Source organism: Hippocampus bargibanti, linkage group LG10 (genome assembly GCF_051943395.1).
Source record: "Hippocampus bargibanti isolate YZ-2025 linkage group LG10, ASM5194339v1, whole genome shotgun sequence".
In the NCBI taxonomy this organism is placed as follows: domain Eukaryota; kingdom Metazoa; phylum Chordata; class Actinopteri; order Syngnathiformes; family Syngnathidae; genus Hippocampus; species Hippocampus bargibanti.
The window spans coordinates 21,942,514-22,171,964 of record NC_142743.1 but is presented as its reverse complement, the minus strand read 5'-3'; the positions used below and the strand labels follow the sequence as shown (position 1 = coordinate 22,171,964).

Here is a 229,451-nt window from a genome sequence, read left to right as displayed (position 1 = left end):
CTCCCCCCAAATCACATCAAACGGAATGCAGGCAGACTCGGGTAAGAAAAAGACCGCCCTAAAAATCCAATAAACCATAAGAAGCATCAGGAGGTTAATGGGGACGTGTCAGTTCACTTTGCAAACAACCTTGAGGCAAAGCTCCCTCCAACTCATGGTGTACCTCTACTTTACAATAGCATGTGAATATAACCGGAACAATGAGAATCTTGATGACAAAAGCCTTGGTCTCCCACACGCTCCACATGTTCCTTCCAATATCTATGCATAGAAGGCACTCCAAGCACTTGGGGTTGGTTGTCATGGTTACGATAATAATGGGAAATGCAAGTCTGAAAAAGAGGTCTCCTTTCTCAAAAGTACAAATGGGTTTGAAGTGATAACGTGTGATAGCTTCATTTTTTTATGTTTTTATTGTTCTGTTTTTGACTTTCAATCTGATCTCAATAGTATTGGTGGAAAGAGTCGAAAGAAAGGGCTGTTCAAACTTGAGACAAATTGAACAATTTGCTTATGAATAGTGGGTAAAAATATCAGCCGACATGTGCGGAAGTCTCATTGAAAGTTACCAAAATTGAGTATACTCTCATTTTTATGAGTTTCATGTTGTTGTCTTGTATAAGAATTCAGTTGAAACACAATTCAAAAGCGTTGTCTGATTGTTTATGGTTAATTTTCAATGCATTTTTATTCTGTTTTTGGATTGGATTGGATTAACCTTTATTTGTCTCGCAGTGGAGTAATTTACATTTCACAGCAGCAAAGTTACGAAAGTAAAAGGAAAGGTTAGGAAGAAGTAGAAAAACAACTACAGGAGTTGCTGTAAAGTGGTCAAATCTCACGACGCCATCTTGAAGTACAAAAAAAACAACTAAATAACAAATAATGTGACACAAACAAAAAAACACAGACAGTCTTTCAATCTTAAGCACATTCTGCACCCTCTTTTTTTGCATGAAGCAGTTCTAGACGAAAGAGGAGCAGATCAAAGAGTCCTTTTCACCAGTGGATCAGGCACGTCTGCTCCAAGCTAAATATTGAAAGCAAACATAAAGCTGTCTTATCCATTGACGAAAAGATATTGTCTCACATATCCTGCCCCATGTAAATCCGCTTCAATTCCAAGCCGCGACATATCCACATATATATCAGCGCTTTGCGCTGACGCTCCTTTCTACTCAGCGCTGGCTCCTCAAGCCATGCATCCATCCATCCAGCCACAGACTGTCCCACAACACCGACCTTTCCGGTAAACAAAGTGGGGCTGTGAAAATATTGCCCATTACAGATGCAATAAAAGCAATTTGATGACAGTTAAATGGCACTGACATTCCTCCCTAATCAAAAACAGTGCTGGCATATTCATGCTGCCGAAAAGGCTGCAGACGTGCCGGTGCCGGTCTCTGCTATGATTGGTCCCTGCTCTCAGGTTGGGGGGGAGCAGAGGACTAATTCCTGCGGCTCCACTGATTGCCTCTATTGTCTTGACTGACGACTGGCCTGATTGCCCAATTTTCCCTGGTATCACCTCATCAGCATGACTAATCCCATGTTGCCTAAGCAGTCTATAGTACGAACGCTCTATTTTCTGTCAGCAAATACATCCATACATCCATTTTTGGGTGTAATCTTCACCACAGCTGTGATTGCTGGTTGAGCTTTCACTATGTATGCTTTCACCATGTTCAAACTGTGTGTCCTTTCACATTTTGCTCTAACTGGAGGTTTGGTCCTGAAACTCGCTGTGGTTCTTGCAATGATTAAGGGTTGGCTTCAGATGTATGAATCTGAAAAAAAGAGGAAGAAAAACCTCTCAAGGTAGAAAATTGAAGTCACATTGAAGCATCACAACAACATCTTGGTGTTCTCTCATGTACACTTTTTGCTGGGGGTGCGCGTCATGAAGTGAAAATACAAATGATAGCAACTATAATGTAAAGAACTTTTGGCCTCTGAAGCAAAAATAACAGAAAATATAATTGTTCTTTGTGCATTCAGTGCCACTGAAATGCAATTTTGTACATATGGCTTGTTTGGCCGCTGCTGGGAGAAGTCATATGGGTTGTGATGTGAATGAAAAAATAAAAAAGGGTTTCTAAAGTTAAAGCGTATTGTGATAAACATTATTGCAGTCATTCAGTAACATTGGTCCCAAAAGAGACTAGACTGAAGATGAGTGTATATTCCACTTCCACACTCTGCCTGCCAGGTGTCTGTGGCAGAGAGTATTTGATGAAACCATGAAGGGAATTGGTGCAAGGAAAAAAAATGGAAGAGGGTCAGGGGGTTGAACTACCTTCACTATATTTGCAATGTTTAATGGAAAGGCTTTAAATGTGTTTAAACACTCCTTACAGACATGCAAGCTTAAATGCTTATTAACCACTGATGATAATGCAAAACGTATTTTTGCCACGGACTTTATTAACTGCCATGACAGCGGTTTCACCAAGAAATTTCCGGTGTTCATTTTATTGAAATGTTGTACAGTGATACCTTGGCTTACGAACTTAATAGGTTCCCAGAAAGTGTGTGTAAGGCGAAAAGTGTGTATTTCAAACATTAATTTCCCATGGGAAACCATTAAAATGAGAATAATCCGTTCCCAGGTCCCCATAAAACATAATTTTCTACTAAATAAACCTTGCAACTACACACAATATACCTTATTTTATGTATAATAAATGTGCTATGGTATTGTAATTAAAGAAATAAACTGTACTGTATAATAAAGTTGTCTTATTGACCTTTGTGATGGTTGTTGATGGCATTGACAGCACACGACATCAAGAACAAATATAAATAGAAGCTATTTATGTTAGCTGAAAACCCTTGTGTTCCCTTGTGTGGTGTTTGTTCTGTGCTACCCTCTGGTCCCTGTTTGCTTGCCCTGGATAAGTCAAGCCTGCAATCTGTCTTACATACTGAACTGCTCCTGCAGGCAGGTAGGCACCCATTTGGCTGCTTTGAGCCACCATCTGGAGCACGGGGGAGGCTACAGATGTAGTCAGGGCCCAGTAAGGATGAAGAATAAACCATCACAGATTCGACTGAGCTGATTGAGTGAGCGCATCGAGAGGGGAGGGGGGGGAATCTCACCTCGAGCTTCTCTAAACACAAATGGACTGAATGTGGGGGCTGCTGCACACAGTAGTATAGAAAAATAAACCATGAAATCAAACAATGCACATCAGATGTTTGACAATCCAATTTGATAACACACAATTGCCTTTGACTGCTGGAGCATGGGCACAATTTACAGAAGAGTCAAAGAAGATTGATGACATACAAGAGGAAACGTATTTACTGTTTTGTGTTGTTTTGTTGTGTTGGTTTTGTTTTGCTCAGGTAGTCATTTTTTTCCCTACCATTTACCAGTCATTTCTGAGCTCTTTTTACTCCGTGAAGGCGTGATGCCTCGAGCTAGTTCTCAACAGAGGAAGTGAGACAAAAGAACTGCACATATTATATATGATGCAAATGTCAAGCCGTGGTGACATCATATGGTGCTATTGCTATGACAAAACCACAATGTTGAAACGAGACATCCACCCAGTACATTCAAATCTCGATCACACTTGGCTTCATGTGTCCCTTAATGTATTTTTAACACTGATTTAAAACTAGCACATCAAGGTTTTTACAATACTTTGTTTTTTGAAAGACTGAGCCACAATTTGTTGACAAATGTTATGATGGTTCAAATTATATCCACTTAAATAATGACAATAATATATGATAACATACTCCCAAAGTTCAATTCTAAGTTCCATAAAACCTGTACAGAAGAAGTTATGTGGGTTAAAATCCACCCAGTTTTGTGGGCACAATGAGCAGGCTCTCAAGCGGAGAGTAAGAATGGTGTTTCTGACAGAGAATGTGAGAATTTTGTAGCAGCTTATTGTCTAGTGACACTGGGATCCATGAGTGAAACTTCGGTTTCTAGTTCACGGTATTGGCGTGTTAAAAAGCCTGATTTCGAAAAATGTCTGCCTCAAGATACAGTTGTTACTTTCTGAAAAATCGGAAATTATTAAGAAAGTCGAATAAAGAGATTCATGTCAGGGAGCTGTCTGTGAATTTGAGCATCAACGAGTGATCGAGAACAAACAAAAAATTCTAAACAGAGCAGGATGGGTCTAATCCATGTTTTGGGTATTTTAGATGCTATAAAACGTTTTTCTGATGTCAGTGGGGAACACAAAAAAATGGTGCCGGTTGTCCTTTAAATGTAGTTTTGTCTCAAGGAATATGGCGTTTACATACTATTTCGCAGATACTTGGAGGAGGAAATGGAAATACATTAAAATAACATATGCACTGTGATTCATCAAGATTGCGTCTGTTTTTAATAAGTTTTCATTGAAGGGGCAAAGTTAAAGAAATCAACATTTATTGAAAAATGGAATCACTTTCAACATTCAAAACATATTATTCCACAACGAAATATTCAAGCTCAATAATACCTACTTGTGTTAAATTCCGCCAAATCATAGATGGTTTGTCCTGACCGCGCGCTCAACAAACTCCTCTCAGACGCCCTCGCCTTCACGCGCAAACAATACACGTGTACCGTCGCCGAGCACACAGACATAGGCTACCAGCAGTGAAATTTGCATACTCGGCACGGCAGCCAATCAGAAGCCTTGACAATCACTGGGGTTCCTCCCAATGTTATTGTAAAAGATGTCAGGAATGCAAGCATCATTGGGGAAAAACGGATGAAAATCGATAGAGTGGAGATTAGTTCCCTCTGGATCAATGCTCGCTCTCAAAGGATGTCCTCATGAAGTACTTCAGAGTAAATTCAATTAAAGTAGCGGCAGGCACGCTATCTTATGCACTGCTCATGCTGCTCATGGAGCGAAACAACCAATCAAGCATCATAAGACAAATTGCTACTTATATCTCCATCAGAGTGAAGCAATGAGGTGGAAACCAGGAGAAAATCCAGTAAATACCCCACATCTGCTTATTTTTCACCCTTATACAGGTGCAGTTCGAAAGACATCACATGAGTACCTGTGGGTGCAGGCAATGTGTCATTGTCTCACAAGTGGTGTATAAACAGTCACTCGCTGGCTGGACCTATTTCAAAGAATAATGCATAAAAAAACCTAAGAACACCTTTATTTGTCCCACAATGGAGAAAATCACAATTTACCATCCAGCAGTAAAAATGATGGGGTTTTGAAAGTTGACAAAGAACATTTTTGCATACACTATGTAATATTTAACAAAAACGAACTGTACACAGTACAAAATTCAATATAAACTATAGATATAAGCATAGATGCAACTATAGTACACGTAGGCTGTATAGGAGGCTGTGTTTACAATACCGTTCAACGCAAACAAAAACAACTGCTGCTTGTCATGATCTGGTTGGCGACCAACGGGTGGCGCTGTCGGCCCCGCCTGCACCTGCACAGGTGTTGGTCGTTCCAATCAGTGGCAGTTACAACGACTCCCGGCTCGACCATTCGTCGTCGGGTCATTGTATGTGTTTCCTTCACCCTGTCAGATTTTGTTCCTGTTGACTTTATTTAATACAATTTGTCAATTATACCGTGCTGCTCCCTAATGCCTGTGTTTTTGGGATCCACCAAATGCAAACCGTAACAGAACTAAGCTAAACAAAGCCCATATAATCAACTGCCTCCAGCTCATTGCAGAGATGTCATTTAGACATGTACAGTCACGAGTCGTGGCTTGGCTACAAACTGCATCTCTTGCATGTTTATTTATGAGATGGATTGTTCTTTCACAACTACTTGTCAAGGTTGTCATACTTAGTTGTGGCTGAATGTAGTTCATAGTTTAAGACAGCTGCAGGTGATGCTAAGTCATGGAAACCGGAATGCTCAGTGTAGAGATGGATTGTCCTACCCTTTAAAGGACCAAACATGATCCTAGTAAACCTGGACTCTGGGTCATGACTGGCGGTGATGGTGGCTCGATAGGTGGAGGAGCAGATGCAGATGCCAGCCACAAATTGGGAAATAGAGACCAACCCAGGAGCGCAGGCCACGGCCCAAGATCCCTTTCTCTCTGTCTGAACGGCAACAACAAGAAAAATAAACACGTCCATGTACCACATAAAAGATCATTTGATGGCCATCTGTGGCCTTACCTCAAAAATGGGAGACTCATCACTATAAAACTCCCTGCCGCTTTGGGAACGACACCGCTGTGGGAGTGTTGTATCAAGGACATGTACAGTCCCCAAAAGACAACAAAAAGAAAGATGGATCAGAGGGTTTTTTTTTTGTATTGATGTTGACAGACGAGTGGCTCAATAAAAATAAGAACCTTTATGTTACCCGGGAAGCACACTGATCAGGATTAGCCTTGAAGTCAGAACTCTCTGAAACTCAAGGCTCTTTTCAAGAGTTTCAGTGGGTGTATGTTGAACATTCACTACATTTCATCGGATATGGTTGAAAAAAAAGACAAATAGGGCAAAGTGTAAATTCAACAGCCTTTGGAATTACACGACATAGGGCTACATATTTTGAGCTATCGTATTTATTCGAGTATAACGCGCACACGTGATAACGCACCCCCCTAATTTTCAATTAAAAATCGGTATAACATTTTGTTTCACTTTTTCTCAGCTCGGTAACAGTATCTCAATTAAAATATGAAGAACACTGAACCGAAACTCTGGATATTGTAATTGTGCAAAACAGCAATGCTTAACTCACGTGTCAGTGTGGGCGGGGCGAGGAAAGGAAATGAAGCCTAGCTAAAGAAATGGTAATCAACAATCCAAAATAAAGGAATGCGCGTGATCCGGGTCTTTCCGAGAATCGAAACTGAAAGGCCTATGGAGAATAGCCACGTAAATTCTGCCCCCTCCTGGAAGGGATAAAGCATTAAATATATAGGAAAAAAATTCCCAGGCCTCATTTATAACGCGCACCCAAACTCTAAGTTTGGATTTTTTTAGGTAGAAATTTTGCGCGTTATACTCGAATAAATATGGTAAGTTGGTTTACAATTTGCTGTTATCAAAGCTGCCCACTTTTTTTGTACAAATATCACCCTTGTCACCTCAAAGGGTATTTGATTGGGTTAAGGTTAAATTTAAAAAAATGATTTCCCTTTGTCTTCTTCTTCCTTTCGGCTTTTCCCTTCAAGGGGTCGCCACAGCAAATCAGTGTCCTCCATCTTTTCCAAGCTTTTACTTCGGATGCCCTTCCTGACACAACCCTCTGTAGTTATCCGAGCTTGGCACAAGAAGACTGATGTCCGTTTGTGGCTACAGAACAAGCAACTCACTCTGTAAAAGGCTATCAAATTTAGTAATATGTATTGTGCAAGTTGAAAATACCTGTACAACGTTCGAGCACGCTACCTGCCACCATACAGCAGTTCATCTTCCAACATACAAGCATTGTTGCGAAAACATACCAATTAACTTTGATCATTACAGTCATGGTGCACCGTGTATCTTTTCAGGATTATGGAAATCTCAAAGATTCCAAAATCATCCCTCTTGATTTGAGATTTTGAGTTCATGAGGAAACACAATTTACTGGATGCTTTGGTACGTGCGGTTCAGTTTCTCTTCTTCTTATCTATAAAGTACAAAAATAAATGAGCATCTGCCTGCATGTGTTGCCTGTGGGAATAATAAAAATGGCTTCTTCACATTCAGTAAACCAACAATGCACCAATGTGTGATCCTTTGGGACAAAAGCACAGATGTTGATTTCCTACAGTCGAAAGAAGGCCGTATCATTATGCGTGCTTTGCCTGGAAGAACCTTTCTGATTTGAAACGCGGCTGTTTTTCTGTCTGAATAAAGGCTTTTTTTATCAGCTTGGACATGAATCGCGAAATTTTTCTGTCCTTTTTTTTCTTCTGAAACTGTCATCTTTTTGTACTTTGTAGCCATCAGTATGTGTTCATAAAAAAAGAGCTTTGAAGAGGAACTCATCTACATCCTGGGCTTTTTTTTTTTTTTTTTTTTTTCACACAAAAAGGTTAACCCGACGCAAAAGCTGCAAGGTTACTCTGACATTGCTTGCTCGTCTGCATTTAAACGGATAAACATTGGGAAATTAACTTTTTAATTGTTTACATCCAAATAGTTACGTCTTGGAATGATATTACCACTCATCAAGTCAGAAACTAATCAAAATTTTTTATTGTGATGCATAAGGTTTTGTTGGATTGTGGCAACACAAATTAGCATAAACCTTGCAACTACACACAATATACCTTATTTTATGTATAATAAATGTGCTATGGTATTGTAATTAAAGAAATAAACTGTACTGTATAATAAAGTCGTTTTATTGACCTTTGTGATGGTTGTTGATGGCATTGACAGCACACGACATCAAGAACAAATATAAATAGAAGCTATTTATGTTAGCTGAAAACCCTTGTGTTCCCTTGTGTGGATTGGAGTGGTGTTTGTTCTGTGCTACCCTCTGGTCCCTGTTTGCTTGCCCTGGATAAGTCAAGCCTGCAATCTGTCTTACATACTGAACTGCTCCTGCAGGCAGGTAGGCACCCATTTGGCTGCTTTGAGCCACCATCTGGAGCACGGGGGAGGCTACAGATGTAGTCAGGGCCCAGTAAGGATGAAGAATAAACCATCACAGATTCGACTGAGCTGATTGAGTGAGCGCATCGAGAGGGTAGGGGGGGAATCTCACCTCGAGCTTCTCTAAACACAAATGGACTGAATGTGGGGGCCGCTGCACACAGTAGTATAGAAAAATAAACCATGAAATCAAACAATACACATCAGATGTTTGACAATCCAATTTGATAACACACAATTGCCTTTGACTGCTGGAGCATGGGCACAATTTACAGAAGAGTCAAAGAAGATTGATGACATACAAGAGGAAACGTATTTACTGTTTTGTGTTGTTTTGTTGGTTTTATTTTGTTTTGCTCAGGTAGTCATTTTTTCCCTACCATTTACCAGTCATTTCTGAGCTCTTTTTACTCCGTGAAGGCGTGATGCCTCGAGCTAGTTCTCAACAGAGGAAGTGAGACAAAAGAAGTGCACATATTATATATGATGCAAATGTCAAGCCGTGGTGACATCATATGGTGCTATTGCTATGACAAAACCACAATGTTGAAACGAGACATCCACCCAGTACATTCAAATCTCGATCACACTTGGCTTCATGTCTAATCTCACTGGGGTTCCTCCCAATGTTATTGTAAAAGATGTCAGGAATGCAAGCATCATTGGGGAAAAACGGATGAAAATCGATAGAGTGGAGATTAGTTCCCTCTGGATCAATGCTCGCTCTCAAAGGATGTCCTCATGAAGTACTTCAGAGTAATTGGCATTTAAATAATGACTGATCCCCACATCAGGTTTCCACTTTCAGCGAGAACCTGAATCCAGGCTATTCTTAAAGGACAACTGACATCTCCGGACAAGTTGTGTCCATAATTTGTAAAATGACTTCAAATGACTTCTACTGAGCGTATTTTAAAGAGATTCCACCGCATATTGGCTGGCATCTGGAGGTGGCTCATCTGGCTGTAGACTTCATCACTTGTGTTTGATTCATTGTCCTCTTCACGTATGTCATCATTGTCATCTCCTGTTGTGCCTCACACGAAACACTCATTGCTGTTTTGGTCCATTGGAGATATTGCCCCCCCTGGTGGAGTTGCAGTCAGGCCTGATCCTCAAGAGGCCTCGCATTCAAGCTTGAAGCGTAATTGTCTCCTGGATCATCTTTGTGGCATTCGAGAGCGGGCAAAGTGGTTTGTACGATTTTATTGCATACGTTTTATTTTATTGATGTAAAGTCCAAATGTTTGTGTCAATAATAGCTATATTTTTATACTAGTTTGTAGTTCTACGGTGGTGGTGTCGTTGGTGATTCCGCATGTATCCCAAATGTTCAGTTGCACTGCACTTTGCTCTAGACTTGCACCGGACGCTTCAGTTTGTCAGAATAAAAGCATAAAAGTGTTTACAGCTTGGTGAGATGGTCTGTTGTTATTGACATAAATTATAAGAAAACACAGAAAAGCCTAAACAGCATCTGAAACATACTTGTACAGCATTCGCTTCAGCTTTTAACATTAATTAATGCATGCATGCCAGCTTATCTTATTTTAGGTGCGGTCACTTGGTTATGTTTTTCCACGCTGAAGTTGTCTGGGGACAAAATGTTATGGGGTTTTGCTTGTTGACATCACGGACCGCAGTAAACAACGTAAACACCCTATGTGGTGGAGGTCTGTTTTTTGGTCAGTAAAGTGATTCCAGACTCATTTCAATTTCAATCCAACTCATTTCAACAGTCGGGACTCTGTCTTTTCGCATTATGAGATCCAGATTCTGAAATCCTTGCTTTCCAACTCTTTGTTGAGCCAAAATCAGAGGTGGTTTTACAAGGTGGCAAGGAATTGGGGCAGCTACCACCCAAGTTGCTGCTCCTACATTTGGCAATAAATCTATCAAATCTAAATACTATAGAGTGTGTACATGTTTTAATCACTAATTTAGAATTCAGTCCCACAGTCTTCCTCACTCCCCTTTAAATAAAAAAAAAAAAAATCGGTTGAGTCATACCGCACAACCAATTAAGAAAAAACACCAAGTGCATTTGACATTAATCAACCCAGGCTGACCACAAACAGCTCGGTAAAATGTCATTTATTTGTGCTTGCACTGTTCAAATAGTCTGTCTAGTATGACAACTTTTGTGGAGTGTTATTAACAGTATTTTTAGCTATTTTGTATATAATGAGGCGCTCAATCCAATGTATTTCGCTTACATTGAGGTTTGCTCGCTGGTCACAGCGAGCAATATTTTGGAAAAGAATGCATTATGACATCTCTTCCGACATGTTTACCTATAACAAGCAGCGCACACGCTTGCGTGCTCATTGGCTGTGTCCAATCCACAGGCTGGCCAAAACCAAAGGCCACATTTTCGATTGGACTTGGCTGCACGTGGTGTCCAAATTCACATTAGGCCTGTACAAATCCTCCATGGTTTATGTGGTCCTCGATGCTACTTGAGGAGGAGCCTTTGAAGATATCAAAGGAATCAGCCTTCAAAATGTCTTTCTAGAATTTCGGAAAACACAGGTGGCGTAGTTGCCCTCGAGTTGATGACAAATGTAGCTTTTTATTGATGTCTTTGTAGAGTCTGTAGTCTTCAGGTCATAGTAATCTGCAAAGGTTGAATCAAGGCAACTGGAGTCCTGTTTGTTGAATTTGTTTCATTATTTGTTTTTATTTGCATGCTTTTTGATTCTTTCTTCTCCTCAGTGATCGTTCCTTATCATCATCCATGTGGCAAGTGATCCTTCTGTGACGGGCTGCCCGCTGACTCCTGATTTTGACGTCCAACTTAAAGCCACCATCGAGTGCTGAGCTATTCACGTCCTACAATCACCTGTGGGCCGTCACCAGCATTGACTACTGCAACCAACCGCTACGACTCATTCAGGTCCTGTTTGGCGTACTTGAGAGGTCTCAACCTTCTGAGGCACTCCACCAGAAAATACGTGGTACAATCCATTGACTTAGGTCAGTGTGTGAGCAAAATTGTCACTGTTTTGTGGTGCTGGTTTATTTCTGTTGAGATATGCCTCAGCACGTTCTGAGGACAAACCAGCTTCCAGTACAGAAAGAAAAGAAGGTATTTCAAGACATTCTTTATCCGGGAGAAGAAAATGAAGACTGGATTTCCTTTCTCTGATTGTATTGTATTACCAACTCTCAGTATGGAGCTATTGGAGCTCAACACAGGATGTCAAGGCAATCATTTGGACAATATTTATCATTTTTAGGAAACATGTTACAAAAACTTGCACAGTAGGTAAATTGGACACTCGAAGTTGCCCCATGGGTGCGATTATGAGTGCGAATTGTTGTTTTATATATGCGTGTCCTACATTTGGCTGGCAAACTGTTCAGGGTGTCCAAATCCAGCACGCCCATGACCCTCGCGATAATCAATAAATTAGAAAATGGATGGATCAATGAAGGATTGGAGCTGATGCCATTACAGAATCTTGAGCTTTAATCCTCGGGCGAAACATGGTAGATTTTTTTGTAACAGGGATCTACCAATATGACAAAACTACACAATGTGTGTTCCATTTATCTTTTAATGATACAGTGTGTAAAAACAAACACATTCTAAAGCAAAGTAACATATAGTTCAGAAGCAATTTTCCAATATAACCTAGGCTGCAAAATAATCTATTCAACACTAATTAAAGTAATTAGGAAGCCTGCGACAGTGCTACGTGACACACTCTCTACTTAAAGGTCTACCCTGCTTGGAATGCTAAAAAAGGGGGGTTTAATTCTAACCTTTCATTAAACAATCAAAAAAAGTGATTGCCGCAGTGGTGACTACCATTAAAATATCAAATGTAAAAAATAAAAGGAAGTATATTGTTCTCGTATATAAGGCACTAGGATGCCAGGTCATTGTATAGTCAAATAAAGAAAATGTAAACTGTCGTTTGCAACTCGAACAGATTTCTACAGGATGTTGGAATTTGTGCTTTGCTCATTTTAATACATGTAAGCTAGCCACAAAAACTGTTTGCTGATCACTGTTCCATATTTAAGCACAGTCATGCTGGAACAGAAAATGATATTCCCAAAACTTTACCCACACAGCTAATAGCCTGATTTTCCCAAAATGTCTTAATTACAGTATAATACTTGAATTATAGGAAATTATGAGTTCTCGCCTAACCCTTGGTTAAGGAATTAAAAGTGTGTCTCAGTACCTTGACTCATTTATTGTATAACTCTGGGGCATTTTAATAGAACTGTTGGAGCTTCTGCCATGTTTAGACAGCTATTAGTGAGCTACTGTGTATCCTCAAAAGAGAAGGTTGACATCGATGTCATCTGTGGAAAGACAGAATCATTTGCAGTAATGGTTTGAAAATTACAAATAATGTGCATGAATTCAGAAGTAGAAAATCCAAACAATAAATCAATGACAATACGGTGTGCTAAAGAAAGGCTGCTAACAAGTGTTTCCTCTCCTCCCCCTAATGATTTTCTCAAAGTTATTAAATTATTTGCAATGAAATTTCAGACAAATTGAAGATAGTGTGTGTTGCGTGATCTTACTGCTCTTGATGCCAAAACAGGAAGTCCACTCTGTAAGGGACACTTGCTTGTCCTTGTCGGCATCGCACTCTTGAAAGAAGCGAGAGGTACAGTGCTCCATCGGTACCAGAGGAACCCTGAGTGGGGCCAGTTCTGAATGGGACAGCATTCTGCAAGGGAGAGAGTAACATCAACTATTTTGGTCTTAACTGTATAGTTCTTCCATCCATCCATTTTATTACTTGACTATTACTACATTGTATTACTTGACTTCATTTGGGTTTGGGGTGGGATCAATTCAGGCAAGAGGAGGGATACACCCAAGACTGATTCAAACCGCTAAGCGGTTAGCCAAATTCAAAATTTCGTAATGTCATATCCATTTGCACTTCACTGAGTCAGTGGGAATAGAAATTATATAGCCCCTCCAAATGGACTTCATCGTACGTACTTACACCTCATGAAATGTTACCTAAAACCTATTGATATTATAAATCAATGTAGTAAATGTTGTTCATATCTGTAGAGAATGTCCAAAAGTACATGTTTCATGCAGGATGTTGCTATAGCTACACTCTCTTCTCTTGGCAGTCCATCGAAGTCGAAGATGACATAGCTTCCATTCTTATGTGGGGTATTGGACAGTGGTTATTGTTGCTTGCGGCGATGCCACTGTATGTGACTATGAAGCCCGATTCTGGAGCCACAAATCCTGGCACATTCAGGAAACGTGAGGCCCGGACCAGGCTGCACGATAATCCTCTGGATGCGTTTGTCTTCAAGGTGTGTCACACCTTCATGGCATAAGGAACGCCAAAGTGGCCTGTTAGCTGCAGCAGACTCCAGATCACTGGGCTTGATGTTGCATTTCTTTAGAGCAGGGGTGTCAAAGTCATTTTTTGCCGCGGGCCACATTGTAGTTATGGTTTCCTCTCGAGGGCCGTTATGAATTTGGGGAAGCCATTAGAATGTTTAAATGCCTTCAAATATTACATATAGAGCACACAGCAAATTAATGAATAACTGGTTTTCAAATCTGAAGTCAAGAATAATGACTTTTATTGTGGTTGACATCCAAAAATATGACAATTTGTCTCAGAGTTTAGCAATCATCATGGAATTTAACAAGTTTGATTTGCTTTCGCGGGCCGAAAAAAAATGATGTGGCGGGCCGGATTTGGCCCGCGGGCCTTGACTTTGACACCCGTGTTTTAGAGTATGTTTAAGCTGTTCTTTGTATTGCAGCTTAGGACCACCAGGCTTCCTATTCGCTGACAAGAGTTGTCCAAAAAGCACCTGTCGAGGCAAGCGGCAGCTAGGCATCCGGATAACATGTCCAACCCACCGGAGTTGCCTCTTTGCTAGCAAAAAAATAGCTACACTAATATCCAACATACACTAACATAGTTGTGATATGCATACACAATCAAAGTAAACTTGACAACACTCCGATTGTGGCCTTGCTCAGTGTCAGTGTCACCACATGTGGTAAAACTGACCTTTCAGAGGGATGCTGGTCCAGTTGAGCAAATTGCCAGTGCACTGGATAGATGTACATGTTGTAGTTCTTCTCAAAGTCTTGAGCCAGTAGCTCATCAGTGTGATTACCAGCATGAAGACGTCTTTCACTCTCAAAGATTTTCTTCACCTGTAAGATACAGTCCAAACAACTTCCTAGCCATGAGTTAAATGTATGTGGCTGATTGCTTTTCTTTTTGTCACTTATTTTCGATAGTGAGAGAGAACTTAGAGCACAGGTGTCAAAGTCAAGGCCCGAGGGCCAAATCTGGCCCGTCACATCATTTTAATCGGCCCGTGAAAGCAAATCAAACGTGTGAAATTCCATGATGCTTCCTAAAGTCCCAACCAAAATTTCAAATTGTCTCATTGTCAAGTACAATACGAGTCATTATTTTTTACTTCAAATTTGAAAACAAGTTATTCATTAATTTGTTGTGCGCTCTATATGTAATATGTGGAGGGGATTAAACATTCTAGTGGCTTCCCAAAATTCATAACGGCCCCCGAGAGGAAACCGTAACTACAATGTGGCCCGCGGCAAAAAAATGACTTTGACACTCTTGACTTAGAAGGATAGAAGACGCAGAATTTTTAACATTTGTGGACATTCCATATTATTTAGAGCACTAAACATACTCTGAATCGCTGCTTGGCGGTGAGGTAGCCAGGGGACATTGAGTCGTGTTCATAAAGTTGCAACAGCACATTTTTTAGCCAGTCTCTCATTCGCAGCGGGAACTGGACCAACTCGGTGTCCACACATGGAAGTATCACTAAACAAGACAGAAGATGAGAGCTCGAGGTCATATTCATTTGCAATGAAGCTGTATTTAAACAGATTGTATATGCCAGCTCACATTTGCACGGCCCTGTGTAGTCCAGATGAAGTCTGTGCCCCTTCTTGGTGCCTTCCAAATTGCATTTCGTGGCAAAGAGTTCACACGAAGTGCTGTACGTCTTGTTGTCTGTCCCACAAACCTTCAGCAATCAAAAGGCAATGAGAAATGTAAGCGATTGTCTGATTATGAAGTGCTGTTTGTTTGACTGGGGAACCCATGACATTGAAGTATACTGATATGAATAAAAATGCATTCATTTATCAGACAATATACTGTGGTAGGGGTTAGTGCTTCTGCCTCACACTTGAGAAGGTCAAAATCTCAACTGAGGCCTTTCTGCATCGTTTCTTTCATGATCAAAAACACACATGCAAAAACTACTCAGTTTTCCATCTATACTGTCGGTGTGAATGTGAGTGTGAATGAATGGATCATTTATTTTTATTGGTTTCTAATTGTAAAACTATATATCCATCAATTTGTTGGGTATTGTGTGATCATATAAGCCAGTGGTGTCAAACATATGGCCCACGAGCCGGAACCGGCCCCCAAGGTGGTTTGATCAGGCCCGCAAGATAATTTAGAAGTGGAAAAAAAATGCACAAACGACACTGAATTCATATTTTAATGAGGTGGAATTCAAGGATTGTCCACTAGGGGGCAGACTGGTGCTGTTTCGAGTAGCGTTGAAGAAAACAGCAGCTTTTTTTTCAACCGCTGTGATTTTTTTCCATCGCGGTTTCAACACCCTCATTAGCCAAAATGTCAGACTCGTCACAGCAAAAAATAGGACTCGGCCATTCATCAAGTTGGACGAGTTGCTGGCGGGGCTAAGGAAACAGTAGTCAACTGTCACCCAGAGCCAAAAAGTCAGTGAAGCAGCAGTAAAAGCCAACTATGTAGTTGCTAGCAAAATAGCATTAGCATCAAAGCTGTATTCCGGCGATGACTTTGTTAGACGATGCATGTTGAAGGCAGCTTAACTTGTATGCCCCGACAAGCGACACGCTTTTGCCAATATTAGCCTGACGAGGAATACCATCGCAGAATACACCGAAACTAATGAAAGACATGATATTTTGCTTATTTATAGCATGTATGCTATCATTTCAATGGTGCGGCCCACTTGACATTGACCGAGGTCATATGTGGCAGACCATGTCAAATGAGTTTGACACCCCTGATAGAAGCTGATATAAGGTGGCCTACACTGACCCAAATAACTATGATGCGGACCGTGACAAAAAAAATAAGTTTGGCACATCTGACGTTTGCTATTGAAATAAATGGACAGATATTCTCTGGCGCCATTTAGGATACATTTAACATTCCCAAAAGATTGGTATTTTCGGCCTCCTCATATCAGAGCTTCCGCGTACTGTCGCCTGAATAAAGGACTGCTCAATATTATAAAATGAATTGTGGTTCAGACTTACGTGATCAAACTCATTCAAACTGGGAGGACATTCTGAAGGTTCCTGGCAGACACAGCTCGGCTTTTTATCCTCATCAAGTTTGCACATTTTTCCACGCTTGCAGCGGAAGTCATCGCAGGGATCTGAAACATAAAACAATATTCCAAATTCCTTTGGCTCAATGTCAGTCATGGTGTTTTGTGACTGGTTGGCTTGACTTCTATGTATGTGATTGCTAGGAAGACCAGTGAACTGTCACTAAAACACAATTCTCTGCATTCCATCTGCCTTCAAACTCGTACAGTGACAAAGTTCAACCTGATCTCTCCGCATTCACTCGTTAAGCTGGCAGAGCTGTGTTTTGCTTGCAGCCGTGAAGCAAGAATGGCTCTGCTCATGCTGAAGTTTTGGTTAGATGTGCCATTCAGCAGTTTGTGAGACTGTTGATTGAGACGATGTAGAGCACAGGTGTCAAAGTCAAGGCCCAGGGGCCAAATCTGGCCAGCCACAACATTTTCTTCGGCCCGCGAAAGCAAATCAAACAAGTTAAATTCCACGATGCTTGCTAAAGTCCGAACAAAATTTTCAAATTGTTGTGTGCAAAACTATAATTACAGTCATTATTTTTTTTACTTCAAATTTGAAAACTAGTTATTCATTAATTTGTTGTATGCTCTGTATGTAATATGCAGAGGGAATTAAACATTCTAATAGTTTCCCCAAATTCATAAGCTTCTTCCCCCAAGCCATTAACTCTTTGAACTCTTTCAACAGTAGCCAAAATGGAACTGTATAGTGCCACTTAGCAGTTTTTTTGACAACGATACTAGTGCAGCGTGTTCTACCGGAAACAAATTCCTTGTGTGTTCTACATACTTGGCAATAAAGATGATTCTGATTCTGATTCTGATTCTGATAAACAGCCCCCTAGAGGAAACCTTAACTACAATCGGGCCTGTGGCCAAAAAAAAAAGAATTTTACACCGTTGATGTAGAGAATGCTGCAGTATTAGGCTGACACCTACCAGGAGGGGCTTCTGGGGGATGAGAGAACCTTGCGCTCGGGTAGAGATCCACTTTGGCCCTTATCTGCACTGGGTTGACACCTACTAAATGGCTCTGTTGGATATATCAGACATAGGAAAACATTCAATGCAGACAAATTTAGCAGTTTAATCTGCTTATACAGTAAAGTCTCGTTATATCGATATCGGATATATCGATAGTCCCGGTTATATCGATACTATTTCTATGCACGCACGGAGAAAATTACATGCAAACAGGGTCGGATATATCGATAGTCCCGGTTATATCGATATTTTTTCGGACTCCCTTGAATATCGATATAACGAGACTTTACTGTAATTCAATCAGAACACTAAAAAATGTTGTTTTAGTCCAGGACATTTTGGACTAGTTGGAGTTTATGGAGAAATTTTTGATTGATCCCGAATAGAAGTGAGTTACAAGTGTTCACTTTGGATGCGACACTGTGTGTGCCATACCCATTGTCCTGCTCTTCTCCTTTTGGCCTTCTGTACTGTGCTGTTATTGGGTCCTCCTCTCATTTCATGAGTCGCTTTCTGATCATTTTGGTTTTGTTCCTTTTGTGGCGAGTGTTTCCTTGTTCTTTGATGCTTTTTTGGTCTCTGTGTCTTTCCGTGGATATTGTCTCCACTCTCAACGTTACTTATCACCTCGTCCTTTCCAGCTAACTGTGCCAGAGAATCTTTGGTTTGATCCTTATTTGACCCTCCTTGGTGTTCTGTACCTTGACTGTTTTGCATCACGTGGTCATCTAAGGTTCCACTAGCATATTTATCCTCTTTTGTAGCCAATGTAGAAATAGAGTGGGTGGCACCGTTGTCTGGAATTAGCCGCACAGGTGGCATTATAGCACTGTCACCAGCATAGTCAAGAGGAGACAATATCTTTGACTCTGTGGTGTCTTCAGATTCTTCCAAAAATGCAACATTGTCTCCTCCCAATGAGTCATCCTCATTTTTATTGGTTTTCATCACCATTTCTGACTGTTTGCTTTCTTCCACCAACATTTCGCCACTCCCCACGCTCTCATTTTTGAACCGCTCATCTCTCATCATCTTTTCCTGCATTTCTTCTGGAAGTCTGAAGTTTTCTTTTTCAACGTCCGTTTCCATCTCTTCTTCATTTTCCTCTTCTGCTACTTCCTTTTCCATGAGGCCCACAAAATCGTCCTCACTCAGGAGCACGGCCTCACTTTTAATCGTCGTCATCTCAAATGCGCTGCTCTTTTTATCAACAGCAATGTTGTCTTCCGCGCTTGTTTCACCTTCTTCCTGCTCTTGGTTACTGGCTTCAACAGTTACGATAGTGGGTAAGACTGGTGCTTTGTAGGACTCGTCAATGGCAATGTCCTGAATTGAGCAAGGAAAAATAAAGCAATTTTATAATTATAATAATAATTATAATAATACAAATTAAAATTATAATTATAAACAAAATAATAATAAAAATAAGAATAAAATAAAAATAAAAATAAAAATAAAAATAAAAATAAAAATAAAAATAAAATAAAAATAAAATAATATAATAATCATAATATATTCAATTTATAAGTGACTTTCAAAATTCTAAATGATGTTTTAAAAAAAAATATTTTGGAGGACTTGGCTTCACCTTTTTGTTGACCTTGTGTGACGTTCTCTGCTTTCCATGACGATTATTTTCTACCTGTATAGCATTTTAAATGTGAATAAGTATGCCTTTGTATTTTGCAACTTCATTCACTTGTCTGAAATAATTAATTTTTCACTCACAGATAAAGGGAATACTGCAGCCAGAAGGCAAAGAAATACTACGCAGGCCTTCATGCCTGAAAGGATGAAAATAGACACAAAAGAAAACATGCATGTCAATTTTTCATCAATCACTACTGACAAAAAAAAGAGAATCAAAATGCTTAGAAGGACAACTCGAACCAATATCCCATGGACCAAGGGTGTCAAACTCATTTTTTTTGCCACGGGCCACATTATAGTTATGGTTTAATCTCGAGGGCCGTTATGAATTTGGAAAAGCCATTAGAATGTTTAATCCCCTCCACATATTACATATAGAGTGCACAACAAATTAATTAATAACGCATTTTCAAATTTGAAGTAAAAAATAATGACTGTTATTGTGGCTTACATGCGACAATTTGACATTTTGGTTTGGACTTCAGCAAGCATCATGGCACTTGACATGCTTGATTTGCTTTCGCGGGCCGAATAAAATGACGTGGCGGGCCAAATTTTGCCCCCGAGCCTTGACTTTGATGCTCGTGCAATAGAGAGACTACATCACTGCCACAAATATTTTTTTGTGTGCAAAGCCGTCCCCCATCATCATGGCAGCTAGCCCAGGCTTCACCTCAAGTCACTTTCGTGGCTAAAGTAAACAAGACGCAGCTACCAGACTGGAAAAAAGTCCACTAAGTCCACAGTCACTTTTGGTTGTTGTTTCAAAGCAGAAGCAAAGCAGACGTTGGCGGGTCTGTTCATGGGAACAAAATAGTCTGGTCTGATCCAGTTAACCCAAGCAGATCAAGTCAAGGCACAGCTATGTAGTGTGCAAAAAATTAAATCAGAATATATGGTATGAATATTATGTCTATACTCTTATTCAAGTAATTGTAATGCTTAGAATTTATAGTGTGTTCATCCACCTTCTTAAATATCACTTTGTCAATTGAGTTTTTATTAGTACCATAAAAGGGATTATCCTTTCCTTGAACATGTCTTTTAAACGTGTCATCACATACATGCATTCATTCATTAAAAAATAAAAATGAAAGGAGTTTGAAGTGTGGGGACATCTGCTCAAGAACGTTTCAAAACAAGAAGATGGGCCAGTTATTACATAAAATGGAAGTCTTATCCTTACAGCGATAAAACCATCACTATACAGGAATTTTTTCAGAGAGTGTTTTAGATTGATCAATAAATTAAAAAAAATCAAGTGTAAATGTGAAATAAATGTGACCCAATTTTTGCGATTTCAAAATAAACAAATGAGCCACGTATTCAAAGAAATTACCACAAATTCATTTTCAATTAACAAATATGATCTATTTCATGGATCTTAGAATGAAACGGCTACATTGACAAAACAAATATGGCGGGAATATCGATTATTGTACAGATTAAAGAACAAAGCGACTCATACCTCTCCCTCAGACATACTTCACCAACTCCTAGTCTAGTAAGACAGTGTAATTATGATCTATCGTTTGTGGCCTGATGACAGAATCTTTTAACCTGATCGACTCTGGTGATGACTGCAAATTCTTCACGCTGCAATTACAGAAAAGTGTTTACCTGAGAGAATGTCTGTCACATTAATATATGGGTTACATAAACGGCGATAATTATGTACTGGTGACGAGGGGTATTCATGATGTGACTACTAACTAGTTGTTGACTCCAGTTCAGACACCGCATTTATCAACATGCACATTTTCACCATCAGTTTCGACAATGGGACTTGCAGTTCACATCACAGCAGTATCTATTCCCTATTGGTGATACACAGATATCCCAAAGTATCAGATGAAAAATAGTCACCCTCAACTAAAAGAAGCCATAATACAAGCATACCAGCAAATGCTACAATGCATGTGAGCAAATTGGCCAGTGCGACAAATTATTGATGTTTGTATAAAACATTGATGTGTGGTGAAAAAAATACCTGAAATTGGCTGGAAGAAGAATAGGACTCCTGCACGGGCATCAACGTGTGTCTCTGCTCAACCTGGGAAGAAGTCCTTTTGTATCCCAATCGGGGATCTTACTTACAAACACACACACATACACACACACACACATACCCGCACACACACGTACATTGAATGGGTCTGTCGCGCCAACACATTGATAACAAATGGTTTGGGGCTCACAAGAAAGCAAGAGCAAAATCCTACGTAGCATCCGTTTAATTGGCTGCCTTCATATATTCTGAACACTTTGAGCAAGAAATGATGTACATGTACATAAGAAAAACAAACAACCTTTCACATCGAAACATCTTTAAAATTCTTCTTTATACTTTTAAAGCGATCCATAACCTTGCCCCCCTCCATACTTATCTGACCTTCTTCAAATTTCTATTCCCTATCGTTCCCTCAGATCCTCTTCCTCTGTGTGCCCCCTGCCCGTCTCAGCACGATGGGGGACAGAGCTTTCAGCTGCTCTGCCCCCAAACTCTGGAACTCACTTCCTCCCCAACATTCGTAACATCAATTCTCTTCCCACCTTCAAATCCCATCTCAAAACATGCATTTTCTGTGTAGCTCTATCTCTTGTTTCTGTTTATAATTGTATTGTATTCTATTTATAATTGTATTTTATTGATTATTGTATCTATGCTTGTCTGTGGCCGTAAAGTGTCCTTGAGAGCTTTGAAAGGCGCTTGAAATTAAATGTATTATTAGTATAAATTCACTTCCCAAACAAAATGAAATTCAATGAAAGTCTCATGCCAGTATTTGAATCCGTGACATCTCTACTGCTTGCGTTGGACAGAAAAATGAAAATATGCATTACTCTGCTGCAAGGCTCACGTTTCTTTGACAAGTAAATTGTGATTTCACAAGTCTGATTAAGGAGACAATATAAACATTCATTATAAAAGAAATAGAATACATAACAAAGTCAGCTTTGCTAAAGTAAATCAGTAACCATACTGAGAATTCATCCCACTTCTTTGATGGCATGGCAGCTTAAAATCGGACTTTTTGGCCTTTCTAGTGCCATGCTTTATCCACGCCCTTGTGGATTTTCTCTGGGTTCCCCGGTCTACTCCCACATTCCAAAAACATGTTAGTTCATATCCGGCCGGTTCCCTTGACCAAGATGCTGACACAAGGTCTGGATCTGGTTCCGCAGTCAGCTCTTAGCCGTCAACTGCTCTTTGAGAATGGCTTCAATGGAAAGAATACGTTTCACTCAACACAGTAAATTAAAAATATAGGACCAAAGTCACAAAATGTTCGAACTTGAAACCAAAATGGATAACTGTGTAAGGCAGAAATGCATGTTTGTCCTGCTCAGAAAAGTAGACCCAAAGTAGAAATGGGCAAAAACTAAGGTGTCCTTTCGTTCCCTAACCATGATTGCTCTAATACCAGTTGAAGTGACTAAAAAATACACGTCACCGAAAACATGATGTGCTACTTGCTTGGTCAAATTGAAGTCTGTGGGGAGGGATTCAACCACTTTGCAGACCTATTGCTCAAGAAAAGGTCATCAACGATCATTTCTTCAAAACACAGAGTTCAAATTCTTAACCAGAATCTACTACTGTATATTAAAAGAGTGCATTTGGATAAGAGAGGAAGGATAAACATTTCAAGTGTGTGCTTGAGCCACAATGTTAGTGTGAACATTGGTTCTTTGTTTGGTTGATTGTTTTGAGTTATCAATCATGTGCATATTATTAATGATACAGTAAAGTCTCGTTATATCGATATTCAAGGGAGTCCGAAAAAATATCGATATAACCGGGACTAGCGATATATCCGACCCTGTTTGCATGTAATTTTCTCCGTGCGTGCATAGAAATAGTATCGATATAACCGGGACTATTGATATATCCGATATCGATATAACGAGACTTTACTGTAATTGGTTATGCTGGCAATGAAGAACGCTTATGATGTTAATAAAAATATGCTGTTCAGGAATATATGGTCACATTTATAATCTAACAATATTTAGTGAACTGTGTGGAAGTTGAGGGATGCAACCACTTTTCTGGGAAAGTATGAAGACAAAACAAGAGCAAGGTCAGACGTGGGCGGAGCTGTCAACACCAGCTGTAACTTGATGTTTCGGAAATAATTGCCCACATGTACGGAATATACACTCACAAAGACACAATTTGTCAAACAAGTTCAGTGTGTCCCCAGCAGCCCTCACCCTTTAAACTGGACACATTCATGCATTAGAGTCCTAATAAATGAGAAGGGAGTGGAGACGTGACGTGTAGAGAACTGAAAGCTAACAATTTTATATTAATAATAATAATAATACTGTAAAGGATTTATATGTTGGTGGCTGTCACGGTTTGCAAGGTGGTGATGGTGGTGGATCCCAAAACAAGCAGCAGGTTGTATTTGACAAATTGTATTAAAATAAAGTCAGCAGGAACAAAATATAAAACATCAAAATCATCTGACAAAAAAAAAATACAAAGTATCAAAGAAAACCGAGAGTAAAAATCTGCCAAGATGAAACAAACCTGACAGGGTGAAGCAAACACATACACAGTACACAATGCATAAAATGACCCGACACCGAATGATCATGCCGGGAGCCCTTTTAACTGCCACTGATTGGAACGACCAACACCTGTGCGGCTGCAGGCAGGGCCGACAGCGCCACCCGTTGGTCGCCAACCAGATCGTGACAGTGGCCATGTTTGTTAATTCGTTATGAATCGTATACACATGAGTTCCAAAAATTAGTTGTGATGCATCCAACCTTCCTCGGCTGTAAACTCTCACTTTGAGAAACTCATTTTTTCTGCTAAAGTCATTCTATTCTCTATCTATTAGATAGTTAGCTGGCTACTAAGCTAGCTATATATTTGCTAGCCATATGCTATTTGCTATCTGAAAGCTATCTAGCTAGCTATTAGTTATCTATTAGCTAGCCAGCTAACTTTCTATCTTATCGAGTTATTCCGAGTTGAGTGAACGCTGGCGCATGTGGCTGCCACTGCTCACCCACAGAAAAACAGATCCAATGACTGTAAAGTGACCTTGAGAGTTTTGAAAGGTGCTTATAAATGAAATGTATTGTTATTATTATTATATAGTATATTTCTCCACTGCGAGACGAATAAAGGTGCATCCAATCCAATCCAAATTCAATAAATATATTCAACACACTCAATACAAATACAGTGATAACTCGGTTTTCGACCATACTCCGTTTCAGAAACCTGTTCAAAAAGCGATTTGTTCAAAAACCGAAACAGCACTTTCCATTAAAATCAATGTGAAAAATCTTAATCCGTTCAAAGTCTAGAAAACAACTTTTTAACTATTTCATCGCATAAACCGGATAAAAACGTAATAATAGAGCACGTCATGTGTAAAAGTCTATAAAAACAAACTTTTATTTTCACTAATTTTTAACATCAACAGTACATAAAAATCTCTATATCTTTCTTGTGTGTTGGCACCTATCCCAGCTGTCTTTGGGCAAACACAGGACACACTAACTTTTCAAACAATCCTCTGCTTGCTTTAAAAGCATACTATTCGGGAGATCTTAACCAAATATGTCTGCATTTTCGTTAAAATAAAACAACAGCACTACTAATGCGTCGATCACAATGAGACAATGAGGAAGACGTGACATATAAGGAAGTGACGTATGAGGAAGCACAGGGTAGTCGAGTGATGCATTCAGATGCACTCAGTTTGGTTGAGAACCAAATTTCGGTTGTATACCGGGGCATAAAAAAATATGACATTTTTGGTTGAAAACCGAATGGTTTTTACACTTTTCTGAAAAAGTGTAATTCTTCCCTCTGATCCAACGGATGATACAGAGAAAGTCAAGTGTGTGGCAAATGCTCACTTGCATCAAGTTATTCCCCTTACGTAAATTCACAGTATCCTTGACTGTGAAGGACAAACGCATCACACAACTTCACATAACCACACGGCGAACACCCAGACAGAGTAAACCGCAGGTCTGCATGCCACAACAAGCATCAATCAACCTGGTCTCACTCCGCCCCTTTCTAAAGCAGGACACCGAGTGGTGGCTGCGGTTCTCAAAAAAAGTGCTCCAGACTTCAGTGAACATCCCCAACCCAAATTACATGTTTCGCGTACATAGCCAAACTCCAAGGAGGTTAAACAAGGAATTATTTCGTTTTATTTAAAGACGGACCATATATGGACAGTCAGGAAACGTTTAGAAGACTCTGGCAGGAAGCGTAGACCTTTTTATTTAGGTATCATACTTTACATATCTTATTTCCACAGACAAATCCCACAGTTCCAAAAACAGAGTTTGGTTACATCGGAACAAACCTATATCTTTCACCATAGGTTTCCGAATGCGCACACACAATGGGTTACATAATAAAATGATGATTTAGTCATGTTTTATTCATCACCCTGTAACCTGACGACATATAATATCTATACAGTGGGACCTTGGCTTACAAACTTAATTGGTTCCCAGACAGAGTGTGTAAGGCGAAAAGTGTGTATCCCAAAAATTGATTTCCCATAGGAAACCATTAAAATGAGAATAATCCGTTCCCAGAAAACATAATTTTCTACTTTCTAATTTTCTAAGCTTCAAAACTACACAAAATATACCTTATTTTATGTATAATAAATGTGCTATAGTATTATGATTAAAGAAATAAACTGTACTGTACAATAAAGTCATTTTATTTACGTTTGTGATGGTCGTCGTTGATGGCTTGATGGAATGGAGTGGCCGGTTTCATCAGCATTAAACACTTGGTGAGGAACATTGGCTTCTTTCACCATCTTGAGGAATGATCCCCTTCTAGGGGCTTTCTCTGTGATAATTGTATCGAGTTCTTCATCAATTGCGATCTGTTTAGCTGGGTTGATAGCTTTTTGCATCAAGCGTACAGATGACTTGTGCGGGTTATTTGTGGAGCCTGATTGATGGGATATTTTAACCTTCCAGTCTACACTCTGCTTTTAAATTATCAAAGTTCAAACGAGTCTAAATTTCACTGTTTTCTATCCATTTTCTGACCTTTTTTAATGTTTTTCTTTTATTTTTCACTTTTATTTTTTGGTTTAAAACTCTATAATGTCCCTTCCTTTTTTCCTCCCTATACTGTATTTCGGGATGCTAAATAATTCATTACATTGTCGAATGCGACGACAATTGCAGCTCGCCGGTACACGAATGCTCCATATAGGCTGGCAAAATGCCGTTGGACTTCATTTCATAGAGGAGTAAAATAGGTCAAAATCATAAGTGATTTTGATATTGGGTGGATGTATGGATGTGGATGGTTGCATTTTATTTTTTTAATCAGGCTTACTCAAATGTGCTACTTTTTCCGGCAAAATTGTTATGATGGTTCAGATGTCGTTTTCTTAACATATCACTTCTTCATGTTTCTAGAAAATAAAGTAAAATATGCTGTTTAAATTTAAAGGGAAATGTTTGAATATTTGTTTATTTGTTTGTTTGTTTGTTTGTTTGTTTATGTATTTATTGATGGTTGTCTATTCTTCTGTTTATTATTTTCCTTTTAATCAGTTTTGTGTGCTTAAAGGGCATCCGACGTAAAAGCTTGGCCAAAACAAACATGCGAATCAAACCTCGAAAGTTGGAGGACACCGATTTGCTGTGGCGACGACCTCTTGACGCGAAAGGAAGAGAAGACAACTGTTATTATTTTAGCAATTTAAGTAATGAAGATTAAATCATTCTTTTTCTAAAGCCACGAGGGACGAAATGTATATGCTGGGCTTTAGCTTGCGAATACATTAAAATAAAATGAACAATGATGTCACAAAAACAAGATCATATTTGAATTAGACTCAAAACTTGTACATATATTTAGAATATAGAACAGTGAGTACAAACAAATTACACCGTCTGCTAAACTTTGTCATCATAGACAAGATGGCAGTTTTTGGTTGAAGTGGTGAATATGTAAGTTAACAGGAAACAAACATAACGTCGCCTATGCCATGTTTCCGTTCTGTGTAGGTGTGAGCTTCTTATTTTCTCTCCAAAGGGACACAAGCCCAATAGTTTGCTCATATTTCACTTTTGAGTGAAATATGTGAGGGGGCAGAGTATGACTAAAATTTAAATGTGCCTCTTGGGCGTTGAGTCTGAATAAAATTCAACACTATGTGTCTATCTTCTAACTCTTAGGCTCCAGCTAAAGTGTCTGTAATTTTTGGTTTTGGACTTGTAAAAATGTACTTGATGACAATATTTTTTTTCCATAATTTTATGACACTTTTTTAAAGTGCATCAATTGGATTTTGCTACAAGTCTGTGCGTGCGTGTGTGTTTGTGTATGTCTGTGAGCGCGCACACACGCGTGTTTGTTGTGTATGTCTGTGGTTTGTGTGTGTACTCATCATCCATCCCGCCAAAATGTGTTTTGAGTTGGCTCTGTGGCACAAATACAGCTTGGCGTGTCCACAGAGGAGAAATCCGGAAGGAAGTGATGTAACTGAAACATCTTTTTGGTCCGCATATATACAGTCGCTGTTGGGGTGTCCTCCAGCATGTCCCAACTACCAACTCGCAGTTCAGAATAGGCGCTGGCTTCTCCTGCTCACTGTCACATATAAGCCAAAGCTCTGACAGCTTTTCACTTGCCGTTTGACCGATAAAAGATTATCCATTAAGCTTTGATCGCTTCTAATCAGGTAAGATTGGATATTGACTTTGTATTTTTTTTAGTCAGTTCAGTGTATCTGCATGTTTCTTGACATTGAATCATCTTACAATTATGTAGTAGTTGAAATTTAAATGCAATTAATTGCTTTTTTTCTCTATTAACCTGAGCTATGTCTCTAACAATAATAAGGGAATGACGTTACCGTACTCACTCACTGCTTTCTCTCTCTGTTGAGTATGATCCATCTGTGCTGTATGTCATGCAAATGAGCATATTTGACAATACAGCTAACTTTGACTTTAATGTGATTTAAATGTGTATTGTAGAATGAGGGTCATCGGACTAACAATCTGCCTTATTGGGGCAGTATTTGCCAAACCTGTAAGTACATATTTTGGGGAAAAATAAGTACAATTGTTAGTTTCAAGTCAACTTGTTAATTTTTTCAAGAAAAACAAGGAAGTCAGTGCTAACCTGATTTTAATATGACATGTTAAACGTAAGGCTATATGTTAAATGGGTCTCAAGAACAATACAAAAGATGGTCATGTTATTGCTTTTTCTGGCAGATTTCATTTAATGGCGTGGCGGAGTCAAGCGAATCAAGTGAATCGGTGAGTGCTTTTTGCTTTTTTTTTTTTTTTTTTTGCGAAATTTGTTTAACGCTGGAATAAAGCATATCATTAGATTAATGCTGTGGTCATTACGCACTTTTAAAACGTCTGCAGCAGAAAGCAAGAGATTTCATAGATTGCACTGGAGTTGATGAAGAGTACCATTGAATATCTCATTCTCATCCTGTTATTTCAGTCTCAAAATGGAGGCTCATATGTTCCAGAATCCTATCAACATTCCACCTACCACCAGCAGGTAATTTATTGAACTTAGATATAATTTTATATTCAAAATATTTTCTTATTTGCAGGGGGGAGGGATATCTGGGGGGGAAATTGCATTGTATGCCCCCCACCACCACCACCACTCCATCCCCTTTCAAATTGCTGCTGTGGACTGCAAATTTCCCCAGCGTGGGCCGATTAATGATTTTCTGATACCTCACAAGATTACAGCAGAAATTGTTCATGTTAAAGAGAATCATGAAAGGTCCCCTATTTCTGTCTTATTTTTTTTCCCATCCAGAATGGAGGTGCACATGATCCACAATCGTATCAACATAACCCCTCCCAGTACCATCAGCAGGTACATTAATACCTTTTAAAATGATGATTTTCTTGTTTTGAAATCACTATTTTGAGGTTTCCTCTTCTTTTTGCTTTCAGAGCTCTGAAGAAAATCGCCAATATCAACAAGTGAGTGTTTTTGGTATTTTTACAACCGTGAATCTTCCATGGATACACCAGATGCTTGAAGAGTTTCAGTAAATGTCTCTTTTAATTTATTTTAGTCTCAAACTGGAGGTGTTTATAATCCACAATCCGACCAACATTACCCCGACCAGTACACCCAGCAGGTAATTTACTAAAATATATTCAGCATACTGTATTTCTTTACACCTGCCAGTACTAAGCCTTCAATGGTGGTTATTTTCAAGAGTATAATTAACTGTTTCAATCTCTGTTCATTTCTTCCAGTCTCAAACTGGAGGCTCGTATGATCAACAGGCTTATCAGCTGTACTTGTACCATTACTACCAGCAGGTAACGTCCACATTATTCAGTAATGAGTTTCTCCTATTGAGGATACAATTTTGAGATGTTTCATTGCATTTTGTTAGAACATGACAATAATGTTCATCAATTGCCTCTTTTTTTCTTATAGGCTCAAAGTGGAGGTTCCCACGATCCACAGTCCAATCAATATTACGTCCAACAGTATGAAAAGGTGATTAACTTAATAAGACTTAGGTAACTTCAGGCATTATCTTGAATGATATTGATTCCACTTGTTTTGAGGTTATTTAGAAATTAAACAACTACACGCATGTTGTTTTCTTTTGTGATTCCGCTTCATACAAACTTCAAATTAAGACTTTTATCGTGTCCACAGTTGTTTTTATCTGCCTCAAAATTCACAATGAGTATTCCATGGAAAGTTAATTGGACAGATATTCTACTATGTGACGGAAATTGACTTTGCCCTGGATCTATGGTGCATTACAGTTTTTTAAATATGTTGTAAAAAAAATTTGTCAAAAATCCTAGACATCCAAATGTGTCTTCTTGTAAAATAATTTGCATGTAGCAATGGGAATAATAAGAACATCTAAAGGCTGTGTTCACAAAATACTGAAGATTCAGGTAAAAGGTCTTTTCTTGCTGCGCTGGCATGATGCAAATGTATTTATGTCGATAATCCATCATCCAGGCAGCACATTGGTCAAGTAATTAGCAAGACTGCCTCAAATTTTTGAGGTTCAGGGTTGAAATCACAGATCCGGCCTTTCTGAAGGCGTGTGCACGTTCCCCCGTGTATATATATATATATGAGTATTTTCTCACTTCCTATTACATACATGTGTATTTGATTCATTGAGGACTCAAGGTCATCATTATGTTGGAATGTGCGTTTGAATAGTTGCTTGGCTATAGCTGCCTCGTGTTTGGCTGGCAACCAGTCTAAGATGTACCATAACTCTCATCTTGCTTTGAACAAAAACGTTTAAAAAAGGATAGTGAATAAGGCCTAGGAAACGAACGGATGCCGCTGGCTTCTGCACACCTGAATGTAGCAATGCAGGCCATATTGTGGCATACTGACATGTAACCTACAATATAAAAATGTCTCAAGTAACACAAAGGCTTTTTTTATTCAGAGTTGGAATCCAGCTTCTACGAGTACTGACAACCAAGCCCTAAGTCAGTCAGAGCAGCGCACAGCTGACATCAGTGACACCACCAGCGAAGAAGAGGACACAGGAAAAAATACTGGCAACACAGCTGACACTGGTGACGGTGATGAGAGTGTCAGTAGCGAAAGCCTTGAAGCCAGTGACATGAGCCATAATATCAAGGGCCAGGGAGCAAGCGATGAAACTAACAGCAGTGAGAGCATCAGCAGTGAAACCAAACAGAGCGCAGACGGCTCAAATGAAAGCACAGAGAGCAGTAACATCAGCAAAGCCACCAGTAGTGACAGCAACGAGTCCAATGAGACCACCAGAATGGACAATAATGGGCCACGTCAAATTGATAACGAAAGTTATACCATCAAGAATCATGTGGTGAACAAAGTTATTTACAGAAGTGGCAGCAACGACGGACAACCTGGTCAGACCAAGGGTGTTCATGGAACCAACAGTGAAAGCCATGAGGCCAGCGAGGACACCACGAGTGAGAGCAGTGAAACAAGCGACACTCATCACCGTACGAGTGATGAAAGCATTGAGGTGGATAACAGCAGCGAGAGTGCCACTGGTGAAAACATCAAGTCCACTCGAGCCAGTCATAAAGCCCAGTTGACAGATGGCGTCAGTGAAGTGAGTCAGGCCATCAAGAGCACTTTGGTAAGTGATGCGATTGACAGCAGTGAGAGCATCAGTGAAGAAACCACTCAGACCAGCGTGACCACGGATATCATTAGTGATGACAGCAATGAAAGTGGGATTCGTGACATCAGTGATACGATGAAGGCCAGTCATAGCAGTGAGTCCAATGAGAGCACCCGTGACAGAAATGGATTAAATCATACCAGTGACAAAAGTTCTATCATCCAAAGCCCATTAGTGAATAAAGTTATTTTCAAAAGTGGGGGTATCATTGGACAAATTGGTCAGACCGGCAAGGATAATTACAGAACCAGCAACGAAAGCAGTAGTGAAAGCAGCGAATCAAGTGGCGTTCGTGACAGCACAAGTCAAGAAAGCATTGAAACGGTCAACAGCAGTGAGAGTGTCAGTGAGGAAAGCATTGAGTCTGCTAAAACTCAACACGGCTCCAGCCGTGAAGCCCATCAGACATTGAAGGTCAGCAAAGTTAGCTATTCTACCAAGAGCTCATTGGGAACTGATGTGACCGACAGCAGTGAGAGCAGCAGCGAAGAAACAGTTGAGACCAGCGTGACCACTGAAACAGCTAGAGCTGACAGCAATGGAAATGTGACCAGCGACATCAGTGATACTGGTAAGGCCGTTGACAGTAGTGAGTCCAATGAGAGCACCAGCAGTGGGACGAGTCAAATGAATGGCAAAGGTTATGCTATTAAAGCCCCATTAGATACTAAAGTTCTAAGCAAAAGTGGACACAATAGTAGGGAAGCCAACAAGGTTGACGATGGTGCCAGTAGTGAAAGTAGTGAAACAAATGACACTCGCGACAGCACAAGTCATGAAAGCAAAGGTGGTCAGAGTGCAGGTGTAGACAGTAAGGAAACCACTAGGTCCGGTCATAACCCCAATAGTGAAGCTCGTGATGCAGTCAAGCTCAGTAAAATGAACTATGAGTTCAAGACCTCACTGGTTAGTGTGATTGACAGCAGTGAGAGCACCAGTGAAGAAACCGTTCAGACCAACAAAACCAGTTACATCACAAGTAACAGCAGTGAATCCGGTGACACGAGCGGTAATGAAAGCAGCGAGTCCAGTGAAATTTCCACTCGTCATAACAGCGGAACCACAAAGGCCGGTGCCATCACGGCGCATAAAAGCGGCGAGTCCAACAACAGCAAAAGTAACGAAATCAGTGAATCCAGCGACACTACTAGCCGAGAAAGCAGCAGAAGAACAAAGGATAGTGACTCGACAAGTGACGAAAGCAGTGAGTCCAGTGACACCATGAACGATGATGACTCCACTAGTAGTGAAAGCAATGCATCCAGTCAGGAAAGCAGTAAAAGCCGCAAAGACAGCGACAGCAAAATCCACCAGAGCAGTGAAAGTAGTGAGGCCAAAGACAACAACAGTCATGAAAGCACTGAGGTGCATCAAAGTAAAGACGAAGACTGCAAGGATGGGGATGAGAGCTGTGAAAGTGAAGAGTATTTCTTCCAGGACATAGGAGACGACACCCACTACTCAGTGAACCATCTCATGGTGCCAGAGGAAGGTGACATGGAGTTTCGCTTGCGGAGAAGATGACCTCACCGAAAACAACTCACTCATATTAACTTCAAAACTGTTGAAGAAGCTGTCTAGTGGTATCAGGTGGACCATAAGCTATTTTTTACTACTCCTGAATGTTAATTTTGGCATCATACCATGTGTGTTTACTGAAATGATTTTGTTCTCCTGTCATCTACGTGGCAGCAAAGTGTATCTATACGGGTTACTACAATTTGTATGTGCCTTATGAAAATAAATCTTTAAGTTTTTATTTCGCTTGTGTCATCCTTAAACATAACCAGTAAGCAGGATTGATGGGACATGCTGTTGGGTTTGGTTTGTCTTGTCGAACATTAAAAATGTATTATTTATTATACAGTAAAGATAATATCATTAAGTTCCACATCTTCTTCACTCATCAGGAAACATAGGCAAATGCTACCTCAATAAATCGGTTGTCTTAATTTGAAGCAATACACCAGTGTTCTAAAATACACATTACCATGAATCCTACACTTAATTCTCTGACAAGTAAAAAAACCTTAACAACCGACTATAATATATAAGCAATACCAGTTGCAAAAATATGCAATAGACTATAGTCTGGTATAATTTATGTTGGTCCATAATACAAAACACTCATTTGGTGCAGACCCTATGAAAAATATTAAACTGTTGTGACTTTTAGCCTCCACCCCCTCCAAAAAAAAACCCTCTTGGGGGAAATAACCCACTGTAAATTAATTTAAAACAGATTATTTCCTTACAGGCAGTGTATTGTAAGTGTTCAAATACCTGGCATGTTTCGGCGTATACTTCCGCGTTCGTCAGAGTGTCACGGATGTTGTTGTGACGCGCCATTTTCAGTTGGTGTTGCTATGAGGGTGTGACCTACCTATCAGATCTGACAAGCAAGACACGCCCCCGCTCTGACGACGACGGAAGTATACGCCGAAACATGTCAGTTATTTGAACACCTACAATACATTGTCAGTAAGGAAATAATCTGTTTTAAATTAGATATCAAGTAGACCGGATAAATTTAATACAACCGCTGTAAATTAAATATTCAAGATCGTCAGTCAGTAAACACGACGTGCTTGCTTGTCGTCTTTCAGCGCTTTTTATGACGTTTTACCGGTAGGGGATGCTAATAGACAAATGACATGTGCATTGTGGAAAAGCGTGCCGCTGGGGCTTGGCGAGACTTTTTTGTCATGGTAAAAAAGGTAGTCCGGTGATAAACTTGGGCTTCAAGCAAAAGTCAATTCTTCCCAACTACATAAAAATACAATGAGCGTCTCTTGCCAAAGTGTTTTATCTTGCACATTTGTGTAGTTGATCTATTAATTATTGATTTGACTCACTTTTGTACAGTGGCCGGTTAGCTCAGTTGGTTAGAGCGTGGTGCTAATAACGCCAAGGTCGCGGGTTCGATCCCCGTACGGGCCACAGTGTATTTTTTATTTTATTTTTTTATTTTAGTGGTTTCTTTGCGGACGTAAAGATTTCTTTCTGAAATGTTGCGCTTGTTAGGGAACATGTCAAATTTAAAGTAAATTAATCTTTTCTCGCATTTTCTACTGACTGCAAATTTCCCCATTGTGGGACGAATATAGGTTTTCTGATTCTGATTCTGATAGGCAGCCAATCTCACGGCGCCATTTTGAAGTCAAAACAACAAAATAAATAATATGACACCACAAACACACACACACACAACACACAGTCATGTGTGTCAAATGACCACTTTTTCCACAAATCTTGTGGAGTAAAGTTATTACATTATGCTCATTTTTCAAAAGACACATAGACAAATTAGAAATATAGACTCAAACATTTACAAAGTGGTACCAAAATAGTACATATTTAATGTTTAATCTACATTGAATCCTTTACAGAACAACCCAAGATTTTGAACGTGGAAAAAGAAGCACGATACTGTACGCCAACTTCCATCCACACATTTTCTAAGAGGGTGCCGACCAATCCTCGATGTCACACAATGAAGCTATAAACATTTGAAGTACTATAATGTATTTCAGATTCAACTCTTAGCCAAGAAATGGGACTTGAGATGCTGTTTCAGAGCTGGTACAGTGGGAATTTCTTTGCGACACAAGTGGCAACGTAGAGGCAGCTTCAACAACTCACTGGTGCCTTCTTTGACTGTGACCTTTCCATGAGTTTCAAGCATATGGATGACATCTGCAGAGAAATCACAACAAAAGAGCACAAAATAATAAATGTTGCCAATTTATTAGTGACAAAAAGGCAAACCACAACAAGGGGGGAAAAAAATCCTTGTGGTAAAGCTGACTAAATAATTTGCAAGAGTAGTGGGGATGACCAAGTATTTAGTGTGAAGATTATAGCAAAGTATATTACATAAAAATAAATCATGTAGTATGATATCACTAATTTAGCAGGCGATCTTAACCATCAGAATATTTCCCAGTGACATGAAAATATCATAAAAGTTATCATTATAACACCCTTAGATACTGTTCACATATTGGATGACGAATTACATTTAAAATATTTTTTTTTTTTAATGAAAATGAAAAAATTAATCCAGTGACTATAAAGTGTCCTTGAGAGTTTTGAAAGGCGCTTAGAAATTAAATGTATTATTATTATTATTATTATTATTATTATTGGTCAAATGTAAATAAAGTAGTACATTTCCATATGAAATATCGCACATCTTTGGGATAGGCATGTTGCATAGGTTATTTTTGCAAGAATTATATTTTTTAAAAATATTGCGCAGCCCAATTTTTAGTACCAATACGAATAAAACTAGTAAAATGACAAGATAAAAGTCAAAACGATTTTTGCAAATTTTCTGACATTGCAGACCTATACGATAACTATATTGTAACATAATTAATTTCCAATACATGTCCATAAATATATTGTTTTTGAACAAAAACAATGGATTTAAAACATGTTTTCTTTTTGTCCAATCCGTCAACAAAACAATGAACAGATCAGTTGATAAACATCAGTTGTAGCCCTACAAATAACAATACAGTCTACTGTATTTATCTCACCTTGAGACTCAATGAAATAGTCTGTTGTGAACGAGTTCCAGTGCTTTTTGTTCTTAAGGCAAGGAGAATCAAAGTCTTGGCTGATCACGTGGAGGTGCACATGACTGTAGGAGGAAAAAAAAACACAAAATATATGTGCGTGCATAAGCATGTGTGAAGATTATATATAGCAATGTATATTACAGTTAAAATGTCTTCCTTTTTAACGCATTTCTTCCTACAACGAAGATGGAATCACCGTTGACGTCTGGTTTCGGGTCGTCAACCTAATCCGAATAGGGCCAGACGTCATAAAAAAGTGACAGTTCGGCCACTTACCAATTAATTAACATTGGGTAATTTGTTGTATGGACATGGGCTTGTATAGGTAGCATTCTGTTTAAACAATACATGTTTCCCCCTAAGTCCATACATAAGAAGACAAGAAATAAAAGAAGACCCAGGTTGTACGGCACGTTCATTTCTAACACAAGCTACCATTTAATCCATAGACACGTATGAAATTATAAATATGAAGATTAGTTGTAAAACAACACAGGTCCTCTTTTCTGTATTTTTAAAGGACAACCGACATCACTTTTTTGTTTCCTAACTGACATCAGAAAATCGTTTCATAGCATCTAAAATACCCAAAACACGCGGTATATTTTTAGTCAAATGCAAAACACCAATAAAAATGACTTAAAGTGTCTAAAATCTGCACAAAAAAATGAACCCGGAAGTGGCCAGTTTCAGAAGGTCCCGCCCCCTTGTTCGTGGTGTCACCCCAAGACGTCTTGCCTTGCTGGAGAATCAAAACAATGGCTTCAGATTCGGAGAATATGCTTTCTTGTTACTCATCCAATTATGAATATGATTCAAATAGTTCTGAAGAGGAAAGCATACATGTTTGCAATCGATTAAAAAATTTATTCCGTGCCATTTTGAGGTATCTGGGGCGGGAAATGTAGCATCAGCCCGTTTCCACAGGCTGATTAATTCCTTACACGGAGCTTTGTCGCCCTCTTCTGCCTCTTTTTGGTGCAACACAAAGTTTTCAGGCCAAACAAGTACAGCAAAATGCATTGACGTGATGGAAGAACTGCAACAATGTGTCCTTTTTTCGGTCAGGGGTGTTCCTTCAGTGACGTAGGATGAGGACTCGTCACCAACTCAAAAACAAGACTTCGGAATATTCAGCGTGAGTCTTAAAACGTAAAATATAGCTATATGCGGTGGAATCTTTGTAAAATACGCTCAGTAGAAGTCATTTGAAGCCATTTTACAAATTAGAACCACAACTTGTCTGGAGACATCGGTTGTCCTTTAAGTCTTAGCAGCAATTAGATGTCTCTCAAAAGCTTACACTCAGAAATGTATTTTGACCACAAGAGCTCAGTAGCGGCACCATAAACCCATGTTACCTCATACTTGGGATGGCATGGTAGCCACTGCGAAAGTCCAAGGAATTTGCATGTGGGCACTGTTGAACCATATGGTCAGCTACTTTCTGCATGTGCTTGAGCAGGCTGCAGTGTTCATCGCGAAGGGCCTTCAGGCTGGGGATGGATATCCATGGGAGGACCAGCCAGTGGTAACGCGCTTTGGGGTATTTGTCCTTGATTACAACTACTTTATCATCCTTAAACACCTACAAGAAAATATCAGAGAATACAAAGTAATCATGTGATTATAACATTTTTGGATGATGATGATATTTTTAAAGGACCTGCATATTAGGGTCTTGCATCGAAGCCTTCAGCCCCTGGCTCCAATGTCCAATTCTTTGCTGCAACAGATTAAATTGGACTTTAGCTTTTGACTGTGCCTTACCATACACGAGAAAGCATGAGAACTATAATTGTCTTTTATTTATTGCACGTGACTGGGCATCATGAGGTCAATGGGATATTCAAAGATGGCTCCGTGATGCAACTAAATTATCCAATTATACTTTAATTATTAAAAGCCAAGTAAAAAAAAATATCCATCATCACATCCTCCATTGTAAATGCCTTACATTTATCTCCCTTGACTCTTCAGCTCTGACGGTCTTGGGCAGGTGTTCGTGATTTTTGGCCGCTTTTCGATTGGGAGCCTCCGGACAGCCTTCTTTATCATTTGAGGAAATATCTAATGGTCTTTTACAACTACCAGGATCTTCCTTGAACTGTATAGTGTATGGGTGCAAGTCATTGACAATGTGGAGTAATTGGCCTGGCATCAGTTTGACTTTGTTCCCCTGACCCACGGCCACAGAGTCAATGGAGGTGGGGTTTGCACCCAGCTGTGGAGTAAAAACAGGAAAGAAATTCAGTTATCTATTAAAAAGTATTAATTAAGCAGTGTATGTTTTGCATTTTCCCTTACCTGTTTAACGTTCACAAAACCTTTGCTGCAATCTGCTTTCAATTCAACTGGTGAGTAAGGGGAAGATTGAGTTATTGTGTACTTGTAATGGATAAGTCTGATCGTATTTAGTGTGCTACTATAGTAAATGTCACGTTGTTTACGTATGTGCAAAGTCTAAATGTTGACATTAAAACTCCCAAAAGAAAACCGTGAGACAAAATGATGTGTGACAAACTCAGCACGATATGAATAGACAAGTGAAAAGCTAGGAATGGGTTACCTTGTTCCCGTGAGCATTTTTTGTCTTTAATACTGGTTTGAGGCCCACGACCCAGGATAACTGACTGAAGGTGAGGCAGCAAAATGGGTTCATGTGTTTCTTCTCGACTAACAAGCTGACAAATTGACATCTTACCATTTTAAATAGACCCAATATATTAGAGTCAACTTAGCAGGCCGGCCCACGCTTGCTTTGTTGACTAGTGTCGGCGCTTGCTGATGACGTTGCGCTGTGTTTGCCCCATGGCAGAGAAAATTCTGGAATTTGAAACCCTTGCTTGACTCATTGTCGGTGTCAACGTGTTGCTTCCAATAAGGTTTGAACTCATTTTTACAAACTTGCAAATGAATGATATTGTATCAATTCCGCAGTATCAGAAATATTACCATCGTATTTTAAGCTAGCATGTTAGCGTTAGCTCTACAATGATCGGGCTCCGAGGTAAACGAAAGCAGGGCCGGAGAAACGAAACCATAAGAACGCGGTGCTAAGTTGTTTTCTCTTTTGTACACATTTGTAAATATTGTCGAACAAGAGAAATAGAATTAAAGCTGATGTTGAGGTAGTTGCGTCTTTCATTTTTTTTCCTCAAACGACTGTGATTTTTCACGTGCAATATTTTAATATCGCTGTAATGTTCGTTGTCTTGTGGACGCGTAGTCGAAACGACCCGTGACAAATCATCGTCAATCATTTAAACATTTTTTTGGTCAAGCTAAACGTGTACTCTATAAATGTCTTGCCTCTGGTTAGACTTGGTTAGATGTTGTCTATGAATTGAATAACTCACTAGGTGGTACGCCTCGAGAGACAATAAATGTATTTATTCATTTAAAGCAAAACATGTTAGAGTTTGCAGCATGTCCTATAATTACCTATGGGGCTTAAATACTACATATGTTTTATTATCGCTGTTTTTCATTTTTCATTCAGGTTTATCATCCCAAGGCAAACATGGTGAAGGAAACAGGTTTCTACGACACGTTGGGTGTGAAACCTAATGCAACCCCCGATGAATTAAAAAGGGCTTATCGCAAACTTGCTTTGAAATATCATCCTGACAAGAATCCCACTGAAGGAGAGAAGGTAATAAGTGGACGATTTGCCAAAAATAATGTCTGACACGTTACAGAGAACCATCCCATCTGCCATGCAGTCCCCGATTAAATAATAATAAGTATTTTTGGATTCTTTGTAGTTCAAACAAATCTCACAAGCATATGAGGTGTTGTCAGATGCCAAGAAAAGAGAGATTTATGACCGTGGAGGAGAAAAGGCCATAAAGGAAGGAGGATCCAGTGCCGGTGGTGGAGGAGGAACCTTTGCATCACCGATGGACATCTTCGACTTGTTTTTTGGAGGCGGACGGCGGATGCACAGAGAGAGAAAAGGTGTGGATGAAAATATATCGCATGATTTTCCCACACTGAGCTTTATTTGTATTTATTTTATTTAAATGTAGTAAATCAGGGTGCTTCATAAGTCTGGTACTTAACTTCACCTTGTATCTCAGTAATTGTGGAACAAAACACAACATATTTCCTGAAAACTATTGATCATGTTTATTTATTTTTTTCCCCTGTGGCAGGGAAGAACATCGTGCACCAGATTTCAGTCACACTGGAAGATCTTTATAATGGAGCAACAAGGAAACTTTCTGTCCAGAAGAATACTATTTGTGAGAAATGTGAAGGTATGTCCAAAGAGTCAATTAATAAATGGAAACTGAAGTGCACTTTCTGACTTGCTTAATCCAAACCGTCTATTGCTCAGAGTTTTACAGACGCTTACATTAATCCATTCACATACACATTTATGCACACGACAGTGGGAAACTGCTTGCATCCCACACACTGCCAGCCTCGTTTAGAGCAGCACAGTTTAGTATAATGCCTTGCCCAAGGATACTTGCGGCAAATGGACAGTCAGAGCTGAGATTGTAAAAAAAACTGGGAGACCAACTCTGCTAAGTGAGCCATAGCCATTCTAATGATCGTCACATTCCAGAGCCGTCTCTGAGCTTCTTTGTTTTATTTCAAAAATGTTCAGTAGATTTTGACTTCTCTTTCCTAACTGATGACTTGGATAGCTACAGTATGCAAGAATCGCTCATTTTTATCCATTGTGGAACTGATATATCATGGCTAACACAGCCTTGTGACATAATTTGTTAGTCATCGGTTTCAGTCCATTAGTTTTTGATGTAACGGCAGTGAGTCAACAGAAGATAAAACATAATTACAATTACTTTTTTAAAGAATTCGCAGGCTATTCCACAGGGTGGGTGTGTACGTGTGTGTTTTTCCACATAAACACTTCTTTGGCATTTTGCAAAAAGTCAAATTTTAGTGTGTTGAAAAGTGATGTGACTATGAACAATAATTCAGAATATTAAGAACTGTTTTTAGTGGGCACAAGGCCTTTGTCATTATATTCAATGTACCTTTGGCAGGTCGTGGCAGTCGTAAAGGGGCAGCCCAGATGTGCATGTCCTGCCACGGTACGGGCATGCAGGTACGCGTCCACCAACTCATGCCTGGTATGGTGCAGCAGGTGTCCACGGTGTGTCATGGCTGTCAAGGCCAAGGACAGCGAATCAGTCAGAGGGATCGATGCAAAGGTTGCGCAGGTCGGAAAATTCTGAGACAGAAGAAAATTTTAGAGGTCTTCATTGAAAAGGGTGAGAGCAAAAGAAGGACCAGTCGAAATGTATTTCTGGAATATGTGAAAAACATCATCCCCCAACTCAACCAAACATTAAACCGCACAGGAATGAGAGATGGGCAGAAGATTGTGTTCCACGGAGAAGGAGACCAGGAACCAGGTCTTGAGCCGGGCGACATCATCTTCGTCCTGGACCTGCAAGAACATCCCCTTTTCACTCGGTAACATGGTCACTGTTCGTATTTTTAGTCAAACGCAAAACGCCATTAAGAATGACTTAAAGGACAACCGACGTCACTTTTTTGTTTCCTAACTGACATCAGAAAAACGTTTTATAGCATCTAAAATACCCAAAACACGCACTATGATATTTTTAGTCAAATGCAAAACACCATTAAAAATGACTTGGTGTCCAAAATCTGCAAAAAAATTGAGCTGCGAATTGGGCGTTTTCAGAAAGTCCCGCCCCAAGTTTGCGACGTCACGCCAAGATGTCTTGCCTTGCTCGAGAATCAAAACAATTGCTTCAGATTCGGAGAATATGCTTTCTTGTTACACCTCCAGTTATGAATATGATTCAAATAGTTCTGAAGAGGAAAGCATACATGTTTGCAATTGATTAAAGAATTTATTCCGTGCCATTTTGAGGCAACATTGGGGGGGGAAATTGATCACCAAAAAAAGAGGAATTAATCAGCCCGTTTCCACACGCTTATAAATTCCTTCCATGGAGCTTGGACGCCCTCGTCTGGTGGGTTTTGGGTGCAACACGAGGTTTTCAGACCAAACAAGTATAGCAAAATACATTGACGTGGTGGAAGGACTGCTACAATGTGTCTTTTTTTTCCGTCAGGGGCGTTCCTTCAGTGACGTCACGTACGGACTCGTCACCAACTCAAAAACAAGACTTGCGGAATATTCAGCACGAGTCTTAAAACGTAAAATATAGCTATATGCGGTGGAATCTATGTAAAATACGCTTAGTTGAAGTCATTTGAAGCCATTTTACAAATTATGGACACAACTTGTCCGGAGACGTCGGTTGTCCTTTAAGGCCGCATAGACTAGCCCAACTGTACGTTTTCCCTCACCATCTGGACATTATGATGCCAAATTTACCGCACTTAAATCCTACAAATGACTCTCAGTCTCATTTTGTTCATGAAGAAGACAAGAAGAATTCTCATTGTTCTTACTTTTTTATCACTATGTTCTTAATGTGATTTTACTGAACATGCAATGTCTTGTTCAGCAGACAAAAAACGGTTCCTCAAATGAGTGGCAGAGGTTTTTTTTTTTCTTCCTTTCTCGCAGGTCATTTGTTTGAGTCAGTTGACGTTTCCTTATCAAATTCTTTTACCACAGCATAAAGGTCACTATTGTAGTTCTAATTTTGGAATGTTCCTCCAGGAAAGGAGAGGATTTGACAATGTCGATGGAGTTGCAGCTGGTAGAAGCTTTGTGTGGTTTCCAGAAGCCCGTCCAGACACTTGACAACCGAACTCTCCTCGTGACCTCCCATCCTGGTAACCACACCAGATTGTCTAAAGTGCTTCTAAAAATGGTTTAGACAAAACAATTCGTTGATACATATCAAAACTGTCCTTTCCCACAGGAGAACTGATCAAACCCGGTGACACAAAGTATGTCTGCAACGAGGGGATGCCAACGCATCGCCGGCCGTTTGAGACCGGAAGACTCATTATTCACTTTTCCGTAAGACAACCATGTTTGCACCTACAAGAAACCGACGACACACAATGTCATCCGAGCCGTGACGTGAACTCAGGTTGAATGCAGATGCCTTTCCCTTCAAGGTGGTGTTCCCGAAAGCCAATTTCCTCCCAAAGAACAAACTGAAGGAGCTGGAAAGCTACCTTCCGCTGAAGGTGGACGCGGAACAGCCGGAGAACATGGACGACGACCTCTACATCTACGCCGACCTTGAGGAGTGTGACCTGGAGAATAGAAAACGACACAGGCATCAAAACTACTACATGGATGAAGATGACTATTCCAGCACCGGAGGGGTTCAGTGCCAGACGTCTTAAAGAACCAACCCTGCATTCCAAAACCTTCATCCTTCAAAATTAAGCGCCTTTTTTCACTTTTTTTTTTTTTATGTTTGGTTTTGTTCGAGGCGGCCCCGTAGTCAAGTGGTTAGCACGCTGAATTCACAGTGCAGAGGTCGTGAGTTCAAGACCCGGTCCGGCCTCACTGTGTGGAGTTTGCACGTTCTCCCCGGGCTTGCGTGGGTTAACTCCGGGTTATCCGGTTTCTTCCCACATTCCAATAACGTACATGGCAGGGTGATTGAACACTCTAAATTGTCCGTCGGTGTGAGAGTGACTGGTTGTTTGTCTGTGTGCCCTGCGAACCAATTCAGGGTGTCCCCCGCCGAGTGCCAAAAGACGGCTGGGATAGGCTCCGGCGACCCTAATGATAAAGCGGTCTGGAAAATGGATGGATGCATTGTGTTAAATTTTTTGTGTGACTTCTCAGTTGTCAAGATGAGCCACAAAACTGTGTTCAATATGCTCTTTCTTGGATGGAGGTTCAAAGGTCGTAGTTGTTGCTGCTGCTATCATGACGTTGTGAGAAAAGGTGAGAGCAACATAAATCTTCTGTGTGTCCCCTTAATACTTTTTTTTTGTGTGGGGGTCATTAAGCTATGATGCAAATACCATATGGAATAATATTTCAGTCATACTAAATCAGCGACCTGTTCAATCCAACGTGCGCATTGCGTGTATGTGTTAAAATGCGATGTGCATATGCCGTCTTTGATTTTACAATGAAAGCTTTCCCTTTTAGAAGGGCTGTTTTGTAAACCTTTCTTAATCTTGAAAACATGACTGACAAAGCAAAGCAATTAACAATTGCTTTGAAACTAATTTATTATGAGTTTCAATATTTAACTGCTTTAACACTTGTTGGCTGTCATGTGATTTGCTTTAGTAACTGTTAAGTAAAGGGATGATTTTATAGGTTTTTTTGTTTAGTTTTTACTTCAATGTTTACTCTGAAACCCGCCCCCGGCCCATCGCTGAAACATTAGCATGTTATCAACTTAAGCAAAATACATCTGGAAATTCAAGTGACACGTTTTAATCAACAAGTTAATAACACTTTTGTCTCGTGTCATGGTGGTTGTTGCACATGTTGGTAAGTGGGCCGGTGGCCGTGCGCCTCTTACCTCAATAAAAGATACTCTTAAGGAACTTTGCAATTGTTTTATTCATGAAGTTATTTGCCTCCATGCTCAGCAAAGTGGGTGTGTCATTACATAATATCCAAAGAAAAGCCTTCGCTTAAAGGACAACCGACGTCTCCGGACAAGTTGTGTCCATAATTTGTAAAATGGCTTCAAATGACTGCTACTGAGCGTATTTTACAAAGATTCCACCGCATATAGCTATATTTTACGTTTTAAGACTCGTGCTGAATATTACGCGAGTCTTGTTTTTGAGTTGGTGACGAGTCCGTACATGACGTCACTGAAGGAACGCCCCTGACCTCAAAATGGCACAGAATACATTATTTAATCGATTGCAAACATGTATGCTTTCCTCTTCAGAACTATTTGAATCATATTCATAACTGGATGTGTAACAAGAAAGCATATTCTCCGAATCTGAAGCCATTGTTTTGATTCTTCAGCAATGCAAGACGTCTTGGCGTGACGTCACGAAATGGGGGCGGGACTTTCTGAAAATGCCCAATTCGCAGATCATTCACTGGACAGAAACAATCACGGTGGAATAGAGGTCACTGTAGCGTACCTACATATGTGTAGGCTAGAGGTAACTCACAGAAATGAATAAGACCTCCTTTGCCTATGTAATAAAATACCATGTCAATAGTTATGCACACAACCGCGAACAACTACATAAAGGTTTGGGGAATTTCACTGATACTGTTGTAGCAGTCGGGAAGGAGCACACACGACTGACTGTCAACACGTTTATTTCAACTGCTAACAGGTGGATCTAAACAAGCATTAGAAAGTGCGGTAAAACAACCTGAATTTAACCTTGCTGTACGCCTGCTGAGTGAGAGGCATGGTCCTCGTGTCCGCCATTGTATTCATTTCTGACTGTGGCAAGCAGAAGTACAGGTACACACATTATAATACATATTATATACATAAAATCAATGACGGTGACGGGTGAGTGGCAATACCGTCGGACGTAGAGAAGAGTGATGTCACGTCACGTTAGCCGGATAGTTCATACAACGGGACGTCACTGGAGCTTCACTGAGACTTTAGTGTTGTTATCATGCAAATGCTAAAATAGCTCCACTGTATATGACTGATACCTAGCATTGAGGTAGCATGCAGAAACAGACAAAACTGATAAAAAACGGACACAAAAAAAAACATTTACAAAAGTGTCTTCGAAACAAAAAGTTTAACAGATATATTATACTCCTGATGCTGTTTGTTTACGGTCAAACAATGTACCGACATCGTTTTTTAAAATATTATTGTATTGTCACAACAGTTCACCATCATGCATTCTCATATCTAAAGACAAAAGAGATGAAAATGAAGGAATTTAAACTGTGCTGGTAACGTTGAAACCATAAGAAAGTAGGCTACAGTATTTAAGAATTTAGATTGACATTCACATACTGTACACAATATGACCAACAATTTAAATACGTGTGAAAGAAAGCCTCCACCAGTTTAAAAAAATAAGACCTGATCTCTGTACTAAAAAGAGCTCTCACCAAAGGCTTTAATCCACTTTCATTGGTTTGCTGTCATCTTGGCAACCTGCACTCAGAATATTATGTTAACTTTCTACTTCTCCTTTCTGTCACATGAAGGGTAAGACCAAACCACCTGCTTCACAATCAGCTATGTGAACCATTGTTCCATTGAAGAATCTGAGTACATTTGTACATCACGATGGTTTGCTAAAGAATGCATACGTAGAAGCACCTTTAGTTGGCTCGACAAGAATTCATTGCGATATAGTTGCTCATATCTGGTTTGTGTGGTGACTTGAGTCAGTATTTATTGCACATTGGGATGTGAGGGTGTCCAAACCCTCAGTCGGGGGCTCTAAGGCTTCCACAGCCTCAAGAGGCCGTCCTCGCTGTAAGTAGCAACCAGATTCTCATGCGGGTGATGAGTGATGCCAATTACATCTTTCTCGTGAACCTGCGGTACGTACAAAAGCTCATCAGCATATTCTCCTCTACACGTCTTCATTATAGTCTGGTTAGATAGCTCACATTCTTACATTGGCGACCTTACGTCTGTGTAAGCTCTCAGTCGTACAGGAGTGGTTCATCGATGAAAAGGTTTCTTCAGGCGTCATCTGTAATTCTTTGAAGGTGTCGGATGTTTCATTTCTTATCCAAGATACTTCTTCAGCGAACTAAAGTCTTACTGGTTGCCTAAGCAGGCTGTTGTACGAACGATCCAAATTGAACCTCCCACCACCATATCGGTTTAGCAAAGGATTTAGCTGTTTTATGAAAATTGCTTCTTTTACTCCCCTTTCAAACCATCTACGTTCTTTCGCTAAGATTTTAACCTCATTGTCATCAAATGAGTGGTTGCTAGCTTTTAGGTGCATATGTACTGCTGATTGAGGCCCACTAGTACTATCCCTGCGATGTTGATAACGTATTTGTTTGAGAATTTGTTTAGTGTCCCCAATGTATTGCTCTAAAACAGCTACATCTTTCACTAAAACAATATGGTGGTGGGAGGTTCAATTTGGATCGTTCGTACAACAGCCTGCTCAGGCCACATATGATGAGGTGATACCACAGCAAATAGGGCAATCAGGTCAGTCGTTAGTCAGGACAATCAGTGGAGCAGGAGTAGTCCTCTGCTCTCCCCAACCTGAGAGCAGGGACCAATCATAGCAGAGTCATATATATATATATATATATATATATATATATATATATATATATATATATATATATATATGGCCTAAACTACCAGTAAGACTTTAGTTTGCTGAAGTTTCTTGGATAAGAAGCGAAACGTCCGACACCTTCAAAGAAGTACAGATGACGGCTGAAGAAACCTTTTCATCGATGGACCATTCCTGTACGACTGAAAGCTTACACAGACGTGTTCTCCTAATAGCTTACCGTCAAAGTTTTCTCCAGCCTTGCTGTCATGTAGTTGAAGCAGTAAAGCACCAAGTCATCTCCAACGCAGTAAATCCACTCGCCTCGTGGGGAAACTGTGCTGCATACAAATTTTACTCCCGACTTTCTATCTGCTCTAAATGTCTTGACAGTCTGAAACGAAACCAAGCAAAACCAGTCTCAAATGTAAAGCTGGATTTTCTTTGTGTGTGTATTACTGTATGTCATATGTTAATCATGAATTTTTTCAGATGCTATATAGTATGTCTGCACAATTTAAAGGACAACCGACACCATTTTTTTGTTTCTAAACTGACATCACAAAAACGTTTTATAGCATCTAAAATACCCAAAACACACATGCTGATATTTTTAGTCAAATGCAAAACACCAATAAAAATGACTTAAAGGACATCACTTTTTTTGTTTCCTAACTGACATCAGAAAAACGTGTGGCTGCCGCTGCTCACTCGCAGAAAAATAATATCCTGTGATTGTAAAGTGTCCTTAAGAGTTTTGAAAGGCGCTTATAAATGAAATGTTATATATATATATATACACACACACACACATTCCACCATGATGTCCCTGATCCACTGCTGAAAATAATGTTTTGATCCTCTCCTCTTTCATCTAGAACTGCTTCATGTCACACAGAGGGTACAGCAAGTGCTGAAGAATGAATGACTCTCTGTGTCTTTGTGTTCACATATTATTTGTTATTCAGCTCCTGGATTTTGTTTTTCTACTTCTTTCTTTCCTTTCCTCTTCCTTTCATAACTTTGCTTCTGTGTTACTTCCGGGTAGATTGAACGCTGGCGCGAATGGCTGCCGCTGCTCACCCGCACAAAAAAAGTTGAGAAATTGAGAAAAATTGAGAGTTTGAAAGGTGCTTATAAATTAAATGTATTATTATTATTATTATATCTATCTCACCTGACCCTGCGTGTTCATGACAACGACCGTGCTGGAATGGCTGCAAACCACAAAGAGCTGTGGATTTTGGGGAAGAGCGATGACGTTGTTCACAGGGACATCCGAGGCCCGAGTCACTGATTTGATTGTGTGGATGCATTCACAGGTTTTGCTGTTCCAAATCTAAAATACACACACACACACACACACACGCACACACACAGAGTGTGATGCACCGACTTAATTATTGTTCTTTTTTCCCTATTACATTTCACAGTAAAAAAAAAACTACTTTGCATCATGTCCTAGGTGATCACTTTACCTTCACGGTACCATCCGATGATGCGCTGATAATGTGAAATCCATCTTGAGTGAAAGAGGCATCATTCACAAAAGACTGATGTCCATTTAACGCCTTCAGTGTTTGGCCCGAACGCAACTCATGGATCCTGAGGATGACATGACCACATCGATCAACTAATATAAAAAGAAATAACAATCCACTAAAATGATTCTTGAACTCAAGAAGGAATTTTGTTTTTCTAAAGAGTGGAAAAAATGTGTTGTTGAGCAGTGAGTTATTTTTAGCTCCAGCAGAACGATGAGGTGGGCGGTGACAAAAAAAAAAAAATCGCACATCGATTCACTGTGTACTGGCTACATTCCGGAAAATTGCGACTCGAGGAATAGCACATGTTAGAGCACGTGGCGATGTTGCTCCTGAGCACATGGAGTCTCAGCTACCCCCACGCAGGCTCATGTGCTGGCAACAGGGGTGAAGCTGAGTCTGCATCCACTGCCTGGAGACAGAATTCGAAATGTCCAACCTCTTCATGCTGATGGAGCTTTGTGTGTGTGTGTGGGTGTGTGTGTGTGTGCGTGCACATTTGAGAGAAAAGTACAATTTATTACCACAGGCAAAAAGGCAGCCGTGAATGTAAAAAATGATAAAATGAACGATAAAAAAAAAAGATATTTTGTAAATAGTGCACTCTTTTCAGCTATTACACTGCATGACTTAGATAGATAGATAGATAGATAGATAGATAGATAGATAGATAGATAGATAGATAGATAGATAGATAGATAGATAGATAGATAGATAGATAGATAGATAGATAGATAGATAGATAGATAGATAGATAGATAGATAGATAGATAGATAGATAGATAGATAGATAGATAGATAGATAGATAGATAGATAGATAGATAGATAGATAGATAGATAGATATCCACTTATACCAACTGTGTTACCTATACAGTTTTAATAACACAATGTCAACAATATAGATAGAATAGATAGATGGACAGACAGACCGACAGATGATAGATAGATATAAAAAGTGTAATCAGTCAAAATGGTTGTCTTTCCTTTATTTTTAATCATTTTAAATGATCCTGTTAAAAAGACATTAAGAATTGTCAGAACCGGATTTTATTTTGATGTCAAGCAGGATTTTCTGTATCATCTGATCTAACTATTAAAAAAAAAACAGTTGTTAACTGAAGTTAAGTATCACTTTGTGACCAGGAGTTTTGCTGAAACTATTGCAGAATATCCATCTATCGAGGGAGAAAATGCTTTGTTGGTCCACAACTGGGCATAAGATGAACCACGAGAAGTAGAGCTATTATTCGTGAGATTGTAGCGACTTGGGAAATGTATTCAGCTTGAGTGTAATTCGTAATTTGTTGGCAGAGAGTAAATGAAGCAACCGACCTGATGGTTTGGTCAAAAGATGCACTTAGGATTTGGTTGCTGTCCTCGGAGAAACTAAGACAAGTCACACCTTTGTTGTGCGCATGCTCAAACCTGCGCAGGCACAGGCCACTCTGGATCTTCCACACCTAACACATAAATAATAATAATAATAATAATAAGCAGAAGAAGAAGAAGAACAATACAGTACATTTTCAAGCGCCTTTCAAAACACTCAAGGTCACTTCACAGTCATAGATAAGTTTTTCTGTGGGTGAGAAGCGGCAGCCAAACACGCAAGCGTTCACTCAACCCGAAAGTGACTCAAATACACACAAAGCTAGCTAATAGCTATCTAGCTAAATAGCTAGCCAGCCAACGAAATAACAAATAGATAGTAAATAGCTAACTAGATAGCTGGATAGCTAGCTAGATAAAAATAAGTGAAGAATGACTTGTTATAATTATATATAATTATAATTATAAATATATATAATTATAACAAGTCATTCTTTTGTGTATGTGTTACATATACTGTATGTACAAAAGGGGTACTTACATAAATGCAGTCCATAAAACGGTTATGAGGTACATGTTGTGTGTTTGATTGCAGTATGATTTTTGCTAGCCAAAATGTGATGTGATGTGACCAAAAAGAGAAAAATCTGAACATCTGTTGATCTACTTTTCAATGTTATTTTAAATATGTTTTTTTTAAGTTGCAAAGTTTTTATTTTTACACAATATTGTGAGAGCAAAAAAAAAAGGTTGTCTTATCATATCTTATCTTATCTAAATGACTTGATCAATGGTTGTACCTTTATTTTGCCATTCTGCGCCCCAGTGGCAAGTAAATCTGAATCCCGACTGAAGCACATACACAACACCGCATCATCCATCATCATGAAGCTATCTTGAGACTGGTACTTTAAATCCTGAATCAAACGCACACAAAGAGGACAGACAGATTGTATGAACATGTTTTTCAAGTACAGCATCCAACCAAGAGTGTCACCTTGGGAGTTTACCTTGCTTATGTTGGCTGTATGAAAGTTCCACACTTCAATGAGGCCATCCACCGAGCCAGAGATTAAATATTTGCCATCGGGCGAGAAACGGGCACATTCCACATGGGACCGACGTCCAAACTGCATATTAATTTCCAAAGCATACATTATGTATTGACAGTTTAAAGGACAACGGACACCATTTTTTTGGTTTCCTAACTGACATCAGAAAAACGTTTTATAGCATTTAAAATACCCAAAACACGCAGGCTGATATTTTTAGTCAAATGCAAAACACCAATAAAAATGACTTAAAGTGTCTAAAAACTACTTCAAATTGAACCCGAAGTGGCCAGTTTCAAAAGGTTCCGCCTCCTTGTTCGTGATGTCACGCCAAGACGTCTTGCCTTGCTCGAGAATCAAAACAATGGCTTCAGATTCGGAGAAGATGCTAACTTGTTACGCATCCAGTTATGAATATAATTCAAATAGTTCTGAAGTGGAAAGCATACATGTTTGCAAAAAAGTTCTTCCGGGTCATTTTGAGGCATCAAGACTGATGTGTAGCGTCCCAGAAAATGCAGAAGATGGCGCCAGAGCTCCGTTGGGCTGATTTGATATCAGGATATTTGATTTGATATCTTGGAATTTGTGTCCACGAATATCAAACAGTAGACTTGGTGAAACACACAATTCACCATCGCGTTATTTATGTGTTTTCCTTATTATTTTGCCATCAACACGGATAACACGAAGTTTTCAGACCAAACAAAGTACCGCAAAATGCATTGTGTATCGCTTTCTCGGTCAGGGGCGTTCCCTCCGTGACGTGACGACAGGATATGTATATGTACGCACGATGTTGTTCACCTTAATGTGACGGTACAGTTGAGTTGGACAAGTTTCTTTCTCTGCATGTCTGTCCGTTTGGCACGTGCTCTCAATGGTCATGTCAGGGGAGAGGCTGTCCGGGGAGTTCAGTCTCAGCGACTACAAACAGCAAAATCATCCAATCGTTGAGTGTGGCAAATGATTGTATTAGGAGCAAATTTTGAAGCAGACACTTGACACAAAAATAGGGACATTGAATTGAATACTGAAATATTTAAATGCATATTTCTACCAGTTTGGGTTTTTACCCTTAAAGGAAAACCGACGTCACTTTTTTGTTTCCTAACTGACATCAGAAAAACGTTTTATAGCATCTAAAATACCCAAAACACGCAGGATGATATTTTTAGTCAAATGCAAAACACCAGTAAAAATGACTTAAAGTGTCTAAAAACTACTTCAATTTGAAACCGGAAGTGGCCAGTTTCAGAAGGCCCCGCGCCCTTGTTCGTGGTGTCACGCCAAAACGTCTTGCCTTGCTCGAGAATCAAAACAATGGCTTCAGATTCGGATTATGAATATGAATATTCAGTTATGAATATGATTCAAATAGTTCTGAAGATGAAAGCATACATGTTTGCAATCGATTAAAGAATTTATTCCGTGTCATTTTGAGGCATCAGGGGTGGGAAATGTCGCACCCAAAAAAGGCAGAAAATTGCGACAAAGCCATGTAGGGAATTAATCAGCCCGTTTCCACAGGCTGATTAATTCCTTACATGGAGCTTTGTCGCCCTCTTTTGCCTCTGTTTGGTGCTACACAAAGTTTTCAGACCAAACAAAGTACAGCAAAATGCATTGACGTGATGGAAGGACTGCTACAATGTGTCCTTTTTTCGGTCAGGTGACGAGTCACGTCACGTCCTTCCGTCAATGAATAGACTGATACATTTTCTGGCTAAAATGGTTCATATGATCATGTGAACGGTTCTACTTACACCGACTTGTTCCAGTAGGCCCATGAGGCGTGATGGAGGCACCACACTGACCTCCCTCACCAGCTCCTCTGCGATGGCTCGACGCCGCTTTTCCTTGCTGCTGCTTTTTGGGTACGCCTGCAGCGGAAGTGGACCATGGTGGGAATTTACCCTAAAACATTTGACCTATTTCGTTGCAAGAACCAAAATTCGGTCTCACCTCACGTGGGTCGAAGTAGGAGAGTCTGAGCAGGTGTTCCAGGTGAGTGTACCTCTCGGGCTGAGTTTGCTTCAACATAATCATCGGGTCGGTTTGTCTGAGGAGTGAACGAGCAGCGCCCACCTCCCTCATTTCAATCAGCTCCATTACCACCTGTTGGAGTGATTTTTGAAGGAAATTATACAACATCATCATGAAACATTTTTAAAACTGATAGCTTAAAAGTACCCGAGCTAATATTGGGCTGTGTATACCCAATGCATTGGGTTGAGGATTTGACTGAGGACGTTGAATCAAAAGTTTGATTCAACAAGGATAGAAAAATTTGTTCATAATGTGTTTAACCTTCAAACAAATGGCCTACCAAGTCATCAGTATATCGGTGAATAAAAATAAAAATAAAAATAAAAATAAAAATAAAAATAAAAGCGAAGTACAAGTAAAAGTAAGGGTAAGGGTAAAAGTAAAAGTAAAAGTAAAAATTACAAATAAGATTACAAATTAAAAATAAAAATAAAAATAAAAGTAAAAGTAAGGGTAAAGGTAAAGGTAAAGGTAAAAAGTAAAATTAAAAATCATATTACAAATTACAAAATAAAAATAAAAATAATGATAATAATAATGATAATAATTTGACAAACAACATTTTCTAAGACATTAGAGCAGTCCCAGTAAATAAGTCTCTTTCTTGATATTCTGGCACCAAATCCCCTCTTCCTGTTTTTAAATCCAGGAATGGGTCTTAATTAAACACAACGGGAGATGGATCGATTGATCAGAATATTCATTATTGCAGCAAAGGTTAATTTGTCATGTCACAGAACTGCTGTGCATTCTCTTGAGAGCTGGCTGACATGTTCAGATTGTTACTGATGTGAAACAGTTCAAAACAGCAAACTCTACAATCGTTTAAACATATCATTAACATTCAGTGACAATTGTGCAAAAATGTGTCCACTCCAGTGCCAGGGTTTTTCTCATTGTCATTCAAATTGCAGGACCCACAGAATATTGAGTTTTAGGACAACATAAATACCAAAATTCAATGTAATACATCCATATTGGTTGATATAGCGATTTAACAACAGTGGAAGCTGGAACAAAGCGCTAACATGGAAGTAAAATGGAAATGCTGCCCCCTTGTGGAAGGGGAAAACACTGCCAGTCTGGCCAAGCCTTTTATCCGCACCGAAGCAAGAAAAAACAAAACCTACTTCATATATTCAATTGACGAATAAATTCGGGAATGGCAGTGAATGAGTTAAGTGAATAAATATTGGATCATGTAAGACTGCAATTAACCGCCGTAAACCCTGTATTTAGAAATTATATCAACGACGTACAGAGTGAAAGATTGTGGTTCAATTATAATTATTATTAGTATTATTTACCCACTTTCTGTATCACAAAAGCCGACGTCACCTGTTCGTAAAGGTCAATAAGTGTGTTGTCAGGCAACTTGAGCGATTCAATTGCGAGCAAGACGGAGTCCCAGTGGCCTTGTTGGACGTCTGCGATGAAGCTGTCGATGCTCTCCACGGTGTTGAGCGAGACGGTTGTTTCTTCCTGTAACGTGGTCAAGGTTCTGTAGAGGTTGTTCTCCTTGAGGTATTGCATAATCAGGCGAATGACACTACAGACAGAAAGGAATAGACAACATCCACTGTTCATGTCTAAACACCAAGTTGAATCAAGAAGAAAATGAATAAGAAGAAGAAGAAGAATATGCATGTGGTCATGTCCTTTAGAGTTTTGAAAGGCACTTAGGAAATAAAATTTATTTATTATTATTATTATCACCTCTATGTGCCCTCTGCCCGTTTCACCACGATGGGATGCAGAGCTTTCAGCCACTCTGCTCCCAAACTCTGGAATTCACCTCCACCCAACCTCCGTAATATTGACTCCCTCCCTATTTTCAAGTCCCACCTCAAAACCCATCTGTTTAAAATTGTTGTCAATGTCTAGTTCAATCTGCTATTTTATGATTTATCATTTTACTTATGGTTTTATTGTTGTGTGCTTTGTTTTTATTGTAAAGTGTCCTTGGGTGTTTTGAAAGGCGCTTGAAATTAAATTTATTATGATGATGATGATGATGATGATGATGATTATTATTATGTTGTTGTGGTGAGGTTGAAATGTATACTAATGTTGCGACAATGACTACAAACAAAACCAACAAGAATAATAATACAAATAATAAAACAACAATAATACATTTTAAATGATATATGGAAGATCAATATAAATCTATCGCCTGTGCATTCTTACACATGGATCACATGTTGCCAGCTAGTGATGCTGATGTTCTTCTCTCTGAAGCCAAGTGTGCTCATTAAACCACTTTAACCCCTCGTAAGAGAATACGTGAGACCGCTGTTCCCCAAAGGAAGCCAATGAAATGTAATTATGGCCCATCAAAGGCATAACTAAAGAGGCTGGTGCTTTAGGTCCACGGGCACATGCATGTAAAATAACATATATTTAGGATGACTTCCTTGCAGCAAAGTCACGTATAATGAATGAACTAAATGAGGTGTCTGCTATTCACGTATCAAGAAAATGCGTGACTGCAGTTCAAAATGAACATAAACATATTCCTAATAACACTTCTAAACAATGCATTAAAAATACATACAGTGAAACTAATGAAGCGACTTAATTTAGCAATGAAGTATAAGTTTAAATAGTTCTTACTCCGAGGGCTCCATCTCCACAGCCATGGTGACGTTTTCTCCAGCAGATGCGGCAACAGACTGAAGTGCGCGGCTACTGTGTGCTCGTCAAAGCCACGTGCGGCTTGTCCACAGAGGCCCGCCTACCGCACGTGTTTCTCGTGCGTGTGATTCGGCTTGCATACAAAAGTCCCCAACCTTGTGACTGAGCTAACCCCCACCTACCCTCCTAAACCCCCAGACCCACTATTTCCCCCGCATGCTACACAAAAGATGGAGAAGCTGCATCCCCGCCTTCCGCAGAAACATTTTCTGACTGAGCACGTTGCAATGATGCTGCCGCATCAATCAACATCCTTCAGCATCAGCACCACGCGGGTACAGCACACGTGGATCAGAGCGTGCATGGGGGCCCAAAACATACATCTTCAGAAGGAAAACGTGATGTTTTAAACATCCAAAATGCATTTCCATTACTAAATCTGCATGGACGTTTGTGCATCTGTATTGTTTATGCACACTGTATCCATGTTTTGAAAGGCCTTTAGAAATTAAATGTATTATTATTATTATATTAGCTTTGGATGAAAGATTTTTACTTGTTGTCTTACTCATGTCATGTCAGTAATGAAACAATTGGTAACACAAGGTTACTCAATGTGATTCACATCATTAAGATTTATGCACAAAGTATTTACATTAAAATAATAAACAGTAGTTTACTAAAAATAGGTAAACTGAGGTTGCAGGCATCCTATAGCCTACTACCTTTATTAATCCTGTCCATCAAATAGTTACTTTCTCGAGAAGTTAAGATTCATTGCATACATTTTCTTGTTTTTCTTCAGATTGGATCACTAAATTGTGTTTGTAAATTGGAGTAATTTTGTTTTTGTCATTTATTTAATTATTCGTTAATTGCAAATAAAACAAAATATAAAAAGATACATACAGTAGTTTATTTAATATTTATCAATAGCTGAAAATCGTGCGCAGGTTTGTGCATCCCAGCTGTAAATTGTTTTCTATTGAACGGCGTTTATCATATGGACGTTCTGACATAGGGAGGTTTAACTGGGGTCATAAAAGGTCAGACATAAAATCATCACCGATATGCGTAAATCTCGCGAGATTTGCTCACGTAGACACAAGTTAGCGTTAATTGGCCAGTTGCCGAAACGTGACTCCCGAAATGTGCCCATAAATGGTGTTGCCAATACTGTGACTTCAGCGACTTATTTCCGTTTTGTTAAATCTTGAAAACCTAAACGTTCTGTCAAGTTCTCATGTGCGTTTAGTTCGCCCACATGTCGCTCAACAACCAGGTGAGCTCAATTCACGGCGTTAACCCTTCGTATGCCGCACCTTTGAGATTATTGGAGTCCAAAATGGGACCTAAGTGGCCGTGTGGCTCTTGTAAATTGGAGTTGAAGCGTTGTCTTGCCTCGTGTGCCGTAGACCGCTCCTGCCAGAGTGGCCCAGCTGCCCCTGGTACGATCCGCCTGCGCCAGCCTTTCGGGGTTGTACGGGGGGACCAAAAGGAGAAATGCCAGCCTGAGGTCTGTATGTGAGGGCCTGGAGAACAGCGTGACCGTATTGGGTTCGGCGGCTTTTCACAGGGTATCACCTGTCATCACTAAACTGCAGCCTCAAGGTGGGTACATCTCTTCAAATTGAAGTATATGTTTTTCGGATCAAAGTAAATTTGTTTTTTTTACAAAAAAAAAAAAACGCTGCTGCAAACAAAATACTATTATCTCATCTATGTTTTCAGTTGGTAGAGAATTTGGAAATCTAGACAAGTGATTAATGCTTTCTCACTAACCTCATTGCCTGATGCATCTGCATAGTTTCCCTCGCCAATGATATTGCGTGTAAAAGTCTGGACTGGTTGGAGGCTAAGTTCCCTGTGCTGCACACACCTACGGACCAGGTGACTACATTAACATCAGACTTGATTTTACCACTAGTTGGTCAAACATGGGGTAATCTTCATGTTGGTTATGCGCTCCATGCTAAATTTTCATTATAACTGAAGGAATACAAACAACATTACCCCATGTAAATTACTCACACCTCTTCGAATGTATTAAAAAGCAGCTCCCCTTGCTTTGATGCTTGTCTCCTAGCTTGTGGCTGGCGTCCGAAGTAAGGTTCTGGAGATTCAAGATGTAGTGAGTATTGCGGCCCACGGAACTGTAGACTGCGCCCAGCACGCAGTCACATGTGTCATAGCGAGGGTGCATCCGCAAGATGACCAGTCACTGGTGGGAAAGGCCGTCAGTGTGTCCACCCAGGGACTAGCTTCTGCACTGAATGTATCTGAGGCACTGGTGGACCGCATGCTACCTCCTACAGAGGAAGAAAAAAGTAGGCAGCCGAAAATGTATTGTATCATGGCTTGTTCCTAAACAACATTTATGCTGAGTTTATAGAGGAAGTCGACGCTTTAGCAGTAGAAGAAGGTGCTGTGGGAGCCACGCTCGAGAGAAGGTACTCGGTGCGACTGGTGACGCTTTCCATTACGGTGTGTAGGAGAACCCTCAAGCTGGCTGCAGCCAAGATTCACTCTGCTCAGGTCTTTCCTCAACTTGGTCTACTATCAAAAAAAAAAAAAAAAACGATTTGATTGAGAAGCATATTTGGTATAAGTGAATCAAAACATTCTGCCTCAATAAACACTAATATTGTTAACTTAGGGCTGGTTATAATTTAACAATATGCTTTATCTTGTAGTTGGAGTAGAGCAGACTGCCTGATACTGACGGGATAATTTATTTGTGGGCTTTTGATACTTTTTGCCAATCTTTAGGGTTAAACACCCTCCACCATTTTATCAGAAAACCTTTATTCATCCCACAATGGGGAAATTTGCAGTCCACAGCAGCAATTTGAGAGGGGATGGAGTGGGGGTCTTTATGGGCATCTTTGGATAATACCTACTCAAAAAAATAATTCAAAATTAGGATTTTATCTTTTGTAGATTTAACATATTCTGATGCTTTTCCACCTCATTAGATAAGGCTGTAATTGTGGCCATCTCGTTATATATTGTGAATCCAAAAGAAATATTGATCCAAGTTAAAAAAAATATTTACATATCTTGAGTCTCTGTTCAGAAACATTTCAGCATGATTCTATACACAATAGATTTGATTTGTAAGCACCTTTCAAAACCCTCAAGATCACTTTACAGTCACAGGTTGTTTTTCTGTGGGTGAGCAGCGGTAGCCACACGCGCCAGCATTCACTCAACCCAGAAGTATCTCAAATAGATAAAGCTAGCTAGCCAAAAGTTAATAGCTAGCTCGAACTAGGCTAGGTTAAGACGCAGACGGATGTGCTAATACCAAATGCAAATACATTTTAGTCCCTTTAGTTTGCTTGATTCATTCTCCAAAACTGCTAAGCGCATAGGCGAGGCATGTTGTTCACATCTGCTAGGATTTCAACTCAGGAGGGATCCACGTAATTGTGGCTCCACCACAATTACTATTTAGAACATTGACATTTAATAAAGCAATAACTGAAAATTGAGTTATCCCTCAGTCCGTCTAGTTTTTATAAAAGCCAGTGACTATCTATAGGATTTTTCACCGCTGTCTTCTATTTGTAGATCATGGAAGCTTTTTCACCATCTTCACGTAAGCTTCAAATCCTGCACAGCAGCCGGCTGGCCTTGGCATGGAGCTTAGAGAAGCTCCCAGTACATGTACAGCAGCAGATCGTGTCAGCCTTCTTCTACTTCAAAGAAAAATACAACTTAAGAATCACCCAACGAAGCCGTCCCGAACAGGATACAAGTGTGTGCCTCACTGAAGTGGTATCAGAGGCAGAGCCAACTCTAGACAAGGATAAGGAGAATGTTCCAACTGGCGAGCAAGAAGACCTGCCAGCGTTAGAGAGCTGATCAACTACACGAGGAAAAGGACTGGGCAGAAATTGATGGGTTTCACTGAGTGGTTTGTGTACTAGTACTGTATGTGTAAATAAAGGCACTTGAAGATTGAGCAGACTAATTTAAATGTATTCCAGAGCCGCACCAATAAACTATGCATTTTAATTTGCATTTAATCAGATGCATAGTTGCATGAAATTAACTGCAAACATTTTCAGGATTTGGATCAACATTGGTGTGACTTTTTGTGGTAGAAGGTGAGAGCAGCTTCACAGATCCCAAGGCTAATGAACCTGCGCCAATATCCTGTACTGTTAGCTATCTATTAGCTACTCAAATGAATAGAAAGCTAGCCGGTAGATGGTTAATGGCTAGCTGGCCAGATAGCTTTCTATCAATTTGAGTTATTCGGGGAGGAATGAACGCTGGCGAGCGTGGCTGTCGCTGCTCACCCACAGAAAAATTGATCCTTTGACTGTAAAGTGACCTTGAGAGTTTAAAAAAGGCACTTCTAAATTTAATGTATTATAAGGCTGTCATCAAAACTTATTTGTAAGCATTTCTTTACATCAAGTCATGTTGAATTCTGAAAAGCACGAAACAGATGAAAGTAGACCAAACATTACTTTATTTGACTCAAAGTTCACTTTTGGCTGGACTCTGACTTGGATGTGGATGCCCTGAGAGAAGAAAGGCGGCGCCTCTTGGCAATCTGTTCCTGGCGCTTCTCTTTGGCTTCCTGGTGAGGCGATGGAAACGTGTCAGTGAAAAGTTTGAGGATAATACATTTTATACAATGTGTCACAATGTAAAGCACTAAAACTGCACTTAATCAGAGAACCCTGATGATTTTGCGATGAAAAGTAGCCTGGAAATTCTGATTCGTTGCTATGACCGCAATGAGTTTGGTGGAAGGAGACAGTTTGAAGAAACAATCAGCAAAGTGCCACGGTGACAAAATACAATCGCATCATGTAGGCAAGACAAACTTGGAAAAAACTGCTGTTTCTTTAAATGCCCCACCCCTCCTCCTCAGAAAAAAAAAACCAGAAATGTTGAATTTGGCATGACTGGCTTGTGAGAGCAGTGGACTCAACTAAACATGCCTATTTGAGCTAAAATGAGATGAGCATGCCCTCAAAATACCTTCATCCTCTTAGCCAGCAGCTTGGCATACTCAGATGCCTCATCCTTGTTCTTCTGGGTACGCCTCCTCTTCAGGGAAATGCGGCGGCGTTTGTGCTGCAGCACACGAGGGGTCACCAGTCTCTGGATCTTGGGAGCCTTCGATCTTTGCTTCTTCCCTGAAAACAACGTTGACTGTCACTTAGCCTGCACTTTACAAGCGGACAATCCATTTTAGGTCAGTGATATATAGGTGGCATTGGGGCCAAAACCTGCCCATAACCAAATTTGGTAAATATAATCCACCCACACCTCAAAAACTGGTCAGCCACAATGTTTTTCTTAAGTGGCTGCTTGGACCTTGCAGTGTTAATGGGTCCAAGAAGCATCTTTGATGCTATGATATAGAGAACGTGAAGAACCATGAACGTTTGCAGTCACTTAAAGGACAACCGACGCCTCCGGACAAGTTGTGTCACTTCAAATGACTTCTATTTTGCATATTTTGCAAAGATTCTACCGCATATAGCTATATCTTACGTTTTAAGACTTGCGCTGAATATTCAGGGAGTCTTGACGATTCCCTACATTTGGAACGCCCCCTGAGTAACAAGAAAGCATCTTCTCTGAATCTGAAGCCATTGTTTTGATTCTCGAGCAAGGCTCGAGAAGGTTTCACTTTGAAGTACTTTTTGGACACTTTCTCATTTTTATTGGTGTTTTGCACTTGACAAAAAAAAATTAAAAAAATCAGCCTGCGTGTTTTGGATATTTTAGCTGCTATAAAACGTTTTTCTGATGTCAGATAGGAAACAAATAAATGGTGTCGGTTGTCCTTTAATTTATATCCGAAAATTACAAATCGCATTGTGTTAATTCAGATTGGACATTTGACCACCGACACAAATATATTCCTCTAATTTCAATTTAATGACCAATACATTTCATGATCACAGCAAGAGTGACTCTCAACATCTGAAGACAAACCTTCTTTATTCAGAGGTCTCCTCACAACATATTGTCTGACATCATCCTCCTTGGCCAGGTTGAAGAGCTTGCGGATCTTGCTGGCCCTTTTGGGGCCGAGGCGGCGGGGGACGGTGCTGTCAGTCAGCCCGGGGATGTCCTTCTCGCCTGAGGGAGGTTGGAAAAAGCTACGTTGTCGAAATGTGTTATGCGAGAATGTAAAATTATCTGTGAATAATTTAGCAGCCAGTGATTTGACAAACATTTACTGTCATTGTGAGAGAACTGCAGTTTCAACCAGCTACAGATTAGTCTGGTCGTATCCGGTGAGTCCTCTCTAATTCCTCTGGCACAACACCGTACCAGCTTAATGACTAGAGTAGTCAAAAAGAATGCATTTGTGTGCCATGAGCAAGACCCAACCAAGTGACCACACTTGCCCAGCAGCAGATGGCAGGGCACTATTCGCAAAAACCCATCTTGCAAAAATAGCGAACACTGTCGTCAGCATTATAAAGTGAAGGTGTATAAAACAAAGCAGAATGACAATATTTGAGGAATGCAACAAAACGGCAAGAAATGAGAAAGACTGACAGGACCCCAGAGCTGGACATGTATGGAACATGGGGAGGTTAACAACGTCTGGAGAAATTGTGGCACCTTCTTCAGAAATGCTCATTCATCACTACAGGCTACATTTCAACTCAAGATAACGATTCAATTGTGTCGATGTTTTGGTCAACCAGAATTCAAATGTTGGCTGTTGCCCATATGGAATGAAGAGCATCAATGTGCTGAGATAACCAATTTCTTTTTTATTGGCAAAAACTCTGTGTGGAAGGCATCTATGTTCAGTACTGTCTTTGACTTCTTACTAAACCTTGAACATCCCCACTATGAGCACAAACATAAGATAACACATTCCTTAAGATTTACCTTTCTTGACAATGACCAAGTTGAGAACACTGAGGTTGGCATCAACAATGCAGCCACGGACAGACTTGCGCTTGCGTTCTCCAGTCCTGCGAGGACGGTAACAGGAGTGCCCTTTGCTGAGCAGCAGGCGCACCCGGCCTTGAGTCAGTACGCCCTGTTTCATTGGGAAACCCTGCTTGTCATTGCCTCCGCTGATGCGCACCACATAACCCTGAGAATAGAGAAAGGAGGAATGGGTGTAATCTAGTGATGATTCTATGTCTACTGTAGAAATAAATGACTGTGTTCAGTCATTTATTTGCCAGACAAAGTATGTGAGAGAACTGCAGTTTCACCCAGCCACGGTTTCGGCCTGGTCGTATCCGGTGAGTTCTCCAGTTTCTTTAGCATCACCCTGTCCCATCTTAACGACTACAGGTCAGTCAGAAAGATTCCACGAGTGTGCCACATTGACATTTTACAAATTAGATTATGGGAGACTGAAATCACAATTGCAAATTTCCCCATCGTGGGACGAATAAAGGTTTTCTGATTCTGACCTTCCATTCATCTCCAAGGGGGTCAGCAGCCACCTCAGTGGCCATGCGCTTCTCATAGAAGGTTCGCAACTTGCGTTCATCGTCCACTTCAATGAGCTTTTGGCAGCCAGTGGCGGGGAACGAGATGTTTAGCTGAAAGACAACAGAGCATTTATGGCCATTAACATGTAGCTCTACATGGCAATGACAACTTGGCGAGTGTCCACGTAAAATAACAACTTGAGATTGCAGATTCAGATTGCAGTTTATGTCCAGAATCAATATGTGTTGCCACTGAGCTAACGTCGCAACCTGAAACATTCGATTCAGAAAACTCGGGCCACGCATGCTCATTACTAGCGATGAAGCGAGTAATGAAGCTAATGCTAGCTATGCCAGAAATTACTTCATAAACATAACATTTCGCGTTTACCAATATATCGGCAATGACATATAGACGTAAAACATATACATTCTGGCAAGACACATGTTTAACAATAGTAGTCGTGCCAAAGTGACTTCGACTCGGTGTACATTTCCATATGCGAGCCGCCATGTTTCCAAATCGACTATCATAGCCGACGCTACAATCAAAGTACATCCTCAATGACGGGCGTATTATTACCACGGCTTTGGTGACCGCTTCGTTTTTTAAAATACCCGACTCACAGACACGAGTGTATTTCGGGAAAATCTGACTTCTATAAAAGAATAGGCTCGGATAAACTTTGTACCTTCATTTTGCCAAACCGGCCCAGACGGTCCGCCACGAAAAAGAGGCAGGATATCCGCTCTGGGATCTCACATAGCATTGAAATGTTCTCGCGAGATCTCACGTTACAGTAGTTAATAAATAACATCGCGATCCTAACCGATGGAACAAAATGAAAAAAAAATATTGTTTGGTAAATAAATGTACGGTGCATGTACTCATTAGGAGTGTGTCTGAAAAGCAATGAATTAATTAGATTCGATATTTAATGTGTCAACCAGGCTCGAGGAAGAACCCAACTCCTCGAGCAGAGCTTGTTTGTCCATTGAGTTACGCAAAGCCAATAATATTATTTTCACCTTAATCATTTTCTGTTTTGGTTTGATAGTTGAAACTACAGTGGAGACAGACAGTAATCATCAGCATGTGTGCGTGTATTTTTCACATGCAGTGCAATTCCCTACACTAATACGAACAAACGCAGTTATCACGTACATATTTGTATTCGTTTTTAGTAATATGTAACGCATATAATGATGATCACCATACTAAACACCGGTTGATCTTCTCGTAACTAAGAGCAGTTAGTAGATAACGAGATTTCCCCTCTGCGAAAAAAAAGTGTTTGGGACTGAATTCTCTAACCAAAAACAAATACTCTTCGGCTGCACACCGAGCGTCAACGCGATGACGTCGACCGTTACGTTGACAGTAATCTTGGTCAAGTCACAGTACAGGCGCAAGATATTAGGCAGTCTACAACATCTCAGCATCAATACATGTGCTCGTGTTCGCCGTTTTGTATGAATTTCCTTGAGATAAGAGACGAAATCTTACAGATTCGTTTCGCGTTTTTGTTTTTGCGTGGTGGGACGACAACAGCGTTGTCTCTCACTCGAGCGCAACTAGTCCAGACATGAGTAACGTTAATCTGATTTTCTGGGACCATTTACAGGCTGGCAGTTCCGATGTGGATTGGTGTGAAGGCAATTATATTATTTACCCGGGCATCGCTGAATTTTACAACACGGTCAGTATGCACTTTTTGTTCAACCGTACGTGTCTTTTGGATGTCTTTATTTTTTATTATTTCCCATAATAACCAAGCTCGGCTTGTCATGAACAGCTGTCACGTACCTAGTTTAGTCTTTCTTTGTGTCGAACTGCTGCGGCTTTCGAGACTTGATGTTTACCGTTTGGGCTGCAGCATCAAGTTACACATGTCAGTGTAGAGCCCTCGCACGTTGGAAAAACATCTGCCTGCGTGTTTTTTTCTCTCATGGGTTTCTTTTGTTTGTCATTTCAGATCAGCAACATTTTGTTTTTTGTTTTGCCGCCCATATTAATGTGCTTGTTTCGCCAATATGCAACACATTTCAACAGTGGGATTTACCTCATTTGGACCCTCCTGGTCGTGGTGGGTAAGTTGGCTTGAGTGACGTGATCTTTATTGAGTGATGATGACCCATTTTCTGTACCAACAGTCAACCCAGTCACTGGAGTAAAAAAACATTACTGTACTTCTGTAATATAGAAATTGCATTTAAATATGCACGTTAGACATGAAGTTTAATTTCATGCTTAAAGTCATTTTAAAAGTTACACAATATTTTAAGTATAATATTTATTGGGTTACTATGTTTTCCCCAAAAATAAAAAAGCCTATTCAGAAAGAATTGTTGGTAAAGGTAAATATTAAGTCATACACATATAAACATGTGATTTGAGAGTAATGTAAATTTACAACATTCTTCATCGAGATCTAAAAGCTAATCATCTTTGAAATTAGATGTTGAACCAATCAAATATGTAGTTCTCTATGCAGTGCATGAAATACACATTATTGCTGTTTACTTTTTGCTGCTTAAAGAGAGAGTCAAGGCAAAAAAAAGTTTCTTTACAATAATGCTCAATCCAGCCCTTCGAGACTAAACACAGTATTCTGATTGATATTACATTTGTGCCTAACAGCTCAGCTTGCAAATGTCACATCACCAAACCCTAAAAATATATGAGTGTCGGTTAATCATTGGTCGAGCCTTGAGGTACTATGATTCATTTTCAGTCAAGCGCAAGTGGCAAAGCGGCCACCCCTTGAGATGTATAAACATTGGTGTATTTTGCTGCTGAATTCAGATTTCAAGTGCACAATATTACTCATCACCCGTTATTTAAACTAGTGTGTATGCATAGAACATATTACATGTATTAGATTTTTTTTTTCCGCACTTTAAATACGTAACACTGGGCTGTGTGGACATTGGTAGCTATCTAGCTGGATAGCTATTAACTATCTATTGGCTTGCTAGCTACCTTTCTATCTATTTGTCTTACTATTCTATTTGAATTACTGTACTAACCCACAGAAAAACTTATCCTGTGACTGTAAAGCGACCTTGAGAGTTTTGAAAGGCGCTTAGAAAATGAAATGTATTATTATTATTATTATTATTATTATTATTATTATTATTATTATTATAGGAATAAGTTATACTGCTTATCCAGTTGTATAACCACCCTCATAGTCTCGAGCTATATCTTGAAGCTTTCTTCAACACTTATATAATGACTTGTTATTCATTGGTCGAATGACGCCAGCTCCGATTTCATTTGATTTGACCTACTGGTCTTCAGTTTTAAATGGTACCTCTGTTTGAAACAATGCTCTAGTCTAGTGAAATTAAGGTGCCTTGTTCCCCCAGTGTTGATTTTTAGCGAACAGTACCCCCCTCCTTGCATTTCTCTCGTGGTATTTTTACTCTGGTCAGAAAGTGGTAGCGTGAACCAAAAAGATTTGTGTGTGCATTCTACAGCAGGTTTATGTTTCAAACAAACTGTGTCTGCCAAAAAATGATTCTATTATATCTCATGAGGGATTCATTCTGTCTCTCTCTCTCTCTCTCTCTCTCTCTCTCTCTCTCTCTCTCTCTCTCTCTCTCTCTCTCTCTCTCTCTCTCTCTCTCTCTCTCTCTCTCTCTCTCTCTCTCTCTCTCATATACAAACAAATATACAGTTGGGTTAAGATGTGAGTTGAGGGTCTTTGTAGTGCATTCAATGAAATATAAATAGAACATAATTTGCAAATTATTGAATTGTCTTTTTAATTTTTATTTTACAGCACATCTCAACTTCATTGAAATTGAGTGTATGATATGAATTCAATACAACCTTTTTTGTAATGGTCCTCACGTGTCAGATGGTCAGTAGCTCCAGTCAATCATGAGAAGAGACAGTAGGGACAGTGGCAGTTCTTCCAAGAAGCATAAAAATATAAATCCAATCTTAGGGGCATCTGTTGACGTTTCTAATGAGTACCTCTCTCTTCTTTTCCCACATTAGGTATCGGATCAACATACTTCCATGCTACCCTCAGCTTCCTTGGCCAAATGCTGGATGAGTTGGCCATCTTATGGGTACTCATGTGTGCCATCGCCATGTGGTTCCCCAAAAGATACTTACCCAGGATGTTCAGAAGAGATCGGTATGACAATCATGATACATTAATGACTTCTTGAGTTGTTAATGTGATATTTTGTTACGTTTTCACCCCCAAAGTTGTGAAATGAGTCACAACTTTTGTTTTTTTAATTTAAATTGAATTCTAGATCTTCGTTTTAATATAGATTGAGCAGCAACAGTATATGGCTTCTGCTCACTATTCTGTCACAAGAAAATGTCAACTGCTGTCACACCTTCAGTTTAATTATAGGCCGGTCCAAGATAGCTGACACCCGTAAAACTGCATCACATGTCCACACTTCTCTTTCCATTGTCACGCAGGCGTTGTAGTTGCTCTTATTTACCATGAAGCTCGATTTTATTGAATGTCAGTTTTCTGTTGAAAGATTTTGAGCCAGCCACCTGACATCCTACGCCAAACTGTCTACTTCTCTAGTTCCATAAAAGCTTGTTTATCTAAATTTGAGTTCCTCTTTGCTCCAGGTCGAGGTTCAAAGTGGTCATCGGGATTCTTTCAGGGATCACTACAGGATTGGCCTTTGTTAAACCGGTCGTAAACTCATTGTCGCTAATGACACTGGGCATTCCATGCACCGTGCTGCTCATCACCGAGCTGAAAAGGTCAGTTGTCCACCGGACTTTGTGATACTGGTGCTAAATTCATATGGAGTCCGTCTGTGTAAGCTCTCAGTCGTACAGGAGTGGTCCATCGATGAAAAGGTTTCTTCTGTCATCATCTGTACTTCTTTGAAGGTGTCGGACATTTCGCTTCTTATCCAAGAAGCTTCGTCAGCGAACTAAAGTCTTTTTCTGGTAGTTTCAGGCTAAACAAGCATTGACGTGATGGAAGGACTGCTACAATGTGTCCTTTTTTCGGTCAGGGGCGTTCCTTCAGTGACGTCACGTACTGACTCGTCACCAACTCAAAAACAAGACTTCCGGAATATTCAGTGTGAGTCTTACAATGTAAAATATAGCTATATGCGGTGGAATCTTTGTAAAATACGCTCAGTAGAAGTCATTTGAAGCCATTTTACAAATTATGGACACAACTTGACGCACCGGAGACGTCGGTTGTCCTTTAAATGGTCATGTTGTGATATTGGTGAGACATTTCCGACCACGGTTCTTGCATTGGCAATGTTAATATTGTTCATTTTTGTTTGAATTGGGTTTTGACATTTCTGTCCCGCGATCCACAAAATATCCACTTTGCCATTTCACTAGATAAGTGTCATGTAAAGGAAGACTCAAGAGAGCTCAGCTCAGATAGGCCCGACACAATTGACCCTGACATGATGGCAGAAATAAATGGTCACATTTCTGCCATTGACTCTACTTCTATCAGAAAGTGTGTGTGTGTGTGTGTGTGTGTATACTGTATGTTTGTGTATTGCCAAGAGGCAACTGTCAGCATGCATGTCAACAGTACATTAAGTCCTCCCTTTTGACCTTCTGTACTGGGACTGTAATTTGGAGTTGTTTCCTTTCACTGGCGGCCTCATTCAACATGGCTACTCTCACAACATCAAGTCTTCCATTGTTCAACATTGTTCAATAATTCTTGACATTATTGTCGGTGCCAGTGATCTATGGAGTTGACTTGTTTTTGTTGGGGGAGAATTCCTGCTGCACAATTCTATCCGACTTTGGCTGTTGCTAAGTCTGTTTTATGTTGTTTGCTTACCTTTTTCAGGATGACTAATTTCCCCTCGCTTGCGTCACATCCACTGGGAGACACACACGCACACACACACACACATGCACGCACACACACAAAAACAACAATACATACCTCATTCCATGTCAACAACATCCCATTCCAGTGTGACATGACTAATTGTGAGGGCAATAACTTAATATTTTACGGAAACAACATTCCATTCCATTGCGAAATGACAAATTGTGACTGTAATAACTTCAGTCATGGGATAATTATATGAGAAATTCAAATCACATTTAAGAGAACAAAAAATGCTTTGACAAATATGTACAGCAGGGGTGTCAAAGTCATTTTTTGCCGCGGGCCACATTGTTGTTATGGTTTCCTCTCGAGGGCCGTTATGAATTTGAGGAACCCATTAGAATGTTTAAATCCCTTCAAATATTACATATAGAGCACACAGCAAATTAATGAATAAGTCGTTTTCAAATCTGAAATCAAGAATAATGACTTTTGTCGTCGTTGACATCCAAAAATATGAAATTTTGGCTCAGATTTTAGCAATCATCATGGAACTTAACAAGTTTGATTTGCTTTCGCGGGCTGAAAAAAATGATGTGGCGGGCCGGATTTGGCCCGCGGGCCTTGACTTTGACACCTGTGATGTACAGTATGGCTTTGCATGTTAGAATGTGATACCATTAAAGAGAACGTCAACTGGAAAAAAATCTTACAATACTGTATGTTCTATGCACCCCCATTAGTCGAAACATGGAACTCTGATTAATATTGCATTTGTGATATATGATATCAAAAGACAAATTCGCCTGTTTTTGTTCATCACAGAGGTTACCGTGTTCTAAAGTGACATCATAAATGCGATTTGTGGAAGTCATGCGAAACCATGTTGAAGTACAGTACTTGGTCTCTATCTATTCTAAACTCAACTTTCTTCATGGGCGTGGCTTGCCAGGTTACTCACAGCTCACTTATTTTCTGGGTTTTGACGAGCCCTTAGGCACTGTGATGTAATATTCATCTTCATTATTTGGTTATTTTCTTCTACTATCACTGCCTTGGTACTTTTTTTGTGGGGAATTACACACACACAAAAATATTAATTCAAGCAAGTGGAGCTTTCATAAAATGTCCTTGTCACTTTCCATTTTTCCGCCCTCTGGCTTCTCATTGAAACTCCACCCAAGATATACATGTCAGTCCTTCCACCACTTATCTTTGCGTCCAACTGTCTCATGTTCTTGAATTTCACCAGCGACCTCCCTCCTCAAAACAAGTCATGGTGCCGTTTCTTATCTTGCATGCATCTGTCAAACCTGATTGCCACTATATTACAGACGCATGACGAATAACTAATGTATCTGGCACATTGGTTCTTCTTATAGGACAACCGACGTCTCCGGAAAAGTTGTGTCCATAATTTGTAAAATGGCTTCAAATGACTTCTACTGAGCGCATTTTACAAAGATTCCACCGCATATAGCTATATTTTACGTTTTAAGACTCGCGCTGAATATTCCGGAAGTCTTGTTTTTGAGTTGGTGACGAGTCTGTACGTGACGTCACTGAAGGAACTCCCCTGACCGAAAAAAGGACACATTGTAGCAGTCCTTCCATCACATTAATGCATTTTGCTGTACGTTGGTCTGAAAATGTCGTGTAGGACCAAAAAGAGGCAGAAGAGGGCGACAAAGCTCCATGTAAGGAATTAATCAGCCTGTGGAAACGGGCTGATTAGTTCCTTACGCTGCTTTGTCGCCATTTTCTGCCTTTTTTGGGTGCGACATTTCCCACCCCTGATGCCTCAAAATGACACGGAATAAATTCTTTAATCGATTGAAAACATGTATGCTTTCATCTTCAGAACTATTTGAATCATATTCATAACTGGATGAGTAACAAGAAAGCATGTTCTCCGAATCTGAAGCCATTGTTTTGATTCTCGAGCAAGGCAAGACGTCTTGCCGTGACACCACGAACATGGGGGCGGGACCTTCTGAAACTGGCCACTTCCGGTTTCAAATTGAAGTACTTTTTACACACTTTAAGTCATTTTTATTGGTGTTTTGCATTTCACTAAAAATATCATACTGCGTGTTTTGGGTATTTTAGATGCTATTAAACGTTTTTCTGATATCAGTTAGGAAACAAAAAAGTGACGTCGGTGTTCCTTTAAGGAAGTGTTTGTGGCAGTTGACACGTCCTAAAAGCCAAGATAGTCAGCATCTCTTTTGGCAGAAGTTGTACTTGTGACATAACAGGAGGCATTTCCCTTTGGGAGGAAGTATCACAAGCCAGCTATTCTTCAGTATTTCCTCTTGCCCCGGAGTAGCCTCTGCAATCTGCCAAAACTCTTAGAATTATAGATTGATTTATCATTATGAAAAGGACATGCTCTATCTGACACTTCATGCTCTTCTTATCAAAACGTTTTGTCCCTTTTTTATATTTGTATAGCCTGCTTATCAGATGCTAACACTTTCCCCTTAAGCTAATTTGTTTACTCTTGCCATTTCTATGTCATGACAGTTAAACTGCTGATTGTAGTCTTAACAAATCTTCTCCTACTTTAACTTTAAAAAGAAACTTTGATGCACCTTTCCCCTTATTACGCTCGTTGATTTCTCCTCAGAGTAACAGAAATTGCAATGAAAAGCTCGTCTGTGCGCATGAAGGTGTCACAGTGACTGCACTGTTCAGCCAGCAGGGCGCTTTGTGAGTGCATACTTAAGGACGCAACTAAGAATAGTTTTGTATCAACAGCATTGTGGTTTAATACGTCTCTGGGTCACCAATTGAGTGCAAGAAAAATAAACAAAGAACCATGGATAAAAACATCTGGCTTGTTGCTCTTCTAAATATGAATGATGAAAATGCTGTCTGGGAAGAGATCGTCAGTCCAAATACATGGGGAAAAAAAGATTAAAGACTAGTACATTTTAGGTGGAACGACTCAATTCATTGCGATTATAATTTGATTCAATATGAAACACCGTAGTTCGCGTTTTTTTATAAATAACAAAACGTAAACACTCTCCCAAACCCGAATTATTCAATGGAATTAATTTTAAAAATAACAAAATTAAAAAATAAAGACTGTCAAACCAATACATACTGTCTGTGTATCTCTCAATATATGTGATTTGATACATGGGATGGAATACAATCCAAGGATGGTACATTTTCAGATAGAATCATTCAATTCTGTCAGATCCAAACCCATTTTTTGATTAAAATCGTTTTTTCTTATGCTCGTGTAACTTTAAAACAGCCATTTTTGGTGTGGAGTTCAAGTCGTAGCTGTGCTGCTCAACACAGTTTATGTGTCACAGGTGTGAAAACCCACGTGTGTTCAAGCTGGGTCTGATCTCAGGGATCTGGTGGGGTCTCGCTCTGCTATGCTGGCTCAGCGACAGGATTTTCTGTGAAATGTGGTCATCTGTCAACTTTCCCTATCTACACTGTGCTTGGTAAGGTCACACCACAACACATAAGACAAGTAACACTCTATGCGTTCTGTTGTGTGCGCACGCACGCAGTGTGTATGCGTGTATGTTTATAAACAGGATAAGATATCGAGCTTTTTATTCCCATGCATTTACAAATGAGTATGTTCTTGTACTTCTATCTGGGGTTGATTCACAAATGACATCCTTACAGGCATATCCTCATTTGTCTGGCTTCCTACTTGGGTTGTGTCTGCTTCGCCTACTTTGACGTTGCGAGCGAGGCCCCGGAACGAGGTCCAGTCATTATGTTTTGGCCCAATGAGAAATGGGCCTTCATTGGCGTCCCCTACGTTTCATTCCTCTTTGTGCACAAGAAATCAGCGATCAAGGTGACTTAAGGTGATCCGTGATTGCTCAGCGGGTTGCACTTTGCCATTTTTCAGCGGGGCTGCGTCCCGACAACATTCATCATCAGACCGCTGGCCTCAAAGAAGCTTTTTGGATTGGATCACACAAGTGGTCGTTATTACCGGCAGAAATTCTGCAGCACTGTCAACAGAACAAAATGTGCCACAAGTAGTGTGACTTGGGGCCATTCCTGGTGGCTTCTTTTGATGTTAGTGTTTTAAAAACATGCCATGAAACTTGACAGGAGAAGCATGTGATATGTTATTGAAGTATTATGCATTTTCGGCTTCATTTAATATTTTGCACAGGGTGTGTATTGTAAGGCAGAAACCCTCAATGTAAAGTATTAGATTGCCTTGACAAACTCCTGCATCTAGTAGATGCCCGCTGGCCATCAAGAAACCAGTATTTCACACAATGATGTACTGCACAACAACTGTGATTATTACATCGTACAAAACCAGCTGCTCAGTGTTTGATGCAACACTTCCAATGATGTCTATGATGCCAGCATGATAATGTGCTGGACTGGAAATGTACTTCTTTTCTAATAGAACCAAATGATGTCTTTGTATATAAATGAATGAAGAGCCATATTACCAAAAAGTTAAAAAGTGAAGGTTGACATCACAATGGTTCTGATTTAGCAATGGACAAACAGAAAACCACTCTCACAACATTTCAGGTGAAGTATTGTTATTTCATTTCAATTAAGCAGCAAGTGTTTTTGCTCTTTTGCGTTGTATTTGGTGGAAGTGTTTTGTATTTGACACGTAGTGGTCTTTGAGGTTTGTTTATTCTGTCCAGACACAAAATGTGAGACTATAAGCTTCGAGAATTTTGCTTGAAGCCTAAACCAAACTGGATAATGTGTTGCCGAACAAATGAAAGTGCTAAACCCTCCTGTAAACATGGTATATATTGTGTGCTCTATAGGCTGTGGGTTTTTGTTTCCACTTAAAGGACAACCGACGTCTCCGGGCAAGTTGTGTCCATAATTTGTAAAATGGCTTCAAATGACTTCTACTGAGCGTATTTGAATAAGATTCCACCGCATATAGCTATATTTTACGTTTTAAGACTTGCGCTGAATATCCAGGAAGTCTTGTTTTTGAGTTGGTGACGAGTCCGTACGTGACATCACTAAAGGAACTCCCCTGACCGAAAAAAAAGACACATTGTAGCAGTCAATGTATCACGTCAATGTATTTTGATGTACTTGTTTAGTCTGAAAACCTCGTGTTGCACCCAAAACCCACCAGAAGAGGGCGTCCAAGCTCCATGGAAGGAATTTATCCGCCTGTGGAAACGGGCTGATTCATTCCTCACAACAGCTCGGTGGCCATTTTCTGCCTGTTTTTCGGTGAGAAATTTGCCCCCAATGTTGCCTCAAAATGGCACGGAATAAATTCTTTAATCAATTGCAAACATGTATGCTTTCCTCTTCAGAACTATTTGAATCATATTCATAACTGGATGTGTAACAAGAAAGCATATTCTCCGAATCTGAAGCCATTGTTTTGATTCTCCAGCAATGCAAGAAGTCTTGGCGTGACGTCACGAACTGGGGGCGGGACTTTCTGAAAATGCCCAATTCGCAGCTCAATTTTTTTGCACATTTTGGACGCTTTCATTTTTATTGGTGTTTTGCATTTGAATAAAAATATCATACTGCGTGTTTTGGGTATTTTAGATGCTATAAAACGTTTTTCTGATGTCAGTTAAGAAACAAAAAAAGTAACGTCGGTTGTCCTTTAAGAGAAGCAAAGGTGGCAAATTCCTCTCAGGCACCAACTGATATCACAATTAAATTACACTTCATAAAATGATTGGACAGGTTTTTGAGGTCCAACTTTAGCATTTTTTTAACCAAAAAAATGTCAAAAATGAGAAGGGAAACATTGGTGTGAAAATGCTTTAAAAAAAAACAAGAAAAAAAACTTCAATTGATTGTATTTTGTATGATAAAATGGCCTCAAGACCTGCACACACAATCGGTCATTTAAATTGCCACAGAAATTCCCATCTTGATAATTCAGACTTATGTTTCAACCCCAAAATATGACACATGAATGGTTTTGATTTTGTATAAATACATTTGTATTGCCAAATATGACTATATTTTTGCCGTATCATCCAGATACACACTATTGCCAATGTGAGCAATCTCTCGTAGATTTGAATAATGCATTACTATATAGTTTTGAATGAATTGCAATGTACATTGTGAAGAAGATCATTTAAGTAGTATTGGAGAGGTGTTTTTTTTTATAATTGTGACCACACTAAGTTGTGAAATTTGACAAACTTTTATGTTTTTTTTCTCTTCTTCAGACTGCAGCACGGATCTATTTATTTTGATAATTTATCCAGTTTTGTAAACAAACATTTGTAAGAGATAATAATATTGGTACTTTGTTTTATGCAATAAATGGAGTCAATGACTACCACAGACAGGCCTTGTAACGCCATTTGTGATTGAATTAACACGTTTGTCCACTGGGAGGCAGAGTTTTCCCACTTAATAGTTCTCCGAGAGCACCAAACCCAGCGTATTTTGTAGTTCAGATTTCCCTTCTGGGTGCATGTACAGTGTAAATATAATGTAATAAATTATTTAAAATTTCTGATTGGGAATTTTCTATCCCTCTTATTTCTCATTGAGTCACGTACTTGATTATCCACGAAGAAAAATAGATCGAGTAAGACTCCGTTTAGGAAGTCCCGCCTCTAGTGACCACTGCCAATGCCTCATTTGTTTTCACGCGCGTCAATCAAACAGCCATGTCCAGATAGTGGGTCAAATAGAAAACCAAGTCAAATTTAATCTGTTTGAATTCTGTGGATTTTTCTGGTCGCCAACTTTCAGGGACGAGTTTTTTTGTGATAAGTGAGAAGTGTCAAGAGTCGGGGAGGTGTTAACCCTCCTCTCCACGCGATCTGTCAGCGGCCAACGACATGATGTTTCGAATTACACACTGGAACAGCTGTGCTAGTCGACGTTAAAAACAAAATAAACGGGTGTTTCCCCACTGTTGTAGCCGGAGGACCATCGATGTGATTTCTAGGGAGCAAAGGCGGTGAAAACAAAAGCATCCAAAATGATGTCAGGGAAGCATTTCAAAGCTCACGAAGTCAGCTGCTGCATCAAGTATTTCATTTTCGGATTCAACATCATATTCTGGGTAAGCGTTCCGCTTGATGCAATGTCTTCAGGCCTGGGACAACATTCTTACTTAACATGTGCAATCTGCCATCTTTCATGATATGAGAGTCACGGTTGAGCCGCCTCGGCGATTTCATTGCTGCAACAAAGCTTGCTGCTCGGGTGCACTTGCCGCCTCCATCAGGCAATCGGGTGGCTTTTGTTTTAATGCGCTGTTGCGAGACGGCGAACGTTCCTATTTACATCCATCCACCAACAATGCGCGTGACGGGTAGTTTCATGTTTCTGCGAGGGTAACTTGTTCAAATTAATCATCCTAGCTGCAGAGCTCCATCATACTAATGAGCCCTTGTTGCATCAAAAAGTACATGTTATAAGATTTGCGATTTGTTCGAATTGCACAGTAGTGGTGTAAAAAAACGACAATGGAGTATAAATATTCAACCAACGTTTTTATAAACATGTAGCCCACAAAAAATAAATCTAGAGCAGTCGTATTGTATTATTTATAACTATAACTAATATTATGACGACCGTTGTTATCAAGGATTATTCATTATATCGTGGGATTATCGGTTGCAATTTGCTTTCCCCGGAACCCATTCTCCTCATAATTTTTTCTTTCCTGACGATTTTTATCATTTGAACAACCTTCCACCAAACTCATCTTCCTTTGCCTAGGTCTCTTACACAATTTAACCATATGTTTGGGCATTACACACATGCCTAACTTGGAAACATATAGACAAGGGGCGTATGTGAAGAGAACGGTGTACAGGCAGTGGTGAGCCGTGCATTTCAAAACTAGGCCTTCAATAGTGCTACGTCTGAATTAATCCAACTTTTAATCACTATTTTATGGTTATACCTGTACAACTTTTACTGCAGCTACAACTAGCTGCAAATGCGAATAAAATGTGCCACATTTGCGGCGCAATTTGGTGGCAATAATCCATACGCCCTTTGACATGAAGCTTCGATTGATCAAATTCCTTCCAATCTTTATCATGAGATAGTGTGGCTAAGTGTATGATCGTATTGATAATTTTGGCTGAAAAAAAACTACACAGAAAAATAAAACGGAATCACTTCCATACATTATTTCATGGCGATATACTACATCTGACAGTTTTGAAAACAAACTTTGTCGATGATGTCTTGTAAAGATATGTAACTTGTATTAGTCACTAAATTAAGCCAATGCCACCTAAGCAAATAACATACAACAAAATTATAAAATGTTCTGTCAACTACAACAGGAAAAGGGTTTCCGTTCTAAGATACTCTTTCACATAAATTACCCAATTTCTATAAATTGGAAGCGTTCTTTGGTTTTTAAGATGTTCAGTGGTAGTTTGAGCTGATACAGTACTTCCCTTTATTCAGTCAATCATAAATCATTCGGGCTATTTAAGATATTCTCCCGTGTGGGAGTCACATGCTGATGCTGCAAACCGAAATGTGATTTTTTTTTTTTTTTTTTTTTGGCGAGTGCCCGGAAAGCAGTTTGTTCCACCATAGAAAATAATCACAGAAAAAGAATATTTTTCTTACCTCTTTTCCCATGCAGTTCCTTGGCGTGGCATTCCTTGGCATCGGATTGTGGGCATGGAGCGAGAAGGTTGGTTTCTATGCTATGGATTAATAGTTATGAGAACAAGAATTTCATAGTCCCACAATGGGGAAATTAGATTTATTTTTTTTGTAGTTCTTCTTCACATTGAGAGAGATTTTGTCACATTTCTCGGTTTTGTTTTCCGGCCACCCAAAGACCAAGATTGTTGCGCAAGAAAATAATTGTCTGAGAACTTTCACTTGGTGTTGGAATTTAAAAAAATCAGCAAGGAAAAAAATTGGGCTGGTTTTAGGCTGGTGATTTTTTTGGGGGGACCTTTTTTTAAACACGCAACAACAGAGGACCAAGAAAATTCTATTCAAACACCCCTTTAAAATGATTTAAAAATATTTAATATTTTTGCCAATAGTTCTCTTTTTTATGATAATAAGAATACATTTTATTTTCAAGTACCTTTCAAAGCTCTCAAGGACACTTTACAGTCACAGACAAGCATAGAAAGAAAAACAGATAATACATCAAATATAACTATAAATAGAAACAAAAGATAAAGATACACAGAAAATGCGATTTTAAATAGCTGGGTTTTGAGATGGGATTTGAAGGTGGAAATAGAATCGATGTTACGATGGTTGGGAGGAAGTGAGTTCCAGAGTGGGAGGGAGGAAGACGATCTGAGGGAACGAGAGGGAATAAAAATTTGAAGGTCAGATAGGTATGAGGGGCAAGGTTATGGATAGCTTTAAGTGTATTTTTTTTTTCAGATAAATGTACGCAAAAGGAAGGTATTGTACAACAGTAAAATGTTATTCCAATAATTCATACCTTTGTTATTGTAAGCATTAAGGGGCCCAAATCAGTACAATACAATGCAATACATATTGATTTATATAGCGCTTTAATGGACAACCGACATCTCGAGACTAGTTGTGTCCATAATTTGTAAAATGGCTTCAAATGACTTCTACTGAGCGTATTTTACAAAGATTCCACTGCATATAGCTATATTTTAAGACTCGTGTTGAATATTCCGGAAGTCTTGTTTTTGAGGTGGTGACGAGTCCTCACGTTACGTCACTGAAGGAACGCCCCTGACCAAAAAAAGGACACGTTGTAGCAGTCCTTCCATCACGTCAATGCATTTTGCTGTACTTTGTTCGGTCTGAAAACTTGGTGTTGCACCAAAAAGAGGCAGAAGAGGGTGACAAAGCTCCGTATAAGGAATTAATCAGCCTGTGGAAACGGGCTTAAAACACATCTCAAAACTCACTCACAGCATGATTCCAACTTGATCTTGGTTTCACTCCCTGGTGCTTTCTACTATCTTTGTGACTGTTTTATTTCCCGTATATGATAGCTGTCCATGTTAAGCGCTTTATTACAGCTTCAGCTGTTGTTAAAGGACAACCGACATCACTTTTTTGTTTCCTAACTGACATCAGAAAGACGTTTTATAGCATCTAAAATACCCATGCCTGATAAAATACCCATTAATTACTGCATTAGGTTTTATAAGCAAAAGTTTGAGTAAATACATGTACGTTGTAACCTTTCTCCCACGTTTTTGTTTTTTTTCACCCCCAAACCAGGGTGTTCTTTCCAACATCTCATCTATCACAGACCTGGGGGGCTTCGATCCGGTGTGGCTGTTCCTCGTGGTTGGTGGAGTAATGTTCATTCTGGGATTTGCGGGTTGCATCGGAGCACTGCGAGAAAACTCTTTCCTGCTCAAATTTGTAGGTGTCTTTATCCAGCAAATTGTAGACAAGTAATAATACCATATCGCTTGTTGGGTGACTGTGATTATGTGTCTTCAGTTCTCTGTGTTCCTGGGTATCATATTCTTCCTGGAGCTGACGGCGGGAGTTCTGGCCTTTGTCTTCAAAGACTGGATCAAGGACCAACTCAACTTTTTTATCAACAACAACATTCGGGCCTACAGGGATGACATTGATCTGCAGAACCTAATCGACTTTACCCAAGAATATGTGAGCTTCAGCGTTTCTTGATTTTGTATTGCGTTTATCTGGAATGTGGGATTTATTGAAATTTGACCTTGTTGCAGTGGGAGTGTTGCGGCGCATTTGGAGCTGACGACTGGAATTTGAACATCTATTTCAACTGCACCGATTCAAACCCGAGCCGCGAGAAATGTGGTGTGCCTTTTTCCTGCTGCACCAAAGACCCAGCGGTATGCTTTCCCCGCTCAGTGTCCCACGCAGTTCCTGCTCATTCACTCGATAACAATCTCGGAGACATACATTTGGCGGCTGGAAGTACAGTCTGGCGTGGGTCAAGGTCTGGCATGCAGAAATATTTTGACTGCGTGTACAGTACTTTTAAGGGGAATTTGTAAAGCTCCTCCCAGTTACAGATATCTCGGTTATCTGTGTCCTTCAGATGCAGGCTGTCGTTGTCAACTACTCAGGCTGGTGTCCAACAGGACATCCAGGCCTCTCTATGTTTAGTCATTCAACTCTGTGTTGGCTCAGCACAGTTGGAATGGAATTTTCAAGGCATTTTGCAATGTGTTGCTGAATGGACAACCAACATCACTTTTGACTAAGAGCTATAAAAGTAAAATATTTAAAAACAAATTCAGTGAGAGCCATACACACACACACACACACACACACACACACACACACACACACACACACACACACACACACACACACACACACACACACACACACACACACACACACACACACACACACACACACACACGGTTTCAACAAAATGTCAGAATATATTATTTAAAACAACTTTGTGATAGTACTCACCATTAGCACGAATGGTTTTCCGTTCCTCATCATTGATAAAAATCCAGCCAATCAATCACAATGAAATCAACTTGCCGGGTCCATAGGCGAAGCTACTGCTAGCTAGCCTGCACACTGCTCATTAGCTTGCACGCTTGCTTTCTGCTGTCTCTCACAGAAGTATATTGATGCTAACGTTAGCATGAGGCTTGTCAAAGTGCCATTGATATTCAATTGTTTCATTCATGGTATTGTTTCATTGCAAATTAGAATCACGACAGAACTTTTTCTTTCCACAAAGGCGAATCATTCCGTCTATTCAAGTGTACGATACTCGACTAGTCATTCGTTTACTCGTCAGGCTTATTGTAAAAGGGGCGTTTACCTGTTTCAACATCAACGGCCATAGGTCAATATCATCCAATCAAAATTGCGCTTTCCGCCAACTGTCGCCCAAACAGGAAATGAACAGCGAAAAAACGAGAATATGTACAGTACAGTATTTAGTTTTACCGGCGAGCCAGATGCAATAATCAAAAGAGCCATATGGCTCGCGAGCCATAGGTTCCCGACACCTGCTTTCGACTCTCTTCTTTCATCAGAAAAAAAGCGTTAATTCCTATTATGTGGGTCTGGAGTTATATGAGCTTGAAATGCGGACGGCTGTCCAAAATACAATGCAATACAGACATATTGGTTTATGTAGCTGGAACAACGCGCTAACATGGAAAATTGGGAAATGCTGCCCCCTTGTGGAAAAGAAGAAGCATTGCCAGAGGCCATGGCCAGCACTTTATCGGCACCCAAGCATGAAAAAACTAAACCCGAAAGAATTTGGGAATGGCGCTCTACGTTATATTTTCAATTCCCGGATATATTCGTGAATGGCAGTGAATGAGTTCAGAAAAACCAGACTTGACAACCAATATTTATTTTTATTTTGTGACCTGAAAGAATTTCGCAGATGCTTTCAGGTTGCGTTAAGAGTCCAAAACCAAACGTTATAAATGCACTTTTTTAGGAGTGCTTGGGAAAATGATTTCCTCCAAAACTCGCGTTAATTGTAAAATAAAATATGGAATTCTGGTGGTAAAAATATGAAATACAGAAACATGCAGCTTTGTAGTGTTACACTTCTGGTTATTTTGACATATTTTCAAAAATGCAATACACGCCACTGTACGCTTAAACTGGTCATTAATTCGGCTTTTTTTCTCCTTCATTTTAGGAGGACGTAATTAACACTCAGTGTGGATATGATATCCGAGCAAAAGCCGTAAGTAGTATCTCGAAGAAAACTTGACTTCCTTGGAGAATGTATTCCAAAAGTACAGTGTCAATCTGATTTGTGACGGTTATTTCACTTAGTTTGCTACTGATGCATGACGTCATGAGGTTGTCCACCCAGGCAACAATATGCTCCTTTCAGTACATTTCTGTTCACTCCTCAAAAATCTAGCAGCTGTGTCCCCATCGCTACCGATGTGGTATTACTCATGCCGCAGCAATGCGGTGGGATGTGAAACCCCTCCCCCGTCATTAGCTTTGGCCTCTCTCCCTCGAATTTTAATGTGAGGAAAGGCTGAGTTTGTTTTCTTTCATTTGAAACACAAAGAAAAATCCGCAATAAAGCACCCTTACCCGCTTCTTGCTGGACAACAAGATGCACCGAGTGACAATAGAGTGACAGATATTTAAAGGACAACTGACACCTCCGGACAAGTTGTGTCCATAATTTGTAAAATCACTTTAAATGACTTCTACTGAGCACATTTTACAAAGATTCCACGGCATATAGCTATATTTTACGTTTTAAGACTTGCGCTGAATATTCAGGAAGTCTTGTTTTCGAGTTGATGACGTCACAGAAGGAACGCCCGTGACCGAGAGAGTGACACACAATGCATTTTGGGTACTTTGTTCGGTCTGAAAACATCGTGTTGGTCCGCGTTGATGGTGAAATTAGAAGGAAAACTACATAAATAACGCGATGGTGAATCGTTGTGTGTCGCAGGAAATTGCGCTAACACACGTAAAGAAGGTGTAAGTTTGCACAAATTCCCAGCGGACAAATCAGCCCATTTTCAACAGAGCTTGGGTGCCATCTTGTGTATTTTCTGGGACATCCAGACGACTCAAAATGATACGGAAGGACTTCTTTAATCGATTGCAAGCATTTATGCTTTCCTCTTCAGAACTATTTGAATCATATTCATAACTGGATGTGTAACAAGAAATCATCTCAGAATCTGAACTCTCTGAAGCCATTGTTTTGATTCTGGAGCAAGGCAGTGTGTGACCAATAGTGATGTCACAAACAAGGAGGCGGGACTTTCTGGATCTGCCAAGCTCATTTTGTGGCAGTTAAGTCATTTTTATTGGTGTTTTGCATTTGACTTAAAATATCAGCCTAGGTATTTTAGATGCTATAAAACGTTTTTCTGATGTCAGTTAGGAAACAAAAAAATGGTGTCGGTTGTCCTTTAATTGCAAAAAGGTTCATAGAGCCACACGGCAATTCCAAATGTACATCCCTGAAACTGCAATATATTCCATGACCTTACAGAGTAAACATGCGCTTCCTGTAAAACTTTGCTCCTTTCAGGATTCTGAGCAAAGGACATTCATCTATATTAAAGGGTGCGTGCCACAATTTGAGAAGTGGCTTCAAGACAACCTGACAGTGGTGGCGGGCATATTTATTGGGATTGCATTATTACAGGTGAGAATGAGTGGGTGGGGATGGAAGGCTGAAAAATTGGAATCATTTCAATTGTGTTTTGTGTTCATGTGTGCGTTTCTATTTAGATATTTGGCATCTGCCTGGCACAGAATCTGGTGAGCGACATTGAGGCAGTTCGAGAAAGTTGGTATGTTCAAACCACCATGACACGATACTGAGAATTTTAATATCGGACAGTGGTAAAAAAAAAAAAACTGTTTTTATCTGTAATATGTAGATTTTCAGGAAGATATCCAACTTTTTTTCTGAATATGTTTTGCAATGCTTCTAATGTGCAATATTTTGTGCAGTTTGTTCACCTAAGGCTGCCATATCATCACCAGAGGAAAGAAGGATGTACCAGGTAAGGCTGTTGGCCACCGCATACTCAGCAACATGCTGAATGTTGGAGGTGTAACAGACAATCAAAAATATCATGTGTTCGCTCCAAAATAATGGTTTGGGGTGTTAACCGGGATTTAGACGGTCGTTGCCATGGTGTACGGTGATATTTATATCTATATTTGTCATTTCATAATAAGTTGTGGCTAAGGATGGGTATCTACATGATTTTATCGATACTACTACTCTTGACGAGAAGGTTTCTTCAGCAGTCATCTGTACTTATTTGAAGGTGTCGGACGTTTCGATTCTTATCCAAGAGGCTTTGTCAGCGAACTATTTTTTTTTTTGCTGATAGTTAAAATAGATGGTTTGAAAGGGGAGTAAAAGAAGATATTTTCATAAAACAGCAAAAACCTTCACTAAATAGCCATGGTTGGGTGAGGTTTAATTTGGATCATTCGTACGACAGACTTAGTTATGCTGATGAGGTGATACCAAAGTGAATGGGGCAATCAGGCCGGTAATCAGTTGTGACTATAGAAGTAAGCAGTGTAGCCTTCAGGGAATAGTCCTCTGCTCCCCCCAACCTGAGAGCAGGGACCTATCACAGCAGAGTCTGACACCACCACATCTGGACAGTAGGGATATATAGTAGTAGGGCCGAAACTACCAGCAAAAAAATTTAGTTTGCTGACGAAGCTTCTTGGATAAGAAGCGAAACGTCCGACAGCTTCAAAGAAGTACAGATGAAACCTTCTCATCGATGGACCACTCCTGTACGACTGAGAGCTTATTATTACCATTTTTGTTTGTTTGTCTTAGTTTTTATGAGAAACAACAAAACAAAAACATTATGGCTCACCTTGCTTTTTTTCAGTGATGGACGGATGGACCTTCCACCATTACGAATGGAATGGCCACCTCTGTTAACAGAAGGTGCAAAATAGAGTTCATATAGCTGAAATCAATCCAAAATGAATGCATTAATTTGAATGTTTTCTCCAAAACGGTTCCAGGATGAGGTGTAGAGATCATGAAAATTATACCACAGGGCCACTTTAGTACTGATACCTGGTAAATTGTGGCTATATAGGAAAGTGTGAAAAGTCTCTGTCACTGAAAACATGTTTTTCTCAATTGTCCAATTCAGTTGAGTATGGGCCTTGCATTGGAGCTTTCCCTAATTGAGTGATCTTTGATAAAAAATAAAATGAAAGAATGTCTTTTCCAGGACTTTTCAGACTGTACACCAGCAATGATGGGAGACACTTTAATCAACTTTCAAAACGAAGGGACTCATTTGTGTGTAAATAGTACATGTAGAGTTGATTTGTGGACCTATTTTTGGATGACACCCAAACTCTGAAATGTACCGCGAGTGCGTTGCGTTGAGCAATTCAATGCATTGGGCGTCCATTATGTTGGTGACGTACAGTAGTTGTTAAACAACTCTGTTCTTAAAGGATGCCATGTTGCATTCTCATGAGGAATACTTTATATTGGGAGTGGAAACGGTTTATAATGATTCTTGTACAAAGTTATGTCTATTCTGAGCAAGCACTGCATGCCTTTTCTCCAATGCCGCAACGTTCGCCTATCGGTAGAACATGAAATATTTGGAAATCAAACGCTAGTTCATGGTACGTTTGGCTATTTAGCACCAAATGACCAAAAATTAAAGGACAACCGACGTCTCTGGACAAGTTGTGTCCATAATTTGTAAAATGGCTTCAAATGACTTCTACTGGGCGTATTTTACAAAGATTCCACCGCATATAGCTATATCTTACGTTTTAAAATTCGCGATGAATATTCCGGAAGTCTTGTTTTTCAGTTGGTGACAAGTCGTCACGTCACTGAAGGAACGCCCCTGACCGAGAAAGGACACATTGTAGTAGTCCTTTCATTCACGTCATTGCATTTTGCGGTACTTTGTTTGGTCTGAAAAATTTGTGTTGATGGCGAAATTAGAAGGAAAACACATACAAAACGCGATGGTGAATCCTTGTGTGTTGCACCGAGCATCTATTTGATATTCGCTGACAAAAATTCTAAGGAAACAAATCAGCCCGTTTCCACGGAGTTTGTCACCTTCTTCTGCCTCTTTTTGGTGCTACACCCCCCCCCCCCAGATACCTCAAAATGACAGGGAATAAATTCTTTAATCGATTGCAAACATGTATGCTTTCCTCTTCAGAACTATTTGAATCACATTCATAACTGGATGAGTAACAAGAAAGCATCTTCTCCAAATCTGAAGCCATTGTTTTGATTCTCGAGTAAGGCAAGACATCTTGGCGTGACGTCACGAACAAGGGGGCGTGACCTTCTGAAACTGGACACTTCCGGTTTCAATTTTTAGTAGTTTTTAACACACTTTAAGTCATTTTTATTGGTGTTTTGCATTTGACTAAAAATATCATACTGCGTGTTTTGGGTATTTTAGATGCTATAAAACGTTTTTCTGATGTCAGTTAGGAAACCAAAAAAGTGATGTCGGTTGTCCTTTAACTGGAGATTTGTTTCTGGCAATACCTAATTAGACTGACATTCGGTATCTTGAGTCAGGGCTCAAGATTATTTCTTTTATTTTTTTTATTTCCACCTATTTCCTCTGTATTCATGATCTGAGGTGACATATTGCCAAAAATGAAAAAACATTGAAGAATAAATTAAATTAATGTGCAATTTTACTGGTTGCACATGCGCGAGTAAATGGGGAAGAAATTACATAGGTCATCTTAAATCAATCGCAAGCACTTTAATCTTCATGGGAGAATAATGATGCATATTGGGTGAATTAGCTACTGTTTTTGTGTTTGCATTTTAGTTCATTTGGGGACCACTAATGGGAGAGGTTTTTTTTTTTAATCTATCAGCAGCAGCTTTGCTGCTCTCTCGTCCACCAGTGATGTCGTCGAAGCATAACCGCTCTCTTTGCCATTGCAAATTATTTTTTCAGGTTTTTGGTTTGTGATCAAATGTGTATAGATAATGAGAACAAAATACTCTTTGGTCTTACCATCATAGTTTTCACAGGAATTTGGGATACTTTTTAAAGCTTGTGTTGTATATTATGCTGATGTTTTGCACTTTGAAAATGTATTTATAGCTGAAAAACAAATAACATTTAAAAGTAAGGCACACATGCCATCACCAGCATTATTTAAATACTGCAGTCACGTTCACTTTTTGTGCTGTTTTTGAATCACCCAAAAAATAAAATGATTGTTATTGTTCATTGATCACACTCTTTCTTATTTTTGAGCAGTCATTGTGTCCATCTCCCAAATGCTCTTCTTTGAGGGCAGGTTCATAGCCTGATGCTAATAGTGGTTTGCATGTCTGCCCGCACTGTTTTGAGGTTTGGAGTTCGAAACGTCTGTGTTGTGTGCGCGTTCTACTCGTGCTTTTGTATTATTTTTTTCTGGAGTTTTCTCCCACATTCCAAGAACATGTCGGCGCAATTGAAAACCAAATTGTTTATAAGTGCAAACATTTCCGGCTGTAAATCGAAGACATTTAATCAAATATCTGTTTATATAATCTGAGTAAAGGAACTAAAAAGTGCAGTTTCAGTACATATACTGTATTATGTGAATGCTAAAGAGCTATCGCTGTACTGAAATGTACGATTGATTAAAATGGAAGCACTGTTAAACTTCAGACTAAAATTAATTGGAATAATAAAGATACATTTTAAATTGTTCTCATTAATTAGGCAATCAAAATGGGGAAATTGCACTTTATTTGAAGTTTCGACATCATAAGAGAATAAAAAGATGCATAGAATTTCATCTCTTTGCTGCTGTGAAATGTAAATTTCTCCACTGTGAGACTAATAAAGGCAAATCCAATCCAATCTCCATTAAGTTACTTCCGGCTTGATATCCTGTGACTGTAAAGTGTCCTTGAGAGTTTTGAAACGCGCTTATTCATGAAATGTATTATTATTATTATTATTATTATATATTATTTCACGTTATCCAATCAGTCGCGTCTGAATGACGTATTTGCCTCTCCTGTGGCCTTGCGAATTTGAAGTGACCGGTGGTGAAGAGGTTTTTAGCCAGCCCAATACTGGCATCTAGTGGATAAAATTATTAAAATCTTCTAATAATCTGCTCGCACGAACAAACTCAGTAGACGACCAGGCTTGACTAATATAGTTCAAATAACGGAAAAATGCTGGAAAAAAATACATGTCACGGTGTTTTAAAAAGCAAGACGCCCTTGAATAAATTATAATTAAGTGCTAAATAACTGTCAATCAAGGCCGTTTTTTAAACTTAATAACAAATCACTGTTTTTATCTTAAATGTTCATACATTAGTTGGAGTGGGAGAAGGGGGTTTAAATGATGACGAATATACGCTGTATTATAATTTAAGACTGCAATTAGCAAACTGAGGCAATTTAGGGAATTTTAGTATTGATTTTCAAATTTGAGTTTTAAGTGCACCGTCAACAATTTCGGAGTCACCGTGAAATCATGAAAAAAACCCGCAATCTTTCGGTCTTTCTGTGTCACCAAAGCACTTTGCAAAGAACAGAATAACTGTTTTCTACAAGTTACACACCACAGATAATTTGTTATTGAGATTTGATAAGAATTGCTTTGACGTGTATAACACTGTGGTGACCTTTGATCAGATGACAGGGCATTTCTTTTGAGATTATTTGCGATTTTAGGGAATTTTAATGATCATGCAGTGTAATACATATTTTAATAAGAATTTAAAAATAACGTGTTTGACCATTGTCTCAGGAACAGAATGCTGATCCCCATCGTGTCACTGTAGTTGATCCATGCATAGTTGCCATATTTTTTTTTTTTTTTTCTGCGTCCAGACTCAATCAACAGTGTCCCTGGTTTTACCAAAGAATTGGAGTGTATTTTGTGTCAACAATTTTAATATGTTATAATCAGTCACTCAATTTTCAGCATCAACGACGAACGATTTTATTTTATTTTTTAAGCATGATCCTAAATTAGGTAAGCGGAATAGAAAATGTATGGTTTAAATTCAAAATAGTGAGCTGTTTGTATGTAGAGTACTTGTAGAAAGTAATTAAGAATATCGCTAATTGGACCCTCACTGACTTGCCTGTCATCAAGACACGTTTCTTCTTCTGTGGTTTTTGGTCACATATCTTGTTTCAACTCTTGATTAAGCACACACACGATATCTAATTTGCAAGAACTGTTTGAATAACTTTGCCAGAAAAATGGTGTCCAGCCCAAAACTTTGAAAGAGTTGTAATTTGAGTCAGCGGCCGGCTTCATTCAGCACGGACCTCCTACCAGTTTGGAACAACAAAGTCACAACTGTTCTCCTGAGAAGAAAACAAGTACTCTCATATGAGGACGTGTCTCCACATCTAGGTAAATTGACTCATTCACACTTCGGGGCATTTAAAAAAAAGGTAAAATAACGAATTCACATTTATAGTTATTTTGCTAATTTAAGCTTTGTGACATTAATCAATCACATCTTACCACTTTGTTGAGTGAGCAAATGATCACATGGCCACAGAGAAGCAGCCACAGGTTCTGGAAAAGGGGGGCCTGGCTACACCAATCAATAGCACAAGTTCCTGTTAAATCTGTGCTCATCAGGTTAATGATTTGCTTGTTATCTCGTATACTTAGTACTTGAGCGTGGAGTTTGGAGTCTGCCCTCCCCTCCGATAAAACATAATAGAAGTAGCTTTGAATATCTTTGTTTCTTTTTTTTGCCACTTCACGCACGCACACACACGCAGGCACTTTTTTGTGTGCCCCTTCCATTCATTCGGGTCCAGAGCGAACACACGATGTTCACTGTTGCTGTGTTCTTGCTTTGTGCAGCCTCCTGTGTAGCAACATCTGCCGCTGGTGAGTACTCTGCTTAGTATAGCTGCTCGGTTTATAAAATGCCACTTGATCTGACATCTTTCTTGATATGATGGCACGTCACTCTATGTATGATCATTTGTCTCATTGTCAGTGGAGATAAAAATTTTGATGAAAAATACCATTGATTGGGTGCTCCTTGTTAATCTTGCTCAGCTGCCAATCACCTAGCGCTTTAGATTTGTTGTAATCGGCGCATGTTGATGATATCATACATGGACACGTCAACCCATCCTCATTTGTTACCAGACTCTTCTGACAAATAGGTCAAGAGAAACACACCCAGTTAAATGGCTGATTGAATCAGTGCGGCAATGGCAGAAAACTTTAGTTGTTGGAAATGAAAAATGTCAAACAAAATTGCACTGTTCTTTCTTGATAAGCAATGGCTTCAAAATGATCTTTGATTAAAAAAAACGTCTTGTTTCTTTTGCCTTATCCTAAATCATTCATTTTCTTAAATAAACCTAAAAAAATGTTGACATCTTACTCACTGTTATATTGAATATTTAGCGTTAATTTAATCAAGGCATTTATATATTTCAACAATATCTCAAATTGACTTGAGTTAAACCAAAAGCCTTAAAAGTTATAAAACAATGCCTTCTCTTATGGAGATCCACTTTATCCACAATTCAAGCTTATTGTGGAGGGAGGATGCACAGGAAGAAAAGTTCAAGATGTAAACATGTCAATTTGCTAGTTGGAGTTCTATGATGGGATGGTCACGCATTCATAAATATGTATTCAATGAACATACTGCTGCAGCATTGTATGTTCATGAGATGTGGCGGTTGTGTTTCTTCAGGTGCTGCTGTCGGACCACAGCTGAATAACAACCAGCTGTATAAATTCAACTACGGCACAGAGGTGCTTGTGGACAGGGCCCGGGGGTCAAAGGAGGGCAGTGCCGGTTACAAGATCTTCAGTGATGTGGATGTTCATCTGGTGTGGAGAGATCCGAGCAACAAGGACGAGCAGTTAATCCAACTCAAGGTGGCCTCTTTTCCTTTCATGTTAAAAAAATTAATAGAACACATTATTTCATTCCAGGTTTTCTGATGCATATATTTTAATATTACTACGAATGTAACCCGATTCCATCTATGAATGCTAGATCTCCAATGTGAGAGCTGATCCGGTTTCCCATCGATCTGAGAAGAAGAATGTACTCCATGGAACCACCATTGAAAGTCTTCTGGGCAAAACCAGACTGGCAGCCCTGACAAAGCCTTTCTTTTTGCATCTCAGAAATGGAAAGGTACTCTTAAAACATAAAACATCACTTTAGCATATAGGCAGCCATTATTCTGAGGTGATGGCCATTGTCAGTCATACATGAAGTTTGGATAAAGGAGAGCCAACGGTTTTCACCAGGGGAAGTTATAATGGGGATTTGAAGGGGCAGGAACGCACGCGCACACACACACACACACACACACACTACACACACACACACACACACACACACACCCTGTTTCAATGGTTTTGTGAGGTCCGGATAACTCCAAATAAGGAGTGAATACCACCGTTGCTGATAAGTTTAGAGAAGAACTAGTGTTACATTTGAACACTAAATGTCACCTCATTTCCCACTTCAACTTCTTTAAAAACAAAGAAATAAAAAGTGGACTTGAAACTGAAATAACAGCAGGAGTGAGGACTCTGAACGGGTACATTCAATGTCCTCACCCCTGTAGTGAATTTGGTTAAAATAGTTTTACTTTTTGTGGTATGAACTTTTTCCTCTCATTAACCACACACACACATACACATAAACACACAGTGAGTAAAAAGTGTGTATCCAAGTGAAATGAAAATACACACCAAAAAACCATTTTGGGTGAATTTGTGAGGAACTTTCTGAAACTTTAACCGATGCATATATAGACCCTCTAGAAGCCGTTAGAATGAAAAACTTGTGAGGACAAGCCAAAAGGTCCTCACTTGTCAAAAATGTCCTCACTACGTACGGTGTAAAATGTTAGTGGTCCTCACAAGACACTTGATACAAACACACACACAAAGTAGATGATCTATGGTAGTCCTATCGGATGGTGTGGTTGAATGCCAAATAAATGACACTGCCATGATATGTCATTTGTTTGGCTTGTTCAGGGAATACATAGCTGGAACACATACAATCATATGAATATGTTATTTTATACACAGTGGTTAATATAAATAAGAGTGCGATACTTTTGAAAATCGAGGTCATTATTTGTTTCTCTATGAACACATTCTATAAATGTTGGTATTGGTGTGTACCATTGTTGTCAACAGATTCTGAAAGGAAATGTAAGGTTTTCAAACCTGTTGGGTGCTGGTTATTTCTGCCTTGTGTTGTAAGCTAAATTGGCAGCCCCGACTACCGTGCAGGACGCTAACAAGCTAATCACGGCCTCTGTCTATTTGCACTTCATTCTAAAGGTAAATGTCATGTCTTATCATCCGGTAATACCCAAGTATGTATTTAATTAATGAAAGTACAGGTACTATCCAACTTACGACCGAGTTCCGTTCCGACCAAACGGTCGTGAGTCAAAATGGTCGTAAGTCGAAATCCATCCAGCGCGCCGGTTGCTACATTAATTCTACTTTCTGCTTTAGGTCAAAGCCTTTTATTCCTATTGGGCAGAGCCAGCCGTCATCAAAAACCTTAAACGAGGGGTGTCCAGTTTACTGCAACTGCAGCTCAAAACAGGAAAAGTTATTGAGGTGAAAGTTAGAACAAACAACATTGGGTGAGATGTACTTGTTATTAACTAACGTAAGTAATTTTAATGAACCAGAATGATGTGTCCGGAAGATGCACAGTTTCATACAAGGCGGAAAACAACCAAGTAACCAGGACAAAGTTGTTGGAGTCATGTACATCTGCAGAGACTGGATTCACCACACACAGCCAGGTTAATCGACAACCATGTCCCCAAGATGGCATTCTACGGATGTTTTAAGTCCCCTTTCACTTACCCCCCCTACTTGTTCCATCCTCCAGGTTTTGGGCGTGACTCGGAAATCTAGCTCCGTCACAGTGTTCACACTGGAAGATGGTTTCATCCGCTCGGCCGTGGCTGAAGAAAGACACTCGCTGAGTGTCAACGCCCACCGGTCTTCGGCTGCAAAAGTTGTGTCCAGGTAAAGCTTTTGATGCGAAAATTCATCGTCAGCATTGCACCAATGTGAAGACGCTAAAGTTGTTTTTTGTGGTATCGCAGGCAAAGCTTGACACTAGTGGGCACGGAAGCTGGACCCCTGGAGATCCCTGGAAAAGATGCGGCCGTGGTTGTCAAGTCCATTGACGCCAAGATAGCAGCTGTCGGCATCAAAGCGGAAAAGATCACCACGCAGTGCAAAACTTGTCCATCAGTGAGTGATTCTATTCTTTAACACACACAATAGCTGGATTTGTTCAAGTGCTAGATATTTAGTTGCTTCATATTTCATTGTTATTTATTTTAATGTGCTCATTCATTCACACTGCCTTGTCCATCTCAGCTCTTTGAACACTGGCAAGCTCTACAGAAGAAACTGGAGCCGGAAAGCTTGTCCAAGGCCACAGCTCCTCGCAGTTTCCTGGCGCTTATCCAGAGCATCAGGAAGGCAACCAAAAACGAGATCCTCCAAGTGTTGAAAAGCGCTAGCAAGACATCCATGTAAGTCGCCTTAACTTCTCTCCACCTTCCCTTTAGCTTTACTTACCCTCATTCATTCAAGTAGTCATTCGGTTTGACCCTCTTTTGTTCTTGCTGGCTTCTAATTGAAGTCCTCAAGTTGTGGATGTGGTCACTTCCGCCCAAACGACAGCATCATTGGATGCCATGCTGGAATTCCTCAACTTTACAGATGCCAAAGGTATGATTCTGCAGGAGAGGTTCGTTTATGCCTGCGGATTCGCTTCTCATCCTAACGAGAGGATGCTGCGGACGCTGCTGGTGAGAGTGTCTTTTGGAATAAAGCAAACGATGCAAACTAAAGTTTGCCGTGCTAATGCCGCTATTCTCGTACAGGATATTTCTAAAGGAAAGATTGGCAGCCCGGACATTAAGGAGTCAGTGGTGATTATTATGGGAGCGCTGGTCCATAAATTGTGTCAAAAAGGAGGATGTAACTTACCGGTGAGCTGCAGTCAAAAGTTTAAAGACTTCAAGCAGATAACTTGAGGCTGTTCAGAGCCTGTTTATGTTTACGATGTGATTCGGTGCTCTCTTCCAACTGATGATCTGCAAATTCCCAGACAGTCGTTGAAGTCAAAAAGATGATTCTGGAGGGACCAGACAGCACTCAGGAAGAGTCCGAGGTTCAGATGTTCCTCCTGGCTCTGAAAAACTCTTTGCTCCCCGAGGCTATTCCCGTCTTTACTAAATACACAGAGTCAGAAGTGGGCGCGTACAGTACCATCGCACTCACCAGCCTGCAGAGATATGACGTCACCCTCATGACTGATGAGGTAAATTCCCCACAAATTTTTTGGTCCCCGACTCTTCATACAAAAAGTCATTGCCACATGCCAACCTGTTTTAATTGCATATACAGGTAACATCCGACTTACGACCACCACCTCCAGACCCTATTTTTAATTCTACACCTGGTACCGCAACGCGCTAGCAGGCCGGGACCATGTATGACAATTTTGGCCAGCCAGCATCTCACTCTCGCACAGCAATCGACCGTGTGATGGCACCAGAGGGGAGGGAGTGTGCGAGTCATTTAGCCTCCGAGTCTCTATTCAACATTTTGAATGGATTTTGACTTACAACCGTTTGGTCGGAACGGAACTCGGTCGTAAGTCGGATGTTACCTGTACTATATATATATATATATATAACAAACAATACCTTAAACTACGGGAATTGTGTCACAGTTTGCGAGGTGGTGATGGTTGTGGATCCCAAATAAGCAGGCAGGAGGAAGCAGCAGGTTGTATTTGACCAATGGTACTGTCACGATCTGGTTGGCGACCAACGGGTGGCGCTGTCGGCCCCGCCTGCACCTGCACAGGTGTTGGTCGTTCCAATCAGTGGGAGTTAAAAGGACTCCCGGCACGACCATTCATTGTCGGGTCATTGTATGTGTTTGCTTCACCCTGTCAGGTTTGTTTCATCTTGGCAGATTTTTACTCATGGTTTTCTTTGATACTTTGTACCTTTCTGTTCGGATGACTGTGATGTTTTAGATTTTGTTCCTGCTGACTTTATTTTAATACAATTTGTCAAATACAACCTGCTGCTCCCTCCTGCCTGCTTATTTGGAATCCGCAACCTTCACCACCTTGCAAACCGTGACAAATTGTAACTAGCGGGTATATTGGTTGGTCATGTTGGTTGAGATTACCGCATATGTTTCTTTGTGATTTCAGGTAAAAAAAACAGTGAACCGAATTTATCACCAGAATCGACGCATTTACGAGAAAAACGTGCGAGCTGCCGCAGCCGATGTCATCCTGAGTAGCAATCCCTCGCACATGGAGATCAAGAATCTCCTGTTGTCCATCGGACACCTGCCGCATGAGATGAACAAGTACATGTTGTCTAAGATCCAGGACATCCTCCGTTTCCACATGCCCTCCAGGTGTGTTGTGGAGCGACACATTTGAGATTGAACGTTGCTCATAGCGAAAAAGGAATGCGGGCGAAATATATCATACTGTCATACTTTCTTTCAGCGAACGTCTAAGACAAGTTATGCGGGATATGATTTCACACAACTATGACCGATTTTCAAAATTCGGGTCTTCATCCGCATACTCAGGATTCATGGCACGTAAGTACATGTAGTTGATTTGATTATTATTTCATTTCTTTTATTGATGAAAAGGTTTTTTCAGCCGTCATCTGTACTTCTTTGAAGGTGTCGGACGTTTCGCTTCTTATCCAAGATGCTTCTTCAGCGAACTAAAGTCTTACTGGTAGTTTCGGCCCTATGTATATCAGAATCAGAATCATCTTTATTGCCAAGTATGTAGAACACACAAGGAATTTTTTTCCGGTAGAACACGCTGCAGTATCGTTGTCAAAAAACTGCGAAGTGGCACTATACAGTTCCATTTTGGCTACTGTTGAAAGAGTTGAAAGAGTTAATGACTTGGGGGAAGAAGCTGTTTAAAGAACCGAGGACATTGATTAATTTTATGATTAGAGCTGCTTCTGATTCACTCTGGCCATATAGTAGGTAAATTATTTTGTTCAAATAGAATATGGAGCAATTGACATGAAATATCATCAATAAGAAGGTAAAAACAAATATTCTGATATTCCTGCAAATTTAGTACTGAAATGACTGCCATCATTCACTTTCCATAGAATCTGTTGATGTCACCTCCACATACAGTTTGGACATTTTGTACTCCGGCTCTGGAATCTTAAGAAGAAGCAACATGAACATTTACGGTGCTAGTAAAGGAGCAATGCTACATGGACTTCAGGTTTGATTAGTTATCCAAAGCCATGTTTGACAATCCAAGTGATTGAATGGTTTACTTCATTTTTTTGGTCCAGGTTGCGATTGAGGCGCAGGGTTTGGAGTCACTCATTGCCGCCACAGCAGATGAAGGCGAAGGAGACTTGGAATCCTTCGCCGGGATGTCGGCTTTACTCTTTGATGTGCAGCTAAGACCTGTCACCTTCTTCAAGGGTTACAGTGACCTCATGTCCAAAATGTTCTCCATGAGTGGAGAACCCATGAATGTGGTGAAGGGTCTCATTCTGCTCACCGATCATTCTGAGGTAAGCGCCGAACTCATGTGGCCTAATTGGTGAATCAGTTCAATGGCAAAATGGTTATATGGAAGGGTTTGTTTCTCAAATGATGGCTCGATATGGATAGATGGATGGACGTACTTTTCATGCTTTTTTTGTGTGTAAAGTTGCCTGCCCGGCCATAAAGTTGCCTACCCCATTTTTCAAAAAAATGGAAACACAATAAGATGACCAATCGCAACAAAAAACCCATTGTTGCGAAGTATAAAGGATTTTTTAAATCAAGTAAGTACCTACCATAATTGCTCCCTTGCTTAATTTCTGGAAAATATCCCCTGCTGAAGATTTTGCTCCGTTGTCGTCGTTTGCCGTTTGTCGTCATGGTGCACAATGCAATGTTTGCGTTGCCTGCTCAAGGCCACGTTACCTCCTCTTGAAAGCGGCTTTCAAAACTCTCAAGTACATTTTTCAGTCACGGTATAGTCCAAAGCACGAAAGAGGCTTCTGATTGGCTGCCATGCCGAGTATGCAAATTGCCAAACGTTCATTTACCGTGACTGAAAAGTGTACTTGAAAGTTTTGAAAGCTTAAAAAGGTTTGATTTGAAAAGATATATTTTTTTCTTCTTGAAAAAGTTGTCTGCTACCTGAGCCAAGACGTTTTGAAAGTTGTACGCCCGACGTAAAAGTTGTACGCCCTGGGCCTCTAGGCAGATGTTATTTCAAACACTGATAATGCGCACATGTGTATAACGCGCACCCCTAATTTTCAATTAAAAATCAGTATAAAATTTTGTTTCACTTTTTCTCGGCTCGGTAACAGTATATCAATTAAAATATGAAGAACACTGAATGGAAACTCTGGATATTGGTAATTGTGCAAAATTGCAATGCTTAACTAACGTTTCAGTATGGGCGAGGAAATGAAATGAAGCATGCTAACGAAATGGTAATCAACAATCAAAAAAAAAGGAATGCAGGTCTTTCCGAGAATCGAAACTGAAGGGAGAAAATAGCCATGGAAATGCTGCCCCCTCCTGGAAGGGATAACGCATTAAATATATATGAGCATTTTTTTCCCCCAGGCCTCGTTTATAACGCGCACCCAAACTTTGAGTTATTTTGTAGGTAGAAAATTTTGCGCGTTATACTCGAATAAATATGGTACTTAGAGACGGACAGATAAATAGATTAATACGCACACATGTGCCGTAACATCTCGTGGCTGTGTGCTTTTGATATAAAGGCAAAAAAAAATCTATATTCTCTTTTTTCTCGCAGGTCATTCAACTACAGTCTGGTCTGAAGGCAAGTGCAGAGTTCCAAGGAGGGTTAGCCATCGACATCTCTGGCGGCATGGAGATCAGTTTGTGGTACAGGGAGTCCAAAACCAGCGTAAATAACAGGTTAAGTCCAGAAAATGTGCAATGAAATCAAAAGCCGAAGCGATGCCTTAACATGATGATAAAATACTGTAAATAGTTCGCAACCCCATATGCATAATCTTTGGTATGTTTGTTAACAACTGCATATACAAGTGTGATGAAACACCTCTGGAGCGCTCCGTGACGATTCCTAGAAAAATAACCTTTATGGTTGTTTCAGAAGTTCCAGCCGTGTCAGGGAGCCTCAAATAGACACGCGTTGATGTTAGTCATGTGAACTTTACACGCTCTATAAATGTTGTCTGATTCACTTGTTCCACTTCACATGTTGGAAGTCAACCAGTATTGTGCTTCACACCTATCTCGCTTCGAGGGTTCGCATGAAACGTGACGTCAGTCTCGTCTGAGTCACTATTCAAGACCATAATACACCACAGCGGGCGCAGCTAACTGATGTCTTTGTCAGGATTTGGCGCCGAATTGAAATTGAATTGCACTGGAGAATATCACGATATATTTGTTGCCAAAATGTATGGCTACTCATGATGCATGAAGCCACAACTGTGATTATCAATGGAAAATATCAAATAGTTTTGTGCACTGTCGGTGTGGATGCCTACCAAAAGCAAAGTGTTAATGAAGTTTGTCTTGGGGTAAGAGTTTCTGCTTTTCACTGTTCGAGCAAAAAAAAGTGGACTTGACCTGCGCGTGTTAGCAAATGGCAGAGGCAGGTGAATGGATCAACATAACTGTGCCTCTTTCACCCTGATAATAGACTGACGGCCTATCTATAGACGCAGAACAAACCGCACGCACGCATCTCTGCCAGGGCATGCCACCATGGCCAAAGTTACAGACTGGTGGAATCTTACATGCGTGCTCTTGCATGTATGTGTGAAGTTGCGTGGAAGGGGAGCAAGACACACACAAAAAGGAGGGGGAATGCATGCATCTCGCAGTCAGTCGTTTTGTTCCTACATCAATGGTGGTGTTCTGTTTCTGGTTCTGGTTCTGTTGTGTAACTTTGCTACATGCCGCTCGGCGTTGCAATGAAATCAAACACTGCTGAGCAAAAGAAGGATTGACTTGAGAGACAATCCTGAATGTGTGATCAGTCAAGAGAGTGGGTTGTAGTTCACGGCTTTAAAATAGTGACTTTGATCATTCAGATATTTGATATGAAAAGTGGACCACAATTATAATGGGATTTTTTTTTTTTTTTTTTTTTTTTCAAATTCCATCCAAAAATTTTCATTTCGTAAGCACGACGGCTTGAACTAAACAGGAAAAAACAAGATCTGTTTTCATCCATCTCAGGAGGGGACCAGTTGGCCTTGTACTCGTCCTTCCTATAAAAATGACATCTCTGTCCCCAAACTCTGGATCTCTCAACATCTGTAATATTGATTCTCTTCCCACCTTCAAAACCCACCTATTTAAAATCGCATTATCCGTATACTTTTATCTCTTGTTTTTATTAATAATTTTATCGTTGGTTTTATTTATTTCCATGTTTTGTGATTGTAAAATGTCCTGAAAGGCACTTGTAAATAAAATTGATTATATTGTTATTTCTGTGTACCGTAGGCTCTGTCGTACAGGAGTGGTACATCGATGAAAAGGTTTCTTCAGCCGTGATCTGTACTTTAAAAGTACAGATCACGGCTGAAGAAACCTTTATTATTGTTGTTATTATTATTATTATTATTATTGTTGTTATTGTTAGTATCATTATTGTTAGTATCATTATTATCATGATCATTATTACTATTAGTCATATAATTGTTAGATAATTGTTATATAATTGTTTTATTATTATTATTATTGTTATTATTATTAGTATCATTATCATTATTATCATGATCATTATTATTGTTATATAATTGTTTTTATTATTATTATTATTATTATTATTATTATTATTATTATTATATCTGTGCTGCTTCAGGTAACAATAACAATTGTTTCTGCTCACCTGTTTTCTGCGTTTGGTCATTTTACGTTCACAAGATGAGCCCTTTGGCACTGTGATACCATTTGCAGTCACCAGCAAAATGGCCATTCAAAACAGGTTGCCTTTTCTTGGATTGGATTGCATGTACCTTTATTTCTCTCGCAGTGAAGAAATTTACATTTCACAGCAGCAAAATTATGATAATCCACAACTGCGATAATAATCTGCATTATTTTCCCTCAGTAATTACTCAAAGCATTTTGATTTATGTTTACTTTATACCCCACGCAGTCATAAGCGTCAATGTGAGTCATGCAGATGATACAGCAAGTGAATGAATTTTCACAAAGTCTTCTTTTGTGTCACTTTGCAGGGGAGCGTTCGTGATTTCCGCTAATGTTACAGTCGACATGGACTTCATGAGTGCCGGTTTGGAGGTCACCTTTGAAACGGAAGCCTCCCTCAACTTCATCACCACTGTCCAGTTCTCCGAGTATCCTTTCGTGGTGTGCATGCAGATGGACAAAGCCACCTTTCCAATCAGGTACGAGAACATCCTTCATCAACTGAACTCCCGTGCCTCTGTAAATAAAAATCCAACATCCCCATTCTTTTTCCCTGCTTGTCAGCAATTATCTAAAGAAACACGAGAGCCTGTCATCAGGGAAAAGCGTGATGACGCGAAAGAGCAAGAAGGTGCTTATCCCCGGCTCGGAGTTCCCGCTCCACCAGGAAAACTCAAACATGTGCAAGAAGGTTTTTGACTCCAGTTGGTAGAGGTGAAACCACAAAATACTCAGGAGATAACTTCCATGTTTGGGGCATTTTATATTTCTCCTCTGTGAGGTTTTGGTGCATTTCTAGTATATGTCACATCACACCTAAGCATCATGCCGCGAAACACCCAAAGAGACAAATGTATCGAATGTGCTGTTGTTGTACAGTGGGACCTTGGTGTACGAACACCTTGGCTTACAAACGTTTTGGTTTACGAACGTAACATTTATGAAATTTTTACCTTGGCATACAAACTATTTTTCGGGATACACATGGAGCTGCCACCATGAGTGATGTGTCGTTCGTGAACGAGCCTGTTCCCCAAACAAGGTAATTTTTTTTTTTTTTTTTTTTTGGTCCTCTATTCCCCGCCCCCAGTCGTCGGTTAAAGCCACGTGATTGGTCAAGAACACAGCAGTGGGGGATGGGGCTACAGACAGAGTGAGGCCGTTCTTCAAAAAACTAAATGGCGTCTTCGGTTAAAGCCACGTGATTGGTCAGGAACCCAGCAGTGTGCGTGTGTGTGGGGTGGGTGGGGGGTTAAACATTAAAGAGACAGGCAGACAGCGTGAAAAAATACACACATGAAAAGGAAAGGACAGAGCTTGAAACAAAAAAAAACACAAGTGAAAAAAACAAGTAGAATGGTGAGAAAATGGATAGAAAACAGTGAAATTTGGACCCATTTCAACTTTGATAACCCGCACAAGTCATCAGTACACTCGAGTACGCTTGATGCAAAAAGCTATCAACCCAGCTAAACAGATCGCAATTGATACAATTATCACAGAGAAAGCACCTACAAGTGATCATTCCTCCAGATGGTGAAAGAAGAAGGTTATGTTCCTCAAGTGTTTAATGCTGAGGAAACCGGACACTCCATTCCATCAATCCATTAACGACCATCACAAAGGTAAATAAAATGACTTTATCGTACAGTACAGTTTATGTCTTTAATCATAATACTATATCACATTTATTATACATAAAAGAAGGTATATTTTGTGTAGTTTTAAGGCTTAGAAAATTAGAAAGTAGAAATTTATGTTTTCTGGGAACGGATTATTCTCATTTTAATGGTTTCCTATGGGAAATTAATTTTTGGGATACACACTTTTCGCCTTACACACTCTGTCTGGGAATCAATTAAGTTCGTAAGCCAAGGTCCCACTGTATTATTATTATTATTTTTTTTTGTTAGACAACTTATGCAATGTTTACATTTCTGTGGATATTTAAGTAATTTGACATTCTGTTTGCAAGTTCTTGTTTTTGTCTTGTTATGGCTTGATTTTCAAACTATATTTATGTTGGGCGCATAACAGTACAGTACAAAAAGGGATTGGAAATGTAATTTTTATATCAATCCCACCCAAAAATCTCATTTAAAAAAAAAACGTGTTTACTTGAAGCAGCTTCACATTTAAATAATAATATAGAATGTACCAGAGTAGTAATATGACATTCACCATTGTTTTGTTTTTTTACACGGTACTTACAGGATGTGGGGTAAAATAATAATAATAATAATAGAATCTACATTTGAAATAGTTTTGTGTATAATTGCAATGGAAAGCGTTAATGTATTGTTATCACTGTACTGACAATTTTGGCAATCACTTTATTTTAAATATAATTGGATGGAAATAAACATACACTGGCAACTCCCAGTCTGTTTACATATGTGTATATTTCGATCGGGAAAAAAATATATTCACCAATACTCTTAGTAACTAATTACAGAGAGTACAGTACCGACATGATGTTTGCGCATCCAGATAGGCCCACAAAAGCTTTTTTTTCCCACCAAAATGTATTCTATATTTGTTTTGAGGTGCTATTCTAACAGTGCCTGACATCAGAACTCCAATTGGCATCCGAAACCAAATCAACAACTGGGCCTTGTTGGAGATTCTTTGAAAAGCACAGAGAGCAGCTGGGGGCAAAGCAGTGTCTGCCAGTCTGGTTGTGACCATGGGAACCAAGTAAACACAGCCGCAAACGCTCAGGTTAAACTTAAGCCTCAGCCGGCTGAAGTTTCAGTGTCGCCGCAAAACTAAATTTGCATGCTGGCAATCCAGCAAATGTGCTCTTAAATCTGGTTGATTGCATTGAACATTCACTGTGACTTTATTATTATTATTATATTATTATTATTTTAATATTACTATTTTATTATTATTATTAGTAGTAGTAGTAGTGTATTAATAATAATAGTATTAATATTATTAATAGCATTAATAAATTTTAATTTGCATTCTGGCAATCCAGCAAATTATTCTCCCACTATATTAAATCTGGTTGACTTTATTATTATTATTATTAATTTTATTCTTACTATTTCTTTATTATTATTATTAATAATATTAATAGTATTAATAATTGTTTATTTGCATGCTGGAAATCATGCAAATTCTTCTCCCACTATATTAAATCTGGTTGACTTTATTATTATTATTATTATTATTATTTATTAATAATAATAATAGTATTATTAATAGTATTAATATTATGAATATTTTATTATTATTGTTTTATTATTATTAATAATAATAATAGTATTAATTTTTAATTTGCATGCTGGCAATCCAGCAAATTCTTCTTCTGCTATATTAAATTAGGTTGACTTTATTATTATTATTATTATCATTATTAATGTTATTATTAACATTATTATTATTAGTAGTAGTATTAGTAGTATCACAGTTTTTTTTTAAATCCTTTCAAACGTTCACTCATAAATGCAGATAATGAAACAAGCGTATAGATTTACTTTTTATTCAGATATAAAATCGATGATAATAATGCATGATGCATCCGTATTTATGTATTCATTTTGCTCTTGTATTTATGTTCATCTATTTCTTGTAACCACTACGTACTGCTTTCCACTTGTTGAAACCCGTCACACGATATATTCTGTGTTTTAGTAGGACAAAAATAATTTAAACGTTCTTTTCTGTGAGCAAAGGTTAAAAATGAACATCAGCGCTAAAACCCATTCAAATAACGCAAACACCGTCAAGAACCTTGTATTTGGAATTTATTCCGGAGGTATGTAGGCTTGTCCGCATCCATGACACTTTTTATATTCAAAGTCAAGCATAGGTGCACAGCACTTAATTTTCCTTTCAAAATGTCTTTCTGCTGTCATTCAGACCTTTTTATCCCTTGCACACGCCACACAGCTCACACGATGCAACAAAACAACACCATCGTATGATGATGTCATTACAATGCGCCAGATCTCATTTGCACTTCATTTCTAACCATCAAGACTTCCAATATCCTTTGCTTGCAAACAAGTTCACTTAAAGGACAACCGACATCACTTTTTGTTTCCTAACTGACATCAGAAAAACGTTTTGTAACATCTAAAATACCGAAAACACGCAGTATGATATTTTTAGTCAAATGCAAAACACCAATAAAAATGACTTAAAGTGTCTAAAACTACTTCAATTTGAAACCGGAAGTGGCCAGTTTCAGAAGGTCCCGCCCCCTTGTTCGTGGTGTCACGCCAAGACGTCTTGCCTCGCACGAGAATCAAAGCAATGGCTTCAGATTCGGAGAAGATGCTTTCTTGTTACACATCCAGTTATAAATATGATTCAAATAGTTCTGAAGAGGAAAGCATACATGTTTGCAAACGATTAAAGAATTTATTCTGTGCCATTTTGAGGCAACTGTGGGGGGGAAATGTAGCACCCAAAAAGAGGCAGAATATGGTGACCAAGCTCCTGTGAGAAATTAATCAGCCCGTTTCCACAGGCTGATAAATTCCTTACATGGAGCTTGGTCGCCCTCTTCTGGCGGCTTTTTGATGCAACACGAGATTTTCAGACCAAACAAGTACAGCAAAATACATTGACGTGATGGAAGGACTGCTACAATGTGTCCTTTTTTCAGTCAGGGGCGTTCCTTCAGTGACATCACGTGAGGACTCATCACCAACTCAAAAACAAGACTTCCGGAATATTCAGCGCGAGTCTTAAAAGGTAAAATATAGCTATATGCGGTGGAATCTTTGTAAAATACACTCAGTAGAAGTCATTTGAAGCCATTTCACAAATTATGGACACAACTTGTCCGGAGACGTCGGTTGTCCTTTAAATAATGCAATTCATGTGAATCCTTACACCCAAGTGCTTTGTTTGACCTTTCAGTGTATTTTATTCACGTCACTTAAACATTTTAGGGAAAAATACCCTCCTCCATTCAAAAATAGAATGTGCTTTCAATCTCTATGTACACAGTCATTGATCACGGTCAATATTGAATCGAGACAATCCAAGTGCATGAACTACATGAACATTCATTAATACAATTGATACAATAGGCAAAAAAAATGCACATTTACATGTAAGTATGATGACCTTTATGTTCATAACATAAATACAACAGGTTCAATGGCAAATTATGAATTTCAGGGTCTAAATGTCGAAAATTAAATAATCAAGAAACATCCGAGCTTCATTTGCACAACTCGGCATGAAAGCATACAGAGCAAATCATTTGGGATAACGCAATCATTTCACCCTAATCACATATATCTTTAAAAATGATTATCGAAATGCAATCAATCGGATATATTTGCACTAGCCCCAAATTACAGATTCTATGATTAAGAAGTCAAATGGACTGCGATTCACATATAGTACTAAACGTTTTGTGCGACATTGCACTTACAAATGCATCAGGTCAAATTGGGGTGAAAGTGCAAACTAGCTATTCTACTCTTGTCCTTCCTTCCAAATTATTACACACACACTCATAAAAACTAATGAAATAATCATTTAAATCTGGTTGTGGATCTAAACACAATAATGGCAAATAGACTGACCAGCAGATCCAAATACCTTTAATACAATGGGTTACTAAAACTACAATCTGGATGATTACGAGGGGTTATAATCCATAACAGATCATTGCATTGTCAAAATGTTTTATTATAGAAAAATGTCTCAATGAATTCTTCCTGAAATTTTAGACAGGTATCAATGTCAACCAATATGTTGGTAGAAACAATTTTGCCCACTTGTTTATGTAGCCTATGAATGGCAGCTGGGATAGTTTCCATCTTATTCTTTAAACAAAGCAATCATGTCAGAATTTACTACATAATTCTTGTGAGAACGCGAGCATGTGACATCGGCACGCTCGTATTAAACAGTGAAGTAACATGACTCCTCATTGTATACAGTACTTGCCGAATGATGATACACCCTGCACGTGTAGCGCAAATGCACACGTAAGCACACATGCATGCATTCGGCAGGCACACAGACTCAAACCCCATTACACTTAAAAGTGTGAAAATAATACAGACACAAGTCGTCATTCATTCATTCATTCATTCATTCATTCATTCATTCAATTTAAAGGACAACCGACGTCACTTTTTTGTTTCCTAACTGACATCATAAAAACGTTTTATAGCATCTAAAATACCTAAAACACGCAGTATGATATTTTTAGTCAAATGCCAACAATAAAAATGACTTAAAGTGTCTAAAAAGTACTTCAATTTAAAACCGGAAGTGGCTATTTTCAGAAGGTCCCGCCCCCAGTTCGTGACGTCATGCCAAGACGTTTTGCCTTGCTCGAGAATCAAAACAATGGCTTCAGATTCGGAGAATATGCTTTCTTGTTACTCGTCCAGTTATGAATATGATTCAAATAGTTCTGAAGAGGAAAGCATACATGTTTGCAATCGATTAAAGAATTTATTCTATGCCATTTTGAGGTATGTGGGGGCGGGAAATGTTGCACAAAAAGAGGCAGAAAATGGTGTCAAAGCTCCTGTAAGGAATTAATCAGCCCGTTTCCACAGGCTGATTAATTCCTTATATGGAGCTTTGTCGCCCTCTTCTGCCTCTTTTTTGGTGCGACACGAAGTTTTCAGACCAGCCCAGTACAGCTAAATACATTGACGTGATGGAAGGACTGCTACGTGTCCTTTTTTTTCGGTCAGGGGCGTTCCTTCAGTGACGTCACGTATGGACTCGTCACCAACTCGAAAACAAGACTGCCGGAATATTCAGCGCGAGTCTTAAAAGGTAAAATATAGCTATATGCGGTGGAATCTTTGTAAAATACGCTCAGTAGAAGTCATTTGAAGCCATTTTACAAATTATGGACACAACTTGTCCGGAGACGTCGGTTGTCCTTTAAGGTGCAAGCTTTCTTTTCTTTTCAAACACACCTCAAACAGTTCCATAAAATTCATTCAGTGCTACCGCCGTGCGGGTGTAAACAGCACCTTGGCAGTCGTGATGCAGAGGATCCATGTACTTCAAGTAGAACATGGTCTTAAAATTTGTAAACAATTACAGTGATACATCAGCTTATGAACTTCCGTGTGTGTAAGGCGCAAAGTGTGCCTTCCAAACATTAATTTCCCATAGGAAACCATTAAAAATGAGAATAATCCGTTTCCAGGTCCCCATAAAACATAATTTTCTACTAAATAAGCCTTAAAACTACATAACATATACCTAATTTTATGTAGAATAAATGTGCTATTGTATTGTAATTAAAGAAATACACTGTCGTTTTATTTACCTTTGTGATGGTCATTGATGTAGTTGCCTGTTGATGATATCCGAGTGAAGTTGCAGTGCTTTCTTGGCGAAAATACCCTCACACTCTCTCCAAAAACAACAGAAGTTTTTCAACCTCTTCTATTGCGTGAGAGTTAGGCAGCGCTTAGACAATGCAGAAACACCCTTAGCCACACGTCGCAATGGTTGACTTAGCATACCTGGACGCTAAGTGACACAAACGCACTCGTTTGTGTTTTTCGATGATCTCCTTCTTCTGCTCGACCGTAATTTTTGTGACCTCTTCGTCTTAAAACTAGCCTGTGGTGGGGTCTTTTATCGGTCCCAAAAAAGCAAAAGTATCCACTCCATAACAAACCACGTCTTCACTGAGTGAAACCAAAGAAAGTGGGTGTGGAAAAGTAGTCCGGCAGCCACAGTGGCGCTATTCAGCCATGTGGTTTGGTGCCAAGATTATATTCTCGCGAATTTAATGTTCGTAAAGTGAAAAGTTTGTTAGCTAAAGCGTTCGTAAGACGAAGTACCACTGTATTTATAGCCGATGCAACCTGCTGGTGTTCAACAACACAACAATCATGTGACACGATGCAAAAAAAAAATTGAATAGAATAATATGAATCATCTAAATCCACATCTAACTGACTTTGCTCCAAACAAATGGTCCCTGTCCTTAATACCGTGTATGACTTACTCCTTCTTTATTTCTTTTGACCGAGCAACATCTTCCCTTAAGCTGATAAAGCAACGTCCATTGTGATTCAGTGTTTTTACCTCACAAAGTGCTGCCATGCAAAAAGGCTAAACTCATGTAGACTTTGGTGAGAGGACGTCTTGAAGAACAGAATGCTGCCTGTGGTTGAATCAAGGCAGATTCCTCCATCGAGATATCTGAAAATGAAAAATAAGAAACTGTGTTGATGAACAAAGATCTTCAGAGGCACGCAATGGTATATATGGTGTTGATTTAAAATGGAGACTTCGCCTATTTGTCCCAAGTGTCATATTCGAGTGTATAGTACACATCAATCTGCTCCGGGGATTCAAAACACAGCTGAGGTGGTTTATGTAAGAGTAAAGGGAGTACACTGCTCTCCACCTCCATCCACCCGTTTTGGATTGGGCAGAGGAGGAGGGGGCTATAAAAAGTTGACCCCGTCCCAGCCCGGCGAACTTGCTTCCGCGGCGGCGTCACAAGTAGCGAGCAACAGCATCTGATCTCTCCCAGCAGCTGTCCTCTCCCTGCATCAGCACAACAAATATTTTACGTCGACCTGACCTTTTCGTCCTGCTTCACTATCCCAGTCATGCCTCCGCCCGCCACCCCAGCTCCTTCCTACACACACATTCACTCAGTGACACACACGGCATTAGCTAAACACACCGTTTTACTTCACACCACCGCTAAAGCCCACGCTGAGCCCTTGGCTGCCACACAACTGACAAGAATCTCACAAGCTCACGTAGTTGTATTCTTATTCTGACACCTCGGTTGACAATAGACTGGAACGGATTACTTTTTTTTTTAATGATCTTACTGATGGACTGCATACAGTATCGGCTGTGGTTTTTATATTGAAAGTTTTTGAAAGTATTCACATTGCCACTCTCAACCAGTAAATAGTCAGATGCATTTAGTGTAATTACTTCAGAATTACATAACTATTTTCACAAACCTTTTTTATAGCATAAAAGAAGAAGAAAAAGAAAAAACGATGCCTTTTTTTCAGCTTTTCCCTTGAAGGACAACCGACGTCACTTTTTTGTTTCCTAACTGACATCAGAAAAACGTTTTATAGCATCTAAAATACCCAAAACACGCAGTATGATATTTTTAGTCAAATGCAAAACACCAATAAAAATGACTTAAAGTGTCCAAAATGTGCAAAAAAATTGAGCTGCGAATTGGGCATTTTCAGAAAGTCCCGCCCCCAGTTCGTGATGTCACGCCAAGACGTCTTGCATTGCTCGAGAATCAAAACAATGGCTTCAGATTCAGAGAATATGCTTTCTTGTTACTCATCCAGTTACTCATATGATTCAAATAGTTCTGAAGAGGAAAGCATACATGTTTGCAATCGATTAAAGAATTTATTCCGTGCCATTTTAAGGTAATAGGGGGGTGGAATGTAGCACTAAAAAAGAGGCAGAAAATGGCGACAAAGTTCCGTGTAAGGAATTAATCAGCCCGTTTCCACAGGCTGATTGATTCCTTAAACTGAGCTTTGTCGCCCTCTTCTGCCTCTTTTTGGTGCAACACAAAGTTTTCAGACCAAACAAGTACAGCAAAATGCATTGACGTGATGGAAGGACTGCTACAATGTGTCCTTTTTTCGGTCAGGGGCGTTCCTTCAGTGACGTATCGTGAGGACTCGTCACCAACTCAAAAACAAGACTTCCTGAATATTCAGCACAAGTCTTAAAACGTAAAATATAGCTATATGCGGTGGAATCTTTGTAAAATACGCTCAGTAGACGTCATTTGAAGCCATTTTACAAATTATGGACACAACTTGTCCAGAGACGTCGGTTGTCCTTTAATGAAGTTTTTGGAAGCCATTTTACATACAAACAAGAGCTGTTGTTCACAAACGGTATTAAATGAAATGTATTATTATTATTATTATTTTATTTATTAATTTATTTATTTGAGTATACAGTATATTTATGTATTTGTTTTCCAACCTCCAGGTAGCGTATGCTATTGAGGCTGCCGTTTTGCAGGTAAAATGATGTCCCATTGATGAATGTGACTGTTTGGGGGTAGGGGGGTGCCAACTTACATGTGTCATGAAGTGTCTTCTTGGTCATCGGTGCTCCACCACAAAGCTCATCGTTGTTCCGTCAAAGGAAGGCGGGGCGATGATTCTTGGACCTTGTTGCGTTGTGATGCTGATAATGGACTTCCTATCCGAACTGGCGGAGGGCTTCACCTGTCCGGGCGCTGCCTCGGCTGTGGCGCTGTAGTAGGGGCTTTCTGCCGACGGAGCGTTGACTTCCTCTTCTTGTTTAGCGTTTGTGGCGTGTTTCAACTTTTCTCTGTCTGCAGAGTGACCTAGCAAAGGCGGCAACGAGGCTTGAGTTTGCAGAGCGGGCGAGGGGATGAATCCCGGGTAAATCATATAGGTGGGTGCGAATGCTCTGGGGCTCAGGGCCAAGGAGGGCAGCGAAAGGGGCACGGGGGTGACGGGAGCGATGGGCGGCACGGGTGAATGTGGCACGTCCACGTACTGGCCTGTCTCCGGGTCAAACAGTCGCTTGGTACTGGCCTGTATGGGCGTGTCCACGAGGTAATAATGTCCCGTGGTGGGGTCGAGGAGCATTTTGCGCTGCGTTTGAAGACCCGTCTCTCCGCCCGAAGGTGGAGGCGACAGAGTGGCAAAAGGGGATGAGAAACATAACACTTGCTGCGTCTGCGGGCCTGCGACAGGCTGGCGGTAGACAGACGAAGCCGGCTGCTCAGCCATGAATAATCTTTTCTGCTCGGGTGTCTTGACGTCAACTTGTTGGCCGATGCTTGGCTTCATCTCTGTGTAAGCTGTTTCCTTGTTGGCCACTTTGATCTCATTGGAGTACGCCAGGCCCGGCATGGTCAAATAGTTCTCCGAGTCGCTTTGTGCGACGCTGGGATTAGCGGGACTGATTTGGACCGCTCTCTGTTCCACCTGCGCGTGTCTCGTGGGTTCTATTTTGACAGAGAAAGGTGCGGTTGGCGTATTGGAGCTTTGCGTCGATTTGAAAGCCGTTCTGGGTGCAAGCGAACTGGTGCTGACGTGCCCCTTACTACTCTTGCCGAGATGAAGGACGCTTTTGTTGCTGAAGGTTTTACGTTGGGCGGATTCGTCATAGCGAGGAAGCCGTATAACGTTCAGCGCGCCATCTTCAGGCGCTAGCATTGTTTGGACTTGCGCTCCTCGCTCCTCACGAGTGATGAGCGACAGCACGTGGCTGCCGGTGATTGACTGCTGAGGCTGAGCTTTGCGTTTCCATTCGTTTCGGTCAAAAACGTAAAGCTGCTCCATGGTTTTGACGGCGGCTTTGAGTTTCTCCAATGCAGCTTGTTTGGGAATTCGAGGCTCGAAACGTTTGTCAGCCACCTCTCCTGCAAACTTCTCCTGCCTTTGTTTCAATAGTTTTTCAGCTTCCGACTGGTCATGATTTGGTGTCTTTGTTCCAGCAAACGGCGCCTTGCCGGTGGCACTCTGGGGCGGCACATCTGCTTCTGTTTCTTTTGGGGATTTGTTTGTTTTTACAGAGTGGCATTTAATGACAATGGGAGAAGGCGACGCTTGTTTGACTGGTTCCCTTTGGGCCTTCTCTTCAAGTTTTTCGGCGAGTTCAAGCGTACCTTTGCTGTCACTATTATCCAACGCAAAAAAGCGATATGAACTTTTCACCAGTTTACGCACATCACGGACCCGGTAAATCGGCGTTTGGAACTTGCCTTTGTTGTCTCTGACGTCTCGAACTGTAAAATTTGGAATCTTATTCGAAGCAGACAAAATATGACATTTGGCATCACCTCCTCCACGAAATGTCTTGACGGAACTAATTTTCGGGGTTAACAGACTGGCAATATTCAGGGTCCCTCCTTTATTTTCCCTCACACTTCTCAGGCATATTTTGATCTCAGGTGTCTTTCCGCCTTTGTCCTTTGCTTCTTCGGTCGCTGTATTTGCTGTCTCAAGCACCGCCTCGCATTCTGAGCGTTCCTTCTCTTTGGAGAATCGCTGGCAGCTCGGCATGAAAAGAAGCTTTGTGAGCATGTTGCTCCTGTCCGATTCCTCCTTCTCTTGCTTCACGGCTGCGATGAACTCAGCCTCCTTCACGGCTTCGTCGTCCTTCCAGGAATCAAAGGCGCTGCTTTGACTGTGAGTGAGTCCCGTTTTAGGCTCCTTTTTCCCTGAATCTGCTGCGATGTCTGTGCTTCGCCGTTGTCCTGCAGGCTCGCATGAACTCGCTCTGCTGTCCTCCATAGCTTGGTCATCTCCAGAATGGGTGTAACCAGAGCCCGATTCGGAGCTTTGCCTATGGAAGCCCCTCCGGTCCTTCGCTCCATCCAGAAGAGGAGGGGAGTGCACGGGGTATGCGTCTGAGATCTCACCTCTCTCCATCTTACGCTCCTGCTCAAACTGCATCTTTTTGGAGATGACATTTTGAAGCAAACTCGATGCAAAGATGGCCCTCGTATGTGACTTGTCTGAGCCATCTGCTTGGTGGTAGTGCATTTCACAGCCTGACCTGGCTAACATGGCCCCGCGAACCTCCCCGCACCTGCTCTTTGTACTTTTGGGTCGCCTGCTAACCGCTTGTTCGTCTGAATTGCATTGGACGTTCAACGTGACCGCTCGCTGTTCTTTTATCTGCGCACCTTTGCACAAAGATGCTTCCTGATGAAAAGTTAGTTGGTTATTAGACTGCGGGATTCTTTCACTTTCCACTTTTTGATTCATTTTCAACGTGGCGCTGGAGGTCTTGTGCGCAATGACGCTGCGCCCTGCCCCCCGCGAGATGTGTCCATAATTCCAGTCCATGTAAGCGGACCACTTGTTTAGACCGTATTCCGACATGGACGATTCGCTTGACGTGCTTAAATTAATGGTATCAAAGTAAGGACACGCCAAGCTTCGAAATGACCTGGCGGTTAAATTACGCACCTCTTTATCGGCGTCATCCAGCTCACTGATGGAGCTGGAGGCACCACTGGAATATTCGTTTATGTCCTTCCGTCTTAATTTGGATGCAAGGTGCTGACGGCCAGGAGCGGGGATGAAATACTTGGCTCTGTTATCTCCCAAAAGTCCAGCTCTCACGAAAGAAAAGTGGCTCCCGTCTTCAAGGCGCTTAACGCCCTCATGCAGAACGCCGACCGGCTCCTCTCCGGAGGTTTTAACGACTGATACGTGTATTTTGTCCCCGACGATGCGATCTTTGCACACGCTTTCATCCGAGCTGGCGCCTTTGTCCGAATCGCCAAGATCGCTGTCGTCCTGCTCTGTGCTCACACCGAGTTTGGCAAGTTGTCCCCTGCCTTCCAATATCAGAGTCCCGGTTGGAGTGTCGTCGCTTTCAAACGAGGCGTAATCCACGAAGGAGTACACTAAATTGTCGTCCTCAAAGTCCCAACTGGCACCACGGCCGAGGTCGTAATCGACGTCGTGGTCGAGTTCGGTCAGCTGAATTTCATGCGTGGTGATATAGTGAGACTCGTCCTTTGGCGTGTCCGCGCCGCTGTGGTCGGACAGAACCGCGCTGGCAGCGTCGTCCGACTCGCTTCGGCTGTTGAGGTACATCATGTCCGTGTACTGGAGCTCGTCCCCCTCGCTGCAGTCGCTTGGGTCCGCTTCCTCCAGCAGCTGCGACTCATCCCCGGATTCCTCCTCGGAGAAAAGTTCAACTCGTGATTTCAAAGCAGATCCACTCGGGTCAACGTCGCCATCCGTGTCCACGGAGTCTACGGAAGCCGGTCCACCCGACCCGTGTTTCGAACCGTCACTTTTGACAGACAGCTGGCTCCCCTCGCCGGTGAACGTTACTTTCACGGTCTTGGCCCCTTCCGGTCTCATGTCTAAATCCACGTAGTTGGACTCGCGTTTTGTCTCCAAATGTCCCCCGGTGTCCTTCGCCTTGCCTCCTGGGAGCAGCGTCCTGTGAGGTCCGGGGTCATCTCTGTAAGTGAGAGTTTCCTCCGCTGCTTCCATGAGGTCTGCGATGTTGACCCGACACAGGACGGAAAACTCTGCCGGCTGCCAGGACGTGGGCACTGAGAGCCACTGGTGAGGGGGAGACGATGGGGAGGGGAAAAGGGGGTGGTGGCGGAGAGAGGGTGGGTCCCTAACGGGGGAGGACCACTATCATATCACGGTTGGCGGCAACTTTTCCCTCAAGAGTATTTGTTTGTTGTTGCTGTCTTTATTATGTTGTTAGTTGCATGTGACCTTCTAAACTGTACATTCAAGACCATTGAGAGATGAACAGCTCCCTCATCATTTCTTTTCATAATACAGACACTTTTAAAGCAACGATATATGCATGGATGACAAGAAACTAGGCCTATAAATTTCTGTAAATGGAAAAGGAGAAGAGAGTTAGGGTGGCCAAGTACAGTGATACCTCGGTTTACGAACCCCTTGGCTTACGAACTTTTCGGTTTACGATTCGTTAAATGTATGAAAATTTTACCTTGGCATATGAACTATTTTTCTGGATACACACGGAGCGCCACAATGAGTGATGTGTTCTCATATGTTCTCCTCACAACAAAATGGCAGCCGACTTTTTTGTCCTCTATTCCCCGCCCCCAGTCTTCGGTTAAAGCCACGTGATTGGTCAAGAACGCAGCAGTGAGGAGGGTGGCGGGGTTTAAACATTAAAGAGACAGGCAGACGACAGAGAGAGAATGAGAAAATGCATAGAAAACGATGAAATTTGGACTCGTTTCAACTTTGATAGTTAAAAGGCAGAGCGTAGACTGCAAGGTTAAAATATCCCATCAATCAGGCTCCACAAATAACCCGCACAAGCCATCTGTGCGGGTTATATGCAACCGCTTCATGTTTGCTTTCAACATTTAGCTCGTAGCAGACATACACATTTCACCATGGCGTCCGTGATCCACTGGTGAAAAGGACGCTTTGATCCTCTCTTTCATCTAGGACTGCTTCATGCGCCAAAGAGGGTGCAGAAAAGTGCATTTCACTGTTACAGTGCACACAAAAAAAATGTAAGAAGTTGACAACAGAAGTGAGGTCAGCTTGTGTAAAAGCTTTTAAAACCAGATTCAAAGCAATGTCTTTATTCCAGCATAACTAACACGAAGGTGGTTTGAAGCATTTTTATAATCAGTTGCTTTCAAATGTTATTCTTGCACTGCATAATCTTTCAATAATTTGAGTACGAACATTTTTATTGCTTTGCTTCTAAATGTCTTTAATTATTTGGTTTGTAAGTGCTTTTAAATATTGTCGCTTAATTTTGTGAAGGGCGCTGAGTTACCCTGCATATAAAATGCACTGTATAAATACAGCTGCCTTGCCTTCCCTTGCCTATAAGGTTACAAGATTTGTATGGACTTGCTGGAGGTATGTACACTCTACTTTAGTCCCTTAACCAAGATGCTGGGTTATATGTTCTTCAATACTGCTCACTCAAACTTGCATCACTGTTGTGACATATGCTACAATCATTATTCTGCAGTTAGAGAAATTGATTGAAGACACAAGTGGCCTCTGGAGTCATGCAAAACCTGACTGCTGGTATGCAGCAAAGGCGAGGCAAAGCCACCAGTTGCTCTGTGTCATGGTCACATTATCCAGGCCAGGGTTCACTATTATGAAGCACTTGTCAGTTGCAAATCCCATTCTTTTCTTGCGCCACTAATGTGGTGTAATCACATGCACATTGCAATGCTTTAAAATGAGTTAAAAGACACGTCACTGTTTTGTTTCTTAACTGACATCAGAAAAACGTTTTATAGCATCTAAAATACCCAAAACACGCAGTATGATATTTTTAGTCAAATGTAAAACATCAATAAAAATGACCTAAAGTGTCCAAAATCTACAAAAAATTGAGCTGCGAATTGGGCATTTTCAGAAAGTCCCGCCCCAGTTGGTGACGTCACGCCAAGATGTCTTGCATTGCTTGAGAATCAAAACAATGGCTTCAGATTCGGAGAATATGCTTTCTTGTTACACCTCCAGTTATGAATATGATTCAAATAGTTCTGAAGAGGAAAGCATACATGTTTGCAATCGATTAAAGAATTTATTCCATGCCATTTTGAGGCAACATTGGAGAGAAACGATCACCAGAAAAGAGGCACAAAATGGCGACCTGCTGTGGCCACCTCAGTTTCCACAGTCTGATAAATTCCTTATATGGAGCTTGGACACCCTCTTCTGGCGACTTTTGGGTGCAACACAAGGTTTTCAGACCAAACAATACAGTAAAATACATTGACGTGATGGACTGCTACAATGTGTCTTTTTTTCTGTCAGGGGGCGTTCCTTTAGTGACGTCACGTACGGACTCGTCACCAACTCACAAACAAGACTCCCTGAATATTCAGCGCGAGTCTTAAAACGTAAAATATCGCTATATGCGGTGGAATCTTTTAAAAATACACTCAGTAGAAGTCATTTGAAGCCATTTTACAAATTATGGACGCAACTTGTCCGGAGACGTCGATTGTCCTTTAAAGGTGCATTTCATCATTTGGAGGTTGCATTTATTGTTATGTAATGTTTCACGTGTCTAAAAAGTCTAAAACATTAACTTTACCTCTAAAAAGACCCGCATGGAAACACCCGAATGCTTGACCGAAGCATTGTGAGCATACATGTAAGGATAAAACGCTGTATTAAATTGCTTTCATATATTAGATTTCCATTCAATTTTATTTACTGTATATTGCACCAATTTCTGAAATAAAGTATCTTAAAAGTTTGGAAGTATCATCACACATTATAAGATCAGTTGCATGTATAAGCAAGCGTAAGGCGACGAAGACAATGAAAGACTTTATGCGCCATTTCAATAGACAGTGAAACTAAAAAACACAAGTCTATCGCCACATACACAGAATGCTGAATTCAAAAGCAAGAAATTGGAGTCATCACAACTGTCTAGTTATCTGGATGGAAATGAAATGGGAGCACAACGTAAGCAGTATGCGAGCTATTAAAGGTTCCACCATGCATGCCCATATGTGAGCAAGTACAGATTGAAAAAAAAAAGTCCACAGATAACATCCACAGTGGTTGCTATTTAAAATGAAGACGCATCCATATCAGTTTCTTAGAATGGATACTCTACGTCAAAACAGCAGGTGTTCAATCATCAGCCCCATCCGTCATTGTCGCAGGCGTTTTTTGCTAACATTAGATGTTGATTCCGATCAGAGTCACATGTGCAGCCCACCCAGAATCGATTGGCAACCTGTACCTGGAGTCAAACTGAACAGCAATGTTGCAAATCTCCCCCGTGTGAATGAGCATGGCAGATGTGCAGAGTTGACAAGTGCTTGTCACTGTACTGTCTGTCTGCTCAAAAAGTTGACAAATGTCTTCCAGAAGGTGGCAAACCCTTATGGATGAGTTATACTAAACCCAGGGACACAAAACGTGCCGTTAGCTATGTTAGTTGTATTGTTATCACCACCGGTTTAAGAGTTTGATTATACTATGCAGTATTCTCATATACAGTATTGTTTTTTTCGATTAAAACTCAAGTGTTGAGTGTTACATATTGAAATACTGTACAGTATATTCTTCCACCGCAGGTTCATAATCCTGAATATCTTGATTGTATTATGTTACATTGTAATGAATGTGAACATTTCAATTAATGTAAAAACGTTTTTAAATGACAAAAATGGTCATGTTCTTCACAATTCAATGGCAATAAACAAAGAGCAGCTACATATTATTTTAATCTGTGTTACATACTGTATATCCAGTGATTCATTGGAAAAAGGGTGGCATAGTACTCAATCGGTTAGCCCTTCTGCCTCACAGTGTAGAGGTCATGGGTTCCATTCCGACCCGGCCTTCCTTTGTGGATTAATCTCCTTCCCCGTGCCTGCGACCCTCAAGAGAATATGCAGATCAGAAAATGGATGGATAGATGGATGTAAAAACTCACCTATTTGCATTTTCTGAAATGCCCTGATTGGGCAAAAAAACAAGGCAGTCACATTCAAGACAAGACACCCACAAAAAATGTACACGAATGGAGTGGTGTCACATCCAAACCGGATTACAGAGGGAGTGAATTATTCTATTACCAATTGACGTAGAAACACCATCATCAAAACACAATATTTTATTTTGAATAAGGTCAGCAGTAACTACTGTCCATGTATTGTAAATACATCCAGTGTGGTTCTTCTGTGGCTGTTGGGTAAAGAGATCACTTTTGTAAAGTGCACACAGGCATTCGAGACATGAGCGAAAATGCAACTTTTGTGCTATCAGGGGTCGCAATTTACAGTCATCTCTTTGTGACTGTGAAAGACAAATAATTCGATGAAACAGATGTTTGAGACACGTTTGAAATCTCGTTCAGTTTCCACGTATCATTGAAAAGGATGTGACAACAAAATAGCTATATAGCCAGAGTCTTAGCTTTGGATTGTGATTGCTCAGCTTGTAAAAAGGCTAGCATGTGGAAGCTAAAAACAGCAATGATTGATGCAGGGCTGTCATGAATGATGCCAGTTATGGCAGCCGTATGGTTTCCCCCGCTGAGAGATGAGGTCAGTTTCATCATCCTCATCAACTTTTTATCCTTCAGCAAATTTGGCATCTTATTAGGACCTGAGGAGATCTATCATCTGCCTTAAAGGACAACCGACGTCCCCGGACAAGTTGTGTCCATAATTTGTAAAATGGCTTCAAATGACTTCTACTGAGCGTATTTTAAAAAGATTCCACCGCATATAGCGATATTTTACGTTTTAAGACTCGCGCTGAATATTCAGAAAGTCTTGTTTTTGAGTTGGTGACGAGTCCGTAGTGACGTCACTAAAGGAACGCCCTCCTGACCGAAAAAATGACACATTGTCGCAGTCCTTCCATCACGTCAATGTATTTTGCTGTATTGTTTGGTCTGAAAACCTTGTGTTGCACCCAAAAGCCGCCAGAAGAGGGTGTCCAAGCTCCAGATAAGGAATTTTAAAGCCTGGGGAAACGGAGGTGGCTACAGGAGGTCGCCATTTTGTGCCTCTTTTCTGGTGATCGTTTCTCCCCAATGAAGTAAAAAATAATGATTGTTATTGTGGTTTACATGGGACCATTGGAAATGTTGGTTCGGACTTTGGCAAACATCGTGAAATATCACAAGTTTGATTTGCTTTCGCGGGCCAAATAAAATGATGTGTTGGGCCAGATTCGGCACCCGAGCCTTGACTTTGACACTTGTGAACGACTGGTACGAAAGATTGGCCAACTATGTATTATTTTAGAGTCCTTTAATGTTTTTTTTTTCGCAGTAGCCTATTTTAAATGTACAATGACAACATAATTTTTTTTTTTTTAATAGAAGCAATTCTGTCGAAGCCAATCTCCATTTTTTTGAACGATTAGTGAGAGCTGGGATCTCGGATGACGAGCCGCAACGTCCACGTAAACGTCCGGCCGAGACCTCCTTCCAGGTGGCCGTCCAGGGTGAAACTGGGTGACTGGCATTGCACGCCCACGTCCAGCCACGCTGTCGTCGTGCATGACGAATTGAGTCTCATCCACGACGAGCCGTGCAACGTCCGCGTCAACGTCAGTCCGAGACCCCACTCACCGCTGGATCCCGGAGCGGCTCTGGACCCGTCTCGTTACCCCGGAGCCGGGCAGTTCACGCCCACGTCGGCGTCCGGCCGAGACCTGGTCCCATACGGCCGTACGGGGTGCCATTCTGCGCCTGGCAGTCGACGTCCACGCAGAGCCATGCGCCGTCGCGTGAACGTGCGAGAGGGATCGCGCTCACGCCCACGGCGATCCGTGCCGCGTCTTCGTCCACCCCAGGCCGAGTCCCGTTCCCATCAGGCCGCCGCCCGTCGTATGCTGGAGAGGCAGCGGTTGCCCTCTCCACCGACCGTTCCCTGGCGAGTGGTCACCACCTGGGAGGGCGCAGCCGCGTGTCAGTCGGTGTCAGGACTGGAGTGTCCTCGACGGCTGCGCTGCATTCTCGATGACGATGCGACTGATGAACTCCAACTAGTCGATCGAATCGCGGTCGTTTTGTCCCTTTATATGAAAATAACTCCGAAGTGAAGCTCACCATGCACCGGCTCCTGGTCTTCTCCTTTACGCTGCTGTGTATTTGCAGCGCTAACAAATGGAAAAAGAATTTTAAATGTCCTTCAGGATGTTCGTGCACGAAGGAAACCATCATGTGTGTTGGGAGTGCGCAAGTCCCCCGAACGGTGCCGAGTGACATCACCTCGCTGTAAGTATAACATCTTTCACAAACATATTACGGAATTTCATTGTTCGAAACCAATCAGTAAAAGAATGAATCCGAGTGACACACGCGTCATCTTTATTCCTCAATAGTTCCAGTCGCATGGCTTTGGCTGCTGGAGCTCTAAATGTCCCAATACGAGATTTGTTTTTTGTTTATTTCCCCCATCAGGAGTATCGTGAACGGCTCCATTGCGGAAATCCCAGAGGGAATGTTTTCATTCATGCCTTCTCTGCAGCTACTGTAAGTGTGTTTTTAACCGACTCAATCACAAATTATTATTAAAATAAACACTTCATATATTTTTGACTATACTTGTGCACTCTAATAAAAACTACAAACATGTATCTACCCCGTTCAAGGATGAAGCTTCGTACTGATGTCACAAACGTTTATTGTGGAACACCGTGAACTAACGGACATTTAAAAACAACAATTACAGTAACATTACAATAAGTTCAACAAGACGTACAGTCTTCCTTTCTTTTCGGCTTTTCCCTTCAAGGGGTCGCCACAGCGAATCAGTGTCCTCCATCCTCCAAGGTTTGATCCGCATGTGTGTTTTGACGAAACTTTTACGTCCGATGCCATTCCTGACACAACCCTCGGTATTTATCCAGGCTTGGGACCGGCACAAGAAGACTTATGTCCCTTTGCGGCTACAGAACAAGCAACTCGCTCAGTAAAAGGCTCCCAAACACAAAATGGTCATCGCCACAGCAACATTCAAAGACGTACAGCAAATAAGCAAATTAATAACATACCGTGTGCACCTTATAAACCGAAAGTAGATAAACTGTGATAAACTAAATAGACTGTGTTTCTCTCTCTGTCACAATCTCTCTCATTCTATTTCTCTCTCAAGCTATTTCTCTCGCACATCGAAACACGTAACACGGAACCAAAAGTGATCAGGACAAAATATTCCAAATAAGTTATTAAAGATGATTTTAAGAAAAACATAAATATAAAGGTTCACATAGAAACGTTCAAGGCTTTGACAAAATAACAAGACCAAATAAATTATATATTTTGTTGTAATGGCAACCAATGACAATATTTGCGCCAGTTACAGAGATTTTTACTGAATTTCATATTTTTCAGGCTTCTAAATGGGAACTCTTTCACCTCAATTAAAGATGATGCTTTCTCTGGCCTTCCACATTTGGAATATTTGTAAGTACATAATTACAAGGAGCGTGAGTATAATTGTTCAGAAAAATCAGTTTTTTTAATCTAGTCCACCCATTTACTGTATGCATCCCTGCTGTGCTGCTTGCTCAATAGGTTCATCGAAGGGAATACGATTGAAACCATCACTAAAAAGGCCTTGCGTGGCCTGCGAGATCTAACACATCTGTAAGACAAGTTATCCACATTTGAAGATGTACATTTTTAAATCACAATCCGCCACAACCATCGAAATCACAACCATCTATGAGTTGCACAACAGCGGTTGCTGATATTATTCTCTCTTTGGGGCTCACATTCAGATCCCTGGCCAATAACAAGATTAGGTTCCTGCCAAGAGAGCTGTTTTTTGATTTGGATTCATTGCTGGAACTGTGAGTAAGCATTTTGTGTATGCAGTGTGTGTGTTTGTGCATGCGTGTATATGTGTGTCTGACTCCACTTCAGCTGAGTCAGGCTAAACTCTGTTTTCGACAACCTTACAGAATCCACAATGAATGTTAAACGCAAACATCAAGAACAGGTTGCATTGCAACATTTCTTTGTTTGTTCCCTATGCCCAATGTCAGAGATCTACGAGGTAACGATTTCCAGTGCAGCTGTGAGAACAAGTGGCTGATGACATGGCTGAAAAACACAAACGCCACCGTGTCCGATGTCTTCTGTGCTGGACCCGGTGTCATGAAGGGCAAGCGTCTCAATGACATTCCTATTCCAGCGGGACAGTGCATGTCTACAGGTAAGCGAAAATGACGTCAAAGCAATCCCTGGTGTGTCTAATTGCATGAAATACACCCATGTACATAAAAAAAACTGAAGGAATTAATCAATAAAACGAATTAAAATTTCAGGATAACCTTACCCTGCACAGTTCACTACCTCAAAGAGTCCATACTAGAATCTTTGCTCTTTACATTGCCATTTAAAGGACAACCGACGTCTCCGGACAAGTTGTGTCCATAATTTGTAAAATGGCTTAAAATGACTTCTACTGGGCGTATATTAATAAGATTCCACCGCATATAGCTATATTTTACGTTTTAAGACTCACGCTGAACATTCAGAAAGTCTTGTTTTTGAGTTGGTGACGAGTCTTCACGTGACGTCAGAAAAGGACCGCCTCCTGACCGAAATCCATCACGTCAATGTATTTTGCTGTATTGTTTTTTTTTTAACTCTTGTGTTACATCCAAAAGCCGCCAGCAGAGGGAGTCCAAGCTCCATGGAAGGTGATTAATTCATTTCTCACAGATCGGTGGCCATTTTCTTGCCTCTTTTTGGGTCCGCCCGTTTGCCTCAAAATGACACGGAATAAATTCTTTAATGGATTGCAAACATGTATGCTTTCCTCTTCAGAACTATTGGACTCATATTCATAACTGGATGTGTAACAAGAAAGCATATTCTCCGAATCTGAAGCCATTGTTTTGATTCTCCAGCAATGCAAGACGTCTTGGCATGACGTCATGAACTGGGGGCGGGACTTTCTGAAAATGCCCAATTCGCAGCTCAATTTTTTTGCAGATTTTGGACACTTGAAGTCATTTTTATTGGTGTTTTACATTTCAATAAAAATATCATACTGCATGTTTTGGGTATTTTAGATGCTATAAAACGTTTTTTTGATGTCAAAAAAGTGACGTCGGTTGCCCTTTAAAGGACAACCGACATCACATTTTGGTTTCCTGTGTTTCTAAACAGTGTCATGTTTCACGGTATAAAAATTCCTAACGGAATGATTGCTTGATTGATTGATGTACTTTCATGTTAAAAATGTTGGAACAATTGGCTTCACTTTATTGTGTGTCTGTCCCTCTTTAGACTTTGTGCGTCACCAGTCAATTCCAATTCAGTCCATGTCAGCGGACATCTTCTCATTTAAGGAGGACATCTATGTGGCCATGGCTGCACCCAACTCGAACAGTTGTGTGATTATGGAGTGGGATCATGTCGAAATGAATTTCAGAAAATTTGACAACATAACAGGTAGGACCACATCAAGCACTGATCTAATACAAAACCTTTGTGATGTAGCGCATGTCTTTTCATGTCTTGGAAAGCAGTCCAACTCCTGATTATGCTCATCCCTGTTTCCGCACCTTTATTGAGTTAAAGCACATATGTTATTTTACATGAGAAACATCTCACAGGACGGTGCCAAACAAAATGTTCCAAAAAGTATATACTACGTCTGTGTAAGCTCTCATTTGTACAGGAGTGGTCCATCGATGAAAAGGTTTCTTCAGGCGTCATCTGGACTTCTTTGAAGGTGTGGGACGTTTCGCTTCTCATCCGAGGAGCTTCGTCAGTTAACTAAAATTTGCTGGTAGCACTGGCCCTATATATATATATATATATATATATATATATATATATATATATATATATATATATATATATATATATATATATATATACATATATATATATATATACATATATATATATATATATATATATATACATATATATATATATATACATATATATATATATATATATATATATATATACATATATATATATATATACATATATATATATATATATATATATATATATATATATATATATATATATATATATATATATATATATATATATATATATATATATATATATCCCTACTGTCCAGTCGTGGCGGTGTCAGACGCTGCTATGATTGGTCGCTGCTCTATGGTTAGGGGGAGCAGAGGACTATTCCCTGAGGCCACACTGATTACTTCTTTTGATCTGACTTATTATGGTCTGTGACTGGCCCAGATTTCCCCATTCGTCCTGGTATCAGCTCATCAGCATGACTAAGCTATGTGGTAGCGATCTAAGAATTCTGTTGTAAAACGTCCAACACCTTCAAAGAAGTACAGATGACGGCTGAAGAAATCTTTTCAGCGACAAAAAGTATATACAGTACATCCCGAGACTTAGAAAATCCTGATTTTTGTCTCACTTTATTCATTCTGAAATCTTGGCGAGCAAGCACTACACTGACTTGTGCTGCGTCTGACAGACCATTTCTCTCCACAGGGAAGTCTATCGTTGGGTGCAAGTCAGTTCTGGTGGATGATCATGTTTTGATCATTGTCACACAGCTCTTTGAAGGCTCCCACGTTTACAAGTTTGACGATCAGCAGAACAAGTTTACAAAGTTTCAAACAATCGAGGTCCTCAACATCTCCAAACCGAACGACATTGAGGTCTTCTGTATGGATGATGAGTGGTACTTGGTGATAGTTGACAGCTCAAAAGCAGGCCTGTCAACTCTTTATCAGTGGAACGACCAACCAGACCAGAACCAAACTGGGTTCTTCACCTATCAATTCCTACATGAATGGTTCCGCGATACAGACGCTGAGTATGTTAAAATGGACGGGAAATCTTATCTCATTTTAGCCAGCCGATCTCAACCGCCTGTCTTCTACTTGTGGAACAAAAGCACCTCAAAGTTCACGCTTCACAGTGAATTTCCAAATGCGGAGGACGTGGTGGCAGTCAAAGCTTTCCAAATGGAAAATGAATTGTATCTGGCTATGACCTGCTACATCGGCGACTCCAAAATTATCAAGTGGACCAGTAAGCAGTTCACAGAGATGCAGGCTCTTCCATCTCGAGGGGCTATGGTCCTCCAGCCTTTCTCCTTCATCAACAGAAATTACCTTGCTCTAGGTAGTGATTACTCCTTCACTCAAATCTATCTCTGGGATGCGGAGACCAAAACTTTCCAGAAGTTCAAGGAGATCTACATGCAGTCACCACGATCCTTTAACGCAGTCGCCACTGACCGGAGGAATTTCATCTTCTCTTCCAGCTTTAAGGGCAAATCTATGGTCTTTGAGCATATTGTGGTAGATTTAAGCTTATGAGGCAAAATATGTAAGTATGTATGACTACAATACTCTTCCATGCAATTGTTGACTTCCTGCACTCTGGTAGATTTCAAGAGGAATTCCAAAGCAACAAAATGAACTAATTGCTTCTGATGAGCTTTTTGGCATCTTGCATCAGTATTGGATTGGATTGGATTGGATTGGATATATGCCTTTATTAGTATATGAATGTCAATTCTGAATACACGTACTGTATGAATATGCTCATTGTAGAGTAATATCAATAGACATCAGCTTTTATTGTAATACTGTGATGCAAAGTTTCACCAAGAATGAATACACTGAAATTCGAATGTGCAGTATTATTGACCTATGCAAATCACTATGCAGCTATTGAAATGCTTTTTGTGTTTTTTTCCCTCATATTTATTATTAAGGACGAGGGTACAGTATTTTCTTTTATACACAACTTCTTCACTTGATTAAGAAATATGTACGTCCCAAACAATTATCTGTATCTGATGAACGCACTAGCAATGCAAATCCTGTAGATTTATTTCATGAAAATTAAATACTGTTGTCGTGTATTAAACAAGCTAAGACCACATTCACCTAATTGTTCTTGTTTCTCTGAAATATTTGAAACTGAAAATCATTATTGTCAATTCATTTCAAATAGCATTTCAAATTGATACACCATGCCAGCATCTGAAAAGAACAAATGTGACCAGTATTTAAAGTAGCATACGTCATTAAACATTAACAAATTGTTTTGTGAGGTTACGTAAATTTTGTTCAGCACCCTTGCGACGATTGAAAAGCTCGGGCAAATTTCCGAGGGACATTAAATAAATTATGACGTAGATTTAATGTTTTGAAAGGTGTTTGTTTGGGCGCGGGGGACAAAGATCATGGGGAACTGAAGGGATGGCATATTTAGGGACGGACATATTTAGGGACGGACAACATCTGCCAATCCAATTTTTGAACACTATCTTCACAAGATATAGTAATAACAAATCATGTTTACGCCCCTTTCATTGCAATGACACCAACGCATTCATATAATTGCAAAGTTTGATGACATATTTCTGTTGCATGTTTGACATATAATAAGCGCGTATTTTTTTGAGTGGCGCTCATCTTGAAGTTCTTAAAAGTTCGTACGAAATAAATGCACATGATTGATTAGGTTACCATTGATTGCCAGCAACAGCCATGTTTTGTACCACGTCACGGTAAAGAACGTCACGGGATGCTTAAAAAGCCACACGATTGGCTAAAATTGACACACGTGACATCTGCAAGCGCTTGTCAGCGAAAACCCTTTAAAGTGGCATTTGTTTAGGCTTTATCTGCGCTAGTACGGAACGGTATCAAAATGCCATTCAGCGCCATTGCCGACAGATCATCTTTGTCGATGACTCCTACCTGTTATGTACAATTCATCTGCGTTGACCGTTGATGACATAAAAACGCAGCTGGAAGTATTTTGAACATACAGGAAACATTTATTTGACTCGCATTTTGCATTACTGAGTCTTTTTTTCGTGCACGCCACAGAACGATGGATTCGTCCAGGAGGAGCGAAGGCGACTGGCAGGGAATGGTCAACGAGGTAAAATAAAAACTCCACTGTCGTTGGAGTGGGCGGGATTAAAACCGAGCATTGATTTACTCGATTCACGCGCTGTGACACTCGTGAAAAGTGCTATGTGAACAATAATACCAGTAATACCTGTCAACCCGAAGCAGACCTCCCCGTCACTGTCCTGCAGGGTCGTGCACAATGAAGTGATTTTAACTTAACCTGCACAGCGCAAAACTATCATTCTTGTTTTCCACAGTGATTTATTGTATTTATATTTTTCAAGAGCTTGGTTATCAAGAAATATGGGGCGAGAAGTGTTCACTGGATCCTATCCCAGCTGACCTTGGGCAAAGGGTTGGATATACACTGGACATGGTCAACAAACAATAGCAGATCGCATATAAACAAACACGTGTTCATATTCATAGCCACCCCTCAAGGCTCCAGGTCACCCAAGACCTATGTTTTCGGCAGTAAAACCCTAAATAGACGCAATTGCAATTATTTCATTCACCAATTTGTGGTAGACTCGTAGATGTTCAGAGGTTTGGGATTCGAGTCTTGGCTACGCATGTGACGAATTCAGGACATGGCCCAGACACTTGTTCAAAGTTAGCTGGGAGGCTCCAGGTTAACAAAGACGTCGTTGAACGAAAGCACCATACAAATATGGATGGATATGATAACATAAAGCAAGAAACATTTTAAATTTCCTGGTGTTATCTGATCATTATAATACATTTTCCTCCTGTCAACAACCATTTTCTTTGCATCTGAAACTATCCACTTTCACAGTTCCTAATTTGTAAGCGGAAGTTGGAGAGCAAGAAGGAGGCTCTGCTTATTCTGTCCAAGGAACTGGATACATGCCAACAGGAGAGGGATCAGTACAAGCTGATGGCCAACCAGCTTCGCGAGCGGCACCAAGGACTAAAAAAGAAATACAGGGAGCTCATTGTAATTTTATTGCAAACATCGTCAACATCGCCCACACAAAAAAACTGTGATTGCTCTGATCCATTGTATTCTTTCAATTTTCTAAAAACAGGATGGTGATCTGTCTCTGCCTCCCGAAAAACGGAACCAAGTTAGTTTTCAACGTTAATTATTACATCTTTTCACAAGCCAACTCTAAATTTGATTACTTATGATTTTATTTGCTGTCCAATAATGGCTTCAAGTCCATTTCAAGCTTTGGTTTTCCTTACAAATCGGACTGACATTCAGCATCATGATGTTCTCCTGTAGATGGTTTCGTCAATTTTTTTTTTGTCTGACAGGCATATTTCATCAATTACTAACATTTTGAGCAAAGTATTTGAATCGAATTTCAGTGAGAAACAGTTACACATTTGACAAAAACCCACACCACCTGAAATGTATATGAACAGTTTTCTGTGCAGTTTGCAGTTAATTTTAGACAGTGTTGTGTTGGTCAACAGTTGCCAAAATGGTTTTTCACATTTATGTCCCTATTTAAAATCAAACCATGATTTATAAGCTGCCCTATCACTTAGTAGTCATGCAGATGATGTATTAGTCCTGAATCAAATGAGCACTACAGAAAATGAAAGGACAGAAAAGCCACCTTTGTCTGATCTGAACGGAGTGCTGGGGTGTTATTAATTGTATCAAAAGCTCACAAGAATGACTTTACCTTACGGCATCATTCATAGGTGAATTTGGCTCAGCTACTGAGAGACTCAAGAGAAAAAAACAACCGTCTCTCTGAGGAGGTGAAAGAGCTAAAGCAACGATTGGCCGAAGCTCAGGGTGACAACAAGGTGCGTGACGTCACTCGATGCATGTACACGATGTCAAGGTCAAGGCCTGCGAGTGAATCCGTCTCACAGAGTCATTTCTTGTGGCCCAGCAGAGCTTAACATACAATAGTTTTGTCGGGACATTCGCAGTATTGACTTTTATTGATATTGACTCCACATCAAAGAGTGTTCACTGGACGATTTAAAGGACAACCGACATCACTTTTTTTGTTTCGCAAGGTATGTCCTTTCTCAGTCAGGGGCGTTCCTTCAGTGACGTAACGTACGGACTCGTCACCAACTCAAAAACAAGACTTCCGAAATATTCAGTGCAAGTCTTAAAACGTAAAATATAGCTATATGCGGTGGAATATTTGTAAAATATGCTCAGTAGAAGTCATTTGAAGCCATTTTACAAATTATGGACACAACTTGTCCGGAGACGTCGGTTGTCCTTTAACTCCAATGGTCAAATTCCATGGGTGTGACATTGTAGTTTACTGAAGGGGCTGTTCCATTCCCCCCCCCCCCCCCAAAAAAAAAATCTTCTGTCAGTACCATTGTATTCAATAAATATCAATCATGTTTGATTCAAAACTGAGACTGTCTCATCCCATACAACATGTACACTCAAGAATAACTAGCCAAATGAAGTCGACAAGAAGTGATCGCACTCGGATATCTTTGTGTTGCAGCTCTTACGTATGACCATCACCAAACAAAGACTTGGAGATGATGAGGTAGGCGCTCGCCATTTCCCAGCGCATGAGCGTGAGGACCTGGTCAAACAGTTGGAAAGAGCCAGAGAGCAGGTGAACACGGTTGACCACTGATGTTTTACCAACCCAGATGACCTCTGACTACATGGAGCTTTGTGTGTGTGTGTGTGTGTGTGTGTGTGTGTGTGTGTGTGTGTGTGTGTGTGTGTGTGTGTGTGTGTGTGTGTGTGTGTGTGTGTGTGTGTGTGTGTGTGTGTGTGTGTGTGTGTGTGTGTGTGTGTGTGTGTGTGTGTGTGTGTGTGTGTGTGTGTGTGTGTGTGTGTGTGTGTGTTGGGCTGGCTGTAGAATGAAGTACTGGAGCACGGCACAAAATCCCTCACCGACGAGCTTCAGGACGTACGAGCGGAGCGCGATGTGTTTCAGCAGAAGGCTCATCGCCTCAATGTGGAGATGAACCACATTGTGGGGAATGATGATGTTCGGATTTTGGATATTGATGCACTCTGCATGGAGAACAGGTTTGTTAAAGGACAACCGACGTCACTTTTTTGTTTCTTAACTGACATCAGAAAAACATTTTATAGCATCTAAAATACCCAAAACACGCAGTATATTTTTATTCAAATGCAAAACACCAATTAAAATGACTTTGCTTGAGAATCAAAACAATGGCTTCAGATTCGGAGAAGATGCTTTTTTGTTACTCATCCAGTTATGAATATGATTCAAATAGTTCTGAAGAGGAAAGCATACATGTTTGCAATCGATTAAAGAATTTATTCCATGCCATTTTGAGGCAACATTGGGGAGAAACGATCACCAGAAAAGAGGCACAAAATGGCGACCTCCTGTGGCCACCTCCGTTTCCACATGCTGATAAATTCCTTATATGGAGCTTGGACACCCTTTTCTGGTGGCTTTTGGGTGCAACACAAGGTTTTCAGACCAAACAATACAGCAAAATACATTGACGTGATGGAAAGACTGCTACAATGTGTCTTTTTTTTCGGTCAGGGGGCGTTCCTTTAGTGACGTCACGTATGGACTCGTCACCAACTCAATAACAAGACTTCCTGAATATTCAGCGCGCATCTTAAAACGTAAAATATAGCTATATGCGGTGGAATCTTTTTAAAATACGCTCAGTAGAAGTCATTTGAAGCCATTTTACAAATTATGAACACAACTTTTCCGGAGACGTCGGTTGTCCTTTAATATTAGTTGTCTTTATTGAAGAATTCCTCACAAGCTTACTTGAATTCTGATTGTTTCAGGTATTTGCATGATCGTCTATGTCAACTTCAGGAAGAAGTCACCTTGCTTAAGACAAATCTGGGCAAGTACAAGGTACATGTTTGTCTTTTCATCCATCATGTTAGCTGAAATAATATTAAAATAATGATTTATTTAAAAATTAAGACGCACATGTTACACATTCAGTGAAAATACAATAGAAAAAAAAGTTGATTCCGGTTTAACTGCATGATGAGGGTGAGCGCTTGAGGAGAGCAAATGTGAAGAATGATCTCAATGTTAAAAAAAAATCGCAAATAAAATGGTGATTAGTCAAGTTATTAGACAAGTTGCATCCATAATTTGTAAAATCACTTTAAATGACGTCAACTGAGCATATTTTACAAAGATTCCATCGCAGATGGCTATATTTGACGTTTTAAGACTCGCGCTGAATATTCAGGAAGTCTTGTTTTTGAGTTGGTGACGAGGCCTCACGTTACGTCACTGAAGGAACGCCCCTGACTGAGAAAGTGACACACAATGCATTTTGGGTACTTTGTTTGGTCTGAAAACTTGATCCAAAAATGTCAATTACATGTCACGATTGCGGGAGAGGCCAAGAGTATGAACAAAAGAATACTTGTTCAAAATAATAATGAATAAACTATTTTGATTCTTATATTGAAAATCATTTCAGAGCGCACTGGAATCCAGGAAGTTTGCCAGAGTTTGCGGGAAGCCTAACAGTAGTGCACTCACTGGTGTGCTCTCAGCCAAACAAGGTGTGATGTCATTCACCATGGTTTGAATGTTACTGGGCAAAAATTGTCTTTCACATGTTTGTTTGATGTAAAGCTCTTTGATTGTATGTGTGTGCGCATGTATAAATGCATGCAGTGAAGGAGTTGTTGTCTGCCGAAAGCGGATGTACGCTGCCCGTCACCGCCCAATCAATCTCGGACCTCAAATCTCTGTCCACCGCGCTCCTGGAAACCATCCATGAGAAGAACATGTTAATTCAGCACCATCGACAAATTCACAAGTACTGACAGTTGTCTTTCTCTCGCCTATCTATAGTGGCAATTTTTCTCAAACATCTCTATTCATGGAACACTTGTCACCAGGGTTCTTGGAACTCGAGTTGCAGAACTTGAGAAGAAGCTCAAAACATTGGAGACGTCTGGATTGTGGAGCCTACCAGGTACAGTAGATGCAAAATCAGTGATTATCAATGAGAGAAATGTGTCCATACCATCATGAATGACTCTCTGTGTCTTTGTGTTGTCATATTTGTTATTTAGTTTTTTTGTTCTATTGACTGTTGTTTATGTAGACATTAGTAAGAAATATTGTGCTAAGTCTATTTGTCTTTTCTGTAATACTGTACAATAGCTATCTAGCTGGCTAGCTATTAGCTATCTATTGGCTTGCTAGCTAGCTTTCTATCTATTTGTCTTGCTATTCTATTTGAATTACTTCCGGGTTGGCGCGTGTGGCTGCCGCTGCTCACCCACAGAAAAATGGAGAAATTTGCCACATGAAACATAAAATTCATTCATTGGTAAATGAACTTGATTATGAGAATAAAACATGTCTGACTGAACAAGTTTAAAAAAATGTTGCGTATTGCTTGTGACCTAAAATGTTTTTTTTTTTTCATGCTTGGTGCCAATAAAGCACTGGTCAGACCTCTTGCAATGTTTTTTTTTCCTTCCACGAGGAGGCGTCATTTGCCTTTTGTCCATGTTAGCGCTTTTTTTACAGCTTCAGCTGTTGCTAGCTAGCTAGCTAGCTATTAGCTAGCTAGCTTTCTATCTATTTGAGTTATTCCGGGTTGAGTGAACGCCAGCGTGTGTGGCTGCTGCTGCTCACCCATAGAAAAACTTATCCTGTGACCTGTAAAGTGACCTTGAGAGTTTTGAAAGGCACTTTTAAATTAAATGTATTATTATAACAGCATTGCTTGATAAGGCCCCTTTACCGCTATGCAAGTTTTGATTGGAAAGTCTAAAGCTGTCTTCTCCTCACACTTAATGCGGTGGAAAAATAATAATGGGTCAAACTCAACTCTAAACAACATGCTACTAATTTGTTCCTTTGCATTTTGTTTCCATAGGCCTCACTTACCACATCTCTGTGGGAATGTCCGCAAGTATGTTGGTTTTTTTTTACACCATGAAACTATATACAGTGCAATAACACCTTTTTGTGTTGTATTTTTTTCCTCACAACAGAGGGAAAAGATCTGGGCCACCCTCAGGCACCATCCCCCCCAGGTTAGCAATTGTAAGCAGAAAGAAGTCTATTCCCTTTCAAATGTTAGTCTTTGATGCATTGTGTGTATTTATCTATGTTCTCACAGGAGAGTCGCGGCAGTGTTCATCAAGACATACAGTACAAGAGACTTCTGAAAGCCCAGCAGAACTTGCCAAATCATCACAGTCGTCTTTCCCTTCACACAAAGAAGACGCATCTAGTCCTGTGTCAAGAACCTTACCAAACAGTGATAATCTCTGTGAAGCTGACCAATCGAAGGATGGCAAGAATGCAGGTGATGCATTTCCCTCCTCGATAGATGTGAACACACCCCTTTTGTCAACCACCTCCGAGCATCCATCTGTGACATCCAGACATACAATAGAAACTAAGGATGAAGAGAGAGTGGAGAACGTCGAAACTGAATGTATCGTAATCGAGGAACATGTTCATATTCCATCCCATGCAGTCGCAACAGTTCCCTTCGAAAGCGAGGAAGAAATTCAGCAAGATCTGTCGTTTTTCATCGGGACGGACGATATGGCGTGTTCTGTTTAAAGGACAACCGACGTCACTTTTTTGTTTCATAACTGACATCAGAAAAACATTTTATAGCATCTAAAATACCCAAAAGACGCAGTATGATATTTTTATTCAAATTCAAAACACCAATTAAAATGACTTAGTGTCCGTTTCCACAGGCTGATAAATTCTTTACATGGAGCTTGGACATCCTCTTCTGGCTCTTTCTGGTGCAACACGAGGTTTTCAGACCAAACAAGCATTGACGTGATGGAATGACCACTACAATGTTTCCTTTTTTTTTTTCGGTCAGGGGCGTTCCTTCAGTGACGTCACGTGCGGACACGTTACCAACTCAAAAACAAGACTTCCGGAATATTCAGCACGAGTCTTAAAACGTAAAATATAGCTATATGCGGTGGAATCTTTGTAAAATCCGCTCAGTAGAAGTCATTTGAAGCCATTTTACAAATTATGGACACAATTTGTCCGGAGATGTCGGTTGTCCTTTAATACTTTCAAGTTGCAAAGTGGATGGTGACAGCCAAACATGGCAGTTATGCTTCCACACTGTACATTCCAGAATACGTTCCAAAGGCTGCTATTTAGTGAACATATATTTTATTTTCGGAAGCACACAATGATATCCAACTACTGTGCTTAATTAGCAAAGTATCGCATTGATTATTGCTTGTCTTTGTTCATTTTAGTCAGACAAAGCGATTTCGCCATGATAACTCCATGCAACAAAGCTAGCATCGAGGATATTCAGTGACAACACAAAGTTTATTCATTGATGTGAATTGTTTTGAATGTATCTGTGGGATCCAGCACTAAAATGTAGCAAATAAGAATTGACATCAAGAAACATTTTGATTACATGAAATCATTGTAAAAGTTAATAAAAAAAAAGCAAAGGGGAAAACACAATAGAATACGCTCCACCAAGCAAATAGTTACAATCACATAACATTTGAACAATCCGCATGAGACTGCAATTTAGAGTTTTCCACTAAGTCAATCTGGATCACATAAAATCAGATTTTTTTTTTTTTTATGTTTTCTCAAGAAGGATGCATTTGGGGAAATGGATTTAACAAATGAATCAGTAATAATTGGAAAAGTATCCTTGTTAGACACAAAGCATGATTAATTGGACTGAAATAGTTGCAGCAGCTGAGTATTTTATTCACAATATGGTCATTTGGAGGGAATGTATGCACTTTGTATTGTACATTTTGTCAGTTACAAGCATTCATTCTTGTACAAAATGTGAGTACGCTTAAAAAAATGTCTGTTAGGCAAACGTTACTGTGCATTGGATTGGATACGTCTCACACTGGCATTTCACAGCAGCAAAGTGATGAAAGGAATGAAAGTAGAAAAACGAAATACATGAGCAGTGAGAACGTTTATCGCAGCGTTCTGAGCTAATTGCTCCAAATCTTTTTGTCGTGGCTACAACTAAGTTTTTCAATTTCAAGCACTGGTCCTTGTTTGTGGTGAAAGAACTTAATTGTCAAATTTATCGTAAATTGTGTCTGTTTCTTTAAAAATAAACCACTTTTTACATGTTTTCTGAACATAGCGGCAAGAAAGTTAGATTTGTGTCCAACAGGCATATCGACGTATTCAAAATGTATTATTACATGGTCAGATCTTTTTTTTAATTTCTATTCTACAATGTATTATTTACACGATCACGTACATTTTCATTTCTCAGATTAATGTAACTGAAAATATAATAAATGAAGGGCAAAAAGTGCAGTTAAATTCTACGCAGGCGCCTATTGATTGACCTCGAGTATGTATTCCAGAGATTGGCGGAGGTAATCCCAATAATGCAGCAGGCGAGCCTGCGTCCTGCATTTCCATGGCGCAGACTGCCAGCATCTCCTCCAAGGCCAAAATCATCCCGCCTCTCATGAATCACTACTGCTCTTCCAAGCACAGAGAGACTACCAAATAGTGTGGCCTCAGACTCCAATGCGGCATTAATTTTGCCTTGCTGGGGCACAAAGTGTCCCAAATCTCCAGGGTGATTGGGGTGATTGACACTTTGAGGGTTGTAGTGACCTCCTGTGGAATCGCACCCCTGCTGCAGATCTCCATACTGATGAATGTGCACCGCTCTTGGCTCACTCCCCTCGGGTAATCCATGGAACCGGAGAAGAACTTTGAGCTTTCCATGAGGATAATCCTGTTTAAAAAGCACTTGGCCATAGACTTTGGGCAAACCATCAGGCAGTGAGGAACTTGGTCTCACTTTACAGGCTGCATACAGAGTGCCATTGTTCTGCCAGACCTCTGCTGGAGCCAAGGTGTCGTTGTTGGCTGAGTCGCACTGACAGATGGCTAGCACAAACAAAATTGATGCCCCAACGACACACTTTATCCTGAGAGATATAAAAACATCATGTAAAAAAACAAGAGTACAGTATATCATGTTGAAACATTCCCCACTCCAAATATTCATTAATTTCACATTTGTTGCTTTAAACCCCACCTAAAAAAATAAGATGGGGTGGAGGCATGTTCATTTGTTTACCAATGTACCAATGTCTTAGAACACCAAGACCCAGTAATTTAGGGAAGCGAGGTCAAAAATTGATGAACTGTTGACTTGTTGAACACAATCTATTCTGTCGTGCTGGTTGAACTTGTTGTTTTCTTTAACACTTGTCCTATAAATGCAAATTATCGTTATCATACAACAGTTTTAGGCTATGTTTATGTCGTTTTTTTTTACTTAGTAAACGAGAATATGCTATCGACTGGTAAATAACGTAAAATAAAGTTAAGCCACACTTAGTGTGACAGATACGTAGTGATTGCCTGGCTGTACTGTTACCAAATGATTTCGTGGATTTGTTCAAATTGTGCGGTACCTCACGTAAAAGCTGGAGAACCGTACGACCTGAAAACGGGAAGGTGTCCTCTGGATAGTTCGATTCGGCAATAAATTCAATAAATTACACAAATCAACACAGCAAAATACTATACATCATATAGTACGAACGAGGTTAGTTTGTGCATCGTCTCGGCGTCATTCACGAAACCCGTGCACGATCCATCAGTTTAATTTAGCCTGTTACGATAATGAAATACACTCACCAGTACGGATGCATTGTTAGTGACATCGAGAATGAGCTGCTGGTCCAAATTATGCCTTTTCAATCGGGAGTTTTTTACAGAGATCGTGTGATGAAGAAAAAATAGGCTTTTCATTTACTATTTGTCCAAGTTGTATAATAAGGGAGTCGGTGGGCGTCGCTTTGGTGAGGGTGGAGCGCAAATATATACCAGATGGATTATTTCTATTTAACTGGTTAATGTCATCATGTCGTTTGGGTGTTAAGACTGTGCTTCTGGGTCAACGTAAATGTTGATTTTTGTCCATATATAAACGGATGCATTTAAAATCATTTTCAGACGTATTTAATGGGAGAAGGCGAACAGTTTTGGTCAGTCCATTCTTTGTGGATTCAAATAAGGCACCAAGAGCAACCAACAAATCGTCACCGAACGACAATTTTTTGTGTTTTTATCACGGGGGAAATTTAATGTTCATATTATGTCAGGGAATTTTGTATTCGTGTGTGATGTGGCGAAACAGGGACATTTTTCTTCCCATACAGCAGGTGTCGGTCATACGTTTTGAGACTACGACGCTTGCGAACAGGACACCAACGAGGAAGAATCTAATGAGGAAACTCCGTTGCATTAAACCGGGTTAAGCAGTGGCCGCCGTTATTGATTTTTAGAAGATACGCTCGGTTATCTACGAAATATGTCCAAAAGACATCGCTTGGATTTGGGAGATGACTACTCGAGCAAGAAGAGGTCTGATGGGTAGGTGCGGCACCAACTGAATGATTCAGTTGAAACATTTTAGGCGCTGTTGGGCTGTTGCTAGTTGGATAAAAGCCTACGTTGTGGTTTAATGGGAATTGAGACAATATAGCTAACCTTAGCAGTTTGTGTTCTTGTTGGAAACACGACGACATGCTGGCGAGATGATCTTCAATGCCCATTGTGCAATTCAATGAACGCCTGTGCGGCATTCGATATTTGCTAGCGTCATTATTAGTTTGCAGCACGTGTAAGTTAGCGGAATGCTAGCAGCCATACCTGCTAGCTAAGCTAACTCGCGAGCACGCTAGCCCAAGTGACAAACGAGGGCATTCAAAATATGCATTTCATTTTCTGATTAGGTAATCACACGGTTTACCTATCTTTTAAGTGTGCTAATCGCGGCCCTAACATGCATTTAATATTGTCTTTAGTCCGGCGGTGTATTTAAAACATAATCCCAGTTAATGTTAATTGGAAAGATACCAGCCTCCCTGTTAAATTCCTATTAAAATCAGAGTGACGAACCTAGAGATGTTTGAAAGAACCTCCAATACAGGTTGTTTATGTTTTGTTCCAGTAGTGCATGTTATTGGGTACATGCATTGAACTATATATAAAATAAATTGGCTTTATACACTGTTACAGATAAAATACATGAATAGCTCAGTATATTGGAGCATCAGCAGAGCATATTAAGTATTTAAAATTTGTATTGACACTGACAGGCGTGACAGAGACCTGGATCGAGACCGCGGGGATCATTCCAGGGACAAAGATCGCGATCGGGACCGAGACAGAGAGCGTGAGAGAGACATGAAGTCTTCAAGCGCCACACCAAGAAGCATGCCGTCCATCATCGCCACGCCTCAACTTAAGCAGAGGGCCATGCAGCAACAAATCAATCCCTTCACCAACCTGCCGCACACGCCTCGCTATTATGAGATCCTGAAGAAAAGGTTACAGCTTCCTGTGTGGGAATATAAGGAAAACTTCACTGATATCATCACACGCCATCAGAGTTTTGTCCTTGTAGGAGAGACTGGCTCTGGCAAGACGACGCAAGTGAGGAAACCCGTCCGCAAAAATGCAATTCAACTCTGATTTTTTTATTTTTATTCATGAGTATTGCTTTTCATTTGTAGATTCCTCAGTGGTGTGTGGACATGGTGAGGAGTATTGTTGGTCCGAAGAGGGCAGTTGCTTGTACTCAGCCAAGGAGAGTAGCAGCCATGAGCGTGGCCCAAAGAGTGGCAGATGAAATGGATGTGATGCTTGGACAGGAAGTTGGCTACTCCATCCGATTTGAAGACTGTAGTTCTGCCAAAACAATCCTAAAGTAAGGCGCTGGTTCCACTCTTTTAATATAAAGAGCTGACATTTTAACCAGTTTGTTTCCTTCTTTTCTTTTAGGTACATGACAGATGGTATGTTGCTAAGGGAGGCGATGAACGACCCTCTTCTGGAACGATATGGGGTGATTATACTGGATGAAGCCCACGAAAGAACATTAGCTACCGATATTCTGATGGGAGTGTTGAAGGAGGTGGTGCGTCAGCGAGCAGATCTCAAGGTTTGTATCTCCTCACGCATTTAGAACTTGCGTGTTACCTTCGGATTGCATAATTAACGGTGCAACATTATCAAAAGTTATCATGACCAAGCGTGCCAGGGCTATCAGTAGTGTCATAATATATCTGAAAGTCAAATGAACACAAAATAAGACATGCACAAAAAGATTGCCATTAATTTCATTTTCAAGAAATCAGTGACTCAATGCACTTTTGCAGCCTCATTTTTTCTATAATGCCTTAGCAAAAGGTCTTGTTGTATCCATGCTTCCTTGCACACAACATACATTTGAAATGCTGAAATTTAGACGAGAACAATAGAAAAGTTGCACTTTTCACATTTTTATGAATGTAGCTTCTGCTGCTCTAGATTATGCTGGAAAATGCAAAGATTGTTGTTGGTGATGTAATTTGCGGGATGTCTCACACACACACACACCTTCTGCCTTGCATTCAATAGATTTTTCGGAGATTTTTTAAAAACAAATGCTCAGTGAGATTGTTTTCTTGTTCAGGTGATAGTCATGAGTGCCACATTGGATGCAGGGAAGTTCCAAGTGTACTTCGACAGTTGCCCATTGCTGACAATTCCTGGCCGTACACACCCAGTAGAGATCTTCTACACACCCGAGCCTGAACGAGACTACCTCGAAGCTGCCATTCGCACAGTCATCCAGATTCATATGTGTGAGGAAGACGAAGGGGATTGTCTTCTCTTCCTCACCGGACAGGAGGTGAGAGAATTTTTGACATTAAATTCATGAATTCAGTGGAACCTATTGGAGGTGGACACAAGTTGGTTGCCAGCATTTCTTATCAGAAATGTTGTAACTTGGTGTTTAGTTCAAAGTTCAAACCGGCACTATCATAAAAAAAATCCAACTGTATTGTCAATGTCTTGGAGAATGTTAAAACATTCTAAGTAGAAAGAAATCCACCACCGTGCAATAAAAGTACCGTATGTTGAAGTTGAAGGATCACACCTAAGGAGAGGGAACAGGAAAGTGCCTATTTCACTTTTTGCAATTAGGTTCCTTTTATTTATTTGCTTCTGTAATGATGAAATCTGAATGATGATTATTTTTTTTTTAAACCACAATATCTCACACATGATCCAGGGTACAAAACATCTGATAATTGGGCATCTCCTGACATTGTTTACAATCGTCGGAAAGTATCAACAAAGTCGCAAGAGAGGGTTTGTTTTTGTTGCCTTAAAAATAAATATTTTCCTCTGCAGGAAATTGATGAAGCTTGCAAACGAATCAAGCGTGAAGTTGATGACCTTGGGCCTGAAGTTGGAGACATTAAAATCATTCCACTGTATTCCACGTTGCCGCCGCAGCAGCAGCAGAGGATCTTTGAGCCGCCACCCCCACGGAAATTCAATGGTGCTATAGGAAGAAAGGTATATTTATTTTAAACTTTAAAGGACAACCGACATCACTTTTTTTGTTTCCTAACTGACATCAGAAAAACGTTTTATAGCATCTAAAATACCCAAAACACGCAGTATGCTATTTTTAGTCAAATGCAAAACACCAATAAAAATAACTTGGTGTCCAAAATCTGCACACACAAAAAAATGAACCCGGAAGTGGCCAGTTTCAGAAGGTCCCGCCCCCTTGATGTCTTGCCTTGCTGGAGAATGAAGACAATGGCTTCAAATTCGGAGAATATGCTTTCTTGTTACTCATCCAGTTATGAATATGATTCAAATAGTTCTGAAGAGGAAAGCATACATGTTTGCATTCGGTTAAAGAATTTATTCTGTGCCATTTTGATGTATCTGGGGGCGGGAAATGCCCGTTTCCACAGGCTGATTAGTTCCTTACACGGAGCTTTGTCGCCATCTTCTGCCTCTTTTTGGTGCAACATGAAGTTTTCAAACCAAACAAGTACAGCAAAATGCATTGACGTGAGGGAAGGACTGCTACAATGTGTCCTTTTTTCGGTCAGAGGCGTTCCTTCTGTGACGTAACGTGACGACTCTTCACCAACTCAAAAACAAGACTTCCGGAATATTCAGCGCAAGTCTTAAAACGTAAAACATAGCTATATGCGGTGGAATCTTTGTAAAATACGCCGAGTCGAAGTCATTTGAAGCCATTTTACAAATTATGGACACAACTTGTCCGGAGATGTCGGTTGTTCTTTAAATATACTATATAGTGGGCTAGGCGATGAGTTGAAAGTATATCCTTGCTTTTGCACATTGCTAACACAAACAACATGGCTATGAAAAAAAGAAAAATGAATTTTGGAAAGTAAATCCGTTATTAGCAAGGTAGCGATTTGTTACGTTGTAGTGTTGCCGCCACACACTCATGACTTGTGGATTATCTATTCCCGGATTTTTTTTTTGGAACCAGTTAACCGTTCGTTATTCACAGAAAAACTTGTGATCATCATCAAAAGAAGTCTCTTGGCAAATCTTCATTAAGATTATGATTATATACAAGCCGAAAGGAAAACTGATCATAATAAGTTATTGTAGTTATTAAATAACATTTGGACAATAAAACCATTTTAGGCGGTGAAAAAAAGGTTGACATGTCGAATTATCAAACTCTCTGAAGGGATTGAATCCATGACAATGTAACTGAAATGTCTTTTTTTTTTTTTTTTAGGTTGTTGTGTCGACAAATATTGCTGAGACCTCTCTAACAATTGATGGCGTCGTTTTCGTCATCGATCCAGGCTTTGCCAAACAGAAGGTGGGGGATGCCATTGCACTTGGTGTCGAACATCCCAAAATCGTCATGGGTACACCAGTCAATATCGTTTTTGTGTTCAGGTGTACAACCCTCGTATTAGAGTGGAGTCGCTGTTGGTCACCGCTATCAGCAAAGCTTCTGCCCAGCAGAGGGCAGGACGAGCTGGTAGAACTCGTCCGGGGAAATGTTTCCGCCTTTATACAGAAAAAGCCTACAAAACAGAGATGCAGGTGACAGGCTAAAATAAAGTGGTGTTCGTCTTCGTGAAGTCTCTTTAGAATGATACTAATCACATTCTCCTTTTCAGGATAACACATACCCAGAAATCTTGCGTTCGAATTTGGGGTCTGTAGTGCTGCAGCTAAAAAAGTTGGGCATTGACGACCTTGTGCACTTCGATTTCATGGATCCACCAGGTGTGCTTTTCTACTTTACAATGAGAACAGCTCTGTATTGAGAGCAAAGACGAGATTGGGTGGAATTTGAACGTTGTGTTTATAATTGTTTTCAGCATTGTTAAAAGATTCAGAACCTTGCAATTTAATTTTGACCACAAAAACATGCATTCAATCACTTTGTAGTTGACGTTCAAACAACATAAACAATTATCCAATATTGAATTTCAAACGTGCAAGACCTCTTAAAATTTCATTAACATCATTCTTACCATAATAATAATAATAATAATACATGTCATTTTAAGTGCCTTTCAAAGCTCTCAAGGACACTTTACAGAGACAAGCATATGTAGTATAATAAATAAAATACAATCATAAATAGAATACACTAAATAAAATTCAGAGAAACAAGAGAAGGAGCTACACAGAATGTGATTCTAAATAGGTGGGTTTTCAATCCCTCATTGAATGTTGCCATGCATGTTTTTCTTCTTCAACCCACTTTCAGCTCCCGAGACTTTGATGAGAGCCCTAGAGCTGCTCAACTACTTGGCCGCCCTTAACGACGATGGCGACCTGACCGAACTGGGCTCCATGATGGCAGAGTTTCCCCTTGACCCCCAACTGGCCAAGATGGTCATCGCGAGCTGCGAGTTCAACTGTTCCAATGAGATCCTTTCCATCACTGCTATGCTGTCAGGTAATGCCCACGACTGGTCCAGCTCCAAGTCTGTGGTGAAGCCACATCAATTCGCAAGGAGTCCAAAGAGGCCCCCCAAAAACTTGAGCCGAGGAACAACATTCATCCAAAAAAAAAAAATAAGAATACAAAGTTTGATGTTTTTAGTTTCAGTGCATTTGATTTTCCAAGGCTAATCTCAGAAGGGTGAAGATACATGAAATAGCGTGTGGTGAATATTCACACTTCACAGGCCAGCGACTTGTGCATTTGGAAATCAGCGGTTACGCCTTATCACTTTTTTACAATACGACACGCTGTGTTGTATTAGACTGTGGATCATTTCACATTTAAAATGATTAAATCCCAAAACAGGCTAAATATCTTTGCTTAGATTCTAAAGCAAGCATATGGTAGTTTATTAATTTATTTGTCACTATGCAATGTTATAAGTATGTTTTTACGAATATTAATGCCATATCATCTGTGTCCAACAAAGGCAAATTATCACAGACAAATGATATTTAACCTAAAATGAGACTAAAGTTAATTGATTTCTGTTTCTCACAAGTATGTCGGTTAGGTAGGATCTACTTTCCAACAACTTTGTAGTTGTGTGAAAACGTTTGTTTTCCAGATGTCTTTAATGAACTTCCCCCAACACTGCCAGTTAAGGCTGCAGACCCCCCCACCCTAATCCTTTCAATAGAGCCTGTGGTTGTGCCACTTCCGGCTGTCTTAAGCTTTTCTCGATTGTTTTGTGAATTTTTGACTCATCCCTATGGGTGGCTTTGTTGGGGCCCATACCAACCTTGTTTAGTCCCACAGTGTTTTGTTCGCCCCACGGAGGCTAAGAAGGCCGCCGACGAGTCCAAGATGAGGTTCGCCCACATCGACGGCGACCACTTGACTCTCCTCAACGTCTACCACGCCTTCAAGCAAAGTGAGTGACACACAGACATGTTTAGTGTCAAGAGATCATTGTGACGATTTACAAAGTTGCCAAGTTTTTAGGCAAGGGAAGTAAGCCGGTCTAGAACACAAGGCTTTCGGCATGTCTGTTACTTGACACAAATACCGTACAGTGATACCTCGGCTTACGCACGCTTTAACTAACAAACTTTTCGCCTTACGAACGTTAAATTCGTGAGAATATAATCTTGGCGTACAAACTATATTTCGGGAAACGCACGGGGCGCCACAATGATTGATGTGTCATTCGCTCCTGAAATGGCAGCTTTTTTTCCCCTCTATTCACCGCCCCAGTTTTTGGTTAAAGCCGCACATGATTGGTAATGATCCTTGGTAGAGGAGGGAGGGGACACGCAGCAGTGAGCGGGGAGGAGGGGTTACAGAAACACACGCACGAAAGGGAGACGACAGAGCTTGAAACCAAAAAAAAAAAAAAACACAAGTGAGATGAGAAAATGGATAGAAAACAGTGAAATTTGGACTCGTTTCAACTTTATTGATAGTTCAAAGGTAGAGTGTAGCCTGCATGGTTAAAATACACCATCGATCAGGCTCCGCAAATAACCCGCAAAAGCCATCTATACAATTTGAAGAGAACATACAAGCAAGGGAACCAGCTATTAATGATGTTTATAGTGTGTCTGCCTGCATCTGTTGCTGTTGCAATATCACAACTTCTAAGATGTACAACCCAGAGCTCCTTGGGACACTTTATGCAAAAAGCTATCCATTCCATTCAGCCATCAATGACCATCGCAAAGGTAAATAGAATGACTTTATCATACAGTACAGTTTATTTATTTAATTATAATACCATAGCACATTTATTATACATAAAATAATGTATATTTTGTGTAGTTTTGTGGCTTATTTAGTAGAAAATGATGTTTTATGGGGACCTGGGAACAGATTATTCTCATTTTAATGGTTTCCTATTGGAAACTAATGTTTGGAATACACACTTTCTGGGAACCAATTAAATTCGTAAGCCAAGGTATCACTGTATTTCCAAAATTCCCAAATTGAACTTGTCTTGTAAATTTCACTGAAACATTGCAGAAATTCGCTGAAATGTTTTAAACTCTTTAACAAGCATATGTTCAAGTATACGCAGCAAATAGTTCTTTGGTTTGGACTGAAAATGTACTGGTCCTCTCCATCCAGACCACGAGGCGAACCAGTGGTGCTATGACAACTTTGTCAACTACCGCTCACTGATGTCCGCTGATAACGTGCGGCAACAGCTATCCAGGATCATGGACCGTTTCAACCTGCCCCGCCGCAGCACAGAGTTCACCAGTCGAGACTACTACATTAACATCCGCAGGGCGCTCTGCACCGGCTTCTTCATGCAGGTTCGTATTGTTGACGTAAACACATTAACAAAAAAAAAAAAAACATGGTTGGTGTAAACTGTATTTTAGATATTTAATCTCCCACTGTCAGACTAATGTGTGGATAATCAATGCCGCTTATAAACCATCAAGTGAGGAACATATCTTTTTTTTTTTTTTTTTTGCTTAAATGCGGCTTGCATTAAATTATAGGTATTGGTCCAATATTTTGAGCCAAAATGTCTCACTGATCAGAATCAGAAATCCTTAAATAGTCCCACAATGGCGAAATTTACCACCGAAAACAAAATTCATTCATAGGTAAATGAATTTGATTATGAGAATAAAAGATGTCTGACTGAACAAGTTAAAAAATGTTTGTTTGTTTTCATGCTTGGGTGCCAATAAAGCGCTGGTCAGCCCTCTTGCAATGTTTTTTTTTTCCCTCCACAAGGGGGTGTCATTTGGCTTTTGTCCATGTTAGCGCTTTGTTACAGCTTCAGCGGTTGCTAGCTAGCTATTAACTATCTATTAGCTAGCTAGCTTTCTATCTATTTGAGTGAACGCTGGCGTGTGTGGCTACCGCTGCTCACCCATAGAAATACTTATCCTGTGATTGTAAAGTGACCCTGAGAGTTTTGAATTATAAATTAGAGTTATAACATATTTCCCCCCGGCAAGTGTAACTGAATACAGTAACTGTATTGTGGCTTGTGTACCTCACACTTTACAGTATAACTAACTCTTGAGGTTTGTCTTGCAGGTCGCTCATCTGGAGCGAACCGGTCATTACCTCACAGTCAAAGACAACCAAGTGGTCCAGCTACACCCATCCACGGTCTTGGACCACAAGCCAGAATGGGTGCTCTACAACGAATTTGTCCTCACCACCAAAAACTACATTCGTACTTGCACAGACATTAAACCAGAGTGGTGAGTAACCGGTCATCCAAATGAAGTTAAAGGACAACCGACGTCTCCGGACAAGTTGTGTCCATAATTTGTAAAATGGCTTCAAATGACTTTTACTGAGCGTATTTTACAAAGATTCCACTGCATATAGCTATATTTTATGTTTTAAGACTTGCGCTGAATATTCCGGAAATCTTGTTTTTGAGTTGGTGACGTCACTGAAGGAACGCCCCTGACCGAAAAAAAAAGGACACATTGTAGCAGTCCTTCCATCACGTCAATGCATTTTGCTGTACTTGTTTGGTCTGAAAACTTCGTGTTGCACCAAAAAGAGGCAGATGAGGGTGACAAAGCTCTGTGTAAGGAATTAATCAGCCTGTGGAAACAGGCTTTGTCGCCATTTTCTGCCTCTTTTCTGGGACGCTACATTGCAGTCCAGATGCCTCAAAATGACACGGAAGGACTTCTTCAATCGATTGCAAACATCAGAATCAGAATCATCTTTATTGCCAAGTATGTAGACAAACATGTATGCTTTCCTCTTCAGAACTATTTGAATCATCATTCATTACTGGATGAGTAACAAGAAAGCATATTCTCTGAATCTGAAGCCATTGTTTTGATTCTTCAGCAATGCAAGACGTCTTGGAGTGACACCACGAACCTTCTGAAACTGGCCACTTCCGGGTTCATTTTTTTTGCAGATTTTGGACACTTTAAGTGATTTTTATTGTTTTTTTTTTTAATTTAACTAAAAATATCATACTGCGTGTTTTGGGTATTTTGGATGCTATAAAACGTTTTTCTGATGTCAGTTCGGAAACAAAAAAGTGATGTCGGTTGTCCTTTAACTATTGTCTCTCTTGTGTTGCAGGTTGATCAAGATCGCCCCCCAGTACTATGAAATGAGTAACTTCCCTCAATGTGAGGCTAAAAGACAGCTGGAGCGAATCGTTGCTAAACTAGAGAGCAAAGAGTATTCTCAGTACTAAACATTAACCAAGTCCAGAGGTGACCGCGTACCATATAGTTTTAGAACTTTCTGTATCATCGTATCTTTAAAATTGTTGACTATTTAGCATTATGATTTTTTTTGTTTTGTTTTTTTTTATATATTTTGTTAGCTTTCCATTGTTTCTTCACGTTGATGTCCATTCTTCAACTGTAATGCCAGAAGGAAATTTCAGCAAGCATCGAATCACTATAAATATTTTCAAAAAAAAGAACATTGGCTTGATGTTTTCCTGTAGGGAATTGTTGACTGCTGGCTTTGTTTCTTTAATAAAGGAGCTTTGACTTGCTACATTTTGGGTTTGACATTGAATGATTTGACAAAAATGCACATGATTACAAAGATACAAAAAGGAGAGGAGTAGCAGTACCTTACATTGCAGGAGTTTCTGAAAAACAACAGTCCTTTTGGCAACTCAAAATAAATAAATGGATGAAATTTGCCTTTTAAAGAGTGTCAGAACGGTAGCCCTTTCCATTAATTATTATCGAAGTAAATCTCAGTTGTAAGACGGTTGGTGACCCCTGCTCTAGTAACTACCATAGACATAGTGTGATGTCACGAGAGGCTGGGTCCTGGAGGGGAAATATATTCCCCAAAAATGGCTCCACCCAGAGAGAGTTTTGGCCCCATCTGGTAGAAGGCAGCAATCCAAACCCCACACCTGTGGCTGATCATGGCTTGATTGGCATGCAAGGCTTTTAAGGCAGAGAGCCCCTGAGTGTGGTGGCCGGGGAGACAAGCGCCATTGTTGTCCTCTGGAGAAACTGATTGCTGCATGGAACTCGTCACCAGTTGTGACCATAGCACGGAACACTGGATTTGGAACCTTGCTAATGTTGGCTAGGCTACGGAGGAAAAGAACTCCTTCTTCAGTTTCATTTCAGAAGAGATTTTATTATGATTTAAGAATTGGAAGGGATGCTATTCTTGCCTTTTTTGCTTGTGAATTCCCCCTGAAACCCTTTATTAAAATCTTTGCATTCAAAACTGTCGCCCATTGCACTCCTTGTCCTGCCCCGCTGAGAGCTAGCCTCTCATGACATCACAATAGGGAAGGATATTGGACTGATTGGACCCCTTTAGCAGAAAAATAAACACACGAAAATAAATCTCAGATTTGTTCCTTGTTACTTGCCCTTGCGCACATAGTTATCCCTGAAAGTAAAACGAGTGTTACTGTACATAGTTTTGTTGGTCCAGTTTCACAGCTTTGATGAAATTCTAATCAGAGGTAACGTTATGGGTAAAACTCCCAACAGTTATGATCTTGGAGCCTATTGCTTCCCCTCGACATCCTCAATGGTCTCCGGCAGGCAACGGTTGCGTGTTTCTGAAAGCTGCGTTGCCACAATCGCAGCCAGGACAGCCGAAAAGAACAAGACAAGCTGGGGGAGTGTCCTCCACACACCATCCAGTAAAAGGATCAGAGGAGCGAGGGCCACACCGATTCGGGCCATGAAGGAGTTGTAGCCCATCCCGTTTTGTCTACAACAGAGAAAGTACAGCATAAATCTCATGTCGATTTTCACACGCTAGTCACTTGCATCGTTTCACTGCACGAATAAGAACAAGTCGCCACCTCCAGAAGTGAAGCAAGAAAACAATATAGTTATACCTTGGCTTACGAACTTAATTGGTTCCCAGACAGTGTGTAAGGCGAAAAGTGTGTATCCCAAAAAATAATTTCCCAAAGGAAACCATTAAAATGAGAATAATCCGTTCCCAGGACCCCATAAAACATCATTTTATACTTTCTAATTTTCTAAGCCTTAAAAGTACACAAAATATAACTTATTTTATGTATAATAAATGTGCTATGGTATTATAATTAATTATTAATTGGATAGGAGGCGAAACGTCCGAAACCTTCAAAATTGTACAGATGACGGCTGAAGAAACCTTCTCATCGATATTATAATTAAAGAAATAAACTACTGTATAATAAAGTCGTTTTATTTACCTTTGTGATAGTCATTGATGGCTTGATGGAATGGAGTGGCCGGTTTTATCAGTATTAAACACTTAATGAGGAACATAACCTTCTTTCGCCATCTTGAGGAATCATTCTTGTAGGTGCTTTCTCTGCGATAATTTTATCTAGTTCATCAATTGTGTTCTGTTTAGCTGGGTTGGTAGCTTTTTACATCAAGTGTACAGATGGCTTGTGCGGGTTGTTTGTGGAGCCTGATTGAGGGGATATTTTAACCTTGCAGTCTACACTCTGCCGTTGAACTATCAAAGTTGAAACTCTCACTGTTGTCTGCCTGTCTCTTTAATGTTTAAAACCACCTCCACTCACTGCTGCGTTCTTGACCAATCACGTGGCTTTAACCGAAGACTGGGGGCGGGGAATAGAGGACAAAAACAGTCTTTTTAGGAGAACGGGCTCGTTCGCGAACGACACATCACTCGTGGTAGCTCTGTGTGTATCCTGAAAAATAGTTTGTATGCCAAGGTAAATTTTTCATAAATTTAACGTTTGTAAACCGAAAAGTTCGTAAACCGAGGTATCACTGTAAATGAAATGTTTTCATCTACATCGGTAGTTTCTCATCACGGCTAAAATATGAAGACAACTCTTCTTCCATTCAGTACAGAAAAGCAGGCAATTTGCTGATGAAGTGTGAGGTGTGCAAGCGCACCTGATAACAGTGGGAAACAGCTCAGATGAGTAGAGCACAGTGGTTCCAAATGACGCTGCTGCAAAACCTTTTCCAACGATTGCAACCACTGTTCTCAGGATAGACATATCTGGAGGGGGGTGCGCGGGGGTCACAGACATCATTAAGTATGACGGCATCTTAAAATGACGGTTGGACCCGTGAAAACGTAGCAACAGCAAAACCTTTTGGCACCACCACGTTGATCCCCAGAAAGACTGCCAGCATCATCAGCATTCCCACCTGCGTGGGTTTCCTGCCAATCCTGTCCAGTAAGAAGAAAATGGACAACTTGCCCGGCACTTCAGCTGAAGAGTAGAGCAATTGAGTGAGGTAGACGTTGAGGCCGAAGCCGCTGATGTTGAAGGTGATGCCGTAGAATGCGATTGCCACACTGAGCCTGGAGAAGAGAGAGTGGACTTTAAGATAAGATGACACACACCCACAAATGGATGCGAGAAACATCATTTATGTTGCGCACAGACCATAGCGAACCAGTGCATAAGCACAGTCTTCTCATTTTAGGCGTTCTCATCATATCCAAATAGGAATACACTCGGCTATTCTTCTCTGCAACCACGATGGAGGACAAAGTCTAGAAATGTGAAGGGGACATTCTTGATGACTTTGACAATTAAAACATGATGGAGACAGTATGAGGACAATGCGAACCCCTGGTTGAAGTCTTTCACATAAGCTCTCAGTTCCGTTCATTTTGGCACATTTGACGAGATACAGGTGAGCTTCCTCCATTTTCCCATTGGCAATAAGCCATCGAGCAGACTCTGGCATCCACCTGCAGGTCAAGGATAAAAATGCAATGTTCAGATTTAACGGGCAGAATGAATGGACTTTGGGTTTGTTTGTATGCAAGTACCATTGCCAATTCTGAAGCCGCTGCTCACCGCACAGTGAAAATATATACAGCTAACATCCGACTTACGACCAGGTTCCGTTCCGACCAACTGGTCGTAAGTCAAAATGGTCGTAAATCCAAATCCATTGAAAATGTTGAATAGAAACTTGATGCTAAATGACTTGCAAACGACTTGATTCGGACGCCACGGGGGCGGGCAGGAGTGGGTCTGGGTCGCCGGTGTTCTACCGGTTGCCCTCTCTCCGGCCTTAACCTGCCCGAGCGCTGACGCCCACCCGCTTCGGTCTCTACACTCCCCCCTCCGGTGCCATCACCTGGTTGATTGCTGTGCGAGACTGAGATGCTGGCTGACTAGCCAAAGTTGTCGTACGTGTTGTCGCGCTGCTTGTGCGTTGCAGTGCTCGGTGTAGAATTTCAATTTTAAAAAAAAATAGGGTCTGGCGGTCGTAGTCGTAAGTCGAGCTGGTCGTAAGTCGGAAGTTACCTGTATTATTTTCCTTGACACAGCGTCCAACGGTCTGGAAAAGTTGAATCGAGGGAACCAGACAGATTTTGGGATTAAAGGTTAATTTATTTAACCACTGGAAAGAGCCCAGTGTCCGCTGTGTCTCATTTACTACATAACCAATCATTGGAACTATTCAGTGTATGCATGCTTTGGCCTTGTATGTGTACCGTTTCTATTACCTCCATGTAAAGATGCCCAAGAGGACGGGCAAGGTGACGCTAACAATCAGCCACCTCCAGTCTGTCACAAGGTAAGCAATGGGTACAAAGAAAATGCTCCCAAATGTCCAGGAAAAACTTTCAATGATTCCAACCATCTTTCTGTGACGTACGTCCACCCACTCCACACCTGGATGAAGATTAAAAGGCCACACAGACACATGAATATGGGACAAATGAATTAAGCAACACTTCAAATAGAGGTAGAGGTAAACACAAAATGCCATTTAGAGTATCTAGAATTACCGTACAGAGAACCACAGAGACGATGGCTATGCCAGTCATGCAAAAGCCGGTAAGGAATCTCAGCACTGCGAACATCAGGAAGGATGTGGCGAAAGCGCTGGTGAGAGCAAACAGCATTCCGGAGAGATAGGATGACAGCAGCATGATCCTCCGACCAAACCTGAGCAGAACCAGGAAGTCAACACAAGTCATGATTTGACCCTTATGTTTGGAGCTTTGGTCACATTCAAAGTTGTCACATACAAAAATATATTTTTTTTCCCATTCCATTCGTATTTAGTCATCTTCAAAGTTAGTCCATTTCATTTTTAAAATGGAGAAATAGATGGCTCTCTGGAGCACAGTGTTAGAATGGATAAACATTAGCTTCTGATAACAGTCATATGTGCAAATAGTTTGCTAATTGGCAAACGGATGGGTGGGGATGGATGGATGGATGGATGGATGGATGGATGGATGGATGGATGGATGGATGGATGGATGGATGGATGGATGGGAGAGGCTGGATGGGTGGATTGATGGGTTTGGATGGATGGGAGGGGCTTGTTGGATGGATGGATGGATGGATGGATGGATGGATGGATGGATGGGAGGGGCTGGTTGGCTGGATTAATGGCTGGGTGGGTGTATGGATGGAAGGGTGGGTGGGTGGGTGGATGGATGGGAGGGGCTGGATGAATGGATGGATGGATGGATGGATGGGAGGGGCTGGTTGGCTGGATTGATGGCTGGGTGGGTGGAAGGGTGGGTGGGTGGATGGATGGGAGGGGCTGGATGGATGGGTCGGTGGATGGATGGGAGGGGCTGGTAGGCTGGATGGATGAATGGGTGGATGGATGGAAGGGTGGGTGGATGGATGGATGGAAGGGTGGATGGATGGATGGGAGAGACTGGATGGTGGATTGATGGGTTTGGATGGACGGGAGGGGCTGGTTGGATGGATGGATGGATGGGAGGGAGGGGCTGGTTGGCTGGATTAATGGCTGGGTGGGTGTATGGATGGAAGGGTGGGTGGGTGGGTGGGTGGATGGATGGGAGGGGCTGGATGAATGGATGGATAGATGGATGGATCCAACATTGATAGATAAATGGGTAAATGGATACAACACTCCCTCTGCTGGGATTTTCACAATTTACAGAGGTCTATTTAAAAAAAGTCGCTGAATGTGGTGTGAAGTTGGCAACACTCAATGACCCTTGCTTTGTAGCAGTGCCTTAGCACTTCCGATGGTTGTCATGGTCACAAAAGCCATATTTTACATTTGTCCCATCAAACACAAGAGTGACTCGCATGTTTTATAGAGTAACATTTATTGATGCGGGTCTTGCCTTAGGATACTGCACAACTTTTTTTGTTTTTAAATCCTGGTTTGGGCCATAGCAGGGTATTGTGGTACAAAACCAGGAATCAAAGTCGCTGTGTCTACGTCAAAACTCCATGTAAACACATAACACCAGCGTGATGTGCATCCTTGGTTTACAAGATGAAAAATCAATGTGCAAATATTATATTTTAACGAAATATTTTGAACGAACAAACTAGTATAAAATGTTTTTTTTTTTCAACTTTGTGGACTCACTGCTCCACCATGGTCATAACTTCCCCAGGCGGCCTTGATAAAAATGAATCCAGCAGTAAAATCATGAGAAATACCACAAATCATTCAATTCGATCTGAAATATTCTTGTGTCATACCTGTCGCTCAGACTGCCAAAGGTCAAGGCCCCAAACATGACCCCGACGAAAAAGATGGTGGCAGTGGCTTGGCTTCTGCTTCTCTGATCACACACCAGGTCCCACTATAAGATGAAAACAATGAAGGAAATAAATACAGTATATATATATATATATATATATATATATATATATATATATATATATATATATATATATATATAGTGTTTGTTTATGTATTTATTTGTTTGTTTATATACGTATATGTATTTATGTATTTATGTATTTATTTGTGTATTTTTATATGTATTTATGTATGTATTTGTTTGTTTATATATATTTATTTATAGGTTTGTTTATTCATTCTAATAGTGAAAGAACTTCCGGGTTGAGTGAATGCTGGAGCATGTGACTGCCGCTGCTCACCCGTAGTAAAAAATATCCTGTGACTGTAAAGTGTCCTAATTGAGAGTTTTGAAAGGCGCTTATAAATGAAATGTATTACAGTAAAGTCTCGTTATATCGATATTCAAGGGAGTCCGAAAAAATATCGATATAACCGGGACTATCGATATATCCGACCCTGTTTGCATGTAATTTTCTCCGTGCGTGCATAGAAATAGCATCGATATAACCGGGACTATCGATATATCCGATATCGATATAACGAGACTTTACTGTATTATTATTATTATTATTATTATTATTATTATTATTAGTAGTAGTAGTAGTAGTAGTAGTAGTAGTAGTAGTAGTAGTATTCTTATTATAGTGTCCTTGAGAGCTTTGAAAGGCGTTTGAAATAAAATGTTTTATTATTATTAATATTAAATATCTAATTCCGGTCAAAATTGTGAAAAGATTAAAGGTAACTGTGAACGCTAATATTTGCTTGTAATATTCTAACCTAACAACACATTTATTTTGTGGAAAACAAGTGACGAAGGAAATGTTACCAGTTGGGTACTAATCACCTCGGTGGCCAGAGTGGACTTGAAGGTGGTGTTATCATACACCCATCCATCCTGACAGGGCAAGGTGGCCACCCGAATCTCATCGGACGCGTTGAGCAGCAGATGATATTGAGGCTCGGCGAACATCCGACACGAGCTGTAGGTGCCGTCCTCCTCCAGCGGGATGCTGACGGCGAGCTGGTCTGCCAGGGACAAATTCCCAAAGATCCCTCCGTCGTCCCGAGCGGCGACGTGGCAGCGGTGCGCGGGAACGGCCGCGATGAAACTGTTGAGCAAAAAGTGGCAGGGCAGCGTGAAGCGGCTGACGAAGCTGATGGTCACGATCATCTTCTGGAACCTCCCGAATCCTCCGATGTCAGAAATGATGTCCTCGAACTTCATGATGAGCAGGTATAAACACACGCGACGCTTCCACGGCGTTGCCACAAAAAGAAAGCGTAACGGAGATCCCGAGTGGGACTGAACCTGAAAATGCGATACAGTTCGGCGAAGCTTTCATAAAGGGCTATTTAATACGTTCCTTGTCCACGTGTCTGCATATGTGGGCGTGGGTCCAAGTGACATAACGTAGTCTTCGAGACTTCGCACGAGGATCGCGCGGAATCCCCCAGTTTCCCACGTGCGCCCCGATATTTTCACAATGCACCACAAGTGAAGCGTCGATCGGTACTGATACAAAATACAGTGATACCTCGGTTTTCGACCATAATCCGTTTCAGAAACCTGTTCGAAAATCGATTTGTTCAAAAACCGAAACAGCACTTTCCATTAAAATCAATGTAAAAAAATCTTAATCCGTTCAAAGTCTAGAAAACAACTTTTTAATTATTTCATCACATAAACCAGATAAAAACTTAATAATAGAGCAGGTCATGTGTAAAATTCTATAAAAACAAATGTTTATTTTCACCAATTTTTAACATCTGTACATAAAAATCTCCCTTTCTGCCACAGGGCGTGTTGGCACCTATCCCAGCTGTCTTTGGGCAAACACAGGGCACACTAACTTTTCAAACCATCTTCTGCTTGCTTTAAAATCATACTATTCAGGAGATCTTAACCAACTATGTCAGCGTTTTCGTAAAAATAAAACAGCACTATTAATGCGTCGGTCACAATGAGACAATGAGGAAGACGCGACATATAAGGAAGTGACGTATAAGGAAGCACAGGGTAGTCGAGCTATGCATTCATTTCGGTTGTATACCGGGGCATAAAAATATGACATTTTTGGTTGAAAACCGAATGGGATGAGACTTAGTAATGAATGCACACATTCTAAATGGATGACCTCAAGTATAGGTGTCCGCACAAATGCATTAAAACATCAATTTTCAATTTAGAAAGTCACAAAGGTGTAGAAGTTATAAAAATATATACAATTATATTAAAATATTTGTTTTCTAATGGAGGTAACCTTTTGAAAAATGTATGCATGTCCTGACATCAATGTATTCAATTACTTGCAAAGTGAATTGGAGTTACTTTGGTGGCTATTTTAAAACAATTGGCACATTACACACAAGTCAGTATCAAATACCTCGATGGATGTTTAACCATATTTAGGAAAGCTTCCATTCAGAATAATTCCCTCGTCCAGAATATATAAAACACCTCATTTTGTTACGCAACAACAAACACAAAGTCCTAAAATATACACGCATGTAACATCAACTCATCAAGCAGAATGACACAAAAATTAAAGGTGTCTAGTGGAAGTCAAGGCAGCCGCAATGATGACGGCTTATGAGAGCAAAATTAAAAATAAAAGCCTTTTAAAGAAACCTCGGTTTACGAACCCCTTGGCTTACGAACTTTCCGGTTTACGAACGTTACATTTATGAACATTTTACCTTGGCATACGAACTATTTTGGCCTTGTGACTGTTTTCAATTTATATAGGTGCGATTATTCGCATCAACGAAAATGACAATGCAAAAATACTTTATTTGACCAACGAGAGTAAACATACAAGTGGTAAAATTAAAACATTCCAAACAGATCTTGACCGTTTGGTTTGTTAAGTTTAAAACAGATCAACTAAGACATGCTTACTCATATCATGAGAACAAACATTCAAATGTACAAAAACAAATAAAAGCTTATAACACCAAAATTCATCTTTGGCTGCTCGAGCTTCTCTGACTGACTTGACTGTTTTGAGCTTCTGTGTACTGATGTTTCCAACTCTGAGGATCGTGGTCATGAAGCTGACAAGAAACAAAAAAAAAAAAACACATCAGTTGCATGTCAAATCTCAGTTCCACACAGTTCGACAGACAGACCCGTTTTAGTATTTTTGGAGGATACTGAAACTCAAAACAACAAATAACGTGACTGTATACCTCCCAATAGTTTGATACTTACTTCTGCCACAAATCGAAGGATTTTGGCCTTGGAGACTTCCGCCTCAGCACGCGGACCCCAGAGAAAGTTGTGTTCAAGTGGCTCAGTGTGAGGAATAGGAACATACTCCAGGTACCTGAGTATACGCACGCGCACAAACACACGCTAAAGCTCTAATGTTGATCAAAACAACCTTTTTTTTTTGTGGGGGCCAACGACTGCTTTGCGATGATAATCGTATGATTTTTCAAAATAAAACAAGTGTGCGGAGTGTGTGCGCACAGACACATGAATTCATGCCTGCATGTGCACGTTCCTCCATGTTGCTGTGTGGTGTGGTATAAACCAGAATCTGTGGTCTTACAGAAGCGAGCTCTGATCACACCAATGTTTAACGTGTCACGATAAAAATAAAAATAAAATAAACTGCAAACTTATGAATACGATAAAGCACAATAGCTACATTACAACAATGTCATTCTAAATTATTGATATCTCAGTTTACAAACGCTTTAGCTTACGAACTTTTCGCCTTATGAACATTAAATTCACGAGAATATAACCTTGTCATACAAACTAGTTTTCGGTAAACACACGGAGCGCCACAATGGTTGGCGGACTAGACAAAAACGAGACTTCCTGAATAGTCATGGCAAGATGGCACGGAATGAATTCTTTAATCGATTACAAACATGTATGCTTTCATCTTCAGAACTATTTGAATCATATTCATAACTGGATGAGTAACAAGAAAGCATATTCTCCGAATCTGAAGCCATTGTTTTGATTCTCCAGCAAGGCAAGATGTCTTGACCTTCATTTTTTTTGCAGATTTTGGACACTAAGTCATTTTTATTGGTGTTTTGCATTTGACTAAAAATATCATACTACGTGTTTTGGGTATTTTAGATGCTATAAAACGTTTTTCTATTGTCAGTTAGGAAACAAAAAAGTGGTGTCGGTTGTCCTTTAAAGCAATTATTTAAAAGGAATCACGCATTTCCACCTATTGACCATTTCTGAGAACTGGTGGGAAAAAAAACAATTTTCTACAGCATTCAAAATTGGAATTTACCCATTTTTTGTGTCACTATCCATACAAGAAACAAATATGGACAGAAGTTGGTCAATATAAAAGCAGTGTTTGCGTAGCAAGAACAATTGTTACCTTTGCCGCACAAATTCATCTGTGATGAGCTTCTTGACGTCACCAAATTCTTCATGTTTCTTCCTACAAGTATAGTTTGTGTCACTACCACACAGACATCAAGGATCGCCGGAAAAATAAACTCTTACGTGAGATTAAGGCAGAGTTTCCCGAGCATGTTCCACATCAGGCCTGCGGGCAAAAACAAGATGGCCGCTTTAAATGGCATTTGTGTAGGGATACGCCAGAGATGCAGTGTGCTTACTTTCTCTGGCCACGCCTTTTTTCATAAAGATGACACTTAGGATGACAAAGAGGAGGCCTATCTTCGGGTCGGCCGAGCTGCAGTAACGTAAGACTGATGAAACATTTTCAAAGCTATCAAAAAAAAAAAAAAGGTATCTGCAGAGGACTTACTTGAAGGATGAGAGTCCAGCTGTGACCTCCAGTTTATTGATAAGGATGTACAATTGATTCTTCGTGTCTAGACTGACCAATTGAAGACCAAAAACCTGAACCCGTAAATAAAACAATAAAAATTGTGTTAGTAAGCATAGCTTAGTGACTAAATCATTCCTGATACATTTCACTTCCTATTTCTTTAAAGGACAACCGACGCCTCCGGACAAGTTGCGTCCATAATTTGTAAAATGGCTTCAAATGACGTCTACTGAGCGTATTTTACAAAGATTCCACCGCTATATTTTACGTTTTAAGACTCGCGCTGAATATTCCGGAAGTCTTGTTTTTGAGTTGGTGACGAGTCCGTACGTGACGTCACTAAAGGAACGCCCCTGACCGGAAAAAAAGACGCATTGTAGCGGTCCTTCCATCACGTCAATGCATTTTGCTGTACTTGTTTGGTCTGAAAACCTCGTGTTGCACCAAAAAGCCGCCAGAAGAGGGCGACCAAGCTCCATGGAGGGAATTTGTCAGCCTGTGGAAACGGGCTGATTCATTCCTCACGGGAGCTGGTCACCTTTTTTCTGGGATGATACATTGCAGTCCGGATGCCTCAAAATGACACGGAATAAATTCTTTAATCGATTGCAAACATGTATGCTTTCCTCTTCAGAACTATTTGAGTCATATTCATAACTGGGTGAGTAACAAGAAAGCGTCTTCCCTGAATCTGAAGCCATTGTTTTGATTCTCAAGCAAGGCAAAACATCTTGGCGTGATACCACGGACAAGGGGGCGCGACCTGCTGAAACTGGCCACTTCTGGTTTCAATTTGAAGTAGTTCTTATTCACTTAAAGTCATTTTTATTAGTGTTTAGCATTTGACTAAAAATATCAGCCTGCGTGTTTTGGGTATTTTAGATGCCATAAAACATTTTTCTGATGTCAGTTAGGAAACAAAAAAGTGGTGTCGGTTGTCCTTTAAATATGATGCCGAGCTAGACTGAAGTCATGAAGGTGGCCCCGGGTTCAATCTTGGTGGATGCTGAAAAAGTAAAAAACAAAAAAACAACGTGCACGCTGATGATAAAACGATGCAAATTTGCAAAAGCGTGTGAATTCATTGTCATTGCAGCCACAGTGTGCTTACTATGAATGAAATTAACATTTTGGGCTAGCTTTAGTTGCCAATGAAGCTCACGTCGAGACAAACCTGATCAAAGGTACGCGCCGCCCTCTTAATGATTTCTGGGTAGACATTTCGGTATTCTTTGATCACGTGTTTCACCAAGTCTGAAACCAAACACAAATCAGCCTAATTAATTCAAACAAGACACTTTTGAGAAACGGTTACTTCTTGTCCATCACAGGTCGATAGCAGCGGAACTTGTATTACTTTCATTTGTAACTTGTTGAGGAATGTAGCCGTATTATCAGTATTACTGGTACCATGCAGTCTCTCCCCTGACCATCTGCTTAATTTCTTGAACAAAGAATATAGTGTTACGTTTGTATCCACTTCCCTTCATGAGTGATCTACACCCCGCAATTATACGTCTGTGTAAGCTCTCAGTGGTACAGGAGTGATCCATCGATGAAAAGGTTTCTTCAGCCGTCATCTGTACTTCTTTGAATAGATGGTTTGAAAGGGGAGTAAAAGAAGCCATTTTCATAAAACAGCAAAACCCTTCACTAAATCGCCATGGTGGTGCGTGGTTTAATTTGGATCGTTCTTACAACACACTTCTGAGATCGTTACCACGTAGGCTTAGTTATGCTGATGAGGTGATACCAGAGCAAGTCGCACGTCGCAGCAGGTTCGACCAGTAAATTTGAGTACGCGTCACAATAAAGTGATGACAGTTAGCTCAGGAGAAATGTACCTGCACGCCGTATGGGTATCTTCTTCTGATCTTTCACCAAGATGAACTGCACCACCTCAGATGTCTGGAAAAACACAAATCAATCATTTTGTGTGGAAACAAAATCTCCCTTTAAATGTTGTCTTCTTGTGCGCATACCTTTCGGTCAATTTCGGAAGGCGAGAGCTTCTCAAGGCTTCTCTGGACCTGTGACGTGCTCGGCTGAGTGAACGCTGCATCTTCATCCTCACATACAGTGTCTGGAGTGTTGCTTCCTCTTTTCTAGCCATGAATAAATGATATGCCCATTAATTGCTCAAGAAATGAGTTTTATGTTCGGATGTGCAATGACAATCAAATCAATCTGCTTATTCCTACTGCCAAATTCTTGGCACTTGTGGGCGAACCTTTTGGCTCAGTTACCACATTGATTTCGAATATTTAACAGGCGGGACGGGTCAGCACAAAGTATGGTATATAGAAAAAAAATGATTATGTTGACTGTCCATACCAAACAGCAACAGAAACAAAACCATTAACGTATGAACATATTTTTTATTAATGAGAACAGTGAAACAACTATGGCTTACGCTATGAATATCAAAGTATATTAGCAACATACGTGTGACAACACAAGCAATATTATATTGATAAAAAATGCAGCATACAGTACAGGTATGTAAAAAAATACAAAACGTCAAAAAATTACAGGACGTTTTGAAATCTTGGGATGCTCATAGTTAGCGCAATGAAACTCGCCTTCTCTCTTATTAGTGATCTGGTTTGAAGAAAGTTTTTAACACAATAACAGTCAAACCAGTCCAGTACTCTGCGTCGAGCCGCAAGCAAGTCAACCTGAGCATGGAAATGGTCAGAATCAAACTGAGCAAGAACCTCTTCCTTGTTTTTCAAAGTCTCGTAGATTTGAGTCTTTCTGACCCCAATCGTATCCTGATTGTTTCGTAATGTGTAACCTGCGCAGTTCCAGCACAACTCACTGCAGTTAAGAGTCACTTGCACGTCACTGTTTTGGATCCAAGGATAGAAAATAGCGGAGGGAACACATTTAATCAATCGTATCGAGAAGTGGCTCGAGTTGCATAGTTTTCTTAATACTTACTACAAGAAAATGACACGTTTATCAATGCAATTGTCTGAAAATAACGTCTACAGTATATCACAACAACAGTCGTCTCGTTTAATGAATGAATTTGTTAGATTTTACATACGAACCTATAAAATTTAATTCAACATAAAATGACGAGGCTGGTTTCGCGTCTATATATCCAAAGAAGAGGCAAACATGTGGGACTTACTTTTCTCTGTGAGGAGTTCTGAGTGTTGGACAATCTTTTACTCTGCGACATGGCACCACACTGGCTTGAAAGAAATGAAAAGCCACTTGAACGCAGGACTGTGGTTAAAACAGACTCCACTCGCGAAATCGAAGTCAAGTGAGCCGCCACTTCGATTGACCACACCGTGCACTACGGTAGTCCGTTGCAAACGAGCGAGCGGCACCTTCAAAATAAAAGCGACACAACGAGTGCAGTGGTTTGGATGTAAATAAACAAAACAATATGTAAAACGAGCGGTTTCTCGGCTGTCGGATTCACTTAGGAAGAATAAGAACTCTCAGAACAGTGCTAAGTCGCGTCCTTAAGTGGAGATAGAAAAAGTGGTTGTAATAATACAAATGTTAAATCTTAACTTGCAGTAGCCTTGTTGCGAGCCGGTCCAGCTAACTTTAACTACTGATTTTTCCCTGGTGGGCAAAGGCTTAACAACATTGTTGATCGTTCCGGCAACATAAATCAGACAAATCTTTCAATAGACATCGGAGATATACTTTTAGAGAAATTTGGGTATCGTAATTCTTACAGACGAAATGAACCCGTATCGTTTCTCCCGGACTTATTGGGGAAAAGAGCGCCCCGCGCTGTGGTATGTTGTATGTAAATAACACGTGAATCGCGTAAACAAATAAACGTAATCAATTTATTTATGGCAACGTAAGATGACCACCGGCGATTTCAATTTTCGCTACAGCCAAGAAGCAGCGTTGCTGAGTGCATTCATATGTAAATCAATATATGACCAGCTATTCCATTCATTTGTCGCGGCTAGGCTAACCGACATGCCTCTGTGTCGGCCATGTTGGAGGGGCGAAAGGCAACGTTACCTTCAAAGGTAACGCATTTATTGACATTGAAAATTAGGCGTAACTTGCTGATCTAGTCTGAACCGACCAACATGAGGTTTACTTGTTTGTCAATGCCAAAACGTGCTCTGAATACTTACCACATAGGGGATATGCCAGCATTTTTTGATTTACTGGTCAACTGTTATTCCCAGTTCCTCTGTCGTAGATGTCCAACGTTATGCATCGCAATCGCAACATCCTTTGTTTTTAGAATATCTTGACATTACGCACACGGAATGCGGTATTCGTCTTTGCCTCGCCTGGTTTAGCATCACTTGGGAATGCAGCCGTTTCCTTTTTTCTCTATTTAAATTTTCTTCTTCTTCGTTCATTTGCTTCTTCGTTTTTGTCCCCGTCTTCTTCTTTTTCTTCGTCTTCTTCGTTTTCGTCCCCTCTTTTTCTTCTTCGTCTTCTTCCTCTTCCCTTCTTTTCCTTATTGCTCCCCTCGTTCAAGCAAGTTCACCCGAGATGGATAGCGACGTAACATTTGGGGGGAATAAACGTCTTGTTTTCTTTACTCTTTTTCGCTCAGTAACGTTATCTCATTCTGTTTTACCCGCTGATTTTTCCAAATAATGCTATTCATTACAGTTGTTTCTCATGTATTGTATACGGTTTAAATGACAAACTCCCAGATGCCAGTGTGGTTAAGCTGTTGTTGAAATGGATGGAAAATGGACGTATTTAACAGTCAAAAACGTTGACTCCACATTTTGGCAGTTCCACGCGTTCACAGTTTTTTGACGGAAACCACTTTCCGCTTGGGTGGGGCATTGCTAACGAAAAAATACAGTAGAGGGCAGCAGAAACACGTACAACATATACTCGACGACATGAGCTATTCAATAATCGTCATCGCCACACAGTCGTAACTTGAATGGCATATGTGTAACGGAGTACACCCGTCACATATGCACAAACTTTTTCTTTATTAATTTCCCTGGTGAGTCTCATGAAGAAAAAAACCGCGTTTGAAAGCATGGAATTTTTGTACTATGCAAGATTAGAGAGACGAGTGACACTGCATAAAGATCTTGCACTGTCGGGTAATCACATCTTCATCCACAAACCTCATGGTTTCCTTTTAGCTTCTGGTTATCTACTACTTACTACTTCTTCCTATGGCATCCACAATATCTTAAATTTCCCTTGTTTTGTGTTTCACTTAGTCAAAGAGATTTTTTTACATGGGCTATGAATCCATTCAGTCTCTCAGCATAACCTCACCTGATGGAATTCCTTCCGATCCATTCACTGTGATTAATAATTCTCTAAATTCAATCATTTCAATTTGTTGAACTTTCTTTACTGTTTCTGCATAGCTAATGTGTGTCCTTCTTCCTTTCCTTTCAGCTTTTCCCTTCAAGGGGTCGCCACAGCGAATCAGTGTCCTCCATCTTCAGAGGTTTGATTCGCATGTTTGCTCATGTGTTTCCAACGTTTTGATTTTTTTTTCTTCCTGACTTCACACGCTGGCGAATGTTCTTGTTTTGTGTTTTATCCTGCACAAGTGCACCCCCCGCCCCTATCATCTCCACACTCATCAATTCTGTGATCGCCTTATTTGGAACATCACTGTTTTCTTCTGAACAGCCTGAAACATGCCCATAACGCAAACATTTGAAACATCTTCGTGGAGGTGGGCGACCACTGTTGCTCTTGCTGACACAGCATTTTCCCAAAGCTCAAGAGTTCCTTTAATTCCAGTTGCTTTACAATCTTCTTACCCTGCACATGTTACCCCAGGTAATACAGCACATAAAACAAACAAAATCCTCACCCAAAGGTATTCTGTTATAATTTCCATGAGAAACTTTGCACTCACATAGGGCACTACAGCAATGACTTTCTACTGGCATACTTTCAATTTGTCAAGGTATATTTATTATTATTATTATTATTATTATTTATTATTATTACTATTATTATGATGATGATTTTTATTTTTATATTTTTTTTAGTTGTATTTATTTTTTATTTATATTTTTATTATTAGGATTAAGATGATTATTTTTATTTTTATTATTGTTATTATCATTATTATTATTATTGTTCTAAACTATCTGAAACAAAATTAGTTCAAGTACGACTGGACACTATATTGCAAGCTCCAGGTGTATTTTTTGTTTGTTTTTTTTTTGTCTTTTGGGGGGGGCATGATGAGCACTGAATGTTCACATACCTTTCCACAAAAGTCATCTGATTAAAATTGATGGCCAATGGATGAGATTACCACTAATTAGAATCTTTTAAAAAAGTTTCAATACTATTAAAGTGCTGTGTGGTGTACTGTACTTGGGAATTTTTGGCGGAGTTAGAAATTACAGGATTTTTAATGATTGCTTTGTCAGGAATGATGGGAAGATGTTTAAAGTCCCTGCATCTGCCTCTTGCTTGTCTGCTCGCTCGCTCGCTCTCCCTCACTGTGCCCCTCTCTCTTTTATTTTTCCCCCACCCTTCACTCATTCCATCAGGTTCCCTCTCACATACAGCCTGTGTGAGCGGATGAGACAGAAAGAGGACAAGCATGACAGGGAACAGCATCAGCACCACTGAGAGGGGACAAAAAGTGAGGAAGTGAAGAAACCTGAGAGAAATAAGTTTTTTTTCAAGGAGAGGGAGGAATAACAAAGGACAGCTGGGGATTTTTTTTCATCCTTTCTTTTTTGTCATTTTTTTTTTTGCCATCCTTGCTGTCTTTCTTCCCTTTCCCCGTTCCCTCCTTGTTCCCCTTCTTTTACTCCCCTTCTTCTCCCGGTCCTTCTCCAAGCTCCCGCCGTGGGGTCTCAGATCTCCGTCACCCTCCCCCCTTCCCTTGCTCCCTACCTCCCCCGGGCCTTGCTCGGAAGCTCCAGGCTGCTGCGCCGCAGGAGGATGTCTCGCAGGGAGTCTCCCCCGCCGCTCTCGCCAGAGCAACTGCTTGGAGTGAGGAGGCGGGAAGTGGATTGCGACGACCGTCCAGAGCGCACCGAGCCGCTGTCCGATGCCGAGAGGGAGATCATCCAGGACACCTGGGGGCATGTGTACAAGAATTGTGACGACGTGGGGGTGTCGGTGCTCATAAGGTGAGTTCTGTCAACAGGTGAAAGCCTTCTAACACCTGCTCAAAGCAACTTATCCTTTCATATTTTGGGAAAACTTTGTTAACATTAGGATGTTCTAATTCAAAAACTGCATTTCTGATAATAATAATAATACATTTCATTTTAAGCGCCTTTCAAAGCGCTCAAGGACACTTTACAGTCACAGACAAGCATAGGTACTGTAATAAGTAAAATACAATCACAAATAAAATATAATAAAATACAATTATAAATAGAAATAAGAGAGAAAGCTACACAGAAAATGCAATTTTAAATAGGTGGGTTTTGAGATGGGACTTGAAGGTGGGAAGAGAATCCATGTTACGAATGTTGGGAGGAAGTGAGTTCCAGAGTTTGGGGGCAGTGCAGCTGAAAGCTCTGTCACCCATGGTGTTGAGACGGGCAGGGGGTGGAGGGAGAGACATGATCTGAGTGAACGAGAGGGAATAGAAATTTCTGAGGTTGGTAACAAATAGTTAGAGTAAGATTCGACATCACTTGCGATGCCTCGTCGTCTACCACTAACCTACTCTGAACCCACAAGTAAATGTTAAGGTTGGAAAGAATAAAGTACAAATACTCAGCCATCGTACTTATTTAAATTTGAACACGCATAGGTTAAGTGTACTTTTTTTTAAAACCTCCACAGAAGATGACACATAGAAAAGAGATTCTTATCTGTAAAGATTCGGAGGCGTGTCAAGTCCATGTTTGGTGGGAGCTGAAGCGTTCAAGTGAATCAAAGCACCCCAACATTTTAAAGATCTAGATCAGGGGTGTCAAAGTATTTTTTTTTTTTTGCCACGGGCCACATTGTAGTTATGGTTTCCTCTCCAGGGCCGTTATGAATTTGGGGAAGCCATTAGAATGTTTAATCCCCTCCACATATTACATATAGAGCACAAAACACATTGAATAACTAGTTTTCAAATCTGAATTCAAGAATAATGACTGTTATTGTGGTTTACATCCGAAAATATGCAATTTTGGGTTAGGATTTTAGCAAGCATCATGGAATTTCACAAGTTTGACTTGCTGTCGCGGGCCGAAAAAAATGATGTGGCGGGCCAGATTTGGCCCCCGGGCCTTGACTTTGACACCTGTGATCTCGATTTTATGTGTTCTTTTTTACATACCCAAAATGTGTTAAAAAATAAACAACCCCCCCAAAAAATAAAGTACTTTGTTGAAACAAACAACAACAAAAAATACATTACATCATCTTTTACATAAAAAATGGTTTGATCCACCTCACCCCTCTGCCCCCCCCCTGTTTTTGAGGAGCCAGCAGAGCCTGAGTCAGTCCCCTAAACAAAAACTCAGAAAGGATTGTTAAAATAGACAGCAAATCGCACGGAGATTGATCAGAGGAAGACAAACCGATTTCCAAGTTGGGTGACAGAATCCCTAAGTGGGAGGGACATTTGGGAACATTTTTGTGTGTGTAAGTGTTTCAGTGTGTATGTGTGTGTTAGTGAATGTGCGTGAGCATGCATGTACGTGCGTGACTGCGTGCAAGTGTGTCGTCTTATCTTGGGGTGACAGAAATATGCTTTGGCACTTCTCCCTTCCCTATCTCTTCTTTTTCTCTTTCAGTCTTTTCCGTCTTTCCAAAACATTTTTTCGTCTTTGAAGAAAACTTTCATTGAAAGACAATTATTCCTCTTCTGTTCAAAATCTTAATTGGTTGCGAGGAAGGTGGAAATGAATGAAATCAAAGCTTTAAAGGACAACCGACGTCTCCCGACAAGTTGTGTCAATAATTTGTAAAATGGCTTCAAATGACTTCTACTGAGCGTATTTTAATAAGATTCCACCGCATATAGCTATATTTTACATTTTAAGACTCGCGTTGAATAGTCCGGAAGTCTTATTTTTGAGTTGGTGACGAGTCCGTACGTGACGTCACTGAAGGAACGCCCCTGACCGAAAAAAAAAGACACATTGTAGCAGTCCTTCCATCACGTCAATGCATTTTGCTGTGCTTGTTTAGTCTGAAAATGTTGTGTTGCACCAAAAAGAGCCAGAAGAGGGCGACCAAGCTCCATATAAGGAATTTATCAGCCTGTGGAAACAGAGGTGGCCACAGGAGGTCGCCATTTTGTGTCTCTTTTCTGGTGATCTGTTTCTCCCCAATGTTGCCTCAAAATGGCAACCGACACCATTTTTAGAGCATTTTTAGAGCATTTAAACGTTTTAGAGCATCTAAAATACCCAAAACACGCAGTACGATATTTTTAGTCAAATGCAAAACACCAATAAAAATGACTTAAAGTATCCAAAATCTGCAAAAAATTGAGCTGCGAATTGGGCATTTTCAGAAAGTCCCGCCTCCAGTTCGTGATGTCACACCAAGACGTCTTGCATTGCTGGAAAATCACAATGGCTTCAGATTCGGAGAAGATGCTTTCTTGTTATTCATCCAGTTATAAATATGATTCAAATAGTTCTGAAGAGGAAAGCATACATGTTTGCAATCGATTAAATAATTTATTCCGTGCCATTTTGAGGTATCTGGGGGTGGGAAATGTAGCACCATGTATGCATTTCCTGTCACCCAGGGGGGGAAAAAAGTGTGTTTGTATCGCGACAGCTGGCAGAGCCAAGCTCGAAATGCTATAGGCAAGCGAAAGCCTATCTTGGCCTGGCATGACAGAATCTGGTGGCTGTAGATCCAGTTTATCAGGGCTGCCCAGGGCCAAACTCTAACTGGGAAGTAATTGTATCCACAATTTTGGCCAGCGTGAGCAATGATGAGATTTAAATTAGGTCAAAGAAGAAAGTTACTCGTGTGAAAAGGAGTGATGCTCCTGTAAACATTATAAATAATGATATAGCCATTTTGCAACTTTACTGTGAACATTAAATGGCTGAATCATTCGCATTTGGCCATAAGATTGAATTTGTGGGATACATCTTAATTTACAAAGACTGATAAGCTCTGCAATCAGCTGAGCAAGCACACCAATGACGCACTTGAAATGCCACAGTTTCCACAAACCACTTAAGGATTATGCCATACTATGCATTTAAATGCCATATTATTTGGGTTGTAACCATTCTACAAAGTACAGTGCAATTTAATTTTTGCTCAATCGATTTTTTTTCATTTGAATTAATAATAATACATTTCATGTATAAGCGCCTTTCAAAACTCTCAAGGTCCCTTTACAGTACTTTTTCTGCGGGTGAGCAGCGGCAGCCACACGCGCCAGCGTTCACTAAATCCGGATGTAACTCAAATAGATAGAAAGTTAGCTAGCTCACAGATAGTTAATAGATAGCCAGCTAGACAGTTAGCTAACTAGCTAGATAGCCATATAGCTAATAGATTGCCCGCTACATAGCTAGCTAGCTAGTTAATTTGGGTTGTATACTAAAGCTTTGTCTAACTTATCAGGAGACTGATTAAAATGTAAAGATTTCTTTGTATTACGCAGCCACATCGCCATCCTCTTAAAATAGTGGCCCTGAATATTCAGGAAGTCTTGTTTTCGAGTTATGTGACGATTCCTGACGTGATGTCACATCAGGAACGTCCCTGACCGAGAAAGCGACACACAATTTTGGGTACTTCGTGTGGAAGGACAACACATAAATAACGCGATGGTGAATCGTTGTGTGTTGCACAAAGACTACTATTTGATTACAGTTGACACAAATTCCCAGCAGACAAATCAGCCTATTTCCAAAGGAGCTTGGGCGCCATATTGTGCATTTTCTGGGATGCTACATTGGAGTCCTGACGGCTCGAATTGATACGAACTTTTCGCCTTATGAACATTAAATTCGTGAGAATATAACCTTGGCATACAAACTAGTTTTCGGTAAACACACGGAGCGCCACAATGGTTGGCGGACTAGACGAAAACGAGACTTCCTGAATAGTCATGGCAAGATGGCACGGAATGAATTCTTTAATCGATTGCAAACATTTACGCTTTCCTCTTCAGAACTATTTGAATCATATTCATAACTGAATGAGTAACAAGAAAGCATCTTCTCCGAATCTGAAGCCATTGTTTTGATTCTCGAGCAAGGCAAGACGTCCTGGCGTGATGTCACGAACTAGGGGGCGGGACCTTCTGAAACTGTCCACTTCCGGTTTAATTTTTTTGCAGTTTCAGCACACTTTAAGTCATTTTTATTGGTGTTTTGCATTTGACTAACAATATCAGCCTGCATGTTTAGGGTATTTTAGATGCTATAAAACGTTTTTCTGATGTCAGGAAACAAAAAAAATGGTGTCGGTTGTCCTTTAAATGTTGATTTGATGTGTACATTTGGATAAAATAGTAAAACTCTTTGTTGCCAAAATGCATGCAAGCAACACACTTGGTGAACTGGGTATTGTCAGTAAATGGGGCCGCAAATCTGTGACAACCTTCCTCCTTGACAATCACACTATGTTTTTACGGTAAACAATACAGTACAATATACTGCAGCCTAAAAACCTAATACAGGGTTATAGTTTATGTCACATTACGTATTGTGCAATAAATGGGTATGAGTGGCCGATTTGTAATTTTTGCGATGGTCTTTTCTAATCAAATTTGGCCTCTTCATGTGTTATGCAGCAGGCCTTGGATGGATGTATTGGGACTGAAGTGGTTTACTAAATGTGAAAAAGGAGAGTTAACAAGATCATCTTTATTTTCACCTGAATCAAACAAATGCCACTGTTTTGTGATGAAAACTTTCCCCCAGGTTCTTTGTGAACTTCCCATCAGCCAAACAGTATTTCAGCCAGTTCCAGGACATGGAGGACCCCGAGGAGATGGAGCGAAGTAGCCAGCTACGACACCATGCCCACAGGGTGATGAATGCCATCAATACTGTTGTGGAGAACCTCAATGATCCAGAGAAGGTGTCGTCTGTGTTGGCACTGGTGGGGAAGGCTCATGCGATCAAACACAAAGTGGAACCAATGTATTTTAAGGTATGAATCAGCTCATGTGTTACTTCTCGACGTGTCTTTCACTCTGACGGCCGCGAACTACTTTGAGAGTGGGTGTGTTTGAAGTAAGTCTGTAAGTAAGTAAGCTTTATTTATATAGCACTTTTCACAGGTAAAACCACAAAGTGCTTCACAAAATTTAAAACTGTCATCATAAAAACAATACGCAACAAAGTGCAAGTGGAAAATTGTGGAAGCATAGAACGTCTCAGTCGTACCGGAGTGGTCCATCGATGAAAAGGTTTCTTCAGCCGTTATCTGTACTTCTTTGAAGGTGTCGGACGTTTCGCTTCTTATCCAAGAGGCTTCGTCAGCGAACTAAAAGCTAGCAACCACACATTTGACGCCAGTGAGGTTAAAACCTTAGCGAAACAAATGGTTTGAAAGGGGAGTAAAAGCTATTTTTAGAAAACAGCAAAACCCTTCACTAAATCGCCATGGTGGGATGAGGTTTAATTTGGATCGTTCTTACAACAGACCTTTTAGAACACATATGCTTAGTTATGCTGATGAGGTGATACCATCAAATGGGGCAATCAGGCCAGCCGTAGACCCCATAATCAGGCAGGACAATAGAAGTAATCAGTGTAGCTTCAGGGAATAGTGCTCTGCTCCCCCCAACCTGAGAGCAGGGACCTATCATAGCAGAGTCTAAACTAAAGAATCTTAAGATAGAACTTAGAACTAAAGATCTTAAAATTGGTTCTAAAATACACTGGTCAGCACAGGAGTGATGTGTGCCCTGTTGCTAGTTTGGGTTAAGAGTCTTGCTGCAGAGGTCGGGACAATCTGGAGACGCTTATATCCTCCTTGTTAAAACACATAAAACGGCTATTACAATAATCTAGGAGAGATGAGATAAAAGCATGGATAATAATTTCTAATTCACCCCTTGATACCAGTGACCTAATTTTTGAATTGTTCCTCAAGAGGAAGAAACTGTTCTTTTGCCACAAACTCTGCATTTAGATCCATGGACATTGCTGAATCAAAAACAACACCTAAATTTCTGATTTTAAGATGGACAGAAGAGCATATAACATCAATATGCTGCTTGATCTGGGGGATGCAGTCATCAGGAGTAATTATTAAAGGACAACCGACGTCTCCGGACAAGTTGTGTCCATAATTCGTAAAATCACTTCAAATGACTTTGACTGAGCATATTGTACAAATATTCCACCGCATATAGCTATATTTTACGTTTTAAGACTCGCGCTGAATATTCCGGAAGTCTTGTTTTTAAGTTGGTGACGAGTCCGTACGTTACGTCACTGAAGGAACGCCCCTGACCGAAAAAAGGACACATTGTAGCAGTCCTTCCTTCACGTCAATGCATTTTGCTGTACTTTGGTCTGAAAACGTCGTGTAGGACCAAAAGGAGGCAGAAGAGGGTGACAAATCTCCATTTAATGAATTAATCAGCCTGTGGAAACGGGCTGATTAATTCCTCACACGGAGCTTGGTCTCCATTTTCTGCCTCTTTTTTGGTGATACATTTCCCCCCCAATGTTGCCTCAAAATGGCACGGAATAAATTCTTTAATCGATTGCAAACATGTATGCTTTCCTCTTCAGAACTATTTGAATCATATTCAAAACTGGATGTGTAACAAGAAAGCATCTTCTCCGAATCGGAAGCCATTGTTTTGATTCTCTGGCAAGGCAAGACGTCTTGGCATGACGTCACGCACTGGGGGCGGGACTTTCTGAAAATCCCCAATTTGCAGTCAATTTTTTTTTACAGTTTTTGCAGCACACTTTAAGTCATTTTTATTGGTGTTTTGCATTTGGCTAAAAATATCATACTGCGTGTTTTCGATATTTTAGATGCTATAAAACGTTTTTCTGATGTCAGTTAGGAAACCAAAAAAGTGATGTCAGTTGTCCTTTAAATGGAGCAGTAAAGTTGGATACCATCAGCGTACAGATGATAGGAAACATTTTCAAACTGCCTTATCAGTTGACCCAGGGGAAGTAAGTAGAGTGAGAACAGGATGAGTCCTAAGACAGAGCCCTGAGGTACACTGAGAGGCAAAGTGATCCACTTAATATCTGAAAGTAGCCAACACTGGTGCACCCTGTCCCCACTCCTACTTAGAGCACCTTGTACCTCGCACCAATTCACAGCCGATTGACAAATTTGAGCAACGCTCTGATTTACAAAGAGTCGCAGTGAAGCGGTGCGCGGGCACTCAGACAAAATTGCTGAGGGTGCTATATTATCACCCGGAAATACAGTATAAAGATGACTTATCTGAATGACTGGCAGTAAAGAAAACGGCACCTTGACCACAATAGCTAAATGTTTATTTTCCCTATACATTTGCATAATCAGACAGGCAGAATGAAAAAAAAAAAAGCCGAAAAGAACCCTCACAGAACTTCTACGTTTCCAATATCCACTCGTGGATTTTTCCTCACTCACCTCATTTACAGTATTTCGCGCCAAAGAATGATGAACGATTCAATCCAACTATTCAAATAACTCTGCCTTTTAAATAACTTGATTAAGAATTCATAATGAAGGGAGTTAAACAGTAAAATCCGCTTGTGCTCATGACTTGTTGATTGCCATGAAGAGAAATCAGAGAAAATACCAAGCAAAATGCTCAACATGTAGTGTTTTATTTTTCTACACACTTGCATAATTACCAATCAGAAAATCAACCATGCATCCTCTTCATACGATGCAAGACGCTTCTTTTCTTTTCAATATCTTCTTAAATGCAGCTGCACAGAGTACAATAGCATCATTGAAGGCACCAGCATCCGATTGACGATAGTGCTTTAGTTTACTTAAAAACTTCAGCAATGAATCATGTTTATTTCTTCCATCCATATTCACCATATTCAAATGTTACCATAGAAAACGGAATGTTCAAATTTACAGGACCTCCATAAATGTTCCCGTCCAATATCAACATATACTTTTGCACAGACGCATATACTGTATATCCAGATATACGCCTGTGTGTGTGTATTTATGTAATATGTGTAGTATTAAGTATCCAGTACAGTAGTGTCGCATTGCTGAAATGAGGCATATATATATATATATATATATATATATATATATATATATATATATATATATATATATATATATATATATATATATATATACACACACACACACATACATACACACACACACACACACACAATGCAGTCGCCCAGCTGATTGATTGGTCCGTTTCATTCAGCGCTTTGAAAGAGTCTTAAATGACACTCAAGCTCCAAAAGAGAGACTGTGAGATAGTTATTTGATAAGACCTGCAATTATCTTGAAGTCAATGGGAAGATGTTAAATTGGCCCATTCGAGAAGATAAAAAGCAGGAAATGGCAATAAAAAAAAATACTTTCAGGGCCTTTCTGACCAGGTAGCAACAGCATGCACCTGCATATGAAATATGCCTTTAGCTTGGACGCCCTCTTATGGCGCAACACAAGGTTTTCAGACCAAACAAGCATTGACGTGATGGAAGGACTGCTACAATGTGTCTTTTTTTTTTCGGTCAGGGGCGTTCCTTCAGTGACGTCACGTACGGACTCGTCACCAACTCAAAAACAAGACTTCCTGAATATTCAGCACCAGTCTTAAAACGTAAAATATAGCTATATGCGGTGGAATCTTACTAAAATATGCTCAGTAGAAGTCTTTTGAAGCTATTTTACAAATTATGGACATTGTACATTGGAATTATGAACTTGTCCGGAGACGTCGGTTGTCCTTTAAAAAGGGCATTTACCCGTTTCAACAACAGCCAGTATTGTCCAATCAAAACTGCGCTTTCCGCCAACTGCCACCCAAACAGGAAATGAACAGCAAAAAAACGAGAATATGTTTTTAGTATTATCAGAGAGCCAGATGCAATCTTCAGAAGAGCCATATATGGCTCGCGAGCCATAGGTTCCCGTCACCTGGTTGAGTTTCTATTTCTTTTTCTTACCAGTAAACCGATACTCTGTTCTCAAAGGTTGTTTATGACATCTGAATCATTTTTGTTGCCGATTTATAGACTACATAATATATTTCATGTCCCTTGATGCATATGTGGCCCACGTCTTTGATTCATTGTTTTGTCCTCTCTGGTGTGCCACTCTCATTCCCTTTTGTGTTCCCTGTCCACCCTGTACTTTCATGTTTCACCATCGTGGACATTTTCAATTCTCACCTGTCTCGCCCACCTTTCTGCAACAGTGAATTGGGCTGATTTCCTCCCCTCAGCTCTACTCCTACCGGACCTAATTATTCTGACAGCCTCGTTTGATTCACCTTCCATCTCCCTGTTGCTCATATTTTGGTCACGGTCATTTTTGTTTTACCTCATCTATGTTTGTTCGAAGTGTGTCAGTAAAGATGGAGGACCTTGGTAAATGTTCAAACTATACAAAGGATTTCTTGCTTTATTCTTGAGAAGATGAGCTTTTATTAGGAGAAATTTACATTTTACAGCAGCAAAGTTATAAAAGGAAGCGCAAAGATAAGCAAGAAGAAAAACAAAATACTGGCGCAGCTGGAAAGGCAGCCATCTTGAAGTCAAAAGAACAAAAAAAAAAACCTACATAAATTATGTGACAACACAAAAGACAGTCATTCAATCTTAAGCACGTTCCTTACCGTCTTTGTTGCATGAAGCAGTTCGATATGAATGAGGAAAGGATAAAAGCATCCTTTTCACCAGTGGATCAGAGACGTCATGGTGGAATGTGCACATCTGCTGCAAGCTAAATGTTGAAAGCAAACACGAAGCTGTAGCATACATTGATGAAGAGTGTTTCGCTTACAATCCGCTTCAATTCCAAGCAGCGACAGTTCCACATACGCATGGGCCTTGAGAGCTTTGAAAGGCGCTTAAAATGAAATGTATTATTAGTATTAGTGACCCTGGTCTTTGAAATTCTACGATACCTTTCGTCTACCAAATTACAGATACTGAGTGGGGTGATGCTGGAGGTGCTTTCTGAAGACTTTCCGGAATTCTTCACAGCAGAAGTGCAGATGGTGTGGACCAAACTCATGGGCGCTGTGTACTGGCATGTGACAGGGGCCTACACAGACGTGGGCTGGCTGCAGGTCTCCAGCTCGGCCGTGTGAAGGGTCAGTGTGAAGAAAATGTGGACTTTGGATGAAAATTGTTTGAACAAATTGTTGAAGCTCAAATGACAGCTAGGTTTCATTGGCATGGATTGAGATAATACTGATGTTGGAGATGAGTGAAATGTTCAACCTCAAAACTGCTCTGCTTATTTCAGTGACATTTTGCTGGGGCTTTATTTTTGAGTGTTTTGACCGAACAATGTAGCCTGGCAACATCTCCAAACACCAATGACATTTTAGCTCAAGTCATAATGATTATGTGCGTGCTTTAAATACACCATGGTTGATGGTGATTACCTGGTCAACTATCGAGTAATGCCAACTCCACAATAGAACTAAAAGCATGACTCCAAAGGCAATCAAGTAAGGCAGTGGCGGTGTCTTCCCAATTTCCCACCCACATACTTTACCCTACCCTCGATGAAAAGGTTTCTTCAGCCGTCATCTGTACTGCTTTGAAGGTGTCTGACGTTTCGCTTCTCATCCAAGAGGCTTCGTCAGCGAACTAAAATTTTTCTGGTAGGTCTGGCCCTCTATCTATCTATAGCGAAACGTCCGACACCTTCAAAGAAGCACAGATGACAGCTGAAGAAACCTTTATCGATGGACTGCTCCTGTATGACTGAAAGCGTACAGACGTTTCCCCCACCTTGCACATACAAAAAAAATAATCATAATAAATAAAAAGCAAGAGATGTCCAATGCATCAAATTATTACTGCCTCACTGGCATTTAGCTTCGTCTCTCACAGTTCAGGCACTTTGGTTTATTAAAATCTTATCGGTGACAGAGAATCAACAAGATGCATTGTTCTTTTTCGGATGTTTTCTTTTAACGGAAGGAGGCTTCCTAGTGCGCAAATAGGAACCAGATACACCCCAATCACTCACCGCCGCAGTTTGGCATTTCATTTTTCAAACAGGAGTCATCAGTCAATTGGTGGTTGTGCTTAGCTCGAACGGCAACCTCAAGATGATCACAAAAACGGTTTAGATGAGACGAGGTCAGGACTGATGGCAAGTTCTTCCATATCTTGTACTCCCATAGGATCGCCACTGTGGCCATCTGTATCTCTCTGCATTGGCATTGCACATGAATACAAGCCTCATTTTTCCAGTGATGGAGATGCTCCCACACAACATCACAAGTAGTTACTCTTTCCTTGCCGTGGTTATATTGGAAAAAGCATTGTTTTAAGATATAATTGACTGAACACACTTTTTTTTGGGATGGGGGATTCTTTATAAAAATAAAATTATTAATTGATGATTTCATCCTGGAATTAAGAGCCTGACGTGGTCACATTTTCCGCTTATCAAACATATACAATAGAGCATGTGGTGAACTTGCCATATCTTCTCCTAGGCTGTCTGTTTGCTGATTAATTCCAATTAATGTCATCGATGAAAAAGTTTCTTCAGCCGTCATCTGTACTTCTTTGAAGGTGTCGGACGTTTCGCTTCTTATCCAAGAAACTTCGTCAGCAAGAAGCAAAACGTCCGACACCTTCAAAGAAGTACAGATGACGGCTGTAGAAACCTTTTCATCGATGGACCACTCCTGTACGACTGAGAGCTTACACAGTCCAATTAATGTCAGTTTTTTTTTTTTATCCAAATGTCTTCAAATGCACCATTAAAAAAAATCTTGCGACATAAAATGTCATTCATGCTAAGAGACATGCATCCTCAAATCACACATTGTATAAATACACCTCGTGATATTAAAATATGTTTTGACAAGGAATGATTTTAAGAGTACGGGGCAGTCAATTGTTGAAGCCCGATAACTTTAGGACCATGGAACTGCTGACTGTTATTTTTTTTTTTACTCTTTCAGTCTTGTAATCCTCATATTTCATGGGGCTCTTCTCTTTAGCTCTATATAGCGATGCGTTATGTGCTCTAAATATCTTGTTTGGACTCTATTATGTGTACATGTGAACCATGTGTAAGTGTACATACAGTATATAGTCTTCTGCCTTCATAATTCACTTCCACATGAATCACTTTCCGCACCAAAGAGGGCTGGCTGTTCACTCGCTTTGGTGAAGTGCTTGCGATCTCTTTAGACAAACACGACGACGCTCAGAAAGTAAGATGGAAAATATCCGCAGGTGGGCACGATCAGCAACCACATATGTACACCTTTCACCGACAGTCCTCCACTTTGCTAATATTTACAGGCCTGTCACTTAGTTTACCCTAATCGGAGAGACATGCCACATTTAAGGCTCCATTAAAAGCTTTAAATACTCGGAAACAGAAAGCATGTGTTCTCAAGAATTTAGTACGATTTTTTGTAGCAAGGCACAGCAGAGAAATGCCACATGCCCTACCAGTCTAACTCCTTGAAATAATGATGTGTTGCATTTCTGCATGCGCTGCCATTTATAGTCCCCATCAGTCTATTAAATTCCCAAGCATACACTGCAAATCTATTTAGGATGGACATCTGATCCAATCTCGAGCTTGCATCTGCGCCAATGATGTCCTGGTTCTCCTATTTGACCCTCGTTGTCGTCAGCATCTGGCATTTGCGAGGAGGCAATGAGTCTCCGTTCCTCCTCATCTGGTCATTCATCTACTTTAACGAAACATCCCATTGCCTCGGTAATGATCATCTTCACTGAGAGCTCAAACACTTTGATAAACGGCCATATTCTGTCATGCATCACATCTCTCATTCACCAACAACCTTTCTTGGTAAGCATTTCTCCCAATCATCAAAAAGGCATTTCCTTTAGTCTGCAACCGATAACAAATTGGAAAATTCAAAGAAAAGCTCTACCACAGATTCATTTTTGGTCGAACTATTTTCATCCATTTTCCGATACATTTAATCCGCACATGGATCACGGGGGCGCTGGAGCCTATCCCAGCCGTCTTCAGCAGGCGAGGGACACTCTGAACCGGTTGCCAGCCAATAGCAAGAGCTTGGGCGCCATATTGTGCATTTTCTGGGACGCTACATTGGAGTCCTGACGGCTCGAATTGATGCGGAAGGACCTCTTTAATCGATGGCAAACATGTATGCTTTCCTCTTCAGAACTATTTGAATCATATTCATAACTGGATGAGTAACAAGAAAGCATCTTCTCCGAATCTGAAGCCATTTTTTTGATTCTCGAGCAAGGCAAGATGTCCTGGCGTGACGTCACGAACAAGGGGTTCTGAAACTCACCATCTCCAAGGTCAATTTGAAGTAGTTTTGGGACACCAAGTCATTTTTATTGGTGTTTTGCATTTGACTAAAAATATCAGCCTGCGTGTTTTGGGTATTTTAGATGCTATAAAACATTTTTTTCTGATGTCAGGAAACAAAGAAAATGGTGTCGGTTGTCCTTTAGGCTTTGTGACTTTCTGTTTGCTTCATATGGTCATTATTGTATTAACGCACACTAACATGATGGATAAGACCCTTTTCACACACACACACACACACACACACACACACACACACACACACACACACACACACACACACACACACACACACACACACACACACACACACACACACACACACACACACACACATTCTTGTGATTGTGAATTTCATTACACTGACTCAAAATGTCCACACATGCCAGAGCACTTAATCCACATGTACATATAAACGATAATGACATCTAACATGCTTGCTCTCTCATTCTCAAGGCATCACAACATTTATGTGGAACCATCTGTTGTTTTTTAAAACTTGTTTGGCTTAAAAGTGCAGACCTTATTATATTTTTCTAAGTCAAACTATGAAAATGATTAGAAATTTTGGAATACTATATTATGTTACTGTAAACCGTTGTTGGTAGGTGCAAGTGCAGTGGCTTTGTCGTGTTTCAAGCATGTTTGCACATCTTGCCACAAACTCATACCTCTGTAGACGTGTTGAACATGAAAATGGTCAATAAAATGCACTTGAATATTCGTTCCTTCTCCTGTTTCGGGCTTATTTTGGAAAAGGGGGTATCACATTTCTTATGATAGGGAAAAACATTGGCTGAATGTGAAATTCTGAACAGGTACAGGTGCCCCCTGCCAGCTGCCTGAAGATGGCTGGGACAGGTTAAGTGCAAAAGGAGTGCAAACACGCACGTGCATCCACTTTAACAAAATGTCAAAATTTATTTAAATATGTATTTAAAATAACTGTGATAGTACATTAACATTAGCTTTGATTACTACACTGCAGATAAATTTAAATGAGTAAAAAAGCAACATACAGGTAAGTTTTTGCTATACTGTTTGTGCGTGTGATTGCGTGCCTGTACACAGAGGGAGAAACAGTGAAAAAGAGAGAAGAAAGAAAAGTGAAAAGGAGAGAAAGACAAAAACGACCAAAGAAAAAAGGAGAAAAGAGATAGAAAAAGGCAGAAATAGAGTAAGAAAAACAGAAAAAGTGAAAGAAAACATTGAAAAAGGTAGACAATGAGAAAGAGAGGAGAAATGGTAAACTGATAGGAGGAAAAGACAAAAAAAAAAGAAGAGAAAAAAAGAGGAAGAAAAGAAAGAAAATAAGAAACCAGAGAGCAAGAGAACAGAGAAAACGAGAAAGAAAAACAGACCTCGTCAACAGTTGAGCACACCCAAAAACTTGGAGACATGTGTATGATGCATCTTGTTAAATTTGCTTTTAGGTGAATGTTTGTGACTTACCATCATCGACTGATACTTGCTGAACCGCACCAAGTCACTCTTATTGCCCACGAGGATGATGTTGGAGGCGGTGGGCTTGGGTGACCTGCATCCGGGCAAGAGAACCTCAGACCAAACGATTGTATCCAGCGTAAGAAGTCTGTTGAGCCGTTCTTAGTCTGGTCCCTCACCAACTGCAGGACTTGTTTGCCAGGGGGCAGAAAGCCCAAGACAACTTAGTTCCTGGGATCATTGGGACACGCAAACCCCTCCACCACGGTAAGGTGACGGCTCACGGAGGGGAAAAATAGTGTGTCCGCCAACCGAACACCTTCATTCTGAACAAGTCCAGAATGAAGGCAAGAGTTTCCACATTTGTGGTCAAGAGTTTTAAAACGAGCCATAGAGATGGCGCAACACCTCCATTCTGGACAAGGGAGTCTAGAATGAATGCAAGACTTTCCACACTTTTGTGGGCAAGAGAGCTTTAAATCAGGCCAGAGAGAGATGGCACAACACCCTCAAATTCTGGACAAGGGAGTCCAGAATGAAGGTAAGAGAGCTTTAGACAGAGTAGAGCTCCCAACAATGACATTGGCTCAAATAATGAACCAGATTGACATTTGTACATCATAACACGTATAATAGCTTTTTCAAAACCTCCCAAAAAGGAAGCAATTACCAAACAACGGTTCTAGCAGGCATTTGTTCCAAGACACACGTTTGTTAGCTTGTCATTTTTCAAGACCATAGAAAACGGTTCTAGCAGGCATGTGTTCAAAAAGTCACGTTAGTTAGCTTGTCATTTTTCAAGTCCATAGGAAACGGTTCTAGCAGGCATGTGTTCAAAAACTCACGTTAGTTAGCTTGGCATTTTTCAAGACCATCAGAAACGGTTCTAGCAGGTATGCATTCAAAAAAAAAATACAGCGTTTGTTAGCTTGCCATTTTTCAAGTCCATCGGAAACGGTTCTAGCAGGCATTAGGCACATTTTTCGCGGTCCACGTATAGTAGCAAGGTGAAAAACACGGAAAATTCAATATAGTCAAGTAATGAGCTTTTCAGCTCTGATCTTTGTCAGTCACGACAAACTTACCTTTTTTGAGAAGACAGACTTACCTTTTTTGGGTGACAACAAACTTACCTTTTTTGATTTGTTTCGTGATTTCAAAATGTGGCTTGTGATGGGACTCCGATGTGGATAATTCCAACGGATAGTGACGAATGAATAACGGACGGAGTTATTGGGTTTTTAACTTTAAGTTATTTAAGGTTTTTAAGAGGCTCATAGTTTAATTTATCTTTGCTGACAGCGTGTGCAACAATAAGATACTTTTAACGCAATCAATAAATACAGATTAGCACCTGCCTGCATAATGAGGACTTATCTGCATGTCAAGCCTGAAAAGTTACATTATTTTCTTTCAGTACCACTCTTATGACAAATCATGAACAGTAAGAAACAGTACGTGAATCAAACAGCAATGATGCATCTACTCAGTACCAATACATAACATACAAAAACAAATAACCCAATGCAAAAAGTAATAACAAACCTGTAAATGAAAGCATTGAATCAGTCAGTGTAATGATTACAAACAACGCTTGAAAGTGCACCGAACTGGCGCTTCGTCAAATTGTGTCAATACGCATGCGCACAGGTGAGAACAATGCGATGCTCTCTACTCATTGGCTTGCGCTTTTCCATGTAGGGGCAGAACAAATTGTAAAGTACAACATTTCAAAGACAAAATGACAACAAGGCAAGCGAGGCCCGCCGGGCCAGTGGTTACCGCGTCCACCTCACAGCGGAGGTAGCGGGTTTCAAGTAGAAACAGCGCTTTATCCAGCAAAATCAGAACAGCCAAACGCTGCTGGTTGTATGCACGTTTTCTCAACTGAATAAACAATGCAACAAGCGGCACATGAATGCAACAAACGAACACAAAATGACAATAATCAGCGCAGGCGGGCAGCAAAGGCGACAAACTTTACAACAAAATGCCATTTTCACACCGGTGGAACACATACGTGCTCTGTTATCCTTCTGGTGTTGCTCCTTTTCCGGTGTCTGAGGAGCATTTGAATTTAATTGCCGTAATACAAACCACGGGGTTTCATACGTCACAAAAAGGCGGGAAAAGGAGGGAGTACCCTTTGCGCATGCGCGTCTTATTTCTATCTGGTGATGGGAATTTGTTTTTTTTCGGCTACCAAATGGCAGTTTTTTTTGTTGCTTAATTAATCTACAACCAAAACATAATGTATAGTCAGATGTAAAACAAATTATGTAAAAATATAAAATATCATTTTTGTATTTAAATTGTTCTGAACATACTCAAAATGGATTAACACATGGAGTGCAACAGAAAAAAATACAATATAAAGCACAAAAACAAATACCATCTCAAAACAAGGTCAATAATAATTTAATTTCCAATCTCTGGTTGTGTATACAGTAATGGATTAACACATGGAGTGCAACAGAAAAAATACAATGTAAAGCACAAAAAACAAATACCATCTCAAAACAAGGTCAATAATAATTTCCAATCTCTGATTGTGTATACAGTATTTATAAACTTGTAACTTTTCACAATTTACAGTAAGAATAACAACAACAACAATCATCATCATCATGTGTCCAGCGAGCTGAACACCTTCATTCTGAACATGTCCAGAATGAAGGCAAGAGTTTCCACATTTGTGGTCAAGAGTTTTAAAACGAGCCATCGAGATGGCGCAACACCTCCATTCTGGACAAGGGAGTCCAGAATGAATGCAAGACTTTCCACACTTTTGTGGTCAAGAGAGCTTTAAATCAGGCCAGAGAGAGAGAGATGGCACAGCACCCTCAAATTCTGGACAAGGGAGTCCAGAATGAAGGTAAGAGAGCTTTAGACAGAGTAGAGCTCCCAACAATGACATTGGCTCAAATAATGAACCAGATTGACATTTGTACATCATAACACGTATAATAGCTTTTTCAAAACCTCCCAAAAAGGAAGCAATTACCAAACAACGGTTCTAGCAGGCATTTGTTCCAAGACACACGTTTGTTAGCTTGGCATTTTTCAAGTCCATCGGAAACGGTTCTAGCAGGCATTAGGCATATTTTTCTCGGTCCACGTATAGTAGCAAGGTGAAAAACACGGAAATTCAATATAGTCAACAAATGAGCTTTTCAGCTCTAATCTTTGTCAGTCACGACAAACTTACCTTTTTTGAGAAGACAGACTTACCTTTTTTGGGTGACAACAAACTTACCTTTTTTGATAAGACAGACTTACCTTTTTGGGTGACAACAAACTTACCTTTTTTGATTTGTTTCGTGATTTCAAAATGTGGCTTGTGATGGGACTCCGATGTGGATAATTCCAGCGGATAGTGACGAATGAATAACGGACGGAGTTATTGGGTTTTTAAGTTTAAGTTATTTAAGGTTTTTAAGAGGCTCATAGTTTAATTTATCTTTGCTGATGCATCACTGACAGTGTGTGCAACAATAAGATACTTTTAACGCAATCAATAAATATACATTAGCACCTGCCTGCATAATGAGGACTTATCTGTATGTCAAGCCTGAAAAGTTACATTATTTTCTTTCAGTACCACTCTTATGACAAATCATGAACAGTAAGACACAGTATGTGAATCAAACAGCAATGATGCATCTACTCAGTACCAATACATAACATACAAAAACAAATAACCCCAATGCAAAAAGTAATAAAAACGAATACATAAATAAACCTGTAAACGAAAGCATTGAATTAGTCAGTCATAAATAAACGTTTAATGATTACAAACAATGCTTGAAAGTGCACCGAACTGGCGCTTCGTCAAATTGTGTTAATACGCATGCGCACAGGTGAGAACAAAGCGATGCTCTCTACTCATTGGCTCGCACTTTTCCATGTAGGGGCAGAACAAATTGTAAAAGACAAAATGACAACAGAGCAAGCGAGGCCCGGCGGGCCAGTGGTTACCGCGTCGACCTCACAGCGGAGGTAGCGGGTTCAAGTAGAAACAGTGCTTTCTTCGTATCATTTCAACAACGCTTCATCCGTTCAACAGCAAAATCAGAACAGCCAACAAAACGCCGCTGGCTGTTTCCACATTTTCTCAATTCAATGAACAATGCAACAAAGCGGCACACAAATGCAACAAACGAACATAAAATGACGATAAGCAGCGAAGGCAAACAGCAGAGGCGAGCAGCAAAGGGCAAGCAGCACAAGGCGACAATGACAAAAACAAAAAGCTGGCGCACGAAACGGTGTAACAGAATACACCAAAGCAACGCACAGATGTGACACAACATCGAGTGAGTTCACAACTCAATCCAACTTTACAACAAAACGCCATTTTCACTCCGGTGGAACACATACGACGTGCTCGACGGTCCTTTGGCGTTGCTCTTTTTCCCGGGTCTGAGGAGCGTTTGAATTTAATTGGCGGAATATAAACCACGGGGTTTCAAACGTCACAAAAAGGCGGGAAAGGCGGGAGTGACCTTTGCGCATGCGCGTGTTTGGTTTCCGTCTTAATTCGATCTCGTGATGGGAATTCGGGCTTTTTCGGCTGCCAAACGGCTCCTCTTTTTTTTGTTGCTTAAATTAATCTACGAGCATACAAAACATAATGTATAGTCATATGTAAAACGAATTACTAATGTAAAAATATAAAATATAGCATTTTTATAAAAATTTAGATTGTTCTGGAAATACTCATCATGGATTTACACATGGAGTGCAACCAAAAAATATCTATCTATATTATTATTATTATTATTATTATTATTATTATTAATAATAATATTATAATAATAATAATAATAATAATAATAATAATAACAATAATTATTGTTGTTGTTATTATTGTTGTTGTTAATAATAATAATAATAATAATAATAATAATAATAATAATTCTTCTTCTTCTTCTTCTTCTTCTTCTTATTATTATTATTATTATTATTATTATTATTATTATAATAATAATAATAATAATAATAATAATAATAATAATAATAAGAAGAAGAAGAAGAAGAAGAAGAAGAAGAAGAAGAAGAAGAAGAAGAATAAGAAGAAGAAGAAGAATAAGAATAAGAATAAAATAAAAAAGCAGCATCCAGGTAAAAGTTTTAGCTAGTCGTTAGCAAACATTGGCAGATCATATATATATATATATAGATATATATATATATATATATATATATATATATATATATATATATATATATATATATATATATATATATATACTTTACAGTGCAGAAAATATGGTATTTGGACACTACCTTGTGATGCTATTTAGCATAGGACATTATGATTTTTTTGGCTTATATAAATGCAAATTGTGCTAATGATTGCTAATGAAGTTAATGATTGGGGTAAAATATTAGTTTCATGTAAAAAAGAAAGAAATCTTCCTCATCGATGTTTGCCTGTTTGTCACTTATGCTGTAAGCAAGAGATCCAGTGCAGGATCAACCAGGGATAATTACTTTTTGTCATTGGTCTTGTATATAAAAGCCCGAGGCAAAATTATTTAGTTTTTAGTATGCATTTGCTCAAGTGCTACGTAGCAATGTGAGCATTTTGTATTGATTATATGCACATTATTCATAGGAATGAATGCCTTTTAGGGACATTTTTTTTCTTGTAAGAAGACAGTGGCGGTGTTGCATAGCGGTTAGCACATCCAATTTACCATTCTGACTTTTAGTCAAATTCAGCTGGGACAGGCATCAGCACAACCTGGACCCTAATGAGTATAAGCGCTATCGAAAATGGATGTTTTGATGGAGTCATATGAAGAGGTGAGGCTGGTTAGCAATACAGCAGTCAGAAAATAGATCCATTTACCAATGAAGGCTCATATCAGGCATGCTGCTCGAACGCACGCTAAAGTGTTACCATGGCAACTTACCCTCCTGATATTGTAATTCCAGGGGTGCGCTGCTAACAGAGTATGCGAATATCACATGAAACTGATGCGCAAGTGACACAACAAAGTATGTCTTAATGACAGGGGAAAAACAAATGCGCTGTTGAAACAAGAGCAACATTTTGGTGTCATTCTGCTTATTGAACTGCTTACTTTTTTTTGCTGTGTGCGACAATCATTCAGCTGCAGGATGCGTGGTAAGCACTGGCCCCATAAATTAATTTTTATACTACCGATTTGCCTCCATGAACCACCACATTATCAATGACCTCTGCTTTCGAAACTCGTAAAAGGGAACACATTCACGGAAATGACCTTATTAATTGCTCATATACAAACAGTCTTTGTTTGTGTCCAACCGGCAAGTTTCAAATTAAACATCTTTTGTGAACTGCCTATTTCCAAAATATATGTATGTGAATATTTATGCAGTAGATTAGCATTAGCTAATTGAGTGAGGTCCAGATAAGCAACAAATATTTCATGACTTAAGGAAATTTGACATACAGCGAGACCTCAACTTACGAACTTAATTGGCTCCCAGACAGAGTGTGTAAGGTGAAAAGTGTGTATCTCAAAAATAAAATTCCCATAGGAAACCATTAAAATGGGAATAATCCGTTCCCGGGTTTCCATAAAATATACTTTTCAACTAAATAAGCCTTCAAACTACACACAACATACCTTATTCTATGTATAATAAATGTGCTATTGTATTGTAATGAAAGAAATACACTGCATTGTATCATAAAGTCACTTTATTTACATTTGTGATGATCATTTATGGCTTGATGGAATCGCGTTGGAGGTCGAAGGTCAAAGGGAATTGCTGTTTGGAAAGAGAGGTGCATTACATGAGGACTGTAATTAAAGAAATAAACTGTGCTGTAAAATAAAGTTTTATTTACCTTTTTGATGGTTGTTGATGGCTTATGGAAGGAGAGTCACCTTCCATAAGGACTGTTGGTAATTTAACCTCTGGTGCTGTTCGGTCGTGTGCTTCCGCCGAAGATCACTCCGCCAGCCGTGGTTGGTGTGTATTATGAAAATAGTGCTTATTATAAGGTTTAATTTTCATAAATTTGACGTTTGTAAGACGAAAAGTTTGTAAGATAAGGTGTTTGTAAGTTGAGGTCTCACGCCATATGCATGCGCCATATAGACAGATCTGCACACTAAATTGTCAAGTGGAATGCTTTGGTGAAGTAAGTGCAGATTCACTGAGGTATAATCAAATCCGTGCTGACTTTGACCATATGGTTGTCACGTTTTGCAAGGTGGTGATGGCGGGTGCGGATCCCAAAAAGCAGGCAGGAGGGCAGCAGCAGGAGGTTGTGTCTGACAAATTGTGTTAAAACAAAGTCAGCGGGAAGGTTTTCATTTCAATCACATGTGGATTATTTTATTTCAAATTATTTGTGCTTGTGGAAAGTTATTAAAACTGGATGGCCTTCATATATTTTGGGACCCATGATTGCATATGGCTCGCCGATAAATCTAAATACATATTCTCGCTTTTTTCTGTTCATTTTCTGTTGGGGCAGCTGTTGGCGGAAAGCGAAAATTTGATTGGATGACACTGACCAGGTTGGCGGAAAACGCAATTTTTATTGGATGATACTGGCCGTCAGTTGAAACAGGTAAACGCCCCCTTTAAATGAGCCGGACGAGTAAAACAAGGTACACTTCAGCTTGAATGCACAGCAGGATTCGCCTTTGTGGAGATAAAAGGTTCTGATTCTAATTTGCAATGAAACAATACCATCGATGAAACAGTCGAATGTCAGTGACATTTTAACAAGCCCCATGTTAACGTTTAGCAGCAACATACGTACTTCTGTGAGAAGTATGTTGCATAGCAAGTGTGGAAGCTAATGAGCCGTGTGCAGGCTAGCTAGCAGTAACTTCGCCTATGGACCCCGGCAATTTGACTTTCATTCCGGTCGTTTGGCTGGATTTTTACCAATCATGAGTAACGGAAAACCATTCATGTTAACGGTGAGTACTATCACAAAGTTATTTTCAATAATACATCTGACTTTGTGTTGTAAAGTAGCTGCGCGTGCGTTTGCGTGCGCGCGAGCGTGTTGTGGCTCTCACTGAAAAACATTTCTAAATATTTTACTTTTATGGCTCTCTTAGTCAAAAAGGTTCCCGACTCCTGCAGTCTAGCACATAACACATAAGGACAGAGTCATGAGGCAAAGTGAAGTGACCCGCTGTGTTTTTTAACTGAAAATTCATTAGTGTGTATTGCATTTTAAAACCAGACTGTATAATTATTAATCCACAGTGGAAAACCAATCTGAGCGCTTTTAAAAGTGCAGGAGGGCACAACCATGCAGAATTTTAAGCAATGGCAATATTCCATGCCACACTCTTAATCGACACTGCAGAGCCAGTCTGCAGAAATGAGCAATTATGTGCGTGTGAGCGTATATATCAGAAGGCAAGATTAGATGCGCAGCCACATCGCTGCAACTTGACATTCGTGACAGCCACTTGTGCCAACTTCCATCCGTGTGCTGTCTACAAACCGGAGATTTCATGACACAGAGGTGTCAGGAGAGTCACATGTGTCATTTTGACGAACGGCATCACAGGATTTTCAAGATTCATGTCTTGCTCATTGACCCCATATAAATTGGGCGTAATGAGACACAAAATGTGCCAGGCTTTGTATTTCATTTGGGGCTGAGTGTGGGTCTGTCCTGTCTTTTATAAAAATGATCATCAATAGATTGTAACTGTAAAGTGACCCTGAGAGTTTTGAAAGGTGCTTAGAAATCAAATGTATTATTATTATTATTATTATTATTATTATTATTATTATTATTTTATTTTTTGTTTGTTTTATTTTTGTTGTATTTGTTTATTTTTTATTTTTAGTTTTATTTGTAGTGTTTTTTATTTTATTTTATTTTTTTATTTTATTTTATTTTTTTGTTATTTTTATTTTTATTTTTATTATCTGGCTATCCACCTGTCTATATGGCTAGCTAGCTGGCTATTTGCTATCTATCTAGCTACCTAGCTAGCTAGCTATTTGCTATCTGTCCAGCTGGCTAGCTATCGAGCTGGCTAGCTATTAGCTCTTTATTAGCTTGCTTTCTATCTATTTAAGTTACTTCCGGGTTGAGTGAACGCTGGCGTGTGGCTGCCACTGCTCACCCACAGAAAAACATATCCTGTGACTTTAAAGTGACCTTGAGAGTTTTGAAAAACGCTTAGAAATGAAATTAAATGTGATGCAGTTATCCATTAAACGTTAATGGATTCACATGTATGAGGAAATTACATTGAAGGTTTTTAGTTTTATTTCTTGTGTTGGAGCTATTCTTTCCTATACAATCGGGGAGATTAACCACATACCCTCACTGAATTAAGGTTTATGTCACCTTGCCTAATCTGGAATTAACTAATCCTACATGTCACTGCTGACCCAGACAGACGGGCAGCGTCGGATAGAGATAGAGATAGAGATAGACACCCCCACCAACACCTGGACGGCATTTCTTTTGTACAAAGTTGTCTTTGCTGCAGATGCTTCTTGTGTTTCTCGTGGCTGGACTGTGACGGGTTGTCGGGACGATGTGCACCACCATCATGGTTGTCTCCACTTTGGCTCTTGCACTGCGCCGGCATTTCATCAGCCGGATCAAAACGTGAGTTATTTCTCTTTGTATTTGTGGTATTCCAGTTTCATTGGAGAACTTCACACACTAGGCAGCACAGTACTGGAATAGCCTATGACAAAACTCATCAGAGTGACAATCAATTTTTAAATTCATTAAAAATTAAAAAACAAATAACAACCACAATTGATGAACCAATTGATAAACCTTCATGCGACAGGTATTTTCAAGGTCATGAACATAAACCTTTCTAGAAATGTGTTTCTTTGGGAATATAATTAAAAGGGTCTCTGTCTCTACATGGCCCCCTACAATTTGATTTGATATCATTAAAAGATCCATGTTTCACCGGAAGTCTGTCGTTTTGTTGATTTGGGTTTCGACTGGATTTAGTTTTGTCATGTTTTCCCTGCGCACATTTTTTTGCATATCTTAGACGTCTCATAAGGTTTTTCTTCCCATCTGTTCTAATCAGTCCAGTCCCACGTATCCAACAATCAGCGTCAATCAATCAGCAGGATATTTTCTATCTTGCCAGATCTTTTAGTCTTGCCCTATCTTTCTGTCATGAGTTGAGATTGTTGTGGTGCAGTGTCGACCCACGTGCAGGGAAGTAGGGGAGCAAGATTGGGGAGAAAGAGTGTTAGAAAATAAAATCTTGACAAATATATGCAGCATTTCAAGCAACAAAACACTGTAAGCAGAGTCTACAAACCCAGACATAATTAGAGTACTTCAGCACAGACACGGCAATACATGCATGAGAAGCAAAAGAAACCATGGAACCAAATGAAAAAAAATGAGACACCTGGACAAGTAACGAGTAGCTGAGGGAGCTGATTTGTCAGCAGAATTAAGCGACTGATGAGAATGGGTGGACACAAAAATCGAACAAGGCAGATAAAACATGAATAAAGGAGCACTGGGAAAAGATGACAAAACAAAATCCAATTAAAAACAAATCATCAACGACACAAGTCGTGACACGGAGTCAGCTGGACGAGGCTCCAATTCCCTGTGACCCTAAACGGGAGAAACACCAAATGGACAAATGTATGAAGAAAATGTGGGCGAGATTTAGGATAATTTATATGGACAGTCCACCCGCCTGTGTCACAAACCACACCATGAAATTCCAGCGATGAAAAGGTTTCTTCAGCCGTCATCTGTATTTCTTTGAAGGTGTCGGACGTTTCGCTTCTTATCCAAGATGCTTCTTCAGCGAACTAAAGTCTTACTGGTAGTTTCGGCCCTATATATATATCCCTTCATGTCTGGATAGTAAGGATACATATATATATCCCTACATGTCTGGACGGTAGGGATACATATATAGTGCCGAAACTATTAGTAAGACTAAAGCCTTACTGGTAGTTTCGGCCCTATATATGTATCCCTACATGTCTGTACAGTAGGGATACATATATAGTGCCGAAACTACCAGTAAGACTTTAGTTCACTGAAGAAGCATCTTGGATAAGAAGCGAAACGTCCGACACCTTCAAAGAAGTACAAATGATGGCTGAAGAAACCTTTTCATCGATGGATCACTCCTGTACGACTGAAAGCTTATACAGACATGAAATTTCAGGTTCTTGAGAAAACCCACTTATTTAAAATGGCATTTTCTGTGTAGCTCTATTTCTTGTTTCTATGTATAATTGTATTTTATTTATTGTATTCTATTTATACAGTAAAGTCTCGTTATATCGATATCGGATATATCGATAGTCCCGGTTATATCGATACTATTTCTATGCACGCACGGAGAAAATTACATGCAAACAGGGTCGGATATATCGATAGTCCCGGTTATATCGATATTTTTTCGGACTCCCTTGAATATCGATATAACGAGACTTTACTGTACTTGTATTTTATTGATTATTTTATCTATGCTTGTCTGTGACTGTAAAGTGTCCTTGAGAGCTTTGAAAGGCGCTTGAAATAAAATGTATTATAATTATTATTATGAGTAAATCTAACAAGTGTTTTTGGAATGGGGAGAGTGGGGGGCCAACCTGCAAATCATGCACCAGCAAGGGGGCGGAGAGATTTTGAAAGGCCCACAGTAGAAGGGCAGAACCAAGATTTGAACCTACAACCTCTTGACTGGAAGGTAGAGATGAAAACCACCACTCTGCTGTGTACATGAGATTTTGAACATCTATTGCATTGAAGGAAGTCAGTCAAGCCCCACCCACGCTCGTTTCATTTTTTTTTAGTGCCCATCTTTGTTTTGATGATCTAGCGCTACTGATGATCCCCCTGAGGCTAGTGATCGCGAGTGTGCAGATGTTCCTATACATTAAGACTGAAGACACTGCATCGTTAAAATTCATTGCCTCAAAAAGATAAATGTGTGGTCCTTTCCAACCCGACAGTTATTGATCTGTCACGTGCTATGAGGGGAGGTTCTTCACACTTCGAAATCAGCATCTCAAGCAAGAGCGTGACATTGTGTCCTTTTCACATCGCCATCTCCCAGCTACGATCTATCCAAGGTTCTTGAGCTCATTAGCGCAGGAAATATCGATAAGGCAACATTAATCCTTAAAGACCTCTGACCACGTTTGACATTTGTTACCTCAGAAATCAATGATTAAAAGGCCGAAGACTTGGATCATAAATGCTAAAAAGGAAGTCAAAATTGATCATGCAAACTGATGAATCAGAGGGACTGCGTTTTAACTGCTGTGTGTGTGTGTGCCTTGAGGGTGTTTCATTTGGATTTTGATCAAAATGCATTCTTTTCTCTTCTTTCATCTGGAACTGCTTCAAGAATCAACGACCCTCTGTGTCTTTGCGGTGTCATGTGACCAAAAAATTGATCCATGTCAAATATCCTGGGCGATGTGTCAGTTTGTGTCAGGAAACAAATGAAGAGCCACACATTTAACTATGAAACAATGTCCTCTTTAGCAGGGGTGAGGACATTTGCAGACTTAGCTAGCTTCATATTTTGTCACTCAAGGAAATCCAAAGCTTTATGGCACATTGTGACAGCCAAGATGACAAATCTGCAATTGAAATGTCAAGTTCATTATGTTGTTGTGCGGCGGCGGCACTGGCACGTTAAAAAAGGCTGGCGCTCGGTTATGATGCCCTTTGAGGGAATTGTTTTTGATTACTGCGAAAACAAACATTTTCCATCCAGATGGGTGTTATGTTTGCATCCTTTGTTTTTATTCTGTGCTATTATTTGTGTTCCTCTTTTTAAATGTAAATAAACAGATGTTTCTTTTCAATGTACAACCATAAGATAATTAAAAACAAGTGATACCATATAAGTGAGGAGATATAGCGAGAAAACATTCTCATTTCATAATACAAAATGCAAGCAGCATATTGATATTCAGGCCATCACATTTTTTTTCACGAGATGTCACAAACAAATGCTAGCTCACGCCTCGGTTGATACCCCTTCAGATCTCCAAGCCCCATCTTGCTCATTGCCTTCATCCCTTCCTGCCAACAATCCTATTATCTCTTAATACGATAAAATGCAAAGTAATGTTATGAACAGTTGTAGCCCTGACCCGCTGATCTCTACCATGACCAGCTTCTGTTTCTCCTCTCAGCTTTCCAAAAGACTCCAGCAAGAAGGCAACAGCTAATGTGCACATCATAGAAGCTCCGATGTGAGGCTGTAAAGGTAAAGGATAAAACTGCTTTGCTTCTGAATGTCTTATCCTGTTGCGTTTGTGGGAGCAGTCCAGATGATGAAACAGCAAAAGCGTGCACACACCATTCATTTTTAGCCACCACTTAGAGAAGGTTGACTTATGTTCATTTAATCATTTTTGACACTGGGGAGCCTTTGTTTGAAATCCTGAAGTGATCACCAATCAGGTCTATGGCTGCAAACTATGGGTGATGACATTCAGCCTTGGATTTTGGAGTTTTATTTGACATTTCCTTTAACACATTTACTGCCAGACGTGCAAAAATGTGTTCACTCCAGTGCCAGGGTTTTTGTTATTGTCACTTGAATTCCAGGACCCACAGAATATTGAGTTTTAGGACTACATAAACATTCAATATAGCGTTAGAAATCTTAGACTCTTTTCTTTTATCAGAATAAAATGAGTTAATTCCAACGTTATATGGGTCTGGAGTTATATGAGCTTGAAATGATGGCCTCTGTCCAAAATGTAATGCAATACAGTACATACACACTGGTCTATATGGTGCTTTAACAACAGCTGAAGCTGGAACAAAGAGCTAACATGAAAAAAAGGCAAATGCAGCCCCCCTGGGGAAAAGAAAAAAACATGTCATGGCCAGCTTTTTATTGGCACCCAAGAATGAAAAAACAAAACCCGAACAAATTTGGGAATGGCACTCTACATCATATTTTCATTTCCCGAATAAATTCACGAATTGCAGTGAATCAGTCAATTAACGGCGAGCTCAACATTCAGTTGAATTGTTCTATTCCAATGTGTAGAATCACTGCAGTGAATGCTCCTTTTCATCTTTTCAAAGCAGAAAACTGAAACAAGACTCTTTTTCTGCCGCATTACCTAAATGCTTAATTAACCCCTTGTTGTGATTCACGTTGTATTCTTGTTTGCTCTCCCGTTTTATTCCACGGTGCATTCATTTCACATTCCCCTGGAGACAAAAGGCAGAGTTATTTCGGAAACAAACAGAAAGCACTTCTGTGATCTGAAACAGGACTGAATGTTGCGCATCTATTAAAAACTCTATTATGGCAAATGTCTCTGTGCTGATGTGTACTGAGTCCAGGCGCAAATCCTGACCGAAGCAGAAGGAGCTAATGTGGCTAATGATCCCCCAGAAACATCGCCTCGGCCAAGCATGCACTCTAATCATGCACTTTGTAATCAAGGCGGTATGAAACATGAATATCTAAGTTCCTACCTCGCTGTCGCTCACCTGCCCACGCCAATAAAGCTGTCATACTAATTACGAGGTGAAAGCAGGACTTTGGTGCATTTGAAGGGAATGAGTATGGCCTTCCCGCGAACACTCTCAGAACATTGGAGTTAATGTAATGATGGGAAAGGCCCATGATGACTAATGGCGTCCGAGAGAGTGACACGGGGAGATCGGGAGCGACGGGTGCTTCAATGCAGTCCTTTCGCTTGTATGTAATGCTTGTCTTGCAGACTTTCTTTATCATCTCTCCACCAGACTTGAAGACTCCGAGTGAGGACTGGAAGGCTTCAAAGCGACAACAATGATTTTATTGTCTCCTGCAAGACTCAAGATAACGAGAGCAGTTGACTGTCGAGGAAAGGTCTTTTTTTTTCATTGTGACCCAGGCTAACATTTCCTGTCATTAATCGTTACTCATTACAATTCATTTACAACGACCCCGTGTAATCATATTGCTGAAAAATCTGTGAAAAATGAGGGAGTGGTATACGTTAATTTCAACAAAAACTAAAAGGGCCAGATGGCAGGGTTACTTTTTAACAACATTGACAGTTAGGTTTGTTATTCTTACTTCCACTTAACATTCTTCTTCTTTTTGGAATTATTGCCCCACACAAATAAACAAACAAACAAACAAACAAACAAACAAACAAATAAATCAATAAATAGATGGAATTTGGAATTATTGTTCTACATAAATAAACAAGTAAAAATAAATAAATAAATAAATAAATAAATAAATAAATAAATAAATAGCCACATGAATGAATAAATAAATAAACATAAATAAATGGAATTTGGAATTATTGCCCCACACAAATAAACAAACAAACAAACAAACAAACAAACAAATAAATAAACTAATACATAGATGGAATTTGGAATTATTCTTCTACATAAATAAACAAGTAAAAATAAATAAATAACCACATAAATAATAACTAAATAAATAAATAACCACATGAATGAATGAATGAATGAATGAATAAATGGAATTTGGAATTATTGTCCCACATAAATAAACAAGTAAGCAAATAAATAAAAACCACATAAATAAATAAATAATAAATACAGTAAAGTCTCGTTATATCGATATCGGATATATCGATAGTCCCGGTTATATCGATACTATTTCTATGCACGCACGGAGAAAATTACATGCAAACAGGGTCGGATATATCGATAGTCCCGGTTATATCGATATTTTTTCGGACTCCCTTGAATATCCATATAACGAGACTTTACTGTAAATGGAATTTGGAATTATTGTCCCACATAAATTAACAAGTAAGCAAATAAATAAAAACCACATAAATAAATAACCAAATAAATAAATGGATGAATGGATGGATGTATGTATAGAGATGCTGTATATACAGTAAAGTCTCATTATATCGATATTCAAGGGAGTCCGAAAAAATATCGATATAACCGGGACTATCGATATATCCGACCCTGTTTGCATGTAATTTTCTCTGTGCGTGCATAGAAATAGTATCGATATAACCGGGACTATCGATATATCCGATATCGATATAACGAGACTTTACTGTAAATGTATCGTTCACACTGAGATGTAGAGTCTGAGCATTTGCCATCACTCTTGCTGTACTACATGAAACATGACTCATGTGAGGAGATCAGTGCTTGGTAGGTGGCGAAATGACCGTCATAGTCAGCATAATTACTTGTCCCCTGCCTTTCAGAGTTTGGTTAATTTTTTCATGGTGTCGAAGGCTGTGACCTTTCTTCAAGTTTTTTTTTTTAATCTTGAAACAGGCGTTTTTTTTCTTTTTCTGGGTATATACTGTAGTGTTGCTTAGCAACTTGTGAAGAAGCAACACACCTCACTCTATGTCAGTTCAACCGGCATCAAAGGATTAATGCTGCAAGTGCCTTGCTTCTTCGCTTGGCTTTTTCCACCACTTTTTTTTCTGAAAGGATGACAAGAATCCCCCAGAAGGTACTGTGAATTATACAGACTCACAGTGTGTCACAAAGAAGACTAAATGTACGGTGTTGGTTCTCTTCAGCTCTCAAGAGTTGGAAATCATTGGATAACTGAACGGTTTAGCACTCTTACTTTTAGTGTACCTTCTGAAATTGTAACCAGTGGATGACATCGATCACTTTTGTATTAACGGAATACTCCATACATTTCAACATTCTCTTTTTTATTTCATTGCGCTCATCAAAAGGATATCGATTTTGATCTTTTGTGCATTTGCGTCGCGATCTACTTGTGAAGTTTAACAGAGCATCGAGTGAAGATGAATAATGTGTATCACTTGCGATCAAAAGTAAAAGTGTTAGACCAGACATGGGCAAACTACGGCCCGCGGGCCACATACGGCCCGTTAGGCTTTTTAATCCGGCCCGCCGAACTTGCCCAAATCATAGTACAAACAGTGTCTAAAACTCATGACAAAAAGTTAGCGAACAACAGGGCAGATAACTGAAAAGTTGCCTGCCCCATTTTTCACGACTTGAAGCACAATGAGACAACTAATCACATTAAAAAACATTGCCACAAAGTATAAAGTTTTTTTTTTTAAATCAAGGATGCACCTACTATAAATGCTCCCTTGCTTAATTTACGGTAAATGCGCATGGCTGTAGATTTTGCTGCAGTAGTCGATTGTCATTGCGGTGCACAATGCAACGTTTGCATTGCTTTCTACGAGCCACTAAGCCCCTTTCATAAGTCTCACGTACACTTTACAGTCACGGTTTAAGTAAATTTACGTTTTGTAGCGTCACATATGTTGTTAGCTTCTTTTGAATCTTTCTTCTGGGCTGAGGTTCTGTGCATCTATTTTGGAAAATGACATGCAATTGCACGACTTTATAACGCTTGCGAAAGTCCAGAAGAAAGAAGCAGGCTTCTGATTGGCTGCCGTGCCGAGTATGCAAATTTCAACTGCAGGTAGTCTATGTTTGTGTGCTCGGCGACGGTACACGTGTATTGTTTGCGCGAGGGCGTCAGTGAGGAGTTTGTTGAGCGCGCGGTCAGGACAAACCATCTATGATTTGGCGGAATTTAACACAAGTAGGTATTATTGAGCTTGAATATTTCGTTGTGTAATAATATGTTTTGAATGTTGAAAGTGATTCCATTTTTCAATAAATGTTGATTTCTTTAACTTTGCCCCTTCGATGGAAACTTATTAAAAACAGACGCAATCTTGATAAATCACAGTGCATATGTTATTTTAATCTATTTCCATTTCCTCCTCCAAGTATCTGGGAAATAGTATCTAAACGCCATATTCCTTGAGACAAATTTATTAACTGATCAGGGATATTTTTCACATTTGAAAGACAGTTAATAAATTGGGTTGTAGTGTTCAAACTATCATTTTGAAGTCATTTTTATTGGTGTTTTTCATTTAACTAAAAATATCAGCCTGCCTGATTTGGGTATTTTAGATGCTATAAAACGTTTTTCTGATGTCAGTGGGAAACAAAAACAAAAAATGGTGCCGGTTGTCCTTTAAATGTAGTATGTACAACGCCCATAGCATTGTATGTCGCTTTCTCGGTCAGGGGCGGTCCAAACGTGACGTCACATGGGGATCGTCATCAACTCGAAAACAAGACTTCATGAATATTCAGCGCAAGTCTTAAAACGTAAACTATAGCTATATGCTGTGGAATCTTTGTAAAATACGCTCAGTCGAAGTCATTTGAAGTGATTTTATAAATTATGGACATAACTTGTTCAGAGTATTTCCGGCCCAAACACTCCCTCCAAATGCTCCTGGCCCGGCCCCTCTGTCAAATTTTAGAACCCAATGCGGCCCGCGAGTCAAAAAGTTTGCCCACCCCTGTGTTAGACAGTATGTGTGAATTATGTTTATACAAGTTTACATTATAGCATCCTGGATTACATCACATTAAATTACATTACATTACCTTTTTGGAAATAAAGGTATGTTTGGATTTACAGGACCTATTTTTCTGCGTCACAGAAGTATAATGCAATGTCTAGTCTTGCTGTGGGCATGTTTAGAGTTTTATTTCTTGTTTATGTAGTCCTAAAACTCAATATTCTGTGGGTCCTGGAATTCAAGTGATAATGACAAAAACCCTGGCACTGGAGTAAACACATTTTTGCACATGTCTGGCCGTGAATGAGTTAAAGGTAAAATCTTAGGGGAAAACATATATGTATTTTACTCAACTACTTTCAGGAAACAATCCCCACTATTGCCTTTGTGGCAGAGAGCGTCTCACTATGTTTTCGTTTGACTTTTGACATTGCTACAATAGATTGCCATTTACTCGAGAACAATGTTTTATACATGAAATATTCTGTCTATGTAGCTGGAAGAAAATATTGGAATAGAAAGCAGTGGGCAGTGTATTTTTTTGACCCACTTTCCCCTGTGGATGACTTTACAGTTATTTCACAGTTGATGAAAGCGTATCTTCATCATAATCACCATCCAGCCTGCTGAAGCAAGCGCCGGCCTCCTGCAGTGCAACTAAGAGTCTGTCCGATAAGACACCATTCACGACCACCACTTTGGATCGACAAAAATAGTCCTGCAAAGACATCCACATGTGACTGCATACACAGAGTCTGCTGGTTAAAAGGGTGGCTGTAGAGCATTTGGAGAGGAGATGAGAATAGCAAGGTGTGCCTTCCGAAGACTTAATATGTTTGTTCACCTCTCTCAGGCCCACTTCAGGAAATGAGCAAGGGCACATATGTGAAGAGGTCACGCCCAGAATAACGAGAGCTGTGACTTTATGGTTGCCACTATAAAGGCGGTAATGAAAAAAAAATGGAGAACACACAAACACAAGCCTGATTGGACTGTCCCCGAATAATGATTCAATTGATTGATTTTGACAAACAAAAGAAAAGAAAGTTGTTAGATTTGAGAAATTACATTTTGTTGCGAACTTCAGTGAGACCAAACCGTGAGAAAATGTCCAATGTACCGGCAGAAAGAACTTATCTGTCACAGTTTGCGAGGTGGTGATGGCAAAAGCAGGCAGGAGGGAGCAGCAGGTTGTATTTGAGAAATTGTATTAAAATAAAGTCAATATGCACAAAATCTCAAACATCAAAGTCATTCAAACAGAAAAATACAAAGTATCAAATAAAGACAGAGAGTAAAATTGTGCCAAGATGAAACAAGCACATGCACAGCATACAATGCATACAATGACCCCACACCGAATGGTCATGCCGGGAGTCCTTTTAACTGTCACTGATTGGGAACGACCAGCACCTGTGCAGGTGCAGGCGGGGCCGACAGCGCCACCCGTTGGTCGCCAACCAGATCATGTCAATATCAATATCGTATTCCGATAGATTTGCCCTTCCTTGCCCATTAAACAAACTGATAGAGATTAGACAGAATAGAAGTTATCATATTTAAAAGTTTCATGTTGTTCGATGCTGAGTGAACATGTGTGACTAGAATACACAATTGAAGCACAGAGAAACCTGGAGTCAATCTGAGGTAAACAGACACAGCCTGTAAACCTGTCATCTTCATCTAGGAGATCTGGCCTTGAATGGAATTTAGGACTTGAGAAACTCCAGAGGGCTGCAGAATTTGGGCGTCTGTCTTTAAAAGCTGCGTCCCCTGCCGGCAGTAAAAGACAATCTTCCTGTGTTCAAGCCTTTATCCACAGTGTCCGATCGAATATCTCTGACACAAACTCATAACATCCCTTTGAGGAAATGAAAAGAAGACATGCTGGCAGAGTCACCCAAATAAGAGGCAACGTGTGCTAACTTCAAGCTGTTTATTTGTCATTCTCGGTTGAAGTTCACAGCGAAACTGTCACATAAGTTTCAAGAAAATTCATCCTACAGTTCAATTATAATGCAAAAGGCCACAGATGGGCGTAGGGAAAGTAGCATCTGTTGAGGAAATTATAAATGTTCCAAAGACCTATTTTACCACATAAGAAGCAGCAACATATAGAAACAGAGCATACAGCAATTCTTACTGGCATGTTGGTACAGTGCATTCTCTGTTCTCGTGGGAACAATCAGAATTAAAGCATCAAAACATGGTACGGTAATGCCATCGTGCTTGGTGGGCCACCTCATGTTGGTATAATGAAGGTGTCTCTAAACTCTAAATTCGAAATGGCCTGTATAACATTGAAAGTTATTTAAATGACAACTTAAAATCTGTGACGTACAAGTATTTGAAGTTAAATTCATCATTAACCGTGACTTTTTGTTGCTCGATGAATAGTTTATAAATAGATTATCAACAAGGCATTCTTGAAATTTACAATGGTGAAAATATATGAGTTTAAAGGGCATATGGATTACAATGCCTCAGCTTCCCTGCATCCCCAATGGTTTGCAATTGTACTAATTGCACCTATTATTCATGCAGGCAGCATGGTTCTTGTGGAGTGTTGTGTTGGAACGAGCACAAAAGACAGCACGAGGCAGTGAGATATAAAGTGGGTGAGTGGGGGTGGGGGTAGGACAACTCCATAGATGGCATGCAGGAATGCCAAAAAAAGACAGAAATTTGAAGGAACAGATGGACAAATAGGGACATATCTGAAATAAACCTAATACATTTCGACTTGAAACCAAAAAGATACAAAAAGGAGAGGAGTAGCAGTACCTTACATTGCGGGGGTTCCTAGCCTCAGGGAACCGTCCTCTGTTCCCCCAACTTTAGAGCAGGGACCTATCATAGCAGAGGTCTGGGAACGCCACCCCTGGACAGTAGGGTTATATATATATATATACGGCCAAAACTACCAGCAAATTTTAATTCGCTGACGAAGCCTCTTGGATGAGAAGCAAAACATCCGACACCTTCAAAGAAGTACAGATGACAGCTGGAGAAACATTTTCATCGATGGACCTCTCCTGTACGACTGAGAGCTTACACAGACGTTTAGACTTGGGATTTCCAAAACTGGTCCCCGTGAGCCGCATTCCGGCTTGTTTTTCTGTTACTCTATTCCAACACACCCCATTGAAATGATCAGATCACTAGCGAGCTTTGAGCAAGATGTTTATGTAGATTTTTCTCAGGGCTATTTAGATTTGCAATATAAATCTCGAAAAGGCTTATTAATCTCCCATGAGATGGGAAATAAAAGTTTTTGAGTGTGTAGTTTTAAAGTACAAATAAAATTAAATTGAGTGTCAAAGCTTTCAGTGCTGTTCACTAACAAGGAGTTGAAGACGCACATTTCCACATTTGCTGGTTCAATTACAATTGGTCTTGAAGCATCCTCTTCATCATGTTGTGCTTATTTTGAGTACATGAAGCTAAGGCGATACCCAAAAACTGATCCAACGTACCTCGCTATTGCGAGGCTTCAAATAGTATGTTCTCAGTGAGTGAGACCCTAAGTGGCCACTGAGCCAAGTGTCATCAGTAGGTTGCAATGAAGGAGTCAAAGAAAGGCATCTTTGAAAAATGCCATTCAGATCCCTGTTAGAGATATTTCAGGAGAGATTCGGATGACCTAATCCACAACTTTAAACAACCCAGACACCCAGCTGCAGGCTTTTCAAGGCGAGTACATCCACTGTACAAAGGCACCTTGTACATGTGTGGGTTGTGTTTTATAGTCAGAGCTAGCTAGCTGAAAATGCTCAGTAATTGCCAAGTACTACATCCTTTTGCAGGTAGCTACAAGACAGGTATAGATACAATGTTGGATAACCAATCTTCATTATATCCCGTTTTTCTTGGAAAGTCATCTTAAAAATTCTTTTTTTAATAGACATTTGACCTGCTTGTGGTCACCAATACAACACAAGACTAGTTGGGATTTTAAAGGCTCTGGGAAGATTACTGTTGGGGAAAAATGATGTATCTCTTTCTGGTTCAGGCTCTACGGAGTTTTATGATGAAACATCAGCGGGGGCCAAAGTGGTGAACAAAAAAAGACTACTTTATTCTTGTACTCTCTTCTTGTATTCTACTCATCACTGTACGTTGGCAGCTCACAAAGTCTCAAGCCCTTCCCGAAAGATGCAACAGTTTTTGCAAATGTCATCTTGAAGGTTCTTTCTCGTAAAAAAAATCTGTCAGTTGGAAAATCAGCTTTGATGGATGATCTATTTTGTTCTCCCCAAAGACGTCCAATTGGGTTTAGAGCTCTCGTGTTCTCTTGGCTGTGTACTTGGGTCAACCTTCTGCCGCGTTCGCGTTTCTAAGCACGCTTGACACGATTTTCATTTCATAATTATGATCCCGCCATGTTCCTCGCTCACATAAGGGTTGAGGCCCTTCGTTTAAAGTGCTTTGCGATCCTTTGCTTTCTGCCCTACAACCAATATTTGTACAGATTTGCGGTCTTCCTCTTATATAATGAAGTCAGCGCCGTGACAATGGGGGCGGGTATGCGGAGAAACAGAGCAGAATTAAGGAGCAAATGAAGGAGAGCCGGGCAGACAGGCGAAACCTTTCTGCAAGCCTTCAATGCTAAGCGACCCAGATGGCCAATGTGTCATGTCGGATGCCAATTTGATCTCAACGTTGAGATCTATACAACATCTCAAGCGCCCACTTGGTGACCCGCCACTGTGTTGCACATCATCCACTTTTGAATTAGCAATTGCACTGACATGCTCTGATTTGCCCGCAATGCTGCATAATCCTTTCAGTTAAAAAAAATGGCATTTTAACCATTTTCAAATTCATGGCAGTCAAATTGTGTTCAGGAGATAAATTATTAGAAAGACCTGCAAAAAGTGCAAACTTTTGCAATCAAACCCCTCCAAACTATGAGCGTGTGTGTTCCATGTCCACACTTGAAGGCCTTCAAGGCTCCAATAGAGCTCCCAGATGGAAAAGCGTGGAAGGGAAAATCGACTTGTTTCCTTTCAAGGCTGCTCTTCAGCTGCGCCATTTTCAGTCAATAGCTTTTAGGGAATCGGCATCTTCTCTGCAGCTTGAAATGAAAAGACTCTTTTGTTGGGAATTCCATAGTGTATGTAATAATCTAACTCAAGACGCGTATGAATCTGATCATGTGTTCAGGTTCACATAGAGCTCAATAGCTTTTAGGGGGAAACGCTTCATTCATGGCAAAGGAAGCGAGGTGCTGTCTACCTATGCAATGGGAACTCTTTTTTTTTTTTTTTTTTTTGCACTGATGTCATTTGTGTCACAGAGTCATTTCCCCTCTGGCCCCAGGTGTTTACTGGGACGTTAATTTCCATCTGCATATACAGCATACCGCCTCCCCCTCGTCTCACTTCACTTTTCCTCTCGGTGAATGATATGCTTGTGCCTGGAGGATCTTCACAATAACACACCGATGACTTTTTATGTGACCGCAGCGAAGATGAAAAAGAACTGAAATATTGCTCAAAACATTGTGTTGTCGTCTCTCTCCTTATAGTATGAGTAAGAGAAGTAATGAACCCAGCTTCAGCTGTTGTTAAAGCGCTTTATAAATCAATACGTATTGTATTTTATTGTATTCTGTTACTGCATATGCCATTTATGTACATTTAATCAACACGAGTTTGATTGAACTTGGAATCAAGCAACAAATAAAATAGTCATGAGAAATGAAAGCATGTCTTCTTGTCTGAAACACATTTTAAAGTTGATTTATTTTCATGCTTATCATATTTGATGATATCTGTCTAAAACATTTGTAACAATTCATTACGCGATAAACAGCAGAGTACAAGTACATTATTTTCCCTCTTAACTGACTTAACGGAGTAGTTTAAAGACATTAGATGCTATTTTGAATGCGAGGAAAACAGTTGAATGGCATTAAATGCAGCCTGTATTTTAAAGTGACCGTCATTATTCTTTCTAACATTGCCATCTGTTGGTGTGAGAAAGTAACCAACAAATGCCAATGGTGTTATGTGGGTGCAAAACATAGAACCTCTGAACCATCGTTATTGTATCTATTTTTTTGTTTTATTAATGTAATTATTATCATCATTATCAAACTACATTCATGTTATTTATATGTATAACACAATACAACACAATAAGACGACTAATCGAAAAAAAAAACATTGTTGCAAAGTATAAAGAATGTTTTTATATATTTGTTTTACTTGTAAATTTTGTATTTTCTTTCCTCTGATATTTGGCCAAATAAACAAACAAACAAATACACAGAGTGACTTGTAACTGGCGGGTATACAATACTATTGTAATACTGGTCCGTAAGTAATACAACCCTTTACGGTTGTATTGTTCTTATGTTTCATCAGATAAAATAAAATAAAATGTAGCACTTGAAACTGACGAATTGTTGCAACCGATTAATGTATGCTGCAAGCTGTGAAAATAAAGAAATAATGTTTCACCACAGCCAGTCAATGCAGGGTTTACCTCGTTCCGAAAGTATTTATTTTACTTTTTCCTATTTTCATAAATAAATAGAATTGAATTGGTTGATGCATTTTATAACCTTTTTGAAGATGATTACCGCTAGAGGGACCAACATCACACCTTTTTTGCTTAAAGTTGTGCGTGAGTGTGGATAAGTTTACTTGTGAAGTTGACAAGAAGTACTATCAAAAAACCGTATAGAGTGTCTGTCAGACTCTAAAGAATAATAGCATGCTACGGCTTTTGAAGCGGTTCACTGTTCTTTATTATTATTTTTTTATATCACAGAAAAAGTTTCATAGCGTGATTACTGTGGCGTGATTCATTTTGGTTTAATTTGACCAAAAATCGGAATGGTTTGCGAAATGACAGACAGCTTCCTCTTATTGTGAAGTTAAACCGGATTTGGTGTTAGTCACTCCAGTAGTCTTTCAATCGTCGAACCGGAGGCAGCTGTCCGATGTCCCGGAGTGTTCCTTGGCCTCGGGGCGATGTGACCACCACTGCGTCCGGACTGCCGCGTCCAGGTCAGGATGGACCTGAAGAGAGCCAAACTTGGTCACAACACGAACACGCTGTACGGTGAATTCACGGCTACCGGTAACCAAAAAGTCAGGTACGCCGTAATCCTGACTGACAGGGACCTCATCGTCCAACGACTCACCCCAATACATGCGGGCCGGAATCGAGTGGTCCTCAACCTGAAGGACTGCGTCGGATGCCGGGCGTACCGGGAAGGTGACAACGCGGACTTGGCGGCTTACCTGGCCGTCTATTTTTACCCGTTCAAGCGGCGTTGGATCGGCTCCGGGCTTTCGCGACAGAGAGTGGAACAATGCTTCCGTCTCGCAGCGCTCCAGGACCCGCGAGCCAACCTCGACGAGGCGGAGAAGTGGGCTCGCGCTATCCGGGGGCGCTCGAACCGGTGGCAGCACCATCGAGACGGTAAGAGAGGTTGCCCCTTTTCCATTACTTTAAACGGGTATGAAACTTAAATGAACCGCGAGGATTGTATTCTGAGTTGTCAGTAACACTGGTCAATTAAAATAGTTAACACGTTTTACACTTCTTTTTGTTGCTGCTGCGTCATAATGACCACACGTGACACATTCTGAGATCATATTCGGAACCGGCACTAATTTGTTCTGTAATTGGATCGCAACACACGGCAGCTCTGTGGCATTGTGAATGGTAGCTCATCTCATGGAATTATTATGTGTGTATTTGCTCATCTTATAACTACATTTTGACTGGAAAAGTCAATAACAATTTTACATTCCTGGATTCCGAACAAGTGCAATTACTTCTGTACGGAATGCTCAAGAACACCAAAGATAAGCAAGTTATATAGATATATATTAAGTATGTTATCATAAAGCATACATGAAGAGTATCACTGGAGCACGGTGATCCAGATAGCATCTCACAGTTTGCACAGATGTATTTTATTTCTTGATTTTTGTTTAGAAAAATACTGCAACTTAATATCGTTTGTCATTGACAGAGCAGGAAATAGTAGATGCGCACAGCTTAAATGGCATGGAAGGTTGTAGTGATCGGACAGGTTTTGTACCCTGCATGGGAAACCCAAGAGTCTACCGTCTTTGTTGTCGAGCAATGCACTCCACCCACTTGATTCACATTAGGCCTCTTTGAAACTGCAGCTTTTAACCTCTGCAGAATTTAGATGAGAAAGCTTAGACTCTCTTCTTTCATCAGAAAAAAAAGAGTTAATTCCTAAATTATATAGGTATGGAGTTATATGAGCTTGAAATGGGGGTGGATGTCCAAGATACAATGCAATCCATACATATTGCTTTATATGGCGCTTTAACAACAGTTGAAGCTGGAAAAAAACATTAACATGAAAAAGGGGGAATGCTGCCCCCTTGTGGAAGGGGAAATCAAGCCATCAACGACCATCACAAAGGTAAATAAAACAACTTTATTATATAGTGCAGTGTATTTCTTTCATTACAATACAATAGCACATTTATTATATATAGAATAAGGTATATTGTTTGTAGTTTTAAGGCTTATTTAGTTGAAAATTATATTTTATGGAGCCCAGGGAACGGATTATTCTCATTGTAATGGCTTCCTATGGGAAATTACTTTTTTGGGATACACACTTTTCGCCTTACACACTCTGTCTGGAAACCAATTAAGTTTGTAAGCAAAGGCCCCACTGTACTGAAAAAAATGCATCCATCCCATGTCTATGTTTCAATTTTGGAAACATTGATGAAAAAAAAGAGCAAGCTGGACTGAGCCTTCTGAAATTGGCACGATGCAGACACCATGTACTTGAAGATAAATGTTTGAGCTATAAACTAAAAGTAATGACTGGGCAAGTAGTATCTTTCAGAACAGCACATTTTCTTCTGGGATATGTTCACATGTGAATGTAAATGATTGTGCAGCCTGTTTGTGTGTATGCTTGGCGATTATTGTTACTTCATTATTGCGACTAATTCTCTATACAAAAAAAATAGGCATGGATCGGATTAGGGTAGCATGGTGGGCCACTGTTTAGTATGTCCACCGCAGAGCTACAAGGTTTGTTTTCCCGCCTTCCATAAAATAATCACCGCCCCCCATAATTGCCTTTTAATGTCTTCACCCACATAATATACGGTTTAGTGTGAAGGCTTGGCGACTGGTTGCTCTTTATTGCACATGGCATGTTTGTTGGAGAGTTTGAAGCTGTTCAGGCCGTGCTAAAAAAACGGAATGAGGCACAAAAATGACAAATGACATGTTACTGTGGCAACGCGAGCATGCTTGCCATGTATTGCAAGATTGAACATGAATTTGTAATGCCCTTCGTACTCTCACGATCGATAACATACAGTTGCCTCAAGCGCAATCTTCGGTCATTTTCTCGCCCAGAAAGATCAATGCAAATATGTGTTCAGTCAAAATTTGGCCTCAGGCATATTCTTCTGTCGTTTTAAACACTTCTTTCACGCTTCAGAGGATGGAGTAAAGCAAGCGCCCCCGGGAAAAGTGAATCATCGTATTGCACTTGAACATGAAGCTATAATGTACAATATACATTAACAGGAAAAGCTCGGCTCTACAGGCAGACCAATCACATGCCTGACCCGTGCTTCAAGGCATGCTAATACATTTCAGTTATCTGGAGCAGAGTCTCCAACCAGCATGGCCACAGAGCCTTTCAATATTGTGTAACAAAAAAATCGTGTCATTATAAGGACGTTTATGTTCTAAAATTGTCAAATGGAAAATGAATTACCGTTTTTTTACGGTGTATAAGGCACACCGGAGTATAAGGCGCACCCGCAATGAATGGTGTACTGTATTTTCATTTGTTTAAATAATAATAATACATTTCATTTCTAAGCGCCTTTCAAAACTCTCAAGGTCACTTTACAGTCACAGGATAAGTTTTGCTATGGGTGAGCAGCGGCAGCCACACGCCCCAGCATTCACTCAAAGTAACTCAAATAGATACCAAGCTAGCTAGCTAGTGAATAGATAGCTAATAGCTGGCGAATAGATAGCGAATAGATAGCCATTAGCTACCGAATAGATAGCTAATAGCTAGCAAAAAGCTAGCCAATAGCTAGCAAATAAGTTTTGCTGTGGGTGAGCAGCGGCAGCCACACGCCCCAGCATTCACTCAAAGTAACTCAGATAGATACCAAGCTAGCTAGCTAGTGAATAGATAGCTAATAGCTGGCGAATAGATAGCGAATAGATAGCCATTAGCTACCGAATAGATAGCTAATAGCTAGCAAAAAGCTAGCCAATAGCTAGCGAATAGCTAGCTATTAGGTAGCGAATAGATAGCCATTAGCTAGCGATTAGATAGCTATTAGTACTTGAGACGTGAAACAAAATGGCATACCAAACAATGAAAGATCGTGTAAACAAAACAAACACCAGAAGAATAATCATAATAATACATTTCATTTCTAAGCGCCTTTCAAACCATATGTGAAAGGTGCACCGGACTACAAGGCGCACCTTCAATGAATGAAAAAAGTTTTACAAATATAATATAGAAATATATACAACTTTTCCAAATATAAGGCACACCACATTATAAGGCAAATATATGGGAAATGGAGTCGGTGGCTACTGACAGTAGTTTGCATATGATTTCACATTTAAGATGCACCGCTGTATAAAAAAAAATATAGTAAATGAAGCTCAGAAAAAGCGTTTTACAATTTGTTCCTCTTTGATTATGTGAGTAATGGAAATCATATTGGAAATGTTTTCATCATACATGAAAGCCTAACTGTGGGTGGAATGATTCAGAATACCGCATGAATTAAGTTCATCACCACTTGTTGTGATTGGTTTTTTTTCTTCCTCCACAGCGGGGAACTCCTCCCTCCGTGGGGCCTTATCTTAGTATGTTTTACGAACAGACACAGAGGAATGAAGCGTGGAGGATTTAGATTCACAAGCATCATACGGAATGTGTTCACTTTGAAGGTTGCCATCTTGTCTCATGCTTTCCGACTGTCAGTTCCGTCAGTGGCATATGCGTCTCTTGGGAGCTAAGCGCCCTATACTAAACTATACTAAACACAGCCATATCAGATTTGGATACAAACCTCAATGCCGTCAGCTCACAGCTTCGGTTAAAATAGAGCTGCAACCATCTCACCACCGCACCCCTCGCCCCCTCTCCCTCTTCCCTCTCTTCTTCCTCCACTTTATCCACCCGGCTCCACATCCTTTGTGGTCTCTTTCAGCAGAAATGCGCTTGCGTGCACCCAAAGCCTACACTTGCAGTATTTTACAAGTAAGATTATGGAACAGCACATCTATTTTCTGCTGCGGCTGTGCTGCCGACTGCAATAAAAGTGTCAATAAAAATGACATTTTCTGGAAAAGATATTAAATATTTGGGGTTGTATGAAATTGCTTGCTTGATTGCTTAATTAGCAGCTTTTGCAGATATGTTGTTGATCAAATATTTTTGGTGTTATAAAAAAAAACAAAAAACGGTAGAGAGATATACCGTACATATTTGTCAGTGATGTGAGAGGGAAAATAAAAAGAATGCACTTTAAAGGACAACCGACGTCACTTTTTTGTTTTTTAACTGACACCAGAAAAACGTTTTATAGCATCTAAAATACCAAAAACAAGCAGTATGATATTTTTAGTCAAATGCAAAACACCAACAAAAATGACTTAGCGTCCAAAAACCGGAAAAAAAATGAACCCGGAAGTGGCCAGTTTCAGAAGGTCCCGCCCCCTTGTTCGTGGTGTCGTCTTGCAATGCTGGAGAATCAAAACAATGGCTTCAGATTCGGAGAATATGCTTTCTTGTTACACATCCAGTTATGAATATGATTCAAAGAGGAAAGCATACACGTTTGCAATCGATTAAAGAATTCTATGTGCCATTTTGAGGCAACATTGGGGGAAAATCTCTCACCCAAAAAAAGAGGCACAAAATGGCGACCTCCAGTGGCCACCTTCGCTTCCACAAGCTGATAAATTCCTTATATGGCGCTTGGACGCCCTCTTCTGGCCTTCTGGGTGCAACACGAGGTCCCCTGATCAAAACAAGTACAGCAAAATACATTGACGTGATGGAAGGACCGCTACAATGCGTCTTTCTTACGGTCAAGGACGTTCCTTTAGTGACGTCACGTACTGACTCGTCACCAACTCAAAAACAAGACTTCCTGAATATTCAGCGCAAGTCTTAAAAGGTAAAATATAGCTATATGCGGTGGAATCTTTGTAAAATACGCTCAGTAGAAGTCATTTGAAGCCATTTTACAAATTATGGACACAACTTGTCCGGAGACGTCAGTTGTCCTTTAAATACTGGAAAAGACTACTGTATTTATTCGAGTTTAACGCGACCAAGCATTGTTATAAAATTCATTTATTGACAATATAAACACTGAATGACAATGTAAACACTGAATGGAAATTCTCGTTAATAACGCGCACCCAAACTTTGAGTTTTTTTTAGGTAGAAAATTTTGCGTGTTGTACTCAAATAAATACAGTATTTCCTTTTCAGCAAATTGAAATTGGATCTCTTTGTCATATTACCGAAGGGCGAGATTCCCAGCAGGTCAAATTCATGTTAATCCTTTAATCCCTTTAATGTGGAAACTGGATTCCCTCCAAATGGGTGTTACTTACAGTTTAAGGGACCTCGTCACAACAGAGCAACAGGCAGAAAAGGGAATCGATCCTGCTGGTTGGCCTGCGGCTTTCACAGAAACACAGATGTTGTTGTTGTTTCTTTTTTTCACACAACTAAAGTTGATGACTTCAACAGTGTGTTAACCCCTTCAGGGACAGCGGTTACAACAGCAGTGAGCTCATCATGTTATCAGATTACAAGGTGCATGAAAGGGTTAATTTCAAGAAACAGATCCGTCGTCGTGAGTCCATGTGTATTTTCAGACTCCCGGACTGTGTGTGGCTCTTATAGCTATTCTAAGATCACTTTTCCGGCTCGTGGGTTTCCCGCCTTTTTAATTAAGTACGTAGGAAATACTATGGCAGATACCTCAGTATACAGTAGTGATTACTTCATTAGGTTTTGGGCCAGTTCCAATGCTCGTGGTTGGAGATGTCTGTAATCACATATCACAAACACACATTTGGCTGTGAAATTTAGGTATATAGTTTGGACTTTTTTTTTTGACAATGAGGTCTTTCAACTTTTTCCATCTAAGAGAGGCTTAAAGGACAACCGACGTCTCCGGACAAGTTGTGTCCATAATTTGTGAAATGGCTTCAAATGACTTCTACTGAGTGTATTTTACAAAGATTCCACCGCATATAGCTATATTTTACGTTTTAAGACTCGCGCTGACTATTCCGGAAGTCTTATTTTTGCGTTGGTGACGAGTCCGTACGTTACGTCACTGAAGGAACGCCCCTGACAGAAAAAAGGACACATTGTAGCAGTCCTTCCATCACGTCAATGCATTTGGCTGGTCAGAAAATTTCATGTAGCACCAAAAAAGAGGCAGAAGAGGGCGACAAAGCTCCATGTAAGGAATTAATCTGCCTGTGGAAACGGGCTGATTAATTCCTCACATGGAGCTTTGTCGCCCTCTTCTGCCTCTTTTTTTGGTGATACATTTCCCCCCAATGTTGCCTCAAAATGGCACGGAATAAATTCTTTAATCAATTGTAAACATGTATGCTTTCCTCTTCAGAACTATTTGAATAATATGCATAACTGGATGTATAACAAGAAAGCATATTCTCTGAATCTGAAGCCATTGCTTTGATTCTCGAGCAATGCAAGAGGTCTTGGCGTGACGTCACGAACTGGGGGCGGGACTTTCTGACAATGCCCAATTCGCAGCTCAATTTTTTGCAGATTTTGGATACTTTAGTCATTTTTATTGGTGTTTTGCATTTGACTAAAAATATCAGTCTGCGTGTTTTGGGTATTTTAGATGCTAGAAAACGTTTTTCTGATGTCAGTTAGGAAACAAAAAAGTGATGTCGGTTGTCCTTTAAATTACTGAGTGAGAACTGCCAAAATTGTTAAATACAATGTATGTGGATATTCAAGGTTAAAAAAAAAGATAAAATGTTGCTCTACTCATTCCCATGCAAACAACGCAAACATATTATCTTCTGTCATAAAGTCACCAATCCTCTTCCGTACATAATGCGTAAATAAATACACACCGTGTGTCAGCGTTTCGCCTTGTGCCACTGTGGCACTGCATTTAATGACGGAGGAGGAAACAGGGAGCAGACAGAGGCCAAGAGATAATTCACTCGGAATGTGTCGGCGAGGGAGGAGTAGCACACAGGAAGTGGACGGGATTTGAATGTGGCCAAGAAGGACACACAGGCAGCCGGGTCAGAGCCTTCAGCGCCAACCGTCACGCCGCCCGATTCACAAGGCCCCTTTAAAGGACAGACGACACCTCCGGACAAGTTGTGTCCATAATTTGTAAAATCACTTTAAATGACTTCTACTGAGCGTATTTTAGGAAGGAAGTCTTGTTTTCCAGTTAATGACGATGCCTGAAGTGACGTGACATTTGGAAAGCCCTTGACCGAGAAAGCGACACACAATGCATTTTGGGTACGGTGTTTGGACTGAAAACATCATGTTGATCCGTATTGATGGTGAAATTAGAAGGAAAACTACATAAATAACGCAATGGCGAATCGTTGTGTGTCGCAGCCAATTGCGTTAACACGCATAAAGAAGGTGTAAATTTACACAAATTCCCAGCGAAAAAATCAGCCATTTCCAACGGAGCTTTGGCGCCATCTTGTGCATTTTCTGGGTGCTACATTGGAGTTCAGACGGCTCGAATTGATACGGAAGGACTTCTTTAATCGATTGCAAACATTTATGCTTTCCTCTTCAGAACGATTTGAATCATATTCATAACTGGATGAGTAACAAGAAAGCATCTTCTCTGAATCTGAACTCTCTGAAACCATTGTTTTGATTCTGGAGCAAGGCAGTGTGTGACCAATAGTGATGTCACAAACAAGGGGGCGGGACTTTCTGAATTTTCCCAGTTCCGAACTGATTTTGTGGCAGTTTTAGGACACTTTAAGTCATTTTTATTGGTGTATTATTGCATTTGACTAAAAATATCAGTCTGCGTGTTTTGGGTATTATTCTTGTTCTTGTTCTGTTGTTCTGAGTCTTGTTCTGAGTCTTGTTCCTAGTCTTGTTCCTAGTCTTGTACTTAGTCTTGTTCTTAGTCTTGTTCTTGTTCTTATTCTTGTTCTTATTCTTGTTCTTGTTCTTGTTCTTAGTCTTGTTCTTAGTCTTGTTCTTAGTCTTGTCCTTAGTCTTGTTCTTAGTCTTGTTCTTAGTCTTGTTCTTATTCTTGTTCTTAGTCTTGTTCTTAGTCTTGTTCTTATTCTTGTTCTTATTCTTGTTCTTATTCTTGTTCTTAGTCTTGTTCTTATTCTTGTTCTTAGTCTTGTTCTTAGTCTTGTTCTTATTCTTGTTCTTAGTCTTGTTCTTAGTCTTGTTCTTAGTCTTGTTCTTATTCTTGTTCTTAGTCTTGTTCTTAGTCTTGTTCTTATTCTTGTTCTTAGTCTTGTTCTTAGTCTTGTCCTTAGTCTTGTTCTTAGTCTTGTTCTTAGTCTTGTTCTTATTCTTGTTCTTAGTCTTGTTCTTAGTCTTGTTCTTAGTCTTGTTCTTATTCTTGTTCTTAGTCTTGTTCTTATTCTTGTTCTTATTCTTGTTCTTATTCTTGTTCTTAGTCTTGTTCTTAGTCTTGTTCTTATTCTTGTTCTTAGTCTTGTTCTTAGTCTTGTGCTTATTCTTGTTCTTAGTCTTGTTCTTAGTCTTGTTCTTAGTATTGTACTTATTCTTGTTCTTGTTCTTAGTCTTGTTCTTAGTCTTGTTCTTAGACTTAGTCTTATTCATTACCTCCTCCATGGAAGTTGTTTATGTGTAAATTCCTGTCGCCATTTTTGGCTATACAGTACTACGTTTAATACGTTTTATTTATTATGACTACGATTATACCAGCAGGGGTGCCGCTGAGTGAGCTGTCGCATCCATGCCGGATGATGCTGCTTGTAAATCCGCAGAGCGGGAAAGGACAGGCGCTCGTGCTATACAGGAAGCACGTGCAGCGGATGCTCAACGAGGCCGGGGTGCTGCACACGTTGGTCATCACCGGTGAGTCGCTGGAAGCACGAGAACACCACACAAAGAAGAGTCAAGGAGAACTTTGATGGTTTAGGTACCCCTGGACCTAAACCATCAACTGGCCTCAAATCCCCTCCTCATGTTTTTATGCCATCACTATGCTGAGTGAAACTGCCTCTGACCCTCGTACACGCACAGCTTTGACGTCAGCCCCCTGCGTCTACAAAATACATTCGCATACTGTATGGAGATGATAAACACAGACATTCTCGCAAAATCCCCTTTCAACATGATTTGATTTACTCATCGTTATGATCTTCCATACGGGCCGGGCACACACACACACACACACACACACACACACACACACACACACACACACACACACACACACACACACACACACACGCACGCACACACACGCACACACACACACACACACACACACACACACACACACCTTCCTGTTTCAATGGTTTTGTGAGGTCCATATAACTCCAGATAAGGAGTGTGGACCACCGTTGCTGATAAGTTTAGAGAAGAACTAGAGTTACATTTGAACACGAAACATCACCCTGTTTCCCACTTCAACTTCTTTGAAAACAAAGCAATAAAAAGTGGACTTGAAACTGAAATAATAGCAGGAATGAGGTTTCTGAATGGGTATAATCAAAGTCCTCACCCTTGTAGTGAATTTGGTAAAAATATCGTTTTACTTTTTGTGGTATGAACTTTTTCCTCTCATTAACCACGCACACACACACATAAACACACACAGTGAGTAAAAAGTGTGTGTATCCAAGTGAAATTAAAATACACACCAAAAAATCATTTTGGGTGAATTTGTGAGGACCTCTCTGAAACTTTAACAGATGCATATATAGACCCTCTAGAAACCCTTAGAATGAAAAACTTGTGAGTACCGGCCAAAAGGTCCTCACTTGTCAAAAATGTCCTCACTACGTATGGTATAAAACGTTAGTGGTCCTCACAAAACTAGTCATACAAACACAAACACACACACACACACACACACACACACACACACACACACACACACACACACACACACACACACACACACACACACACACCTTCCTGATTGAACGTTTTGTGAGGTCCAGGTAACTCCAGATAAGGAGTGAGGACTACCCTTTCTGAAAGGTTTAGCGACATGTAGCGACAAGCTACATGGTGAAAGCAAACACGAAGCTGTAGCATCCATTGACGAAACGACATTGTCTCACATCTCCTGTCCCACGTCAATCCGCTTCAATTCCAAGCCGCGACAGTTCTACATACACAACGGCGCTATGCGCTGACGCTCCTTACTTATCGCGGGCTCCTCAAGCCATGCATCCATCCAACCGCAGACTGTCCAACAGCACCGACCTAATAAGACCTTAATAAGAACTCCTTCCAGTTTGTGTCCTACAAGTCCGTGTGACCTCAACTGACTGTACTCGTGTGTTTACAGAACGTCAGAACCATGCCCGCGAGTTAGTGAGGGAGGCTGACCTGTCCCAGTGGGACGCTTTGGTCATCATGTCAGGAGATGGTCTTCTATTTGAGGTAATAAAACATGCACTCCCGAGCGATTCTTCAGGGAATAGGCTGGGCACACCCTGAACTGGTTTGCTCATCAAGAACAGCAAATAAATTAATTTGTTAAATAGGACGTGATGAAATACACATAATTGACTATAAAAACAAGCAAACATGATGGAGCTCATTTTAACTTTCCATTCCAACTATTATCCGTTTAACAGTTTAATCGTCACGAGGTGGCATAACCTAGCGGCAGTTGTAGGCGTGTGATGTTGAAATAAAATGGCTTTATTATTTAAGTACAGTTTATTTCTTTAATTACAATACGATAACACAGTTATTATACATAAAATAAGGGATATTTTGTGTCGTTTTAAGGCTTATTTAGTAGAAAATTATGTTTTATGGGCAGCTGGAAACGGATTATTCTCATTTTTAATGGTTTCCTATGGGAAATTAATGTTTGGAAGACACACTTTGCGCCTTACACACACTTTCTGGGAACCGATTAAGTTTGTAAGATGAGGTATCACTGTACTTGATTCGCATATGTTCTCACACTCACTGAATGGAGCCAACGCCTTATTAACTGATAATACGGACGGGATGGTTCAACACTGTAACAAATTTTCTCAAATTTGTTACTCTGCTTTGCTGTGCTAGGTGATAAATGGTCTCCTGGACAGAGAAGACTGGGAGGAGGCGATCCGAACACCGCTTGGTATACTTCCCGGCGGCTCAGGCAACGCCTTGGCTGCATCCATACATCACTACGCAGGGTGAGTGGATCACACCGTAATATTCACATTCACTGCTAAGGAGATGTTTACCAACCCAAAAAAAAATAATCATAAAAACGTGTCCAAAAAAAAAGGATTTCTAAAACATGGCAGTGACAACAAAGCTGGGAACACGGAGACGTTTTGTAAGTTGTACGCCCGATGTAAAAGTTGCACGCACCGGGCATCCGAGCAGGCGTTATTCCAGACACTGCTGATTCTCACAGTCCATTTCCGGTCGTAATAGGCCAAACCGTTGTTGAGATTCTGACTGCATTAAAAAAGCATCCTCAGACGTGTCTGTGCCACGTTAACCTGCCTGATTTCCCGCAGTGCCTCGTTGGTGTCCACTGAGGAGCTCCTTGTCAGCTGTGGCTTCCTTCTGTGTAAAGGCGCGGTGTCCCGCATGGATCTGGTCTCGGTCCACCTCTTCTCAGGCACTCGCCTCTTCTCCTTTCTCTCGCTAGCGTGGGGCTTTGTGGCCGACGTGGACATTGAGAGCGAGAAGTACCGTCGCGCGGGAGCAGCTCGCTTCACCGTGGGCACTCTGGTGAGGTTGGCGTGTCTTCGCGTCTACAAGGGAAAGCTGGCCTACTTGCCCGTGGCGGCGGATTACGACCGGGTGGAATCCAGGAATAACGACGATCACAGCGCCACCTTCCACAACTCCAGAGACTCTTTTTTGCAGAAGTCTTTCCACAACTTCTGCCACTCCAACAACTCCCACACGGCGAGGAGATTCCAACGATTATGCAACTCCAGCAGAACTCAAACGGGCCTGCGGGACTCGGTGCTCCCGCGGTTAGAGGACCCTCTCCCGGGGAATTGGGTGGTGGTCCCAGAAGAAGACTTTGTCTTGGTACTGGCCATGTACCAGTCCCACCTGGCTGAGGACCTCCTGGCTGCGCCGGACGCCACCTTGGACGACGGCGTCATTCACTTGTTCTACGTCAAAGCGGGAATATCCCGCGCCGCGCTGCTCAGGCTCTTCCTCGCCATGGAGAAGGGTGCCCACGTGATCTCCAGCTGCGCACATCTGGTGCACACCAAGGTGCGAGCGCTCAGGGTGGAGCCATATTCTCCCAAAGGGATTATAACCGTGGATGGAGAGGTGGTAGAATATGGACCAGTGCAGGCAGAGGTGCACAAGGGCCTCGCTAGACTCATCAGTGCATGAATCTGATGCTTGTATACACGCACACACACGTGCACACACACACACACACACACACACACACACACACACACACACACACACACACACACACACACACACACACACACACACGCAAACACACGTTTCTGTTTCAATCGTTTTGTGAGGTCCGGATAACTCCAGATAATGAGTGAGGACCAGCGTTGCTGATAAGTTTAGAGAACTAGTTGAACACTGAATGAATAGAGAACAAATAATAATAATAAATAATAATAAATAGAGAACATTTGAATACTAAATGTCACCCCGTTTCCCACTTCAACCTCTTTCAAAACCAAGAAATAAAGTTGTCTTGAAAGTGAAATAACAGCAGGAGTGAGGCTTCTGAATGGGTACATTCAAAGTCCTCACCCCTGTGGTGAATTTGGTTAAAATATCGTTTTACTTTTTGTGGTATGAACATTTTTCTCATTAACCACGCACACACATACACGTAAACACACACAGTGAGTAAAACGTGTGTGTATCCAAGTGAAATGAAAATACACACCAAAAAAATCATTTTGGGTGAATTTGTGAGGACCTCTCTGAAACTTTAACAGATGCATATATAGACTTTCTAGAAGCCTTTAGAATGAAAAACTTGTGAGGACCGGCAAAAAGGTCCTCACTTGTCAAAAATGTCCTCATTACGTACGGTATAAAATGTTAGTGGTCCTCACTAGACTAGTCATACAAACACACACACACACACACACACACACACACACACACACACACACACACACACACACACACACACACACACACACACACACACACACACACGGTTTTGCACCTACCTGCACGTCATTTCCATTGATCCATCCGTGCATTTCCATTCAAAGTAAAATTGTATTAATTTGTACAATTGCTCACGAAATAGAAGCAAGAATTCTTGAAGGTGAAGGGAGTGTCGAATGTCATCTTCGGGGGTCTACATGCATACCAACAATCACACCCAAATTAATGTTCAATCTGCGCAATATGTTGGATGGCAAATCCTTATGTGGATGTGGTCAATCTCAGGTTAATATACAGTGATACCTCGGCTTACGAACGCTTTAGCTAACGAATTTTTCGCCTTACAAACATTAAATTCGCGAGAATATAATAGTGGCATACAAACTAGTTTTTGGGAAACACACGGAGCGCCACAATGGCTAGCGGACTAGTTTTCGGCGGAAGAACACCAAACCACACGGTCGAACAGCGCCACCGTGGCTGGCGGACTACTTTTTCACACCCACTTTCTTTCAGTGCACTCAGTGCAGACGTGGTTTGTTATCGAGTGGATACTTTTGCTTTTTTGGGGCCCAAAAATAGACCCCACCACAGGCTAATGTTCAGCCAAAGAGGACAAAAAACTAAATTACGGTCGAGCAGAAGAAGGAGATGATCGAAAAACACGAACGAGGTGTGCGTTTGTGTGACTTAGCGTCCCAGTAACAGTACGCTAAGTCGACCATTGCTACGTGTGGCTAAGGGTGTTTCTTTGTTGTCTAAGGCAATAAAAGAGGTTGAAAAAATTCTGTTTATTTGGATTAACGAAAAGCAGCTAGCAGGGGACATTGTGAGTGAGGGTATAATCGCCGAGAAAGCACGGCAACTTCACTCGGATATCATCAAGAGGCAACTACATCAACGACCATCACAAAGGTAAATAAAATGACTTTATTATACGGTACAGTTTATTTCTTTAATTACAATACAATAGCACATTTATTATACATAAAATAAGGCATATTATGTGTAGTTTTAAGGTTTATTTAGTCGAAAATTATGTTTTATGGGGAGCTGGAAACGGATTATTCTCATTTTTAATGGTTTCCTATGGGAAATTAATGTTTGGAAGACACCCTTTTCGCCATACACACACTTTCTGGGAACCAATTAAGTTCGTAAGCTGAGGTATCAGTGTATTTTTATTTTCATGCACCGGTGGGTGTTTGTCTGCGCACGCCCCTCCAAGCAGAAGTCCATCACAAAATTAGACAATAGTATACAGTTGTGAGCCATCTAAAAAGATTGGTTACGTGTATACAGATATTCCCGACACTTTTTATTTAGTTTTTTAGATGTTTGCCTTGTGGGGGGCGTGGGGGGGGTGGCTGTATTTGTTTTCTTCAGTGTGGACGCGCTGTAGCATCATGCTGCCCCTTAGCGGTCACTTTTGGTACAACAGACAGATTTGAGTGAAGGAGAGTCGTTATTTACTTAGACATGTTACATTGTGAGGGAAGTGAACGTGTACCTGGATTTTATTTCCAATAATAATAATAATAATAATAATAATAATAATAATAATAATAATAATAATAATAATAATTAATAATAATAATAACCCATTTCATTTCTAAGCGCCTTTCAAAAACTCTCCAGTTCACTTTACAGTCACAGGATCAGTTTTTCTGTGGGTGAGCAGCGGCAGCCTCATGTGCCAGCGTTCACTCAACCCGGAAGTAAATAGCTAGCAAGCTAGCTAGCCAGCCAGTAGATAGCTAATAGATAGCCAACAGATAGCTACCTAGCTAGCCAGCCGCCCAGATAGCTATATAGCTAATAGATAGCTAAATACATAGAAAGCTAGGCAGCCGTGCGGTGTCTCCCACAGAAATAAATAAATTACAAGGAAAGATTCCATTTATTATATTAGAGAGATCTATTTTTCCATGATGCAAATATTTGTTAACTTGACTTTTTATGCTATGACAAATAAAACATCACTTGAGAACGTCTTGGTCACTTATTTCTGGGAAATCAATCCTTTCTCGTGATGTGTCGTTCGTGAACGAGCCGGTTCTTAGAGCCGGATCTCTGAAGTGAACGAAGAGAGCCGGTTTCTAACAAGGAGCCGGAAATGGGAGCCGACTTTTTTGTCCTCTATTCCCCGCCCCCAGTCTTCGGTTAAAGCCGTGCGTGATTGGTCGATATCCGTGATAGAGGAGCGAGGTGAGAATTACAGACAGGTGGCTAGACAAATGGTATCGCATTATGCTGGTATTATTATTATTCAATTAGTACAGTAGTTGGTATGATAGCATTATTATTGTGAAAAGCAAATTAGTGACAGCTGATCATCAGACCAGAGTAACCACAGGGAAAGTGACACACATCCTCAACTTCCCACGAGCAGACGCGAACACAACCAAACAAAAGACACATCACGACAGTACTGCTTGCAAAGTTTATTACGTTGTTATTATAATACATCTGTCTCAACACAACAAATGTCATTAAAAAAAACAAGAATGTAATCATTTTTGTACATATGCTCCGAGCATCTTCATGTGAGTTTATACATCCATGACATCTGCACAGAAGGAATCTGGCTGCAAATCAAAACTATTTCAGTATATATATATATATATATATATATATATATATATATATATATATATATATATATATATATATATATATATATATATATATATATATATCATTTATTTATAAATAAAGCAGGCCACTGTGGAAATGGCATGGGACAGTCAAGTCTGTGTCTCCTGTCAGAAAGGCAAATTTTAAAGAAAAATGTTACATGCTTTGGCTTGGGTAGGAGGACAACAACACACCATATTGTTTTAAAGCAACGGGCTTAATCAAATCTTCACAAGCAGCTACGTCAGTTTTATGCGGTGTAAATGTAGGAAACTGCCTTTGACATCTGACATTTACAGAGAGCAGCGTGGAGGACGGCAGATGGGAGGGGGTGGGGGGTGGGTGGGTAACAAAGAATTCTTACTCTGTAGCAATAAAAGCAGCAAACTAATGTCAAAATGTCAAAGAAGCCTGATTTCCTCATTCAGCGCGGACTTTTGTATGTGTGTGTTTGTGCATGCAACAAATCCGTGTATCACTGAAACCCATAAAACAATTCATCAGGAAGGTAGTTCAATAGCATACCAAAAAGCCCATGTTACATAGCGTAGCATCTGCCAAGTCGGAGAGAAAATAAAATAAAGAGGATTTGATTCAGATGTTTCTGTAGAACGAAACACACCCCAAAAAAATGTCAACAAAAACCTGTTTGCTGTCCTTTGGAAGCACAAGTATCACTGTCTTTCACAGTATCTCACCTGTCACTGAGCAAAATAAACCCCTGAAAGCAGCGAATATGGTGGGGAACTGCTCGACTGATTTATTTCTTTATACCGGGCGCGCATGGCCAAAAACGAGCAATTTTGCCAGATCAGGAGATGTGTCGTTTGGTGCCATTCGTGCAGTGAGGGAGAAAAATGGGCAACTCTGCAATAAGGTGGAGTGCTATTCAAACAAAGAGCTCTGATTACCCCCCCAAGTAAGGCAACATTTTGACGAGACGATGCAATGAATGTGAACATTGTGTGAAATAAGGTCGAATTGGCAGCTGGATTTTAAATGAACTTCAAAAGGTCAAAAAAAAAAAAGTCAAAGTAGGCCTGTAATGTAAATAAACCAGCGTTATGAATGAAATGACAACATGTTGGCAGTTTGGTGATCTCAAGTACATTCGGGAAAACGTGTGCGTTGGTATAATTTGGCAGAAAACGTACAACAAATGGGTTTGATTGAAGAAAAAGAAGAAAACTACAAGTCCCCATATGCCCGCTTGATGTATTTGGATGGGAGTCATCAGTGCAGGATTGTCCACTGATGGAATCAGCGGTGCTACAAAATGGCAGCAGAACGGGGCTTGAAACAGGAAGCCGGCGTTCTTTCTTAACACGTTGTGAGGTTTTCAAGCGGAATTGAAACACCAGTTGGTCATCAGGTCCTTGGCACTGTTCTTTCCATTGTTTTTCTTTCACTCTCCACCATTGACAGAAAGGGGGGAACGTTTACCTGCTCAATGTGCAGGCAGATAAGGGTCTCTTGTGATGTATAGCAGCTGAGGTCCTTTGTATCTTTATGTGTCACTGGAGGAGAACAAAACAAACAAACAAACAAAAGACATCAGGTGGTGTCAGGAAAGGTAGCACTGTTCTTCCATCTTGTGCATTTTCTGGGCACTACGTTGGAGTCCAGACGGCTGGAATTGATACGGAAGGACTTCTTTAATCGATGGCAAACATTTATGCTTTCCTCTTCAGAACTATTTGAATCATATTCATAACTGGATGTGTAACAAGAAAGCATCGTCTCCGAATCTGAAATCTCTGAAGCCATTGTTTTGATTCTGGAGCAAGGCAGTGTGTGACCAATAGTGACGTGACGATCAAGGGGGCGGGACTTTCTGAATCTCCCCAGTTGCGAGCTTATTTTGTGGCACTTTTGGGACATGAAGTCATTTTTATTGGTGTTTTGCATTTGACTAAAAATATCAGCCTGCGTGTTTTGGGTATTTTAGATGCTATAAAACGTTTTTTTAATGTCATTTAGGAAACAAAAAAATGGTGTCGGTTGTCCTTTAAGCAATGGTGCATTTGTGGTAGGTACATTTTAAAGTATTGTTCTGTGATATATTCTGATTATCAATCCTTAATACTTTACAACAATGTTTTTTTTTTTTGCGCGCGATTAGTCGTCTTATTGTGTTTCAAGTTGTGAAAAATGGGGCAGGCAACTTTATGGCAACTTATCAGAGTTGTCTGCCCTGGTGTCCGCTAACTTTTTGTCATGACTTCCAGACACTGGATGTAGTTTAATAAAATGCAGTATACATCACACTGGGGAAGCTAGTTGGAAAGGAAAGGTGAGGGGGGGGGGGGCTTACTTGGCGTGCTCGGGGATGGCGGCGGCAACCAGCGCGGCTCGATACTGCAGCAGCACGCAGCGGACGCTCTTCACAAATCCTTTCGAGAGCGGGAAGAGTGGGAAGCCGATGTCCGGGAAGCTGCCGCCCTCAGGGAGGAAGCTCCGATAGCCCTTTCTTCGTTTCTTGGGTCGCACCACCGGCTGGGCCGAGGCGCCGTCGCCACCGGGCGAAACCGGCGCTGACGAGGCAGAAACTGCACCCTGGTTGTCGGCGAAGCCCTGCGAGCTGTCGCCGCCGTCCGCGATCTGGCTGGTCTCCCCCTGAGAGGCGGACGTAGTGGACGGACCGAGTCCCGAATCCTCTGGCTCCTCTTCCTTCATATTGCCTTCCGACTTCCTGGGGGTGCTGTGGGCCACGGCTACGGGAACCTGCTCCTCCAAAGTCTCGGCGCAAGAAGGCTTGGCGCGATGAGCCCTGGAAGCAGCGTGCGAAGCGTGGCCCCTTTCGGCGGCGTCATGCAGCTCCAACCACATCTCCAGACGGTGGACGAGACGCCAGCCGTTGGAGACAAAGTGCTCCCGGATCTCCTGCTTGAAGACCTCCACGGGATTCCTGAGCAGCTGCGTCATGGACTGGACCATTTTGATCAAGGCCATTTCGTTGTAGCAACGGCTGTTCTCGTAACCCTCCTGGAGGCCGCGGTCGCTGTCGAAGCCCGCTTCGTTGTAGTAAGGCTCGTTGACCAGGATCAGACCTGCCGAGATCACAAGTCATTTTTTGCCCCGGGCCAATTTCTAGTTACAGTTTCCAATGTTTCATCCCCTCCACACATTACAAATAAAGTGCACAACAAATTCATGAATAATGACCAATATCCAGAGTTTTGATTCAGTGTTCTTCATATTTTAAGTGATATACAGTGATACCTTGGCTTACGAACTTAATTGGTTCCCAGAAAGTGTGTGTAAGGCAAAAAGTGTGTATTCCAAACATTAATTTCCCATAGGAAAGCATTAAAATGAGAAGAATCCGTTCCCAGGTCCCTATAAAACATAATTTTCAATTAAATAAGCCTTAAAACTACACACAATATACCTTATTTTATGTATACTAAATGTGCTATGGTATTGGAATTAAAAACAAAAAAGAGGCAGAAAATGGCGACAAAGCTCCGTGTAAGGAATTAATCAGCCCGTTTCCACAGGCTGATTAATTCCTCACACGGAGCTTTGTCGCCATTTCTTCTGCATTTTTTTGGTGCAACACGAAGTTTTCAGACCGAACAAGTCCAGCAAAATGCATTGACGTGATGGAAGGACTGCTACAATGTGTCCTTTTTTCGGTCAGGGGCGTTCCTTCAGTGACGTAACGTGAGGACTCGTCACCAACTCAAAAACAAGACTTCCGGAATATTCAGCGCGAGTCTTAAAACGTAAAATATAGCTATATGCGGTGGAATCTTTGTAAAATACACTCAGTAGAAGTCATTTGAAGCCATTTTGCAAATTATGGACACAACTTGTCCGGCCGGAGACGTCGGTTGTCCTTTAAGTGTCCATAACCTGGTTAAGTATATGGCTGGATGCATGATGTGCTAACCTTGTATGGAGATGAGGACTTGCAGTAGGCTGGATTTGCTGGTCCATCTCTCAGTGCCCTGTTCATAAAACCAGGGATTAAATGATGAAAGGCACAGCTGACTATTACATCTGCATTGAATAATATGAACCAGATTTTCCCCTCCACAGTCCTAAAGTAATTTCAACAACAAACACACAGTGGACGCTTACCTTGCCGATCCAGGTCCCCAGCAGACTCACGCAGACCTTGCCGTTATTGTAGAGGTTGGGGTTGAGGCGGCCGCTGCACTGAGATAGGTAACGGAAAAGAGGTGGCAGTGCTGGATAAATGTTAGGCAGCTGGATGTCGAATAGGAACAGGCCGTCCTCGTAAGGCGTACGGTTTGGCCCCTTGATCAGAGCCGAGAGGAGGTCCTGTGTCCATACAAACAAAATGCTGTGTTACAAAACAATATACCGTATTTATTCGAGTACAACAGGCAAAATGTTCGACCTAAAACAAAAACTGAAAGTTTGGGTGCGCGTTATAAACGAGGCCTGGGAAAATAATTGTCATATACATTTAATGCTTTATCCCTTCCAGGAGGGGGCAGCATTTCCATGGCTATTCTGTTGTTAAGGTGCCGTTCAGTTTCGATTCTCGCAAAGACCCGGATCACGCACATTCCTTTTTTTTGTTGATTACCATGTCTTTAGCTATGCTTCATTTCCTTTGCTCGCGTCGCCCACACTGAAACGCGAGTTAAGCATTGCTGTTTTGCACAATTACCAATATCTAGAGTTTCGATTCAGGGTTCTTCATATTTTAATTGATATACTGTTACCTGAAGAAAGTGAAGAAGTTTAGAGAGTCAATAAATGATTTTTATCGTGGACGCATGTGTTGTCATTTACAATGCTTGGTCTGAGCCGAGAAAAAGTTAAACAAAATGTATACAGATTTTTAATTGAAAATTAGGGGTGCGCGTTATACACGTGTGCGCGTTATACTCAAATAAATACGGTAGCAGCGCAATACAATGTCTTTATTTTTTGAAAGAAAAAAATAAGCATCCTGCAAAAGTTTTAAATCACCTCTGTTTTGCTGGTTTAATTAATATTGAAAGAATAATATATAGTGATTTTATAGGATGGACTGTGCTCGAGGAGAAATGAGTGAACACTGAGCGCGTATGGCTGCCGCTGCTCACCCGCAGAAAAACTTCTCCTGGTGACTGTAAAGTGACCTTGAGAGTTTTGAAAGGCGCTTATAATTGAAATGTATTATTATTATTATTCATTTCATTTATAAGCGCCTTTCAAAGCGCTCAAGGACACTTTATAATCACAAAACAGGGAAATAAATAAACCACAGATACAATTCTAAAAATAACACATCACATATATGCATTGATGATGGTGGGTAATTATTATTAATGGTTATGATAATTATGATGGTGATGATTATTATGATAATTAATAATAATAACAACAACAATAATAATAATAATACTAAAATTCTAATGCATTTCATTTATAAGCGCCTTTCAAAGCGCTCAAGGACACTTTATAATCACAAAACAGGGACATAAATAAAACCACAGACACAATTACACATATCTGCATTGATGATGGTCGGTAATTATTATTATTATTATTATTATTATTATTATTATTATTATGCATTTCATTTATAAGCGCCTTTCAAAGGTCCTCCATTTGATATGTGCTGGAAATGGAAACAAACACTAATATTCCTATAAAACGGTGACTTCTGGATAGTGAACCCACCATGCGATCTTCAAAGGTTTTGACCATGATGCCATCTGGCAGCGACGTGGCCAGCAGAGCCATTTCCTTCCTTACAGTACTGAAGAACTTTTTGGCCTCAGCTGGTTGAAATTCCATTTTGTGAAAGGAGTGTGTTTCTGCAAAAGACATAAAAAGCTCACGTCTTATTTGAGTATTTTTAAAACATAATGATTTAAAACGCTCAAATTGAAAATGTTGCACTTTTCTGTCTTCATTTATTGTCCGAAAGACAAATTATGTTGTACTTCCTAAAAAAGAATACATTTGAACAGTTGATATTTCTCTTTAACTCATTCACTGCCAGACAACATGCAAATGTGTCCACTCCAGTGCCAGGGTTTTTGTCATTTTCACCCAAATTGCAGGCCGTACAGAATATGAAGTTGTAGGACTACATAAACACTCAATGCAGTGTAAGAAAGCTTCAATTCTCTTCTTTCATCAGAAAAAAAAAGTTATTTCTTGTAGGACAACCGACGCCTACGGACCAGTTGTGTCCATAATTTGTAAAATGGCTTCAAATGACTTCTACTGAGCGTATTTTACAAAGATTCCACCGTATATAGCTATATTTTACGTTTTAAGACTCGCGCTGAATATTCAGGAAGTCTTGTTTTTGAGTTGGTGACGAGTCCTCACCTTACGTCACTGAAGGAACGCCCCTGACCGAAAAAAGGACACACAATGCATGTTGGGTACTTTGTTTGGTCTGAAAACTTCGTGTTGATGGCGAAAATAGAAGGAAAACACAGAAATAACGCGATGGTGAATCCTTGTGTTTTGCACCAAGACTACGATTTGATTCTAGTTGACACAAATTCCCAGCAGACAAATCAGCCAATTTCCAACGGAGCTTTGGCGCCATCTTGTGCATTTTCTGGGAGGCTACATTTCATCCAGATGCCTCAAAATGACCCGGAAGACCTTCTTTAATCGATTGCAAACATTTATGCTTTTCCTCTTCAGAACTATTTCAATCATATTCATAACTGGATGCGTAACAAGAAAGCATCTTCTCCGAATCTGAAGCCATTGTTTTGATTCTCAAGCAAGGCAAGACATCTTGGCGTGACATCACGAACTGGGGGCGGGACTTTCTGAAAATGCCCAATTCGCAGCTCGATTTTTTTGCAGATTTAGGACACTTTAAGTCATTTTTATTGGTGTTTTGCATTTGACTAAAAATATCAGCCTGCGTGTTTTGGGTATTTCAGATGCTGATGTCAGTTAGGAAACAAAAAAATGGCGTCGGTTGTCCTTTAAATTATATGGGTCTGGAGTAATATGAGGCGCAAATGAGGACGGCTGTACAAAAGGCAAAAACATTGACTGCACTGTAGCCAGAGTCCACAAAGAAGTTGGACAGAAGTTAAACAAGAAAAGAAGAGAAAAGAAAATGTGTACCTGGCACCCAATCCAAGACAGAAAACACTTCCCCCTTGGCACTGGTAAAGGTGACGCCAGGTTTGCCGCCACTCTGTTGGCACAGTACAGGTGTGTCATTGGCAAAGTCACTTGGCCAGTCCTGTCCAGTCACCGGTGTCTGAGGCTCGTGGCGAGGCTTCTCTTCTGCAGGTCTCTGGGCCTGAAAAATACAGAAGAACAGAAATCAAATCAGCGCACATGACTGACATGACGATTCTCAGAGCATACCATTGTCCCAGTGTCCCCGCCTGCTTCTACGACAGCTTCCATTTTCTCTTCCTCGACGATGGCCACATTATCCAGCGTCTTTCTCAGGTTCTCCTGCAGTTTCTTGAGGTCATCAAGAAAGCGCTTATCCTTGTTAGGTTTTTCGGGGGCCGCGGGCGGCGCCGGACTTGCAACGTTAGCTGCCGAAGAAGGTGTGACGGAGGTGGGGGATGTCGGGGAGAGGCCGGTCCAAAGCTGCTCCACAGTCATGTTCTTCAGGCTCTCCAGGATCCTCAGGGCTGTATTCAACTCCCAGAAGCCCCGAGAGGTGGAGTCTTTACCTGGCTTCTCAGCACCGTTGACGGTGCCTGCTGGGGGTCGGGGGGGCAGAAACAGAATGTGGTTAGAAAGTCACCAAAATGCGCATAACAAACAAGAAGACAGTCTTTGCGGCTTGCTGTGGTATGAACTCCATCTGACTTGATGTGTCACGAGACAACTGCAAATGCATCACTTCCATGAGTAAGACATCCGGAAGTCCATTAAAAAACAAGAGAAGGAACGCAGGATCGTACAGTACGATTTTGAATCCTCACCCAGTGTTTATTTGCATTTCCTGCTTACTGTTGCAAATTTCCCCATTGTGGGACGAATAAAGGTTTTCTGATTCTCTGAGATGGCTATTCGAACAACCCTAATTGCTGATCTGCAGTACGCCTGCTTCAACTCGATTATATCTACCACTATGTTGAATACTGCCAAAGAAAGTTTTTACAAATGATATGGTGTTGATATGGAGGTACCGTAGTTTCCGGATGTATAAGGCACACCTTCAAATGAATGAAAAATATTTTCCTAATATAATTTACAGACGCTCCTCGACTTCTGAACATTTGAGTTATGAACACGGTACATACGACCATTTTTGCAGGTATGTTGAAAAGTGTTCAGACAGAGATGCTGTAAATTAGATTTTGTATTGCGAGCTCAAAATATAGCACTGAAGCAACTTACAAACAAATTCACCTTACAAACGATCGCTCAGAACGTACAGTGAGACCTCAACTTACAAACACCTTATCTTACAAACCTTTCGTCTTACAAACGTCAAATTTCTGAAAATTAAACCTTATAATAAGCACTATTTTCATAATACACACCCACCACGGCTGGCGGAGTGATCTTCGGCGGAAGCACACGACCGAACAGCACAGAAGATGACTCTCCTTCCATAAGCCATCAACAACCATTAAAAAGGTAAATAAAACTTTATTTTACAGCACAGTTTATTTCTTTAATTACAGTCGTCATTTAATGCGCCTCCCTTTCCAAACAGCAATTCCCTTTGACCTTCGACCTCCAACGCCATTCCATCAAGCCAT

At 40.3% G+C, this 229,451-nt stretch overlaps 20 protein-coding genes, 1 long non-coding RNA gene and 1 other non-coding gene across 39 annotated transcripts in view; 13 read left to right on the top strand and 9 right to left on the bottom strand.

Annotated features, from left to right (window-relative positions):
* Window positions 1-10,649: 10,649 nt before the first annotated feature.
* On the bottom strand, window positions 10,650-34,166 carry LOC148892947 (uncharacterized). 2 transcript variants are annotated; one of them, XM_089006631.1, is made up of 12 exons: window positions 34,054-34,166; window positions 21,573-21,670; window positions 19,661-19,716; window positions 19,521-19,574; window positions 18,368-19,258; window positions 17,888-17,981; window positions 16,884-17,005; window positions 15,466-15,586; window positions 15,245-15,381; window positions 14,587-14,735; window positions 13,109-13,257; window positions 10,650-12,880 (listed from the first exon to the last, which is right to left on the bottom strand). In XM_089006631.1, exons 3-12 carry the CDS (start codon window positions 19,712-19,714, stop codon window positions 12,852-12,854), a joined length of 1,800 nt encoding a protein of 599 aa, XP_088862757.1. In that variant the 5' UTR covers window positions 19,715-19,716; window positions 21,573-21,670; window positions 34,054-34,166; the 3' UTR covers window positions 10,650-12,851. The 2 variants fall into 2 exon arrangements, with proteins under 2 accessions (XP_088862757.1, XP_088862759.1); XM_089006633.1 differs by having other exon boundaries at window positions 21,573-21,674; window positions 34,054-34,144.
* LOC148892948 (uncharacterized) lies at window positions 28,134-33,529 on the top strand. Its single transcript, XM_089006992.1, has 10 exons — window positions 28,134-28,290; window positions 28,589-28,643; window positions 28,832-28,876; window positions 29,073-29,132; window positions 29,403-29,462; window positions 29,543-29,572; window positions 29,668-29,733; window positions 29,855-29,920; window positions 30,042-30,104; window positions 31,036-33,529. The coding sequence occupies exons 2-10, from the start codon at window positions 28,590-28,592 to the stop codon at window positions 33,292-33,294; spliced, it is 2,703 nt and encodes a 900-aa protein (XP_088863118.1). The 5' UTR covers window positions 28,134-28,290; window position 28,589; the 3' UTR covers window positions 33,295-33,529.
* Window positions 34,167-34,636: 470 nt separating the features above from the next.
* Window positions 34,637-34,710, top strand: trnai-aau (transfer RNA isoleucine (anticodon AAU)). The gene has a single exon. It is a non-coding gene; the product is annotated as a tRNA-Ile (tRNA).
* Window positions 34,711-35,103: 393 nt separating this feature from the next.
* Window positions 35,104-39,193, bottom strand: aptx (aprataxin). 2 transcript variants are annotated; one of them, XM_089007245.1, is made up of 8 exons: window positions 39,061-39,150; window positions 38,926-38,989; window positions 38,664-38,710; window positions 38,314-38,580; window positions 38,023-38,082; window positions 37,718-37,944; window positions 36,315-36,418; window positions 35,104-35,466 (listed from the first exon to the last, which is right to left on the bottom strand). In XM_089007245.1, exons 1-8 carry the CDS (start codon window positions 39,061-39,063, stop codon window positions 35,306-35,308), a joined length of 933 nt encoding a protein of 310 aa, XP_088863371.1. In that variant the 5' UTR covers window positions 39,064-39,150; the 3' UTR covers window positions 35,104-35,305. The 2 variants fall into 2 exon arrangements, with proteins under 2 accessions (XP_088863371.1, XP_088863370.1); XM_089007244.1 differs by having other exon boundaries at window positions 38,926-39,193.
* dnaja1 (DnaJ heat shock protein family (Hsp40) member A1) lies at window positions 39,115-44,818 on the top strand. The gene is made up of 9 exons (XM_089007243.1): window positions 39,115-39,241; window positions 39,859-40,011; window positions 40,124-40,316; window positions 40,514-40,618; window positions 41,378-41,605; window positions 41,696-41,810; window positions 43,000-43,115; window positions 43,205-43,305; window positions 43,407-44,818. Exons 2-9 carry the CDS (start codon window positions 39,880-39,882, stop codon window positions 43,638-43,640), a joined length of 1,224 nt encoding a protein of 407 aa, XP_088863369.1. The 5' UTR covers window positions 39,115-39,241; window positions 39,859-39,879; the 3' UTR covers window positions 43,641-44,818.
* LOC148892943 (WD40 repeat-containing protein SMU1-like) lies at window positions 41,517-56,238 on the bottom strand. Its single transcript, XM_089007242.1, has 15 exons — window positions 56,061-56,238; window positions 54,783-54,993; window positions 53,361-53,513; window positions 53,162-53,278; window positions 52,203-52,322; window positions 51,354-51,473; window positions 51,144-51,260; window positions 50,347-50,474; window positions 48,947-49,073; window positions 48,646-48,807; window positions 47,710-47,862; window positions 45,612-46,759; window positions 43,467-43,547; window positions 41,694-41,784; window positions 41,517-41,565 (listed from the first exon to the last, which is right to left on the bottom strand). The coding sequence occupies exons 1-12, from the start codon at window positions 56,084-56,086 to the stop codon at window positions 46,661-46,663; spliced, it is 1,533 nt and encodes a 510-aa protein (XP_088863368.1). The 5' UTR covers window positions 56,087-56,238; the 3' UTR covers window positions 41,517-41,565; window positions 41,694-41,784; window positions 43,467-43,547; window positions 45,612-46,660.
* A 49-nt stretch (window positions 56,239-56,287) lies between these two features.
* Window positions 56,288-60,555, top strand: LOC148892942 (perilipin-2-like). Its single transcript, XM_089007246.1, has 6 exons — window positions 56,288-57,363; window positions 57,497-57,692; window positions 57,889-57,971; window positions 58,168-58,408; window positions 58,474-58,616; window positions 59,655-60,555. The coding sequence occupies exons 1-6, from the start codon at window positions 57,346-57,348 to the stop codon at window positions 59,946-59,948; spliced, it is 975 nt and encodes a 324-aa protein (XP_088863372.1). The 5' UTR covers window positions 56,288-57,345; the 3' UTR covers window positions 59,949-60,555.
* rps6 (ribosomal protein S6) lies at window positions 58,424-64,221 on the bottom strand. The gene is made up of 7 exons (XM_089006478.1): window positions 64,216-64,221; window positions 63,503-63,634; window positions 62,964-63,174; window positions 62,049-62,195; window positions 61,083-61,240; window positions 60,563-60,675; window positions 58,424-58,637 (listed from the first exon to the last, which is right to left on the bottom strand). Exons 1-6 carry the CDS (start codon window positions 64,219-64,221, stop codon window positions 60,580-60,582), a joined length of 750 nt encoding a protein of 249 aa, XP_088862604.1. The 3' UTR covers window positions 58,424-58,637; window positions 60,563-60,579.
* A 694-nt stretch (window positions 64,222-64,915) lies between these two features.
* acer2 (alkaline ceramidase 2) lies at window positions 64,916-75,820 on the top strand. Its single transcript, XM_089005867.1, has 6 exons — window positions 64,916-65,223; window positions 65,500-65,614; window positions 67,533-67,674; window positions 68,136-68,273; window positions 72,666-72,803; window positions 72,994-75,820. The coding sequence occupies exons 1-6, from the start codon at window positions 65,110-65,112 to the stop codon at window positions 73,178-73,180; spliced, it is 834 nt and encodes a 277-aa protein (XP_088861993.1). The 5' UTR covers window positions 64,916-65,109; the 3' UTR covers window positions 73,181-75,820.
* Window positions 75,821-75,969: 149 nt separating this feature from the next.
* LOC148892939 (tetraspanin-5) lies at window positions 75,970-87,005 on the top strand. 2 transcript variants are annotated; one of them, XM_089005869.1, is made up of 10 exons: window positions 75,970-76,375; window positions 77,927-77,977; window positions 79,522-79,668; window positions 79,750-79,920; window positions 79,998-80,123; window positions 81,926-81,973; window positions 83,303-83,419; window positions 83,506-83,567; window positions 83,731-83,783; window positions 84,996-87,005. In XM_089005869.1, exons 1-9 carry the CDS (start codon window positions 76,292-76,294, stop codon window positions 83,741-83,743), a joined length of 819 nt encoding a protein of 272 aa, XP_088861995.1. In that variant the 5' UTR covers window positions 75,970-76,291; the 3' UTR covers window positions 83,744-83,783; window positions 84,996-87,005. The 2 variants fall into 2 exon arrangements, with proteins under 2 accessions (XP_088861995.1, XP_088861994.1); XM_089005868.1 differs by having other exon boundaries at window positions 84,642-87,005.
* A 2,445-nt stretch (window positions 87,006-89,450) lies between these two features.
* Window positions 89,451-102,143, top strand: mttp (microsomal triglyceride transfer protein). Its single transcript, XM_089005671.1, has 18 exons — window positions 89,451-89,642; window positions 90,469-90,656; window positions 90,778-90,921; window positions 92,271-92,378; window positions 92,453-92,569; window positions 92,659-92,798; window positions 92,879-93,029; window positions 93,159-93,316; window positions 93,427-93,595; window positions 93,671-93,778; window positions 93,898-94,110; window positions 95,020-95,231; window positions 95,326-95,423; window positions 95,963-96,084; window positions 96,158-96,385; window positions 97,639-97,763; window positions 100,070-100,240; window positions 100,326-102,143. The coding sequence occupies exons 1-18, from the start codon at window positions 89,582-89,584 to the stop codon at window positions 100,471-100,473; spliced, it is 2,661 nt and encodes an 886-aa protein (XP_088861797.1). The 5' UTR covers window positions 89,451-89,581; the 3' UTR covers window positions 100,474-102,143.
* Window positions 100,171-113,785, bottom strand: LOC148892937 (uncharacterized protein C4orf54-like). Of its 2 annotated transcripts, XR_016116160.1 has the most exons (3): window positions 109,817-113,785; window positions 107,808-107,924; window positions 100,171-100,278 (listed from the first exon to the last, which is right to left on the bottom strand). XR_016116160.1 is itself a non-coding variant. In XM_089005670.1 (2 exons), exon 1 carries the CDS (start codon window positions 113,732-113,734, stop codon window positions 109,841-109,843), a length of 3,894 nt encoding a protein of 1,297 aa, XP_088861796.1. In that variant the 5' UTR covers window positions 113,735-113,785; the 3' UTR covers window positions 103,500-107,924; window positions 109,817-109,840. The 2 variants fall into 2 exon arrangements, 1 of the variants encoding a protein (XP_088861796.1); XM_089005670.1 differs by lacking the exon at window positions 100,171-100,278 and having other exon boundaries at window positions 103,500-107,924.
* Window positions 113,786-119,682: 5,897 nt separating this feature from the next.
* On the top strand, window positions 119,683-125,605 carry LOC148892936 (leucine-rich repeat LGI family member 2-like). Its single transcript, XM_089006064.1, has 8 exons — window positions 119,683-119,975; window positions 120,162-120,233; window positions 121,095-121,166; window positions 121,278-121,349; window positions 121,484-121,555; window positions 121,751-121,920; window positions 123,003-123,167; window positions 124,209-125,605. Exons 1-8 carry the CDS (start codon window positions 119,809-119,811, stop codon window positions 125,042-125,044), a joined length of 1,626 nt encoding a protein of 541 aa, XP_088862190.1. The 5' UTR covers window positions 119,683-119,808; the 3' UTR covers window positions 125,045-125,605.
* A 728-nt stretch (window positions 125,606-126,333) lies between these two features.
* LOC148892935 (coiled-coil domain-containing protein 149-like) lies at window positions 126,334-134,403 on the top strand. The gene is made up of 13 exons (XM_089006437.1): window positions 126,334-126,626; window positions 127,395-127,556; window positions 127,648-127,686; window positions 128,276-128,383; window positions 129,058-129,174; window positions 129,427-129,599; window positions 130,356-130,428; window positions 131,015-131,099; window positions 131,215-131,359; window positions 131,442-131,518; window positions 132,434-132,469; window positions 132,552-132,593; window positions 132,680-134,403. Exons 1-13 carry the CDS (start codon window positions 126,576-126,578, stop codon window positions 133,129-133,131), a joined length of 1,560 nt encoding a protein of 519 aa, XP_088862563.1. The 5' UTR covers window positions 126,334-126,575; the 3' UTR covers window positions 133,132-134,403.
* Window positions 134,404-134,444: 41 nt separating this feature from the next.
* LOC148892934 (extracellular superoxide dismutase [Cu-Zn]-like) lies at window positions 134,445-136,359 on the bottom strand. Its single transcript, XM_089006447.1, has 2 exons — window positions 136,210-136,359; window positions 134,445-135,491 (listed from the first exon to the last, which is right to left on the bottom strand). The coding sequence occupies exons 1-2, from the start codon at window positions 136,233-136,235 to the stop codon at window positions 134,864-134,866; spliced, it is 654 nt and encodes a 217-aa protein (XP_088862573.1). The 5' UTR covers window positions 136,236-136,359; the 3' UTR covers window positions 134,445-134,863.
* A 430-nt stretch (window positions 136,360-136,789) lies between these two features.
* Window positions 136,790-146,833, top strand: LOC148892933 (ATP-dependent RNA helicase DHX15). Its single transcript, XM_089006434.1, has 14 exons — window positions 136,790-136,947; window positions 137,676-138,012; window positions 138,093-138,286; window positions 138,361-138,520; window positions 139,034-139,252; window positions 139,759-139,926; window positions 141,149-141,235; window positions 141,316-141,465; window positions 141,543-141,651; window positions 142,142-142,333; window positions 143,133-143,255; window positions 144,449-144,639; window positions 145,382-145,551; window positions 146,405-146,833. The coding sequence occupies exons 1-14, from the start codon at window positions 136,886-136,888 to the stop codon at window positions 146,520-146,522; spliced, it is 2,280 nt and encodes a 759-aa protein (XP_088862560.1). The 5' UTR covers window positions 136,790-136,885; the 3' UTR covers window positions 146,523-146,833.
* Window positions 146,834-146,979: 146 nt separating this feature from the next.
* LOC148892932 (solute carrier family 22 member 7-like) lies at window positions 146,980-154,385 on the bottom strand. 2 transcript variants are annotated; one of them, XM_089006435.1, is made up of 9 exons: window positions 153,686-154,385; window positions 152,751-152,854; window positions 151,060-151,214; window positions 150,770-150,938; window positions 149,878-150,001; window positions 149,691-149,800; window positions 149,391-149,605; window positions 149,188-149,296; window positions 146,980-148,030 (listed from the first exon to the last, which is right to left on the bottom strand). In XM_089006435.1, exons 1-9 carry the CDS (start codon window positions 154,082-154,084, stop codon window positions 147,820-147,822), a joined length of 1,596 nt encoding a protein of 531 aa, XP_088862561.1. In that variant the 5' UTR covers window positions 154,085-154,385; the 3' UTR covers window positions 146,980-147,819. The 2 variants fall into 2 exon arrangements, with proteins under 2 accessions (XP_088862561.1, XP_088862562.1); XM_089006436.1 differs by having other exon boundaries at window positions 153,704-154,385.
* Window positions 154,386-154,449: 64 nt separating this feature from the next.
* On the bottom strand, window positions 154,450-161,956 carry ndnl2 (necdin-like 2). 3 transcript variants are annotated; one of them, XM_089006440.1, is made up of 11 exons: window positions 161,762-161,956; window positions 160,777-160,836; window positions 159,620-159,742; window positions 159,482-159,545; window positions 158,812-158,891; window positions 157,614-157,708; window positions 157,462-157,538; window positions 157,346-157,388; window positions 157,218-157,280; window positions 156,071-156,185; window positions 154,450-155,913 (listed from the first exon to the last, which is right to left on the bottom strand). In XM_089006440.1, the coding sequence occupies exons 2-11, from the start codon at window positions 160,825-160,827 to the stop codon at window positions 155,821-155,823; spliced, it is 804 nt and encodes a 267-aa protein (XP_088862566.1). In that variant the 5' UTR covers window positions 160,828-160,836; window positions 161,762-161,956; the 3' UTR covers window positions 154,450-155,820. The 3 variants fall into 3 exon arrangements, with proteins under 3 accessions (XP_088862566.1, XP_088862564.1, XP_088862565.1); XM_089006438.1 differs by having other exon boundaries at window positions 154,451-155,913; window positions 160,777-160,840; XM_089006439.1 differs by having other exon boundaries at window positions 154,455-155,913; window positions 160,777-160,981; window positions 161,762-161,953.
* On the top strand, window positions 161,001-176,288 carry cygb2 (cytoglobin 2). 5 transcript variants are annotated; one of them, XM_089006443.1, is made up of 6 exons: window positions 161,001-161,650; window positions 163,017-163,068; window positions 164,434-164,728; window positions 169,454-169,685; window positions 174,640-174,807; window positions 175,855-176,288. In XM_089006443.1, exons 1-5 carry the CDS (start codon window positions 161,615-161,617, stop codon window positions 174,802-174,804), a joined length of 780 nt encoding a protein of 259 aa, XP_088862569.1. In that variant the 5' UTR covers window positions 161,001-161,614; the 3' UTR covers window positions 174,805-174,807; window positions 175,855-176,288. The 5 variants fall into 5 exon arrangements, with proteins under 5 accessions (XP_088862569.1, XP_088862567.1, XP_088862571.1 ...); XM_089006445.1 differs by adding an exon at window positions 164,138-164,232 and having other exon boundaries at window positions 161,610-161,650; window positions 174,640-176,288; XM_089006441.1 differs by having other exon boundaries at window positions 174,640-176,288.
* A 10,782-nt stretch (window positions 176,289-187,070) lies between these two features.
* LOC148892929 (uncharacterized) lies at window positions 187,071-198,328 on the top strand. The gene is made up of 4 exons (XR_016116261.1): window positions 187,071-187,390; window positions 188,936-189,057; window positions 192,609-192,682; window positions 194,188-198,328. It is a non-coding gene; the product is annotated as an uncharacterized LOC148892929 (long non-coding RNA).
* Window positions 198,329-204,697: 6,369 nt separating this feature from the next.
* LOC148892928 (sphingosine kinase 1-like) lies at window positions 204,698-220,771 on the top strand. 2 transcript variants are annotated; one of them, XM_089007043.1, is made up of 5 exons: window positions 204,698-205,199; window positions 213,748-213,897; window positions 215,345-215,439; window positions 216,079-216,194; window positions 216,528-220,771. In XM_089007043.1, exons 1-5 carry the CDS (start codon window positions 204,788-204,790, stop codon window positions 217,369-217,371), a joined length of 1,617 nt encoding a protein of 538 aa, XP_088863169.1. In that variant the 5' UTR covers window positions 204,698-204,787; the 3' UTR covers window positions 217,372-220,771. The 2 variants fall into 2 exon arrangements, with proteins under 2 accessions (XP_088863169.1, XP_088863168.1); XM_089007042.1 differs by having other exon boundaries at window positions 213,745-213,897.
* Window positions 220,772-220,825: 54 nt separating this feature from the next.
* Window positions 220,826-229,451, bottom strand: part of ube2o (ubiquitin-conjugating enzyme E2O) — a 25,439-nt gene continuing 16,813 nt past the window's right edge. For 5 of the 6 annotated variants that reach the window (XM_089006578.1, XM_089006575.1, XM_089006580.1 and 2 more), the window contains exons 17-23: window positions 228,091-228,440; window positions 227,842-228,022; window positions 226,417-226,553; window positions 224,857-225,060; window positions 224,666-224,723; window positions 223,085-223,820; window positions 220,826-222,287 (exon numbers count right to left, since the gene is read on the bottom strand). In XM_089006578.1, the coding sequence (XP_088862704.1) occupies window positions 222,278-222,287; window positions 223,085-223,820; window positions 224,666-224,723; window positions 224,857-225,060; window positions 226,417-226,553; window positions 227,842-228,022; window positions 228,091-228,440 (1,676 nt within the window). In that variant the 3' untranslated portion in view covers window positions 220,826-222,277. The remainder of the gene's footprint in view (window positions 222,288-223,084; window positions 223,821-224,665; window positions 224,724-224,856; window positions 225,061-226,416; window positions 226,554-227,841; window positions 228,023-228,090; window positions 228,441-229,451) is intronic. The other variant, XM_089006577.1, reaches the window with a different exon arrangement.

Excerpts from the sequence above, each read along its gene's own strand:
- LOC148892947 (XM_089006631.1), bottom strand. The coding sequence starts at position 19,714 with ATGAAGGCCTGCGTAGTATTTCTTTGCCTTCTGGCTGCAGTATTCCCT. Across the intron at positions 19,259-19,520 it reads CACACAAGGTCAACAAAAAG|GACATTGCCATTGACGAGTC; the intron begins GTGAAGCCAAGT and ends TGCTCAATTCAG. Across the intron at positions 15,382-15,465 it reads CTACACAGGGCCGTGCAAAT|TGATACTTCCATGTGTGGAC; the intron begins GTGAGCTGGCAT and ends TGTCTTGTTTAG.
- LOC148892948 (XM_089006992.1), top strand. The coding sequence starts at position 28,590 with ATGAGGGTCATCGGACTAACAATCTGCCTTATTGGGGCAGTATTTGCC. Across the intron at positions 28,644-28,831 it reads GGGCAGTATTTGCCAAACCT|ATTTCATTTAATGGCGTGGC; the intron begins GTAAGTACATAT and ends TTTTTCTGGCAG. Across the intron at positions 29,734-29,854 it reads CCGACCAGTACACCCAGCAG|TCTCAAACTGGAGGCTCGTA; the intron begins GTAATTTACTAA and ends CATTTCTTCCAG.
- aptx (XM_089007244.1), bottom strand. The coding sequence starts at position 39,055 with ATGTCAATTTGTCAGCTTGTTAGTCGAGAAGAAACACATGAACCCATT. Across the intron at positions 38,083-38,313 it reads AAGAGTCAAGGGAGATAAAT|CAAAGAATTGGACATTGGAG; the intron begins GTAAGGCATTTA and ends AATCTGTTGCAG. Across the intron at positions 36,419-37,717 it reads CATGCCATCCCAAGTATGAG|TCATGTGCACCTCCACGTGA; the intron begins GTAACATGGGTT and ends TTCCTCCTACAG.
- dnaja1 (XM_089007243.1), top strand. The coding sequence starts at position 39,880 with ATGGTGAAGGAAACAGGTTTCTACGACACGTTGGGTGTGAAACCTAAT. Across the intron at positions 40,012-40,123 it reads ATCCCACTGAAGGAGAGAAG|TTCAAACAAATCTCACAAGC; the intron begins GTAATAAGTGGA and ends GATTCTTTGTAG. Across the intron at positions 40,317-40,513 it reads GATGCACAGAGAGAGAAAAG|GGAAGAACATCGTGCACCAG; the intron begins GTGTGGATGAAA and ends CCCCTGTGGCAG.
- LOC148892943 (XM_089007242.1), bottom strand. The coding sequence starts at position 56,086 with ATGGCTGTGGAGATGGAGCCCTCGGA. Across the intron at positions 53,279-53,360 it reads CCTACTTCGACCCACGTGAG|GCGTACCCAAAAAGCAGCAG; the intron begins GTGAGACCGAAT and ends CTTCCGCTGCAG. Across the intron at positions 47,863-48,645 it reads TCATGAACACGCAGGGTCAG|ACTGTCAAGACATTTAGAGC; the intron begins GTGAGATAGATA and ends GTTTCGTTTCAG.
- LOC148892942 (XM_089007246.1), top strand. Across the intron at positions 57,693-57,888 it reads CACTAAACTGCAGCCTCAAG|TTTCCCTCGCCAATGATATT; the intron begins GTGGGTACATCT and ends GCATCTGCATAG. Across the intron at positions 57,972-58,167 it reads TGCACACACCTACGGACCAG|CTTGTGGCTGGCGTCCGAAG; the intron begins GTGACTACATTA and ends CTTGTCTCCTAG.
- rps6 (XM_089006478.1), bottom strand. Across the intron at positions 62,196-62,963 it reads CTTGGTCATTGTCAAGAAAG|GCGAGAAGGACATCCCCGGG; the intron begins GTAAATCTTAAG and ends AACCTCCCTCAG. Across the intron at positions 61,241-62,048 it reads GAGACCTCTGAATAAAGAAG|GGAAGAAGCAAAGATCGAAG; the intron begins GTTTGTCTTCAG and ends CGTTGTTTTCAG.
- acer2 (XM_089005867.1), top strand. The coding sequence starts at position 65,110 with ATGAGTAACGTTAATCTGATTTTCTGGGACCATTTACAGGCTGGCAGT. Across the intron at positions 67,675-68,135 it reads AGGATGTTCAGAAGAGATCG|GTCGAGGTTCAAAGTGGTCA; the intron begins GTATGACAATCA and ends TCTTTGCTCCAG. Across the intron at positions 68,274-72,665 it reads CTCATCACCGAGCTGAAAAG|GTGTGAAAACCCACGTGTGT; the intron begins GTCAGTTGTCCA and ends TATGTGTCACAG.
- LOC148892939 (XM_089005869.1), top strand. The coding sequence starts at position 76,292 with ATGATGTCAGGGAAGCATTTCAAAGCTCACGAAGTCAGCTGCTGCATC. Across the intron at positions 80,124-81,925 it reads GCTGCACCAAAGACCCAGCG|GAGGACGTAATTAACACTCA; the intron begins GTATGCTTTCCC and ends CCTTCATTTTAG. Across the intron at positions 83,420-83,505 it reads TTGGGATTGCATTATTACAG|ATATTTGGCATCTGCCTGGC; the intron begins GTGAGAATGAGT and ends GTTTCTATTTAG.
- mttp (XM_089005671.1), top strand. The coding sequence starts at position 89,582 with ATGTTCACTGTTGCTGTGTTCTTGCTTTGTGCAGCCTCCTGTGTAGCA. Across the intron at positions 89,643-90,468 it reads TGTAGCAACATCTGCCGCTG|GTGCTGCTGTCGGACCACAG; the intron begins GTGAGTACTCTG and ends GTGTTTCTTCAG. Across the intron at positions 90,922-92,270 it reads TGCATCTCAGAAATGGAAAG|GTCAAAGCCTTTTATTCCTA; the intron begins GTACTCTTAAAA and ends TTTCTGCTTTAG.
- LOC148892937 (XM_089005670.1), bottom strand. The coding sequence starts at position 113,734 with ATGGAAGCAGCGGAGGAAACTCTCACTTACAGAGATGACCCCGGACCT.
- LOC148892936 (XM_089006064.1), top strand. The coding sequence starts at position 119,809 with ATGCACCGGCTCCTGGTCTTCTCCTTTACGCTGCTGTGTATTTGCAGC. Across the intron at positions 121,556-121,750 it reads TTGGATTCATTGCTGGAACT|AGATCTACGAGGTAACGATT; the intron begins GTGAGTAAGCAT and ends GCCCAATGTCAG. Across the intron at positions 123,168-124,208 it reads AAAATTTGACAACATAACAG|GGAAGTCTATCGTTGGGTGC; the intron begins GTAGGACCACAT and ends TTCTCTCCACAG.
- LOC148892935 (XM_089006437.1), top strand. The coding sequence starts at position 126,576 with ATGGATTCGTCCAGGAGGAGCGAAGGCGACTGGCAGGGAATGGTCAAC. Across the intron at positions 126,627-127,394 it reads GGCAGGGAATGGTCAACGAG|TTCCTAATTTGTAAGCGGAA; the intron begins GTAAAATAAAAA and ends CCACTTTCACAG. Across the intron at positions 132,594-132,679 it reads TCAGGCACCATCCCCCCCAG|GAGAGTCGCGGCAGTGTTCA; the intron begins GTTAGCAATTGT and ends ATGTTCTCACAG.
- LOC148892934 (XM_089006447.1), bottom strand. The coding sequence starts at position 136,235 with ATGTCACTAACAATGCATCCGTACTG. Across the intron at positions 135,492-136,209 it reads CTAACAATGCATCCGTACTG|GATAAAGTGTGTCGTTGGGG; the intron begins GTGAGTGTATTT and ends TATATCTCTCAG.
- LOC148892933 (XM_089006434.1), top strand. The coding sequence starts at position 136,886 with ATGTCCAAAAGACATCGCTTGGATTTGGGAGATGACTACTCGAGCAAG. Across the intron at positions 136,948-137,675 it reads AGCAAGAAGAGGTCTGATGG|GCGTGACAGAGACCTGGATC; the intron begins GTAGGTGCGGCA and ends TGACACTGACAG. Across the intron at positions 145,552-146,404 it reads ACAGACATTAAACCAGAGTG|GTTGATCAAGATCGCCCCCC; the intron begins GTGAGTAACCGG and ends CTTGTGTTGCAG.
- LOC148892932 (XM_089006435.1), bottom strand. The coding sequence starts at position 154,084 with ATGAAGTTCGAGGACATCATTTCTGACATCGGAGGATTCGGGAGGTTC. Across the intron at positions 151,215-152,750 it reads TTTGGCAGTCTGAGCGACAG|GTTTGGTCGGAGGATCATGC; the intron begins GTATGACACAAG and ends GGTTCTGCTCAG. Across the intron at positions 149,606-149,690 it reads TTATGCACTGGTTCGCTATG|GCTCAGTGTGGCAATCGCAT; the intron begins GTCTGTGCGCAA and ends TCTCTTCTCCAG.
- cygb2 (XM_089006443.1), top strand. The coding sequence starts at position 161,615 with ATGTTGGAGGGGCGAAAGGCAACGTTACCTTCAAAG. Across the intron at positions 163,069-164,433 it reads AGTGTCCTCCATCTTCAGAG|CTCCCGCCGTGGGGTCTCAG; the intron begins GTTTGATTCGCA and ends TCCTTCTCCAAG. Across the intron at positions 164,729-169,453 it reads GGGGTGTCGGTGCTCATAAG|GTTCTTTGTGAACTTCCCAT; the intron begins GTGAGTTCTGTC and ends ACTTTCCCCCAG.
- ndnl2 (XM_089006438.1), bottom strand. Across the intron at positions 159,743-160,776 it reads AGAACTCCTCACAGAGAAAA|AAAAGAGGAAGCAACACTCC; the intron begins GTAAGTCCCACA and ends ATTCATGGCTAG. Across the intron at positions 159,546-159,619 it reads CTTCCGAAATTGACCGAAAG|ACATCTGAGGTGGTGCAGTT; the intron begins GTATGCGCACAA and ends GTGTTTTTCCAG.
- LOC148892928 (XM_089007042.1), top strand. The coding sequence starts at position 204,788 with ATGGACCTGAAGAGAGCCAAACTTGGTCACAACACGAACACGCTGTAC. Across the intron at positions 213,898-215,344 it reads GCACACGTTGGTCATCACCG|AACGTCAGAACCATGCCCGC; the intron begins GTGAGTCGCTGG and ends GTGTGTTTACAG. Across the intron at positions 215,440-216,078 it reads GAGATGGTCTTCTATTTGAG|GTGATAAATGGTCTCCTGGA; the intron begins GTAATAAAACAT and ends TTGCTGTGCTAG.